The following is a 288,358-nucleotide window of genomic DNA, read 5'->3' as shown; positions in this document are numbered from 1 at the left end:
ACTTTATCAGTAAGACTACAGGAGCATTATGTGAACCAGAGGTGCCCAAAAGGTAGATCCCCAGATGTAGAACTACAACTCCCATGATGTTTGCATGTCTTTAGAATGCCTTTAGTATGACAAAGCATCATGGAAAATGTAGTTTTAAAATGTCTTGGGAATCTACCTTTTGGGCACCTCTGATGTAAACTAACAGGGTTATTTACTAAACTTAGAATGCCAAGTGAATTTAAAGTGAATGGTAATAATAGATGAATGGAAATCATAGCGGACTTAGAGAATCTTTACAGTTTGGCTTTTTTTTTTTTTTACATTAAATTTCAAAATAACCTTTGAATTCACCTTCAGTTATCCCTTAAGCAAATACCCATGCTAAGCTTTATACTGTATGTTCTCTCATTGATCTCAAACACATTCCACATCAGATCTCTGGAAAGCTGTAAATATGCAGCAATGATATGGTTTATTTACACTGGTGGCAATATAATAATTAATTGATGACAACGATGATAATATATCACCCACAGTGATGAATTAATTGGTTCCAGTCCTCTAGCCTATGAATTCTGATACCGAGCTTACATGCTGAAGCTTACTGGCAAATAATATTACAATTGACGAGGAACAGCCTACATGCAAGAGATGCTCTCTATACGTGTGTTGTTTTAATTATGTCATCTCTAATCTCCCATTGCTGCTCATGAGTAGAAAAATCACATCAACCGAAAGGAACGTTAAACAAGCAACATTGTCTTTGCGCCAGGGACGCAATTAGAATAACTTACCATTAGGTGGCACTGTTGATTTATTTTAGACTTTAAAAAAAGTTTATCTTAGTTTCTGGCTCACCCAACTTCCAGTAACATTTAAAAAAAATAAAAAAAGTGAAATTAAATTCAGTTATGGATAATTAGTTTAATTTATTAGTTGTTTAAATATAACATCTTAAAAACAGATTAGTGCAGAGATAATATATATAATTTAGAAAAGAGTATAATTTAGTTTCAAATTACCAGAAGGATTTAATTCCATATGCAGGGCAAAATGACGACAGTGAAAGGGATTTTTTAAAAATGGGGAGCAGCTGCAGGAATCGTTTAATTTGAAAACTGGACCTTTCAAAAATTGAAAGAAGAAAGTAATTGGGCAATTGAAGATGTACTTCACCGTTTCATTCTTTTCTTTTTTTTTTCTAAATCCTCTTTTTTCCCAATGAAATAATTTCTGCTGCAAGAGACAAAATATTACAATCAATCATTCTAAGTTCTTGCACTTCCTATTTTTTAAAAAAAAAAATCCAGATATGTAAAAATAGTCTAATTTTGTCACTGTCATTGCAGAATAGACTAATATTGCAAAGCCATAAGGTCAGACAATTTTGTAGCCATTTTTGCATGTCAGCACAGTTATAGTCCCCTTTTCTTTCAAAGATTTTCTGAAAAGAAACATTATTTGTCCTCCGGGAGGCGTAACCACCTAGCAAAGCTAGTGGGTATGCGGCAGCCTCCCGGAGTCAAATGCCAGAGCTGAAAAGGCTTGCGCCGTGCATCTGCACAGCAACAGCCTTTCAGCCAATCAGGTAATCAGGAGAGCCGTGCTGAGCGCGGGAATCCTGATTACCTCAGATTTTTAAAATGGCATCATTGATGGAGGACTCTATTTCTGTGTCTGCCACAAATTTAGTGGATGCCTCTCTTAAAGGCAGCCCCATCAATGTTAGAAAGCTCCATAAGAGAGCTTTCCTTGGCAGGGATCTATCCTCTTCATCATCTGAGGAGGATTTGGTCCCAGTTTTAAATAAAAAGCATAAAGGAAGACGGCTGGTCTCTTCCACCAGTTCCTCGTCTGAGGAAAACTTCTCCGCTTCTCCTTCCCCTCATACTCGTTTGAGTAAGTGAAAAATTGCAGGGACAGGACCCCAAAAAAGGAATAGCGTGTTTCCCTCGTTTGAGCACCAGAAACACCTTCCAGAGGAAAAGGGCAAATCTCGTTGGAGGTTAGATAGTCCCTCTCCTTCCTCTTCTAGAGCGTTCGCTCACTCTTCCTCCCAAAGCCGTCCCAGTTCGAGATACGGCTCTCCAGAAATAGACTGGGAATCCGAGGAAGTGGTTCGTTCAGCAGCTTCCACTGAGCGAGGGAAGCTAAGCAATGTTCAGATGGCCAGAGTAAGTCTCCTAGGAAAGACTCTCCCATCAAAATTATTTCACTCCAGATGGGCTATGGAGCACGATTCTGAGGTTAGAGATTTTGCTAAACTAGCCTTCAGATCCCCCTTGGTTAAGGAAGATGACCTTCTCCTCAGGAACCACATCGGTATCCCGGACATTCAGGCTTTAATGGCCCCAGAGGTAGACCCTGCGCTGTTATCCATCACAGGGAGCAGTGTATCCTCTGATCCCACAGACCAGACTTTTCGCAATATACAGTTTAAAATTGCTGATGCTGTGGGCCCACTATTACTGATGCTGGATAAGGAAGAAAAAGAAGGCAATGCTCAGAAACCTTCCGCTTCATCTCTGTTAGCATCTAAGATGGCCCTTTTAAAAGCGTCTGGCAGGGCAGTGCTAATTATTGGCCAATCCTTTAATTACATATCAAACATCTGCAGATCCCGCTGGCTCCATGCAGCAGGTCTGTCCGACCTAGCCCCCAAATCGCATGAGTTCCCAAATTTGGAGGATTCTTACCTATTCGGTCCCTCGTTCATTCAGGAGGTTAAAGGCCGTTACAAGGCAAGGAGATCCTTTTCAGAACTCAAGAAGACCGTCCCTGGCTACAAAAAGCCCTTTCGGACACAGGGTCGCCCCTATAGGGCTGCAGGAGCGTCCCGATAAGCCTCTCACCAGGCCCACTACCGCCACTACAGTGGAAGACAACAAGCTCCCAGGCGGTGGCAGAGGAGCGCATTCCAGAGGCGGTTCAGCTTCCAAAAGAAAACCCATGCATTCAAGTAAGTGTGCCTCCTCATTTGCCACTAAATTGGAAGGATATTTCCTCAGACAAATGGGTTCTAAAGATTTTTCAAAGGGGTTTACAACTCCCCCTTTTAAGGTTCCCAGTCCAGAAATGTTCACCCCACAGAGAGATGAACCCAGTGCTAGATGCCTCCCTTTCCTTAGCTTTAAGTCAAGGGAAAATAGAGTTGGCAGACATGTCTATTACAGGATGGGTCAGCCCATTGTTCCCAATCCCAAAGTCAGACGGTTCCTGGAGACCGGTCCTAAACGTGAGGCCTCTGAACGCTCTCATCAAAAGGAAAAGGTTCAGGATGGATGGTTTATCAGATCTTCCAGGCTTAGTACAGAAAGCCTTTTTCTGCATAACGTTAGACCTAAAGGATGCCTTCCATTCAGTCCCCATAGCCAAGAAACACAGGCGTTTTCTCAGGTTTCAGTGGAAAGGAAAAGTGTGGCAGTGGACCATTATGGTGTTTGGCCTATCCAACGCACCATACACATTCTCCAGAATTATGAAATCAGTGATAGCTCATGTCAGACTAAAAGGTTTCATGTGTCTATACTATCTAGACGATTTCCTGCTCATGCACCCAGATGGGGAAGCCCTTGCTTCTCAAAGGGATTACCTTGCTTCCCTTTTACAAGACCTAGGATTTGTAGTAAATTTACAGAAATCAGTCCTAATTCCCACTCAAAGCATCCTCTTTCTGGGTTTCATACTGAACACCAGGACTATGTCTCTTGGAATCCCTCAAGACAAATGGGACAAATTACTGGTACATCTGAACTCATCTCTCAAGCACCAGAGTTGGTCCTTGAGAGACCTAGCAAAGATTATCGGGAAATTAATAGCTTTAACACCAGCATACAACAATTCCCCCTTACTTTGCAGAAGAAGTCAGCTGTTTTTAGGGAACCGACTAAGACAGGGTGGCCTTTGGGAATCAAAATTTGTTCTCCCCAAGAAGGTCAGAGAAGAATTGAAGTCCATTCTGGAGTTAGAAATTCCACTTCCTCGTCCACTGTTAGAGCAGCCTGCGGCAGTCACTCTGACGTCAGATGCCTCAAGTCACGGATGGGGTGCGTTTACAACCCAGAACACCATAAGAGGAATCTGGTCAGACCAAGAGACTCACCTCCATATAAACATCTTGGAGTTACGAGCTATAAAATTAGCTCTCAAGGGCCTAGTTCCTCTAAACCAGTCCCCGACGTTGGTAAAAGTCCATTCGGACAACAGGACAGCGGTGGCTTATATAAACCACAGAGGGGGTACAAGATCAAGGGGTCTTTGCTTAGAGGCTCTAGATCTTTGGTCTTGGGCTTTAGCAAGCAATGTTCAGGTTTTCGCAGAATATGTTCCGGGAGAGGCGAACGAGCTTGCAGACTCTCTCTCTCGCCAAAGTTTGTCCCTGGCAATGATTCAATTAAAGATTGCTCTTTTCCAATGGATAGAAAGCAATTTTGGCCAGAGACAGGTAGAGCTGTTTGCATCCCAAACATCTGCTCAAACTCCCAGGTTCGTCTCCCGGACCTGGACAAAGGGAGCTTGGAAAATGGATGCAATGTCTTTCCAATGGACGGATGTTCCAGCCCCTTATGCTTTCCCCCCTCCATCTTTACTGATGAAAGTGCTGGAGAAGATCCACAGGGACAGGGTGCAGAGCTTAGTTCTCGTTTATCCAGTATGGACCTCCAGACCCTGGTATCCCTTGATCCATCAGTTAGTCAAGGGAACCAAGATTCTATTAGGCATGACAGTGGACTGCTTTCAGGGAACCAGCGATCTTCTGCTCATGCTCCCGCAGCTGATGTGGATCGCAGCCCTGGTAGGCTGTTAACACATCCCCTTTTATCGGATCAGGTCTTGGATATTATTAACTCATCTTTAAGACGTAGAACTAGGGTAAGGTATAGAAAGATGATCGAGGAATTAAAAGAATGGGAGGTTTCTTTTCTGTCTAACACACAAGGATCTGATACCATTCCTTTGGCGTTAGAATTTCTTACCCTTAAGTTCCATTCTGGTTTATCTGTCAGTTCAATCAAGACCTACGGATCTGCCTTAAACTTCCTGATCCCCAACCTTACTCAGGATGCCCTGTATTTGAGATTACTAAAAGGGTTAGCCGTCTGCCACCCATATACTCCACGCTACACATCTACTTGGGATGTAGATGTCTTATTACATTTCCTAAAGTCTTTGGATAATGCTAAAATTGATTTAAGATGGACTGCTATTAAGTTGGCTTCTCTGCTGTCCTTGGCCCTGGCAGCTAGAGGAGCAGAGTTAACTCAAATCCATATTTCAGAACCTTGGTTGTCCAGGACCCCGGGAGGATTCCATATTATACTAAAAGGCAGACAAAAAACATCCCATTTTTCTCCTGGTCCGGTAGAATTGGACTGGGTCCAAGATTCTTCCGAACCAGGCTTATGTTTAGTCAGTTTGTTACAATCGTACCTTCAACTTTCTGCTGTATTTAGAAATGATATCAGTCAATTATTCATTACATCAAGGAATCCCTTTCGTCCAGCCAAGGTTAATACAATTAGAGGCTGGATACTTTCCGCCATGTCTACGGCTGGAATTGATGTTTCAGTGTTCAAAAGCCATTCAATTAGGGGAGCCTCGGCTACCAAAGCAGCAGGAAAGGGCCTTCCTCTCCCTATCTTAAAAGCTGCAAGATGGTTGTCCAGTAAAACCTTTGTTAGATTTTACCGGAGGCCATCAGAAGTTGAACACCTTCAGTTTCTTAGAACCCCCACCAGGTGTGTGCTATTCTACCCACTAGTTTTGCTAGGTGGTTATGCCTCCTGGAGGACAAATCTATGCATAAATCTATGATCTGCAAACTTTCTTTGTCTTAGGGATGAGCATAACCACCTAGCAATAGCGCCCGTCCTACCCTCCTCCAAGTTAAGGGTTTTGCCTGCTGGTGGTAGTTTGTTTTTCTAAAACATAAGGTTATCTGGTGCTTATTCAACCTTTTGATAACTGTTCTCTGTTTTGTTTTTTACAGACTATAGCCGTACTCCAAGACAAGACCCACAAACCAAAGATCCACCTAAGTAGGAGGATTGGATGCAAGTAGTCTCGTCGGTTTAATATTCTCATGGACTCCCTGCATAAAGAATATGTTTGCTGGGACTTGTTTCAACATTTCTTTTCTCTTTATTAAACTTATTTTGTTGCAATTTATGATGAATGTTACCAGTGTTCATTTGATACTTTCCTTTGCTATACATTGTTGCCTTGTTTTTCAGCTCAGCTGTTTTATACAAAGTTTCAAGTCTATCTTGTATGTCTTCATGATTTATTAAATATTTTTCTTGTTCCCCTGTACTATTGGCATCTTGAATTGTTTTATTTTGTGTTTAGACTTTTAATTATATTCCTGTACACTGTGGGAAATATTTATCCTTAGTATTTCGTGGGATGTGCTAACCATCCGCAGTTTCCCAATTTTAAAAATCTGAGGTAATCAGGATTCCCGCGCTCAGCACGGCTCTCCTGATTACCTGATTGGCTGAAAGGCTGTTGCTGTGCAGATGCACAGCGCGAGCCTTTTCAGCTCTGGCATTTGACTCCGGGAGGCTGCCGCATACCCACTAGCTTTGCTAGGTGGTTATGCTCATCCCTAAGACAAAGAAAGTTTGCAGATCATAGATTCCTGCAAACTCTGATTTGCCCTGCACAAGTCCAATGTTAATCAAGAGGGCATGCACAGGCAATCAGGACAAGGGCTACCTCTGCGAAACATCTTGAAGGTGTGTAGCATTAGGTGACTCGGCTGTGGCTTTTAGCCCAACTAGCACAAACATTATGTTACCTGGTGTCTCTATTGCTTAACTATCAGAAGCAAAACATGAATAAGTGACTCACTAACGACCAAATTTAAAAATCCCTTTATATAAACATGTAGGAAAGTTAAAAATTACCTAATAAAAATATACTGTTGCAGCGCTGCCTTACCCGGTACAAAGAAGACTCATTTGGCACTAGAAGGAATCTAATGAAGGGGTTTTGTTTAATTACTTTAGTTAAATATTATATTACAATGAAAGTTTACAACATTGAGACAAGTTTTCGATCAAGGAATGTTTCCAAGCTATTGCAATGTACATAATCTTCTAGCTCCCTTTGAATCCACTGGGATTCGGATAATATCACTTTAAGTTGTTTGCATCAATTCTGCAAAATACATTTAAATCGACGACCTTTCCGTTTTATGCATGGTGACACATTACCGAATCTTGGCTTAGCATTTATAATACGAGTAACTTGTTTGCAAATGGTTGGTAAACAATTAACATCCGAGTTACAGGGGTCAAGCCTATTAACATAAAAAAATACCATTTCACCTTAGAACTATGTGACATATTTTTGGTAAAGTGTCAACATGTGGATGAAGTAGAATAGCCTACGTGACTGTTTGCCAACATGTATTTTAAAAGGAACACTATAGTGTCGGGAATACATATTCGTGTTCCTGACACTATAGTTTTTAATTATTTAGGTCACCAGCCCCCCCTGCGTTGCATGGGATTGGTGATTTTAATCATCTTTTTTTTGCATGCCACGCTGGTCTTCGTGAAGCTGGCTTCACTTCCATGGCTGACATCATCAAACTTGATGATCTCAGCCAATGTAATGCTTTCCCATAGGAAAGCATTGGGAGGTTTTTCTGCATGCAAGGCAAAATGCGGAGCTGTGCCAATCAGTATCTCCTCATAGAGATACATTGAATCAATGCATCTCTATCTGGAACGTTTAGCTCCTCCATGTAGAGCGTGGAGACGCTAAACGTTCTTGCTGCACCATGTCTGAGTGACGGCCACTAAAGGTGCAACTAACCAGCACAATGGATTTACATTAGGCTATAGGCACTAAGCTGCAGTGGTTCTGGTGACTATAGTGTCCCTTTAAAGTGGGGAAATAAAACTGTGGTTGGCCTTGTTTTTCATATTGTTCCTAATCTTTAGTTTGGTCTAATATCTTTTTAAAGTGCAGACCAGAACTGAGAATGCTTACCGAAAAATATAAGCTGGCATTTAAATGGTGCCATATTGTGTCTGTCACTGGCATGGCATTACACTGGTAATAGTAAATTGTGCGTTTTATTATTTCACTTTGTGATGTGTACACCCTGCACAATTGTGCTTGTGTCACAGTGGGAAATAAAGATGCAATAAATGGAAAAATTGCACAACATTATGTTATGGGCACAATTTCCAGGGAGACCTTAAAGGGACTCTATAGTCTACATATAAAAGCAAGAAAGACAGGTCCCCCAGCCTTCCTTCTTGCTTTTATAAGAACTTACATTTAATTACTTACAATCACATTGCTCTGTGTCATTTTACAAGCGTGGGAAAATTCCAAAGAACTTTCCCACGCTTGTAAAATGACAAAGAGCACTCTGATTGGCTTAAACCCACCAATCAGAGTGTTCTTAGCCTAATTGCAGGGCGGGGCAAGGCTTTATAAGCCTTCCCCCGCCCTGCGGAGCTCAGTCTGCGCGGAGCCCTCCATGGGTGAAGATGGATTATTTTTTTTTGCGCTCGGGTTTTTTTTTTTTTTTTTTATTGCGTCGGTTATTATGGCTTTTTATTTGGCCTTTTTTGGGGCTGAAGAAAGAAGATTTTAGAAGAAAGAAAACATCGAATATGGTAAGTTGTTTTTATCTTATTTTTTTTTCTTTACAGGTTTTTAGTTAAATGGTCCCCCCTCATTATTTTTAGGGTGAGGGGGGTAGGTAGGGAGATAAGTTTTTTTTTGGGGGGGGAGGGTTAACTAGGGTCCCCCCACCCACCGCTCAGGGGTGGGGGCCGGGGGGGACAATAGGTCCCCCCCTTATTGATAATTTTAGGGCCCCCACCCGCCGCTCAGGGGTGGGGGCCGGGGGGGACAATAGGTCCCCCCTTATTGATAATTTTAGGGCCCCCACCCGCCGCACAGGGGTGGGGGCCGGGGGGGGGGCAGTATGTCCCCCCCCTTATTTATTATTTTAGGGCCCCCACCCGCCGCACAGGGGTGGGGGCCGGGGGGGCAGTATGTCCCCCCCCCTTATTTATTATTTTAGGGCCCCCACCCGCCGCACAGGGGTGGGGGCCGGGGGGGACAATAGGTCCCCCCTTATTGATAATTTTAGGGCCCCCACCCGCCGCACAGGGGTGGGGGCCAGGGGGGGGGCAGTATGTCCCCCCTTATTTTTATTTTAAGGCCCCCACCCACCGCACAGGGGTGGGGGCCGGGGGGGACAATAGGTCCCCCCTTATTGATAATTTTAGGGCCCCCACCCGCCGCACAGGGGTGGGGGCCGGGGGGGCAGTATGTGCCCCCCTTATTTTTAGGGCCCCCACCCACCGCTCAGGGGTGGGGGCCGGGGGGGGGAGGAGAGTAGGTCCCCCCCCCCCCTTCAACCACTATTGTGGCCAGACAGCATCCCTGTGGGTTCGGGCTTCAGCTGTCAGCGCGTTCACAGTGCTTTGTGTGCTGATAGCCCGTCTGATGCATTCACCCAGAATGCATCGAACGAGAGGCCTTTTTAGGGCCTCTGAACTCGGAAGTCCCTCTGGTGGCCGTCTGATTGACTGCAACAAGAGGTGTTCCAAGCTTCCAATGTAAACACTGCATTTTCTCAGAAAATACAGTGCTTACAAGAAAAAGGCTCCGGGTAGCTGTAGCACTCACCTAAACAACCTCATTAAGCTGAAGTTGTTCAGGTGACTATAGTGTCCCTTTAATTAACTAGAATTAAACTTTGTAACCTTTAACCTACCGAAGTATCACTAATAAATCCCAATGGTTGGTGTGCCTTGAGTACTGGATTGGGAACAGCTGCTTGACAATTTAATGGGAAATCCTGGTTCTTACTCCGCAATTCTGCAACTAATGTATCATATTTTAGAAGAAACAAAGTATCCCCAAAAAGGGTATTTTGGTGTGTGCAAGGGAACGTAGAAGGGGGTAACTCTTAAAGTTACTTAAATAGAGAAATACATAAATGACCAATGGATATACAATCCAACGGACACAGAAGGATCCCTTGAGGAATATACAACTAATATACTTCAATACGATATCTACAATTAGATTCTATTTAATATTCTGAGACAAAAAACATAACATAAAGCGATTAAAGAGAGCCACAATCAGAGGCTCTGCATAGTAGCAGTAAGGGGAGACTCTGTGTGGACTAAATAGAATATGAGCAGAGAATAATAGGAATGAGGGTTGGAAAATCTAACAAGGTCACCCCTCTTATCAGATGCTCTACACTCCCTTGCCAGGATTTCCCATCATATATATAATCCCCTTCCAAAAATAACTTACATAGAAATGGTATCAACTAACTTAGTGATATCCATAGAGCAGACTGTTCATCTAACCTCATCACAACCTCCTACTGCTTCATTTACTGTATGTCACATGCTTTTATAAACAATGTATACTGTCAGATATGGATTATACTCTGCATTCATCCTGGATTGATTGCACATTGACCTCTTGTGTGATTATACCCTACTTAATTTTAATAATTATACCTTTCTTGAAATGACATCCCTCTTCATTGTGGAATGACATGCATGCCATTTAGGAGGCCAAGCATGCAATTTACTGAGGCAATTTGGGAATGTCATCTATTTATTTGTTTGCAATGTTACTAGAACAAATATACATATATTTATGTGGCCATACAAGTACAAAAAGGCACACACAGTGGTTTTAATCAGGGTGCAACACAGGGGCCATAGTCACAGGGCAAAAGGCTGGCAAGCTGGCCCCTCCAAGAACCCTTGACGAAGTTCAGTTTGTCACAAACACCTCTCTAAAGTGCCAGACACCATCGAATGTGAGCATTTGCCCACTCAAGTCGGTAACAACAACAAACTACAGTCAGGTCGAGACCCCGATGAGGACGACGAGCATGCAGATAAGCTTTCATGAGGCGGTTTCTGACAGTTTGTGCAGAAATTCTTTAGTTATGCAAACAGATTGCAGCAGCTGTCTGGGTGGCTGGTCTCAGACGATCTTGGAGTTGAAGATGCTGGATGTGGAGGTCCTGGGCTGGTGTGGTTACAAGTGGTTTGCGGTTGTGAGGCCGGTTGGATGTACTGCCAAATTCTCTGAAACGCCTTTGGAGACGGCTTATGGTAGAGAAATTAACATTCAATTTACAGCAACAGCTCTAGTGGACATTCCTGCAGTCAGCATGCCAATTGCCCGCTCCCTCAAAACTTGCGACATCTGTGGCATTGTGCTGTGTGATAAAACTGCACATTTTAGAGTGGCCTTTTAATGTGGCCAGCCTAAGGCACACCTTTGCAATAATCATGCTGTCTAATCAGCATCTTGATATGCCACACCTGTGAGGTGGATGGATTATCTCGGCAAAGGAGAAGTGCTCACTAACACAGATTTAGACAGATTTGTGAACAATATTTGAGAGAAATAGGCCTTTTGTGTACATAGAAAAAGTCTTAGATCTTTGAGTTCAGCTCATGAAAAATAGGGGCAAAAACAAAAGTGTTGCGTTTATAATTTTGTTCAGTGTATATATGCGTGTTTCTTTGCCAATCGCTCCCTCTCAGCCATCATGTTTACTGCTATTATTAGTATCTGTGCCATGCAGTACACAAAGGCCACTGGATAAATGTAGTCATGCATTAGAAGCAGAAGGTGGTACAATGCATATGTTGTGCTGAGGAAGACTGCCATACGGTGTATAAAGGATTTGACAGTCCCTGGCAGTATATACAAAATCCAGTAGTACATGAAACATACGAGAGCTGACAAAGACACATGCAAAAATGGATGTAGAACATATAAAGAGGAGAAAGCTTATCGAAATACCAAAATATTCACTAATGGTGAACAAAAGTGGTGGTTTAGGTTGTTTTTTTTATGAGAATTTCACGTGTATTAAAGAAAAAAAGAAAAGACAATAATAAGGAGTAAGTAATGTTGGGGAGACTTACAACATTTCTATTAGAGATGTGCATGGGGGAAAAAAAATCTGTTTCACTTTGTTATTTTTCAAATTTTAGTTTGTCCGAAATGTGGAAAATACCGATTTGGGCGAAGCAAAGTTCATCTGAACTATTTGTTAAAGGGACTCTATAGTCTACATATAAAAGCAAGAAAGACAGGTCCCCCAGCCTTCCTTCTTGCTTTTATATGAACTTACATTTAATTAAAAAAAAAATTGAGGTGTTTTTATATTAAAAACTTACCTCCGTTCCAGCGCCGAGCTCCCAGCCAGGCCGCGCCCCCTTTTTCGTCAAAATGACGAAATCGCGGGGCCCAATAGGACGCTTCTCTGAGAGAAGCGTCAGGGCGATGTGGTGCGCATGCGCGGCTTCGCGCTGCACCAATCGCGTTCTTCATAGAGCGGCATTGACAGCCGCCCTATGAAGAACCTGAGCGCTTTACCGCGCATGTGCGCGGAATGCGCGTTCGCGAGCTGAGCTGTCTGAATGACAGCTCAGCTCGCTTTCTAAAACTATATCAATAAGGGGGGACCTACTGTCCCCCCCGGCCCCCACCCCTGAGCGGCGGGTGGGGGCCCTAAAATTCACAATAAGGGGGGGGCCTACTGTCCCCCCCCCGGCCCCCACCCCTGTGCGGCGGGTGGGGGCCCTAAAATAAAAAATAAGGGGGGGACCTACTGTCCCCCCCACGGCCCCCACCCCTGAGCGGTGGGTGGGGGCCCTAAAATTCACAATAGGGAGGGGACCTACTGTCCCCCCCCGGCCCCCACCCCTGTGCGGCGGGTGGGGGCCCTAAAATTCACAATAAGGGGGGGGGCCTACTGCCCCCCCCCCGGCCCCCACCCCTGAGCGGTGGGTGGGGGCCCTAAAATTCACAATAGGGAGGGGACCTACTGTCCCCCCCCGGCCCCCACCCCTGAGCGGTGGGTGGGGGCCCTAAAATTCACAATAGGGGGGGGACCTACTGTCCCCCCCGGCCCCCACCCCTGTGCGGCGGGTGGGGGCCCTAAAATTCACAATAAGGGGGGGACCTACTGCCCCCCCCCGGCCCCCACCCCTGAGCGGTGGGTGGGGGCCCTAAATACAAAGGGGGTGGGGACCCTAGTTAACCCTCCCCCCCCGCCCCCCCCCCCCCAAAAAAAAATATCTCCCTACCTACCCCCCTCACCCTAAAAATAATGAGTGGGGACCCTTTAACTAAAAACCTGTAAAGAAAAAAAATAAGATAAAAACAACTTACCGTTCGATGTTTTCTTTCTTCTAAAATCTTCTTTCTTCAGCCCCAAAAAAGGCCAAATAAAAAGCCATAATAACCGACGCAATAATAAAAAAATAAAAAAAACCAGAGCGCAAAAAAAATAATCCATCTTCACCCATGGAGGGCTCCGCGCAGACTGAGCTCCGCAGGGCAGGGGAAGGCTTATAAAGCCTTGCCCCGCCCTGCAATTAGGCTAAGAACACTCTGATTGGTGGGTTTAAGCCAATCACAGTGCTCTGTGTCATTTTACAAGCGTGGTAAAATTCCAAAGAACTTTCCCACGCTTGTAAAATGACAAAGAGCAATGCGATTGGATGGCTTGAAATCCATCCAATCACAGTGCTCTTTGTCATTTTACAAGCGTGGTAAAATTCCAAAGAACTTTCCCACGCTTGTAAAATGACAAAGAGCACTGTGATTGGATGGCTTGAAATCCATCCAATCACAGTGCTCTGTGTCATTTTACAAGCGTGGGGAAATTCCAAAGAACTTTCCCACGCTTGTAAAATGACAAAGAGCACTCTGATTGGCTTAAACCCACCAATCAGAGTGTTCTTAGCCTAATTGCAGGGCGGGGCAAGGCTTTATAAGCCTTCCCCCGCCCTGCGGAGCTCAGTCTGCGCGGAGCCCTCCATGGGTGAAGATGGATTATTTTTTTTTGCGCTCGGGTTTTTTTTTTTTTTTTATTGTGTCGGTTATTATGGCTTTTTATTTGGCCTTTTTTGGGGCTGAAGAAAGAAGATTTTAGAAGAAAGAAAACATCGAATGGTAAGTTGTTTTTATCTTATTTTTTTTTCTTTACAGGTTTTTAGTTAAATGGTCCCCCCTCATTATTTTTAGGGTGAGGGGGGTAGGTAGGGAGATAAGTTTTTTTTTGGGGGGGAGGGTTAACTAGGGTCCCCCCACCCACCGCTCAGGGGTGGGGGCCGGGGGGGACAATAGGTCCCCCCTTATTGATAATTTTAGGGCCCCCACCCGCCGCTCAGGGGTGGGGGCCGGGGGGGACAATAGGTCCCCCCTTATTGATAATTTTAGGGCCCCCACCCGCCGCACAGGGGTGGGGGCCGGGGGGGGGCAGTATGTCCCCCCCCCTTATTGATAATTTTAGGGCCCCCACCCGCCGCTCAGGGGTGGGGGCCGGGGGGGACAATAGGTCCCCCCTTATTGATAATTTTAGGGCCCCCACCCGCCGCACAGGGGTGGGGGCCGGGGGGGCAGTATGTCCCCCCCCTTATTTATTATTTTAGGGCCCCCACCCGCCGCACAGGGGTGGGGGCCGGGGGGGACAATAGGTCCCCCCTTATTGATAATTTTAGGGCCCCCACCCGCCGCACAGGGGTGGGGGCCGGGGGGGGGGGCAGTATGTCCCCCCCTTATTTTTATTTTAAGGCCCCCACCCACCGCACAGGGGTGGGGGCCGGGGGGGACAATAGGTCCCCCCTTATTGATAATTTTAGGGCCCCCACCCGCCGCACAGGGGTGGGGGCCGGGGGGGCAGTATGTGCCCCCCTTATTTTTAGGGCCCCCACCCACCGCTCAGGGGTGGGGGCCGGGGGGGGGAGGAGAGTAGGCCCCCCCCCCCCTTCAACCACTATTGTGGCCAGACAGCATCCCTGTGGGTTCGGGCTTCAGCTGTCAGCTGAAGCCACGCCCACAGCAGTGCTGACAGGCTGTCAGCACACAAAGCGCGTTCACAGTGCTTTGTGTGCTGATAGCCCGTCTGATGCATTCACCCAGAATGCATCGGACGAGAGGCCTTTTTAGGGCCTCTGAACTCGGAAGTCCCTCTGGTGGCCGTCTGATTGACTGCAACAAGAGGTGTTCCAAGCTTCCAATGTAAACACTGCATTTTCTCAGAAAATACAGTGCTTACAAGAAAAAGGCTCCGGGTAGCTGTAGCACTCACCTAAACAACCTCATTAAGCTGAAGTTGTTCAGGTGACTATAGTGTCCCTTTAATTTTTTAATTGTGTATGCCAAGTATTCCCCATGGAAACGAAAGTGGCACTCACAAGGTTGTGATGTACCAGTTTATTGAGTTATCCGCTAAACTTCTGAAAGATCAAAATTAAAAAAATGCCCTTTTCTTAATTTTTATCTTTTTGCCATTTAATAGATAACTCGCTAATTTGCTATGCTTGCATGGGATTTCCATATTTAAGGATATTTCAGGAAGCTATCTGTTAAGTGCCCTAAATTGATATCCTTAAATATGGCAACCCACAAAAGGGTATCATTTTCAGTAATGAGTTAATTACTAAACAAACTGCTGAATTATTGAAATTAAGGAAAGTCGAGGGGGAGGGGGGGGGGTCGAGGTAGCAGTGCACCAACATGGATAATATATCCTTTAGCTCCAAGCACTTCTCGAACAATCTGCTCAAATATACTTACCTGCTACTGTATCCACTCGGAAAACCACCGTTGTCTTCAGAAAGGTGTCCTGCATTCGCGGATGCCTTTTGTTTTTCTCGCCAAATAACCGGCGCAGTCTACAACTGTTAAAGGGTCTCTCACCTCAAAACTATTTTAATATAATAATCTTTTGAACAAGTTTTTAAAGGAAATACATTTTTACTTTATCAGGATGCAAATTTGCCACTTATTGTTCACTTACTTTTTTGCAATTGAATGATAATGATAAGGTTGAGTACTATTAAATAGTAAAAAAAAAAAACTCAAACTGTAGAGGGGCAATACAGCTTTTGGGAAGACCAGTCAGGAGAGGGTTACAATAATCCATGCGAGAAATTACTAGAGCATGGACAAGCTCCTTGGTAGCATCTTGTGTAGGAAAGGGCCGGATGCAGGCTATGTTCTTAAGATGGAATCTACAGGATTTGGCAACATACTGGATGTGAGGCTCAAAGGTGAGGCCAGAGCCAAGTATGAAGCCAAGACAGCGCACTTGCAAGGATGGACTTAAGTGTATACCACTTGAAGGGAGAGCGAAAGAGGAGGATCAGTATTAGGAGGAGGAAAGACAAGGAGCTCAGTTTTAGAGAGATTGGGTTTCAGAAACTGAGAGGACATCCAGTCAGAGATGGGAGATAGGCAAGCAGTGACACGTTGCAGGACGGTAGGTGAGAGGTCCGGGGAAGAGAGATATATCTGTGTGTCATCAGTGTACAGGTGATAGTGGAATCCAAAAGAGGTAATACATTTGCCAAGAGAGGTAGTATAAAGAGAAAATAGAAGGGGTCCAGGGACAGAGCCTTGGTGGACTCTAACCGAGACAGGACGAGGGGAGGAGGTGTCATTAGAAAAGGAGACGCTGAATGAGCATTGGGAGAGACAAGAGGAAAACCACGAGAGAACTGAGTCACAGAGACCGAGTGATTGAAGAGTTTGAAGAAGTAGAGCATGATTAACGGTGTCAAGGCGAGCAGAGAGGTCAAGAAGAATTAGTATGGAATAGTGGCCTTTGGATTTAGCTGCGATTAGGTCTTTAGTAACTTTGATAAGAGCAGTCTCAGTAGAGTGGAGAATTCGGAAGCCAGATTGAAGAGGGTCAAGGAGAGAGTTGGAATTGAGGAAATGAGACACACGGGCAAAGACCAGTCTTTCCAGAAGCAATAGTTAGAGGGGGAGGACGGGTCAAGAGATGTTTTTTTCAGGCTAGGTACTACAGTGGCATGTTTAAGTATCCATGCCCGTATTTGAAGCATTCGGGTTCAGATTTCAGTCATCCAGTGGACATTGTTAAGTAGCTGTATGCAGCCAAATGGTTTTGTTCCACGTTATTGTTGTTTTTTTCAAACTCTGTCTGACCCAAGGTGCATGTGTATAGCTGTCATAAACCAAAGGTAGGGATGCGTTATTCTAATTTTTTTTTTTTTAAATATATTTTTCCTTTGAAAACTTGATGAAAGGATCATTATATTAAAAAATAGTTTTGAAGTGACATTTAAATAGATCTTACTTTAGACAGTTTGACAGTGCAATAGTGAGATGGCAGTTAGATGTCAGTCTGATGATTGTGTGATATGCATTTGGGGAGAGCAGCGTGACAGCTCGGACTGACAGATAAGGAGAGATGTGAGCTGGATAAAAGGAGCATAGTAACTGGAATAGTGCGTGCGGTGAGTGGTTGTAAAGACTGATTAAAGCAGGGCATAATATTGAAGTGGGAATTGATGAGTAGATGAAGGAAAAAGCAGTGGCTAGTGGAAGAGTAAAGGGAAGCAGTAACTGGTACTTAGGGTAACTAGGGAAATACAATTACAAAGCAGTGTCTTCTGAGATAATGGATGTATGTTTGCCTGCGTAGCATTAATTAACCCCTTAAGGACCAAACTTCTGGAATAAAAGGGAATCATGACATGTGTCCTTAAGGGGTTAAAGAAATAACTGTAAGCATAAATGTATTATTTTGACAAGCAACAATGGTGTATTCACGTATATATTGTATAAATATCCTTTATACAGCACTAGGAAATCTAAATGGGCTCTACAATGAATCATTAATTATCACTATTAAAGGGACACTCCAAGCACCATAACCACTACAGTGTGCTGTAATGGTTCTGTTGCTTGGACTGTTCCTTTAATAACATCAAGCGTTAAAAAGTAATAGATACAAAACGAAAGATACAATGAAATAAAGTTTTAGAATAAATACTCACTGTTCTCATTACACTTGCTTCTTTAGGAAAAATAAAACCACTAATTAGAAACTATATGAACAAATCATAGATAGAAACAAAGTCAATCGTTCAGTCCTCAATAGATATCTGTGCAGCCGAGCAAGTGAAATATCTACTGCAGTTAATACTATCACTGTCAATGTGAAGTGCGGCTCTGAGTGTCCTGCAGCTGTGAGTGCGCATGGAATGTTTACTATGACATCACACTATGTTGCTCAGCTTTACTCTGCCTTAATTTTTATGACATCACGGTCTTTTACTTACTCTTATGAAAAGTCCCTCCTCAGTACTGAATCAAGAACTTTTTGAATACCGTAAATCTGAAAACTGTGCACTAATTTTGGAACTATCACTATGAAAAAGGTTTAAACAGAATTCATCAATTTCTCTGGTTCAGTCTCAAGCAAATATTCTGTTCTTAAAGAACAAATGTAACCTGGTATCGTTAATTGTGTCCACTTGAGTGTGAAACTAAGTATCGCCTTAAAAAGAAGAAATACCGTGCATAGATTAATGCTGTAAAATTATTTATCAAATATAAAACACCAATTAAAACCCTTGCACAGAAAAAATGTGAGACTTATTTCTAAGCTCACACAAATAGCAGTTATGGTGATATGGGCCAGATGCCTGTTACTGCTCTCATCCTTACAATATGCTGACCACCAGTCTCTATATCCAGAGGTAGATGCTGCAGTCTGCAGTCTGGCAGGAAGCTAACTTGTTAAAGGGACACTATAGTCACCTGAACAACTTTAGCTTAATGAAGCAGTTTTGGTATATAGACCATGCCCCCGCAGCCTCACTGCTCAATCCTCTGCCATTTAGGAGTTAAATCCCTTTGTTTATGAACCCTAGTCACACCTCCCTGCATGTGACTTGCACAGCCTTACATAAACACTTCCTGTAAAGAGAGCCCTATTTAGGCTTTCTTTATTGCAAGTTCTGTTTAATTTAGATTTTCTTATCCCCTGCTATGTTAATAGCTTGCTAGACCCTGCAAGAGTCTCCTGTATATGATTAAAGTTTAATTTAGATATTGAGATACAATTATTTAAGGTACAGTACATCTGTTTGAAAGTGAAACCAGTTTTTTTCCCCCATGCAGGCTCTGTCAATCATTGCCAGGGGAGGCGTGGCTAGGGCTGCATAAACAGAAACAAAGTTATTTAACTCCTAAATGACAGTAAATTTAGCAGTGAAATTGCAGGGGAATGATCTATACACTAAAACTGCTTTATTTAGCTAAAGTAATTTAGGTGACTGTAGTGTTCCTTTAAGTCCCCTAGTCCCTGCAACCTCCATGCAACCACTCACTTCAACGCGTTTTGCCTGTGTGAGCAGGATTTGTCAAGATTTTCAAGATGTAAGAGTTTTAATTGGATTTTCTTGACCACAATTTAAATGCAGTGTTATTTTACTTTTTTTTTTAGCTCTCTATTTTTTTTATATATATGTTATATGTTCTATTTTGTATTAATAACAATAATAATAACATTTGCAGGTTTCCTAGTGCTGTCATTAATGGTTATTATTTACCATATATCTAAATACATAGTTAAAAGGACACTACAGGACACTACAGGGAGTGCAGAATTATTAGGCAAATGAGTATTTTGACCACATCATCCTCTTTATGCCTATTAGGTGATGTGCATCTCTGTAATGAGAAGGGGTGTGGTCTAATGACATCAACACCCTATATCAGGTGTGCATAATTATTAGGCAACTTCCTTTCCTTTGGCAAAATGGGTCAAAAGAAGGACTTGACAGGCTCAGAAAAGTCAAAAATAGTGAGATATCTTGCAGAGGGATGCAGCACTCTTAAAATTGCAAAGCTTCTGAAGCGTGATCATCGAACAATCAAGCGTTTCATTCCAAATAGTCAACAGGGTCGCAAGAAGCGTGTGGAAAAACCAAGGTGCAAAATAACTGCCCATGAACTGAGAAAAGTCAAGCGTGCAGCTGCCAAGATGCCACTTGCCACCAGTTTGGCCATATTTCAGAGCTGCAACATCACTGGAGTGCCCAAAAGCACAAGGTGTGCAATACTCAGAGACATGGCCAAGGTAAGAAAGGCTGAAAGACGACCACCACTGAACAAGACACACAAGCTGAAACGTCAAGACTGGGCCAAGAAATATCTCAAGACTGATTTTTCTATGGTTTTATGGACTGATGAAATGAGAGTGAGTCTTGATGGGCCAGATGGATGGGCCCGTGGCTGGATTGGTAAAGGGCAAAGAGCTCCAGTCCGATTCAGACGCCAGCAAGGTGGAGGTGGAGTACTGGTTTGGGCTGGTATCATTAAAGATGAGCTTGTGGGGCCTTTTCGGGTTGAGGATGGAGTCAAGCTCAACTCCCAGTCCTACTGCCAGTTTCTGGAAGACACCTTCTTCAAGCAGTGGTACAGGAAGAAGTCTGCATCCTTCAAGAAAAACATGATTTTCATGCAGGACAATGCTCCATCACACGCGTCCAAGTACTCCACAGCGTGGCTGGCAAGAAAGGGTATAACAGAAGAAAATCTAATGACATGGCCTCGTTGTTCACCTGATCTGAACCCCATTGAGAACCTGTGGTCCATTATCAAATGTGAGATTTACAAGGAGGGAAAACAGTACACCTCTCTGAACAGTGTCTGGGAGGCTGTGGTTGCTGCTGCACGCAATGTTGATGGTGAACAGATCAAAACACTGACAGAATCCATGGATGGCAGGCTTTTGAGTGTCCTTGCAAAGAAAGGTGGCTATATAGGTCACTGATTTGTTTTTGAATGTCAGAAATGTATATTTGTGAATGTTGAGATGTTATATTGGTTTCACTGGTAAAAATAAATAATTGAAATGGGTATATATTTGTTTTTTGTTAAGTTGCCTTATAATTATGCACAGTAATAGTCACCTGCACACACAGATATCCCCCTAAAATAGCTATAACTAAAAACAAACTAAAAACTACTTCCAAAAATATTCAGCTTTGATATTAATGAGTTTTTTTGGGTTCATTGAGAACATGGTTGTTGTTCAACAATAAAATTAATCCTCAAAAATTAAACTTGCCTAATAATTCTGCACTCCCTGTATATACACCCAGACCAATATATATGCACTGTCCCTCTCCTGTTAGCCGTGCAATATAAAACTTTCTAGAGACAGGCAGCCACTAGAGGCGCTTCCTGACCTTTCACAGAGTTTAACTCTGTGAATTGATGCTGGAATTCCTGTGATTTGCATGAGAACGTCCTGCATCTTGGAAAGCACTGAGTTAATGCTTTCCTATGAGAAAGGCCTAATGCTCTTGCAGCACTCACCGCGATTATCTGAATAGGTGCCATTTAATTGACAGTAAGTAATTTCTTGCCCTTTATTTTCTTAGGCTGAGGGCATCCATGGCCAGCTAAATTTTAAAGTTAAATACATTGATATTAATATTGTGTGACCTTTTATCTTGCACTGGCCTGAATACAGTGTGGGGGGCTAACTGAAGAGACTAGAGGAGTCTTATATCTTTGAATAGCCTGGATTTGAGTGCCCAAGTTGTCCAAATAGCGATCAGATCCCTTCGGTAGAACCGGATCGCAATTCGGGTAAAGTTTTGACTGGCGGATCACAATATGATGGCCCAAAATAGTTCCAGAGGAAAAGAGGCAACGGCCGGTCCACGTTTGGGAGGTCCTGTGCGAACACCTGGCTTTAAGAGAGCGAATGCTTCCTCGAGTCGGTAGTTCCTTTCTACCGAATGTCATGCTCCTTACTTTTCTGGAAGCAGAACTGGCAGCGGTACAGTTTTCCCCAGCGTTGACATGATCAAGTTGCCCAATAGGGTTCCACGCTTTTGACGACTATGTACCGCTGCCTGTGTTCGGGAGAATAAATGACTGTTATTCACTAGAGCACATGTGTTCGGTTATACGAATGGCAGCCACCCAGGGAAAGAACTTGAGTTAATTGCTCCTTTGAAGTTAACAAGCCAGAGTTGGTCGATGTTTGAAGTTATAAAATGGCGACCACACATTCTTCATTCGGGAAACAAACAAGGGGGTACGGACAACAGAATAGAGAGGAACAAGTCCGCTACAAAGAGCTCTGCCTGGTTAGTTGGAATCCTGGTAATCCCTACTTACTTTTGTAGAATGTAACAACTTTAGTCCCTCCAGGCTTACCCCCACCCATTCTTTCTGCCTCCAAGTCGCTGTAGATCAAGAGGGGTCACTGGACATCATATATATAGATATATAATACCAATATGTTTCTTTTTTTAATGTGAGTTTATTTGTAAAGGTTTGAGCTTAGATCTGAGAGCTTAGATCACATATTAAATGGCCTAGACTGTATCTGTGCAGATGTAACTTGTGTATTGTGTCATCCCAAAACTGTGACTTTTAGAACTGTAAGTATGAGTTTGGACACTCCTTGCTAATCGTAATTCTTAGGGTGCAGTTCAGTTTTTGAAAATAATAAGGCTGCACCCATTAACCTTGGAAAACGTGGTAGGAAAAGTCCAATTCTCCATTATATTTAAGTTATGTACTACATTACACATTGCAATGAGACTTACTAGAAAGTATTTTGCAAGCATATTGAATAGCTGGAAGTCTTGTGCAAATATGATTCACCTTGAATACATAAAATTGTGGCTTTAGTAAAAATGTTTGTTGATTCTATAAAAGGACACTGGTGTTCATTTCCTGACTGATTATTTATGTTTTCAACACCATAAAACATTTTAGATAACATTTAATCAGATTTGTAAGTAGGGGTGACAATGCTGTTTTTTTTAATTTATTTTTTATTTTTATTACGTTGAACAGATAAGCACCGCTGATGTGGTATTGGGGGAGTTTTGTTCTGGTATAACATTTAATAAACAAATTTAACTCAAGTACCACTTCAGTCTAATGGAAATCAAGAACAATGTGAATTTATCACTGGTATAATATTTATTTCTATACTTTTCCGAAAAAAGTGGTTTATGATTATACCTTTGTTACGAAATATCACGCAATCAGGTGAAAAAAACACAACAATTACAACAGTAAGCAACAAAATTATCAAAACAGAACATACACTCATCATTCTTTCTGTCCATCAAAATAGCTCGGAGGAATCCTAAAACATCTAACAAAGAGAAAATAACAGAGGAAAACAGTACTTGAGATTAGTAAAACAAATTAGAATCCCATGAAAATTAGAGATTAGAAAGGGAGATAATTGCATGGAAACAGGAAATCTGATACTCCTGATAAAAAATAGGACCCAATTGCTTTACTTTTGAATATGTCACTAATACAGTTATGGGAGAACTTTGAAGTACCGTATCTACTTGATAAATGGATAATAATAATTTTTTTTGCATAAATACATGTGACAAAAACTCAGTATAATAGATAGAGTGTTCATTTTTTAAAACAAGTGACCAAGCCTTTAACCCTAATAGCTTATATGTACAAATATGGGGAGCCAAAGCTGGACACTCTTGATGTACTTACGAGGGGAAGTAATGATTTGACCGAATGGTTCTAATATCACACAAATTCAGCAATAAATAGCAATTGACAGATAATGTTGATACTAGAGTGGTTTGTAAAATAAAAGAGCAATGTGGAGTGCATGATTGGATAAATCTGTTACAAATATCAAAATCAATCAAATATCAAATAAAACATACTCTATTTCTTTAAACGAACACTCCAAGCTACATAACATGCTCTAGTGCTTTTGGAACCAGGAGTATTCTGGCTCTCCCTATTTAGAAAGGTTTGACTTCTTAACTGATGTTTGATGGACACTACTCCATGTCTCTTTTCTACAATCCGGAGAGCCACAAGCTTTTGCATGGGAGTTTCTGTAATCTCTCCTAAGTTACCGTAAAATTAATGAGTAGTCTGATTCATCTGGAGACATTAGCAGCTCACAATTAATCTGGGTGTAAAATGCATAATAGAACTCTGTCAAGGACTATTCTCGTCCCTCTCAGACTTGTTTAGAGAACATTAATATAAAAGCATTGGAACTCATGAAACTGCATTTTCAGATAGATCACGTTAAGCTCAATCCATTGATACTGAACAGTAGCGGTTGCTAGGTTATGGACCTTATCACATTCTTCATTAGCTGTCCTCATGTAAGCACTCTGAGAAGTAATTCTTACTAATGACAGCAAGGGGAAGAAAAGATGTTGGCTTAGTGCAGCTAGTACGTGAACACACATGTTCCATATAAATCTTTCATCATGCATTTACTGCCAAAACTTACTGATTGAAGAGCTTTGTAATCAGATGTAGAGCTACAATAACAACAGGGTGTTTAAAAAAATGTTTGCAAAAATTAAGTAGCAGCCTAAATCAACCCTGCTGATTGTAATCAGAAAAGTCTGACATTAAAAACATTACTACAACTTAAATGCGATGTTATATTTCAATGCAGATGTAGATCAACTGAATAACACATGCAAGCCTGCAACGGCAGGTATAGATCTACTGAATAACTAATGCAACCCTGGAACTGCAGGAATAGATCAACTGATTAACACATGCAAGCCTGCAACCACGGGTATAGATCAACAGGAGAATATGTGTGAAACCCACACGGCAAGTAAAGATAAAAAGAATGGGGAGTGAGCTGCGGGTGAGGTGAGCTGACTGAGGTGTCTCGCGATCTCAGCCAATCAGACAGGCGGGTTACCACGGCAATGCTTTGACTAGAGATCGCGAGACTTACCACATGGTCTGCAGCTCACTCCCGGCGGAGCTGCAGACCGGAAAGGGAGCACACCGGACCACCAGGAAAAGCTGTCCACGGGACCACCAGGGAATAATTACAAAAGCTAATTTCGCTTCCCACAGCTCAGTACCCACCTCACAGCTCCCTAACCCACTCACAGCCCCCCTATCCACCTCACAGCCCCCTAATCCACTCACAGCACCCCTACCCACCTGACAGCCACCCTATCCACCTCACAGCCCCCCTACCCACAGCCCCCCTAACCCATGCCACAGCCCCCCTACCCACCTCACAGCCCCCTAATCCACTCACAGCACCCCTACCCACCTCACAGCCACCCTACCCACCTCACAGCCCCATAACTCACCTCACAGCTCCCTTACCCACTCACAGCCCCCCTAACCCAGTATTCACCACAAAGCTCCCTAACCCACTCACAGCCCCCCTACCCGCCTCACAGCCACCTACCCACCTCACAGCCCCCTAACCCACTCACAGCAACCCTACCCACCTCACAGCCTCTAAGCCACTTACAGCCCCCCTACCCACCTCACAGCCCCATAACCCACTCACAGCCCCCTAACCCACTCACAGCCCACCTACCCACCTCACAGCCTCAACCCACTCACAGCCCCCTAATCCACCTCACAGCTGCCCTACCCCACTCATAGCCCCCTACCCCACTCACAGCACCCTAACCCACCTGTTGCTGTGTATATGTCTGTGTGTATGTCTGTCTGTGTATGTCTGTCTGTGTATGTGAGTGTGTGTATGTCTGTGTGTCTGTGTGTCTGTATGTGTGTGTATGTCTGTGTGTGTCTGTATGTGAATGTCTGTCTGTGTGTATGTATGTGTGTCTGTATGTGTATGTATGTCTGTATGTATGTGTGTATCTGTATGCATGTGTCTCTGTGTTTGTGTGTTTGAATGTATGAGTGTGTGTTTGTATGTGTGTGTGTGTTTCTATGTGTGTGTCTACATGTGTATCTGTTTGCATGTGTGGGGGGAGGGGGTAATGTATAGAAGGGGGACGATAGACGTATGGGAGGAGGGTGGCAAGGTGGAGCAGTGAGGGATCCAGGGCAATTTTTGCACCGGGGCCCCATGGTTTCTAGTTACACCTCTCCACACACTCACCCTTTCACCCCCCGCCAAGGCCGTCTTTAACGCGGGGCAAACGGGGCAGCTGCCCTGGGCTCAGTTTCTCTTGGGGGGTCCGAGGCACCTGCCCCGTGGGCCCCGCTGCCCTCATCAATTTATTTTTCCCCCGTCCTCTGAGTCCGACCGGGTGGCCCATGCACTTAGGGCCACCTGGAGGGCTTGTATCAGCAGGGGCCCGGTCGGGCGCTGTTTCCCTTTAACACCGTGACCGGGCCCCTTGCTTTCCGGCAGCCAGCTGGGAGGAAGAGTCGAGAGGGAGAGAGGACGAGGCTGCAGTGAGGATGGGGGATCCTTACTCCCATTATCCTCAGGCACCACACTGGACCCCAGGGAATCCACCCTCCAGCAAAAGGTAGGAAACTGGAGGGTGGGTTTAAAAATGTACATTTTACATGTGTGTCAGTATGTCTGTGTGTCAGTATGTCTGTGTGTCAGTATGTCTGTTTGTCTGTGTGTCAATATATCTGCGTGTGTGTCTGTATATGTCTTTGTCTGTGTGTCAGTATGTCTGTGTGTCTGTGTGTCAGTATGTCTGTTTGTCTGTGTGTCAGTATGTCTGTGTGTGTCAGTATGTCTGTGTGTGTCTCAATATATGTGTGTGTCAGTATGTCTGTGTGTTTCAGTATGTCTGTCAGTGCATGTGCATGCATGTGTCAGTCTCTGTGTGTGTCTGTCAGTATATCAGTCTGTGTGTCAGTATATGTGCCTGTATGTGTGTCAGTATTTCTCAGTGTATGTCAGTGTGTCTGTCAGTGTGTGTGTGTGTGTGTGTGTGTCAGTATCTCAGTCAGTGTATGTGCCTGTGTGTGGGTGTCAGTATTTCTGTCAGTGTATGTTTGTCAGGATGTTGATCAGTGTGTGTCAGTATGTCTGTATATGTGCCTGTGTGTGTCTGTCAGTACGTCTACCAGTGTATGTGCCTGCTTATCTGTATGTAGTCAGTGTATGTATCTGTGTATCTGTTTGTGTGTCAGAGTATGTACCTGTGCATCTGAGCCGCAACTTTAAATACAAATACACCCCTCCATTCAAACTTCAACACTACATACAAGCACACTCCTACATTCAAAAACAAACACTACACATAAATGCACACTTGCATTCAAACTCCAGTACCACATACAAACACATTCACACAAACATACTTCATACAAACACATGCTTGCATTCAAACACACAAAACAGTGCTAAATACAACCCTGCACGCATGGGAAATTGGTAGAGCCCCAGCTGTCAAAGCATTGTTGGAGTTGCACGACAGATGGGGTTCTACCTTTAGTCCAATCTTGCAATTGGGTGTCCCAATAAAATTCATTCTATTTTAGTGCCGCCACTGCATTGGGATGGATGCCGTGATTGCATACCAGGGAGTGAGGGGCGACGGCGGCAGGACCCAGGGGGCCCAAGCAAACACTTGCCCAGGGTCCAGTCGTTATTAAAGACGGCCCTGCCCCCCGCACACACACCCTGTCACCTTCCCACACACACCCTGTCACCACAACACACTATCATCCCCATACAGACACTGACACCCCCTCCATACACTTTCACCATCCCCAATCACTTTCAGCCCCCACACACTGTCACCCCTTCACCCAGCTCCACTTTCATTAACCCCTTTTAATCCTGTCACTCTCACCCCCTCCAAGCATTCCAAATTCACCCCCTTCACCCTGCCACACTCACCCTACCACATAAACCCCTCCAATCCTGTCCTCCAACTATGCCAAACTTACCCCAAACCCTGTCAAAATCTCCCCCACAACTCTGCCACACTCACCCTGTCACATTAACCCCCCTTAATCCTGTCAGTCTCCCTCCTCCAGCCATGTCATAACCCCATCATTCTCACGCTCCCTTATTCTGTCACACTCACCTTCCCAACCCTGTCTCATTTTCCCCCCTCACCATGTCAAACTCACCAACTGAAGACATTCATCATTCACACACACACACACACACAGACATGAAACGTAGCTGTGCCATAACACAATGCACAAAGGCCACAGGCAGCCCCCATAAACACAACACACCGCAAGCAACTACCCCACACACATAGGTCATATACACATGCACACAAAGACATACATTCACACACAAGTATACTCTCTGTCAGACACACACTTTCAGGCACATACACAGGTAGACAATGTCAGACACACTCATAAATACACACACATGCACTTATGTATACACGACTGCCAGGCTATGTAACCATACCCCACAATGGTGTATAAACGATTAGCATAATTGCTAATTAAATTTAGTACAAATTATTTTGTTTGCAAATTATGCCATAACTTCAGTCAGAGAGCTCACAACGCAGCGGCACAGGGATCTGCAACACTGCAAGCCTCTGAACAATGAATACAGAGACCATCCTTCAATATAACTACAGCACCTTATACACACACACACAACAAACCCTATTTATTTTCACTTTGAGTGTTAGTGAGGGCCTCATGTTTGAGTTTCGTCTAAGGCCTCACAAAGTCTTAAGCCGCCACTGTATGGTTATGTGTGCATATGCATGAGTGTGTATTTAGTAGATAGCTCCCTAATTTGATATCCTTAAATATGACAATACCAAATAAGGATAAAAAAGGGAGTTATCTACTAAACAAAATTAATAAAAGAGGTTCTTAAGTTTTATTATATAAATTCATTATATGATAGATTTTATGTGTGGCCCAAGACAATTCCTCTGCGCTCCATGTGGCCCAGGGAAGCCAAAAGGTTGGACACCCATGGGCAGCGGTGCACATACAGGGGTCGCAGCTGTGCGGGCGACCGGGCCTCCTGTGATTACATCACAGAGCTGGGAGGAAGTGACTACACGTCACTCCTCCCAGCTATCAGCCTGCGCGGGAGGAAGGAGGAGGAGGGAGTCAGGCTGAGCCCCATGGGAAAGTCACAAGGTAGGAAACATTTTGCATATGTATGTCTCTGTATGAGTCTGTGTCTCTGTATGTGTGTCTGTGTCTCTCTGTATGTGTATGTCTGTGTATCTGTATATATGTGTATGTGTGTCTGTGTCTCTGTATGTGTGTGTCTGTGTCTCTGTATGTGTGTGTGTGTGTCTGTGTCTCTGTATATATATGTGTGTGTCTGTGTCTCTGTATGTGTGCGTCTGTGTCTCTGTGTGTGTCTCTGTGTGTGTTTGTCTGTGTCTCTGTATGTATGTGTCTGTGTGTGTCTGTCTGTGTATATATGTGTGTGTATGTTTGTGTGTGTCAGTGGGTATGGAGGGGGGGCACGGATCGGGGGAGAGAGGGGAGGTGGGGGGTGTGGCACCCACAGATCAGTTTCGCACCGGGGCCCCATGGATTGTGTGTACGCTACTGCCCATGGGTTAGACCATTTGTGAACGTCTTAACCCCTAAAGTAATTCAGCACAAGTAGTCTCTTGGAACCATAACAACTTAATTTTGATTGTAAATTTGATTGATAGCCAGAGTGTTCCTGTAAAGGATCTGGTCATACATTCTAGACCCTGAGATATAGCAGATCAGCATGAGCAAAGATGTGCTGAGCTTTGTTTTTGGAGTTTACAACCAATATAGTAGAGCTTTATTGGAACTGTAGTTGTCTATGTCACAGTATAAAACAGGGTGCAGAAAATAATGTACACCTTATAATGAAATTTGTTGAGGTTATTCACTAAGGTCTCGATTACAGTCCAGCCGATACCGATAAGCCTTTTATCGGTTCAAATCAATTTAATCTCGCCATTAAAGGCTTATCAGGAGTCGATAAATATTGCTTCATATAGTATTGATTTTCAAAGAATATAGAAAATCAATATAATACTTAATTTTGAAATTATCGGATTTGGTGATTCAATGCTATTTATTGGGGACATAATCTTAAATAAATGGCCTTGAAAATAGCGACATCAAAGTACTCCAAAACACATTTTGTTTCAGCATAAAAGACTATTTTCACATGATAGAAACGTGCCACTACCATTTCTATAAGTGTAGGAAAGCCCCCTAATTATTCCCCAGAATAGAGAAACACCAGAATATTTTCTTAGTTTAGTACAGTATAACTTCCTTTTTCCCAGTATAGAAAAGTTCCAGATATAATATCACGCTTTAATCCCCTTTGGAGGTGACCGCAGGAATGCCTAAATTGAGGAGAGTCTCTGGAATCAGGTTAAGCAGTAAGTATTGACGTTCAAATTAGTGTAGTACCCACTAATATTGGGGTACTGTGACTTAGTGGACGGCTTAACACAATACTGAATCCCCATATTTGTTTGCTGGGAAAGGGTACTTTAAATAACATTGCAAAACGTAAAACTCAATTATTTTGTGTGTGTGCTGTTCCTTAGTCTGTATATTGTAATACACAACAGAAAAACCTATTAGGATAGAACCTGTGATTACATCTCTTAGTAACTTGGAAATGATTCTGATTGTTTTTTAAAAATGTTTGAAAACATATAATTCTAGAAAAGACCATTATTAATGCTATTAACTCGTTGTGCTTCTTGAACTGTGTCAGCTCCAAGAAAATCTGTTCCCTGCAATTCATGCAAACAATTGCTAAAAGGTATTTCTGTTTATAATTAAAGTCCGTCTGGACATTTTGGCTCTCGGACAGCATTCCCTGCTGCATCATGTTAATTAATAGTATTTTAATTTTTTTTCCCCTGGGGTCATTTAATGTTACGGGCTCTATATTTAACACCCTTGGAATTATACACTGTAACACGGCATCAATTTGTTGACAGCTTACTTCCTTAGAACTATTTGTAGACGACAGTAATAATAATGTGGGTTTGTATTATATGTTAACAATTAATGTATGGTGTCTTCATGGATCAAATCAAATAAAAAATGAGACACTATACAATTAGAAATAAAAAAGACAACCAGTATGGCACAAATTAAAGCATTATTGCAATGTGGGGTACGCGGCTGTACTTATGTTGTGAATATATAGTGATCCTGAATCATTACAGAGGGATTAGTGAACCATATGTAGGAGTAATGGGTTCATTACACATGAAGGATACCTACCTCTACCCCCAGGTCACCCTTAAGCCTAATTTTCAGCCCTATACAACTGAACTCCAAATTCTAAGCCTTCATAACCGTAAACATGCTGGATTCTAAACAGTCACAGCTAATTCGTGGGTTTAGTTGGCAAAACAATTTGTTGTACATTGCACATATATGTATAGAAAAGTCATTTTGCAGCACTGTATAGTTGATGTCACATCATACTTTGCTAATATGGTACATTTCGGTTGCCAGTCACATTATAGAATTTATAACAACGTTTGCAATTAGAATTTTTGCAGCAGTTTAGAAATAGCTGAGTGATTGGTTCCTTGAGACAAAAATCAATCATCAAGAATAATTTAGCATCCGTTCATGCACATCTTTTATCAGTCCTCTTTTTGCATCCCCTTAAGGAAGGAATAAAACAATGGCTGATTAGTCTTTTAATTATTAGAAGATTGTGTAATGCAATATGTTGACCAGACCTATAGCACTTGTGCAGATTCCTATTGAAAGCTCAATTAGACTCAGAGGACTTCAAGGCTAACTGCAGGATGACCTTCGACCTTCAGGTTCCTCTATTTATATTTAATCATTTTTTTTAAAGCTTGATGGTGTATTCTTCTTCTTTCTTTCAACAGACCTAATAAAGGAATTACAACAGAACAGCCTGTTCTTCATACGTTAAAGAACCACTATAGTGCCAGGAAAACATACTTGTTTTCCTGGCACTATAGTGCCCTGAGGGTGCCCCCACCCTCAGGGTCCCACTCCCGCCTGGCTGGATAGAGAGGAAGGGGTTAAACACTTACCTTTCTCCAGCGCCAGGCTCCCTCGGTGCTGGAGACTCTCCTCTTCCTTTCCCCATCTTTGGCTGAATGCGCATGCGCGGCAAGAGCTGGCGTCTTCTCACTTTGAAAATCACAGTGAGAAGTGCGGAAGCGCCTCTAGCGGCTGTCAATGAGACAGCCACTAGAGGCTGGGTTAACCCATTTGTTTCTCTGAAACAGCTATGTTTACAGCAGGCAGGGTTAATCCTAGGTGGACCTGACACCCAGACCACTTCATTAAGCTAAAGTGGTCTGGGTGCCTATAGTGGTCCTTTAAGAAAACCCAAGCAGAACTTCTCTTGATGTGCTATTTCCTTTGAAAAAAAATATACCTGTTATGGTGTTATTGACCTTTGAAAGTTATAAACAAAGTAAGTGTGATCTACAAAACCTCAATGTAAATATTGTCTGAGTATAAGCTATTTATGAAATCCATCCAAGGCGATTTAAAAAGTGCCATTAACATGAAAGTGATGAAAATGGAAACCAATGGAATGTTCACAATGATTTCTTTCGGGTCCAAGGGGATTGTCCCTTTATGGACCACTCTTCTTTATAAATCTTACCCAGGGTTGCTTAAACATAGCAAATGGAATTATACCATGATTTTTTAGAATAATGAAAATTCTTACTGAAGTATTCAGATCTTCAGAATATGTGTTCCTAATTTATAAACCTCTAAAAAAAAAAAACCTTTAGAAGTTTAAACCTTGAACTCTTAAATAAGTCAATGACTAATCTTGAGAAAAGGCAGAGGTTCCCAAAAAAAATATACTTTAAAAGACTAAGCTCTGCTAAATATTAATCACCTCTTTTGGTAGCAGTAGGTCCAAAGTTGAATTATTTTGAGCAGTGATGGTCTGGCAATCATAACAATTTTGTTTTAGTTTTGAGATTGATGATCATCTCTCAATATTAATAAAAGTGTGTTAAAATGCATTTGACACAAAAAGTTCAAGGTAGTCATTATTACTCTTATTTGCTAATATAATAGTATATTCAGCATTTGTTGATTTTATGTATTGAAACTTGTCATTTACAGTGTATCACTCAGATAGCTATGAGACCGTAGCACTTTTTATAGGATACAGTGGCAGATCTATCCGTGGTGCAGCGGGTGCAACCACAGTGACCCCTACAAGCTGGAAGGGAATATCAGCTGGCCCACACAATTAGGGTCACAATATGGGCATGTAGGATCACTGTGCTAGGAGAAAGTGTGTACAGGCCATTACTTCCCAGCTTGCCAGAGAGCTGCATTGAGAGGGAGAGGAGGCAGTATAGAGGGGAAGGGGTTAGCCACAGACATCCATCAGCTTCAGCCAGCACCTGCTGCAGCCAGTGGGCAAAAAGTCAGCCACCCTCATACACCAAAAACGTATAGAGAAAGGAGGTTGGCTAAAAACATGTAAATTCGTGCATGTGCATGCATGTGTGCCTGTGTGTATATCTCTGTGTCAGTATATGTGTGGCAGTGTATGTGTAAATGTGCGTACATCCCAGCATTCAAACACCAACAGTATACACAAGTACACGGCCTGCATTAAACACCAACACTACATACTAACACTACACACAAGTACACCAATGTTTTCCAACTGCAACATACAAACAACTACATTCAAATGCCAACACTACACACAAATACACTGCTACATTTACACACTCCATACAAAAGCATGCTTACATTCAAACACACGAACACTGCTTACAAATACAACCTCGCAATGATGGGCAAATGGTACATCCTTAGCTGGCAAATTATTGTGAAAGATGTATGACAGATGGGATCTAATGTTTAATTACATTGGAGCAAAAGGGGGCCCCAAAAGATTTCTAGCTTCAGGTTATTCTCTACATTAGTTTGACATGACTAAAATAACATTTCATTTATTTATGGTGCTGGATAAATTGCTTGCAGATATATAAATTATCTTTTTCCTACTGTAAAATGTAACCTTATAGAAATATGCTAATATCATGGGTTACAAACAATATGAATGTAGTGTTCTCATATAGCTAATACCAATATCCCATTATTCATATGTGATTTCAATACATGTAATTTTGATGCACTTCACATTGAGGAAGTAGATTCACTTACAACAAGCATGCCAAACTCATAGGCCGCATGCGGCCCACAATGGACATCTTTGTGCCCCGGCAAACCGCCAGTACATGCATAGTCTTCCAAGTAAAGTAGGCACCTGCTTTCCCCACATTGCAGGTGCCCACTCTGCTAACATTTACCCGGCTGGGGAGGAGAGGAAGGTGGATGCAGCAAAGGAGCTTAGCCTTCCTGCTCCACACTGCTCCCTCGTGCACACCGTCTGTAGTGATGCCGGGCGCTGGAATATGACGCCATATTCCGGCACCCAGCATCAGTAAACTGCACGCAAGTGTGTGTGTGTGTCTGTCAGTGAGTGTGAGTGTGTCTGCGTGTGTCAGTGAATGTCTGTGGGTCTGTCAGTCTGTGTCTGTCAGTGTGTGTGTGTGTTAACAAGAGAAAGGTGTGCACAACCGGTTAGTAGCCATATACAATAGATAAAGGGAATTAGTATAATTCATGGGGTCACCACCAAAATAAGTGCAACGTTTTGGCTCCTTAGCTCTTAGGAGCCAAAACGTTGCACTTATTTTGGTTAGGTGGTGAACCCACGGATAAATTCACCTTCTATATCCAGGAGTACTGCCTGTGTTTTTCTTCTTTTTTTTTTCTTCTTTGTGTGCCTGTCAGTGTCTGTGTGTCAGTGTGTGTGTCTGTCAGTGAGTGTGTGTGTGTGTGTCTGGTTGTCAGTGAGTGTGTGTCTGTCTGTGTGTGTCAGTGAGTGTCTGTCAGTGTGTGTGTGTGTCTGTGTGTCTGTCAGTGAGTGTGTCTGTGTGTTTCTGTCAGTGAGCGTGTGAGTGTGTCGGTCAGTGTTGCGATGGCCGTGGCTGGACAGAGGAGGACCTGGAGGTGCAAGGAGGCACGCAACGCCACGTCACATTCCAACGTGACATCGACGTGCTCCACCTTAACAGGGTTTCAAAAAGTAGCGGGGGGATCTGCTTTGGCACAGGGTGCGGACGGCGCCATTTGGGGTATACCAGAGGCCTGACTCCGGAGTCGCATACTGAAGCGGCAATGTGAGTAGAGTCTGCTTGTTGGCTAGAGGGGGGTGCTGGGATTTTGTATATGGGGGAACGACTAGGATTTAGTAGAGGGGGGGGACTGGGATTTAGTAGAGCGGGGTGCTGTGGTTTAGTAGAGGGGGATGCTGTTTTTTTTTATACTGTACTTTTCAAAATAAGCCTATGTTTCTATGAAAATGTAAACTTTTGCTTTTTTTTCAGCCCACATAAACTTAAACCTTGTTTATTTGGCCCTTGCTAGACTTGCTAAAGACTTGTAAAGTCCACATCCATGGAACATTAAGTCTATCGCACGAACAAAGATTACCCAGCAATTAGCACAAAAAAATCATGGTTCTGTCGACACAAACATAATTTAGCAAAAAGTTTCCAAAGCATATGGATGGTAGCAAATTATATTTATAATATAATAAACTGAGGGATAATTTATATTACATACAGTATACAAAGAATAAACAACTCAAGTGTTTTCAATATGTATAAAGAACCTAGCATATACAGTCTTGTGGTCCTCCACTGCCATGCCAGTTACGCTATATCAGTTTAGTGATGGAGTCATGACCCGTAGTGATCTCACAAATTATTCTGGAAATAAGATACAATGTGCAATTCTAAGAGTCAGTTCATGTTCAGATTTATAAATTAAATCAGCAAAGCAAAAGAAAGTGTCAATGAAGATGATACTTATTTGCCAGAAAGATGGAAAAAGGCAAAAGTGCTCACCCAAATCTAAAATAAGATATATTTGTCCAAGGATTCAGAAATAGGACATCTTTAGTCATATATATATATAATAAAACATTTTTTTTTTTTTTTTAATAAATGTTATAGATCAGTGTTCCCCAACCCCCGGGCCGCGGACCGGTACCGGTCCGTGGATCAAACGGTACCGGGCCGCCCGGATCCCCCCCCCGAGATTCTCCCCTGCCGGCTAATGCAGGGCTGGCATTGCCCAAGTGCCAGCCCTGCAATGTGCCTGCGGACCGGAGGGGAGATCAGAGATCTCCCTCCCCGGTCCGCAGGCACTGTGCTGACAGCCGGCAGGGGAGGGAGTGAGAGAGGACCCAGGAGCTCTTACCTGCAGCTCCTCTGGGTCCTGCTCTCGCGAGATTTAGAGCGTTGCCGCGGTAACCACGGCAATGCTCCAAATCTCGCGAGAGTGAACTCTAGCCCTGGAACTGGGCTAAAGTTCATCACACCACCGCTGGGACCACCAGGGATTCCCCACCGGACCACCAGGGACTAAGAAATGTCCCCCCTCCTCCCAGTAAAGGTAAGAAGGGAGGGGGGACATGGATATATTAATTTTAATAAAATTAAAAAAAAGAAAAAGCCACCCTACCCTCCTTACCCCCCATACACTACACACATTGCCCCACAATCACTGCCCCCATACACACACTAAACACACTGCCCCCATACACACACTACACACACTGCCCCACAAACACTGCCCCATGCACACACTACACACACTGCCCCACAAACTGCCCCCATACACACACTACACACACTGCCCCATACACAAACTACACATACTGCCCCACAAACACTGCCCCATACACACACTACACACACTGCCCTACAAACACTGCCCCCATGCACACACTACACACAGCCCCGCAAACACTGCCCCCATACACACAATGCCCCACAAACACACACTGCACACACCGCCCCACAAACACTGCCTTAATGCACACACTACACGCACTGCCCCACAAACACTGCCCCAATGCACACACTACACACATTGCCCCACAAACACTGCCCCCATACACACACTGCACACACTGCCCCACAAACACTGCCCCCATACACACACTGCCCCACAAACACTGCCCCATACACACACTGCACACACCGCCCCACAAACACTGCCCCCATACACACATCGCCCCATGCACACACTACACACACTGCCCCCATACACACACTACACACACTGCCCCAGAAACACTGCCCCCATTTTTATTAACTCTCACATGAACATGCTATATACATTCAGTCTGCGTATGTGTGGGACCCTGAACCAACAATTTTGAGTCTATGTCTTTATGTGACTGTGTTTGTGATTTTCTGACTATGTATGTGTCTGTGTGTTTTTTTTAATATATGTGACTGTTTTTTTTTTTTGTCTTATTAAATCAAAACAAGCGGGCCACGGAAAAAATTATCAAACGATTACCGGTCCGCGGCGATAAAAAGGTTGGGGAGCACTGTTATAGATCCATTGACGTCAGTCAAATAGGTAAAATTTATAAAGAAACGTTTTGAATAAGTAACATTATTTATCAATTAAAGAGACACTAAAAACACCCAGAACACTTCGTCTTAATAAAGTGGTCTGGGTGCTGTGCCCCTGACATTTTAAAGGAACACTATAGGTTCAGGAATACAAACATGTATTCTGACTCTATAATTTTAAAACATCCATTTATGGTGCCTTGCCCAACCCCCCCCCCCGGCCCTTAAAAGGTAAGAACACTCACCTAATTTCCAGGGTTGTGGAGGTCCGCCAAAAGAAGGTGGGGCAGGGCCAATCACCGGCCCGGCCAATCAACATCTCATCATAGAGATCACCAGTTTTCCATTGCAGGGTAAAAAACAACCTCTAGTGGCTGTCTTCCTGACAACCACTAGAGATGCTTCCCCTGAGAGTACAGAGTTAGAGCGGTGCGAGTTGCTTGTCTTATCAATCTTGATGGTCTCAGCCAGCGACGCATGGTGGCTGTGTGGGGTTCAGTGCAGCGAGGGATGAAAGGCAAGTAAAACTATATATTAATTGAACATTGGGGGTTGGGGTCTGGACATTCTAATAATTAGTAGAGCACTATTGTGTTAGAAATACATATTGGTATTCCTAACACTAATGTAACTTTAAGAATATTTCCCTAAATATTTTGACTAAAGCCCTATTTCGAAACACTTACATAGGTTGGACAGTAGAAACACTAGTAGAAACATAGGCTGGACAGTTTATGCAGAGACAGGAATAATTAACTATTGTAGCTCATATTAGGCAGACTGATGTTGACTCCTAAGTCGAGGTCATTTTCCCGTTGAAATGAGCATATATCTGACAATGTTTGCTGAAGCAGGAAATAGGACCATCCAGACTAAACATTAGCTAGGGCACATTACCGAGTCAAAAACACCATGACCTGATACACCTTGTGTCGCTGAACTGTTGAGCTGTAGGACTTGTTTGTTCTAAAAGCTTGTGATATTCTTCTTTAAAGCATTGCCAAAGAAAACTACCCAGTACTTTATGGATCACCTTTTTAACAATCACACTCAGAATGAAGATGAGACGTGAAGAGGAATACAACTGCAGTTATCCATTGGTTATTGTCGAGAAATGACTAGGATATTGCAAATGTCAGATCAAAAGCCAAATTAAAAAGATTCTCAAACTCAGTAATTTTCCACGTGGTCTATATTGGGCTATAGCTCGCAATACCTTTGACAGATTTCCATAATTTGTAATTGAATAAATACAATTCACCCCAGTTTTTTTTTTCTCACATCAGATCATTGTCTCTTTTCTTGCATTAATAACCAATAACTGTCTATCTGGTCATCGAAGAGACTTTAACCTTTTTAGTGTTTACAACATTTTTTTTTGTATTCCACTTTTTTTCACCAAATACCACTAGACCATTTACCCCTGGTAGCACAGAGATATATTTTTTCAGTTAAGCATTGATATTAAAGTTTTATTTTTAAACGAGGAGGTTTAAATGCATGCTAAAGATTTCACAGAATCTATTGTCTGGAGACAGCAGTATCTGGTGGAAAAGCACGGAAGATGAAAATGCCATTTTGTACCTTTCTTTTTTTTTTGGTTAAAACTCTAGCCAGTGACGTACACACAATACATGGAGCCCTGGTGCAAAACTGATCCGTGCCCCCCCCCCTCTCTCCCCCTCTACCCTGACCCTCTCCCCCCTGACCATGGCCCCCCCACTCTGACTCCCTCCTCCTTCCTGCTTCCTCCCACTGGCTCTCTGTATGCTAGGAGGAGTGACCAGGAGGAGTCACTTCCTCCCAGCAGTGATGTCATCACAGGGGGCCCGGTCGCACTGTTAAAGTGCCCAGCGCTGACCGGGCCCCCTGACAATCCATATCTATCGGGTGGCCCTGACAGCATGGGCCACCCGATGGACCCCTTAACATGCGGCCCTGGCGGCTTGCCGCGCGGGCCGGGGCCGCAAAACGTGGCAGCTGGTACCCGGTCGCGGGGTTCGCAGGGTGGCCAGGCCCCCTGGTGTGATGGGCCTGGTCGCAGCTGCGACCCCTGTGACCGTGGTATGTACGCCGCTGCCTCTAGCCTATTCTTTAAAAAAAAGAAAATGGAAAAATGACAGCTCATTAGTCTTTCACCCCATTAAATGCTTTTGAAGAGAGTGTGTGTATGTTTGTGTGTGTAAAATGATCCACCATTTTGCACCGGATGTCATCATTACTATTATTATTATTTTATTATTTATATAGCGCCATCAGATTCCGTAGCGGTGTACAATGGGTGGACTAACATACATGTTATTGTAACCAGACAACTGGACGTACAGGAACAGAGAGGTGGAGGGCCCTGCTCAATGAGCTTACATTCTAGAGGGAGTGGGGTATAGTGACACAAAGGGTAAAAGTAGGGGTATGAAGTAGGTTGTTAGAAAAGTATTCACTGGGGGCTTAGTAGGTAATTCTTGACAGTTGCACGAGAGGAGTCATGGAGGGTGGGGGATAAAAACCTGCTAACAGTTTAATTGATATGCTTTCTTGAAGAAGTGAGTTCTCAATGATTTTTTGAAGAAGTGGAGACTGGGTGAAAGTCTTACGGAGAAGGGAAGGGAGTTCCACAGAAAAGGTGCAGCCCTGGAGAAATCTTGGAGTCGAGCATCAGAGATGGGAGTATGGACAGAGGATATCATGAACACTTGTAGAAAAAACAAAGGGACACCGCACTACCCTTATGACCTGGGTGCAACTGGACCAGAGATAGGCCAAACCCCAAACGACCATTGAAACACAGTTGACGAACCAGGCACTCAAGATTCAAAGAACAAGCAGATTTATTGGCAGAGTGTACAACAATATTAATCTTGACAAAGAACCTTTAGGGTCGAAGCTTTCTTTGAGGCTTGAGCGTCTGGACCACCTTCTGTGTTTCAACTATCATGAACACGTTGGCATCTACATGGAAAGTGCTGTAAGACTGTATTCAGACACTTCTCCCATTTAGCCGAATATGTCCTCGCTGCACTGGTATGTACAACACCATGGGGACTAACTGTCTATACGTTTGTGTGTCTGTCATAAAATAAGTAAACAAAAAAAAGTTTTTTTTATGAATGTAAATATAAGGTATCCTGGAAATATATTTGTATCTTATAAAAATACAAAATGTACAAAGTGAAAAATGTTATCTGATTTCATCCCAACAATTTGGTCAGCTGGTATTATTCACATTTAATGACTCAGACATATCTTATCTGTCACCCAATAGCTTATCTCAAACACACCATTGCTACTTGTTTCCCTAAATATGTCCAACACATACAGTAAAATCCCACAGGAAACATCACTCCTACATATCTTGTTGTTCATGGTCAATCTTATCAAAAGTGTCACCTAGTCACACAATTATCCAGAAATTAACAACATTTTCAAAATAATCTGCTTTTTGTTGCTTGTCTTCATCTTCTTTTCTTAACGCTTGCCAGTCGTAGAAAACCAAGTGACACTACTTTACAGACAAAACATTCAGTCTATGAATTATGCAGCCAAAATTGCAAGCAAATATGTTTGTAATTATTGCTTTTTTTGTTTTATAAATGAAATTATGGTATAGTTATGAAGAGGACAAATATAGAATCCATGGAGGTTGTCCGTACAGAAGGTAACATACCACAATTCTCTGCATGGAGCCAAGACTTTTTGGATGCTATATATCTAATTTGATATTGAGAGCTTAAACTACAGTATTACAGTAAAGGAGGAAGAAGTGATCTTTAGAGAAGTGTAATCTGTATATTTGCTTCCAATTTCACTAACACAATCTAGCCTTGGTGATGTTGGTTGGTGTTGTGTAGCCAAGGTAGCCTTGCCATCAGCACAATCTGTGAATAACAGATTTGCTTCAAAGAATTTCTAACTCATTCACAATTCCAGTTTTTCTAAAAATCTCTTTTTTTCTCAGACAAGAGGGCCGCCACTACTAAGGTGCATGCTACTCTGCACCGAAACGCACGTTGGGCCTTTGGTCTCACTAACGGGCATTTTTTTCAGTCAATTTACAGACATCTTTGTTGCAAGTCATATATATTGAAATACATACACATTGTATCGGAATCTGGAGGTACTGTACTGTGACAAAATATACATTTATTCTGAACAAGTGGATTGATTTATTCCTCACACTTCCTCCCATGTAATATTGATTTAACTTTTTTGAGTGCATTTGCCTGTGTGAATAAAGCTTTACCATTTTATTTGTTCTCTTCTATATATGAGCATAAATATTACAGTACCTAGAGATGGTTTAAAGCAGTGGTCTTCAACTGGTGGTCTGCGGACCGGCGCCGGTCCGCAAGAATTTATTGCCGGTCCGCAAAATCTTTCACCATGCTTTAACCCGGGGTGAGCCAGCCCTGCTGTCTGCCTTTCTTGGGCCTGTGGGCAGATCAAAGATCTCCCTCACTGGTCTCCTGGCAGTTTGTTAAGGGAGAGGGAGGAAGGTAGGACCCGGGAGACTGCAGGGCAGGAGGCGATGGCAATGCTCCAACACAGAGCTGTGCTTGCAGGAAGAAAATAGTGAGGTCAGCCTGCAGCTCCTCCAGCTGCAGGCACCACCACTGGACCACCAGGGATTGCAGTGATAGGTCCCCTCCTCCCAGGCCAGAGGAAAGAAGGGGGGCATAAAAGGGGGGCATAAAACTTCTATTCCTCTCTTTTTAAGTAAATAATATAAATCTTCTCCCTGATCACGCCCCTACCACAATATATCTCACATGCACTACATCCCCTCACACATACCCTGCACCCCTTCACACACACACAGCACCCCTCACACACATACCCTGCACCCCCTTACACACAGACAGCACCCCTCACACATACCCTGCACCCCCTCACACATACCATGCACCCCCTAACACACAAGCAGCACCCCTCACACACACTCTACACCCCTCATACATACCCTGCACCCCCTCACACATACCCTGTATCCCCTTACACACATACAGAACACCTCACACACAACACCCCTCACACACATACCCTGCTCTCCCTCACACATACCCTGCACCCCCTCACACACATACAGCATCCCTCACACACATACCATGCACCTCCTCACACACATACAGTGCACCCCCTCACACACATAATGTGCACCCCCTCACGCACCCTGCACCCCTCACACACCTCTCACACATACCCTGTACTCACTCACACATACACAAATACACCCTGCAGCCCTCACACATATCCAGCCCCCCTCACACACCATGCACCCTTTCACACACACTGCACCCCTCACACACACATTGCACCCCTCACACACACGATGCACCCCCTCACACATACCCTGCACACCCTCACACACATACCCTGCACCCCCTCACAAACATACACACACACAGCACCCCACGCACACATACCCTGCAACCCTCTCACATACCCTGCAACCTTCACACACACAGCACCCCTCACACACATACTGTGCACCTCCTCACACACATACTGTGCACCCCCTCACACACATACCGTGCACCCCCTCACATACCCTGCACACCACACACACATACCCTGCACCCCTCACACACACACATTCTGCACCCCTTACACACACACACACACACACACACACTTCATCCCTCACACAAATCCTGCACCCCCATACACAAACTGCACCCCTCACACACACACAGCACCCCTCACACACACACACACTGCATTCCTCACACATGCCATTGTTTTTTATTTCTGGCTGACGCCGGTCCGCGAAATAGTTCTCCTATTTTTGCCAGGCCGCTGGTGTTAAAAGGTTGCAGAACACTGGTCTAAAGGATAAGGATTGTGTTGGATTGAGCTATGATCTTCTAGGATTTTGTTACTGGATAATTTGACGAAGACTTTTTATGATCTGGCCATTATCTACAACTATATATGTATATTTTGCAAGAGGTTTTTTTTTTTTTTTTTACTTCTAGGCACCACTCTCCAACCTATTGTGAGATTATGCTTAATTTTTCTTATTTGTCGGTTTTAGGATCTAGCCCTTGGACATTCCTGGTGTGTCCCACTGGTGTGCTGGTTCCTTAAAGTCTACAGATCCACTAGTACATTTTCTTTGTCCAAATTATGTACTGTATTCGTCTATCATAACTTCCTGGACCTAGCTCCATTTTTAAACAGAAACAGACCATTGTTGTAGATTTTTCTAAAATCAGAAATCGGTAGGTAAGCCAATAAAATGTATCATTTTGTAATCATCAGGTCTTAAGTCTTCAGGATCTCTGGTCATTAAGTAGTAGAGAGTCATATAATCAAAAGAGAGTGGGAGTATCTTATATCATGTTAATATATATATAAGGAAGTAGTTTTGAAGATAGTCTTTAGAGGCTACTATAGATCAATTCTCCTATAGTGTCACTTAAGACTCCCACAACCGGAAAGGTTTTTACGATTAGTTTTCCCTGTAGCAGTAACTCTATATAACCATCCTATTCTCAGCATATGATGGGTTTTGTTGGAAAAGTATGGATTTCGGTTCATCTTGATGACCTTTTACATTAAGTGGTATCAGAAGTGATACAGTGTTTTTGATTAGTGTCCAAAGCATGAGTTTTAGAAAAGCTAGTGTCAAGGTAAAGGTAAAATAGATTATTTTTGTAGCACTGTTGAATCTGAGTCCAAAAAGTGTTTTTTACCATTCATGCCTAGATATGTTCTTACAGGTCAGCAGAAGGTGTATTGCACTTCATGTATTGGTCTGTTGATCCTAAATCCATAAGAGATTCAATGTAAGCATAGGACATGAGTCTCTATGTAATTTATATAAATATAATAAGGCTTAGATCTGGAAGAGATGGGTAGATGGTGTGAGTATTAAGAAATAACTGAAATGGTTGTATCTAAATTAGTCATACTTGAACTTGGGTGGAAATGGATGTTAGGATGAGGATGTACAAATCCAAGTGGGTGTGTCTGGTGGGTTGTTTTAGGCAATTGTTATGAAAGTGGGAGTGATTTCTTAGAACTAATCATGGGTTTTAGAATAAAATAAAAATAAAGCGTGGTTTTGGAAAGTTGTCATGCATGAACTTATAATAACACAAGGAAGTTTGGTTCCAAAACTTGAGAATTTGATAGCTGTTTTTGAGACCTTTTTTTTAAAGATTTAGGATACTTGAGCTTTCTCACATTTGTTTTTAGTTTTTAAATGGGTTATGTAAGAAGGTTCTGTGAAACTTTCCTTCTTAAAATGACTTCCATGCCACCTAATCATTTACTTCCCGTAACAGCAAGATGTCTAAAACAATGTTCTTGGGAATGTTGGCTTGCATGGTTTGGAGATCTACCGTGGTAACAAGTATGGAATCCCAACTTCTAGCATTATTGTTTCTTGAAGATTACCACTCATTAGGGTATTTAAAATCCCTCATATGTTAGAGTAACGCCACTTCAGATCTAGAGATTGGCACCTCCTCCAAATCTTTGCACTAGAGCTTAATGCTTTAAGCCAGGCCTGCACAACCTGTCCCCCCTCCCCCCCACATGTTTTGAACTACAACTCCCATGACCACTGGCTATCAGCCATGATTTCCTGGCTATCTGTTTCATTCAAAAACATGGACGTTGGCTATCTGTGTCATTAAAAGAATAATGGGTGGTGGCTATCTGTTTTATTCAAAGAATCATGGGCGTTGTAGTTCAAAAACATCTGGGGGGCCACAGGTTGTGCATTCCTGCTTTAAATCATAACAAGTGAGCTAAAGTAATACCTAGCTGAATAATTGTTTAGCCTACAAGTTTAAATTCCCTGGTAAATTCTTAAAAATTCACAATGTAGTTAACATGTCTGTGGGCCAAATATGTCACCAGTAAAGAGTTGTGCTTGGTCCTTTAATAACAGTAATTGTACATGAACGTCATCTTTTTAGTTTCAAACTGCATCATTAAGTATGATGTCAGTACATGTATCAATGTAACTATAAATGTTAATAACAGTACACTAAAATATGCAGCTTGACTAGAGAACGGGGCAGCCTGTCTCCTGGAAAAGACCCTGGAGAGTGTGGGTTGGAAAAATATTTGGGAGAATACTGTAAACCATCCCTTTTGCACAACTATGCAAGTTCAGGTTGTTTACATGGTGGTATGTGATATGGACTAAGTTCTTCCCTATGGGTTGCACCATTACAGACCTTCAGCATGTATTTGCACATAGGGTGGGATTGCTTTAAGGCTTCTGAATTTTGGAGGGTAGGAGATATGGAGGCTAGCGTTGGAGACATAGAGGGACTCACAACAGGTATTCACCATAATTAATCTTGCTACCAAGATGGGTGAGCTGACAGCACTGGTTAACGTCTACTCCAGATCTATTCACAAGTTGTAGGTAGGATATTTTACCAATGTTGCATGGCTGACTTGGTACAGAGGTCTACATGTCTAGTTGGACTGTGTTTCCATTGTTTGATCTACGGTTCCCTCACCTTTGGTTGACTACATTGATCAACTCCACAGTTTGCCTGCAGTGACCTTGGATTCTTCTGACTGTGATTACAGTTTATTTTCTCCTGGAACAGACTATGGGCTGCTAAACACTTAGAGGTCTTTACTAGGTGTTTTTCAGGCTGCATCAAAAACTGTTTATGTGTACACTTCATCTATGTAATGCACTATGGACTCTACACTTCTTTTGACACATTCCAGAGTTTTGTCAGTTTCAAAATAAATGTATCCAGATAATCTGAACTGAAAATGTGATCTATTCTTTTTTAATTGAAAAACAAAGAAGTTAATAAAACAATTTCTAGACTAACTGGATTAAACCGAGTTTATGTTGGAGATGTGTCTTTCGAAGGTTTGAACCTTGGAATTCTACTTCGGTAACGTATTACCAGCAAGTCAACTCCATATGGATTTTATAGAATGTAGAAGCTATCCTGTCTTGACCAATACTTCAAGATAAAAAACAAATACAATATTTTCTTGGCTTCTATCATTTTAACAGAGGATATATTAATCATTTTCCAAAATTGTTCAATGATCACTAAGAAGCATTTTTATTTTCAATGGAATGAGAGAACTAACCAATATTTTATCAAGTTGAAAACATTATTTACTTCACTTCTCATACTGGTCTCTATGACTAATGCCTTAGAAAAGTTGAAGGATATGCTCCAGAAACGTCAATGGGGGTCATATTTTCACAAAATCAGGTGGTGTGATATACTGCATCATATAGCTTACTTCTCCATAGCTTTTTTCACTAGCAGAAATTATGACATAGTAAATATGGAGATACTAGACATGAGGCTATAACTGCCAGAATTGGTTGTGATATAAAGCTCACTTGCCAAAAACACCACTCGCTTTACATCAACTATACACTTTTTACTCTAAGTAGAAATTCTTTATCATTGTGATAATCTTGATAAAATCACTAACTATTTTTTTCACTAAACAGTTAATTTTAGTGATTAGAAGACTGCATTAGAACATTACAAAATTACTATAACTACAACGTGGCTGATTTTTCTCTAAATTCACCAAAACGAACTATTATGTAAACAATTCCCTGTGGATTTTCCAAAAATGCAAATTATGACCATAGGAAGATAAACGTCTGTAAAACAATTTGAAATGTAAACCATCTTCCTCGGACCTGCTAATATATATTAAATTAAATCAATTTAGGCAAGTGCATCCATCTCTTCTATCCAGCAGTGTCCCTCTAAGAGAGAATCAAATTAACAGACCAGTCATGTGTATCACCTCTCTGTGACCAATTCATGGCTGGATATTCCAATTACCCATAGGATTTCATTTATGCGGCTGATTTTAATACCGCTACTTGTTTGCAATGCTGTATAAAAGTAAAATAGAAAGGAACTAGCTAAAGGAATAATGATTACTGAAGATCTGGCTGCAGCTTTTCCCACAATCATTCTGTAGTCATATCTGAAAACATAGCTAAAAAAAAATGCAACATGCTAAAACCTCAGCTACCCATGTGACAATTGAATCTTTGTCCCCAAGGTCACCAACAAGCCTTCTCATCTCTATCAGACTTAGAGTTACACAAGCTCTCCCCTCTGTTTATTGAATATATTAACCTCCTTTGTCACTTCTTTTAATTGGTTTGGTCCTGTTTGCATGCCTGTAGAAGGGGGAGCGGAGGGGTTGCGGGGGAATTATAGGAATTGAGAAGGCTTTTGCCGGGAACACAACAACAATTGTAAGATGTGTATATTAACATGTGATTAAATGCATGCACTGCTGTTATAGCATTTAAATTTAAAATAAATGTTGATACACCAGATTATTAATGTATACATGGGTAAATGTAATAGAGTAAAATTACATTTTTGAAAGCATGTATTCCAGGACTAGTGAAATAATGAGATGTTTATGGGTATTCATATAAGTATTGAGAAAAGGCACATTTATTCTGGTACGTGTTTATGCTGTTATCCAACCAAAAAATAATAATAATAATAAATGTGTAATACCAAATAAATAAATTAAAATCAAACAAACAAACAAACAAAAAAACCTAAAAGGACCACTGATCAAAACTCAGCCAATGACTGCAGTTTAGGCCTTGGCAGTCTTATGAGCATGGTGCTGGTTCTGGTCTGAAATATGAAGTCTCTCTGACAGCATATACTTGGTATCAAAGATCATGCATTATCTGCATATCTCAAATTGCACTTTGAGAAGTTTTCCCTGTGCACTTCTGCTCACTGGTCCCTTTGTACCATAGCCCATGTTTTGGTTTAAAGCAGTGTCCATTTATAAGGGAATATGCAGAAATGCAGTATGAATTCTGAAACACGATTTCTGTCTGTGATCATTTGCATGCGAAGCTACCACTCTGTAATAGCTGTGGAAACAAGATTTCTCGAGTTTCAGTTTCCAAGGAGGACTTCTCAAGGTCCAACTTGAGATATGCAGGTGATGTAAACCAGTAAGTTTTCTATTTACACTAAAATAGAGAGGTTTTATTTTGATTAAGTTTTAGAGTTTTCTACTGCATGTTCCATGAACCAGGAAAGAAAAAGGGGGTGTGGAGTAGCGCTACAGTACTGATCACAGGAGGAAATGGAGCTGGGTAACCCTCAAACCCTTCAGAGGATCGGGGAGAACAGGAAAACAACAAATACAGGGTGCGCTAAGCAGAACAGGGGGAAATGAGAATAAAATATAGACCTTGGATGGGTATTCTTTGGTTCTTGCTCGGGTCCTCAGTGGTAAATATGAAATACAAAAGCAGAAACAACAAAAGGGACCAATGGTGCAGAACCATTTAAAATATAGCCACGGACAACATAGAAGTAGAGAAGTGTAAACTCACAATGTAAGAGTCATTTTTGACTACCTATAAGTCTGTGGTTAGTCATTTTACTTTTATTGTTGCTGTTTTATCTCCTGGCTTATTTTTTTTAACTATTTTTAAAGACACGGTACAACAAAAGAAATCCTAGGTGGGGATAATTCCACTCAAGCCTGGTTCATAGAGCAGTGTGACTGCTCCATCTATTGTAAGTACATTTAATTTACCTTTTAATTCCATTTTATCCACTGAAAGCACTATGGGCCTTCTTTTGTGATTTTATTTTACATATTACCTGCACTACAAAGCATCGCTAGAAAAATATCCTACATGTTGGGAGTTTAAATATCACTGTATGCTGTTTTACTCAGAGCTGGTTATAGCTCTCCCAATTGTAAGTTGGCACTCTCAGGACCTTAGTGTTGTCTGCAGCTGCAGTTGACTTACATTATTGCACCATTGGGTTTTCTCTTATTTTCTGTATTTTATATGCTGACGTGTATCTAAGACGCTGTAAGAAATATTGAAGAATACCTTCTGTTGTCCAGTTATATCCTACATGTGGGGAGTTTCAAATACCACTGTATGCTGTTTTACCTAGAGCTGGGCATAGCTCTTTACATTGTGAGTTTACACTTCTCTACTTCTACGTTGTCTGTGGCTATATTTTAAATGGTTCTGCCCCATTGGTCCCTTTTGTTGTTTCTGCTTTTGTATTTCATATTTACCACTGAGGACCGGAGCAAGAACCAAAGAATAGAATACCCATCCAAGGTCTACATTTTATTCTCAGAGTCTTGTGTACCATTTACCCCTGTTCTGCTTAGCGCACCCTGCATTTGTTGTTTTCATGTTCCATGAACCAGTTCTGAACTTCAATGTTCTGAGTACCACTGATCCACGGTATTATGGAAATACAGTAAGATCTGTCCAGATGCCCTTAACACTGTCTGGGTGAGTGTATCTACCAAGATAAATGTTCACATAAATAGCAGTGTTGGGGCTGTAACCAAAAAGAGCAGCGGGGGACACTACAATAATCACAAAGAGTGGAGGTAAGTCCAAGGCTTTTATAAATCTTTTGTTATATTTTTTCTCATAAATTCGTACTACCACGTTAAAGCATAATAACAACATTAATCATAAATACTTGTATCAGCATAGTTATTAATTGTCTCTCATTTTAAAACAGGCAGCAATATCCAGGAATCCCATAATTTATTAAGTAGTGTATGCAGTGCTCAAAATGTATGCAATCCCTGAGGAATTTGCTAAATATAATGATTTTCTTGAAATGGATTTGGTACATTCTGGTGGAGTTCCAAGAGACTCAAAAACTAGACAATACTATGTGTTGATTTGACAAAAACTGCCAAATACATTGTAGGTCAAAATTGCTTGTTTGGAACAAAAATCTCTATTAAGTCAGAAATTTACTTTTTTAGAACAGTTTTTTAATGTCGATCCAGTCCGTTCTTAACTCAACACTGTGTTTCAGGAAATGGCCCCCATGCTACAGACAAGCACACACAGATAGATAGACAGACAGAGAGACAGACAGACAGACATTATGGATCTTTTCTATATATGAATGCTGTGGCGAAAGTGTAAAATTGTGAACATTTTCAAATTATTAATGTGCTTATAAAGCAAGTTTTTTTTAAATCCTATCTTATTTCCTTTTATGCGAGTTGAAATGCATTCACCATGATTACAGTGGAGGCACATAACAGTTCTATCTAGGACTTTTGCCAAGATAGCAGAACCCCCCCCCCCCCCCCCCCCCCACCCCCCAAAAAAAAAAAAAACTATCAAAAACAAATCAGAATATAAAGACTTGATTTTGGCTAAACAAGATGCCAAAGTGTTACCTTAGAAACCAAACAACCAATGTCGAAGGAAGACAGAGCCACCCTTGCGGCCAAAGAAATGGCGTCTATTTCGAACATTGAGATACCAGAGTAAAAAAAAAAATACAGAAACCAAACATCACCCAATCCTGTGCTTTTAATACACATACAAGAGGTCTGGAATAGTAATTAGAGCAAATAGAGACAGAATGTAAAATAACAGAACAAAAGGGAAACTTAGAGAACAAAAGAAATTAAGAACGCTTAATAAAGAAGGATGGCACAGCTGGGGTCCAACTTAAAGGAATTGTTATACAGATAGCTCAGTACTGGAAGTTTTCAAATGAGACAGTAGATATGGTCCTTATTGTGTGAATTTATTACACATCTTTGCATGTAAGAGCATGTGAAACTATTAACTCCCCCCCCCCGACCACCCCATGAAAAGCTGAAGATCTGCTCAAAGGCTGAAGCAAGGCTTTCACAATGACACAGTACTGCAAGCATGGCTTTATGCAGAGAGTTTCTCAGTAGGCAAGCTGGAATGGAATTCACAGTTTTAAGAGTACACTTTGCATTATTAATTGAACCTCGGACAAAGATTCCTACAATGTGGAAATTAAAAAAAAAAGCAAAGGTAACACAATCATTCTCACCTCCACTGCTTCTTAACATGGTAAATGAAAACGATTTGACTTAACTTTGTTTCTTGTTTTTTTTTGTTTTTTAAATTTTTTTATTTGTTTTTTTTTTAAACGAGTGTAGCAGTCTGCCAGCCTACTTACGTGGAAGTCGAAAAAACCAAAGTGCTCTGTGCAAACAAGGCGCTCATTATCAAGTGAATAAAGTATTTTCTGAATATAGAAGCTACCACACAATGTGAGTCTCTCCCTGACTACACAACAGAGTGAACTGAGTGGTTAAAACTACCACCTGTGCAAATAGTGGAGTTCCTAAAAACACTTACCCATATACAATAAGAGATAATAGTACAACAATAAGTAAACAAAGGAAAATAATATAGTGTAGTATATTAAGCGTCCAAGTGTGTGTACAAAGATATGTATTACACACGCACATAGATTAGGGGCAGATATGGACAGGCTCAGATCACATAAGTACATGTGTTCGTAGGGGACAATTAGGGGACCTCTGCTGTCTTTATTCGGATGTACTCAAGAGAAAGAAATAAACCTACAGAAACAAACAGCTTCAAGTGAAGCAAAGTTAAATAGAAATAAATTGCACATAAAAGGTAAACATCCTGCTCATCTTATTTAGAGCCCAAATAGCATAGCTCTAGTTTAATCAACATATGTGTCTCTATAGGGGGACAGAGCCTCTTGAGTTGTGGAAGCAGATAAACTTGAAGTTCACCACACTAGATTTACTAAAATAACAGTATATTTATTAAAATATATTAAAAACAATAAAATCATAAATACTATATAAAAAAGTCCTCAGATGCTCCAATGATCCGAAACGCGTTTCCATACTCTCTGTGGCTTTTTCAATCGGTACACACATCTGGCTCTAATCTATGGGTAATACATATCTTTGTACACACACTTGGACACTCAATATACTATACACTATAATATTTTCTTTTGTCTAGTCATTGCTGTACCAATATCGCTTATTGTATAAGGATAAGTATCATTATTATTATTTTTTTTTATTTATAATTCCCTCCCGCCCATTAGTTTACTTTATTCTTTATTGCTACGTAGCAATGCTGAGCAAAAGACATACATAAACAAACAAACAAAAAAAAAAAAGATGAACAAATCTATTTAATTTTTCCTGGACTGACATTCAGTTATATATAGTCTTTCTCAAATATAGTCCCTTCTGACCACATAACCAATCATAACTTATGATACCTGGTTTATTCAGATTACTCATGTTGACTCAAACTTTTGATTTAAAGCCCTGGATTCTTACCTATTAGGACACTAAAAATGTATTGCTGAGCTCTGGAAGATTTCTCTGTGAAATTGTTGTTGTGTTTGTTGTCACTAACCATGTGAGCTTACAATCAAACAGTTACAGGTATAAAAATAAAAGGGGGGTAAAGTAATGCTAGAACTTCAAGTCTCTCATCTTATTAACTTATTCTTAAATTGTCTGTGAGCACAGATCAGCTGCTGGCATAGTAGGATGACTACATACTGGTTACACTTGAGAGACTTGCTTCAAGTCCGCACAAAATCAATAGTGTATGGGTAAGTAGTTTTAAGCGCTCTACTATTTGCACTGCTTATAGTTTTATACACTCAGTTCACTCTGCACTTACGTGGAAGTGTTGGGTAACAGAACGATGCTGAACATCCCTCTATTAGTTAGGAAGTATGATAGAGACATTGAATAACTTGGCTGTACAGAATGTCCCAGCTATGCCATCACCGAGATCCCGACAGCACTGTATACATTGGTAGAAGGGAGCTGACTTAACATAGAGAGGCAGTAATAAGTCATAAGGTTTCCTTTGGACTCAAGCTCCAGTGTTTCTGGAACATAGCAACACCCAGGAGAGCAAGGCTATACATGAGGAGCAATCAACCCATTAAAATGAATGATGGATGTTCTGTTTTGGCAATTTTGCACACTTTTCAATTATAGAAAAAAAGGGTAAACACACCCAGAACAAGCATTTCTCAGCAGCGGTGCTGCCATGAAGAACAGAAAATACAGAAAATACAGATTAAGGAACAGTGCTCACTGTATTCTCCACTTTTCAATTATGTGACATTTACAAATCTCCCACTATGCCTTTCAAACACACAGATCAATGCTATTAAATACATAAAACATGCAACAAATGTTCTACGCTCAGATATTAGTAGCAAAAATAGGGAGGGATCCGCGCTCTCATCATCTCTAGACCTCGGTGCACTGTACCTAGGGCTTGCAAACCCCTAATCCATATAGTAACAGCAAAGTAGTTCACTATTTTCACTAGAGATGCACCGAAATTTCGTCTGACAAAATTTTTGTCCAAAAATGGGACTATCCCGTTTCGGCTGAAAACGGGTCAAATTTTATTTATTTATTTTTTGGAATTTTTGTTTTGTTTTTTTAGTGCATAGTTTAACAGACATGTTCGCATTAACAATTCAGATGATTATATATCACAATGAAAGATAGTAATGATAACATGGCAAGTCAAGAATACTGCACTTGGGAAATAGGAGGGGGGAAAGAACACTATGGGACAGGGGAGAGGGGGAAAGAACACTATGGGTCAGGGGAGGGGGGGAAAGAATACTGTGGGACAGGGGAGGGGGGAGAACACTATGGGACAGGGGAGGGGGGGAAGAACACTATGGGACAGGGGAGAGGGGAGAACACTATGGGACAGGGGAGGGGGAGAAGAACACTATGGGACAGGGGATGGGGGAGAACACTATAGGACAGGGGATGGGGGAAAGAACACTATGGTACAGGGGATGGGGGGAGAACACTATAGGACAGGGGATGGGGGAAAGAACACTATGGGACAGGGGATGGGGGGAGAACACTATGGCACAGGGGATGGGGGAAAGAACACTATGGGACAGGGGATGGGGAGAACACTATAGGACAGGGGATGGGGGAAAGAACACTATGGGACAGGGGATGGGGGAGAACACTATAGGACAGGGGATGGGGGAATGAACACTATGGGACAGGGGATGGGGGGAGAACACTATAGGACAGGGGATGGGGGAAAGAACACTATGGGACAGGGGATGGGGGGAGAACACTATGGCACAGGGGATGGGGGAAAGAACACTATGGGACAGGGGATGGGGGAGAACACTATAGGACAGGGGATGGGGGAAAGAACACTATGGGACAGGGGATGGGGGAAAGAACACTATGGGACAGGGGAGGTGGGGAAAGAACACTTTGGAACAGGGGAGGGGGAGAACACTATGGGACAGGGGATGGGTAAGAACACTATGGGACAGGGGATGGGGGAAATAACACTATGGGACAGGGGACGTGGATGGGGGAGTGGACATTATGGGACAGTGGATGGGGGAGGGGAGAACAGAACACTATGGGACAGGGGAGGTGGGGAAAGAACACTATGGGACAGGGGATGGGGGAAATAACACTATGGGACAGGGGAGATGGGGGAAGAACACTTTGGGACAGGGGAGGGGGGAGAACACTACGGGAGAGGAAGGGGAGAGGAACACTAGAGGGGGATAGAGGAACATTAAGCAAGGGAGACCACTAAAAGAGAAGGGAAGTTTTTCATATTAGATTAATTAAATTCATTAAATAGTCTAATATTAATAAAATTATAGGGAAAAAAACCTTTTTAAAATCATTTGGGTAAAAAAGTCATTTTCGGTTTCAGTTTTCGGCCAAGGGCATCCTGAACTTTCGGTTTCGGTTTTGGCCCAGAATTTTCATTTCGGTGCATCCCTTATTTTCACCTTAAATTTGAATTCCCCTTGAATTCTCACTTTGGTGACTAACCCTGTCAGTATCTGAGCGTAGTAACAGCAAAGTAGTCCAGGCACTCAGAGTCTTCATACATCAGCAGATTTATTGGAAAAACAGGACAGATACAGCAATGTTTCGATCCCCTGAATTTCCAATAAATCTGCTGATGTATGAAGACTTAGAGTGCCTGGACTACTTTGCTGTTACTACGCTCAGATACTGACAGGGTTAGTCACCAAAGTGAGAATTCGGTGAATTCAAATTAAAGGTCAAAATAATCAAACAGAGAAAATTCTCTAAGCCATCTATGTTTTCAGTTTGGCTACTCTGGCCTTAAATTTGAAATTCACTTTTGATTTAGTTTGAATTCTCAGTTTAGTGAATAGCCCTTTTAAAGTGACTTTTAAATCACAAACAAATGTGGGATATTATCAGAGTTCCAGGAATCCTAGCATCATGTTGCACTAGGCATTTAATTTCTCGAAACATTTACCGGCTCACCTGAATCATTCAACTCACAGCTGTGTAATTAGAAATATCTATCCTGAGATTTGTATTAGGGGCAGGGTTCCAGCTGCATGAGTTCCATGATAGTATTACAGGGGCCAAGGACGTGACCAGGCCAAAATTTATAAGAGACCTTAGTGCTCTGCGATCAGAGGTGTAACTAGAATCCACCAGGCCCCGGTGTGGAAGTTTCCCTGGGGCCAATCCTTCTTGATGTCTCATTCACTCTCCCCCCCCCCTGTCTCATTTGTCTCAATTCTTCGACCCCAAAGCCCATCCATGTGCTTCATTCCTTCCCTCTCTTCCCCTCCCTTCATGTGTCCCATTGTTCCCTGTCTCTCCCCTCCAGGTGTCCCATTTCTCCCTCTCTCCACCCTCCCCTCAATGTGTCCCATTCCTACTTTCCCTCTCCCCACCTCTCCTACATATTTCCCGTTGTTATCTCTCTCCCCCCTCCCTGTGTCCCATTGTTCCATCTCTCCCCCTCCCCTCCATGTGTCCCATTGTTCCATCTCTCCCCCCTCCCCTTTCTGTGTCCCATTCCTACCTCTCTCTCTCCCTTCCAGGACTAGCATTTCTCTGCTGCGGTTCCCGGTCTGACAGGAAGTGCTCTGTCAGTGAGTACTTCCTGTCAGCCCGCTCTGCCACACTACACACAGGCAGAAGGGGAGCAGCACAGTGCAGCTCTCCCCTCCTGCCAGCATCAGAAACCGCGGACCCGGGTTGGTGCGGCTGTGTACTGGCCCATAAGTTATCCAAGCGGCCCACGGTCACATAGTTTGTGCCTGTGGCCGGACCCCCTGGAGTGAGGGGCCCGGTCGCAGCTGTGACCCCTGCGATCGTGGTAGGTACACCACTGTCTGCGATCTTCTGAGATCTAGAGCGTGTGATCAGATGATCTGTGTGTTCTGATGTGCATATCTCTTCCATACTCTGTCTAGCATGTGCAGTAGTATGATATTTTATCCTTCTATTTATAAAATATTTAAATTTTTACCAATGTCAGTGGCAAGCAGAAACAGGAATAAAAAAAACAACAGAGAAGCCTAAACAAAGCGTTTTCTAACACTGTACTACACCAATGTACATAGCTACACAACATTGAAGTATACAATATATACGTCTCATTGTACTGTACCATTAAGTAAACACCATTATCCCCAATGCTATGTGTATACAGGCTATGGGCTATCTTTCTTTTTGCATTGTTAATCAGTTTAGGCAGATGCTCGATTTAACAATACATACTTTATAAGGACTTTACACCCACATATACAGTAGATATTTTAATTTTTAGGGTTTATTTTAAAATACATTCCTAAAAAGACCATCATGATCCGTACACATGCTAATACTCAATTACCTCCTCATTCCCTTTATATTTTACCCAGGGTTGCCATCAGACATTTTGGGACCCTTAACTCAGCTCAGGGTCTGGGCCCCCGGGGGTCCGTCGCCAAGCCCGCCCACAGGAATACACACACAGACACACTCACAGATACACACACACACACACACACACACGGAGATGCACACATACTGACACACACATACATACTAACAGACACACATATTGAAACAGACACACACATATAGGCATACATACTGACACACACATACTGAGACATACACACATATACAGACACACAAACATACATAGTGACACACAGACACATACTAACATACATACATACAGGCACATACATACATTCATACATACATACATACATACTGACATACATACATACAGACATACATACTGACATACATACATACAGACTGACATACAATCATACAGACATACATACTGAAAGACATACATGCATACTGATAGACATACTGACAGACATACATGCAGACATACATACTGACAGAAATACATGCTTACTGATAGACATGTTGACAGACACAGATGCCTGCTGACATTCATACATACAGACATACATACAGACACACACACACACACACACATACTGACAGACATACATACATACTCACACACACAGATCTAATTTTTCAGCCACCCTCCTGTTTCTTACCTTTTCCTTGCAGGAGGGTGGCTGGGGCTGATGGGAGTTGGCGTGGCTCTCCCTCTTCATGGGCTCCACACTGTCTCTACTTCCCGCGCGAAGTGAGCTGGGAGGAAGTGACCGGCCGTCACTTCCTCCCAGCAGTGCTTGCGGTGCGGCTGCAGTTTTTTTTAAAGGGGCCCGGCCGCGCTATTACATGGCCACAGCGCTGACCGGGCCCCTGAAGGTATAGGGCCCATCGGGTGGCCCTAAGTGCGTGGGCCACCCGATGGGACCTATGAGCGTGCAGGCCTGGTGCAGCTGCACCGGTTGGCAATTTGGTGCTAAACGTGGGGCCCGGGCGGCAGAGCCCCCAAGGGCTGCCGGGACGGTGACAACCGTCATGGTTGTCACCCACTGATGAAGGCCCTGATTTTACAAATAGCTGCAGCTCTTTGTGAACTTCTTTTAGCCATCACTTTCAAATTCCCCCTGCTACCTCTTATCTCAAATTCCCATTATATCCTTTAGATTGTAAGCTCACGGGTTATCTAGCTAATCACTTTGTATAAAAGATCTTCAATGGCTAGATATCAGCTTACGGTCTGGGCCCTCTCTACCTTTTGTATTTGTCTGTGTATATTGTACGTCCTCCTCTAATTGTACAGCGCTTTTAGCCCCATTCTTAGTATTTCTGTAAATGTTGAATGTATGAATAAAAAAATTTAAAGAAACACAACAGGCACCATAACAACTTTATTGAAATTAAGTTGTTATGGTGCCATGACTCCTCTGGCACCACCTTATCTTTAAGGGTTTAACCCCCATGATGGGTCTCCAGCCCCAGTCCTCTCAGTAATTGTCCACGTCTGCTTTCTCTAATTCTGATCCAGGGTTGCATGGCCTGCCACCAGGCTGGGGTGCTGCCGATTGGCTTAGAGTGGTCAGCTGATACTCTAAGCCAGGGGTAGTCAACCTTTTTATACCTACCGCTAATAATGCATCTTTCTTGACGGTAACATTTCCTTACCGCCCACCAGTGCTGCAGTAACTCAAACTTTTTAGCGCAAGTGTCTTCAGATACTCTGGCCACGAGCATAATTCTTTTTTTTTCAGACATGGGTTCTAAATTTGTTGCACAATTTAACAACTACTTTTACTCTTACCACATTTTTAACTGCACTCCACACAGTGCTTCCCCCCCCTTTCCCCCTCTTTTCCCTTTTATTACAAACACCCAAAACAATGCTGTATTAGCTGCCAATTTTTATTACGTGTCACCATAAAAATAAATTCCCCCTTTTTTTTTGCTACTTTTCCTGCCTTCTTCTTCTTTACCTTTCTCTTTATTCTCTCCTACTCCTTCCTTATTTTCCTTCCTTCTTCCTTTCTTTTTTTTTTTTTTGTTGATATTTCCCTTTTTTTTTTTTAAATTCTTTATTTTTGTAGTGCACGCATATAGTACAGACAGGCTCGAGGTACCCCAAAGGCAATCCTCAGGCGTTTTCCACGCGAGCATGCGGGGTGTTTTCTTAACTGGCACATTTTTTTTTGTTATCAGGCTTAACAAACATATATAAGTAAGTTATCGCTTTACATAAGTATAAGTAACATGCTAAAACAAAGTAGCTTATTTCCTCGTAGGAGGTACAATCATAGTGTGTACATTAGCAAATTAGGCACGTGTTAAGGAGGCCGATACATGACAGGTAAGCTGGCATATCTTTAGTTATCAGCATACAAGTAAGTTATCGCTTTATATGAGTATAGGTAACTTTAAAGATGATTGAGGAGTACATTTAACGTCTTAATTTCTGATAGCCATCTTAGCTGAAAAAGTAATGTAATGTTACAATACAGGAACCAGGGTTTAAAAGAATAAAAACATATCATAACATGTTTTCAACATAAGAGTCCCTAGCTCATCTGTATAAGAAAAAAAAATCCCTGACAGTCCAGGGTTATGCCCGAGTGGCCATGTAACTAAATACTAACACGTTGAACAGGAATGAGAAGTTGCAGTGAGTTACTACCGTATGGTGGATGCTTGAGCATACTTATCAGTGGGAACAATCAGGCAGGAGCATCACACCGGGAGAGACCTGGCATGTAGATGGTAAAATGATTAAGTAAGTGTTATGCACTATAAAAGATATGGCATGAGGTTAGGCTTAAACAGTGCAAATATCTCTCGGTAAGGCAATTAAAGTTAAGACAAACCTTAGTACAGAGCATTATGTGTTAAGGTTAATTAAGTTTATGCTTTCCCTAGGTGGGGCGAACTGTTAAACAACAACTTAACATGACATTAGGTCGACTTTGCACTGAGAGTACACAGTTTAAAACTTATGTGGAATTAATTGTTCAATGTTGCTGATGTATGGAGACATAACAATAATAGTAAAGTGTTTGCAGTTCAATAGGTACATTTATTGCTAGGTAGGTGTCCGGGCCGTGGGTTGCTGCCAGTGGTATTAGTGTTCCTTTAAGTTAGTCCCTTCAGCCTATGCCCACCTGACGGACCGACCTGTCCTGCATGAGGGTACTGAACAGGAACTCTGTGCGGTCAGGAAAAATGTTAAAGTCCTTCAGCATAATCAGAGGCATCAGCATCTGGGGGTGAGTCATGTACTTGCAGGTGCTAGTCTGCCGTGGCTCGTCCGGTCCCTGCTTGTCAGGCTGAAGCTTGCACCGAGCTACTGTGAAGGACGTTATTTGCTGCTGCGGTTTCTCTGGTGAGGTCTTCACCCCAAGCCTGTGTCTCTGCGCAGTTTTGATCTTGTGAGGTGGTGCCTGGTTCACTGCCCGCACGGAGTGTCCGCCACCGGTGCCTTGTAAGTGCTGTGACTGGCGCCCTCGGGGTAAGCGCTTACCCGGTCGTGGAGGGGCGGTCATGCATTGTGGGTCGGTTTGTGTCTGTATATCATTTACCGGACAGGCGGGGCTGTCTGAAGCTTTACGGCTTCCCCTTACTCTCCTTCTCTGCGGGGTCCGACAGGGCCTATACTGTCCCGATTTCGGCGCCATAGAGGCGTTACGTTGAGGGAGGGAGGTAGGTCGTTGTGGTGCCGTGCTTTGTCTGGCTCCGATTACCAGTTTCTCCTGCAGCCTCTTCCAGAAGTTTGCGAACGATAGGTCGATGCGGGCTGGCAGGTCGTCGCTTAGTAGTCGTGGGCCAGCGTGTGTCATTCCCTCGTGTGCAGCCGCCATTTTAAATAGGTGCTGTGACTTTGTGTTGTCGGCTTGTGCTCCTTTGGGTCTGAAGCTGGACCGGGATAACCCCCTCCGGTCCGGGGGGGGGGGGAGGAGGGCAGCTGTGTTGCGGCATTTGCTCAGCGGTTTCGTGGGCTGAGAGAGCGGCCGCCTCTCTGCAGCGCCACGCGGTGTAGGCCGTAAGCCTCGGTCCGGGGATTCCAGTGGCTTAAACACTCGTGAGAGGTATCCCCTCGGTACCCAGATGCTTACTGAGCCTGGTTCTGCCGGTTCGGGTCCAAATCACCAGGTTGGCCCGAGTTTATAGTCCAATCTGCTTGTTTAGGCCCAGGAGCTCTTACAGCGTGCGTCCTGTTAACTCCACAGCCAGGTTCCGCCCCCGATATTTCCCTTTTTATCTAATTTTTTTTTTTACATGCTTTTCTTTTACCTTCCTTATGGCCTTATGCCCAAAAGTAAGGCTGAGCTAGCTGGACCACTTGTTATTATTAGCCAACAACAATTCTATCCTTCTCCTGCCTATAACTTTTCTTTCTCCTATTTTACAAGTGCTCTGCTCTGCTTCTGCCTGTCCCTGCTATTGTGCATCAGCTCCCACTCCTCCCCTTCGTCTTCCCACTCGTTACACTTGCTCATGTTGGCACGCACGCGCATGCACGTATTCTCTTGTTCTCACGAGTTTGCACGCGTATGTATGTGTTCATGCGCATTTGTGCGCTCCCGCCCACTCGATGGAAGGAGGATTGTTTTGCAGCCGAACCCCCTACCACCCACGTGGAATCTTGAAACGCCCACTAGTGGGCGGTAGGGACCAGGTTGACGACCCATGCTCTAAACCAATCAGTAGCTCCCCATCCATAAAAATAGCACATACCCATTTTATGCATGAGGAGCTACTGATTGGCTAAGAATGGCAGCTGACTGTACTTATTCAAGTAGCGGCACCCATATCCAGTGACAGGATGTGGATAGTTACAGGGAGAAAGAGTGCTGAAGAGCCAACTTACGGGAACGGTTGAACCTCTGAACGTAAGGAAGCGTCAGGAGCCTCCTGGCACCATTACAACATATTTTTTAAGTCGTTGATTTGGTGCCCAGATTGTTCTGTAAATGCTGCAAATTTAAAAAACTTAAATTTTCCCTGAACAGCAATCTATGTAAGGATATTCTATTTTATCCATCGTTTTAGTTCTAAAAAACTTGGCTGTGAAAATGTACATTTTCTTACAATAACAAGCACTGCAGCTTTCTGTTGCAAATTAATTTATTTAAATAAATACGTGTGCTACTTATAATTTAATCTTTATTGTACTGCTTTATTTCATTCAAATAATATGACACAGCAAGTAAAAAGAAAGGTGCTCAATTCTGTATGTTGAATTACAAGAATGTAATGACAAAATACTTTATTCTACGTACACAAGAATGTTCAGGGCAGAGTCATATTGCACGTTTCTGTGCAGCTTAATTAAACAAATGATAAATGCCATGAGATACTCCTATTCAGAGGCAGCAGCCCCCGTAACGTTTATATCAGTCCATGCTAAATGGCTATTAGCTGCTAGCCATTTGAGATAGTTCTTAACGCTCATCTTTCATCTGAATGTACAAGTGGATAGATTGTATAGCAGAGATGTGTATGTTATGTATCTAATGTAAGTACAACATCAGGGTTTGAATTTGCTTACAAGGATACTAGTGATAAAAAGTACAAATTGAATTATTGTTTTCTTTATTTACTAAACAATGTTTTATCTGTCTTACATTGTTTATTTTTTTTTTTACATATTATGTTTGCATGTATTGTCTAGTTTCTCTGCCAGTCCATTTCCCAGCTTGTCAGCAGTACCAGTGCAATGTGTTACAGCAACTAAACAAGTTGAATGATATGGTTTGGTCAACTGTAGGGATGGAGTCACAACCAAGGCAAGCACCAATCAAAATGAAGAGGTAAGTGTCAATATCCAAATAACATAACTGCAAGAGCAATGGATCACTCTGGGCACCAATACAACTTTAATGCATTTGATAAGTTTTTACCTCATTAGTATGCTGTATTTTTTTGTATGCTCAAAAAGTTTTTGAATAAAATTGATACATGTTATGCAGAAGGCTGCACCATGAGCCAGCCTCTCTAGCCACGCCCTCTTACTCCAGAAAAAATACTTCCTTATCGGAAAGGTATGCACACAGCTCACCACAGACAGCATTGGGTGATCTGAACTACAACGCAGCCTGCATTAGAAGGAGAGAACACCTAGTGACGCATATACAGGATTATTCACTAAAGTGAGAATTCAAGGTGAATTTAAAGTGAATTTCAAATTTAAGTTTAAAGAAACATTATCTAAGTCAGCTATGCTTTTAGTTTTGGCTACTCTGGCCTTTAAATTTGAAATTTACTTTGAAAATCACTTTAAATTTTCACTTTAGTGAGTAACCCTGATAGTTAGGATATCACTGCCTGTTTGTAGTTTCTCTGGCTTCTGCAGGTTGTGAATTAAAAGCAGCTTCCTCAGTGCCGTTTGACTCGGACTGTGTACATACTTTTGATAAGGAAGTCTTTCTGGCATGAGTGGGAGTGGCTAAGGAGGCCGGCTTATGGTGCAGCATTCTGCAAAGCATTAAATTATTTTCCGTGCAAAAACTATAAAGAGTTGAGCGTGCCAAACGATACAGCATATTAATAAGGCTAAAGTCTATCAAATGCATTAACGTTTTATTGGTGCTTGGAGTCTCCCTTTAACATAATGTTCCATTTCTGGTGGTGGACTGGGTTGGACTGAGAGAGGGGACTTTATTATCCATTTGGAATGAATGGAATTGTTCACTCATTACTACACAAAAACAATCCACAACCATGCATTTTGGGAATTGCCCAAATATGGCTGCAGCAGTCATTTTTAAATTCAAAGAGACACTCCAGGCTTGAAGTGACAAAGAGTTTTAAATGCATTATACAGATAAAACTTTTCAAAACATATTCAAAGAAATAAATACAATTAGCAGATACTCAGCAGTTCTGCACGGACCAGGAAGTAGCACAGTTAGTCAGAATGCTCTTATTCTGTTCAATGGAGTCTGGACAATAAAGGTTATATATATATTGCTCAGAAATTAGCAGTATAAGAAATGTATTTCAAAAGCATAAATCCTGAACTGTTGTCGGGCCATAAGGACTGATTTGGAAACCACTGGTCTATGAGCATCCATGGCTCATGCAGTGTGTGTATATAATACCCAAACCTGTTGACATCAAAGTGGCTAAAAAGATAAGAATGAAATGTGGTACAAGTAAAGCATACAAACTTCATGTTTTTATTGTAAAGAGTATGAAATGAAATTTAAACAAAAGCATTTACAATGCCCCTTTAATGAATGGGAAATATACATATTCTTTTATTGATACGATAAGGTATCTTCATAGCCATGAAGACGCACCCCAGCTGATGAAACACTATAGCTCCCATGATGCTTTGCTATTCTTAAAGCTTAAGATTGACCATTTAGTCACCCATATCACCCGAGACCCTTAAGTGTTTTATTACTGAAGAAATGTACAAATCCACCTGACCCTCAATGGGTTAAATATACACAATAAAACAGGGAATAGATAAAACATCAATGTAATGTTTAATATAGGTTAAGATCAATATTTGTATTTGTATTGTAGCTGCTAAAGAAATGTAATTATATCTGAGTGTTGGTGTGAGTTTATAAATGTTGTGTTTTTTTGTTCTTTCATTTTACTTTAGTTTTCATGGTTAGCCCTATATAAAATGCCCGGGCTGTGGAGGAGGCAGATCGACTACCCAAGCCACAGGCTGGTACCACAGCCGTCTATTGAGGAGGAGGAGGAATGTTAGAGAGACGTGGGTATTGCTGCTCGGTAAAAGGAATCTATCATCAAATTGCTGTATAATCAGAGCTAGTTTTAAAGTGTCAGTACAAGAGAAAAAAAACACACAAACCTCTCCTTTGAACTTGTCTGTTGCAACTAAATTGCAAATTCTCACTAATACGGACTCTTGGCAAGTCTTTTAAAATTGCAATAAACTATATAAGCAGAGTAGTGTAATACTGGACACTGTATTGAAGTATGAAGAAAACAAGTGCAAGATGTGAGACTCCGAACTCAACTCTTGGTATCAGGTATTGGGTTTAATCCATAACCAGGACTGCAGGGATTTACTCTGATTGCTTTGATTCATGCAAGTAATGCTATCAGAACCTGTTTTGTCAGTAACAACCTGAAGACTGATCTCTATAATTTTGTTGCCTCTTTTGCATGGGAATATACACAAGGTTACTAAAGATTTACCAACATTAGAATTGAAAGTACATTTCTAATTTAAGGCCCGAGTCATCAAACTGAGAATAAGAATACTGTACTGTACACTTGTTCTGTAACTTGGTTATATGTGCCTCCTATGATGAGACTGATAAAACGCAAAATTATATTTATATACACTGATCAGTCACAACATTAACCCCTTAAGGACTGAGCCAAATGTACACGTTGTGAACAGAACAAAACGTAAACAAAACCTGGCATTTGCGCTATATGTCTGTCCAACCATAATTCACCTCTTTCATATTAAATGCACCCCCTTATTATATATCATTTTATTCAGGGGAAACAGGGCTTTCATTTAATATCAAATATTTAGCTATGAAATATAATTTAATATGAAAAAAATGGGAGAAAATAAGAATTTGTTTTATTTTTTTAGTTCTATGTGGCATTTTAACTGTCAATGTCATAATACTGTTTGCTTTTACTGCAATAAAATACACATATTTGTATTCAGCAAAGTCTCACGTGTAAAACAGTAACCCCTATGTACAGGTTTTATGGTGTTTTGGGAAGTTACAGGGCCAAATATAGCACGTTACATTTGAAATTGAAATTCGCCAGATTGGTTACGTTGCCTTTGAGACTGTAAAGTAGCCCAGGAAATAAATTTACACCCATAATGGCATACCATTTGCAATAGTAGACAACCCAAGGTATTGCAAATGGGGTATGTCCATTCTTTTTTAGTAGCCATTTGGTCACAAACACTGGCCAAAGTTAGTGTTAGTATTTGTTTGTGTGTGAAAAATGCAAAAAACGCCAATTTTGGCCAGTGTTTGTGACTAAGTGGCTACTAAAAAAGACTGGACATACCCCATTTGCGATACCTTGGGTTGTCTACTATTGAAAATGGTATGCCATCATAGGGATAATTTTCATTCTTGGGCTACCATAGGGTCACAAAGGCAACGTAAGCAATCTGGCGAATGTGAAAAAAATTAAACACAAGCCTTATATTTGATGCTGTAACTTTTGAAAACACCATAAAACCTGTACATGAGGGGTACTGTTGTACTCGGGAGACTTCGCTGAGCACAAATATTTGTAAAATATATATATACATATACATATATTAATATACATATATTAATTCTACACATATATTTATGTAATATTTTTACACAATTAGGTATCCTAATTAATTACAATTAGCGGGACCTGCCTGACAACCCATGCCGAAAGTATAGGGAATTTAATTTGCTAGCACTATATTTAACCCTATAACTTTCAAAGACACCATAAAACCTGTACATGGGGGGTACTGTTTTACTCAGGAGACTTCGCCGAAAAAAAACAGTAAAAAGTATCACAGCAATAATATTGTCCGTGTAAGTGCTGTTTGTGCGTGAAAAATGCAAAAAACTTCACTTTTACTGGCGATATCATCGTTGTAATGTATTTTACTGTTTTTTTTCAGCGAAGTCTCCTGAGTAAAACAGTACCCCCATGTACAGGTTTTATGGTGTCTTTGAAAGTTATAGGGTTAAATATAGTGCTAGCAAATTAAATTCCCTATACTTTCGGCATGGGTTGTCAGGCAGGTCCCGCTAATTGTAATTAATTAGGATACCTAATTATGTAAAAATATTACGTAAATATATGTGTAGAATTAATATATGTATATATATATATATATATATATATATATACATACTATGTGTATATATATGTATATATATATATATATATATATATATATATATAATTTTAAAAAAATATATTTTTATTTATATAGGTATATATATAGGGATATATACGTATATATTTGTGTATATAGATATATATATTATTTCGTTCTACATGTATTTTGATATAAATATATATATATATATATTAATATCACAATACAGTTAGAACGAAATAACACACATCTATATATTTTTTTATTATTTATTTTTAATTATTTTTTTAATTTTATTTTTCAACGTATTTACATATTTTTGTTATATTATATATAAATATATATATATAACAATAATGATATATATATTTAATCAGTATCAGTATGCGTGTAATTTGATATTAATATAAATATATAATTATATATATATTAATAGTAAAATACACCTAGACAGTGTGAATATATATACTTAGATCATATATATATAATATATTGTGTTAGGTGCTTATGATAGTACAGTGCGAAATACCATAGATAAATGTAGGATAATAAAAAGAGCAAGTCGGTTGTGGTGTGCCGGAACCGACGATGAGGTAGGCCTGAGAAAGAAGAGGGCCTACCCAGGAAAATAAATAGAAAGGAAATAAATGTTAAAATGTGGTGTGGTGGGAGGGTCATTCAACTCTGACCTCGAATGGTAAGGAGCAAGGTAAGGGGAGTGCCTTAAGTAGGCTAGAGGTAGCAAACCAGCCCCTCCCACAAATCCAGGCAAATTGCCTTAATACTTGTGTTAGGTGCTTATGATAGTACAGTGTGAAATACCATAGATAAATGTAGGATAATAAAAAGAGCAAGTCGGTTGTGGTGTGCCGGAACCGACGATGAGGTAGGCCTGAGAAAGAAGAGGGCAAAATTGAAATAAACAAATTAATTTACAGACAACCAATACATATACATTTTATCAACCAGACATGTTTTTGAAAGCATCCCTTAATTCTTGTACTGGGTTAGGTATGTACCGTGAGTAAGCGGATGACTTCCAGCGCCCCAGTGTTTTGATAACATGAGATGGGATGTTTACACTGGAGCCTGTGGACGCGGCTCCTATACGAAAGGAGTGCCCTGAGTAGTTGGCTGCGTTGAGGCCCAGTTGTGTGAGCAAAGACCTGACGTAGGTCATGAAGGTTGTAGTGGTGAGTACTGAACCTTGCAGCTGTAGTAATGGTTGTGAGGGTAGTAAGTTATGATGCTGTATGTAGGCATCAAGAACCCTGACTGGACACCATCTGTTGTGCGTGGGATAGTACGGAATGTTTACGGGTATGTGCTGACTGGTTTTGGAGTGAGGTAAAGTCAGGATGTAATGATCCATATGTTTTGTCAAGTGGGAATAGAGGAGGAAATGAGTATTTTGGGTCGTGGAGGTTGTAGTGAATTTTCTTGGTCTTAGAAATCCATAGAAAGCTATGTATATTGCTGTTTTGATGATAGAGTTTGTATTGGTGTCAAACAGTTTTAAGTCAAGCAGGTTAGATAATGCTTTAAAGATATGGTTATCTATGGGTAGCCTCTGGGCTGTATGTGTGGGTTCTGATTTCTGAATACCTCTGAGTATGGTCTTAAATTTGGTGAGAGGCCATGAAACTGTTGTTATTTGGGTGTAAGATTAGCATGTGGTGTTTAATGCCAGTGAGATAGAGTTTGATGGTGTTATATGACATTTTAAGTTTAAGGTGGCAAAAGGAAGCAAACCCCCAAAAAGATGACATAACAAATGGTTGCATGATGTTATGTTCCAGAAGAAATCTTTTGAATAGTGTGAAAGCTCTGTTGTATGATTTGTGTGTATTGTTTGAAAGTGCCAATTCGGACAATGTCCTGCTATGCTGCATGATCGTTTCTAGTCCAGTATGAGTTGTTGAAATGTTGGAGTGATCGTGGCGGTGGGCGCCGCTGACGGGAGTGCTTGATGAAACGCCTGAAATTTAGAGCAAGACAAATTGTCAGCAGCTGTGTTACATACACCTGGAACATGGAAACAACATAGGAAAAAATTATGACAAGCTGCCAACCAAGTGAGTTTCCTCAGAAATCGCATGATCGTAAGGGATTTGGAACGACCTTTGTTGATGATGTGACAGGTTGCCTGGTTATCTGAGTAGCAACAAACTGGCATGTTTGGTATCAGATATTACTGTAGGTGAAAGTTTAGGATCCAGTGATCATCAGTCAGTGTGGTTTAATATAAGAACAGTGACTGAGTCACACCACACAAAAACAAAAGTTTTAGACTTTAGAAAAACAGACTTTTCTAAAATTAGAATATGTGTAAAGGAGTCATTATCAGACTGGAGCAACTTAAATGGAGTCCAAAAGAAATGGGATTATTTAAAAGCTGCACTACTGAAGGCAACAGAAAATTGCATTAGGCTTGTCAGTAAAAGCAAAAAATTCAAGAAACCACTGTGGTACTCCGCAGATGTGGCCAAAATAGTAAAAAACAAAAAGTTAGCTTTTAGTAATTATAAAAAAACCCAGAGTGAGGAAGACAGAATGACCTATAAGATTAGGCAGAAAGAGGCTAAGCAAGTTATAAGAGCTTCCAAATCACACACAGAAGAGAAAATAGAACAGTCAGTAAAAAAGGGGGACAAAACTTTTTTTAGATACATAAATGAGAAAAGAAAAGTAAAACAAGGATTAGTTAGATTAAAAACAAAAGAAGGAAGGTATGTAGATGAGGATAAAGGTCTAGCTGACTGCCTCAATGAATATTTTTGTTCTGTATTTACAGCTGAAAATGAAGGAAAGGGACCTCCGTTAAAAAAAAGGATAAATGAGTCATTTATTACACGTGAGTTTACAGAGGAAGAGGTTCTATTTCAACTGTCAAAAGTAAAGACAAATAAGTCAATGGGACCTGATGGAATACACCCAAAGCTATTAAAATAGCTTAGTGGTGTACTAGCAAAACCATTAACAGATTTATTTAACCAATCATTGTTAACAGGAGTAGTCCCAGAAGATTGGAAGTTAGCGAATGTTGTGCCCATTCACAAGAAAGGTAATAGGGAGGAGTCGGGCAACTATAGGCCAGTAAGCCTTACTTCAGTAGTGGGGAAAGTGATGGAAACCATGTTAAAGGATAGGATTGTTGAATATCTAAAAACACATGGATTTCAAGATCAGAGACAACATGGGTTTACTTCAGGGAGATCATGCCAAACTAATCTTATTGATTTTTTTGATTGGGTAACTAAAATTATAGATCAAGGTGGTGCAGTAGACATTGCTTACCTAGATTTCAGTAAGGCTTTTGACACTGTTGCACATAGAAGGCTTATCAATAAACTGCATTCTTTGAGTTTGGATTCCAATATTGTTGAATGGGTAAGGCAGTGGCTGAGTGACAGGCAACAGAGGGTTGTAGTCAATGGAGTATATTCGAAGCTTGGGCTTGTCACCAGTGGGGTACCCAGGGATCTGTACTTGGACCCATTCTCTTTAATATTTTTATTAGTGATATTGCAGAAGGTCTTGAAGGTAAGGTGTGTCTTTTTGCGGATGATACTAAGATATGTAACAGGGTTGATGTTCCAGGAGGGATAAGCCAAATGGCAAATGATTTAGGTAAACTAGAAAAATGGTCAGAGTTGTGGCAACTGACATTTAATGTGGATAAGTGCAAGATAATGCATCTTGGACGTAAAAACCCAAGGGCAGAGTACAGAATATTTGATAGAGTCCTAACCTCAACATCTGAGGAAAGGGATTTAGGGGTGATTATTTCTGAGGACTTAAAGGTAGGCAGACAATGTAATAGAGCAGCAGGAAATGCTAGCAGAATGCTTGGTTGTATAGGGAGAGGTATTAGCAGTAGAAAGAGGGAAGTGCTCATGCCATTGTACAGAACACTGGTGAGACCTCACTTGGAGTACTGTACACAATACTGGAGACTATATCTTCAGAAGGATATTGGTACCTTAGAGAGAGTTCAAAGAAGGGCTACTAAACTGGTTCATGGATTGCAGGATAAAACTTACCAGGAAAGGTTAAAGGATCTTAACATGTATAGCTTGGTGGAAAGACGAGACAGGGGGGATATGATAGAAACATTTAAATACATAAAGGGAATCAACACAGTAAAGGAGGAGACTATATTTAAAAGAAGAAAAACTACCACAACAAGAGGACATAGTCTTAAATTAGAGGGACAAAGGTTTAAAAATAATATCAGGAAGTATTACTTTACTGAGAGGGTAGTGGATGCATGGAATAGCCTTCCAGCTGAAGTGGTAGAGGTTAACACAGTAAAGGAGTTTAAGCATGCGTGGGATAGGCATAAGGCTATCCTAACTATAAGATAATGCCAGGGACTAATGAAAGTATTTAGAAAACTGGGCAGACTAGTTGGGCCGAATGGTTCTTATCTGCCGTCACATTCTATGATTCTATGTTTCTATGTTTCTAAATGACCCCATGCTAAGGCAGCCGCCACGATGGGATAGATCTCAAAAAGAGCTGAGGTAGTGGAAAAACCTTCCAAATCCTGAACTGCTGAAGGCCAGCTGCCCCAAAGCCATTCGTTCCCAAAAATTGCTGCAAAACCAGTGGTAGATGCCGCATCTGACCAAATCGTGGGAGATGAGTCAGTCAATTGAGGGAGGAACATACTTTTACCATTCCAAGTGCATAAAAATCTCTTCCACATGTTTAGATCTGCCGTAGCTTGGGTATCTAAGGACAACCTCTGCGTGTCATGTAGGAAAAGTGGAAAAAGATGCAATAGTCGTGATATAAAGGAGCGGCCTTGAGGTATGATGCGCATAGCAACATTTAGTGATCCCAGCAGAGACTGTAGCTCTTTGCGGTTGCAAGTACCGAGCTGAAGGTAGCTGTTTATGTAAGTGAGAATATTCACTATCTTATCGTGTGGTAGGCTCGCTTGCATTGTGGCGGAGTCTAATTGGATATCCAGAAAAGTGATAACCATGTCTGGCCCCTCTGTTTTCTTAGGGGAGATAGGTACACCTAGTTGCTCAAATAGCTTAGTGGTAGCTTTGAGACTAGTAGGAGGGGAAGTGTTCTCCTCGACCAGTAGGAAATCGTCCAGGTACATCTGGCTATGTTCAATAGTAACCAGTATAATGCTTCGGCAAATGTGTCAAAAATAGCTGGGCTACTTTTGGACCCAAAGGTTAACCGGGAGAAAAAAATAGTAGTTCCCGGACCACTTGATACCATGCAGGTGCCACAGTGTGGGGTGGATTGGTAGTAATTTAAAGGTGTTGGTAATGTCGGTCTTACTGAGCCAGGCTCCAACCCCTGCTTGTATGATAGCGGTAATGGCGTGATCTATGGTGGTGTATTGCAGGGAGAATTCCTCAGAGGGGATGAGGGAATTAAGACTGGGGTTGGCCGATGAGTGGGGTGCCGATAAGTCAATGATGAGTCTCTGTTTTTGGGAAGATTTCCCTGTATCAATACAAATGGGGTTAGTGCGCCATTCTGTGAATGGGGGAGTTTTGAAAGGCCCCAATACGAAGCCTTCAGCCACTTCTTGAGCTATGAGGGTGTCAACCGCTGTGGGGTTGTGTTGGGCGGATTGTAGATTAGGGCATTCCAGAGTTCTGACTGGTAAGTGTAGGATACCTGTATGGAAGCCTTCTGTTAAACCAGTAATAAGAAAGTCTATTAGGTGTCTAGATGGGTGATGAGACATAAATGCAGTGAATACTGGCATATTAATGGACATTAGGTAAGGCTTGGAGTACATTTTATTTGGACACATGGTCTTTGCATGTGCCCTAAAACATTTTGAACAAACATGCAATAGTCTACATCCACTGTAATTACAAGACCCAACATTAAAATTATTACATATCTGGGACTTGCCCAGAAACTTGATTGGGCGTCCCAGTTTGTCTCATGACAACTTCTCTGGAACCCCAGAGGAACTAGCTCCTTGCGTGGAGGCATGTCCTTCCGCCGTGTTGGGACAAAAGTTTGTAGTATGGGCTGTGGAGGAGCAGTATGCACAAGCCGGTGTTCTTACACCTGCAAAGTGTCTGCAAAAAATGACGGTATCAATCCTTCCCCAGTTGGATCATGTTCCGTACTGGGAGAAGGCTCCAGACTTTTTTGCAGAAAAAGACCTATGGTAGTCATAGAAGGCTGAACCACCATATTTGTTGCCCAGGTCTACCAGCTTGTGCATATAGACATCAAACTCCTCTCTTCTGTTGGGAAAGACCGCACAGATGACATCCCTGTAAATACCAAAAGCTAGTACAAATTCAGGGATAGTCCGTTTCCTGTTTAGGCGGGCATCCCTAGACCTGACAACAACAGATACATCATCATAAGCATACATTTTATTCTCAACAATATCCTGGGAGGCAATCAACAGGGAAGCCAGGTTGACGTCTTTACCTTCCAGGATATCCCTTTTTATATGCTGAGGTATCATATGAGCCGGGCTAACTTCCTGGTCATCCAGGGTGATGGCTGGAGCAACTAATGGCAAGTCAGCTGGTGCTTGTGAAGCAGCAGCTGGTGGCCCTGCTAGAGTAAGGGCCGTGGTGACCGACTCAAGTTTCTCCAGCCTGGAGTTGACCTTGCTCATGGACGCCATGAGTGAGGATAACATGGCATGTATATCTCCTGGGTTGGACTGGCTAGGTCCTTCCCTGGCATCCATGTTATTTGTAGATGTGCGTAGCAGTTTGAAAAGTTCTGCTTTCCTTGCTGTAGCGGGATAGGGGATTTGTCGTCTCCTCAATTCCGTGGTTATACGTGGGATCGTCCAGGATCTGATCGATGCTGGACTGGCTAGCTCTCCTTCTTGTGTGGGAGTGACAGCTCTAGCCGGGGTGCTAGGCAGGGAGAAATCCTCTACCCCTTCCTGAGACATACTATAAACAAAACAATTAATTAGTTTAGGAAACCATCAAATTGTACTGGCAGGCTAGCTAGGCCGGATGGCGAAAACATTATACTTGTTTGGTGACAGATGAGTCCCTGCTAATTGCCAAGCGGCTTGAGAGGCTCTATCTATGCGTTGGCGCGAGGGGTTATTGAGGCCACTTGTTGTAGTGGCAGGAGTTTTAGGCCTCTCGGTGACTGTAAGACAGAATACAGGGGAAGGGAGTGGCAGGTGAGGCCCTCTCTATGCAACATGCGAGGCGGCTAGCTAACGTGTGGCCCGATGGGTGTTTGCCTCTGAAACGTTTGAGGCGGGGTGTTGGCCTCGTGGGACCACTAACTGATGGCGATTGCCAAGAAGGGGTAAATACCTATTGGGATGCCTGTGACCCTATTGCCAGCACTCTAACCTAGGGGGATGAAATGAAATGTATGGTAGAAATACCATATGAGCAGGTGTACGTACCTGGTAGTATGACAAATTCACAGGAAAAACCTGTGTGGAGCAAATATATATAAGCTTGACAGCCTGAAATGGGTAAAAGAAGTAGTATGATGAGTGTGGATTGTTGGAAAGAAAACAGACTTATAGCCTGTAGCAGCAATGTTTTAAGGTTTGCTTGCGTATGATTGCAAATAAAATGTTGATACTATGCAATAGATATGTGTTACTCAGAAATGTTGGCATGGCTTTAATAAGATATCTGAGGGAGGCCGTGGCCTATGTACCAACAACATATGTGTTATATAATAATGGTGGAGGAATAAGGGGAACATAAAATGTAAGTTATATATATAGATGTATATTACTGTGCAGGAAACGTATGATTGGTTGGATCAGTGTGATTCAACCCGAGTATGCATTAAAAGGAATTAAATCCTTATGTGTCATGGTTAACAACAAAAGAAATGAGGCCTGTAACGTAGGCTGATTTAATTGTAATGAAATTGATAATTTATAAAAAAAAAAAAAAGCTCCAGTAAGCGTGGGAGTCCAATGGTCTATACAGAAATGTTAGCTGGTTTCATACCCTTGATGTAATAAGTGATACCTTAAAAATAGCATAAAAATGGTCTGTCTATTTAACCAAGCAACTTTTTAACCAAATGTAAATACATGAAATTATGAAATGTAACTCACGAAAAAGATCTATGTGAATACATTTCAGAATAACCGAATCTTAGTATGAAGGGAAACAGAAGTTAGCATGAATAGCTTAACCGTATGCATTTTAATGCGAACAGCAACCGTGCATAGAATATACTACGAATAAGTGCCGACCAGAAAACACAAACCGAAATGACAATCGTTTAAATGAAGCAAGGGAAAAACAGTTTGTGCGAATTGATCGCTTCTCTAATACGCATAATTTAGCCGAACAATTTGTAAGAAATGAAGCCGCGAAAAAGGCTTTGAAATGCGACTGTGCAGAGAAAACCGTAAAGCGAGGACCCGTGCTGTACCGTGTGCCGTGGGAACCGATCCTGGAGTTCCTGGGACGTGATCTACGACGAAGACCCGGGTAAGAAGCTGGACGGACAGAAAAGGCCTGCAAGAGGATTCCTGGACACAGCTTGCTGCAGAATAACTTGTGGGTAAGAAAATCAAGATGGCGTTTGAGAGAACCCGGAAGTGGATCCTCATTCAACTCTGACCTCGAATGGTAAGGAGCAAGGTAAGGGGAGTGCCTTAAGTAGGCTAGAGGTAGCAAACCAGCCCCTCCCACAAATCCAGGCAAATTGCCTTAATACATAGGATCTAAGTATATATATATATTTTTTTTTACACTTAACTTAATTGTATTTTATTTCTAGCCAGCAGGGGGACTACCTGTCATTACAGGCAGTCCCCCTGCTGGCAATGCACCAGGCAGCTAACCTGGCCATGTTGCAAGGACCTAACTCTCACATGGCCGGGGGGGCTGCTGGAGGGCGGACGTGCCCTGAGGGGGCTCCCTGGTAGTCCCCCCAACCGTGATCGCCGGCGTGGGATCGCCGGCGACTGGGTAAGTAAGAAAAAACCGGAGGGCGTACAATTACTTAAAATAGGGCGTAATTGTATGCCCTCCGGTCTTAAGGGTTAAACAATCCTGCCTGAAATTGCGTAGGTCTCTCTTGTGCTTCCAAAACAACTCTGATGCATCAAGGCATGGACTCCACAAGATTTCTGAACATGTTCTATGGTATCTGGCAAGATATGACAGATCCTTTAAGTCCTGCAGTCCTGGTGGAGTTTCCAGGGATCATATTTGTTGTTCCAGCACATCCCACAGATGCTCAATTGGATTGAGATTTGGAGGCCAGGGCAATACCTTGAACATTTTGTCATGTTCCTCAAACCATTCCTGAACAAATTTGCAGTCTGGTGGGGCTCATTATCCTGCTGAAAGAGGCCAACAGGGAACTCATTGTCCAAAAGGGCTGTACATGGTCTGCAACAATATCTAGGTAGATGGTACATGTCAAAGTAACATCCACATGAATGCCAGGGCCCAAGGTTTCCCAGCAATGCATTGCCCTGAACACAACACTGCCTTTATTGGCCTGCCTACTTCCCATAGTGCACCCTGCTCTCTTCCACAGGTAAACAATGCACATGCACCTGGCCATCCACCTGATCTAAAACAAAACATGATTCATCAGAAAAGGCAACATTCTTCCATTGCTCCATGGTCACTTCTGGCACTCACGTTACCACTCAAGGTACCTTCAGAGGTGGACAGGGAATACCATGACCGGCCTGTGGCTATGCAGACTTTACCTGTTAGTGATTGTAATGTTGTGGCTGATCAGTTTAGATGGTTGAGGATTGGGTCAGGGAGACAAACTAGTCAGCAATTAATATCACATATAAATATGTTTAGGGTTAGGGTTGGCAGACAATTTAGAGTTTTGGGGGAATAAATTTAGACTTAACAATAAACAAAAATATACCTTTTATCTTAACCCCTTCAGGACCGGCCTGTTTTTGCGATGTTTGTACGTTAAGGACCAGAGCAGTTTTAACACTTTTGTGGTGTTTGTGTTTAGCTGTAATTTTCCGCTCTCTCATTTACGGTTCCCATACAAGTTATATATTGTTTTTTTCAAGACAAGAAGGGCTTTCTTTACATACCAGTATTTATATTATGTCATATATTGTATTTAAAAAAAATAATGAAATATGGTGAAAAATAAAAAAAAAAACATGTTTTTGGACTTTTACTTGAAAAATCTTTTACTTATCTACAAAAGCTAATGAAAAAAACTGCTAAATAGATTCAAAATTTTGTCCCGAGTTTAAAAACACCCAGTGTTTACATGCTTTATTGCTTTTTTTTGCAAGTTATAGGCCTATAAATACAAGTAGGAAATTGCTGTTTCAATATATATATATTTTAAATGTATCAATAGTGACATTGTTACACCGTTATCTGTCATAAATCCCCGAAACACACCTAACATGTACATATTTTTTAAAGTAGACAACCCAGGGTATTTAAAATGGGGGTATGTCCAGTCTTTTTTAGTAGCCACCTAGTCACAAACACTGGCCAAAGTTAGCATTTATATTTGTTTGTGTGTTAAAAATGCAAAAACCGCTAACTTTGGCCGGTGTTTGTGACTAAGTGGCTACTAAAAAAGGCTGAACATACCCCATTTGCAATACCTTGGGTTGTCTTCTTTTGTAAATGGTATGCCATCATGGGGCTAATTCTCATTCCTTGGCTACCATACGCTGTCAAAGGCAACCTAACCAATCTGACAAATTTCAATAAAAAAAATCAAGCCTTATATTTGACCCTGTAACTTTCACAAACACTATAAAACCTCTACATGTGGGGTACTGTTATACTCAGGAGACTTCGCTGAACACAAATATTAGTGTATCAGAACAGTAAAATATATCACAGCAATAATATCCTCAGTGAAAGAGCTGTTTGTGTGTGAAAAATGCAAAAAACTTCACTTTCACTGACAATATCATCGCTGTGATATGTTTTACTGTTTTGAAACACTAATATTTGTGTTCAGCGAAGTCTCCCGAGTAAAACAGTACCCCCATGTACAGGATTTAGGGTGTCATAGAAAGTTACAGGGTTAAGCACAGTGCTAGCAAATTAAATTATCTGGACTTTTGGCCTGGGTTGGCAGGCAGGTCCCTCAAATTGCAATCATTAAAATTACTTAATTAGGTAAAAATATTACATAAATATGCACGTAGAATTTTAATATATATACATATTTATATATTTGACGTCTACGTGTATATTTATGAAATTATTAATGTAATTTTGTATGTGGACATATGTATATTTCGTATTATTTTTATTTATTTATTTATACATAGATATATATATCATTACATTCTAAGTGTATTTTGATATAAATATATATATATCAATATCAAAATACTGTTAGAATAAAATTGAATATATATATATAATTTTTTTTTAATTATTAAAAATTATTTTTATTTTTTGTTATTTATTTTTATTAACATATTATTTGTATTTTATAATAATATATATATACCATATATATAGTTATTATATATATTGTATATATTCGTGTGTAATTTAAATATAAGTGTATTTTTATATTAATATACGTATATATAAATATAAAAATACACTTAGTGTGACATTATATATATGATACATATACATATATTATATATATAGATATAATACATGTATATATATCATATATATATACACATATTATATTTTTTTTTACACTGATTGTTTTTTTTTTTAACTTTATTTCTGATTTTTCACTTGCAGGGAGACTGCCTGTCAGCACAGACAGTCCCCCTGCAGGCAGATACAAAGACCCCTATTGCGGTCATGTGATCGAGTGATCACATGGCCGTGGGGTCCTGATCTGCCGAGGGGGGACTGCCCGGGCAGACAGGCAGTCCCCCTGGACCGGGAGGAGAGCTGATCGCCGCCGTGGGACCGACGGCGATCAGGTAAGTAGCCCAAAACCGTTATGACGGTTCAGGACCGTCAGCGGTCCAAACGCACGTTTTACCGCTGACGGTCCTGAACCGTCAGCGGTCCTGAAGGGGTTAACCCTCATGACCGGCCTGTGGCTATGCAGACTTTACCTGTTAGTGATTGTAATGTTGTGGCTGATCAGTTTAGATGGTTGAGGATTGGGTCAGGGAGACAAACTAGTCAGCAATTAATATCACATATAAATATGTTTAGGGTTAGGGTTGGCAGACAATTTAGAGTTTTGGGGGAATAAATTTAGACTTAACAATAAACAAAAATATACCTTTTATCTTAACCCTCAGCGTTCTATTTATTGCTGCTTATTGGAACTCCCTAACTCTGACATTCAATCTGTCAGGAATCAGAGGAAAACCTGTTCAAAATTTAAGTCAGCAACCTACCAAAGACAAAGTATAAATGATAAATATACATATTGCCGGACTTTAGAGTAGCTGGGGAAACGATAGAATTAGAAAGTATCAGAACTAGTCAAAACTCTGGGATAATTGTCAGGGAAACCAGAATAAACAAATCAGGCTTGAGGAACTTTCCAGATCAAAACCAGAAAAAAAAAAAAAATAACACAGCATGACACATGCTTGAATGCACCAAAGGGTGCTTGTCCAAAGGATGGAGGGGTTTAAATAAAACCAGGTCCTGACACCATTAACTCGCTCTAGTATAAATATGTGCATTGAGTCAAAATTCAAGCAGCATGGAGGACTCGTGCCAATGTTGTGGCTCACATCATTCACATCATTCGTGGACAAAAAAGGTGTCAAAACGATGCGATCTTGTGACTGCGTCCAGATGGGTAGGACTGTGGCAAAGTTAACGCTGAAGCCACACTTCACGCTACTTGTTGGTAACTCTCCTTATTATATATATATTTATCTTTTTATCTAAACCCACCTACCATTGATATAAAGAGTTACTGCTTGGGACTAGGTATTTTCCTATGGAGACCATGGGCTGCAGAAACCAGTGGGCTGTTGTACATAAACATTACCGAACCTCCTTTCCTTCCATCTTACCCTTTACAGTCCTTGTATTTGGGGTCCATCCTTCACAGAATCAAGCCAATTCAGCAATGCAGTGGAACTATGTTACAGAATGTTACTGTTATATTGGGCATCTGCTGTAATCAGCCCTGTCTGACACCCCGAGGAACATGCCAATATTACAGGACTCACTGTTCAAACTGTCTCAATATTTCTATTACATCCAAGTCATTAAACCACTTACTGCTGTTATCACACCTTTCAGCATAAAGATGTACTACATGGTGATACATTTATCACATGCAAGGAGCCCAGCAGGGACAGAATAAACCTCTCATTTATGCTCAGTCCAAAGATAATCCTGCTTTATGCGGGCATGATTGTTAAATTGTCTTCAATATTATTATTTTTATAATGTGCCAACTAATTCCTCAGGGCTGTACAATAGGTGGACTAACAGACAAGCATTGTTAAGAAGACAAGTTGGACGCACAGGAACAGTGAGAGTAAGGGCCCTGCTCAAATTCTAGAGGGACTGGGGTATAGTGGCCCAAAAGATAAGGGTGCTATGTATTCCATGGATGGGAATAGATTACAATTAATGATCAATAATCTGAAAGAGATGTGGTTAATGAAATTAAACAACAACTACATTTTTACTTATTGAGACAGTAGACATTATTTGCAATTAAAAGAATTAAATGTTTTTTTTACCTCTTTTCTGGAAAAACGAAACTTTGAAAATGTGTCTTGGGACATTTTACTTAATTCTGACTGGCTAGCGGTTTTTATCAGCAATTAGATTGCTCACTGGTTTCAATCCTGAATCATAATCACATCACCAAAAGAATACATTAGTAGCACAAGTATGTGAATTACAAATGCTTTGCTAATACTCATTTGTAAATCTGAACTGTTTGTATGTGTTTGTAATGCCAATTTTCCTGGAAGATTAGGTTCAATTACTAAAACCACGATAAAACCATGATATGAGTGCGGAAGTGGTTCTTGTGAACAAAACAAAATAAAAAAAAAATCATGATTTTCTTTCCATGCACATTTGCACGAGTTACATCTTAAGTAATTTAAATAGCCGTAACTTTGTACCATTTGTATGACTTTAAATGGGAACTGTCATTTCTTAGAATTTTAAATATTATGTTTATTTATCTCTATATTTAACAAATATGTATTTATGAAGTGTGAAAAAAATGCAGAAATCCACATCTCTTTACCCTGTAAATGGGCGCCTCCATCTTAGCGCCTTGTCAATCGCTGTCTTTCGCACCTGGCATCAACAGAAAGAAAGCATACAGAGAAGGGAAAAATAAAACAATGTTTCTGTTTTTTTTTTCTCCTCATTTGCATTATATGCCCTGACTGTGCCTGTACTAAACGGTCATCTTTAATATTTTTTTTTTTAAATAGAGCATCAAAACACTTTAACTCAAGATATAGGCGATTCTCAATATTTTCTTCACTGGTGTAATTTCCAGAGAAGTGATGGTTTCCCTTTGAAGATAACCTTTCAGTCTAATGCATTGCATTTTTGTCTGGCAAGGCAGAGACTTTTTATTCAGATAAACGTCTATTGACCTCCCTTTGGACCACCAGAGGCTCAGTGAACAAAAGTATCTGCTGGGCCCAAAACAAAGCAAACACACTAACAAACAAAACAGGACAATATCAGACTGTGATGGGTCCAATTAAACAGCACTTTGTAACAAAACTACTAGATAATTCTGTGAGCCTATAAATCAACTTCAAAGTCTTACATGTATGAATTTTACTAAAGTCACATTTACAAAGGTCTCTGCTCATTACTTACATACGTTTTCTCACTAAACAGTGAGATGACATGTGTTGACAACTGATTAACAAAATGGTTCAGTTGTAAAAAAATTCACTTGTTCACTTGATCACTTGTCAATAAGCCACAATTTATTGCATACCATTATATAATATTTACGTTTAGATGGCATTTGGGAATTTATATTTCGTAATATGCCAGCAGATTTTTTGCAGTTACAAACATCTGTAAGTGACTATTTGACCATTTTTATTTATATTGTTATCATACCTGCATTGTATTACAAAGATATTCTGTTTTTTTGAACACGTGGGAAGAATTGCAACACAAAAGATACTGTATAGTCTCAGAACAATACAACCCTTATTAATGCAAAGTAAACAGGATGAGCTAAAAACTAATTAAAATTCTATATGTTTATTTAATTTAGAATTTTTAGGCATGTTTCAACAGTAGTCTGTACACACAATCAAGACTGGCCTTTGGCCTTCAGGCACCCCATGAGTGAGACCCCCCTCCTACCATCATTATTGATTATCAACACTTAATGTAGTTAATTGCAAAAGCTACTTCTGACATAAAACAGTCACACACACTTAAGACTGTGTGAGTTTGACTGTTAATGTACTAAGTGGTATGGTGTTGACATTTTCAGTATGTGTATGTCTGTGTTCCTGTGTGCACACGATATCATGACATACGTGTTGGTATACCTGTATTTTTGCAATGCTAATACAAGTGTGTTGGTTTTCCTGTGCGCATGCTGTGTCAGCATATGTGTATCTAGGTGTCCTGTGTTTGTGTGTAGGCATCCAATGTCAATATGTGGAATTGTGAAATACTGTATGCTGGTGTTTCTTTGTGTGTAATGTCACTGTTTGTATGTTTAATGTAAGGACAGAATTTGGTCACGCATGACTTTTGTAAATTGCAATAATGAAGTGCTATTTTCAACATGATAAACCAGTCTACAAGGGCTAACTGAGCATTGTAGTGACTGTAATTCACAACATATTTAAAGGACAGGCCCTAAGGTGTTTGTAAATTACCATTCTCGTGATGCCGAACCAGGCATATAGGTTGGCTGAGTATCATAGGAACTGCAAATCTTATTCACAATCATTTTATATTCTTGTTACATGTCCAACTATTTCCCCCTTGGTTAACTTTCTATCCGCTGTTAGTTGTCTCTCCCTGCCCACACTCCTAGTTATCTCTCCCATGCTCATTATCTCTTCCTAGCCCACCTGCTCCTTCTCTGCCACCCTCAGTTTTTTTCTCTCCCAACCCCATACTAGCTTTCATCTAAGCCACCAGTTATGTCTCTCCTACCCACCCTCTTATCTGGCTATAGCACCCGACGTGTGACTGAGCGGTGGGAGCATGGTCTTCCCTCTCAACCGTAATAAATTAATAGTTAAGCCCAATGATAATGGCAGCATTGCTGAGGTTTGACAATTTAGGCTGGGGTTTAACTATTAAGGCAACCTCCACACTAAACTGTGGCTGATCAGTCATGCTGTAGGTCAGGCTTCCCCAAACTCCGGCCCTCCAGATGTTGCTGAACTACAACTCCCATGATTCTATGAATGAAATAGGTAGGCTGAGAATCATGGGAGTTGTAGTTTAGCAACATCTGGAGGGCCGGAGTTTGGAGAAGCCTGCTGTAGGTGCTCACATGGGCGGCTGCAGAGAATAGACATAGGGAGCTGGGTTGCACCCTGTTTGTGGAGTACTTTGAGTTCTCTGAACTCCATAGCTGACTAGTGTTGCTGCCCAAAGTGACCTGTTATCTCAATGTGTACCCTATGCGTTTGCACAGGTCGTACACTCCTAATACTGGCACTTCACACAATTGCTGTCCTGTCCCAAGTTGTTGTTCTACAGCTATGTTTTCAAAGATTCACTTGGCAAATGTCGAGATAAAAAAGTCACTGTAATTTTAGCAACTTTTAATATTGTGTCACTATAACATTGTGATAAAGTCACCTGATTAAAAAGATTACAGCATTATAATAGCAATGGCTAAAACAGTGCCATTACAGTGACAGATAAACCGCCAAAGCCAATGCCATAATCATACGATAATGACAAAGGGGGCATGAGTTCCACCAGTGCAGTAGGTTAGGGGGTAATAAGGGCTATGCTACTGGGGATTTAAGGTTAGGGAGCTTGAAGAGAAATACCCACTTATCCTCAATGTGAATTAACTCTAACCCTAAATCCTGACCATATCTCCTCCTAGTGGAACATAAACCCCAACACTAAAATTAGCTCAGCGTCAGTCATTATAAAATGTGCCACTCTGACTGGTAGTGCCACTACAAAATATTGAACTTATTGTATTGCTGCTGTGTATTCGACATTTAAAACGTGACATTTATTGAACTCTTTTTAATGTTTATGTTTTCAAACAAATAGTGCTCTTAAATTTGTTTAATCAAAAATATCTGTGTAGTGAATGGGTTAAGTCTCACAACCAAGTTTAATCTCTTTAATGAGTCACTTCACACCAATGAAGTCACAGTGTGGGGGTGTAACATTGTTTAAATGTGTTACAGTTGCTCCCAGATAAACTAAAGTATAAAAATCATACATGGGTCATACATTAAAACAGGCATTCACACATATGTAGTTATAAACGTAAAACAATCACTGTGAGGTCCACATTCTGCTATTTTCTATGAACCTCACATATACTGTGCATTCCTTCCCCATTCTAAACAATTTCTTCTGGCAAAAAAAAAGTAACAATAATTCTATGTAATTCATATATTTTCTCTTATAGATAACACTTTTATAAAAAGGCAAATTAGATTAAATGTACAAATAATTAACATTGCACATATAATTTTCATGGATTTAATTTTATACATTGTTTATTTTATGATGTCTATTAACAATATAAGTTAAATTAAAAGAGGAACATTAATAGCAAGATAGAAGGTGTATCCAGCAGTTTCTCCAGGCTCACTCTCCCCTCAATTTAGCCTTGTTTGGGGGATTAAAACAACTTCAGAGATTCAGCTGTACAGAGAGACTCAGTTGGTGACTGTGGGTTAGAATGAGTCTTGCTGTGAAACTACGACAAGAATTCCACCAAGTTAGCAACACTGAAACAAAGTGAAAGAACAATAGGGGACAGCCCTTGTGCAGAGAGGAATTTATCAAGCCCTGTACTCTAATAGTGACAGGAGACACAGCACAGAGAGAAAGGGCTGTTTAGAATCACTGACATGTTAGACTTGCTGTGGTTTCTAGAAGGGGAGAGCTGGTCCCATTCTTCCCTCTCTCTCTTTGTTATTCCAAAGGTGCCAGAAATTAGAAATCTCATTGAATATTCTGATCTGCCCTCAGAGCTTGATGTGGTTTGACCCTGGTGCTGTGTAGTACCAATGCTCCAAGACAACCCTGAACCTGCATAAATCATATGCAGAATCACTTTGCTAGCCGCTCAGTGGTGTAGCTCACATCCCTATACATGTTCTTTTTTTAAAGCAGATATTTTTTTATTATTAACAACAAAAACTATTGCAATAATAAACAAACAAAAAAAAATGCAGGGTAAACAAATATTTCTAAACTATGATATAACGTACAAAGCTAAGCATGCCACCTAGTTATTGTGTAATTTATAAAACGCCAACATACACCAGAGCGCAGTACACCCATTTTTAAAACAAAATGTCCTTGTTTAATTCAACTAATTAATATTATTATCCTTAATAATAATAATAATGATAAATAGTAAATTTGGAAGGGGAATTTGTGAAAATCATGCCAACTAAGTTATTTAACTGTGCTAGCCAACTCCTACTGAATTGTAAATATTTATTAAAAAAACAAGTCCTTTGTACAGTGCATTTTCTAATACACCTGTTGCAGCACACACACAGACTGTTAATAAACAGAACACTACATTATAACTTAAAGGCATGGCTCTGGTATTATTAAGATGAGTTTTTATTTATTTTAGATTGTTAGGAATAAGGCACAGAATGTGAGTGTGCCTTCCTTACTGTCAAGGAATATTAAAGTGTAATGCTTCCCTGTGTAAATATTTGCATACTGTAATATTTAATTAGTGTAATTAGCCAGGCTCATTAACTGACATTTTATAGATATAACTGTTTTGCATTGTTTGTGTGTTTTACATAATTGAATTACTTTGTTGTTTAACTTATGCACTGATCACTTTATTTATCTAAACTAATACTAAACTTGCAATTCCCTGACTTGCAATGGGCCAGTTAGTGTAATGTCATTTATTTGACACACTTGCTAATATATTGTTACACTGTATAAGCCTTCCTGATTTTTCTATAAGAAGCACATTCCATTAGGAGAAACTTGTGCTTTGGAATCTGAAGTGCACTGTGTGGCTATTGGTACACGCTGGTTCTCTGACTGAAAGGGATAAGGAGCTTTATGCGGTGTCTGGAGGGTGGGAGTCTGTTGCCTCAACTGAAGAACACGCCTTTCTTCCTCAACTAACTGGATAAGAAGAAGAAAAAAAAAAAAAGACAAGCACTTGGCTACTTAAAGGAAGAATTCACATTAGTGTCACTTGGGCCAGCTCTCTAGCTACAAGCTGGTCCATTCTCTCCATGTGATAGAGAGATGGTCTCTCTCCATAGGATGCAGGGACCTGCTGCAGTCTGTCTCCAGGGACTGGTTATCCTGCTCTGCATACAGAGAACCTCTTCCCAAGGTAAATTGTTTTTTTTTTAAAATTCTAATGATTTAACCATCAATTTGCCACTAGAGCTTAGTCCTGTGGGATATTCTCTTTGGTGAGTTCTACATGTTGAAACAGAAAATTAACTTTATAGAAAATTGCAGACAGTATTTCAAGAGGATGCAAGTTCCATATGATGTTGTTATTTACATATGGTCATTGCTGGATACTATCAAGCAGATCTGTATTTCTGTTTTGATTTAAATATATGGATACATAGCAGTAGAATGTTGAGTCACCAGCATCATCAGAAAATATTACAAACAAAACAATGTTTACAATGTATTAAAAAAAAAAAGGAATGTACAATTGTATGTGAATAGAGATACAATATTCTAACAGTGTGTGTATGTTGTACCAAATGTAACAAACATTTTGATATAGTAATATACTCCCTTATATTATTATTTACAGCAGGCATTGACATATTTGTTTTATTTATTTGCTAAGAAAGCCACAATGATTGCTCCTTCTTGTGATCTTGTTGCTTGTGATAACTGTGAATGGAATATGTTGCATTGTCATTGAAATGAGATGTCTGTGTTGGTGTTATTTAATTTTGAACCTGCTAAGCACAATCCATAAACAGCAGCATTTGCTTGTACAGAATACTTTTGTTTAGGAAGAGAATACAACTTTTTAATTAATACAAATGGAATAAAAAAAAAACAGTGCTTCTTTAAATCCACCTCTCTCTCTGTCTATTTGCCACCTGCCCCTAATAATTTTGAAAAGCACCCTTTTTTACAGTGCTCTCCAAGAGGTTCTTCAATAGTTTTTTTTTGTACTGTTTAATCTATTTGAGTTGATTAGTTTCCAGTAATGCCTGATAACTGTGCCAGTAAGATTGATTTGCCCATTGGTTAAAACACTGCCAGTTTCTTGTCCTAACACATATGTTAGTTCTTATTGTGGCACAAAACTCCTCTCAGCTACAGATTGCAAGTTCAGAAAGAACTTTTTTTCCCTGGGCTTTACGGTTGCTTGGCAACCAAGGCTAGCATGTGACTAGCAGACAATCTAAAGAGTGTGGGCCTTTGGCATTAATCTATCAGCGATGGAGTCTTCCCCTCACTGTGCTTCTCGGAAAAAAATCTTTTCCACCAGTCCCCTCTTGTCTTGTGAACAACTTAATTGCTATACAATGAAATTGAGGGTCTATTGTTGTAGGCTTAACTGGACTAGAAATTGATTTCCTGCACTCTGTATTGGCAAAGCCACTGCAGGGTTGCACAGACATATTCACATAGTAATCAGCTTTCTTCTCTCAACTCCTCGCATAAGCTCCTTATGGAGAATCAAGTAAGTAATTATACATCAAGACCTACAAGCAACAAGCAGCCTTGCTTAGAACAGTGGGGACTTTTTTTTTTCCCTTTGAACAAAAACATAGTGACCATGTGTCCTCAGGGGACAGTCTCCTGACTGGTACCTGTTTTCATCAAGGATGTTTGTCCTCAGAAATATCCCATGAACACCTGTAATATACAGAACTATATAATACCTAAATACATTGTCCTCATTCAGTGTTTTAAAATTCTATTGAACCATCAGCATGAACTATTAGTAAAATCTCTACAAGCCAATCCGTGCAGGCGTTTAAGGATCAATTATAGAATAATGTTGTTATAACAAACCAGTCGTTAAAGATGCAATATCAAAATCATATGCCCCACTCATTTACCGTCAGGAAGCTACAGATGCTAAGGACATTACGTATTGGCATTGGGCTTTAGTGGCCAGAGCTTGACTATGGCATGACATATCATTGGTCCCTATGTTATTAAAGAACATGCTACACTGTCTAAATTATGAATAATATGTTTTAATCATTCCCCCACAGCCAGCACAAGGATTCCTGTCAATGACACCTGCATTTGGCATCTCTGTGAAACTTTTTATATCTCACACAATAGTGTGATTATAACCCCAGGTTTAATTGCAACAATCTCATCAACCGAAACACAATTGCATCCTTGTGATTTAATAGTTTAGTCTCTGTGCCACTATGCTTAAAGGAACAGTAATGCTTTCCGTTTGTGTTTTTGTGAAAGAGTGCAAGAAGTTCAGAAATGTGCGTGAAGTGCATGAATAATTTTTACTTATACATTACTTGGCGGTATGTATACGACAACACACTGAGGTCCAGTGGTGGCTGTTCAATAGGGGCAGCTGCCCCCTCCAGTTTTTGTTGCAAAAATGAAAAAAACCTTTATTAGAATTAAAAGGACTACAGATACGTGTGTTTTGGAAAAAAATGTGTCTGTTGTAATTATATCTATAGTTTTCCCTCTCCACTTTATTGATGACTGGAGATGGAGTGGGTAAAGCACAACAAGTCAGGAAGTCAACACTATCTGTCACTGCTGATGTCTGAAGTTTATCCTCAACTCTGGATTACCTCGTCACTGGCCATGATTTGAATTCCAGATAAATTCTGATTTGCTAAAAGCACAAAGCAGCCAATCAGAATATAGCTAACACGGGGCTTCTGTCTGTCTTCTGAGTTTTTCTAATTGGAGTTTAGTATGCCAATACATTTAACCCCTTAAGGACCAAACGTCTGGAATAAAAGGGAATCATGACATGTCATGTGTCCTTAAGGGGTTAATTTACATATCTGAATTTGTTTCAGTGTGTTGATTCATATATAATTCCTTAAAACTACAATACCAATGAGCCAGAACAGCAGTTTTAAGAACTGGGTTAAAATAAAACAATGGTCCGCCTTGTCAAATCAAATTTAAGTTTGGAATCCAACACATTTATTAAAAAGTATCAAATCTTATAGTATTGTTGTCGCCAACCATATAACTTATTGTTTTGATGAAATGGGTATATATATATATATATATATATATATATATATATATATATATATATATATATTCTGGACTATTCATGTGATGAAGTCAAGATGGCTAAAGTGGTTCTGTTACCTTCAGGGGACTTATTTTGCAAAGACCATTGAAGGTGGCATTCTTAGAAGGGAGTTATACTTACCTGATGCTTAATCTCTCACTGCTGCACTTTGACCCAATGTCTATAGATCACCTCTCGTGGTGCATTGTCAGCTTTCATCTTATAAGACTTAGTGCATAAAACTAAGTATTCCTAAAAAGCTGCACACTTTTCAAGGGTTTTTTGCCAATCCACTCCTCTTGTTTGACTGAGAACCGAATCATTAATTAGCAATTTCTATTGGGACACTGTGATTGCATTTAAGGAAGTATACTTGTACTGGTTGTTCAAGTTTCTTGGTACGGATGTCTAAACAATATTTATATATAAGAGCTCTTATTTTATTTGTCTTCTTGCCAAAGTAAAATAGTCCAGTACGTCTTGCTTTGTTACCCCAACTTGACAAAGACCCTGCATTTGGGGGCAAAATGGTGAAATAAATCTACTTTGATGATATTTGGTGTTTCTCAGGCCACAGGGAGGGTGTCAGATGGGGCCCCCTCATAGAGCCCTGGGTTCTGTTTCTCTAAATGATGTATGTGTGTTGGCTGAATTTGTGTGTGGAGTAGTGTGAGAGCTGTATGAGGGAGGCTGAGTGTGTCTGTGTGTGCTGGTAGAGATTTATAAGCATGGTGGCTGAATTGTGTGTCTGTGTTGGGGAGTGTAAGTGGTGTGTGTACGTTCTCCCACCCTTCCTACTTACATTACCTGATGGGCCAATGGAATTTGAACTGGTGACCTGGTGGTCTGAGGACAATCTTCATGATCTACAACTACACAATTCAGCCACAGCATTAAAACCACTGACAGGTGATGTGAATAATATTGATTAAATTGTTACAGGGGCACCTTTCAATGTGTGAGATATATTATGCAACATGTGAACAGTAAGTTCTTGAATTTCATGTGTTGGAAGCAGGCAAGCATCTCAGAAATGTCAAGCCTTGTGTTTTATTCCTAGTACGCAGTGGTTAGTACCTACCAAAAGTGGATAAAGGAAGACAACAGGTGAACCAGCGTCATGGGCCCAAGGCTAATTGATGCACATAGTGAGACAAGGCTAGCTGTCTGGTCTGATAAAACAGAAGAGCTACTGAAGTTTAAATTGCTGAAAAACGTAACACTGGCCATGATAGAAAGGTGTCAGAACATACAGTGTATCACAGTTTGTTGCGTATGTATGTGTGTACACACAAACGGTCAGAGTGCCCATGATGACCACTGTCCACAGCTGAAAGTGCCTTCAACAGTGACGTGAGCATGAGAATTGGATCATGGTGCAATGAATAAAGGTTGCCTGGTCTGATGAATCAAATTTTCTTTTAGATGGTAGATGGTTGTGTGCATGTGTGTCATTTATCCAGGAAAGGATGCTCTACGGGAAAAAGGCAGGCCAGTGGAGGTGGCGTTATGGTCTGGGCAATGTGTAGCTGGGAAACCTTGGGTCCTGGCATTCATGTGGATGTTGCTTTGAAATATACCACCTACCTTGACATTTTTGCAGGCTATGTACACCCCTTAATGGCAATGGTGCCTTTTCTTCACCCTGCCAGACTGCAAACAAATTTTCAGGAATGATTTGAGGAACATGACCAAGAGTTCAAGGTGTTACCTTGGCCTCCAAAATCCCCAGATCTCAATCTGATTGAGCATCTGTGGGATGTGGTGGAACAACCAATCTGATCCATGGAGACCCCACCTGGCATCTTGCAGGACTTAAAGAATCTGCTGATAATATCTTGGTACCAGATACCACAGGATACATTCAGATGTCTTTAATAGTCCATGCCTCGATGCATCAGAGCTATTTAAGAAACCTGAGGAGTACCTACATGGTATTAGGCAGGTGGTTTTAATGTTGTGACCAATTCGTGTATATAGGTTATAGAACACTTTAAAAGTGCCCTTGCAGTTCCGGCACTCTGATTCATCAACGAGTGCCAAGGGACTGCAAGGGTGCTCTTAAAGTGGTCTGTACCTGATATTGGCAACAATGTTACCTCTGTGAAGTGAGGGAGCTCAGGGCCATGCATGGAGGTCTATTGATCTCCCTGCCAGCTCAAAAATGGTTCACTCAGAGTTGGGGCTCCAGTCCAGACAGGGGCCTAACAGGACCCATTGATTTCAGGCCCTAGGCAGTAGCCTTGGTCGCCTAACAGATTATCCAGCTTGAGTGTTTACACTCCATTCCTTTAATTTTGCAATTACAGATGAGTACACATCATTGAACGTTACCTCTGCTTGGTTTTAACCAGATAATTTTAAGGTTTTGCATTAGATGCATTAGGTTAAGGTTTTAATTGATACATTTGTAAAGGATTAAAAATCGATGTGGAAATAGAGTCCAAAATAGCAGGGTTAGGGAAAATCCCCCAATTACGGCCAAATCAGAAATTTATGTTAACTTTAGTACCGTATTTTCATTTTTGGTCTAACTTTTTCAGTTTGTTTATCACCACAATTTAAAAAGTTATGAACAAAGTTAAATAAAAGTAGATAATGCTTGCATATTTTCATAGAAACAGCAATAGATACATTGTATAGATTTTGAGTTGCTCTACTAAAATGGGGAACGTGGCTAAAGAATGCTAGGTTCCTGGGGAACAGATAAAAGTATAAATTTAGATTTTGAGTTGGATACAAAATGGGCAAGTTAAATCATATCTGCCATAATCTGGGTTTCTTAAATCCCCCATCACAGACAATACCACGGCTACCCCATAAAGATAAGGACTGTCACAATTAGGGATTGTACAAACCTTTGTAAAGAAATAGTTACATTGAAATATCATTATCTACATGTTTTATTAGAATAAAAAAATAAAAAAATTGTAAGTATGTTTATCTTGTATGAACATGAATGTTCTGGCTCTTTTAACAATATTAAATAAGACGCTTTCATTAAATAGTTCTCAATGCTGCCCTCATACGTTGTGTTGTACAGTTTTTGACGAGACATGTGTTTTCCTTCTCTTTATCCGTCTTAAGATGGTTTAATGTTCTGGAATATAGCAGACACCATACAAGATAATCAGACTAATGTAGAATTAGCAGTCTCTGTGACCCAGCAGTGGGATCTCGTTACTGCAATAAAAAGCTACAAGCAAGCTGTTGATGGGTACATGTGTTTAACCATATATTAACTAACAGGTTAAAAAACACAAAAAAACCCCAAAATTTTTCAACTTTATTGTTATACACAGGAAACATCAATCTCTGCAGTTTTAGGTAAGAGAATCAGTAAGGCAGGCAATGCAGGGAGAAATATCATTGCATAATGGTTAGAGAATGGTTAAATTAGATGAACACAGAAATACACGCATGAAGACACACACAGACACACACACACACACACATAAATACATCTAATGCATTAGCCCAAGAAAGCATTGTACCATTAGTGGCGACCAGGGCTGCCATTAGGTCATGTCAACCATGACGGTTGTCAAGGGTCCGGCGGTCCTGGGGGGTTTGGACTGCTCTGGGAGTTCCGGGCCCCACATTGCCTATGTACACACATATATATAGCGATTTTCGCTATATACATGTGTACTTGCGGGCCCCCGGCTACCTGTTTGTTGCAGAAGGGGCCCACAGCACACTCTCACTTCCCTTCCCAGCAGCTCCCCTGTGTAAATATCGCAAGTCCCGCAGCCGTCAGAGCATTGCCACAGTTTAACATGGCAACGCTCCGTGCCACACGCGGGCCACGAGAGTTAGACAGGGGAGCTGCTGGGAAGGGAAGTGAGAGTGTGCTGCGGGCCCCCTCTGCAGAGTCCATGCCACTGGGAACGCAATCTCCACCCTCCTTGGCCAGGTAAGAAGCAGGGAGGGGGACTAAAACAAAATGTTGAAAAATAAACTATTTAAAAAAAAATAATATTTAAAAAATAATATTTACATTTAAAAAAAATAAAAAAATAACACTCTGCATGCACTATACACACTGCATCTAATACACACAAACACACTCTGCATCTAATATACACCTTATACTACACAAATGCACAATCTGCATCCACTATAAACACTGCATCTATTACACACACACACCGCATCCACTTTACACATGCACTCTGCATCCGCTACACACATTCTACATCCACTATACATACACCACAATGAGTACACACACTGCGTCATTGTGGGCGGACTCAGGGGCAGCCCTGTGGGTTGACTCGGGGGCAGGCCCTGGGGGGGGGGGGAGGCCCAGACCTTAAGCTGTGTCAGGGGCCCCACAATTTCTGATGGCAGCCCTGGTGGCGACTAAAGACAGAAAATTTAAAAAAGTCAATATTTGGAGAAGCATCCAATGAAACAATGCTACCGCAGTTACTTAAAGCCCCAATTCTGATGTCACAGGGGAAGTAAATGAACTTAAGTCAATAGAACAGTTTGACTGCACATAAGTACTCCCATCAAAGTCCCTGTGATGATTGGGCTCTGTACTGAACCCATGAAACACTCCATTCACCTTATTCTGCCCATCTAAAAAAATAGAAAAATAAATACCATCAAAAAGGCTAGAACCAGGCTAGAACCAGCAACAACATAGTTTATATTCAACTAAGCCCCAAAAATCAAGGAAATAACAGAAATAATGTAAAATATGAACATTATTCACTAAACGACAGCGCGATGACAATTCGTTGATAAAAGTCTGTTCAAGTTGGTTGATGTTAGGTGAAACTGTTGCAGATTGTCTAACATAAAATCCATGTTCTAACAATTTTGAACAAATCAACAAAGAAATACTTGACTTGGGCCAGATTAAAAGTCATTCTATGTGTACCAATTTATTCCCCATCATTGAGCTGCCAACAGACATACTCTTAAAATAATAATAAAAAAGAAATACCATGCTAAAATCAAAAGGAACCCCAATCTCTTTACCTCCACCTACCATTTTTGGTGGGTCAGGGGTCTGTGAAAAACATTGTGCATCCTTGTGGAACTGTAACTAAATATAGGGGGATTGGGTACAGATATATTAGGGAACTGACTACAAGGGACTCACAGCCCACATTTTATGATTTAACATCCTCCTGCCGAATACATGTACATTTAATATATTTTTTTTCTATCACAAAATTTAAGAATTTAAGAATATACAAATTTCGTTTTAATTTTAGTGTTATTCGTCAAACCGGATAAATTGGTTCAAGCAGGCTAAAATGAGTAAAATATTTTAATTACTTCTCAAAGTTTTTGTATGAAGTTAGCTGTTAATGTTGGCTATAGATTTGATGCATTTTTCATTTCCCAATGCCTTCTCTAGCTGTCTCTAATAATTTACCTTTGTGGGTTAGTGAACCACATAAGGAATTTGCAAGTTCATCACCTAAAGTTACAAAAAGAACAAAACCTGTAAAAACGAGTTAAAATTTGAAAGTCGTAGATGAGTGAGTGTATGGCTGGTCAGATTACTTACTGCTTGAGTCACTGGAACTCAAAAAAGCAAAGTCCAAATGAAAAAGATACTGGTGGCAAAGCAAAGAAAGATTGATGTTCAGTATATGAAAAAAAAAAAAAAAAAACCTCTCTCTCGCAACAAGACAGCCTTGACTTTTCTTTCACATGTTGAATAGCTCAATAGAAATTTGAGCAATTAAATCCCTTTTTAATCCAGACTTATTTTTTTCAGTGTGTTTTTGCAGGAAATGAGCAAAATGCTCATTTCTAGCAAAGTAAGATGCTGTTTCAATAAAGATGTATTTGTTAGTGGTAGAAAGCCGAGGAGTTATCATCTTTCAGACATGTGCTTGACATGCTTTTCAATTGTTATTAAAAAGAAAGAATATTATTCATTCCTCCTATAATTATTGAATTATTTCACCTTTTTCCAGTATGCATTTTAGTATTATGTTATTTTAGGTGTGAATATGTGTGGGTTTATTCAAAGAAACTTAAGGAGACTTTATGATATAATCAAGATTATTAACTAAAATGTGAATTGCTGGGAATTCAAACAGTACTATTAACTAAAGTGAGCATTCAAAGTGAATTCAAAGTTTAAGGTAAGGGTAGATGAAGTTAAAGCATAGCTAACCTATGACATATATTCCTAACTCTATAGTGCTGGACTATCTGTTTTAGCCCCCATCCCCCCTCTGAATGGAATAAAAAAGTTTTAAACTTGCCTTTTCTCCATTGCCGAGCTGGTCTCACCATGGCTGGCTCCACCTAGCTCCGCCTCTATGGCTGAGATCATCCATCTTGATGATCTCAGCCAATCCAAGGCTTTCCCATCAGAAAACATTGGGATGCTATTGCGCATGCATAGCAAAACGTCACACTGCGCCTACTCATAAAGATGCATTGAATCAATGCATCTCTATGGGGATTGTTTAGTGTCTTCATGCAGAGCATGGAGATGCTAAACGTAGGTGCTGGTTGAGGCTAAATAACTATAGCAAAGTTGAATATTGTTTTCCGGATAAAGTGTTTTGCCTTTTGATTTGTGAGTTGGATTTCAATTAGTAATAATTCAGAATTTAGCGAATAAACCCTTTAGTGAATAACCATTAAAAACATATATTTCTCATGTTTGTGAGGCACATAGGGCTCTGGGTTATATTCATTATTTGACTTGGATCTGGATCAGTAAGGAAGACCACTGTCTATTTACTAAGCAATATTTTGGAAACTTTCAATAATTACTTAGAAATGGGCACTTTGAAAATCACTTGGTGATGTTTCCATTAACAGAACATGACAGTCAGCTAAATGACAAACCTAGTTCCACCAGGTAAGCAACCGGTTAATTAATAATACTCTGCTGGTAAAATTCATGTTTAAAATATATTTAAATTCTGTTTTTTCGTTTGCTAATGATTGACTTGGAATTTTACTACCTTGAATAATGAATGCCTTATCTGTTAAAATACCAGTAACATACCAATCCACCTCCTACAAACCAATTTAACTCTTAAGTGACTCTCAGTATGTTTCAGGAATCAAACTTAAATCTTCTCCATTTAAAAAAAAAAAAAAGAAATCAGTTTAAAATTGTTCCATCAACCAAGCTATATCAGAATGCCAGTGTGATTGTATCAATTACTACACAATGATCTCCTACATTCCCAGACCACCTTGTCATTTAAATGGACAGTTTAGAACCCTAAAGCAATTCAGTATCCTGAACTGACCCACCCACATCCCAATTCATAAAAGTGACAATTTCAAGAGAAATACCAATTATGAATTATTTTAGGAACACCCACCTTTACGTCATTTATTCTAAATCACAACTTTCCATTCATCCAAGTAATCTCGATTTGTGCCAACCTTGGAGCTGACTTGCATTTTAAGTTTAATAACTAGCTTGAAATAAACTCTAATTGCAAAACCAGTTGCAATAACTTCTTTAGAATAACAGTTTCCGATAACGTGGCAAAAGTCAGCTTTTGATATTTCTACTAATATTATTTTCCTGGTAAACACTGTAAAAATGAAGAAGATTTGCTGGATAGTTCCCAACACTCATGGATGCATTTATAGATGCACCCTGGTGTTGTACATGAAAGGACCACTATAGTCACCCAGGCCACTTTACATCATTGAAGTGGTCTGGGTGCAGTATCCCAGTCCTCTTTACTTTTTTTTTTTAGAAACTGCAATGTTTACATTTTCTAGTGGCTGTCAATATGATGCTTCTGCTGCACTGGACGAGTAAGGAGTAAAACTTGGTCTCTTGACACAAAAGCCCTATAAGAAAGCATTTACTCGGGGCGGGGCTTAGCGGCGGAGCGAGACGGACGCCATTTCTAGCAGCTCTGTGCGAATCAAACTGAATCCGTCAAACATCACCGAAACTACATGCCATCCACGCAATCAAATACTTGCATTGCCCGAGGGAGATCATCCTGCACCGCCCGATGCCATTTAGGTACAATCCGAGGCAGGCAAAGCCCAAAACGAAAATCCGGGCCTACTACACGCCAAACTACCGCGGCCTGGAGTACTTGTGGGGCGAGCCTGGGAGACCCAAGCGACGATCAACTACAGGACCCCGACCAATCCCATGAGGAGATGGGGCGCAGATCACAAAGACCACACCAAGGTACTGCCACAGCACAGCCTGATATAGGGGCACTGCTACAGAAAAAACCCCAGCCAAAATGGCGCCCGACCAGTGCTCAGACCCCCCACAGGCAGACACCTCACCTGCACAAACCACTCAGGGGGACACTCAGAGAACCCCACAGCCCATACAGATCACAACCACTAAATCCATACCCCCACAGTGAACAGCAGACCCAGCCACCAAGCAGGACCTGCAGCAGATGCAAACTATGCTGCAGGATATACAACGCCTGCTGGCAGCAGACCTACCAGCGCTCAAAACGAGCATGCAACAGATCACAGAAAAAGTGACAACCCACCTTCCACGCAATACAATGCTGATGTTTACGTTATTACCCGTTTACCGCAAGTTAGAGGAGATAGCCGGTGAGGACGCTGGCGAGCTGCCTCATTACCAACCAGAAGCCATAGCCTAAGCCAAAACCTACCCCCCCGACAGCCCCTAGATTAGGGCCACCACCCCTCACGAGTGGTCTTCAGTGGAACTAGATGACCAGGCCACTTCAGAAAGTAGAAATGAGCACATGTACCACTCACCAGACTACCTGACCGACAAAACGACACCCAGTGCACCCACACGGACCTTAGCACCACTACGCACCTCCACGCAACTACTTTCTAACACTTATAGGGTCACGCCTCTGACACTGACCCATGACCTAAGTACTGCACCCGCAGACGAATTGCACGACTAAACCCCTATACGAACCCAACCTCTACCTAGGATCTTACGCATGTTATACTAAAAAAAAAAAAAAATTGTGCTAAAACTTATCAAATGCATTATTTACCCAATGTTAAAGCCTGTTACCCTCTCAAACGATGCATACATTGCACCATGTATAAGTCTTGTGCACGCAAAAAAAAGAATAAAAAAAAAAAAAGAAAGCATTTACTCAATGCTTTCCTACGGGAGATTTTGAATGCTCACTCGGCAGATGCTGCTCATGTGCATTAGGTCCCTACAAGGAGTATTAGATTGGCCTTAGCCGGAGGAGGCCCTGCCCCCTCTGTGACACTACAGGGGTAGGAGAGCTAAGTAGCATGTGGTGCTGGAAAAAAGGTAAGTAAAATTGTATTACATTTTTTTTGAAACTGAGGGTCCTAGAAGGAGTCGGGACAGGAGTATAATAGCATTAGGAATACAGATTTTATTCCTAATGCAACAGTGTTCCTTTAAGGGTTATGACAGGCCATCCTTTTGGTACATGGGGGCATTCTAAATAACGTATTGGTGAACCCCTTACCCATATTTTACATTGATGACACCCCCAAACACACATCTCAGTAGATGGAAGAGTGATTTGGTAGGAGAAGAGCAAGATTGAAGGACTGGTAAAATCTCTCACTAACAAATTTGATTCTCAGCCAAGTGAGGGCAAGTGCTGGAGTGGAAGCTAAAATATACATTGGATTTAACTGCTTATAGGGAATATAACTCCAATAAGCTTCATCCAGGAATTGGCTGAGCCCTTAAAGGACCACTCTAGTGCCAGGAAAACATACTTGTTTTCCTGGCACTAGAGTACCCTGAGGGTGCCCCCACCCTCAGGGACCCCCTCCCGCCGGGCTCTGGAGAGAGGAAGGGGTTAAACTTACCTCTTTTTCCAGCGCCGGGCGGGGAGCTTTCCTCCTCCTCTCCATCTTGATCGCGGCGTCATCGGCTGAATGCGCATGCGCGGCAGGAGCCGCGCTCGCATTCAGCCGGTCGCATAGGAAAGCATTTACAATGCTTTCCTATGGACGCTTGCGTGCTCTCACTGTGATTTTCACAGTGAGAAGCACGCAAGCGCCTCTAGCGGCTGTCAATGAGACAGCCACTAGAGGATTTGGAGGCTGGATTAACCCTCATTATAAACATAGCAGTTTCTCTGAAACTGCTATGTTTATAAAAAAAAGGGTTAATCCTAGAGGTACCTGGCACCCAGACCACTTCATTAAGCTGAAGTGGTCTGGGTGCCTAGAGGGGTCCTTTAAGAATTTACGTCCTCAATACCTTTAAAAAGGGCATTTAAACTAGTGTAGCACTAAAGTTTGACTTTTGTATACGGATCCTTAATTTTCAATACAAGCATCCATCTTCACGAAAAGCTTAGACTAGAGATTAATCTTCAATGTTTCTCTACGCGAAATGTCATTGGACAGTGTCTAGCGCTAACAATGAATTAAGTGCTTGGCAAAAAGGGGGTGGATCTTTCTTAGATGCAGAAGCGTCTTCTGCAGCTAATCAAAGGTAAGGCCTAGAAATATTTGTGCAAATTTTATAAAATGCATGTTTATTTTTTTCTCTGAACTGCTGGTAATTGAATATGTAGAACATTTTAATTAGGTGTAAATACTGTTAAACACTTTCCAAGTTAGATATGCTATCGGTGTTCAATAAAAGCTATAACTAAGAAACAATGTTTATTATCTAACAAAATAATAGCATGTGTTGAAGGAAATAGACAAAATTAGTCAGATTTCAAATTATACAATAAATATTGAAAAGACAACGGCTTTCTTTATGAATATGGATCTAAATTTGAGACAAGATATTTTAAATACTTATAACTTTACTGAAATGAAGGATACGTTCCCTAAAAAATTAGATAGGATTATAGAAGCTAATATATTGAGGATTATGAAAGTTACTAATATCACTATGAAAAAACGGAGTAGTGTTATAGTAAATTGGCTAGGTAGAATTAACATTGTAAATGCGTTTATTCTCTCCATATGGACTTACTTTTTTAAAATGGTTCCTTTAAGAATACCAGAGTGCCGGTTAGAGCTCATTCAAAGAAGTCTTAGAAATTTTATATGGAAACGGGAAAAACTATCACTAAGAAAAACATTCTTTAAAGTAAGTAATAGATGGTATTTGGTGCCTACGCGATAACGTAAAATTGACCTAAATACTTGGTAGAGTTGCCCTAAAATGAAAAAACTATGGGATTGGGCTTTTGAGTTCTTGGTAGGTACGGACCAGATTAAAGTAGAAAGTAAACCGCAAATGGCCCTTTTGCATATGTTCTGGCCCATCCTAAATAAAACACAATACTATCTTGAAGTTCATGGCTTTATGGCAGTCAAAATTCTAATAGCGAGAGATTGGAAACAACAACATGAAATACAATATTCCCAGTGGAAAGATCAAAATATTTACCAATTACAGATGGAAAAGGTTATGGGTTGGATAAACAACTCCTCCTTCAAAAACAATAAGATAAGAGAAAAATGTCTCCAAAAAGCATTAGCGCTTTTATAATATACTCATAACACGCCTATAGTATTACTTAAAGGGACACTATAGTCACCTGAACAACTTTAGCTTAATGAAGCAGTTTTGGTGTATAGAACATGCCCCTGCAGCCTCACTGCTCAATCCTCTGCCATTTAGGAGTTAAATCCCTTTGTTTATGAACCCTAGTCACACCTCCCTGCATGTGACTTGCACAGCCTTACATAAACACTTCCTGTAAAGAGAGCCCTATTTAGGCTTTCTTTATTGCAAGTTCTGTTTAATTAAGATTTTCTTATCCCCTGCTATGTTATTAGCTTGCTAGACCCTGCAAGAGCCTCCTTCGTGTGGTTAAAGTTCAATTTAGAGATTGAGATACAATTATTTAAGGTAAATTACATCTGTTTGAAAGTGAAATCAGTTTTTTTTTTCATGCAGGTTCTGTCAATCATAGCCAGGGGAGGTGTGGCTAGGGCTGCATAAACAGAAACAAAGTGATTTGACTCCTAAATGACAGTGAATTGAGCAGTGAAATTGCAGGGGAATGATCTATACACTAAAACTGCTTTATTTAGCTAAAGTTATTTAGGTGACTATAGTGTTCCTTTAACCCCTTAAGGACCAAACTTCTGGAATAAAAAGGAATCATGACATGCCACACATGTCATGTGTCCTTAAGGGGTTAAATTTAAATTAGAGAACTGAACACTCTTTGAGAATCCAAATTAGAAAGGGAAAAATCCTCTCAGACTTATGTGTAATCTTTTTGGCTAAGTATGTGTTTTGTCTAATTATTATGTATGATGGAGGAAATACTTTTTGTAATTGTTTGTATAATTATTGTAAAACTAAATAATTGCATGTAGGCTGACATTCCTCACCCTCATTTTCTATTATCCTCAACAAAGTGAGATACGTAGAAAGGGTTATATGCACGGACATTCTGTTGGTATCCCTGGTGACTACTTCATTTTTAGAACGTTGCCCCGGAATTTCTCTTTGCTCTACACATAGCCCGTTATGTGTCTGTAATGTCTCTGGGGTTTTGTGTGTTTTGGAGTCTTAATTAAGCTGCAATCCATTTGAATACATTTTAACGTTAACCAGTTATAGGGTACAATGTGCTGGAAAAAACAAAACAGTTTAGCTCTTCAAGTGCTACCTCTTCCAGCCTGTTCTAAAAGCAGCTGGGTTCTTGACCTGACTTGACCCGGCTGAAAACGCCTTCACCAGATAGTGAGTGTATAAATCAGGTCTACGTATAGTGTGTGTTATTGGTGCTTGTATTCAGACTGTAACTGTGACCTGCAGATTGACAAGTGTCCAGCCCTCGTTCATTTATTGACTGGTGCCTTGAACTAAAAAAAAACTTTTATCCCTTTAAAATGCACACAATTCTGCTCTATTCTGTACGTGCAAAATGACATCTTTAGCAGAACAATAAGGCTCTTGATAATGTTACATATTCCTTTTATGCGATCACAGAATATATGTGGGTTTTGATTATATATTTTAAACACTTTGATGTGCAGACTGTAGGCTACTGAGAATGATGGCCAGATTATAACGCTTTGGGGTGGCTCCTAAAAAGGCTTTGTGGCTTTTTACATCAGAGGACTGTCATATTCAGATATAATACCAAATATTTGTGGTGCTGGTACATACTATCCATATATTACAATTTCTAGAATTACATTAAAGGCCTTCGAATTCTACCAGATGGAAGTTAAAAAAGAGTTAACTCTGTGCCCGCTCTCTGTTCCACAGGCATTTAATCTTATTCATTTGAATGGAAATGCACCAAGTAGCGGCTTAGTGTATATTGAATGGAGGCCTTAGTGTGGATTCTGACAGCGTTCTTTGTATGGTGTACTAAGTTTGTGACAGATTCCAATACATAATTTCTTAGTGAATACATATTGCATAGTACACATAGTATCACGGACATCCAATCTTCCAATACAAAAGTGATTAAATACTATAACATTTTTATTTATTTTATTTGCTCTCTATATAGCCATCAAAATATAGTGTTATATATTATATGTGCAGAATACAAATCATGACAAAGTATCATAAATAAGTTTAAATATAGATTTAAAGGTAAATACAGCCCCCCCTCCCCTCAGTGTGCAATATTAATTAAAAAATGTTTTACTTGTCTTTTTTTCAACACCAAGGCTCTCCCGGTGCTGCTCACTTATACACCTTATACAGGATCATTGGGGATCTGATGCATATGCGCATCATGCACCACGCGTACATCCAAGGCTTCTCATAGGAAAGCATTGAAACCAATGTTTTCATATGAGTTTCCTCTTCAAGTGACTGCTATGTACAGACACTCTTCACTTACTGACCAGGTACCGTTCTTACGACTCGGTTGTGGACATAGACAAGTGCACCAGAGCAGGGAATCCCTTAAATCTATGTTCGGGGACATTTCCCCGAACATAGACAACTGCACCAGAGCAGGGAATCCCTGTAACCTACGTTCGGGGAATGTTCAGGGATTTCTTGCTCTGGTGCACTTGTCTATGTTCTTTTCAATTAGACATGTGCAATTCGTTTCGGTCCGAATATGTATTCGGACGAATTTCGGACAATTCGGACATTCGGGTACTTCCGAATGTCCGAATTGCTGAATTGCCGGGGTCCCGAAGTTCCAAAATTACCGAAAGTGTCGAAGTGCCGAAGTTCCGAAGTTGCCGAAGGTCCGAAGTGTCAAAGTGCCGAAGTTCCGAAGCACAGTATTGCCTAAGTACTAATATACTTACCCAGTGAAAGAAGAAGAATGTTACATTGTATTCAATTTTAAATAAAAAGTATACAAACATAGCCAGGATTAAGCTGTAAGCATTTGCAACACTTACAACAATCAAGTAACATACATTCATATAAATTGTAACTTACTTGGTCAGTCAATGTATTCACAGGAATGAATAAGTAGATAACTCCCTAATTCCCACGGTATTAGGGAGATATCTACTAAAAGGCTGAAAGACCTAAATTGGTCTTTCAGCCAAATTTACTAATACTAAGTAAAGATTACTTAGTATTAGTAAATTATGCCCCTACTCGCTATGCAGCGAGTAGGGGCATGTCTATTAAACAGTGAGCAGCCTGTGGCTGATCACTGTAAAAAAAATAAAAATAAAAAATAAGTTCCCCCCTCCCGTGACCCTGGCCCCCACCCCTGAGCGGTGGGTGGGGGCCCTAATGTAAAATAATGGGGGGGACCTATTGTCCTCCCCCCGGCCCCCACCCCTGAGTGGTGGGTGGGGGCACTAAATCAGAATAAGGGGGTACCTAATGTCCTCCCCACTGGCCCCCAGCCCTGAGCGGTTGGTGGGGGCCCTAAATTATAATAAGGGGGGAAACTAATGTCCTCCCCCTGGCCCCCACCCTGCGTGGGTGGGGGCCCTACAGTAAAATAAGGGGGGAACCTAATGTCCCTCCCCTGGCCCCCACCCCTGAGTGGTACGTGGGGGCCCTACAGTAAAATAAGACCTAAGGTTCCCCCCCCTTATTTTACTGTAGGGCCCCCACCCACCGCTCAGGGATGGGGGCCGGGGGGAGGACATTAGGTCCCCCCCTTATTAGTATTTAGGTCCCCCCCTCATTTTACTGTAGGGCCCCCACCCACCGCTCAGGGGTGGGGGCCAGGGGGGAGGACATTAGGTCCCCCCTTATTAGTATTTAGGTCCCCCCCTCATTTTACTGTAGGGCCCCCACCCACCGCTCAGGGGTGGGGGCCAGGGGGGAGGACATTAGGTCCCCCCCTTATTATAATTTAGGGCCCCCACCCACCACTCAGGGGTGGGGGCCAGGGGGAGGACAATAGGTCCCCCCCCATCATTTTACGTTAGGGCCCCCACCCACCACTCACAGGCTGCTCACTGTTTACTAGACATGACCCTACTCGCGGTATAGCGAGTAGGGGCAAAATGTACTAATACTAAGTAATTTTTACTTAGTATTAGTAAATTTGGCTGAAAGACCAATTTAGGTATTTCAGCCTTTTGGTAGATAACTCCTTAATACCGTGGGAATTAGGGAGTTATCTACCAAGCGGCTGCAAGAGAAGTCCCGAGGTGCCGAAGTCCCGAAATGCCGAAGTTCTGAAATTCCGAAGTCTCGAATTTCCGAAGTGCCGAAGTTGCCGAATTTCCGAAGTGTCGAAGTGCCGAAGTTCCGAAGTGCTGAAGTGCCGAAGTTCCAAAGTTGCCGAAGTCCCGAATTGCGAAAATGCCGAATTTCGGAATGCCGAACCGAAATTTTTCCCCATGCACATGCCTATTTTCTATGTAAAGAGCAGCTCTCTAATGTGGGGAACCCCTCGAATCCCCATGGTAGAGAGCTGGTCATAAGTCCGAGGCGTTGTTAATCAGGTCTGTCGTAAAGTGAGGACTACCTGTACTCAGTCAGTGCAGAGAAGCACCTCTACTGTCATTGTTTTGCATTGCAGGGTTAAAAGTACAGGACAACTGCACCCAGGCCGCCTCATCGAGACAAAGTGGTCTGGGTGACTTTAGGTTCCCTTTAAATATTCATTGCATTTAGTAATGTTCATAAAAATTCTGAACTATTTGACCACTGGTTGCCAGCACTGCCAGCGGCAAAATGTACTTAAAACTATTTTTCACTTGCAAAATGATAATTTATGAATGTGCGTCCTGGCTGGATGCATTCGGTCCATGTTTTCTTTAAAATCGGCGCTTGGTAAATATTCTGTTTTGTATATGGTTGGATGCAAAATGCTTAGATTTTACACTAGACACTGAATGCAACTAGTCAATTGATGGAGATGATTACTTAGACATAGGCATAGGCAACCTTCGTCATCCAGCATTTTGGGGGATGTAGTCCACAACAACTGGAGTGCCAAAGTTTGCCTATCCCTGACCTAGGGAATAACCAAATGTTGTTATGGCGTTTTAAGTGTCCTTTCACTGTCAGGCAGCTGAAAGTTATATAGTATTGCTTCACGCTGGTGAATATTGCCGTCACTTTGTTTCAAAACGACTGTGCTATTGCCATAGCAGTCTGCTCATTCAAGAAGACACATACTATCAACTAACGATGCCTAATACAGAATGAGACAATTCTTAAAATTCAGTTTGGCATCAAAGGACACCATGCAGTTCTAGATCAATGTTACACTTTTTTTTACAAAGAAAGATCAATTTTAGTTTCTTTCCATCCTCATACAAACAAACAGAGTAGATTATGTAAAAGTAGGCCAAAGTTTTAATATGTCCAATGAAATCAGCCATAAATGATTTACTATAGTCTGCTAAAACAATATATATTTTTAGCAAATCTTCATATAAGATAAAGCTCCAGATATTGTCAGTTTGTGAAAGGTTTCCAAGTGTAATTGTAGGTATTATTATACTGTCTTTATTATACAAGTCCAAAAAGTCAATCTGTTATTTTCCAGAACCAAAAATGCAAATCTAACACTGCAGTGACTCAAGTAGAAAAATAATCACAATCGATGTAGGGACTTTCATCTTTGATAAATGTCACATTTTACTTTTAAATCAGTTTTGATTAATATATGTTGCTGCTGACCTAAGTGAGCTCTCCAGTGATGTTCAAATCACGAAATCTCTCTTCAAGTGAGTAACATGATACATATGTATATTTTCATAAGGCTCTCAATGGAAAGCATAGTGAAAAACAGAAATCAAACACCCCACACCACACACAATGAGTCATGTTTACAAAAGTGTCATAAACTAATGCTGTGTTTGCTCCAAACCTGTCTATTGGCTTCAACAAAACTGTACTCCTCAAAGCTAGAGTACACTGTGTATCCTTTCTGTGAGTGATACAGTGCTAAAAGAGTTAGAATATAATTCTATATGACAATTTCACCCAACTAAAAAAAGCAAAAAAAAAAACAAAAAAAAAACAAAAAAAAAAACAACAACAAACAAACAAAAAAAAATCAAATAAAAAAAGGATTAAACAAATATTCTGTGTCTAGCTTGTGTAAACATTGCATGCGCTACTGTTTCAGTGATGAGCTGTTTACAAGGTTCTTAAACGGCACAACAATGCTTATTATATGGAACCCATTAAATGGTGAGAACGGACAGGAAAATGCTGTTGACATTTACAATTTCACCTCGGTTCCCTTACGAATCTATAGCGAACTAGATTTTTAGAAATGATCAGCATTAGTATAGCTGAGATAGTCTGTTTGCCTGTGCTGATTACAAACCACATATAAAAAGAATGTTAAATGTAAATGCTGAAGTGCACCAAGGAAATGGTTGACATATTTGAATGCCATCTATGCAAATCCTTTTGTTGATAATGGCATCAGTGATATTACTGTGCCGTTGTTTCTCTATACATGAAGGCCAAAGGGTGGCAATCAGGCAGTCACCCAACAGCCATATATTTGCATGATTCTTGTCTAGTGTATTTCCCTTGAATTCCTGATCTTAAATGAATACCTGGCACGTTATTAAGGATATGGCTAGGGAACGGTATTTTAGCAGAGGTGTATTCACTGTGTATTTTTGTTTTTTGTTATATTGCCTTCTTCTCCAAACCTACGAACATCTGAATATATGTTCTATGGATTTAAGGAGAACTTGGAAAGTTAACAGGATATGTCACTGAAGAGTTGTATCCCTCTTGATGAGTGATGCTTTTACAAGTATTAGTAGCATAGTTGTATATATTTGTCATTCTAGATTTTTTGTTTATATAGAGTGATAAAGCTATACCGACTATATAGCAATATTTAGTACCATACATGGATCATTAAACTATAGTATTTTTCATTTATCCACCTGCCTATGTGCACACATAGTTCATATAGTTAGGGTTAGTTTTACAGGTTATTGTTGGAGGTCAGAGGTAGAGATTAGTTTAAGCCGGCATGTTGAGACTTTGGTTAGAATTAGGGTTACAGTTAGAAGCATGAAGGCTTTATGGGATTGGTCAATAACTATACTATCTCACCAATGATTGGTCAGTTGTTGGACAAAACATTCTTGTCCCATGCAAACAAGTTTGTGGTTGCTTTGAGAATTTGCTTCTTTAATTGTAGGTCTGCTCAAATAAAATGTGTAGAACAAATCTTGCACATCACCTGATTATACCTTTTTTATTAGGAGAAAAAGTGATACAAGGTTACATAAGAATAAATAAATATGGAGGTGTCACAATAAATGTTTAAGCACATTGACAATGTATAAGGGAATAACATTAGTATCCATGTCAGTTTACAACCTAATCGCATTCTGTTAAATTGTGAAACCTCTGTATTGGTACCAGTTTAGTGATATATAATGCAAGAAAACATCTCCTTTGCTTCTTTAATGCTACCATTTCCATTGAACCTTGCTGGTCATTTTGCACGTTAAGCAAAACCCCAATCATGTATATCAGGTTTATTTGCAAAAGACTAAAATTTTGTGAATTCAAAGTAAATCCAAAGTAAACAATTTAAGGCCAAAATAGCCAGTATAAAATATAGTTAGCTTGGCGACGTTACCAAATTTGACTTTTTTTTTGCTTTATTTATTTGAAATCCAATTGGCATCCATTTTGAATTCCCAACAATCCACACATTAGTGAATAACTTGTGTTTAGAATCTAAAAACAATGTGTGTGTTAACATAATCGGTATTTATCAAACTCAGAATTGAATTACAGAGTCTATCAAGTAATTAGCAGCAGCAATCCCGATGTGGCAGTGTGTATGACAATGACACTTGTGTCTTCTGTCCACAGATTATATTCTCATATCTGGGATTGGTATTAATCATCAACACTTATGAGTGTAACAGTGTAAGCGCACTAGTCATTACTGACGGAGAACTTTTGACCTGATAATCTAGTGCTATAAAAGATTTTGTAACTCATTCCTGGTCTACTGCCCAATCAGCATTCTCAATTCCAGGGCAGTACTGAAGAACTATTGTTTTCCTATTACTGTTGTCTAGTACCCAACTCCAAGTGATTTAGAGTGAAAATTGATGTGCTATTCTAAGGCACATTCCTTTGCTTCTAGGAGGGATCTGAATATTCTCGGTAGCCAAAAAGGTATCATATCATCCTAAAAATATGTATAAGGCATTTTCATAATGGATGGAAAAAAAATTAAAATATCATATCATCCTTAAAATATTTTACAAATATCTTTATAATGGATGTACAATTTTTTTTCCAGTATACTACAAATAACAATAGAAATATAGTATAATTGATAGTAATAATAAAAATTGTTATTGGAAATAAATCTCATGCAATCAATTCACATGAATGATGCCTATACTTTTCACATGTATTTGACTAAAGCTATAACTCTTTATAATCTCTGGGGTGAAATAATCACCAATGGAATGTCCAGGTGGTTTCCATAGCAATTCCTTACTTTTAGAACCTTACACCACTTTTCTGAACATGACATGTTGCTAATTGCCCTTAATATATTTTGTTTCCCAATCCATGTAGGATTTTTTCCCCATCATATTAAAGTAGGAATTAAAAAAATCTGTCCTCATTCTAGGGTCTATGAATTCTTAAATTTGAGGGTGGAGGAGGGGATTAAGCAAGACTAAAGAAGTGCTATATTGGATGCTAAGAGCTAAATGTTGAGAGACATTCAATGGGTTTCCATGGTGACAGCTCTTATAACATCTGTTTTTGCCTCGGAAAAAACAGTCTCCCTCCGTGTAGCAAAGAACACATACATATTACACAAAGACGTATTAGGTTAATGTACTGCATGAATGATATCTCTTTAGATTTACAAGAGATTTTGTCATTCTAGAAAATAAATATATATTTTTTGTTTTGATTTTCTAAACTTACTGGACAACAGCAGACGTAGGTAGCCTCAGTACTCAGTCATCAACTGTGGACTACATCTTCCAACACAACTTCCATCACACTCACTGAAATTGTGGTTGATAACCACAAAAGGTGATCTACATCTTCCAACACAACTTCCATCACACTCACTGAATTTGTGGTTGATAACCACAAAAGGTGATCTACAACTTCCAACACAACTTCCCTCACACTCACTGAATTTGTGGTTGATAATCCACAAAAGATGCCCCCCCTCCCCTCCCCCCCCCCCAAAAAAAAAGATGCAATTTTGGAGCCTAACTGCAGCCTCTGATTGACTCAATTTTAATATATTGCCTCTTTAATTAATGTCAATGATACAATACCGTTTTTGCTGTCCCATCAGTGTACAAGTTGTGACATGCTTCCAAGCTGGCCTACTTTGCACAAACGTTCCAATTACAATGAAAATAGAGTTCCTTGCAGTTTTCCTATATACTTTGCCAAAGTTTTCATGAAATATAATGCATACCAGGTGATATCGTGTTGACATATATACGCTTCTACAGTGAATAATGTTTGCGGTGCTGTCCTCGGTGCTGCTTTATTTATTATTCAATGCATGCTGATCTTTTCATCATACGTTGAGCTGCTTAGCATGATGTGATTGGCAGTCCACAAAAGTAAATTTAGTTGTATTTCCAGGCAAGATTTTTTTTTTCCGTTTGCACCCAGTCATAGGACTAGTGTTGGTGGGACTTTAGTGTCTTATTGTCTCCTGATGTTGACTAGAGTGTGTAGGAATTGATAACTTCAGTGTGGTTTGTGCTAATGTAACTGCATAATAACCTGAATGAATGCCAGAATCTCTGATCAAACAGGAAGGAATTGTAGTTAACATACTTAGGGGTAGGGATCATGACACAATCTTGGTAAGTGTCGATCTCTCAGACCGAGGAAGAGGGGCATTTGGATCATAAAAGGATGGACGGACTTTACTGAACACGACAACTGCAATTCAAACCACTCCGCTAGTCAATCGTGTCTTAAATGACTCCAGAATATATTGGCAGAAATACAATAAAAGAGATTATTATAGTATTCAACGATTTCAGTATGAACAGATAGAAAAAAATCTATAGCAGTTACCTTTTAAGTCTAAGGGGTTTATTTGCTAAACAGTGAATGGTGGATGAATTGAAAACAGACTTTCCAAAATTTAGACTAAAATGATTTGAAAGAATCATACTAATAATTCTCTGTGTCACATCGGGGTAATTTTAGCCTGAATTTTGAAATTAAGTTTTCAGTTCAAAACAGTTTGGTGTTTAGCGAATAAACCCTTAAAAGTACAATAAAAAAGCTCAGCTATACTAAATATGTACCAGATAACTGGAATAGATCCCAAGCAGGCATGTTAGAGATAAATGCATAATATAGGGTGTGGCGGAGCTCCCTGTACCCCGGCTGGGTACCTTTGCCAAGGACCGCTTCCTAGCTTGCACAGGGGAAAACCTCAGCGCTTCTGCCTCTGTTGCCGTGGCTTGACTGGGGTCCTCCTGAAGTTTTTTTCCAGCCTGGAGCAGGATAGGGGACTAGCACTATACACTCCCAGGAACTGGACGACACATAGTCCTGGGAGCTCTAGTCCTTACAAGGACTTTCCCCGCTGAATCCACCATGAGCTAGAACAAGCTGCAACAATGATTATCCCTTTCTCCTCCCAGTAACTAGACGACACATAGTTCTAGGAGTACAACTAGTTTAATGCATCCAAACACAGCCTTTTTATACACAGACCCCAGCAGTGGGTCTCTATTGTCTTCACCACAAGCCCCTCCCAGAAATCTCTGGGCCTGGGAGATAATTGCGTTAAAGATTGATAAGCTACTTATCTCCCAGGAACAGAGAGGCAAACACAAAAATATAAAAAGATAAAAATACCCCAAAACATCATAAAAACATAAAATAACCCCTCCATGCAAGTTTTGACCGGCCGCACATGTGGTCCTATGCCCAAAATAGTTCCAGGGCTTTTTATGGAGCTCTTGCTGCCTCAAAACGGGGTGCTCCGCCTGGTTCTTAGGTAGAGATTGTTCCTCTTAGTCTCAGGCACCTTCCCTCCAAAAAGCAGTCTCCTGGCGGATTTCAAAGTGGTTCAAAACCACAAACCAAGTTGTCCGGGAACTGCACGGTCACCTCATGCTGAAAACAGTTCCATAACATTCGTGGCTAAGTTCCGCTGAGGTGACCGGGTACCCACAAATCCTCATGCCAAATTTAGTTCTAAGTACCCCTGGGACTATTCGTGGGTTTGGTTCATGCCAACGGCCGCCAAAGAGCTAGCGTTCAGTTCTATTCGCATGAAGGGAAAGTGATGAACCAAGGGCATCCAGGGAAAGCTGTTAATAGCGGCTGGGCAGGGTAACTCCCAAATGGTGTCCCAGACCTGGACCATAGTCAGTGGGCAGGAGGCCAACTTCTACACACCTCCAGGAGTCCATGGCAAACATACAAGGGAAGGAACGTTTGTCACATATGGTTACTCATATGGCATGTGTCACATTCGTTTTAACATAACTATGACCTTGATTTAATAAACATTTTGCAAATTATTCCATATTGTTAGAAAAACATTCTAAATAATTTATCTTCGGAAATCACAATTAAAGTATGTTTATTTTTATATCTATATCATTTGGAAACATTTTCTAACAATATTGAATTATTTGGAGAGCTTATTAAATTGAGGCCTATGTTAAGGTTAGTGTTTATTGTGCTAGGCCAAGAGTTATGGGAGTTATGGTTAAGATTAGGCCTAGAATTATTGCAGTTAGAGGTAAGCTTATGTTTATAGGGGTTTGAGTTTGGCATAGAGTTACAGGAGTTACAGCTAAGAATTAAATAGTTATTGGAATTAATTAACTAGATATGCTGCAGACTGCAACTATCATCACTGGCATCCAGACAGATTGGCGGAAGATGGAGTCCACAGAACATGGGATGATGTGCAAAAGTGTGGGTTTTGTTCAACATACAATGGGGTTTATTTACTAAATCTGGAATTTTAATGGACTGAAATACAAATGACAAAATTAAGTCTAAAACAGCCTAGCTATGACTGTAACTGAGTTAAATAATTTTTCCTAATTTTACATAAATTAAAGCATTTTTTTAGCCTAAATATTATTGATTTCAAGTCAGTTGGAGTTTTACTAGTAATCCTGTCTGGTGACTTGAGAACCAATATAAAAAATGTAGACTAAAATAGTAGATTCGTTTTCAATTTCCAATTAATGTGTTTGAGATATTTGTTCTGCTCTGTTATATTGGCCTTAAAGAGGGTTCTAAAGTCACCTGGACTCCCTGTTTACTGAATAGACCTTCTAAAGTCTCTACGCTTTATTTGGGATTATTTACTAAAAGGGCCGAGAAAGAAACCTAGCTTCAAAAGTGTTAAGTCAAAAGCATCATTAAACATATAAATGCTTCCACCCCCCCCCCCCCCCCAATAAATCATGCTTCTTGAGCAGCCTCATCTTTGCTCTATGTAGTAACTTACTCTGCAATATCTCTGGTATTCAGCCTGCATTTGTACATTCCTTGAAAGTGTTTTCTGTTAGGGAGGGCTGTTGTTCTGTAAAGGTGATTTGATAAGAACGCCGTACCACCAACCCCAGGCCTGTACCACCAACCACCACCATACATTATTCCATAGAAGGTATTTGGGTGTACTACTCCTGTACCATCCTGTACCATCAATAACCGGAGTGAAATCTCTGACCACTTGCAGCATACATTATAAATCAGGAAGTCACTGTTAGACAATCAGATTTTTAAATACCATACAAAGTCAGCACTTAAGGAAAAAAAAATGATCAGGTTTAATTAACTCTTTGACTGCAGGAGGCGTAGAAACTGCAAAATGCTATTCTTCTGAAAGCTGTGTATTCCGGTTGGAATTAGTGAGACTGATAATTCATGTTTGTGTATATTGGTATGCTATGTGGGTAACAGGCAAATCATCCTAGGTGCATTAAGTGTGAAGTTTGTATCAGAAATTGAGTTAAATAAGATGCTTGCATTTAACATGTTATTGCTGTAAGTCACAGCACTGCTCTGAGTGATTTCTCCAAATCCCACCTTAACCTGCAGTTGTTTTTTTTAGTTCACTGGAAATATTGAGGTTTTTATGCATTTCATGTTCTGCTGCTAATATCTGCAGATTTACTTAACGTATCAAGTACTGTATAAAAAACAAACAAACAAAACAAAGCAAAAAAATTCCCCAAACAAACAAACGTAAAAGAACGTAAAAAGAAATCTCGAAATTGTACAGAACTGACATGGAACTGCATTTCTCGAATGGGTTTTATTAACCCCTTATGGACCGATGATGGCGTATATGCCATCTTATCAATCTGGTTTTAACGCATCCTATTCCATTAACTAGTCAATGTATTTAATGAAAGCAGTGCATTATAACTCTAAAAATGCCCAATACCCAGTAACTGCCACGCGGCCAAAAAGTGTTTAGGGACCACAATTGTGATAGCAACTGAAAAAATGTAGTGGAACACGTTACGTAAAGCATTGGCTCCAGGGAGCTGTGCTGTTTTTGTTTGGAAAACTGATTTGGACACATAACTGTTCTGGTTATCATTTAGTATGCTAGTTTTTGTCGCATGCATCGTAAAAACATTATTATCACACTGCTTTCTATTGTAAGCTATTCTTAGCATTTTAGATAAGGCTAATTTTAACCAGATTCAGCAAGTTAATCAGTTTATGGATTCAAGCTTAGGAACAGCTTATATGTTATATTAAGGATTTTGTTTGGTAATATGTTTTTTTTAAACCTTGATTTGTTTATCTTAAATATAGCTTTGGGGGTTTAATAACTAAATAGCGGGCGAAGTGAAAAATGAATTGCAACGTTTACGCAGGTAAATGATTTGTAAACATTCTCCAACCGGCACAATTTACATCTTGGCTGTTTTGGCCTAATTTTTGCTAATCGACTTTTAGTTTTACTTCAATACCATGTTTGGTGAATAACCCTAATCATCTGCGATTTTTCTCCAGAACACTAAATATTATCATCTCAAGACATTTATACATTTTTTTTGTGTCCTTTAAGGTTTATGGTTTATTTATTTCACACAATTAAAACAAATATTGCTTTATAATTTGTTAGTGGTAAATAAAGAATTATAATAATATTAGTAGATTTGCACCATAATTTGCTCAATAGCAAACAGCAACTGCAAGATTCAAAAACATAAACTAACAGTGCTGCTTGTTTGAATACAAATACTATTTAACCCCTTCAGGACCGGCCTGTTTTTGCGATGTTTGTACGTTAAGGACCAGAGCAGTTTTAACACTTTTGTGGTGTTTGTGTTTAGCTGTAATTTTCCGCTCTCTCATTTACGGTTCCCATACAAGTTATATATTGTTTTTTTCACAACAAGAAGGGCTTTCTTTACATACCAGTATTTATATTATGTCATATATTGTATTTAAAAAAAATAATAAAATATGGTAAAAAAAAACAAAAAAAAACATGTTTTTGGACTTTTACTTGAAAAATCTTTTACTTATCTACAAAAGCTAATGAAAAAAACTGCTAAATAGATTCAAAATTTTGTCCCGAGTTTAAAAACACCCAGTGTTTACATGCTTTATTGCTTTTTTTTGCAAGTTATAGGCCTATAAATACAAGTAGGAAATTGCTGTTTCACTATATATATATTTTAAATGTATCAATAGTGACATTGTTACACCGTTATCTGTCATAAATCCCCGAAACACACCTAACATGTACATATTTTTTAAAGTAGACAACCCAGGGTATTCAAAATGGGGTATGTCCAGTCTTTTTTAGTAGCCACCTAGTCACAAACACTGGCCAAAGTTAGCATTTATATTTGTTTGTGTGTTAAAAATGCAAAAAACGCTAACTTTGGCCGGTGTTTGTGACTAAGTGGCTACTAAAAAAGGCTGAACATACCCCATTTGCAATACCTAGGGTTGTCTTCTTTTGCAAATGGTATGCCATCATGGGGCTAATTCTCATTCCTTGGCTACCATACGCTCTCAAAGGCAACCTAACCAATCTGACAAATTTCAATAAAAAAAAAAAAAAAGTAAAATCAAGCCTTATATTTGACCCTGTAACTTTCACAAACACTATAAAACCTCTACATGTGGGGTACTGTTATACTCAGGAGACTTCGCTGAACACAAATATTAGTGTATCAGAACAGTAAAATATATCACAGCAATAATATCCTCAGTGAAAGAGCTGTTTGTGTGTGAAAAATGCAAAAAACTTCACTTTCACTGACAATATCATCGCTGTGATATGTTTTACTGTTTTGAAACACTAATATTTGTGTTCAGCGAAGTCTCCCGAGTAAAACAGTACCCCCATGTACAGGATTTAGGGTGTCATAGAAAGTTACAGGGTTAAACACAGTGCTAGCAAATTAAATTATCTGGACTTTTGGCCTGGGTTGGCAGGCAGGTCCCTCAAATTGCAATCATTAAAATTACTTAATTAGGTAAAAATATTACATAAATATGCACGTAGAATTTTAATATATATACATATTTATGTATTTGACGTCTACGTGTATATTTATGAAATTATTTATGTAATTATGTATGTGGACATATGTATATTTTGTATTATTTTTATTTATTTATTTATACATAGATATATATATCATTACATTCTAAGTGTATTTTGATATAAGTATATATATATCAATATCAAAATACTGTTAGAATAAAATTGAATATATATATATATATAATTTTTTTTTATTTATTAAAAATTATTTTTATTTTTTGTTATTTATTTTTATTAACATATTATTTGTATTTTATAATAATATATATATACCATATATATAGTTATTATATATATTGTATATATTCGTGTGTAATTTAAATATAAGTGTATTTTTATATTAATATACGTATATATAAATATAAAAATACACTTAGTGTGACATTATATATATTATATATATATACATATATTATATATAGGTATATATAGATATAATACATGTATATATATCATATATATATACACATATTATTTTTTTTTTTTACACTGATTTCTTTTTTTTTACACTTTATTTTATGATTTTTTACTTGCAGGGAGACTGCCTGTCAGCACAGACAGTCCCCCTGCAGGCAGATACACAGACCCCTATTGCGGTCATGTGATCGAGTGATCACATGGCCGTGGGGTCCTGATCTGCCGAGGGGGGACTGCCCGGGCAGACAGGCAGTCCCCCTGGACCGGGAGGAGAGCTGATCGCCGCCGTGGGACCGACGGCGATCAGGTAAGTTGGCCAAAACCGTTATGACGGTTCAGGACCGTCAGCGGTCCAAACGCACGTTTTACCGCTGACGGTCCTGAACCGTCAGCGGTCCTTAAGGGGTTAAAGGAGCACTATAGTGCCAGGAAAACAAACTAATTTTCCTGGCACTATAGGGTCATTAGCCCCCCCCCCCCCCATCCTCAGGGCTTCCTTCCCGCTGGGCTAAGGGGGTTAAAACCCCTTCAGCCACTTACCTTTCCTGAGCGCCGGGCTCCCTCGGCACTGGGGAACTCTCCTCCTCCTGCCGATGTCAGCGCCGAATGCGCATGTGAGGCAAGAGCCGCGGGTGCATTCAAACAGCCCATAGGAAAGCATTACTCAATGCTTTCCTATGGACATCCAGTGTCTTCTCACTGTGATTTTCACAATGAGAATCGCGAAAGCGCTTCTAGTGACTTCAGTGAGACAAACACTAGAGGCTGGATTAACCCTCAGTGCAACAAGCTAGACGGACCTGGCACCCAGACCACTTCATTGAGCTGAAGTGGTCTGGGTGCCTATGGTGGTCCTTTAATAGCTACCAGAGTTTAGCATTTCAGTGTTTGCGCTGCCACAGTATGTTTTTAGTCCCTTGGAAAATAATAGAACCAATAATTTAATTACCTGTGATGCCTTTAAAACATGCAAAGTTGTTGGTTATTTTAGACCAAGCTAAATTTATGCTAAAATGAGTACAGCTCCTATAATACTTGGTATACATGTACTAAAAAAGCACGTGTAGGTCTCCTAAAACACTCAATGCCAGTACTGACAAGCTAGCATGAGCAGATAAGCTGACAGATAAGACATCCCCTGAAAATAAGCCCTAGCTTATTTTCAGGGGATGCTAGTAATATAAGCCCTACCCCGAAAATGATAATAATAATAATAATAATAATAATAATCCTTGAGATCGTCGCTAGTTTGCTAATCTATGTTCGGGGAATTTTTCCCAAACATAGATTTGCGGGATTGCATGCGACAGTGAACTGGTCTATGTTTTGGGGAATTCCTGCACATGCTTACTAGTGCACCCTCACTTACTGGCGAATTCGCTTTATGGCCATGTCGTAAGAAAGGAGCCCGGTCAGTAAGTGAGGTCCACCTGTAATATATAAATTACTAAGACATTTTCTGAAAATAAACCCTAGTATGTTTTTTTGAGCAAAAATTAATATAAGACCGGTCTTATTTTCTGGGAAAACAATATATATATATATATATATATATATATATATATATATATATATATATACTGCCTGGCCCCAAAAAAATGTCGCCCAAAAAAAAAAAAGGTCACACACTCTAATATTTAGTTGGACCGCCTTTAGCTTTGATTATGGCATGCATTCGCTGTGGCATTGTTTCGAAAAGCTTTTGCAATGTCGCGAGATTTATTTTTGTCCTGTGTTCATTCATTTTTCAAGATCTTGTATTGATGATGAGAGAGTCGTACCACTGTGCAAAGTCTTCTCCAGCACATCCCAAAGATTCTCAATGGGGTTAAGGTCTGGACTCTGTGGTGGTCAATTTATGTGTGAAAATTATGTCTCATGCTCCTTGAACCACTCTTTTGAGCCCGATTTGAGCCCGATGAATCCTGCCATTGTCATCTTGGAATATGCCCGTGCCATCAGGGAAGAAAAAATACATTGATGGAATAACCTGTTCATTCAGTATATCCAGGTATTCAGCTGACCTCATTCTTTGGGCAAATAATGTTGCTGAACCTAGACCTGACCAACTGCAGCAACCCCAGATCATAGCACTGCCCCCAGGCTTGTACAGTAGGCACTAGGCATGATGGGTGCATCACTTTATCCGCTTCTTTTCTTACCCTGATGCGCAAATCACTCTGGAACAGGGTAAATCTGGACTCATCAGACCACATGACCTTCTTCCATTGCTCCAGAGTCCAATGTTTATGCTCCCTAGCAAATAGAAGCCTTGTTTTTCCGATAAGCCTCACAGATTAGTGGTTTTCTTAAGGCTACACAGCTGTTCAGTCCCAATCTCTTGAGTTCCCTTCGCATTGTGCGTGTGAAAATGCTCTTACTTTCACTATTAAACATAGCCCTGAGTTCTACTGTTCTTTTTCTACGATTTGATTTCACCAAACGTTTAAGTGATCGCCGATCACTATCAATCAGGATTTTTTTCTGACCACATTTCTCCTCGAAGACGATGGTTCCCCACTATCCTTCCAGTTTTGAATAATGTGTTGAAGAGTTTTTAACCCAATTTTAGTAGTTTATGCAATCTCCTTAGATGTTTTCTCTGCTTGATGCATGCCAATGATTTGACCCTTCTCAAACAGACTAACATCTTTTCCACGACCACAGGATGTATCTTTCGACATGGTTGTTTAAGAAATGAGAAGCTACTCATTGCATCAGTTGGGGTTAAATAACTTGTTGCTAGCTGAAAGATAATCACCCATGCAGTAACTACCTAATAGGAAGCTCTTACCTATTTGCTTAGTTAAATCCAGGTGGCGACTTTTTATTTGGCCAGGCAGTGTATATACACCGATCAGCTACAATATTAAAACCACAGACAGGTGAAGTGAATAACATTGATTATATAATTACAATGGCAGCTGTCAAGAGGTGGAATATATATAAATTTAAGTTAAAAGATCTGAATGATTTCGACAAGGGCCATGTAGTGATGGCTAGATGACTGGGTCAGAGCATCTCCAAAGCAGCAAGTCTTGTGGTGTGTTCGTGGTATGCAGTGGTTATTACCTAGTAAAAGTGGTGCAAGGAAGGACAACTAATGAACCGATATGTTTGAGGAACATGGCATGAGTTTAAGGTGTTGCCTTGGCCTCCAAATTCCTCAGATCTCAATCTGGCTGAGCATCTGTGGGATGTGCTGGAACAACAAACCCAATCCATGGATGCCCCACTTTGCAACCTGTAGAACTTAAAGCATCTGCTGCTAATGTCTTGGTGCTAGACACATTCAGAGGTCTTGTGGAGTCCATGCCTCTATGCATCAAAGCTGTTTTGTCAGCACGAGGTGGGCCGACACAATGTTAATCAGGTCGTTTTCATGTTGTAACTGATCAGTATATATTATATGTTATATATGTTTCACCCAAAGAAATTTCTCCTGCATTGAAATCAGTGAGCATATTACGAGAAGCCCCTGTGTGCTCTGGACAATGCTGGATTTTGCTTTTTTTTATTAAAGACGAATAATACTTAATTGAGGTAGGAACATGTTTATTTTAAGATATATGGGGAGATGAGCTAGTGTTGTTGCGTTATTATTAATGTGCGTGTTTGTGGGTTGGTCCCTGTCACACTTCAACATAAAGGCACTAAGGAAGATTTTTTTTTTGGTAAAGTGGTATTGCTATTGGAACCCTGGTTTAGTCTTCCGTTCAAGGACACAGGGGTTGAGAGGAAGATGTATGAATGATTTTAGTCCATTTCTGCTCTATTACCCCACCCATTTAGCATGAAGGAATGAGCTACACGTGAATGTGGTCTATGAACTCCCCCATTCTCCCCACTCCCATTTACCGACTACCAGAATACAGTAGTGAAAAATGACCTATAATCATGTTTTAGAGAAATGGTTCCAGCACATTTCCTAATGCAAAAACAAAACCAACCCAGTGACAAAAAAAATGATTCATATTAATGAAATATTCTGCATCAGCGAATTTTGTGAATAATCATGCTATTTACAAAAATATTGTAGGAGTGGGAATCATGGGCTTAATTACAAAAAATTGTTATGAGTGGGAATCATGTGTTCATGGACAAACGTATTGTAGATGTGTCAATGAAACTCTCATTAAAAACAATGTAGGAGTACAAATCATATTATCAAAGGAATAGTCCACAGAAAAACTGTGTAGTTGCAGTTCAGTAGCAAGCAGAAGTGCTTATGCGTTTGGAGTGTATCTTTAATTACAAAATATAGGAATGTGAGCCACCTGCCAGTGGTTGAGAAAAGGTTTAGTTCAACCAGTTTGTTTTCTCTCCAATCTGGAGGTATCATACTCATATTACATATATTGCATGATTGAATTTTATATTGGATATGAATAAATGTTATGTTGTGCAAATTTTTCCCCCAAACATTTTATTCGGTTTAAGCAGTATAAAAGTGCATTGTAGGTGCCGGATTTATATTCCCAAGAAACCCAAAGAGACATTTTCATTTTAAAAGACTTTGAAAAATAAACAAGAAAACCGTAATCAAACAAATCACTCAATTAGGACACTGTCATGTAGAGGTACATAGATTAGCTCTACTTTTAAAAATAATTGTTGAAAAAATTAAACCAGTACCAGGTCCATGCTCAATCAAGAATGCCCCATGCCTCCCCATCATCCAAGTCAAATTGGAGGTCGCTTATGGAGCAATCATAAAGTATGACAACTAATAAACTGGAATGTTTGATGGACAAGAATTTTCTTTTTGTGTTCATTTTTTTTACTCTCTTTTTTTTATGTTTTAGTACTTTTGGTGTGGTAGAAGAAACACATGTGGCTTTTCTTCTTGTATTTAAAATGTAACATACTTTTCTTCTTGTATTTAAAATGTAACATAAAAAATGGATATTTTTGGTATCTCATTTTAAATGGCTTCATTACTCCTCTTTTATCACAGCTTGTGCAGCTGGAAATTTTCGGTGTACAAACGGGCGCTGTATTCCAGAGAGCTGGAAATGTGATGGCACAGGAGACTGCTCAGACAACTCCGATGAAGCTGGATGTCGTAAGTACCAATCACCATTGCAAATTTATTTGTTGCACCATTGCAAATGTACTTTGTACGGTGCACTGCACAGAGAATGCATAGAACAGCCATGGCTAACTTTGATATTAAGCAGATGATAATTCTGTTTGAGCAGTAATAAACATCTGCAATGACAAATTTAGCCAGTACTGGTGAACATAAATATATACTGGTGTATTAAAATAAATAATAATTAAAAAAGGGGATAGTGAGTATCTTTTCTGGGATTGCAAGTAAAAAGATAAAATACAAATACCTGCTCGGTATCCAAAGCTTTTAATCAAAGCAGACCTACTTACCTGGCTCCAACTGCGTACCCCTACATGGGCTCATTATAGCATATCTGATGTAATAAAATATCTGGACAAGCAGAAGAATCTGATGAAAGTACTGTATTGGTTTATTTAACCAATTTAGAACCTGTCTAAGTATCAGTATGGTATGCTCTCTTCCTAGCTCATTTCAACTCTCAGCCTTTTGAGGTCAATAAATGAGTACTATTGAGTTGGGCAATAATAATAGAATTTAACGCGTACTTGGAAATTATTAGATATAAATATTTTTTTTCCTGGTTAAGCAACTTCCGTCTTGTGGCATGTTTAGCTGGCAATGCAGTATTCTAAGTAAATATTTAGAAATGACTCCTTTGTTTCCCTAACACAGGTGCCAGGAATTCTGGCATTCTATGTGTCTGGTAACTATCCTCTAATATGGTACTCTTACTACATACAGGAAATTAGCTCCAGAAATGTGTTACTGTAGACCTCATGTGTATCAGATACCGCTGGCACCATGCACTGGGTACAGTCTTACCTGTATTTCTATAGATTTTAAAAGAAGAAAATAATTTTCAGTTATAGAGTGCAAGCTAACGGGCCATCTAACTAAATAAAAGAGCTTTAATGGCCAGATCTCAGCTCACGGGCTGGGCCCTCTTTATCTTTTTTACGGTTTGTGTATAGCCTACATTCTCCCCTAATTGTACAGCTCTGGGAAATACGTTTGTGTTTTATAAATGACAGTAATAAATAAAATTAATAAATAAATTAAAGACTGTGGCTTAAAGTGGCCCAGTCAGCGTCTGGGGCCTTTGCATATTTTAGCCTAAGGGTACAGAGGAAGGTAAGTTTTACTTGTGTGAAGCTGTCCCTCGCTGCTGGCGCCATCTTCGACTGGTGGATATTCTTCAGCTCCTGGTGCTACCTCTTCCAGGAACTCATGTCAGTGCTGTACTCTCGCTCTTATGTGAAACTGTAGCTCTGACCTTTGTCAAGTTTTGTCAAGAGTTGGGAATGTACAGAAGACAAAGTTGTCCATACTTTGTCTTATGTTATCTTTGGACTCTGTTGGAATTTCAGCGATTTCATCTTTACGAATACTCCTTTTTTTTTACCCATTCTTCCATTTGACAGATATCACATGTTCAGCGTCAGAATTTAAATGCACTGATGGAGAATGCATTTCTAGTTCCTGGCAATGTGATAATGAGGAAGACTGTGAAGATGGCTCGGATGAAACGCACTGCAGTAAGTGTAATAGTCAATTGTACTATACTAGTGGTAGCTAATGGCGGCACCCCATATGTTTGTGAACTACATGGACCAACATGAAACGTGTTGTGTTCAAATACTGGGAAGCCAAGATGATCAATGCTTTTCTATACCATCTTGTATACCCTGATTCTCTATACGGCACATGGGTTGGATACTCAAAGACGTGCTATAAGCCATGCACACCTAGGATGGAAATGCAATTTTGCTATACTATCTTAACAAAATAAATTAAGAAAGAAATATTTAGGTAGCATGTAAATGTCCTTAAAACCTGGCAAAAATAATAACTATTTACATAGAACAGATCTGGGTAATGCAAAATGCTCGTCTACAACTATGGGCCAAGAGCAGTTTCCATGAATTTCTGGGAGATTTCATAACCTTTAGCTTTTTAACTGCTGTTACGAGTATCCATAGAATAGCCAATTCAGGTTTTACATTAAAACATGTATGATTTCTTACAGCTGGTAGAACATGTTCCAGCCAGCAGTTTACATGTACGAATGGACTGTGTATCCCTCTGGCATACAGGTGCGACAGGACAAAGGATTGTTTAGATGGAGCTGACGAGATAAACTGCAGTAAGTCCATCCGATCTTAATACAAAGTATAAAACTTTTACCGTAATTCAATTGCATTTTAATTAATAAGTAATATCAACTCCATATTATCAGTAAAATTGCTCAAAATGTTACGATATAAATGGATCTGTGTAATCCATGGTCTTTAAGGGCTTACTCTACTTCGTAATAAGACGTTAGCATGTTGTTCATATAGTCATGCCTTTTCTGTGGATATCATTATGTATTAAGTTTGATGTACTCAAATTCCTCTTTAACGAAATCCTGTAAGGGCATATTGAACTATCATTTCTAATATTATTATTATATTAGACAAACAAAGTAACATAGCTTGGAACCATATCAGCTAGGCCGGGACGATTATTTGATCATAGAATGTGACTAGGAAATAGGCGGAGCTAAACTTAAATGGTATAATGGCAGGATATGGTTGCCCCTTGGCCAGAATGGGTATCTTAAGGTATTTATTAATTAATCCATTATGTGATTCATATAAAACATGGCAATGTCACGCATTAAATTTCTCTTTAGGAAAGCACTGAATCAATGGAAATGTGTTTTTGTGAGATTTATTGTGACTCAGAGACAGGGTGGCATGGGCACGTGTGCAAAGTGTGTTTCCAGGCATACCCTAATGCAGTTGCCGATGTATGTCTTCTTAGAATTAAATGACTAAGAAGCATGAGAAATGCACTATGTTTACATATACAACTTGTTTTCCCTGAGGAAAAAGTTGATGTTTTCTGCTGCACTTGTTTTGTACAACTTTTTATTTTTAACATGAATTGATCAACTAATTTTAAAATGAAATCTCCTTCATGAATGAATAATGTCTGCTATTCGAAAAATAAACGTTTGCGCACACCATGATGCAGTGTGCGTTTTGTGCAATAACTGGGTGTTATGGCTTATTTTGTTCCCCTGATAGAATGTCCTATTTTAAATCTGCCTGATTTTGACCATTTCACAAAAAACTATTTTACAAGAGAATCCTGTTTATATGGCTTTAACTCATGGGAGTCTTTCGATGTGAATACAAACAAAATCTACAGTAAATATCGGTTATCTGATAATTATTCCACATATCAAAAAATGCTAAAAAATCCTGCCCAAGCCATATCCTAGCCTAGACCATAACACTTTAATTTCATGAAGCAAACAGGCTATTTTTCTCTCTTTAAACTTTTTGATCTCTCTAATAAATCCCAAGTTACTAATTCTGTTTACCTCTGAATAAAGTCATTTATTGGGTTCTACGTTAGTATTTTTAAGCAGGCTTTTATTTTCTAAAGTCACAGCTTTGCCTCCAAATCACTTTTTACAAAACAGAGGAGAAAAAAAAACTGTATCTGTTGGATTAACTTCAAAGGCATTCAATTAAGTAGAGGAAACCATTCCCGGCTAAGTCAAGGAGATTTGCAGCTCGTAGGCCCTATTGGTTCTTAAAGTAAAGAGATCCTTGGGAGCAGCACACATAGTTCTTGGCCTAATGATCCCCCGTCTTGGATGCTGTAGCACACACATCTAAGTTGCAAAAGAGATAAGAAGTGGAGTTTGTCTATGACTAGGGTGCATTATTTAGGAGATCAGTCAAGTGAAAAATTCTACTAATATTAAATAACTCGTCTCTTTAACATGTCATAAAACGGAACAAGAGTTTTTTAAACTACGGCCCATTTTGTAGCTAATGGGATTAGCGTGAAGGAAAAACTACCCATGCAGACGAAGATAAACATCTGAGCAATGCTGTAGCTATAACCCATTTAATTAGAGTAGATGCTGCTGGCTATTTTCTTTCTTGGTATAGACATTTCAAGAGCCCGGTGCTGTAATTAAATTTATTACATTTCACTATAGACTTTAATATCGCTGAGGGTTAATGCAGACAGTCTGCTACTAATGTAAGGATTTGGGTTTAACACATTGCAACACTTGATTTATGTTGTTTTGTTTTTTTCTAACATCTTATTGCTGGATCATATGTGAGCCTCTATTATTATTATTATTATTATTATTATTATATTATTTATATAGCGCCATCAGATTCCGTAGCAGTGTACAATGGGTGGTCTAACAGACATGTAATTGTAACCAGACAACTGGACGTACAGGAACAGAGAGGTGGAGGGTCCTGCTCAATGAGCTTACATTCTAGAGGGAGTATGAACTAGTATCTACATTTGTAGGGATTATATAATTCTGAGTGAGAACGTGGAGAAAGTGCAGAACATTGGAGAAGGATTAGGAAGCTATTAGTGAGAACATCAGAGGGGGGGAGTGATTAACAGGAATCACAGGTATTTGGAGGTTTCCACTTGCCATCAAAACCAAATGGTATTTCTTTGATACTTTTTCTTACATTTTCCTCGAGTCAGTACAAAGATTCAAGTGTTGCTCATGAAGCTTTTGTGTTCTTATTGAGCAAGTGATCCACGCCACATTGAGAGAGGCACAGATCTCACCTTCCTTTTAAATCATGGAAAGAAAATGGGAAACAACTTCCCTCTTCTATTTTTTTTATTTTTTTTTATTTTTTTATGTGTTTTTTTGTATTGTTCTCTTCGCATGTGTTGCTTTCATCTAACTGATCGGGCACCATTGTCCGTATGTTAGTACCGCCGGTTACAGAATTACAGGGTAAAAACAGACTTCAGGTCATTAAGGTCAATATTTAGCATTTCTCTTTTTCTGCTGTTGGTCCCCTTTGCTTCCAGCCTTTATAATGCTGTGTCCTTCTGGTATTTTGTAAACATTCTCCCATCTATACTAATTACCCCATTTTCAAGCTTTAATATAGTGACACCGACAATATAACTGTTGCCATCAGGGGAAGCAGATAATGTTGTACAGTTTGTCCTATTTATACTGATGTTTTGAGTCACTTGAACTCATCATTCATTTATTACAGCAATGTAAGAAACCCAATTGTAAATTTGTTATCTCCTGATTTCCAGCTCTACATCCCCCATTTCTGGCCTTGTCAAAAAAATAAAATAAAAATGATCATTTGACAATGCAAACCAAGAACGTATTGATTTCTAATCATATAGATGGGGATTTGCTACATTAATATATATATCAAATCATTATAAAATGAACTTGGCTAAGTCTATGACGTCCAGTTAAAACTATGTCCTGAGTGCTGAACAGTGGGTTTAATCCAGATTATTAGTGTCCAGCAGTGAAAGTCACCTTAGAATGTGAAAAGGGTCGGATAACAATGGAACTCATGCTGATTACCAGAAACCAGTGCATTTTGTAGTCCCATAGAAAACACCCACAGCCCTAAGAAGGGTTATTACGAGGCTTCTTTTGAGTTTCGCTGACCTCTTCACTCATTTCGTGTTCCTTTGCACAAAGCTAGCTATTCCTCACCTAGGTATCTCAAATGCAGTCAGATAAGCTAGTTGTAAAACTTACTGATTCACATGTGGTTACTGGCGTGCACAAAGATTCTTTACGGGATCATTTAAATATACAATGGCAAAGTCCAAAGCTCCATTTACATGACAAATACACAAATTCACAAGTACAATAGATGCCCCATCTTGTCCTGTTACTATGTAACATCAAACTAATCAATAGGTTTTCAAGCAACGGAGGAGCCCTTAATTAATGGGGGCAGTATTTTAGGGATATAGTGTAGGTGCCTCTTCCTGCCCTGCCTTGTTAACTGCCGTGTAAGCAGAAGATCACATCCATCAATTCATTCCAGCTTAAAACATACCTTAAAGAATAGCAGAGTGTATTGTTCAAAATGTATTTAAGCAGACATGGCACATAATGTCCATAATGAAGAGTACAATTGTTCAGACATTAAAAGCCTTTTGTGACTATGACTCCTTTTGCCAAGTTGGATAATAGATTTTTGTTCAGTATGAATACCTTCTTGTTGTCTTACCTAACACAATTCTATTTCAGATTGTTTTACTAGAGATATACCGTTGTATAAGTTTTGTCTAGAATTAAAAATCGAAAGAATTTGGCCAGAACTGTCAATTTTTGATTTTAAAAATCAACAAATTAAACAAAAAATTAACAAATCGAAAACTAATCTAAAGGAACATTTTCTGAATCCCTTGTTTTGATAGCGATACCGAATTAGAAAGTAATTCTAAACAGCTGACAGATCAATATTAAGAAAAGGACTCTTCATTTTGATATTTTAGCTGTGTAGTAGACTGCTCCCTAATTTTGTGTCCTTCAATATCCCACGTAAGGATAGCCAATTACGTCATTATCTACTAAACAGCAGAAAGATTAAAATTAAGGAATGGACTTTTCTTAAATGTAATCTTTCAACTGTTTAGTAGATCATGCTCTAATTTGCTATCCTTATCTGGGATTACGTGGGATATTTAAGGATACCAAATTATGGAGCTAACTGCTAAATTGCTGAAGTTCAAAATTGCGAAAAATAATTTTCTTAATTTTTCTCTTTCAGGAGTATAGCAGATAATTCCATAATTTAGATTCCTTACGTGGTATTGCCATATTTATGAATACCAAATTAGGGAGCTGTTTAGCAGATAGCTCCCTCATTAGATAATTGGTATCCTTATCACAATCCCATATATAGCAAACCACACAGCAAATTGGAGAGTTACCAACTAAACAACAAAATAAATCAAGATTAAGAAAAGGACCCTTCTTCATTTTGATAATTTAGTAATTTAGCAGATTGCTGTCTAAATTTCTGCTTTCCTTGGTAGCTTTGTGACTGCCAACATTATCCATTGCCCATAAGGAACAATCAGCTTCCACAATTAAAAAAGTAACACATTTCTGAATCGAAATTCGGATCATCCAGATTGATATTTCACAGATTTTGGATGAACCGGAATTTGAAACAAATTAATCTGAAAAATACTGAAACAAATCATTAGCTCGTACACATCTCTACCATGTTCTTTTAAGAACCGCATTATAATCTGTTATCGCTTGGTTCCAGATTACCCTGTATGCAGTCAGCTTACTTGTGCCAGTGGAGCTTGTTATAACACAAGTCAGAAGTGTGATGGGAAGGTAGATTGTCGTGATGCCACAGATGAAGCCAACTGCAGTAAGTGTTACCGCAAATGACATTTGTCTGTCTGTTTCTTTGTATCTCTGTCCATACAGTAGTCATTGCAGCTGTAAGTCTACCCTTTCACTCCAGTATGTCATGATGTTAATCTTTCGCCTCTGCCAATACAAATACTTTTACTATCCTAAGGACTGAACAGCAGGAGTTTTTAGAAGTTGTAATTCACTTTCAGTTTTCTACAATAGCTACCTGACAACTGATGTTAAAACCACAAAAACCCCTAGTGAGCAGTAATTCATGGGATAAGCTGCCATAGACAGTGAACCGAGCATCATGATTAGCCAAGTAACTTCCTGGTCTTGGCAGAGCTCACCGCAGCACATACATATCCCAGGCAGGAGTAGGCAACCTTTGGCACTCCAGACATTGTGGACTACATCACACATAATGCTCTTACAGCCATAATACTGGCAAAGCATCAGGGGAGATGTAGTCCACAACATCTGTAGTCCCAAAGGTTGTCTACCCCTGTCCTAGGGATTTAGAGACAAGGTAAAACTTCAAATGTGAGTATCATTTTCATGGTATTTTAAATTATTTTTAATTCTGTTGTACTTGGATATATTTTAGTCCATTGAATACTGCATTAAAAAGAGTGATTTAAAGCTAATCTGGAGTGACCCTTGAAAGGAGACAGATTCACCAAAAGGCCAATGGCTGGCGCTTTAACTCAATGTGCTCTTTAAAACCTCTTCCTAATAACATGTTCAATGCTTCTTTATTTTATTAGAAGAGGTACTGATACAATTCCCAATCAAGTTTATTTCCCTGACTTTTTTTTTTTTACAGCACGGAAATGTCTCAACAGCCAGTTCCAGTGTCCGAATGGAGAATGCATCCCTCGAGCCTTCCTTTGTGATCATGACGATGACTGTGGGGATGGCAGTGATGAAAGAAACTGCAGTACGGTTATTTCATACTTCTGCTTTTTTTGGAGCCGGTTCAGTTTCAGTAATTTTTCTAGACCAAAACAGCACCAATGAGTAATACCTAAAATACCCTTATAAGATACACAGACAGAGCATCATTCATCCTGTCCTACACTGCTGTTTTTGTACTTGTTGTCACTCACATTTCAATATTTAACTTGGCTTGATACAGCTGGCATGTGTGTTATGTTTAGGATAATTGCTGTAACTCCAATCAAATGGCTACATAGAGGAAGATGCCACGTTGAAGAACTGATGTATGTTTTGTCTTACAGCATATCCGTCGTGTGGTGGGAATTTTTTTACCTGTCCTAGTGGACGATGCATACACCAGAGCTGGCTATGCGATGAGGATGATGACTGTGATGACAACGCTGATGAAACGGGATGTGGTAAGAATAAGTTCTAGCATCCAAAATTAAATTGTCATATATTAATTTAAATAAAATAAAAAACCATGATAATGAATGACTGTAATTCGAATTCTATCTGGTTGTCAATGCTATGCTTCATAACTCAATAACATAGAAACATAGAAACATAGACATAGAATGTGACGGCAGATAAGAGCCCATCTTGTCTGCCCAATTTTCTAAATACTTTCATTAGTCCCTGGCCTTATCTTATAGTTAGGATAGCCTTATGCCTATCCCACGCATGCTTAAACTCCTTTACTGTGTTAACCTCTACTACTTCAGCTGGAAGGCTATTCCATGCTGTAACGGATCGCCTGGCACCCCGACTGGGTACCTCCGTTAAAGGATGCTCCTAGCGTTTCCTGAGGACTCCAAGCACTCTGGCAGACACCACAATCACCGAATCTGAGAAGCATATAAATCCTCTCAAGCCTCTGAATGCTGTAGACAGTTGAATAGGAAACATACGAATAGGTTTTCACTCCTAGCAGTCAAACTGGAACAGCATACAATAAATCCTCCCCCAAGAATGAGACGGCACTTCACTTTGAGGGCTAAAACAGGAACTACAGATTTATTCACACACTGTCTTATAAAGGATTCGCCCATGCAAGGGAGGGATTTACAATACACCAATCACAATGGTTACATCCCACAGATTCCCTCCCCTTAGCCTGGGAGGTAATCCAATTATACATACATTTTAAAACATACTTTTTACCCAACTTTCATAACTCTAAAACCATACATCCAATTCACATAAAAATTACATATTCACAATCAATCCATTCAGGGGAAAAACATGGCATGAATTAGACCAGGGGTTCAGAAGTTAGTAAAATATCTTTTGGGCCCTGGCTGGCACATGGCTATCTGGCCCAGACCGGTTTCAGAGTCTTCTATCCTGGAGATAATTGAGAAGTAATTCAATTATCTCCCAGGACAGAGACAAGACTCCATTATGCACATGGTGAGCACAAAGCATTAAAATACTATAAAATACACAAAGTCACATTTTATACATAAAACACAGACATGTCACATATCCCCAGATAGCTGGGATCTGAGCGCACAAAACTACCAAATAGCGCTCAGATCCTATTCACACAGTTCAACAGCCATGGAGCCGAAGTCTTTAACTACACGAATGGGCTCCATGGCATAGCTATCTGGGTTAACACATTCACATAAAGTCGGGTCCATAGTCCAAAGGCAAGACGTGGGCAAGCAGCCCCCTCCAAGGACACGTGGCGAGGTCGGTTTCGCCACACATGCATCCACTACCCCCTCAGTAAAGTAATACTTCCTGATATTATTTTAAACCTTTGCCCCTCTAATTTAAGACTATGTCCTCTTGTTGTGGTAGTCTTTATTCTTTTAACCCCTTTTGACCGCAGTGTGTTCTATGCGGTCCCCATTTTGGTGGCTCTAAACGCCCTGCAATCTTTTCTACTTACCCAGTCGCTGGCGATCCCACGCCGGCGATCGCAGTATGGGGGACTTACCTGGGAGCCCAGGGAGTCCCCCTCCGTCCTCTTCAGCCCCCCAGGGCCATGTGATCGCGAGGTCCTTGCGAGGACCCCGCGATGCCGTCCATGTCAATGCCAGCAGGGGGAGTGCCTGTAATTACAGGTACCCCCCCCTGCTGTCTAAAATAAAAATAAAATAAATGTTAAAACAGTGTAAAAATAAGATTATATATACTTAGATCATATATATATTCATTATATATATGATCTAAGTATATAGATACACATATACACACATACACATAAATATACATACACTGTCTACGTGTATTTTAATATTAATATATACATAATTATATATATATTAATATCAAAATACACGTACAATGATATTGATTAAATATATATAATTTATATTATATATATATTTATATATAATAACAAATAAATAAATATATAAATACGTTAAAAAATAAAATTAAAAAAATAATAAAAAATAAATAGACAAAAAATATATATAAATGCGTAATTTCGTTCTAACTGTATTTTAAAATGAATATATATATAGATATCAAAATACATGTAGAACGAAATAATATATATATCTATATACGTATATATCACTATATATACCTATATATAAATAAAAATAATAATAAAAAAATTAAATACATATATATATATACATATATATATATATATATATATATACACACACACATATATATATATATATATATATATATATATATATATATATAATAATAATTCTATGTATATATTTATGTAATAATTTGACATAATTAGGTCATTTTATTAATTACAATTTGCTCAGTTCAGGGAATAAAATTTTCTAGCACTATATTTAACCCTGTAACTTTCAAAGACACCATAAAATCTGTACATGGGGGGGTACTGTTTTACTCAGAAGACTTCGCTTAACACAAATATTAGTGTTTCAAAACAGTAAAATATATAACAACGACGATATCGTCAGTGACAGTGAATTTTTTTGCATTTTTCACACACAAATGGCACTTACACTGACGATATAATTTTTGTGATACGTTTTTACTGTTTTTAAATACTAATATTTGTGTTCAGCGAAGTCTCCTGAGTATAACAGTACCCCTCATGTACAGGTTTTATGGTGTTTTCAAAAGTTACAGAGTCAAATATAAGGTTTGCGTTTCAGTTTTTTCACATTAAAATTCGCCAGGTTGCCTTTTAGACCGTATGGTAGCCCAGGAATGAAAATTATCCCCATGATGGCATACCATTTGCAATAGTAGACAACCCAGGGTATTGCAAATAGGGTATGTTCAGTTTTTTTTAGTAGCCACTTAGTCACAAACACAGGCCAAAATTTGCGTTCAAATTATTTTTTTTGCATTTTCAAATATTAACACTAACTTTGGCCAGTGTTTGTGACCAAGTGGCTACTAAAAAAGACTGGACATACTCCATTTGCAATACCTTGGGTTGTCTACTTTTGCAAATGGTATGCCATCATGGGGGTAATTCTTATTCCTGGGCTACCATATGGTCTCAAAGGCAACGTAACCAATCTGGCGAATTTCAATGTGAAAAAACTGAAATATGTAACAGGCTATATTTGACCCTGTAACTTCCCAAAACACCATAAAACCTGTACATAGGGGGTACTGTTTTACACGTTAGACATCGCTGAATACAAATATGTGTATTGTATTGCAGTAAAAGCAAACAGTTTTATGACATTCACAGTTAAAATGTCACGTAGAACTAAAAAAATTAAAAAAAAATCTTATTTTCTCCCAATTTTTTTTACATTTTTTTCATATTAAATTATGTTCCATACCATAATATTTGATGTTAAACGAAAGCCCTGTTTCCCCTGAATAAAATGATATATATAAAAAGTGTAGGTGTATTTAATATGAAAGAGGTGAATTACGGTTGGACAGACATATAGCGCAAATGCCAGGTTTTGTTTACGTTTTTTTTGGATCACAACTTGTACATTTGGCTGCGGTCTTAAGGGGTTATATATAGTCTTCTCCTTTACTGTGTTGATTCCCTTTATGTATTTAAATTTAAGTTTCTATCATATCCTCCCTGTCTCGTCTTTCCTCCAAGCTATACATGTTAAGTTCCTTTAACCTTTCCTTGTAAGTGTTATCCTGCAATCCATGAACCAGTTTAGTAGCCCTTCTCTGAACTCTCTAAAGTATCAATATCCTTCTGAAGACACGGTCTCCAGTACTGTGTACAATACTCCAAGTGAGGTCTCACCAGTGTTCTGTACAATGGCATGAGCACTTCCCTCTTTCTACTGCTAACTAATACCTCTCCCTATACAATCAAGCATTCTGCTAGCATTTCCTGCTGCCCTATTACACTGTCTGCCTACCTTTAACCCCTTAAGGACACATGACGTGTGTGACACGTCATGATTCCCTTTTATTCCAGAAGTTTGGTCCTTAAGGGGTTAATAACGGTTATTTGAAAATACACACTAAGCACCAAAACAGCTTTAGCTGAATGAATTGGTTTTAGTGTTCAGATCTTGCCGCTGCAGTTTCATTGCTCGATTCTCTGCCATTCAGCAGTTAAATCACTTTGTTTATGCAGTCCTAGCCATGTCTTCAGTAGCTGGGGCTCACACAGTCTCCCTACATGCAGCTAATAAATGAGTAAAAAATGTTTAGTTTCCCTTATAGCGCAGTGTGTTTAATTTAAAATTTGTATCTAATGCTCTGTTGAAAGTTCTTTAAACCTGCAGCAGCCTCCTTTGTATGATTATACACCAATGAACAGAGCAGGATTAAGAACAGAAAATATTTGATTGAAAATATAGTCACAGCCAGGGGAGTTGAGGCTAAACTTAAACAGAAGTGATTACACTCCTAAATGGCAGAGAGTTGATCATCGAATCTGCAGGGGCATGATCTATACACCAAAACTGCTTCATTAAGCTAAAGCTGTTTTGGTGAATAGAGTATCCCTCTATGTAAACATTATCTAAAAGAATGCTGTAACATTTGTATATAACATTTAGGGGTATGCTCGCTAAACAGGGAGTTTTTGTTTTTCTTGCGAACCAAGCAATTTATTATGATAATTATCATAATGCATAAAAAGTTATTCCACATGTAACATTTAATTTATACTTACTGAAATACAAACATCAAGTGAAAAAGATGCCATATAAAATATATAACTTGGTGAGTAAAACTTATATCAAAGTTAAAATATTCTACAGGAAAGCTGCACCTTTAAAAGTGAGATAGCCCAAAAATACCTGATATTAAAATGTATTTGAAAAAAAATGCGCTATACCCTTAAATATATATATTTATATATATATGTATAAAATGCAACACAATACGATGAGAGTGCACTATATTGTGCCATACACAGTACAATGCATATAATTATAGCCAGAATTTGTTCAAAAGCAAGCCAGTACACTTGGTGATAAAATAATAAACAAGAGCACTGATGAAAAAAGGAACCGTTTAGTATACCTTTCCAGGTATGGGTAGTACAAATCAGTACATAAAAACAAAAGAGAGAAAAAGGATAGTTAATAGTGCAACTCTGTGGCACAAATTTTAAATACGTAAGAGAATCAGGCAACTCACAAAAGGAGAGCACTGAAAGGTCCGCTCTAACTTGTGCAGCTCAAATGTCTTGTAGCCAGGACCACGATGTAATAGACAGGACTGCAACTGGATACAAGTGAATCACGTGTAAGTTGCACTTATCCTAACCAATGCCTCTTCAGGTATAGAAGGATAAAAATGGCATGGCTTCTTATCTATTGAGACATCTTCTACAATGATTGTATTCATCTCATCGTTGTCGTCCATCGGTCAAAAACGTTTTACGACAGAAAGCAGGCTAAACGTTCTAAAACTGCACAAAATCTACATGTAAAAGCATGAACCCTGTGCCCCAAGGATTTACCAAATTTATATCTATTATATTTATATTCGGGTATAAAGTGGGACTTGGTTTAGGCAGAACACTCTATAGCCCTGAGGAAGTCTGCTACACACAGATTAATGCTCGTTTAGACACAAATTTGGACACAAATGGGGCACCCTAGCTCAATACTGATAGAATGAGGCCCTTGCTGCTTTGGAACGATTGAGACACTGTAATGCGGCAGATCTGCTAATAGTGCTTCGATGGAAGCTAGCCAAGGGCAAACCAGCCAGACAGGCGGAAGGGTCGATATCATGGAGATTGCTGCATGGTAGCATACTGTATATGATTGAAGAACTATCATTTTAGTTATTCGTTTTAAATAATTATTATTATTATTATTATGTTATTTATATAGCGCCATCAAATTCCGCAGCGCTTTACAATGGGTGGCCGAACAGACATGTAGTTGTAACCAGACAAGTTGGACACACAGGAACAGAGGGGTTGAGGGCCCTGCTCAATGAGCTTACATGCTAGAGGGAGTGGGGTAAAATGACACAAAAAGGTAAGGATAGTATTAGACTAGTGACAGTTGCAGAAGAGGAATCAGTCTGGAGCTATTAACAGTTCAATTGATACGCTTTTAATTAAACCAAGACCCTGGGAACCTATCGGTGTCTTTAAATGTGATTGCGATCTTAGCCCGGACAAATGACAGCTCTATTTTGTTATTTGCTTATATATATTTTAAGCTATTTTGGAAGAAAATTATTAGTTATACATTTTTTTTTCAGTTAAGTTTCACTTTTTATTTGTGTAGTAAATCTTTGGTGTGCAGAATTTATGTTTTTATGCTCGATGCAGGTTTTATTAAATAGACCACTTTTTCTTGTACCTCTGTAGCAGCTATGGGACTATTTCAATTGTATAGGGGTGCTCACTTTTTTTTATTGTAAACATTTTAAAACTCTTTGTGAGCGTTTGTAACAGGATTACAGAGTACTATGTAAGTATTTTCTTTTTCACATCCTTCAGAAAGTGATCACAGAGAATGTGCCCCTGGGGAGTGGGCATGCCCTTCTTCCGGGCAGTGCATTCCAATAGAGAAAGTCTGTGATGGCACTGCCCAGTGCCGCTTTGGGGATGATGAGACCAATAAAACCGCGGGGCGAAACTGCAGTGAGTATTTACCTATTGTACCTATGTAACATGCATGTATAAATATTTAACAATGGCTATTAGTTCTGGATGAATTCCTTTCTTAGGAGTCTGGAGCTGTGATGGGGTTAGTTACTATAGAAAAACAAATGTTTAATGTAATCTAATTTTCCTTTTTATTCGGCTTTATTAATCATGATTGCATTTTTAGCAACCAAAACTTCTTAAAATATATATATATATATATATATATATATATATATATATATAAACAAAAATAATAAAAACAGAATTACATACATATAACGAAGTGGGTAAAATAGTACTATTGGATACAAATAAAAAATAAGTTTAATGAATAATTAAAACAAATCTAAATTAAAGTAACAGCTATTCAAAACTCAAAATATAGAAACATTTTATTATAGGTCTGTATTCATTATTAAAAAAAATACATTAGATATCGTACTGGTAATTACATTTTCATAGTATCTTGTATTTGTATTTATATAGAAAAAGATGATTTGCCTGAAAAGAGCATCTTTTTTTTTCATTTGATTAGGTTATGTGTGTATAAAATATTTAATGGTACACATGAATGTCGGTGACTGGTTGAGAGTGCTGGGGGTGAAGTAGCCCAGTGCTCTCAGCCAATCAATGTGAGCTGTAGTACTTTTGTTGCTTAAAGGACCCATTTAATCATACTATATATTTATGTAAATTGATATTTGTTAATTAAGTCAATGGTTATTTTTGAATATTTCTGTGTCAGGTGCTTAGAGGTGATATGTAATAAGAAATAAAATTAACGTTAGTATCTTGTAATCTAGGTACCAGTAACTGTAATGCTCTGAGCTGCCCACATCGCTGCCATGCTTCACCATCTGGAGGATTTTGTTATTGCCCTGCAGGATATGTAATCAGCACTAATGACAGTCGAACATGTGTAGGTGAGTACAAATACATAACTATTTGGGGGTTTCCTAACAAACAAGGTTTTTCAGTAAAATGAGAATTGCCAGGAATTCGAAGTGAATTCAAAATGGATGTATTCAAATTTAAAGGGACATGATAAGCACCCAGGCCAACTAATCTCATTGAAGTGGTCTGACTGCAATGTTCCTGTCCCCTTAACCCTGCAAGCGAAAACGTTGCAGTTTTAGAGAAATTGTAGTGATTACATTGCAAGGTGAAGGCAGCCTCTAGTGTCTGTCTTCCACGCATTGCATTAGAATGTCCAGAATCTTGAAAATCTCCATAGGAAGGCATTGATTTAAAGCTTACCTATGGGAAAGGCTTAATGTGCAAGCGGTGCTAGACACACATGCGCGCTAGATTTCCCCATCGCCGTGATGTCACAAGAGGAGCAGGCCAAATCTGGCGCTGGAATCACGTAAGCAAAATAAATGTTTTAACCCTTTCATGACTGGGAAGGATTGGAGGAAGAGGGACATTGTAGTTTTAAGAACTGAAGCATAGTTGACTTGAAGATATTTTTCAGTCCTTAAATTTTGCCCTTAAATTTGAAACTAACTTTGAATTCACGTAGAATTCCCAACAGTTCTCAATTTAGTGAATAGCCATGTAAGCATTTAAACAAGCATTTCTGCTACAGTCCGTTTTAGAGGTTTACTCTGTAAATGGTAAGTTGTTTAGAAGGTGAGTTTTAAGGACCACTATAGTGCCAGGAAAACAAACTTGTTTTCCTGGCACTATAGGGTTATTAGGTCCCACCCTCAGGGCCTCCCTCCTGCTGGGCTGAAGGGGTTAAAACCCCATTAGCCACTTATCTTTATGTCATCTCCTCCCCCGCCGACGTCAGCTCCCGAGTAGAGCCGAATGTGCATGCGCAATCAGAGCCGCGCACGCATTCAAACCGCCCATAGGAAAGCATTATTCAATGCTTGCCTATGGACGTTCAGCGTGCTCAATGCGATTTTCGCATTGAGAATTGCGGAAGCGCCTCTAGTGGCTGCCAAGGAGACAGCCACTAGAGGCTGGATTAACCCTGCAATGTAAATACAGCAGTTTCTCTGAAAATGCTATGTTTAAAGCTGCAGGGTTAAAACTAGGAGGACCTGGCACCCAGACCACTTCATTGAGTGGTCCTTTAATATTGAGTTTCATCAAATAGGTCAAAAAAGCCAAATTAATGCTAGATATTCATTTGAGGCAAAAACAGATTATAAGCAGTAAATGTATAATAAAATATAACAGATTAGATCAATGCCAACAATATTTTCAGAAATTGAACGTAACTTTTCGGAATCTTAACCTTTTCATAAGATGACTGTTACTTTTGACTCCTTTTTAATCTCTAGATTATAATGACTGCAAAACCTGGGGAATTTGTGATCAGAATTGCGAAGACCGCATAGGCAGTTACCATTGCAGCTGTGCACATGGATTTGTTCTGGAGCATCACAGACACTGCAGAGCCAGTAAGTCATTTATCTTTTCATTTAAAAATAAAATAAAGTCCAGAGAGTGGAGTGAACCTTTGACCGACAATGAATATATGCACATTTTAGTTGAGTAGCTAGTGCCGCCATTAAATTATTTTGGCTAAACTTTTCAAATGATCGTAATCTATTAGAAAAAAACTTTTCCAATTATTTATATACAGAGTTTTGTAGATAAATCCTTTGAAAAGGTTTTCTAACAGACTGAAAAGCTTATTATAAATAAATAAAAAAATAAATAAATTGACGCCTCGGTTATATCTCCATCTCGTTTAATATCTATTTAAAAGGAGACAAAACTGATGGGTTGTGAATGCTTGGCCCTCGCACTATATATATATATATATATAGAAAAGAAAGAGGCAAAAGTACGCAATAAAATAACTGGTCAATGTAACACGCTTATATTGAAGATAATTTGTAACATTCATGCAAATATATGGGTCATTCATTAACCACTGAATTGTGGTACACCGAAAACAACATTTCAAAACTAAGGCTAATTTTTCAAGCCATTAATACAGTTGCGTTCAAAATCAGCTACTTTTGTTTACACTAAGTTTTGCTATTTGTTTTTTTTGTCCATTGCAATTCTATATTTCGTGAATAAATCCTATCATTAACTAAAGAAGATTTTTTCTAAATTTAAGGTGACGTTGCGCTATCGGCTAAAATACTGGGTAGAACACAGATAGACAATGAATTTCTGCATAGCTAGTCTCTATCAAAATGTGGCACAAGCATTTCTTTTTTATTACGTGAAACTATTTCTTATCTAGGTATTTAGCTACGGCAATATATAGGCGGCATGACAATAGATCGCCACGTCAGCAATCCTTCAAACCTCCTTTCCTTAGAGTGTTACTTAAAATGTTAGATTTGTGTATTCAAGTTTTGTGTACAGAATAAAGTAAAATAATACAATTTGTCTGTAGCCGCAGCCCCCTCCATTATTTTCTCTAACGGACGTGATCTACTAATTGGTGACATACACGGAAACAGTTATGAAACGTTGGTCCGATCTCAGAATCGTGGAATTGCAGTTGGAGTTGATTTTCACTTTAAAAGTAATCGAGTCTTCTGGACAGATACTGTACAAGATAAGGTATTCTAAAATTTTCTACTAAGCACAAAAAAATTCTTGGACGACATGTTGATATGAATTCTCCATTCATTTATTTTTAGCTAAATTGCTCTGGCTCTATGTATTTTATTAAAGAAAAATGTTGAGATATTCTAATTACTACCATTATCATTTTACTGTTTGATGGAATTTACGAAAACAAAGCATTCCATTATACGTTTCTCTCTTATTTAACTTTTTATGTCTTTCTTAATGGAATTGAAATACTTAATAGTAGACATTCTTTCAAAATTAGTCAGTCTTTTTTTTTTTTTTTTTTTATAGTAATTTTTGGAAACTCGATCTACCAAATGCAAAACTTGCCTGTTTTCTAAATGCTACAAATCAGATTATTTTCCGCATATTTCTCTTTGTGTGGATCTAATGATAGAAATAGACTGAACTAGGCCATTGTTTCAGCAAAAATGTATTACAAGACTGAAAAATACAATCTGACTGTAAAGGTGATACACTTTTGAATAATATAATACCTGTAAATCGTTAGGAAGAGATTTGATCCAGTTATTGCTGTGGAACTTTCCATAATCTGTAACATGCTAATATTATGTTAACGGAGAAATAGAAATTGTTCAGGAACCAGTGTGCAAATGGTGGAGAAATTAAAGTGAATTTAAAGTAAATTTAAAATTTAAGGTAAAGATTCTCCAGTGCTTCCAGTGTGACTATTTTGGTCTAAAATTAAAAAATCCACTTTTTTAAAGGTTAGCACTCTAATCTACTTTAGTTAGCACCTTAGTTATTGATAGTTAGAAACATAGAATGTGATGGCAGATACAAACCATTTTGCTCATCTAGTCTGCCCAATTTTTAAAAAAATACTCTCATTAGTCCCTGGCCTTATTTTAAATCTAGGGTAGCCTTATGTCTAGCCCACACATGCTTAAACTCCCTCACTGTGTTAACCTCTACCACTTCAGCTGGATGGCTATGCCATGCATCCACAACCCTCCCTAATAGTTAGCCCTTGTCTGTAGATTCCTACTGTCTTAGATTGAGCACTTTCTACCAAAGGAAGGCATTACTAAATATTTAGATATTTTTCATGTTCTTAACCAATGTTTATAACTCTTTATCCTACTCTAATCCAATTGTTAGAACAGTCAATCCATATATAATTTTTTTCCGTAACAAATAGTACAACCCTTAATCTTTAGTTAGTTTTTTAATGTACTAATTCCTCAAATACTGTCTCCCAATCTCATATCTAATGCTGAGAGGGTAACTTTACTCTTAATTGCTCTGATTTTGCTCCCAGTAACCAACCACGTTTTGAGTATCTTCATTATCACGTATGCTGCTTTTTAAAAAAAAAATTCTGTAAACATCATATACACATATTTATTTATTGTTGTTAGTCAATATAGCTTTTCTTAAAATAAAGTCTATCTCTCAATTGTATTATTTCTCAGGTCTTTTCTGCTAATTTAAATGGAACAAATGTTCGTCAGATTTTAAATGTCTCAGTCGACACACCAGAAAACCTAGCTGTGGACTGGATTAATGACAAGCTTTACATTGTCGAAACCAGTGTTAATAGAATTGATATGGTTGATTTGGATGGAGGTAACCGAGCAACTCTAATAGCCGAAAATCTGGGCAGCCCAAGAGGAATTGCACTTGATCCAACTGTTGGGTGAGTACATTGATCTTAATGTTTAAAAGAAAGGATAGTACTGTGCAACCAGTAAAATAGATACAAAAAAGTACTTTTGTATTCAGAAATGATAAAAGTGATGGTAAATTGTGCCACAGAGATTTATTTTACGAACCATAATCACAAGAGCATGCTGTAGTGGATATGATGCAATGAGTCCCCTGGTACCATCCCACAGTAAATGGACAAATCAAATTTTAGGTTCTGATATAGTTAAAGCTGAAATTACCCATGTGCGTAGACATATGAATTATGTTCCTGTTTGGCTAAAATTCAATGACTTATAGTGTAAGCTGATGACGTCAATCATCGAATTCCATCCAAACAAGGGCACAATTGACATCATTAATGTGGAAGAAGGAAGAGGAGGCTGGACCAGATAGGCCTAGAGGGGCACAGCTAATTATCAAACCATTAAAAAATCTTTTATATACTTAATTTGGCTCTATCACAGGGTACTCTGATCACCATAACCATTACAGCTAACTGTAGTTGCTTTTATGCAAACATTTAACATTTATGAATTGCACAAGTGTTGAATGCTTGCATCAGTTACCCTCTTTTTATAGAAGAAAATACAGTCATCACAAAACAAAAAATCAGCACCTCACTTGTGGTATATGATACATAGGGTAGACAAATATCAAAACATATCTTATATCTGAGATATTGGATCAAAAATCCTGCCATGTAGCACCTGGTCATGAGAAGGTGGTTAGCCAATGGTGACCAAGATCAGAGCGTTACATAGTGTGATATGCAAAATACATAAAAGAGAGTGGGATACACGTAAGTATTGGTGATAATTCAGAAAAAGGAAAGGAATGGGAGTAAGACATGTGATACATTATACATAATGCTACGTATCCAGACATGAGCAAAATCATGTTTCAGGCAACTGTGGAGATCAGCTACTGTCTCCTCAGTTACTGAGGATGTCATGCTCAGGAGACATCACACAAATATCTTGTTCAAAACAAAGAACCTACTTACTGACTGCATTCCTTGTGTATGTTATGTATTCTCAGAGCTTAAAAATAACTTTAACTCACCCTTGTAATAAGGGATATAAAATATGAGAAAATCTAAAAGAAGATAAATAAATAGAGACAATGGTGTAGTATATATGGACTTAATGTTCTTAGAAAGAAGGACTGTAGATGTAACAAACTCACATGGCTTAGAGCCTGGGGAAGATAGGCTCAAATTGTGAACGTAGAGGTATTTTAAAGCAAATACCAAACTTCTTCAATAGCTGTATTGCAATCCTCAAAGAAAAGGAAAGAAAGGACAATGGACCAAAGTCCTAGTGTGTTATCCTTAATACCACTGTAATAATAAAAGAAGTGCAAGTACTTGCTCACCTTTTAGAGGGCCAATCCTAACTGGGCTCTCGGTATAATAGGCTATATGTCTTTAAGAGGGCATAACTCTTCTTTGTTTGCAGGAAAAAATAAATGCAGGTCGTGGAGCTCATATGAAGTATAAAAGAAAATTATTTATTGTAAAAACTTACATAAAATACAAATAAAAGTCCCATCAAATAATGGTTTAATAGCCACAAGGTCCTATTGGTTCCGGCCATTTTCTTTCCTTACTTCCGGCTCGCCAAATAAGGCGAGGGGTATCTAGTTCATCTGTTACGAATGCTTGTAATTGCGGAAGTGACGTATCGCACTTACCGCAACGTCACTTCCGTTTAGTCACGATCGCCATCTTTGTCATTGGCAAACTCCATGTCTTCGAGCACATCTTTACATCACTTGTATGCTCGGTATTATGTGTAAATACAGACATAAAAGGAAAAAAAGACATCCGTCTAGTATCTTAACCCCATAAGTATATCTTCATAATTATAGTAAAACAATGAAACAGATTAAGCATAAGCCTGATATAATTCCCAAACACGTTAATGATTAATATAAACATTAAAAAAAAAAAAAAGGGAGAGGGGAACTGAAGATGTCAGTCCAATATGATAAACATTTGCATATATCACTCATATGGAGCAAATTGTCATATTGTCCAAATGCATAGGATATATATGTGCATAAATCAGTATTGAGTGATATTGCTACCATAAAAAAATTTATACAAAAAATGAATATTTCAAAAATTAAATTACAAACATCATTGTTCATCGATTTGTAGTGGAAACTATGTGAAAAGACTGAGAGAAAAAAAGGGAGGGGAAGCAGAAAATGGAGGGGAAAACAAAATCACTCATAAAAAATGACAAAGTTCAAAATCATAATTTAGACCTTTTGGATATAAAGTGTCTAATTGAAAAATCCATTTCATCTCAGCTTTACCCATTTTTTTCACCAAATCGTCCCCTCTCCAATCTGTAACTATTTTTTGAATACCCATAAATTTCATACCTTTGGATTGTGTGTTGTGTGTGTTTTTAAAATGAAGTGATACATTATGTTTTATGAATCCTAAAGAAATGTGAGGGCTATTTGAAGGACACTATAACTGTGCTTCAAATCCTCAAAGACATTGTATGGAAGGAAGAATGCTGGCTGGGTACAGCTGACGTTAATTCCCTATACACTATCATACAACATAACAAAGGATGTGAAACGACTAAATTCTTCCTTGAAAGGTCAAAACTTTTTCCCCAATTTCAAATTGATTTCATTTTGGAGGGAATTAATTGGATCCTTCGTAATAACTACTTTTGGTTCAATGAAACATTTTACTTGCAAACCTGCGGAACGACAAGGGTGAGTTAAAGTTATTTTTATTAGCGCTCCACTGGGTCTTGTTTGTTGTGACCTTTTGTCCTACTTATACCACCCCACTCTTTTGCATGTTATTGTGTTAAGGTTGGAGGTACCTTCACGTGTGTTGAGCTGCTTAGTGTACTCAGGTTCTTCACTATATTATACTCGAGCGCCCACATTGCACGGTTTATTTGTTAATACTCAGAGCTTAATAATGTTTTTTTCATAGTGCTAACTATATCTGATTTTGATTTGGAAGCTGATCTAGATCTCATATATATATTTGTTACCCATTTCCCTTGTTACTTTAGTTATCTATTCTTCTCTGACTGGGATAGTGTTTCCGGAGATCCCAAATTGGAAAGAGCATTCATGGATGGCACCAATCGACATGATGTCATTAAAACTAAACTGGGGTGGCCAGCAGGAATTACTCTTGATATTTTGGCCAAACGGCTGTACTGGGTTGATAGTCGCTACGATTACGTTGAGTGTGCAACCTACGATGGTCTACAGAGGTATTGACTTCTAATATGCTTTGCTAACTGAACATTTTAAAACTTTGTTCTGTTTGTCACTGAAAAGCGATGTGCATTATAATTAAAGGGACATTATAGTCACCAGAACAACTACAGCTTATTGAATATGTTCTGGTGAGTAGAATCATTACCTTCAGGCTTTTTGCTGTAAACATTGTCTTTTCAGAGAAAATGCAGGGTTTACATTACAGCCTAGTAATAACTTCACTGGTCACTCCTCAGATGGCTGTTAGAGATCCTTCCTGGGTCATAGCTGCCTAAAATGCATCCAAACATTCAGTATCTCCTCCTTCTTCATGCAGACTTTCCTCATAGAGATTCATGGATTCAATTAATCTCTATGAGGAGATGCTGATTGGCCAGGGCTGTGTTTGAATCATGCTGGCTCTGCCCCTGATCTGCCTGTTTGTCAGTCTCAGCCAATCCTATGGGGAAGCATTGTGATTGGATCAGGCTAACACTTCTGCTGATTTCAGCAGGCAGGTCTAAAGGAAACAGGGACAAAGTAAGCAGCTGCAGACTTGAATACAAGTATAATTTTACTATATTTAGGGAGGCATGAGGGGACCAGGGTGGCTAGATGGTGGTTTTAACCCTATAGGGTCAGGAATAGATGTTTGTGTTCCTGATCCTGTAGTGCTCCTTTAAGAAATGTATAAGAAAGAAAATAAGAAAAGTTGAAGATGTAAACCAAAATCTTTGTCAAGCTGGCAATGTAAATGTTCAGGTGGGAGCAGTAATACAATTATAAAATAACAATCCAAAAACTTGCTGAGAAGTGAGATGACAAGAACTGTTGAAGTGTGAATGCTTATATAATGGAAATATTGTATATTCTAATACACACTTGTGAACATGTCATTGATGTTTAAATATTTAAAGGGTCCAATGTGTGTCATATTCATCAAAAAAAATAATTGAAAACAAAATACCATTAAATGGACTTAAATGTGATTTATTTTATGTATCAGGAAAACAATATTACATGGTGGTGATATTATTCCGCATCCATATGGAATAAGTGTCTTTGAGCAATATGTGTACTTCACTGATTGGACCAAATTGAGTGTGATGAGGGCCAATAAATTTAGGGACGACAGTACAACAGCCGTTTTCCGAACCTCATTAAGACCATACGGTGTTACAGTATTCCATCCTCTCAGACAGCCAGCTGGTAAGTATTTTAAAAGTTTTGTATATGTGAGAAAAATAATCTATAAATAAATAATTTCATTTGTTTGTTGCAAATGGCAGAGAATATGCTATAAATCTGCAAACAGTGCCTAATCTACTCACGGAATATTTGTTGTGAGCAACTGAGAATTTTATAAATGATGGAACCACGAGAACGTTCACTTGGAATCTCTTTAATAAACTGTAACAATGATTTTTCTCTATCACTTTTTCTTCCCCGAGATATCATTAGTGTCAGTGTAAAATATGGAAGTGTCATTTCAAGACTTAGTAACATCAAAGAAATTCCCATTTGCCCTATGAGATGTAAATTAAATAAATATTGATCGTTAATCCAGCATCTCTAATGTCTGCAAACCTCTTGTGCCTTCTCTTTCAATTGCTGTGCACGTCCTACTATATTTATATCTACTATATTTTCCCGACACTGTTATTTCAGTTGTAAATGGCTGAGTATAACAATACCTCCCAACATTCAGAATGATAAAATTGGAATATGAGATGGATGTGAGCATGGCAGTGTTGACACTGTCGACAACCAAACGGTGGTCTAACCTGGAATTCTCACCAAGCTGCTATTTGTGCTGAGACCAAAGACAAAAGTGGCACAAAACGGATCTTACCAGCCCGGGGAAAGAGTATTAAATTGATTGACAGCCCAGGGAGGTGGTCCCACACACAGGAAAAAAAATGAATTTATCTCCAGACGAAATCAATAAAAAAAAAAATACTATAGAGACAGGATCTATTCTCCATAGCCATTTCAGTAAGATTAAGTGGTTATGGTGCTTAGAGTGATCCTCTAAGTTATTATAGATTTTAGGGCATACTGTTTATTAGCTGCGTTGCAAAAATATAACTTTTTAATTTCTTTCATTTCTTATTTATAAGAAGTTTATGTTTTTGTTTTATATGTTATGGTTTATTGCTGTTTTTAATTTTAGGATGCAGACAGGAAAACAGGATTGTTAGCACACAAAATGTACAGTACGCTTTATAAGAGTCCATATACAGATGTTTAAATTGGATAAATACTTCCAAAAACATAACATACAGGGACTAAGGACTAAGGAGACATCTGACTGCTATTTTGGGGTCAAAAATGAATTTTTTCCTAGTTTGTTGCAAAATTGGAAGTGCTTCAGACTGGGTGTTTTGACTTCTTTTGGATCAACAGCAAAAACATATGTCAGGAAGGCTGAACTTGATGGACGCAAGTCTCTTTTCAGCTATGTACATCATGTTTGAATACAATTACTATATATATGTATCATAGAACACCAAAATATATATTTATACTATCTATACAATACAAAACATATTGCTATTGTTACATTACCTGAAAAATGAGTGACATATATGAATATGAAAAAAACTTCAACAAAACCTAAAAAAACAACAAAGTTAGTGTTCCAAAGACTGCACAATGTTAAAAAAAAGATATTTGGTATAAAACATTGTCCATACAGTGATCTAAATGCCCAGGGCAATTATTTATTTTGTGTTCTGCTGTGTACATTTTCTAAAAGCATTCCTTGCAAAATTTGAGCTAAGGTGCAACATTGCAATTTATTTCTACCCTATGTGCAAGATAGAGAAAACATCTTTGGGATGATTGAAACAAATATGTTTTTTTTGTGTGTGTTTGGCTAGTAACGAACCCCTGTGGGATCAATAATGGAGGCTGTCAACAGATCTGTGTCCTCAGTCACCGAACAGACAATGATGGCCTAGGCTATCGCTGCAGGTGCAAGCTGGGATTTGATTTACATGATGATGGACGCCGCTGTGTTGGTAAGAAAATGTTAGCTTGATTCACTCATGTGTCGAACATTCTATGTTCTGGCAAGTATCATAACGGGCTTATATATAATACCGTAGTACAGAAACAGGTGATACCCTGCTGGTGTTTGGCCCAGTGACATTTTATTCTTAAAAGTCACTACAATACAGAATATGTGAAGCAAGTATATCATTTTCTAGTATGAGAGCTGAGCAGGTCATAGACCAGAGTCAACAAAATTGTTAAAGTTGTGATGGTATAGAAGAATAAGAGTCTTAAAATAAGTTCTAGTCTCATTCAGTTAGAGGTCCCCAAGGGTTGATAAAGCAAATATACAAAGCTGAATGTAGACATATAAATGGAGGCATGAGTCAGAAATAAGATACAAATAGAGGGAAAAGATTATAATGGATGAGGGGTACATAAAATACCAAAGCAAGATAAACATATAACTAACACACACACACACACACCCTAGCCCCCTCCCCCCCCCCCCCCCCCCCAAAAAAAGCTGTGTTTCAGATTTAGTAAAGGATTCAAAATTGAAACGATAAACCATGATCATCATCATCTTAAATAAGCTGCTGTGGAAAGAAGCAATGGGCAAACACATACAATTACAATTATTTATATAGCGCCAACATATTCTGCAGCGCTGTACAATAGGTAAAAAGATACAATCACAAAATCCAAACAAAACATGATTGAGATAGTGGCGCAGTACGTGAGGGTCCTGCCCAGATATGTAGAAACACCCAGGAAGCAGAGGACTTTTTAGAGTTTCTTGGCAGCTCAAGCGTAAAGCTGCACATTGTTTTATTTTGTAGATGTTAAATACGTTAGATGTGATGCTATTAAAAAAGAAGTCCCAGCTTCACACTTCCCCCAACCATTTTAAGTTCTTTGATTTTTATTCTGCAGCACAATCATAATCACAATCAACATACTTAAAAATCTAAAATAGACTTTTGTGGTTACAAATTAAAAAAACAAAAAATCGGTAGGTCAAAGTGGAGCAGTTCCCCTTGGAAGCCAATGCAATGGTTCTTCTCAGCTTGCTTTGAATTATTCTTGCTAAATAATCTACGTTGTCTTAATACCAGGAGTTGTTTGTGCATGTTGACAGCTAACCCTTCCATACTCTGAATGAACCCTATGCTTTGTGTCCTGCAGTGGTACAGAAATTTCTGCTTTTCTCCTCTCGGCTGGCAATCCGCGGAATACCATTTAACATTTCAACGCAGGAAGATGTCATCATTCCAATTACCGGAGTCCCCTCTCATTTTGTTGGAATAGATTTTGATGCTCAGGATAACAGCATTTATTATTCAGACACAGTCAAAGACATGATCTACAAGCAGAAAATAGACGGAACAGGTAAAAGCTGAATGTGTGAAGTTCATTTGATATTTAGATGTACTTACTTATTTATACATCAACATCTTTTCCTACATTTATCTATTTTACAGCAGTTTATAAATTAAAGGACTAATTTCCATGTTCTTGGGTTTCAGTACTGAATTTTCTGTGCGATAGGCTTTGCTATTTTTAAAAAAAAAAAAAATGTTTTTTATTATTATTATTAGTATTTATATAGCGCCAGTTAATTCTGCAGCGCTTTACAATATTATGAAAGGGGTAAAGTTACAATAAATGAGACAATTACACAGTGACACAGGAAAAATAGGTAGATGAGGGCCCTGCTCAAACAAGCTTACAGTCAGAGGAGGTGGGGTACAAATACACAACAGGGCAGCAAGGGTGACAGTAACCAAACAAGGTGGAAAAGTAGCAGAGTTGGAGGTGAGAGTGGAGTATGGCTCTTTTAGGAGAGCGAGAGACAGATTTGGATAAGTATAGATAAGTTACTCTAGGAGTCCATAAGCATTTCTGAACAGATATGTTTTGAGGGACTTCTTAAACAATTAAAGACTAGGGGAGAGTCTGATGGGGGTAGGCAAGCTATTCCAAAAGAAGGGAGCCACCCGTGAGAAGTTCTGCAAGCGCAAGTTAGCAGTAAGTGTGCGAGCAGCGGAAACGAGAAGGTCACTGGCAGAGCGGAGAAGCCAAGAATGGGCAGGTGACGGAGCTCCCTGTACCCCGGCTATGTACCTCCGCCAAGGGTCCGCTTCCTTGCTATGCCTGGATAGGAAGTTACAGTCCTTACAAGTACTTTCCCCGCTGCATCCTCCACCAGCTGCGATAAGCTGGCACAGGGATTAACCCTTTCTTCCCCCCAGTAACTGGACAAGAGCGAATTCTGGAGGTACAACACTGACAATCCTTTATTGGTACACACAGCTTTTATGCACAGACTCCCGCAAGGGGGTCTCCACTCTTTCAATACACTTTCCTTTCTCCCAGGCAGGAGAGGGGGATTGGTTACAGACAACCATCTCTCACTCTGGGAGATATCAACAGGACACAGTTACATACATTAAAACATCTTAAACAGGGCATATCTATTATATCTATTACACAGGGCATATCTGTGAATAAGGGAATACATGTAAGAAGGGCTAGAGTTGGTTAGAGCTGTATAGGTAAGGGTTAGTATTCTGAATTGACACCTATAGGATACAGGAAGCCAGTGAAGGATCGACAGACTGGCGAGGTATGGAAGGAGCGACGGGTGAGAAAGATCACCCTGGCAGCAGCATTCATTATCGATTGTAGTGGGGCAGTTCGGCTTTTGGGGAGACCAACTAGGAGAGAATTACAGTATTCCCTTCGAGATATTACCAGAGCATGAACAAGCTCCTTGGCAGCATCTTGCGAGAGAAAGAGGCGGATGTGGGCAATATTTTTAAGGTGGAATCGGCAGGTTTTAGCAACATACTGGATATGTGGTGCAAAAATGAGGCCAGGATCAAAGATAACATCAAGACAAAGAGCTTGCAAGGATGGACTGATGCAAGTCCCATCAACTTGCAGGGAAAGCTAAGGAGGAGGATCGGCATTATGAGTGGGAAAAATAAGAAGCTCAGTTTTAGAGAGATTGAGTTTCAGAAAGCGAGAGGACATCCAATCAGAGATTGAATAAAGGCAAGCAGTGAGGACGTTGCAAGACCGTGGGGGAAAGATCAAGGGAGGAGAGATATAACTGGGTCATCATACAGATGGTAGCAGAATCCAAAGGAATTATTGAGTTTGCCAAGAGAGGCAGTATAAAGAGAGAACAGAAGAGGACCAAGAACCGATCCTTGGGGGACTCCAACCGAGGCAGGGTGAGTGGAGGAGGTGTCATTGCAAAAGGAGAACGTTGGGAGAGATAGGAGAAAAACCACGAGAGGACAGTGTCACAGAGACCAAGTTTGGAGAAGGAGGACATGATCAACAGGGTCAAAGGCAGCAGAGAGGTGAAGAAGAATTAGTATGAAGTAGTGGCCTTTGGATTTAGGTCATTTATAACTCAGTAGAGTGGAGGGGGTGAAAGTCAGATTGAAGAGGATCGAGGAGGGAGTTGGAATTTAGGAAGTGAGTCATACGAGTAAAGACAAGTCTTTCTAGAAGTTTTGAGGAAAAAGGAAGCAGGGATATGGGACGATAGTTGGAAGGGGAAGACAGGCCTAGGGATGGCTTTTTTTAGGATGGGCAGGGCCGGATTAACATAGGGGCTTTTTTTTTTTTACCACACTACTCTTAGGTTTGCCACCTGACTGGTATTTTACTGGCACAGCCGGTATTTGAGGCTGCCTGGCCCTGCCGGTATTGCAGTAATACCAGCAATACAAATGAGAAAATAAATAGATTACTCTGCAATACCAGCACCGGCCAGTAGGGGTTACTGTGTGTGGAGAGAGGCAGGGATAGGAAGTTACAGCATATCCCTCCCTGCCTCTCTCTACTACTCACTGATCTTGGTGGAAGCAGCAACACAGCACAGAGTCCAGACAGCGATCTACAGCTCAGGTAAGTGAGGGATAGGGGGAAAGGCAGCAGGGACACATGGGGACACTGAGACACTAGGGGACACTGAGACACTAGGGGTCATATGGGGACACTGAGACACTAGGGGACATACGGGGACACTGAGACACTAGGGGACATACGGGGACACTGAGACACTAGGGGACACGGGGACACAGACACTTGGGACACTGGAAAACATGGGGACACTGACACTAGGGGACACTGAGACACTAGGGGACATATTTAGACACTAGGGGACACAGACACTAGGGGACACTGAGACACTAGGACATAGACACTGGGAGACCTGGGAACACTGAGACACTTGGGGACACTGGAAAACATGGGGACACTGAGACACTAGGGGACACTGGGACACATGGGAATGCTGAGACACATGGGGATGCTGTAAGACATAGGGACATTGGGAGACACTGAGACATTGGGACACAGAGACACTATGTCCCCATGTCTCCCAGTGTCTCCCATCCAGTGTCCCTAGTGTCTGTGTCCCATGTCTCTGTGTGCCTAGTGACCCCATGTGTCCCTATATGTCCCAGTGTCCTCATGTCTATGTCCACAACTGTCCCCATGTCTCCCAGTGTCCCCAAGTGTCTGTCTCCCAGCCAGTGTCCCCTAGTCTCCCAGTGTCTGTGTTCCCATGTCTCTGTGTCCCTAGTGTCTTAGTGTCCCCAAATGTTTCAGTGTCCCCATGTCTCCCAGTGTCTGTGTTCCTAGTGTCTCAGTGTGCCTAGTGTCCCCATGTCTCCCAGTGTCCCTATATGTCCCAGTGTCCCCATATCTATGTCCCAACTGTCCCCATGTCTCCCAGTGTCCCAAAGTGTCTGTCTCATAGCCAGTGCCCCTAGTCTCCCAGTGTCCCCTAGTCTCCCAGTGTCTGTGTTCCCATGTCTCTGTGTCCCTAGTGTCTTAGTGTCCCCATGTCTCCCAGTGTCTGTGTCCCTAGTGTCTCAGTCCCTAGTGTCTCAGTGTCCCCATTTCTCCCAGTTTTCCTAAATGTCTCTGTGTCCCCCTGTCTCCCAGTGTCCCCCTGTCTCCCAGTGTCCCCATGTCTCTGTGTCCCCATGTCTCTAGTGTCCCCGGGTCTCTAGTGTCCCCGGATCTCTGCATCCCCGGGTCTCACTGTGTCCCCAGTATCTAGTGACATGGGGACACACTGAGACATTGGGACACTGGGAGAAATGGGAACACAGACACTGGGAAACTAGGGGACTGGGCACATGGGGACACTGACACTGTGATACATAAGAACACTGAGACACTGGGTGATTTGCGAGACTGAGACACTGGGAGACAGGGAGACACTGGGAGCAATTCATCTATACAGCAGAATCAAACTGTGAGTAGTTTGTTGGTGATTTTACAGAATTTTCTCTGATGTCATTCCTTGTGATTTACATCATGTGATGTCATGCTTAACTAATTAATTATACAAATGATTAAGGCTGGTATTTTTTTTCCAAGAAAGGTGGCAACCTTAACTACTCTTCACATACTCTTGCTTAAGGGAGCACTATAGGGTCAGGAACACAATCATGTATTTCTGACCCTAGTATGTTAAAACCACCACCCTGGTCCCTTCTTGCCTCCCTAAATATAGTAAAATATTACTTGTATTCAAGTCTGCAGCTGCTGGCTCTGTGAACAGACTGTCTGCTGACATCATCAGAAGTGGCGGTCTGAGCAAATTACAATACTTCCCCATATGATTGGCTGAGACTGTAAACTAGGCAGATCAGGGGCAGAGCCAGCACAAGTCCAACATAGCTCTGGCCAATCAGCATCTCCTCATGAAGATAAATTGAATCAATGCATCTCTACGAGGAAAGTTCCGTGTCTGCATGCAGAGGGTCTGCATGCAGAGGGTGTTGTCCGTGTCTGCATGCAGAGGGTGGAGACACTGAATGGCAGAGCTGCACACTAGGCAGTACTGCCCCAGGAAGCACCTCTAGCAGCCATCTAAGGAGCGGCCAGTGGAGTTATTTTCTCTGAAAAGACAGTGTTTACTGCAAAAAGCTTTAATGGAATGATTCTACTTACCAGAACAAATACAATAAGCTGTAGTTGTTCTGGTGACTGTAGTGTCCCTTTAAGTTTGGAAGCTTAAGAGGGATGCATGGGAACAAAACCTGTGTGGACTGGCTGACAATAAAATTAGTTTAGATAATGCAGACGTTGGTCTCTCTAACACTGTGGCATGTCCCCTTTCTTCTTCACTCACTACATACACCTTTTCTCTGTCTCAGACTATATACCAGGAACTTCTGCCTGCTAGCAAGAAGGTAAGGAGACTAGTGGACCAGCGAGTGCTAGGGGACAGTCCTTAGAAAGCATGGAGTGAGCACATCATTAGATGCATTTATGTCAAGCTCAGGGTGCTGCCTGCATAGTATGCCCTTAGTTGGGCAGCCGGCATAAGTGACAGGCAGCCTGACATGCATTCATGCCAGGCTGGCCTTCCAATTCTTTGGACAAACATGCCCCCTTTTTGGGCATGTTCACCCCTTTTGGCAGGTCTGGTCACTTGATTCGCAGTGGCACACCCTTTTACCGCGCCCATTGATTTCCTGCTTCACTGGACACTGCTATTAGGGGATATGGATTTACTTGAAAGATAAAAGCATAAATTAGAGAGAGATTAGCATAGAGTATGTGTTTTCTTATAGCTGCATCCTATGAGTTTCCCTCCAACACCATCTCCATCAGATACATGACGCTTGGGAGGTATGACTGTTTTAGTGTTTTTGTTCGATAAGATTCCATAATTAGGCCCATCATAATTGTCAGCACCAGGCCCACTGTGCTCTTAATCCAGCCCTGAGGATGGGTACCACAGTAGCATGCTTAAGGGGAGCAGGGACAACACAAGATGAAAGAGAGCAGTTTAGGATGTGTGTTAAGGATGGTACAAGACAAGGAGAGAGAGATCTGATAAGGTGGGAAGGTACTGGACAAGAGGAGAGGAGAAGAAAAGCCACCTCCTGTTCTGTAGCTGGGGAGAAGGCCTGTAGGGTAGGGAAGGTACGGTCCATGTGAGGTTGCGAGAGGGTGGAGCAAAGGGGAGAGAATTTTTTCCTTAACTGTTCAATCTTGTCAGTGAAGTAGCATGCAATGCTATCTGTTGAAATGTCAGTTTGAGGGGTGGCTTGAGGTGGGCGAAGGAGAGAGTTGGAGGTATTAAAGAGACGCCTGGGATTGCGTGAGCATGAACTAACAAGAGAAGAAAAGTAGGATTGTTTAGCAATGGTTAGGGCTGTGCTATATGAACACAAGAATTTATAAGGGAGGAAGTCTGACAAGGTGCTGAACTTTCTCCAGCAGCGTTCAGCTTCAATGGGAGCATCTCTGCAGGTAGCGGGTTGATTTAGTGTGCCAAGGTTGGAGGCGCGTCTTCCTTGAGGTTCATCTTTGGAGCGGGGGCTGCAGCGTCCAGAGCAGAGGTGAGGGTAGCATTATATGAGGAGATAGCCAGAGAGGGACAGGAGAAAGTGGGGATGAATGAGAGTTTGGAATGGAGATCAGCTGAGAGTTGCTGGAGGTCAAGAGAATTCAGGTTCCTACTGAGTTGAAGGGGGTTAGGGTGAAGCTGTTGGGTAAGGGGGCTTTCAAGAACAAATGATACAAGGTTGTGATCTGAGAGAGGAAATGGAATGTGGAGCTTAGAGATAGTGCATGCATTAAAAAAAATAGTATCAAGGGTATTGCCAGCTACATGTGTGGGAGTATTAGCCCACTTTAATAGACTAAGGGAGGAGGTAATAGAAAGGAGTTTGGAAGCTACTGAGGTCAGGGTGGGTTGATGGGAATGTTGAAATTCCCAAGAATTAGGGAAGAGATATTACTTGAGAGGAAGTAGGGAAGCCAAGCAGAGAAATGGTCAAGGAACAGACTAGGGCAACCAGGGGGCGACAGATAACAGCTATGTTAGTAGAGATGGGTTTGAACAGATGAATCAAGTGAATTTCAAAGCTGGAGAAAGATAGGGAATGGGGGGGTGGGCAACATTTTAAAGTAGCAGTGCGGTGATAGCAGAAATCCTACACCACTACCTTTACTACCCTCTTTTGGGTTGTGGGTAAAGTGAAGACCACCAAAGGATAGTGAGGCAGGGGTAGCAGTATCAAAGGGAGAGAGACATGTTTCTGTTAGCGCAAGTAGGTTTAGGGAGTATGAGATAAATAGGTCATGGATGGAAGTTGATTTAACGGTGCTGCACACAGAGCGTGCATTTCAGAGGGCAGTTTTAAAGAAGGAATTGTAGTGAGAATTACATGGATTGGATATTAGATTGTTGTGGTTTGTGGTGTTAGCACCAGGTGGCTTAGTAGAGAAGGGATTAGGGTTTGGAGAGATATCACCAGCTGTCAGGAGCAATAGGATGGAAAGGAAGAGAAGGTGGGAGTAAGATTTAATGTTTGGGGTGAGAGCTTGTATTAAGAGGATTCAGAAGGGGGTTGTGGAGAGAGGCTAGATAGATATGAGTAAAGTGCATGTGATGAATACAGAGATGAGGGAAGTAGGGAGAGAGCAATGAAGATGGTGGAACAGGTAAGTGAAACGATAGAGAGATTTTAATAATGAGGTAAGTGAGGGAAAAAGTGAAAAAATAGTAGGGAGAACATTATTAGGAGAATAGGTGCTGTGTTTTAAAGATAAGGAGAATTGAGCTCATTTATATTCAATTTATTATCCTTTTTAATTTGTTCTTTCCTAAATAACAGGTTTACTATCTAGGGCTGGAATCCTTCTTAGGCATGTTAAGAGAACACATATTTAGAGTTACCTTGTGTAAGATTAAATATTTCATATTTTGCTGTGAATTATTTTAATGCTTTGAATGAAAATATGTTTGTGGCGAGCAGGACTCTCAAAACATACATTGCTTTGTTTTTGTATATAAAACTAAAGTGTGGATTATCTGGAATCCCAAGTGAATTCAACGGGAATCTCATGTTTTAGGCTAAAATAGATGAACGTGAAACATAACTGTTTTGGAGAATATTTCAGATTAGCTGCTTTGACTTAACTTTACTTTAAATGAACTTTGAATTCCCGACAATGCACACTGCAGTGAATAGCCCTGTTTGTTTTATTTTGCCTTAACTGAGTGTGTCTACTGCTTTGGTATTTTGATATAATATAACCATGATAATAATGAAAATGATAACAGGTTCTAAAAGTCTGACAAATATAACACAGCATTACTGCACTGTGTGTTTCATAACGTGTATTGCATGCAAACAGTTTCAGTTTGTTCAGTTGTGGTGGCAGTAATGATTTGGCAATAACTTCTGTTCAGTCTCGTGCCTGACTTGGCAATGTTTTACCCCATGCCTGGGCATCTCACGAGCCTGAGAACAACCCAGGTTTGGGTAGGAACATGCCGAGTCAATAACAAGACTGAATAATAATCACTTCTAAAACGAACAGGGTTCACTAATGTGAGAATTCAAAGTTAATTGCAATTTTAAATCTAAGAAAAGAGTAGCCAAACTCAAAGCATAGATGTCTTGGATAATTTTTTCCATTTTTGCTATTTTGACCATCAATTTGAAATTCACTTTGAATTCTCACTTTAGTGAATAACTCTGCTAGACTAAAATATCTTATTGTTATTTGCTTATTATCGGACCTGCAAGTGGGGATGTCCATGTTAAGTCTTTATACTGAGTGCACCAGTATGCCATCGGTCTATATAACCTTACACCATGGGGCCAATATACTGCAGCCAGCATTGTAGCATTGTCAGATTTTCAGTGAAAGTGAAGGGGTGTGAAGGCTTGCAGAGCTGGACATTTCATTGCTGATATCGGAACATTATAAATAAGTCGTGTGCGATGTCATCAGAGTTTCACATCTTACAGATTGGCTCTTCCGAAGGTTAGACGTTGTTGATTCTGCATTTTAATTTCTTTTTCTATATAGTGGCATGATTTATGTTATCCTAACTATGCTGATATTGGATTTTAGTGATTGATATGTATAAAAATTCAATTAGTAGAAAATAAGAAAATATTTCCTGTAGTCTGATAAAACTATCAGAGTCATACACCCCATTTAAGATAAAGTTTTCTTTGAAGAACATGGAATGTCCGCGGGAGTCTCTCACAGTGTTTCCCACTAAGATGTTCATTAACAATATGTACTTTGCACAATTTCACTCACTGAAATGAAAGAGAAGAGATTTCATACTCGGTACCAGGGTTTCTGATTACAGAGAGAGGGAATTTAAAATATATTTCACAGCACTGCGGCCCATCAAAAACAGAAATTCAGACACATCAAAAGTAGACAGAAATGGTCACAAATAGTAATCACAAATCAATGATTTATAGATCCCAAATGATATGGCAGAACATTGGATTACATCTAAATCATGTAAAATTCAGGAATACAATCATATAAGACTGGGTTCTAAACACTTCTACGGGGGGACCCCCATTTTAAGATACCTGTATAAGCTAACACCTACCATCTAGCCAGAAACACTTTCATATGGATTTTATAATTTACAAAGAACAGAGGAACTTTTTAAATAAGATTATATGAAATGTAAGGTGTGATATTTTACCATACAGCTGCCTTTTTAGTATTCAATGAAATAAAAATAAAAATGTGTAGCACACCCGCTAGACCATGGTGGGTAAAAGCAGGAGGGCAGACATTGTCAGTATTATAATCTACCATGGGACAGTATTATAACTTACCATGGGTCAATATTATAACTTACCATGCCATATATATTATAACCATGTCTACTATATTATAGGCAAAGAGCTTCTCACCGCAAATAGAGTGGAAGGGGTTGAAGACCTTGCCTTTGACTGGATTTCAAAGAACCTGTACTGGACCGACCCAAGATATAGAAGCATCAGTGTGATGAGATTGGCCGATAAGTCAAGAAGAGCCATTGTTCAAAATTTAAACAACCCTCGCTCCATTGTGGTACATCCAATACTTGGGTAACTATTCATTTCATCTGCAAATAACATCTGGCTTCTGCCCTCCCATTGCTGCCTACTAAATGTAATGAGAGTAGTTTTGCTGACTGTTTCTGATTCTACTTAGAAAATAAATGAATTGATATGTAAGGAAAACTTGCAAAATTCTATGTGACAAATGACTTTCAGTGTTATTTAACTAAACTCAGAATTTTCACAAATTGAGACCAAATGGAAAAAACAGAGTCCATAATAGCTGATCTAGGAATACTATCCAACAACCTGGCTATTGTGGCCTCTGTTTTTCCATTAACATTTAATTCACAACATTTTAGAGTTTGGTGAATAACTCTACCTGCGTTGACATTTCTAACAGTGGTTAAGTAGTTTTAAAGTTTTAAAATATTCTTTACAATATGTGTCCATTTCACTATAGAACTCATAACTCTGAATGTAAATGCTGTATAAATAATGATAATGTTTTATTCCCTTCCCTTCAAACAGCATCTGTGCTAGAGCCTTACTAGACCTCTAATATTGGACTAATGTTGGAATAATGTTATATATATATATATGTTATTTATTTTTATATCTAACAGAAGGATATGGATGTGAGGGCGGGGTATGGGACAATGACCTGTTTTCTATGTAAAGTTAAAGCTGTGGACAATTTTGACCCATATATCCTATAGTCCCCTAGTGTGCTTTATTGGGATAGGTATGTGGGGGGTTTGTCCAAGGTTCCGACTGCCCATATGGCGACTATTCAGCGATCAAGAGATCTTATACATAATGCTAAGAATTCCACGGCAGAAGCAGACAGCTAAAGTGGAGATTTGTATTTTATGGATTATCTTACAAACTGCTGAATTGTTCTTAAAAAATTGTCAACACAACACATTTTTCATGTTCTAATAATGATTTGGCTTTTTGGATGACAGCTCCCCTTCAATACTTTTAATCTGCAACATTTTTATTTTCTCGTCTCCTGGCACATTACCATTCTCAGAACAGAATGAAAACTGATATTGAGCTCAGCATGAAAGGGAATATGTTGAAAACTTATCATTAAGCCTTCTCTCCTTTTCTTTTTGCTTTTTGTATGTTGATGTTAAGCCAAAAGAATAAGGTTTAGATTTTTTTTTCTTTCATTCTGAATTCTGTCTTGGGCCCAGGGATAGGATTCCACATTTTGTATCAGTCTGCTGATTGTATGAACTTATAAAATTACATTTGGAATATTCTAAGCACCGTAACCTCAACAGTTTATTGTAGTGGTTACGGTGCTAGGACTTTATACGTGAAGGTCATCTTTTTGTATTTTTCTAACGGTTTCTACCCCTCTACCGCTGATGTTGTATAAAGGAAATTTCACTTCCGCATTACCTGTCCAAATGCTTTCACCGAGTTAAAACACTAAAGCAGGATTTGGCTGCACTGAATTGCTGCAGTCCTTTCTGTGTCGCTCAATGGCCATTAACCTTTTCATTTACAGGACAAAAAGAGCTGCAGTAATTCGCTGCAACTAAATCCTTGCCCATACCTCCAAACTAACCTTGCGTAGCAAAAGCACCCAATGCATGCTCATGCTGGCAAAATAATTTGAATAGATAATGAGGACCTAAGTTTCCTGAAATAATATTAAAGGCTGACAGGAAGGGTGATGGGTGCCCAGGAGACCCCTGATTTTTGTGTAACCATTTTGTATTAGTCTATTTTCACCTTACCTGTTCATGTTAAATTTGTTTTTAGATTTATATTTTGGACTGACTGGTACAGGCCAGCTAAAGTAATGAGGGCTTGGTGTGATGGGACGAATGCACAACCGATCGTCAACACAACTCTTGGATGGCCAAACGGTTTGGCAATGGATTGGAGGTGATTTACAAATGCATAGGGATTTATTTTAAAAGAGAAAATCTAGTGCAAAGCTCTGTGAAGCAGCTATAAGGAACATTCCATTGGTTCCCGAGGCGATTGCTTAACGTCTAGAACTTTGCTGTGGAACACCCAACAGTAACATTCTATTATTTTCAAAGAGATTGCTTTACTTCTAGAACGTTGACCCATGTTTGCTTATTATCCATATTTTTCCATTTAGAGACAGATCATTAAAAGTGTTAGCTAGTTTTTGCTTGTAAAATATTGGAACTTTAATCACTACATTTCTATTGCTTTAGAATAATTAGATGTATATATTTAGTACTTTTGTGTATTTTTCTTGCATTGGTCTACTCTAGATGCGAAAAGGAAAAATATGCTAAATATGCTATACATTTAATTACTTACAATGTTATTGGCCACAAAACTATGCTATACAGGAAATGTTTCCGTGTAAAAACAAACAAGCATGCCAGTAAAGGTGGTAAATTATTTTCTATTGAGGTAAACACGCTATTTTATTCTTCTCCCATGAAAGCCATCCTCTGACTAAATGATATCAAGGAAAGGACAGAAGAGATACATCCTTACAGAGTATCATACATAAACTATCTCTTAATTGTTTTCCGGGATAAATTGTCAGCAGGCATTAGTATTAAAAATGTACCCTTATAATTACTAGCATGTGCAAATGTAATTTAATTTTAGCGAGAAGGAGGGGAGGGGAAGGCTAAAAAACAGGCTAAATAATAAATAATAATTCAACCCATCTTATTAATATTCCAATCAAAGGGTGGAAATCAAGAACGTAATAAGAAGATCCCCAGGCTATTTAAATACTGCACCTTTAATGATGCATTGCTGCCCTTGATAATCTACAAGAACTCTAGCGCTACTGGTCTGCTTTGCACAATTTTTTGCAAATATGTTTCTCTAAGGTACATTTACCTTGTGTCTTTTCCTTTCAGCTCGTTGCGACTCTACTGGGTCGATGCTTTGTTTGATAAAGTTGAGCATAGTAGGTTTGATGGCTCGGACAGACAAACTCTTAATCGAATAACCCAAATGACCCATCCTTTTGGTCTTACAATTTTTGGAGGTAAGAGAACTGAACAAAATAAGATATATAAGAGATGGCTTGGTGGAAAGCAAATTAGGATTCTATTGACCCCTTAAGGACACATTACATGTGTGACATGTCATGATTCCCTTTTATTCCAGAAGTTTGGTCCTTAAGGGGTTAAAAGCAGAAAATAACAGTTATGTGATGAAATTAGTTGAGGGAAGAGAAATAAAGATGAAATATCAACATACACATCCCTACATATTTCTCCACCATTTTGGAAAATGTCATGTTTATCTTCCTCTTTATTTCATTATTTTCCTACGTATTCAGAATAAAATCAAGCGCTGTATGTACAGTACATCTTTTTTATGTATTTATATACTTCTCATAAGGTTAGGCCTTTGCTATCCAAATAACCCATTCCACTTGTTTTAGGTTACGCGTATATTACTGATTGGAGACTTAATGCCATTGTGCGGGTGAGAAAATATGATGGTGGAGAAATGACCATTATTCGTAGAGGAATAAGCGGCATCATGCATGTAAAGTCATTTGATGCTGGTTCCCAGACTGGTGAGTAATCCACTTTAAAACAGGCTGTATAAATGATAAGATATCACGCAAAAAGTATTCCTATATGTTGACAGTACACAAATAAATATTAATAACAAAAATCTGAAGAATGTACAGTTTCTGCCATCACAGCTTCCAGCAAACTCTGAATTAGACTTGTGCACAGCAAGAAAGTTCGGTTTTAAAAAAGATGGAATTTAAAAAAAATAAAAATGTAATTTCAGCTTGGCTGTATGTCGATTTGGGAATCAGGAGAGCAATCCCAAAAGGCACGAGAATGATCCAGTGTAGTACAAAATATATACAAAATCAGCCAAGGAAAAGTAACCAATTTAGGAAAAAACAGGAGCAATGAAAACAAAATTCCATATTTATATATTAAATACAGTATTTATTAAATATATAATAAAAATATAGATTTTTTTTACTGCTTTTTCAGTTTTTTTTTCTCTATTGGTCACTTCACTAACAAGTGACTGTCCCCTAGCCATCAATCTTTTTTTCGCCGTCAATCTTCTCATTGGGTATATTTTGGCTCGGAATTGTGGAATTTGACCGATCAGCTAATTGGCCTAATTGCAGTTTAATCTGAATCCCCACGTCTACTCTGAATGTTTTAATCCAAAGCATCTGGAACGCTTTGACATTTACCCGTGTGATCTTCACACAAGTAACCTTGGAGATCTGCATTGATTTTCTCCAGGTAGAGGAGGGACATAAAACAAATTTGAAGATGCAGACAAGTAAATAGGTGGACTTGCATGTTAGTTGGTGGACGTGGACATTGGTATAATTATAGAATACTTCATCCCTCCACTCAAACAAGCGTGGTTTGTTTCAGAAGTGAGGTTAGAGATCATGAGATGAAGCCTGACAAGGCTCAAACTGGTAAATTATCTGGTACGGTGATCATTCGAGTGTAACGTAGTCATTAAATGTCCAACCGCTCAGTCTGATGGTATTACGTCTTCGAATTATGGTCGCTGTTCCTTAAAGGGTACTTAAGCCCTTAAGAACCATTTACATTCCTTACTGTCATCACTCTCTGGTGACTAGAGACCTGAAGCCATTATAGAAATTCCAACTTTTTAAGCGTCAGCAGTTGCATAAAGCCCTATTTTGTTACTTAAATGAATTGACTATTCATTTTGCAATAGAGTCCTGAAAAGACATATTGTTGTGACAGCATTGGTTCTTTAGGGGTGAAAGAACCAATATATTATTTTATGGACCGGAACACAGCCTGGTCGTAATAAGAGACCCAGTCCTAAAAAAAAAAAGCTTAAAGATTTTTGGGTGCCTATTACAGAAGTTACATTTTTTTTCTTTAGCCTTTTCACTGTAGGACATTTTGATTTGTTTGAATCGATAAAAAGGAAGAAGAATTGCACCATTACAATTATCCAAGCAGACTTTATCTTTTATATTTATTGTCTGATACACAGCAAGCCTTCAGAAACTGCAAAAAGAAGCTTTAATGTACAACATGAATCATGAATGAACACTTACAATACAACAAAACGTTTATCTTTGGCTAAAGTACAACTTTTCTGAAAGGATCGTAAAATTACTTAACTCTTTTTTAGTTCAGAATGTATTGTCAGGAATATTTGTTATAGATTTATTACACTGGCTGCCTTCACGTTCTTCTTCCCCCTCTGACACTTGAAATGTTTAAACTAAGTGAACTCACACAGAAACAGTATTTATCAATGTCCTACTTGGCCTTGTGGTATATTCATGCTATTGCCTTCTATACAGCTTCATATATATGAGTACAGCTTAGTATATGGTTACATGGGGGATGGGGGTATAAGGAAGGTTTAAAACCTCCATTTTGCTAACATTGTGGTCATATTGACCCTCATTGTTGACTTAATGTTTTTTTGTTTGTACTATTTAATATGGAGGCTGGCTAGCAAACATTTGCACTGCTGATGTTTTATTCTTTAAGTAAGAATGTTGTAGACAAATATGTTTAACTTTGTATTTTGTGGGTTTTCTTCCACTCAGGGTCAAATTACTGCAACAAGCCAGAAAACCCCAATGGTGATTGCAGCCATTTCTGTTTTCCACTGCCTAACTCACTTAAGATTTGTGGCTGTCCTTATGGGATGAAACTACTTTCTGATCATCGGAACTGTGTGGAGGACCCATCGAGTGAGCCCCCAACGATGCAGTGTGGCTATTATTCATTCTCCTGTGCAAACGGTAGATGTGTGCCTAGCTATTCTCGATGCGATGGTGTCGATGACTGCCATGATAACAGTGATGAACAAAATTGTGGATCACAGAGTAAGTTTTACAGTCAAGGCCATCGCAAAAAAAGAGGCTCAATGTTTCTCTCCACAACACAATTAATATAAGGAAAAATACACATTGAGGTATTTAATCTCGATGGTCTTTCAAATGCTGTATGTTTGCTCCTAAATTATTGCTAACGAAAATTCTAGTATTCAAAAACACGTTCTCTAATTGTCCTGATGGTCCATCCTACATATTGTGCAACACATGGGCACTGATGTAAGTAGATTACATTTTTGGTGGAACAGTTGATACAATTCCTAATCTCAAAAGTTTTCCACGTAATAGTGCTATTCTTTTATCGACCTAGGGAGAAATGTTATCGAAAGTATTATACCCATATTCCTATTGCACTGCTATCTTCACTACACCACACCATAGTTTACACCACATCACAGTTTTTAGAGTTTACCGGGGTGTTGGTGTTCAGGGAGAACACTATTGTTGTTTGCACTTTGTTGCATAAATATGTAATCCCAAGAATGTGTAAAATTATTGCTAAAGTATTGTTTTTCCCCCCTTTATAATTCTTTAACAATATGCCGTTTTAATGAACAGTTTTTGAGTTGATAAATCAATCTATGTTTTGCCAATTCCTACAGAGAATTATAAGTATGTTAAAAAGATCACTTTGAAGTAGAGTAACTCAGAGGTCAAAGAGGGTTTCTTTGAAATGAGGCCCCATATTCAGAGGTTCTCAGGAGGCTTAGCACTGCTTCTCTTACCCTAGTGATCTAATCAGTTGAATATATGATGTCGTACTTGGTGCCTCAATTCCCTGATTGTGGTGGAGTATCGGAGAGTAAACGTCCATATTTCTAGATTCAACATGTGGCTAGATCGTACAAGAACCAGAAAAATCCCAGTGTTTAGAACATGTTCATTCTTCCACTAACAAAGGTTTTACCATGGAATTCATGTCTGTTGGCCTCTTTTTTTTTTTTGATAATAGCTGCCTTGCTGCAAATATCTAAAGAAAGGGATATCAGGTTAATTGCTTTCATAAAAATTCACATTTCCAGATAATACGTGTTCTTCACGAGCCTTTACATGCCGCAGCGGGCAATGCATCCCACAAAACTGGCGCTGCGATAACCACAATGACTGCCTTGATGGAAGTGATGAACAAAATTGTCCGACGAGAGGACCAAGTTCCTGTCCTTCAAGTTCATTTACCTGCAGCAACAACAACTGCATTCCTCGCTCATGGATATGTGATACCGATAATGATTGCCACGATGGATCAGATGAACTAAACTGCAGTAAGTAAAAAGGCCCTTCCTGTGAAATGGTGATATTTTCTAAGGGATATGATTGCACTTACTCTAAGTTCTAAAAGGTTTGCAGGGCAACTGAAAAAGTGATGTCCAGACCTAGATTTTCACTGTACACCATTAAGAGGCAGCCACCTTGGAGAGGTTGATGTTGCAAAGTGTAATAGATAGATAGATAGCGTTCATGATGTTTGCACCAAATGTATAACTTTGTTGATTTAATAACAAACCAATATTTTTGTATGAATAAAGCCCATTGACTTATCACAGTGGTGTAAGTAAGATTAGCAACAATTCAGTCCTCATATATTTAATACAATGTAGTACACTAGTGTTTCTGTAAATTGGGTAAGTTCTACTAGAGGAACATATAAAAAAATACTAGTGCTAATAAAACATATAAAAAATCTGATTCATGATGAATTTAACATAGAAAGCAAAAATATTTTCTTTACATGCTGTATATTAAATGTTAATTTTAATTTAATATTAATAAATACAATTTTAATATCAGACAAAACTGATTTTAATAGACCACATTGTGCAGGCATGTGTCAGCAGCAGACAGAACCCTCCCAGGCTAGGAAGAGCCTCCACCAATTCAGAGCCTCTCATTCTGGTGCATGCTTTTTTTTTTGTCTTTTTCCATTATCCTATGTCCAGTTCTGTTTTCTGAAATATATAGTTCAGCCCTAGCCTCGTTTCCACTGATCAGCTCTGATAGGTACATGAGCTTAATTAGCTGATAGCAACCATAAAGCATGTTTTGTGACATGGCTGTTGGCAGGGTTTCCCGAGCTGCTGGTGGGTGGTACATTATTGCAGCTGTGGTCTGGACTTTTTCTCAGAGCTGGACAGGAAAGGGATGTGCATGGCCTGTGCCCACCCAGCATTAACACATTGCAGTTACAACTTGGACAAATCTTGGAAGACAAAAGAGAGACTTATACCGTCTTTGAAATTTAAAGAGGAACTGACAATTCTCATGAAGTCATGAGTTTATTGTGGGGACTAAAAATGCACTTACCTTTTCTGCACTTGGGCATTCCTTCAATAGTGCCACATGTACCTACTGCACTGCTGGGTTTGCACTAACTGCATGGTATCCTCTGGTTGTGCGTTGGTAGGCAAGCATGTCATGGAAACTTAAATATAAAAACTCTTTAACCTTTTAAAAACACATGTGAGAGTTCAACTTTTTTTTAAATAAGATGTAGAAGATTTGCGGATCTTACTTTTGGCAATCTCTTTTCTACTTTATTGTTGTTGTTGTTGTTGTTGAGACTAGGAGTTGACTTCTGCAAATTGATTAGGAAAACCCTTAATTCTAATCGACTTGATACAGAAAAAAAATATTTATTTATAGATTCCACTGGAACATGTGACCCTGGGCAGTTTCAGTGTCCAAATCACCGTTGCATTGACCCAGCTTATGTTTGTGATGGAGACAGAGATTGTGTTGACGGTTCAGACGAGATAGACTGCAGTAAGTATCCACAAGGTTTCCGAGTTAATAGAATGCTTTCAACTACGTGTGCTATGTTACGAGTCATCTTTCTCTTTTATTTAGTATTTAATTGCACAGAATCCGAATTTTCATGTGCAAGTGGCAAGCAGTGCATTGGTAGCTATTACCGATGTGATGGGGTTTTTGACTGCAATGACCGTTCTGATGAAGTCGACTGCCGTAAGTAAATAAAACACATTTATATTCTGCATCTAAAACTAACCCGTTTTCCTCTGTGGTTGTTGGAGATGCATGTGGAGGTTAGAAAACAAGACTTAAAGTACCTGAGGAGACTGAAGCCTGTCACTCAACTTATAGAAATACTAGTAGAACAGGATTATATATAACCAATGAGAGATGGCACGTACACCTTGTGCACCATGTCCTCTTTGAACGAGCTGGAATATATTACATTGAACATGAGCTCATCATTACCCATATTATCATTACCCATATCATTACCCTCAACCTTTTCATCCTCAACTCAAACAATCTATTGCTTGCAAAGTTTTGTTTAATCAAAGGCAGTAAATAAAAAAACATATAGTATTGAAAAGATAATATCAAACACATGTGTAATGACAGTTTATGTACTAGCACCATATTAGCAGTTCTGTCACCTGTGAAAAGATAAAAACGCTTGTCCCTGCTTGAGTCCCACTTCCTATAGAAGCTTCTCTTTTCTCTTCTACCCTTTATGTCTATTGGCTTTTCTATTCACCCGCCATCCACCACTTTCACTCTATTGTCCTTCCGTAATGTCCTATTTTATGTAGTCCTCTGTCCACTGTTTTGTTCTCTCTTTGGTGTTCTCCTTTCACAATGTAATGTCCTCATTGGATTCAGAAGTGTTCACCTCTTGCATCCTGCTCTTTCTCTCACATCTCTTCCTTCCAGAAATATGTAGTTGCCATTCTCCCACTACATTTGTCTGTATTCAGTGTTAATGTGTACCATGCAATATGGCTATGAACCTGGCCCACTCTACACCAAGTAACCAAGCCTGCTATAAAAGAGTCAGTTTTACAACCTTGCCTGTATTTAGCATAATGTGATGGCCCAGTATTGATGGAAGTGATGGAATTGGCTGGAAGGACAATTTGCTGTCAATAGGAAACAGATCTGGACTATTATGTTTAAATCAATGGTTTGGTTGCTTCTGATTACATGTAAGTCTTTCTTTGAGGTTTTTACATGATTGTATATCCTCTTCAATACTGATCTCATGTATTATTCCCTTTAATTGCAAAACATTCAAGTGTAGAACACCACTGTTAGAGTCTGAAGACAGAATTATAGGGTTTACATTGTTAGAGGGTTTAAATAACGTTTGGAAATTTGGCAGGCCTTCAACTATTGCTGGGTCATGGTGGCATCATCCTTGGTAGCCTCAAATTGGTTTATAGCTCAACTATTGTTCTAGTGCATGGACTTTGCAATTTCACACCCAGGCAAAAAGACCTTGCATGTCTGAGCTAAAATAAATATTAGGATGTAAATATGCTTCTTTTCAGCAACAAGACCTGCTGGAATGTGTCATCAAAATGAGTTTCAATGCCAGTCAGATGGGGCCTGTATTCCTGCAAGTTGGGAGTGCGATGGACATCCAGACTGTATTGACGGCTCAGATGAACATCACAGCTGCCCCGTTAGAACATGTCATCCTTCCTTATTCCGATGTGATAATGGAAACTGCATCTACCAGTCTTGGGTCTGCGATAATGACAATGACTGCCGAGATATGAGTGATGAGAGGGATTGTCCTACTCCACCATTCAGGTGCCCAAGTTGGCAGTGGCAATGTCCAGGCAGCACCACATGTATAAATATCAGCAAAGTATGTGATTCTGCACCAGACTGCCCAAATGGGGAAGATGAGTCACCTCTTTGCAGTAAGTTACGATTAAGATTTTGTCTCATACTTATTAATTTATTTATGTATTTATTTATTTCAATTTGTCAAGGTTCATTTTCAAAATAATGTGGCTGCATCATTAAGCAAATACTTTGATTATCATGTCTACTGTAAACAAATTGCTAACAAACAAATCATAATAATTTGCATGCCATTTTGTGAACAATAAGCAGATATAATTTACTCTTTGGCAAATAAGTCCTGAAATGTTAAATGATTGGCTCTCCTTTAATAAAGTTGCCTTTAACGATTTAGAAATTGTTAAAAAAAAAAAAAATTAGAATATCTTTCACCGATTTTTCCTGAATATGATAATTTGCTTTCAATTATTATTATTAATCAACTGTGCATGATCAACGCTTGATTTTTAACGATTTTTGCTTTTTTCTTTCTTTCTCTAAAATCGATGCAAATTCTCAGATGAAACTCAGCCAGGTATTGTAACTTTCTAAAATTATTTCCTTATGATTTCTTTCATTTTTTAAAAACTTAATATAAATTTTAAACTCAGTAATAATATTCAACCGTTGTTTTTTCCCACTGATGTCTGTAATGTCAAGTTGGTAAAGGGTGATAAAGTATTGTTTTTTTTATCATCATCATCATCATCTCATCAACAAATATGATCATTCTGTTTATAGCATATATTATTGTCAAGTTCAACTAATATTTCACATTAATTTGCATGTAAAACATCATACATTAGGCAATAGAATAACATAGAACTTCTTCGTATTAACATGAATGTCAATTTGTTTTTTTACCTAATGTTTAGAGGTCTGCATCAGGCCTCAATGCAGTATAGTACTGTAAAGTAAAGAGCCATAACACGTGAATATAAAAGGGCTTCCTACGTGTAAGTGGAAAAAATAAAATAAACCTTTAACTAGGGCTAGCCTGCAGTTGATCCTTTCATTGGGACAATAAATTCATAACATCCCGAAACTGCATATTATATACCAGCATCTATCATATCCATATTTTATAATTAAAAGCATACAAACAAAAATTAAATAAAAATATACTCACATGTTAAACAGCTAGATGAGAAACATTTTAACCCCATAAGGACACATGACGGAACTATTCCGTCATTATTCCCTTTTATTTCCGAAGCTGTGTCCTTAAGGGGATAATTCAGGTAAATATAACAAGGAGAAACAATATAAATAACACAATTACACTATATAAGTGAAATGGAACCAATTTCCCCGATCACCCTCTACCAACTTGGATTTTGTGTGTGCTGTAAACTATCATTAAAAATAACAATATCAAATGTGTTTTGAACAGATCAGGAATCCTGTATTGACAATAATGCTGGTTGCACCCATTCGTGCATTCAAGGACCATTCGGAGCTCAGTGCACATGTCCAATGGGATATCAGCTCTTAAATGATTCTAAAACATGTGAAGATATTAATGAGTGCCTCACTCCAGGTTTTTGCAGCCAAGCGTGTTACAACGAGAGGGGATCTTTCAGATGTAACTGCGATGAAGGATACATTTTAGAATCTGACGGAAGAAGTTGCAAAGCGGGTAAGTATTGCTGCATTATTATGCATGATTATTTTTAAACACAATACACCATATCTCATATCATAACATGAAGTAGTTTTCTTTTAAGGCATGACTGAACATTTCTGATGTTTTTTTCTCATTTATCGTTTTTATTGAGCAAAATTTACATCACATATCACGATAAACATTTCACAGTACAATACAGTACATCTGCGCAGACAGTACGTAGAGACGTCTTCGAATTAACTTTTGCGCCTGTACAGAAGGCCATTCATTGTTGGGTGGCAATAACTGTGATGCATACCGTATTGACATTGCTTGTCAGAATTTTCTAACTGGGAAAGGGATGGGTACAGAAGAGAAAAGGGATGGGGAAGGGGATGCCCTGGGTACATTCCATTGATTACTAACATTAGCATCTCAGCAACCTAGCGTTCCCTCCTCTGAACCTTGTTTTACAATGTATGCCGTTTGCCATTTTCTTGTCTTCCCTACTTTACAGCCAACACTCCCATTCCCGGGTATATTTGTCAAGGCAACCTTTCATCTTACTAGCCATCTTTTCATATGCACTAATTGCATCCATTTTGGCGATAACAGTTTCTATTTGGGGAGCTTGCTTGCTCTTCCAGTTGCCTGCCAGAACTACCTTGGCCACCGTCAAGACATTTAGAATCACTTTTTTGTAGGGGTGTGTGTCTATATTTGGTATAATGTGTAATAGGTATTTTTCTGGTTGTAGGGGAATGCCTGTGTTAGCCCTGTGTGAAATTATGGATTGGACCTGCTTCCAAAAGTTGTTCAAAATGGGACATGTCCAGAATATGTGGAGCAAGGTACCAGTGTCCGACTCACACCTCCAGCATAGGTTCACTGCGCCTGAGTACATGGTCGCCAATCTCTGTGGGACTAAATACCACCTCATAGTTATCTTACTGTATGCCTCCCACAGCGAGAGACTACTCGATGCCTGTTTGGTGTGCCGCATAGCAGACTGCCACTCCTCTGGGGAGAATTGGCTACCTAGGTCTTTTTCCCATTTTGTCATATAGGGTATTTTTTCTGGTGCGTTACCTGCTATGATTGCGTTATAACAGACGGATAACGGTTTCGCTAGCTTGTTTAGGGATAGGTGGTTTGGCTGGAGTGTTGGTGCGAAATTTCTAGCGGCTGTTTGCTTGTAATGAGTAAGCACGATATTCTTAATTCTTAAGTATCTAAATAGTTCTTTAGTGTCTAAACCTAACTCGCTTTGTAGGTCAGCAAAGTGTTTTATGTCATCGCCTGACATCAGGTCCTCTACCAGTACCGCTCCTTTACTTAGCCATTTTCCTATTTGTAGGCCTGGGGAATAGGCTGCTAGTGCTGTGATTGGCGCTTTCTTGAAAAGGTTCGCCGAGTCTAGCACCATCGGGCTCCAGGCTTTCCACGCCTTGAGCATGGTAACCGAGCAACGGATGTGCGGGCCTGTAGATGTTTGGGGCACGGCATTTGTCCACAAATAATGGGCAGTGTCATGTGTTTCAAGGCATGCATTCTCCAATGACAGCCAGAGTGGGTTGTGTGAGGGGTTGTGATTTCTGAGAAGTCTTATTCCCTGCGTTAAGAAGGATGCTTTGTAGTATGCATTGATGTCGGGCATGCCTAGTCCGCCTCTAGCGTAAGGAAGTCCCAGGCACCCTTTAGCTACCCTTGGGGGTTTCCTTTTCCAAATGTGTGCGTTTACTGTGCTTTGGAATAGTTTGATCAGTGAGTTCGGAAGTGATATGGGCAGGGTCCTAAAAAGATACAGAATGTGTGGCAGTGTCATCATTTTGATAAGGTTGATACGGCCTAGCCAGGATGTATTCAAGCCTTCCCACTTTTCAAGGGTGTTCTTAATCTTGTGTATCATGGGATAGTGATTCTCTTTGGTCACATGCTGGAGGGTTTTTGTTAGTTTGACACCTAGGTATTGTATGGAGTTCGTGCGCCAGTCAAAGGGATTATGCGGTTTTAAAGTCCCCAACACAGTTTTCGACAGGTTTATTGGCAAGGCCTGCGTTTTAGTGACATTGTTTTTGTAGTATGAAACCTTCCCATAACCTACTAACGTTCTCATGAGTGAAGGCAAGGAGGACTCTGGTTTTGTGATAAATAACAATACGTCATCGGCAAACAGAGCTAGTTTTTGGTGCCCCCTGGTGTGCTCAGCCCTTGTATGGTAGGATCCTGTTTCACTATCCTAATTAGAGGTTCTAAGCATAGAATGAAAATTAGGGGGGATAGAGGGCAGCCTTGTCTGGTGCCGTTACGTATGGCCAGTCTTTCAGAGATAAATCCTGTGCTAAATACCTTAGCTGAAGGGTTTTGATACAGTGCCATTATGCTAGATCTGAATGTCGGAGGAAACCCCATTCTGGTTAGAGTAAGTAGCATATACCCCCAGTGCAGTCGGTCAAAAGCCTTCTCGGCATCAAGTGCTAGTAAAAGTCCTGCCTGGTGTGATGTGTTTGCCCAGTCTATCAGGTTCAGGAAGTGCCTAGTGTTGTCGCCGACTTGTCGGCCTTGGACAAATCCCGCCTGCTCCTCTGAAACGAGAGCTGGGAGGATCGGTTTGAGTCTAGAGGCAATGAGTTTGGCATAAAGTTTAGTGTCAGCATTCAGGAGTGAGATTGGGCGCAGGTTTGCGCAGTGTGTGGGGGGTTTATTGGGTTTGGGTAGTGTCACTATATGTGCTTCTAACATTTCTGGTGGCATGATCCCTGTCGATTTTATGTGGTTAAACATTTTGGTAAGGGGTGTGAGTACTTGTTTGGCCAGTTTGATGTAGTAATAGTTTGACATCCCATCCGGTCCCGGGGCTTTGTGTTTAGGCAGGGACCTAATTGCAGAATCCACTTCGTCCTCAGTGAAGGGGCTTTCCAGTTGTTCGCATTGCGTTTGTGTCAGACTATCTAGGGGAGCTTTGTCTAGGAAATGGCCTATCTCGTCCTCTGTTGGTTGATGTGTGGCTAAGTCCTTGTCTAGTTGGTAAAGTGCGGCATAGTATTTTGCTAGTTCGTTCACTATGTCCTGAGGGTTATAGAGTTTGTCTCCTGTAGCAGAGGTTATGTACGGGATTTTGGATTGTAGTTTTGTCTGTTTCGCCTTGCTGGCCAATAGTTTCCCAGCTTTGTTGCCCATAATGTAGTACGATTGTTTTAACGACCTCAAGTGTTTTTCTGTGGTTGTGAGATGGAGGCTATGAAGTGTTGCGCGAAGTGTCATCAGTCGCGTGTGCGTTGCTAGTGTGGGTTTTGTTTTATTAATGTTTTCTGCTATGGCTAGTTCTTGCTCAGCTTTATGCAGAGCCGTGTTGTGGAATCGCTTTGTTCTAGCCCCTAATTGGATCAGTTCACCCCTCATGACCGCCTTATGGGCTAGCCATTGTGTGGTAACCGACGACGAGCACTGGGTATGGTCAGCAAAAAAGTCTTCTACCCGGGCCCTTAGTCTGCGGAGGTGCTCTGGGGTGTCCAGTAGGCTATCATTTAGGCGCCATGTACCCCTACCCCTAGCAGGATACGGGATACGCATTGTTATGACCAGTGGGGCATGGTCGGACCACGTTATCGGTCCTATGTGCGCTCTCGTGGCAAAGGGCAGTGTTTTGATGTCGAGTAGGCATAGATCTATTCTCGTGTAAGTTCTATGGACCGTTGAATAAAATGTGTAATCCCTCCCACTTGGATTAAGATTTCTCCAGGTGTCATAAAAGTCATGTCCATGCATCAAGTCCTGAAGATGCAGGCCTAGTGAAATCGAGTGCTGTTGTGGGCGTTTGTCACCTTCTCTCCTAATGTCTACCTCTGGGTCCGGGGCACAGTTAAAGTCCCCGCTTATGATCGTGTGACCCACTTTAATCCCGTCAAGTTTTCTAAATACCTTGTTAAGGAAGGATTTTTGTCTGTCGTTGGGCGCGTATATTGAAGCTATAGTCACCGATAACCCGTTCAGGGAGCCCACTAGTATCAATAGTCTCCCGTCCTTGCTAGCATACTGTTTGGTTGGTGTGAAGGCCCAGTCTCTATGGAAATAGATGGCAACACCTTTGGCTTTGGTCGCGGACATAGCGTGGTAGCCTTGGGGGTATGACTTGATATTGAATGTCGGAGGTTTTGTGATACAAAAGTGCGTCTCTTGGAGACTCACAACTGCTGCTTTGGATTTGTTCATTTCTTGTACCACCAACCTCCTTTTATGGGGACTATTAAGGCCTTTAACGTTTAATGTTAATATAGTTAGGGAATCATCCATGATCTTGGTGTGAAACTATGCTGTACCAGGGCATTGGGGCAACATTCACATCTTGCAACCAGGTGTAAGAAACTGTTCCAGGGCAAGGAGAGGGGGTGGAGTATAGAGTAAATAGGGGTGTGAAAAGGGGAAAGGGGTAACCAAAGTATGTACATAGCGCCTTTAAGAAAACTGGCGCTCTACGTGGGTGAGGTGCGAGCGGGCATACTTTTCCCCTCACACTGCTCATCCTAGGGTCGTACCTAGATAGTACGGCCGAGTGCAAACAGCCTAATTCCTTATAAACTTGAATTTACCCTAACAATCTGGGGTTTTAAACATATGTCCTTAAACAGTTGTAACAAATTCCCATACCCCTGTCCCACCATTCTCTTGACATTACACTGACATGAGGCATACTATCGTCTTGTCGCTGAGGTTGGACTACCTTGTGCCCCCCTCGTGCTACAACCCATGAGGAAGCTGCGAGGCTCCTTTCGTTATGTAGCCACCCCGAACCCTATCCTCGCGGGTGGTGCGAATTGGGTTAGCCCCGCACCATGGAGTCCCGCTACCTCGGTACTAGGGCAGGACAGGTATTATGCAGTTATTAACATGGTACAGTATATACGTACTCACAACCAGTTACGTTAGCATGTTAGATATCAGAAGAGTAGCCATGGGCCAGAGAGTCCTTTAATAGTTCAGTATTTGCCGTGGGATGGCGGCATGAGTTTGCCGGAACAGAACCCAGAGTCTCAATACTTTCCACGTGGTGAGCTCGCCATCTGCCATTCCGCCTGCGGCCTTTTCGGAGTTGCTGTGTTCGAAGCGTCCTGTGGTGGTGGTGGTAACGGGAACAGGCCCCATTCCTTCAGCAAGCGCATTCCCACCTCTGGTTCGTTGACAGTGTGTGTTTTGGCATTCCTCCAAACGAGTAGCTTTGTCGGGTATCCCCATCGATATGGAATGTCGTTGTTCCGCAATGTCTTAGTCACATTGATGAACTCCCTCCGCCTGCTCATAGTCATAGCCGACAAGTCTGCGAATAGTTGAACGCTTGCATAAGGTTCAGGCAACGTGGCTATTTTCCTCGCCGCTTGCAGAAGGGAGTCTTTAGTCTTGTAATAATGGAACCTCGCTACCACGTCTCGTGGCGTGTCTTGACGTAGATTTTGCGGCTTCGGTAGCCTGTGGGCACGGTCCATCAGCCATTCTTGGTCCGATGTATCTGGTACCAGGGACTTGCAGAGAGATAATAGGTAGTGAGGCAGTTGGTCTCTAGTTACACTTTCTGGAATTCCGCGGAAACGAACATTGTTCCTGCGGGAACGGTCTTCCATATCCGCCATCTTCCTTTTCAGGATTTGCTGATCTTCCATCAGAGACTGTACTGTGTCTGCCAGCGTATCATGTGCAGCACAGATATCATCAGTGCGGGCTTCCAGGTTGTTAGTTCTTTCACCCAGATCCGCAATTTCCTTTTTAATGTCATTAGTGGCTTTCTTTAGGTCAGATTGCAGAATAAGCCTGAAGTCTTGCAACATTGCGTAAAGTTTCTTCTCTGTGACTGGGGCGTCGGTGTAGCGCTGCTCCTCGAGCTCTACATGAGGGCTTGAGGCCTGTGCCTCCTCCAGCTCCTCGCCGCCGCCATCTTGCGCCGGCCGCGACCGGTCTTTTTTCGTTGATCTGATCGAGTCCGTCAGCTTTGTCTGCTTCGCTCGAGACATGATAGGTAGGAGAGATAAGTTGCTTCAGTATTTCCCCTTTTGCTGGGGGTAAAAGCTGCTTTTATTCAGGCTGTGGCTGTTTCGGACCGGGAGCTCTCACTCCATGCGTCCGTTCACCTCGGCAGTTGGACACGCCCCCCAACATTTCTGATGTTTACTGCATAATTAGCATTTATGATTTTGGCAGATTTTCGACAAAATGTTAAAATAAAAAATCCATCGATAGGATTTGTCTATAAATTAGTCATTTGCAGGAAATTACAACAACATTTCAAAATCGAGGCCAAAAGAACTGAATTGTAAAAATTCTGCAAAATTAGTTTTTTTTTTTAATGCTCAGCTCATTTGGACGAATATTTGCAATTCTCTTATCAATTTGTTAGAATTTCCAAGTTTAACCCCTTAAGGACCAAACTTCTGGAATAAAAGGGAATCATGACGTGTCAGACATGTCCTGTGTCCTTAAGGGGTTAAATAACCCAGTGAGTTAGACTACCTAAGGCTAGGTTGACTCTGGATGTACTATAATGTACAGAGTGTGTACATTTGTTTATTTATTGAAAATGAGCATAGTTTTTGAATGTATACATTGTTCTTTTAATTCAGTACCTTTTCATTTACAGAGTTAGGAAATCTTCTGTTGTTGGTGGCAAGTCGTAATCAGATAGTAGCAGACAACATCACTTCTCATGCTCATAATATTTATTCTCTGCTCCGAGATGGAAGAAACATAGTTGCCATAGATTTTGATTCTGCTACCAACCGCATTTATTGGTCAGACACGACACAAGATAAAATTTGGAGTGCATATGTTAATGGAACAGACAGGCAAATAGTAAGTTATTTTCCAATTTTGAGTAAGTTATTTTTCCAATTTACAAAAAAAAAACAACCCCTCAAAAAGCATGTTGTTTTGTTGAAAAAATTATGTATCTACAAGGTCTCCAAGATGTAACAAAATGTAAACTATTGTGGTAACACCGGTGATATGCGTCATGCTTAATGTGACACTATAGTCACAACTTTAGCTTATTGAAGCAAGTTTAGGGTATGGATCATGCCCCTGCAGTCTCACTGCTCAGTTCTCTGTCATTCAGGAGTAAAATCTCTTTGTTTATACAGCCCTAGTCACACCTCCCTGCATGTGTCTTACACAGCCTTCCTAAACACTCCCTGTAACGAGAGGTCTAAGGTTTAAACTTCCTTTATTGCACGTTGTTTCATTTAACCCTACAGAAGCCTTTCATTTGTGATTAAAGTTCAATTTACAGAGCAGGAGATAAGAACTTCTAAAACAAGTTAACATCTTACTGAAAATGAAACCATTTTTTTCATGTAGGCTGTGTCAGGTACAGGCAGTGGAGGTGTGACCAGGGCAGCATAAACAGTAACAAAAAGTGACTGAACTCCAAACTGGCAACAATTTGAGGAGTGAGACTGTAGGGGGCATGATCTATACCAGGCATAGGCAAACTTTGGCACTCCAGATGTTTGGACTACACCTCCCATGATGCTTTGCCAGCATTATGGGTTTAAGAGCATTATGCGGGGTGTAGTCCACAACATCTGGAGTGCTGAAGATTGCCTATCCCTAATCTATACACTAAACCTGCTTCATTAAATAAAAGATGTTTTAGTGCCTTTAGTATGTCTTTAAAGCGGAACTCTCTTACTCTAGAAGTGACAAATAATTGTCACCTCAACCCAGTTAGGGCTGCTGAAGCATTTACTGAGCTGAATAGTGCTGTGGAGGTAAGTAAACAATGTACTTACCTCTATTTATAACATTATAGTTCATGATGCTCCTGGAATGCTCCAGCACACTCGATGTTGTATAATATGTGATATATGTGAGCTTGGGCATTCTTTCAAAAGTGCCATATACACAGTATCAACGCTCTGTACGGGACTGTAGGGCTAAAGGGTCACTCTAAGCTTGCTGAAGTGGTTATAGTGAACTGACCTGGTCTCTGCTGGTTTTCATCTTGAAATCCTGCCAGTTCTGAGATATTTTAAATTTCTTGTCAGCGTGTAGCTCCATATCTGTATGCTGTCAATCAGCCAACACGGTAGCTTTGTTACTTTCTCAAATAACTGTCTGGTTTGTCAAGCTTTTTGTCCAGTTTGGGCTGAGCATGGTCTGCCAAGACACTTCCACTCATACTGTTTGATGAATGGAAGTGTTCTGGGGATACACTATACAGCTCATGTTCAGGGGTTTGTGCAATAACAAATTTATACCTGTAGGCAAACCCACTAAACAGTGCGCCCAGGGAAACCTTTAAGGTTTGCATATTGTTGTTTTTTTGGGGGGGGGGTATTTTTTAGTCTAGTTTCCCTTTATTGTTATTTACATGTCTGGCATGCTATGAAAATACAAATTGCAACTACTTTTAAAACTATAGAGGTAAAAATAAATACAAATTAAAAAAATCTTTAGTTATCTATTGGGTTATGCAAATATCTCAGTCATTTTAGTTCTGCTTTCAAAGGACCATAAAGAATTAGGAAAACAAACGTATAACATTTTAGTGTTATAATCTCAGTTTAGATTCAGAAAGTCCCTCATTTAGAAAGCCCCTCTAGTGGCTGTCTCAGTGACGACGGGTAGAGGTGGTGCTATGCAATAGACCAGTTGTTCCGAATCCCAACCCAGTCCTCAAGTATCCCCTAACAATTTAGGATTTAGGGATTACCCAGTTATGTCTAATGTGTTTTTCGAAAAAGAAAAAAAACACACTTGATACACAACAGGGTAATCCCTAAATTCTGGACTGGTAGGGGGTACTTGAGGACTGGGTTGGGAACCCCTGCAATAGACATATGCAGTTCATTTAGTTCGGAATCAAATTTCATCCGAATCAGAAGCATCAAAATTTCCAATCCAAATTTTTTTGACGAAAAACAAAATAAAAATAAAAATTATCGGATCGTTTTTGGATACATTAGGTTTGATAAGGATAGGATAGTTAGAATAGTTATCTACTAAACAACTGAAAGAGCAAAATTAAGACAATTTTGCCCTTTCAGATGTTTAATAGATAACGCCCTAATTTGGTATCCTTAAATATTTAATACCATGTAACCATTGAAATTAGGGATTTATCTACTAAACAGCTGAATGATAAAGGGATTTTCTTAATTTTGATCTTTCAGCAGTTTAGCAGATTACTCCCTTTGCTTTATTTATACCATGTGGTTGAGTCTGAATTGGTATTATTTGAATTTCGGACATGATATATGAAAATTCATTGAAATAAAACAATGTATTTTTAAAAATGTGCACATCTCTATTATGTAGCCGTAAAAACTAAATTTTCTCAAAAAAGGCAGTTTACACTGCTGAGGCTTCAAGTTATTTCCCCTATACTCTCCACATTAGACTGTAGTGGTTCTGGTGCCTATAGTGTACCTTAACTTAAAAGGATCCGATAGTGCCAGGAAAACAAAGCCGTTCTCCTGCCACTATAGGTTTACTAGGTTCTCCCCTCCCTTGCGTGCCCCCTCCCGCAGGACGGAAGGGGTAAAAATCCCTTCAGCCACTTACCTGAATTCAGCGCTGATGTCCCTCGGGGATGGGTCACGCTCCGTCCATGCTCCTCCCCCCACAAAAACGTCAGCCGGTGGGGAGACCTAATGTGCACGCGCGGCAATGGCCGCACGCGCATTAGAGCTCCTTGTAGGAAAGGTATATGCTTGAGGTCCTCTTGCAGAGCGTGAGGAGATAACGGACCAAAGGTCCTTTTGGATCCCGGAAGCGCCCTTAGTGGCTGTCTGTTAGACAGTCACTGAGGACAGACTTAGAGCTGCAATGTAAACATTCTCTAGAACTGCAGTGTTTAACATTGCAGCACTAGGTGAAAAAGGGACACAGCACCCAGACCACTTCAATTAGCTGAAGTGGTCTGGGTGCCTACTGTGTCCCCTTAATTCCCTATAGTAGCGATTTTCTACACAGAATCTGTAAATACTTAATTCAGGACTCTTACAAATGTATTCATTAAACACAATTTTTTAAACTAATTAGGGCCTATATGTAATAGTGATGGATAAGCTTTTCAAATGATTTAACATTTTCAGATAAATTTTTTAAATATTTTTTTCAAAATATTACAATTTAAAAAAAAATATCATTGTTATAACAAAATTTTAAATATAAAAAAATTCATAATATTAAATCACTTAAAAAGTTTTTTCCAAAAATATTAAATAATTTAAAAAGCTAATCTAACAATGTGAAACCGAGACCCAAAAGATGGATAATTGAGACTTGAAAAATAGATTTGGAAACCATTATTCTTTAGTGCTATAGAATATAAAATAGACATTTGGTGCTTGTTTCGGCTTAGTAGAACTGAGTTCACTAACCACTTTTAAAACTAGTGTAATGCTTTGATAACTGAGTGCAATAATTTATTATCTTGTTTTCATACAGATATTTGACAGTGGTGTGACTGTAACAGAAAGCATTGCTGTAGATTGGGTGGGAAGAAATCTTTATTGGACTGATCATATTTTGGAAACAATTGAGGTTTCTAAGCTTGATGGGACCCATCGGACTGTGCTGATTAGTGCAAATGTGAGCAATCCAAGAGGACTAGTACTGGATCCCCGAACAGAGTAAGATACATGTATCATTTTACATATTGATGGTGCATGTTAATGGTTGCACATGAGTGAAAGAAAAGGCGTTGAGTATGTCCAGTGTGACACTTATATTAGATTACAATTGCATTATGCAAGAATACAAATGCGCTCAAACCACCACTACTTCATGACTATAATGCACATCAGCCCTAATACATACAATAAAAAACAATGTAATCTGACTTTTGCAAGTAGGTATTTGATCAGAATGTTTTAATGTAAAAGTATCCAATTTTGGTTAATGAATGATTAGTAAATGCAAGCCAACGGTCTTCCTACAACTTGTCCTCACCTTCGGAATTCAACTCTAGCAGGACTATATTGTAAAGTGAGAATTCAAAGTGAATTTCAAGTTTCAAGGTACATGTCTTGACAAATACAATTCAAAAAAATTAATGATAGAGAATCAAATACTATCACTACATTGTGCTAGCACATGTCTATATTTCTTTAAAATCAGAGGTTAAGATTGGCCCATTTTCTCCTCTTAATCAGTTGTTCTGTGATCTGCATGTCTGTTATCAGGGAAACCCTCCTTTGGGTGTCTCTCCTGCTTGACTTCAGCCTAAATCAGGGATTCCCAACTCAGTCCTTAAGTACACCCTACCAGTCCAGGATTTAGGGATTACCCTGTTATGTCTAAAGTGTTTTCTTTTTCTTAAAACACCTTAGACACAACTGGGTAATCCCTAAATCCTGGAATGTTAGGGGGTACTTAAGGACTGGTTTGGGAACCACAGGCCGAAGGGAAAGTAATGCCTACAAGAGGAAGTAGGGAGGAGAGGCAGACTCTGTATGAGAGAGAAAGATCCAGAATGGTTCATTGCAACAGCAGGCAGGCAATCTGAGAATGGAGAGAGAGAACATATTTTATTTAAGTAAAGCCAACACAAAGTGTTGGGCACTTTTGACCTGTTATGGTAAGCAAGTCTGTACTTCCCAAACAGGAATATGCAGGAGAGGTGTGTCTTAGAGCAAGTTTAACACCCATTAAACATGATTGAGGCCCTTAAGAGGATAAAGGGGTGATGGAAATAAATTAAAATATGAGCTTTTAATAGTATTAAGAAAACAAAAAAACACTTAGTTGTATAACATAAGTCAAGACAGATGATGAGAAAACTGCTAACTTATATTTGTCATGACTGGCTAACTTTAAAGCCAAAATAGCCAAAATGAAAACCGTATTGACTTGGAGAATAATTCATCTAATTTGGCTTCCAGTTTCATATTCACTTTGAATTCTTACTTTAGTAAGTAACCCTGTAGTTCTCTCTGTTTTATTAAACCGTCATGTCACCCTTCAGACGTGCTATGATAGAACTCATTACAAGGAGCTACCACTTTGTATCTGGTAACCATATTACTTGTAATAATTTCCTAGAGAATATTTTTGTATAATTGCCCTGATTAACTTACTCTGCTTAAAACTGGACACTCTGAATACCATAACTACAGTTTAGTATAATCTGTATGGTGGAAGGAGTCTTTACGTGCAGTTTCTTTAGCAGGTCTTTGTCTAATAATTTTTGTGTGGTTTTAAAAAAAACAGGGCTCCCCTGGTACCAAAAGTCCACCCCATGCTGACACTAAATATCATTTAATTTCCTCACTATCTGTCCATACTTGGTCAGCAATGACTGGCTGTGAGCTCTATAAGTGGCTTATCCCAGTAGACTATTATTGCTGGCCATATATGGACATATAATGAAGATAAGCATTTCATTATTGCTGCAGTAGGGGGAGTATGCTTTGGGGGAAAAAAGATCCTTGTGTTTTATAAAGCCACTGAAAAACAGTTTGACAGAACCCGAGGGATTGCATCCAAATCATCATTATGCCATGACCTCTGCAATAAACAGCATCGGCTGTTTAAGAGTGTCCCTTTAATTTTATTTTTGACCATCGTTACTGAGAAGCCCTCAAATGTCTCCATTGACTAGCACTCAACAAAATTCTAAGGACAGTCTTCCTTGCTTGTTCTTTTTCGCCTTTCTGTTGCTGCATATTTTGCTTTGATTTTAGGAAATTACCCCAACAGCATTTATGGGTAGAAGGACAAACATTTGACCCATTACAGTAGTCATAGTAAACATAATGTCATAAAAATGAAACACACGCGATTATTTAATTTCCCTTCACTACTCTAATATATCCTGCAAAGCATTTAATATAAACTATAAAGAAATGTTCCTTAGTGTTAGTGCCAAATCGGAGAGTAAGCAGTGCACTGCTTACTGTTTCTCAACTGTTGCAAAAAGTTATCAATATGTAGCAATTAATGACATTTTGTAATTTCTGTAAGACTGTTAATATTACTTATTTTTTAAGTGCCCGTTTGATGTTTTGGACGGATTGGGGTAGAAACCCTCGCATTGAAAGAGCTGGTATGGATGGAACATTGAGAACAGTAATCGTTTCAGAAAAGATCTACTGGCCAAATGGCCTTACCATTGACTATCCCAGCAAGCGTCTCTATTTTGCCGATGCCTACCTGGATTATATTGATTATTGTGACTATGATGGAAATAATAGAAGGCAAGCGATGGCCAGTGACTTGGTGAGATACTTCAGGGTCTTAATAAACTAGAAATTGTTTCACCAACAGAATCTTCTGTGTCACCAACGCATTGTTTGCTCTTTAATAGGATCTCGAGAAGTGTGGCACCTGTACACCATTACAAATCTGCAAATACTACCAGAATTGCTTCACTTGTCCATTCCATGTTTAGAATGATCTTCCTTTTTATCATCTGTGAAATGTTAGTGTCATGTGAAACATTCCTATGTTTGTTTAAGACCATCAGGACACTCAGAAATACGAAGAAAAATAAGGGATGCAGTATATGCCTGTTTTTTTCAATCAGCTGGGCAGAGACGTTAGTGGCTAAAATATCCTTTTGGAGTCTCAGAAGTGAAATTTCTTCTTCAAAAAAAAAACCCCAAATGAGCACAGTCTCCTGTAACCCTCCAGTAAAGGGTCAGGTGTTTACTATTTTCCTGTTACCCACCAGTTAGGGGATACACTAAGTTCCCCATTTATCTACCAATAAAGAATTAGGTAATGCCTCTTATAGCCCACCAATTAAAGATCCAGGGATTCCCATAAACACAGTATTTAAATTGTTAAATAAAGACAAATGTTAAACAAATCAACATGTCCCCTTTATATATGACTTCTCTACTTAACCATCACTACACTGGACTAAAATAGGTGAGCTTCTTCTCTGATCTTCAGCTAGGTAGTAGAGGAGCAGATATTGAAGTCAATTTTCTCCAATCTGCTAAACTGATAAAAAAAACCAAAAAAAAACACAGTTCTAAATTTCCTATGCTTTAAACAATGCCCTCATATCCTAGCCTTGACATTAGTCATTCAGACAAGTAAAACCTTCAAGTCCCAGGTGTCTCTAAAATCATCTTACCTCAATAAAACCCTTTAATAACACCATTACTCCTCTTGGGATAAGCCCAAGCTTAGCAAATATAATAAAGAAAATAAAGATATAGTGGGAGAAAGAAAATAAAAAGAGTTCAAAATGTCTAGAACATGTGATGACACAAAAGTGACATTTAAACTGGTATTTTTGTTTCATAATAGGTCCTTCAACATCCGCATGCAATTGCCATTTTTGAAGACTACATATATTGGAGTGATCGATACACACATCGGGTAATTCGTGCAAATAAATGGCATGGCGGGAACCAAACTGTGATGATCTATAACATTAACCAACCAATGGGAATTTCAGCCGTCCATCCAGTTAAACAGCCTGGAGGTATACATGGATATGTATAATGCAACGTTTTAGTTAATTTACTTTCTATTATTTTCTAATCCTTATTTTATGCAATGTTGTGCAGTTGCATAAACACTACTTTTATCAGTGAAATAAATGAGCCATTTAAGTATACACATTTGATACAAAGTCATGTTTATTTACTGAATAGGCACATACAGGGGATTTGATGCAAATATATTCGAATGAACCTGCATTTTCCATGATTCTTTGCTTTAGTTACGAGATATGTATCATATCGGTCCCTAGTTTGACAGAAAAGTGACAGAGACGTGATTGCTAGCAAATTGTGGGTTGCTGACAAACATCAAAGAGACCTTCGCATGCTGGTGACAGTGTAAGGAATCATGAAGAGCATCAACCCAGCTGCACTTCAAATCTAGATCTTTTTATTGACTATTAAGCTTGATATTTCTCCCTAGTAACCAATAGGGCAAATAATCTGCATACAATTAATGCTCTAGTAGTTTATCTTTAGAAGGACATTCTGGACTCCTGGAGCACTTTAATTGCTGAAATACTTTATGTGTGAAGAGTGTGTACTCTTTTTTTCATTGATATTTTTTATTTCACATTTATACTTAATGCACTTTTTTGGTTTTAGGTGTCAATCCATGTGCATCAAATCCTTGCACACACTTGTGTTTGCTCTCACCAAGTGGGCCAAAGTTTTATTCCTGCGCATGCCCTTCCGGATGGACATTGAGTTCTGATTTGATGAACTGCCAAAGAGGTGAATAAGAAAAATATTATATATTTTTTTTAATACACAATTTTGGTTTTCTCATTGTATTGGTTTATTGAAAAAGATCAGACCGTATAGATCAGACTGTGATGATCCTGATTGGTGGAATGGACTGACCTATTAATAATGACTAGGGATAATTAATACAAAGGGTCACATCTGATCCAAGGAATGGTGGATTGAGGAGTTTCATGCACCCAAACTGTGTACTGTAGGTTTTTGCATCATTACTTTATCATTACATTACCTGTTGACAGCTTTTTCTGAACCGGGAGATAGGCCATTTAATCCCAAGCACAAACCCCTCTGTTTTCCTAAACATGCTTTTTGCATAATTACTAAATCATAATGTTCTCTTAAGATAAAGATTGTATTATAATTTTCCATCAATTTTCTATTGTTCAAAAAAGATTTTATTTATTTTTTATGAATGCATTAATCATTATAGCCATATAATGATATTATATTTCAATACACAGCTATAAAGATGGAAGCTTGCTATAAAAATTAAATAACTAGCATTTTTTTTTACTCAAAGTTAGTTTTTCAAAAAAATACTTTTGTCTTCCATGACTGACACTGACTGTTCATCTTCCAGCAAACAGCTTGCTGGCTCCTTTGTTAAGGAAGGACCAGAAAAGTTAAATCAAGCTTCTCTATCTATACTTTGCTATATACATAAAACATTTTTATTTTGCCATTTTAGAGCCGTTTTTATTAAATGAGAACTGTCTGTTTCCAGGATTTTTAATATTGTTTACTTATCTCTACATTGGACAAATATGAATTTGTGGATTGTGAAAAAAATTACATTATAGAAATCCAAACCTCTTTATCCTGCCATTGGGTGCCTCCATCTTAACTCCCTGTCAGTCATTGTTCTAAGTTCTGTCCTCTTCACCTGGAAATCAGCAAAGAAAAATCACACAGACAATTAACAAAATCATGCTGATTTGCAATTTGTGCCCTGGCTTTGCCTCGTCTGAACTGGATAATGTCATTCTCCATATTTTTTATATAAATTTAATAGAATACAAAGCGTCTCATGAAAACAAAAAGCCCTACACAAGGTTTATGTTATTTTAAATGTTTTATTTAGTGGCGTTTTATTGTTTTATTTAGTTTATTTATTTAAATGTTTTATTTAGTTTATTTATTTATTTCAAGAGAAATAATAGTTTTAACTATTTGAAAAGTGCGGCATTCTGTATTGACTTATCAATGTGAGTCACTTCCTGGTTTGATAAGAACTTCCTGCAGAAGCTGCACATCTTGGGGTTTTGCAGCAAATATATGAGCGCTATGTGCTATATTTTTTAATTATTATTTTTAATGTAATATTTTTTCCTGCATATTTCTAAAGCATAATGCATAATGCATATAATGCATTTTAAAAAAAGAATGAATGAGACCCAATTTTTTTGCATTTTTTTTCCTTTTTTGAACATAGAAAATGCTATTAAAGTCAACTGCTAAATATCTACATTTTTTGGAGCAGATGAAAGCTGTGTCACGTCACCTCTGTTGCCATAGCGATCATATAGCTAGTTAATTTCACTGTGAAAGATTTTAATTATTGCTAATGATTGAAAAATAGACCTTTGCCCATTCATCTGAGACTTATTATGATCTTAATCCTTGTTGACAGTGTTATTTTTTTTGACCAGCTCAAACTTTCAGCAGAAAGATTACATTTAGGAGTGCCCATTCTTCGTCCATTGTTCTAATTTCAACACGGTAATATAGAACTCCTGAGATCTGAAATTGTAGTGTTTAAGGAAAAAAATATCTATACATATATTAATTAGAAGCCAGGTAATCATTTCTTGATAGTTTCCCACGGCTCACATTATTGGCTGCTCTGATAGTCTCGGAGAAAGTTAACTTTTACATTTTATATATATATATATATATATATATATATATATATATATATATATATATATATAATTTTTTTATTTTTTTTTTATACTTAACGTAATAACTTTAAATTTTTTTACTACTTGGGAAAGATTAGCAAATTAGTGAGGATATTTGTCATTTCTCAACAATGTGTTTATGAATTATTTTCTTTTATAAGGAACAAATTGCTATTTGTTTTCCAATATATAAAAATGTCGATATGTTATTTTTTTTATTGATTGTATTATTCATACATAAAATCAATGGCTCACAACCTACGGAAATGGACTCCATCTCTATTTTGGTGGAAATAAAGGAAGGACTACATTTACCGTGTGTTATTGCTCTGCAATATAAACAAAAAACATATATACACAATTTTGATAGTGAAGGGGGGTATGATATCTGGATACAGTGACAAGTAATTCTGCAGTGTTGGATCATTGAGTGTTCTAATAACCCTGTTTGCAAGCTTGCAATTATTAATGTAAACGTGTAACAATCTCTTCCTAGATTCCAAGCCTTTCCTGATTGCAATAAAAGATAACATCATTTATGGGCTATCCCTTAACCCAGAAGAAAAAACCAACAATGCTATGGTACCTATAACAGGTATACAGAATGGATATGATGTCGATTTTGATGATTCTGAAGAAATGCTCTATTGGATTGAAAATCCTGTAAGTAATATGTCATAGTTTCTCCCCTAATCTCCCATTTAGCTCTGTTTTGTTCACTGCTATAGATCTGCTCAGAGATTGAGTGTATGACTTACTTTCAGGAGACTTTGTGCTCTAGAGAGTAAGTGCTGCCTACAACCGACGAAGGGCAACATTTACCTCTTTTAACCCATGTAGAATTACAACTCGTATGATGCTCTAAGAGCCTTACAGGTGGACAACTACCCATTGGTCCACAGGTTTTCCTCTTTATATCTTGCTAAAGTTACTCAAAAGGGGGAAATAATGTACATATGTATAATCAAACTGCAATAAGCTGCAATAAGCCACTATTTGTCATTTCCTCTAAAAAAGCAAATACTTTTGGCTATACTGTTGAGCATATATCAGAAGTTCTGTACATATTGTCGGTTTGTTATTGTTGTCTGATTGGTGTTGTGGCTCTGTGATGCTTATATCACTTCCTATATAGCATTGACCCTAAATCAACTATTAACATGTTTTTTGGCACGATAGACAGCCTTCATCAGAGACTTGGCAGTCCTCCTTCAGCATTTATACATTTCCTAGTAAATGTGGTATTTATAGGCCAGTTACAAACATTGTAAAAATAACTGATCGTGATTGGGTATTTTATACTTTTTATGTTTACACAATCAGACATTTTACAAGAAGTAGTTAAAAAAGAGGAACCTATTCTATCCTAAAAACACATTGCATGTTAATTTGCCCGAATCCCCTTATTGTCAGTAAATTATTAATTAAATAATAATCAACTAAGCATAAAATTCCATATATATTAATAATAAATTGCAAAATTAATCATATACAAAGTTAACTCTCCATTTCCTGTAGGTGTGGGTCAAGGCAGATGTGGTTAGTTGCATAATATCAGTTACTGAGCTACACGGAATACTGTTACTTACATCAAGTAGGCAAACACGTTATAGACAAAACGGCACACACACAGAATGCCAAGGTCACTACATTCTTCAGGTCCATCTCTCTCCAAAGTCTATACACTGCCAAAGCATTTCTGATGGACCCAACCCCTTCAAAGTCCATACGCAGTCCATTAAAATAGGTATTAGGGTCAAAACGTTATATTTATTAAGTGTATTTAATGTATATATTTTTTTCTCATCTGTTAATTTCACAGGGGGAAATTCACCGCGTCAAGTCAGATGGGACTAACAGAACAGTGTTTGCCCCAGCGGCTATTATAGGGTCACCCATGGGTTTGGCGCTTGACTGGATCACTGGGAATCTTTACTACACAAACCCCACAACTCAATCCATTGAGGTAAAACCATATGCATAACATGAGGCTACCAACTGTAAACACACACATAATGCAGGCAGTGAATGTCATCATCGATTCATAAATGTCACCATCATGCCCAAGGATTTTTAATAATCTGTTTACATATCCTCTATGTTTTAACAAATGTGTTTGGTGAGGTCAGAGAAATGAATGTAAAAATCCAACATCCGTATTTACTTCTATCCTGCAATGTGTGCCAAGGTATGACAAGGTTGAACTGGATTGTAATGTAATTTGTTAACCCCTTAAGGACACAACTTCTGGAATAAAAGGGAATCGTGACGGAATATTTCCGTCATGTGTCCTTAAATGGTTAAACTTGTAATGTGTATGTAAAAGACATTCAAATTGTAGGTGATTTTGGTTCTTCTTTAGTGAGAATAGCACAACATAAAACCCATTTATATAAGGAGAACTGTTCCCTATAATGTTATACTTTTCACTATTTGCTGCTATTTGATCTCATAAATATGTTAGTTAACCAACTGCAATTTTGCTATAAGGAATTGGTGGTGGTGTTGAGTCTGCTATTTTCTGGTATCCTAACAACATGGGTGAACATGGGGTGTTTCAGATGGAAAAGCCTCCTGTATGGACAATTTGCCCCTTCTGCTTCGTTTCAGATCCCTATCTTCACTTTTAAATCAATGTTGGTTGACACTATTCACTGTCTGGTGGATCAAGTATGATGCAACTTTATATTAAAAATAATAATTGTCTGGGAGAAAGTAATTGATCAGATCAAGATAATATATATGAGTGTATAATTTTGCTATCACGCATTATGATTTAAGAGTTTTGTTTCCTTTAATAATAAAGAAAGTGAATGTGATAAATTACTTTTTAATAATTACAATCAAAATGCTTGTTTTTATTTTCTTGCTAAAGGTTATAAAAAAAAGCGATGTTAGATATAGAAAAACTCTCATTACAAATGACGGAAAACAAACTGGATCTGGAAGACCAGTCGGCATTGCAGTCGACCCAGCAAACGGGTACGATTCATTTTTCTCAGTGCATACTGTATATTAAATTTAAATCTGAATAGATAAATATTTTATTAAATTTCTTGATGCATAACCCACATTTTCTCATTATATTTTTCTATTGAGAACTTTAACTAATAACGTTAGCATAGAATAATAATAAACTAGATAGATAGATAACAGCCAGATAATTGATTCAATTATTGGATGCCTACCCTAAACCTTCTCTCTACATTTATCTGTCAAGATAAATCTAGCTAATTTTTTAAATTTATTTGTTATTTTTTTATTTTTTATTAATGAATCCATAGAAAAATGTACTGGACAGACCAGGGGACAGAACGTGGAGTACCTGCAAAGATTGCCAGCGCGGACATGGACGGCAGCAATCCAGCTATCTTATTCACCAACAATCTGGAACACGTTGAGTTTATCACGATTGACTTTACGGACCGGAAACTCTATTGGGCTGTTACCGGAACTGGAGTGGTAATCACTAATTATAGATTTTTTACACTAACAATTTAATTTATCGTTTCTTTACAACCCAGTCATGGGTAATCTGTAAATTGATTCATTGCCATTAACATGAAAAGTCATAATTGAAATGGCTGTTTTGAATGTAGTGTATAAAAAAAAAGCAAACCATGAAAAGGCATGTTTGTGCATAGACCAGTGATGTCTAACCTTACCATTCCAAATATTTCACCAAATAAATAGGGCTGAGTCTAGAGATAAACACTTGCTAGAAGTGAATTCCTATTTAGCACTATTGTAACACTTTCAGAGCTAGGCTGAGAATACAAAAGTCCAACTTTCATCTGGAACACTGAAGAGAAACACATGAAATAAATAGAAACACAGTTTTGAGGTCTTTAGAAGTCAAACAATATCATTCCATCCCAGGGCAAGTCTTACTCCCATGAACTGCAATGCAATCTACCATGCAATTTGAATAGCCTTCTAGCTGAAGTGGTGAGAAGTGGGCATAAGGCTATCCTAGATATAAGAGACTAATAGAAGTATTTAGAAAATTGGGCAATCTAGATGGGCCGACTGGCTTTTATCTGCCGTCACATTCTATGTAATTCATCAGACCAGGCAACTATGGAATCATCATGTGATGACGTTAGTTGTATTTTGTATTCTCTGATCTGGGCGCAACAATATTCGCTACCAGGATGGTGCCGGCTGCAGACAAACATTCAGTTCTAGATTCCTGTGAATGAAAAGGGCAGCAAGTCAACAAATCGGATTTACTGCCTGTACATCATGAAAGATAAACATTGTATCACATGATTCTTCTTGTTCTTCTTCTGAATGAGAACATGAAATAAAAGTAAAGATGAAAACGAGATCTGAAATAATAATGTGGGGGGTTATATGTGAATTAATGGATGGTAACTAATGTAAAATTGATCTTTTGGATGGGAGTGTATGAAATTGAGATAAAGGCATCCATAAAATGACTATGAAGGGGAAGCAAGTGATGTGAGTGATGAGCTTTTGGAGTGGAAAATGTAAACTTGGGATGAAATGTGATAGAATTCTAAAATGGCCACTGTCACATTGGAAAACTGATAGATCTTCCAATGGATGATTCAAGATAAACATTCTATATCTTGGTTAGATGAAAATATATTTGCAGTGTTGTTTTATTATGGTCTGTAGAAAGACATTTCAAGTGACAGTGCCATTTTAACTTAAAATGCCAAAAACCAGGACCATGACAGTTCACCTGTAGAAAGCTCATTCCTTTTATAATATTGTGAACTTACAATGCCCTTGCACTGTGTCCAAGAGTGAGGTCATATATTATATTAACAAAAAAAAAAATGCACATTTTCTTTGAGAGGAAAATAATTGCCTCATCAGGTGTTTTAAGTCTTAATTAAAGTGTAACTGATCCCTTAGATTGAAAGAGGAAATTTTGACGGTACAAACCGTGTCACCGTGGTTCACCATCTCTCCCACCCCTGGGGAATAGCTGTTCATGAAAACTTCCTTTATTACACTGACCGTGATTATGAAGTTATTGAAAGAGTTGATAAGTACGATCCTGCAAAGAAAGCTGTGATGAGAGACAACGTTCCTGGACTGAAGTGCCTCCGTGTCCACTACAGAGACCGTGAGTATTCTTGCTGTAAAACCTTTAGGACTGAAACACACATTGTCTGATTAAGCAGATTCCTAATTTAGAACTGGTCTATGGTACCTCGTATCTTACAATATTTCCGATAATGCCTACAAATGAAATAGAAGCATAAAAACACTTTTGTTACATGCTGCTAGTATTACAAAAATAGACAAATATAAGGGCTAAATGCCTGTACTAATGGCATTTTATCAGCATCTTTAAAATGCAAAAGTAGAGATTAGAGATTTCAGGCTTGTGGAAGATTTTATGTTTTCCGGTTATTTCACTCGGTATGAGAAGGTTAGAGGATTTTCTTATTTGTTGTAATGCAGAGTAAAGTGGACCTTATGTTATCAAGTTATGGGTAGAAGGGCTAAACTTGTTGATTGCTGTAGAAGTGTTTTTTATAGACCTGATCAATTAAATGCATGTTTGGATTTTAGTGTTAGCCAATTGTTAGCCAATTTAGGTCTTTTAAATTTTATTTCTACAAGAGTGCGTTAAAAGAAACAAAAAACGCATCAGAGTCTAAGTGCCCACGCAGAACGAATCAGCTTGATTAACAATTAAATCATCAAACAACAAGCGTACCAATGAAAATAATTCTTGAACTGGCACTATTAATGATGAAAAGAAGACAGTGCAGGGGCGAGCAAAAATACATTCACTAAAATGTGCATTATTGGGAATGCATTTTATGCACAAACAGCCAAAACAAAAAGATTGCTGACTTGGCAAATTTTGTAATTTGTCTCTTTTGACACAAAATGTAAAATCCACTTTGATTTCCCAACAACACACACTTTAGTGAATAAATAAATAGTTGTAGTTTTTATTCTCTTGAGATCAGTGTAGCTTTTACATTAGCCAGATAATTATGGAAAGACTACGTCTCGCAGGGAGACTGCCAGAAGTCATATCTTACCAGAAACATAGCGAGAACAAAAGCATGTGATTTGGATTTGTGAATGTTAAACATAGTAATTAGAGCACTATATACCGGTACCTGGAATAACCTCCCAGTAGAAGTAGTAAAATCTGGCACAGTAAAGTGATTCTAGAATGCTTAAGATCTGCATAAGAATGTCACGAAGATCAAAAAAGAATGAGCTAATCTCGAGAAATCAAACAGAGCCATGACAATATCTGTGGCATGGAGCCATATTAGACAGGCGAGTATATCAACGGAATAATACAAGGGGTGAAGACAGGAAATGTATAACAGTGTCTCCAAAGCACTATATTGTGTTTTGGCAACAACTAATTAAAACAACAAAATGCTTTTTGTTTCATTAATATATATATATTTTTTTTGTTTCCGTTAATGTCATGTAAGTAGTTTAAGTAATACAGTAATGCATTAAACCAATCCATTATTAAAAAGATAACATAGTGCACAATGCGCACACACCTTAATAAGTAAGCCAATAAACAATTCAAATACTCCGTTTTCAGATAATAGCCTTGTGTGTGACATTAAAGTTCCATTAGTCGCATTTATTTCAGTACCCGTTGCATGATAAAAATGTAACATTGTAGTTCTATAGGGCAAAATCAAAGAAAATGTCTGAGTATAAAAAAATATTTTCCAGAGCTTTTTCAATTTGCACAGCCATTGGCACAAATTAGATTGTTGCATTTAGAGCAAAATACACTTTTCATTACTGCAGCTTGGCTAAAAACCCACCGTTTACTCATTTGACCCCTTTATGATGTTGTATACACCGATGATTAGAGCGATAATGACATTTATTGCAAATTAGGATGAAACACTGCATTTGGAAGGGTTAAGCAATTCTTGTTATTTTTCTTTCCTGTTTAGCATCTGCTGGTTCTTCCAATGGCTGCATCAATAATCCAAATGCTTGCCAGCAGTTCTGTTTGCCAAAGCCCGGAGGACAGTTTTCATGTGCCTGTGCTACTGGCTTCAATTTGAGTGCCGATAACAGAACCTGCTCGTTGTATGATTCCTTTATAGTTGTCGCTATGTTGTCAGCTATCAAAGGCATCAGTCTTTCAGATCACTCTGAAGCTATGGTGCCAGTGGCCGGACGAGGTATGTCATCTTTATGTACATGAATGTATATATTAAATATTAACCAGCAACAACAACAAAATTTCATTTATAGGAATATTTACCTACCTCCAAAGTGTCTCTTCTTACACTATTACAGCCCTAGTTGCCAGCCCAAACACCTCTGCCCCTTCATTTGTAGAAATGCCATTCTGGGTCATTATGGCTGTATCATAGATATATTTTTATTTTTTGTAACAAGCCACATATGTTTAAGGTATGAATATTACTGCTCAAGGATCGTCATTTAAAATGTTTATAGAACTTTTTATATCAGACAGTTCAAGGTTATGGGTTCACCCTGTATATTACCCCTTCTATTATTTTTATTATTTAGTACAATTTTCAAAATAGCATTGTGTGAGACCCATATAATGCAATGCTCTGTAATAAATGTCAAAAAAAGTAGTGTCCTCCAGTGTCAGCAAAATACCTCAACACTAAATTTGCACTATTTATCAAGCAAAATTAACTTTCAGACACTTAAAATATATGTTTGAGGGGGGGCGGGGCCGACCACCATGCTGGCAGGTCGCATAAAAGAACAGCTCCTGCGTCTTAGCCCAATTTTAACAAGAAAAACAGATTTAATACCCATTAAACGACTGGCAAAGACAACCCTGTGTAAGCAGACACCCTGGTCCTGAGGAGAGGCTTGCTGCAGAGTTTTAGTCCCTCGGAGGGGCGCTTCACCGTCTCCCGCGACGGGGAGCGCTCGGGCGGTGAGTGAGGTGGACGGTCGCTACCCTGCTATCCTGCCCACCAGTGGTATGAGCGGCACACAAGGCTAGGGGGGTCTGCCCCCCCCTCTGGAACGGTGGGGGTGATCCCTGTCCCCACCCTGGGCCCGCCAGCAGCCAGGCTGTGACGGAGCCCCAGAACTCGGAGGCCGCAGCCAAAATGACGGATACCACAAGCCGAGTCCCCAAGTCAGTGGAAAGACAGACGCACCCGCCCTACACTGGCAGCAAACTGACACGGGACACGTGGAAACTGACATGTACCTGCCAAGACCCACTCCGGGTCAAGCTGAACGGTGGCGGAGAAACCGGAACCACGTCACACCCATGCAAACAGCAGCACAAGCAGAGACCGACACCGGAGACCTACCACTCAAGCACATTCACGTGCACACAAAGAGAGGACCCTCAAAGTGAGAGACATGGCACCTGCGACAAATCCCTGTACACTGATCCTTTCAGAGCACTGCGAGGAAGCAGACTCACACTTACCGATAACCCGCAGCTGCGAAGTCACCAAGAAAACGACTGCAGGGATCTAACTCCCACCCAAGGCAGACAGTGTACCAAACCGCAAGTACACCATAAGAGAACTATCATTCTGCCACTTGCCTGGACTGCACTTAATATGGCTGTTCCCAAACTTGAGTCTCTCTGCAGTCACTACACTTCAGAGGCAAGCCTCACGGCACACAGACACTGACTCTCATCAGGCTGACGGGGGGTTAACCTGGGGTGGAAAAATCTACGCATGTTTGAAGCTTCTCTATATTGATCTACTAAACTGATCGGCTTGACCTTTGATTTAGTTAAACTGTTGACAACTTCAACGTTGCTAAGACAATCTCATAAGACCTAGCTTGAATGTCATTATATGTTTTAATAGCTCTAGCCTGTCTAAGTCACTAGCGTTGCAAACCAGAGTTAACTACAGGGAGTCCAGAATTATTAGGCAAGTTGTATTTTTGAGGATTAATTTTATTATTGAACAACAACCATGTTCTCAATGAACCCAAAAAACTCATTAATATCAAAGCTGTATATTTTTGGAAGTAGTTTTTAGTTTGTTTTTAGTTTTAGCTATTTTAGGGGGATATCTGTGTGTGCAGGTGACTATTACTGTGCATAATTATTAGGCAACTTAACAAAAAACAAATATATACCCATTTAAATTATTTATTTTTACCAGTGAAACCAAAATAACATCTCAACATTCACAAATATACATTTCTGACATTCAAAAACAAAACAAAAACAAATCAGTGACCAATATAGCCACCTTTCTTTGCAAGGACACTCAAAAGCCTGCCATCCATGGATTCTGTCAGTGTTTTGATCTGTTCACCATCAACATTGCGTGCAGCAGCAACCACAGCCTCCCAGACACTGTTCAGAGAGGTGTACTGTTTTCACTCCTTGTAAATCCCACATTTGATGATGGACCACAGGTTCTCAATGGGGTTCAGATCAGGTGAACAAGGAGGCCATGTCATTAGATTTTCTTCTTTTATACCCTTTCTTGCCAGCCACGCTGTGGAGTACTTGGACGCGTGTGATGGAGCATTGTCCTGCATGAAAATCATGTTTTTCTTGAAGGATGCAGACTTCTTCCTGTACCACTGCTTGAAGAAGGTGTCTTCCAGAAACTGGCAGTAGGACTGGGAGTTGAGCTTGACTCCATCCTCAACCCGAAAAGGCCCCACAAGCTCATCTTTGATGTTCCCAGCCCAAACCAGTACTCCACCTCCACCTTGCTGGCGTCTGAGTCGCACTGGAGCTCTCTGCCCTTTACCAATCCAGCCACGGGCCCATCCATCTGGCCCATCAAGACTCACTCTCATTTCATCAGTCCATAAAACCTTAGAAAAATCAGTCTTGAGATATTTCTTGGCCCAGTCTTGACGTTTCAGCTTGTGTGTCTTGTTCAGTGGTGGTCGTCTTTCAGCCTTTCTTACCTTGGCCATGTCTCTGAGTATTGCACACCTTGTGCTTTTGGGCACTCCAGTGATGTTGCAGCTCTGAAATATGGCCAAACTGGTGGCAAGTGGCATCTTGGCAGCTGCACGCTTGACTTTTCTCAGTTCATGGGCAGTTATTTTGCGCCTTGGTTTTTCCACACGCTTCTTGCGACCCTGTTGACTATTTTGAATGAAACGCTTGATTGTTCGATGATCACGCTTCAGAAGCTTTGCAATTTTAAGAGTGCTGCATCCCTCTGCAAGATATCTCACTATTTTTGACTTTTCTGAGCCTGTCAAGTCCTTCTTTTGACCCATTTTGCCAAAGGAAAGGAAGTTGCCTAATAATTATGCACACCTGATATAGGGTGTTGATGTAATTAGACCACACCCCTTCTCATTACAGAGTTGCACATCACCTAATATGCTTAATTGGTAGTAGGCTTTCGAGCCTATACAGCTTGGAGTAAGACAACATGCATAAAGAGGATGATGTGGTCAAAATACTCATTTGCCTAATAATTCTGCACTCCCTGTATAACACTCATAGACCAGCTACTGCACTGCTTAAGCCACATACTCACATAGGTAATGCTGCCACACTAGCAAAGCACAAACCAACACATGGCAACCACAATGCAGCATATCCTACGAAATTATATGCAATCGCCCAAGCGAGAACCTGCATATCTGTAAACACCTCACTGTAACATTAAGCGAGAACAATCTTGACATGTACACATTTAACCATGAATGTCTTATAGCTTGTTATCTTCACGAAAAAAAAACAAAAATCTGTGCTGTTTAACCTGTCACGATATGTAATGCTATGAAACTGCGTGCAGCAGCTGTCGTGGCTCTGCACGCTTGCTGTCATTTCATGCGCAAAAAAAATAAATAAAAAAAAATATGGCAGTGACCGTTTACACTGCACAGAGTTAAAAAAAAAAAAAAAAAAAATATATATGTTTGATCCACCTTGTATGTATATGTTTTTTTACCCCCATTAAATAAAAAAACGCTACATTAAAAAAAGTTACGTTGATACAGTTGCGTATTGTGCCGGTTCCTTAATTTTTCTTTCTTAAAATGTAAAACATATTTTTTTTACAGGCCGCAATGTTCTCCATGTCGATGTCCACATGCCTTCCGGTTTCATTTATTGGTGTGATTTCAGCAGTGGTCAAGGGTCTTACAATGGGATCAGACGCATAAAACCTGATGGGTCATCATTTCGAAATATTGTCACCGGTGGGATAGGTCGCAATGGAATTCGTGGAATTGCTGTTGACTGGGTGGCAGGTGCGTGCTAGCACACATTGTACATAATGGGTATTTTTTTTAACTTCTATTAAAAAAGAGAGCCAGGAACTGTTAATAGGTAGATTAAACAGGAGTTGATCTTTTCTAATATTATTCTCAAATGGACATTTTACACTATTGATGACATACATTTCCCTGAAATATTTAGATGTGTTTGTGCTTATTGTTAGCAGTGATCTCATATGTTGATTGCCTTAGTAATAGAGTTGCATGGCAAACATGTTGGTTTTAGATTATTTAAAGGGATTCTCCAGTGCTAGGAAAACATATCCGTTTTCCTTGCACTTCAGGACCCTGTAGTGCCCCTCTCCCTCCCACCCCCCATCCGAGGTTGCTGAGGGGGTTAAAACCCCTTCAGTGACTTACCGGAGTCCAGCGCTTATGTCCCTCGGCGCTGGTCAGGATCCGCCTACTCTTCTCCCGTGCCGACGTCAACCGGCAGGGTGACCTAATGCGCGTGCGCGGCAATGGCCGTGCACGCGCATTAGACATCCCCATAGGAAAGCATTACTCAATGCTTTGCTATGGGGATTTCGGCGACGCTGGAGGTCCTCACATAGCATGAGGACGTCCAGCGTTGCTTAAAACACTTTTCGTGTTCTAAGAACACGGAAGTCCCTCTAGTGGTTGTTTGACAGAAAGCCACTAGAGGAGAACTTAACCCTGCAAGGTAAATATTGCAGTTTATGAAAACTGCAATAATTACACTTGCAGGGTTAAGGGAAGCGGGAGTTGGCACCCAGACCACTCCAATGGGCAGAAGTGGTCTGGGTGTCTGGAGTATCCCTTTAAAGTCATAGCGTCACATGTATTGCAATCATATGAATAATTGAATATCAGCGACAAAAGGAGTGTGTAAACGAAAGGCAATCATTACATAAAATCTTCACTAACTGAATCATAATAATGTAATTAAACCCCCACTAATTTTGCCTAGATTAGGTGTTTTTTTTTTCTTTTTAAACTAATAAAATCTGTCAACATTGAAGTTGCTGTTTAGTGGGTAAGTGAGTGTGCTAGATCTTGTGTATTGTATAAATTGGCCCCCAGCAGCACCCCATTAATGCATGTTCAGGTGAGTGCAGCCCCTTGGTTTAAACTACCGGTAAATCATTGTAGATGATTTTTAAAGAAACATTTTTGTATTTGTTGCTACAAACTACTTTCACAGAATAAGCCATTGCTCAAATATCAGACGTGTTAGTTATTTTGTATAAAGTATCTTCCACATACTATGTACTAAATTAGAAAATTGAAAATGTGGACTGTTTCAGTTCATGTATACAATTTTGCTCTTGCGTATACCATTTTTTAAAGTCATGTAAAAGCAAAAAAAATACAATAAATAAGAGTGTGATATGATTAATCTGTATGAAGTGAGTATGAAGTATTTTCGGGAATACACTCACTTGTAGCAGAGCCTTAAAAGCCATTTAGGCAAAATAAGCTTCCAGTGACACTTCATTGTGGGATTCACTCCATTAGTAAGTCAATATGCATATGACATAGATAAGGTAGAAGTGAAAGCACTAATAGTATATCACCCTCTGATTATTGAACATCTGTCTACGTAAAAAATTGTATCAAGAACAAATATTTATTCAAATATAAGTGCTCCACTTTCTCAATTTTATTTTGGACTGTTGCCGTATATGTGCTATAAAGGAGAAACACATACAAGTGTTGTAGCAGTGTTGTTTTTTTTCTTTTTTGTTGTTGTTCCACTGGTATTTCACCATTTCACATTTTCTTTCAAAAAGACTAATCACAAAAGTAATTTTCTTCAATATCCATTTTTTATTTTCCAGGAAATCTCTACTTTACAAATGCTTTCCTCACTGAGTCCTTTGTAGAGGTGTTACGGCTTAACACTTCATACCGACGTGTTTTAATGAAAACCACAGTGGACATGCCAAGACATATTGTGGTTGATCCCAAGAATAGATATCTCTTTTGGGCAGATTATGGACAAACTCCTAAAATTGAACGTGCCTTACTTGATTGTAGCAACAGGACAGTCCTTGTGTCTGAGGGAATTGTAACACCTCGGGGTTTAGCTGTGGACCACAGCAGTGGGAACATTTATTGGGTTGATGAGTCTTTGGACCTCATTGCCAGAATACGGCCAGAAGGTGGGGAAGTGGAAACTATACGTTCTGGCACACGCATTCCGACTCCTTTTGGGATTACTGTATTCGAAAACTCTATCATTTGGGTGGATAGAAATCTGAAAAAAATACTCCAGGCCAGTAAAGAGCCTAATAACAATGAACAACCCACCGTTATCAGAGACAGTCTTAACCTTCTAAGAGATGTTACAGTGTACGACAAGCGTTTTCAGCCAGTCTCACCACAAGAAGTGAACAATAACCCATGCTTGACCAACAATGGAGGTTGCTCACATTTTTGCTTTGCCTTGCCAGGTTCGCAGACACCAAAATGTGGATGTGCCTATGGCACCTTAGCAGGTGATGGCACTCGATGTGTAATTTCTACAGATGACTACATCATCTTTGCAATGGAAAGTTCTATTAATAGTCGATCACTAGATCCTGAGAATCACAGCCCTCCGTTTCCGGCAGTAAATGTGGCCAGGACATCCGTGGCTCTCGATTATGACAGTTTAGATAACAGAATCTACTACACACAGACACTTGGAGCTGGGAGAGGTCGGATCAGTCATTTCAGCATGACCTCAAGACTCACCCCGCACACCATTGTGACTTCAGGTACCATAAATGCTTAAATGACCATATTTAATCGCAAAATGTTCAGTTTGTATTATACAGGTGTAGCCTGAGTGAGAGAAATAGCAGTAACTATTTTAAAAAAAATTGACCTATGATACAATGTTTGGCAGAGTCAGCTGAGACATTTACTCACCCAAGGTTCTTAAAATGATTCATTTTGGCGAGAATAACAACTGTTGAAATATTGTGCCTTTACGTAAAATCCTCTAAAGGTTGTGGTGTTAGGAAGCTGAACCTGAAAACATTAGCTTAATTAATTAGATTTTTATGTAGATAATGCCCCCTGCGATCTCACTGCTCAATTCTCTGTGCCATTTAGGAGTTAAATTACACACCACCTCTGACTGTATAGTATTATAGCTGACAGCTAAAGTATACACAAAACCACAAATCCTATTCTGATTACGTATGGTTATAACCTACCATGCTATAATAATATAGCAGTTATTAAAGTTTTCTTATTACATGCAAGCATATCATCAGAATGCTTACAGGTATGCTGCTGGACAGATTTAGTCAGAAAATAATATATTTGTTTCCATGACCGTCTTGTAGTATTAGAAGCTAGCCTAGTTAATTTTAATTGTTAGTTTTATTATATATGTTCTAGATTTAGGAGCTCCCGATGGTATAGCCTTTGATTGGATACACAAACGAGTCTATTTCAGTGACTATCTAAATCAAACCATAAGTTCAATGGCAGTGAACGGATCTGATCGGACTGTGATTGCTCGTGCCCACCGACCTCGTGCTATCGTCCTGGATCCATGCAGAGGGTAAGCCGTATGTAATCAAACAGTTAAAACAAGTTGTGTTCTGTTTAGCTATTATTTAGAAAAAATGAGAAAATATGGTTAACCAAATACATTTTATTCTTGAATGCAAAAAAAATAATAATTATAAGAGAGATTCTCATGTGTTAAAATCCACATTTCGCAAAAACTTCAAAATACAATGTCCAAAAATAATCAAGAGGTGGTACGTGTTTACATTGTTAAAAATCATATTCTGCAAAATGAGTCGATGAAAAAGAGCAATATATACATCAGTGAGATATTTTTAATCATATGGATAAAGCAAGCCAATGGAACGTCAGTTTTTCAAGGAATGGTCCACTTCAACTTTTTACGGCTTCTAAGGGGGTTCTGGGAACCCCTTGAGGTTTTCATTTTTTAAAAGAACAAATTTCAACTGACCACAGTATTGGGTTAATCACTATTACACAGCAATTTCAGCAATAGTCAATTAGAATTCTTGCTGTTGCCAGTGTATTTGTTTGAGTTATATTGAAGCATGATGATCTATTTTATCCAAGTCTTTTTTACTCCTTCCTTCTTAATTAGCTTTCTCTTTGGATCACGACACACTGCCCTCTTTATGAAGTCGTACATTGCAGTGGTAATAGTTATTTGTTTTCTTCGTAATCTTATCATAGCGACAAAAGGCTGTTGGCACAAGCGATTTTGGCTGTTGGCTGTTGTCCACTTTCCACAAAAAAACCTAATATATACAGCTAAGCAGCCTGAACATTATTCCTGTAGAAATAATGTAATCCAATTCCCATACAAATGATCTAATTACGGCAGTTAGTAATTATATAAAAACAATAGTGAATATGTATTTAGATAAATTTGTTTGCTGTTTTTGTGTGTGTAATTGTGTTGTATTATGTATTAATTATGACCTAATTAAATTGCCTTTTTTTATTATGTAGATATATGTATTGGACTGATTGGGGTACAATTCCAAAGATAGAACGAGCTACACTTGGGGGTAATTTCCGAACGGTGATTGTAAACACTAGCCTGGTGTGGCCCAATGGACTTACCATTGACTACGAGGAACAACGAATTTATTGGGCTGATGCCAGATTGTACGTATTATGAAATGTCTTGGTTGAATTAAATATTTATTAATTGCAATATTCTTAATATTAAAGCATATGGGCCATGCTTGAATTTCTAAAATAATTACAGATAGACATAAGATTTTGAGGTTCATGGACTCTTTAATATATCTACTCACCACTAACACATTTCCACAAATTGTCTTGCAGACAAAAGATTGAACGCTGCTTTTTAACCGGAGCGAATCGTGAAGTGGTAGTAAGCACAGCTATACACCCATTTGCAATGACACTGTATGATCAACATATTTATTGGACTGACTGGAACACCAGAAGTATTTATCGAGCCAACAAACATGATGGGTCAGATCAGATCATTATGATCCAGAACCTTCCACAACGTCCTATGGATATCCATATACTGTCCAATAAAAAGCAGGAACAGTGTGCCAGCCCATGTGAACAGTTCAATGGCGGTTGTAGTCACATATGTGCACCAGGTAGATTATTTTATATATTATGGAACAATCATTTACAACAAACAATTGATGTAAATCTAGGAAAACTAATTTCTCTTTGATATTGATTGATGTGAGTTCCCCACAATATTTCGTTCTGCTGGTTTTTGAAAGCCTCACATTTTATTTAAATATTAGCCAAATTTCTGTCACAAGGAAATGCCAAATTGTTTGTTTTTGTGACCATTTGTAATTGCATGCTCTAAAGTTGGTATAGCACAGTAATTACCTGCTGTACAGCAAAAGACAAATGCAGTAAGGACCATGAGATGTTCTTGTACACGTCACAAATGGAGTAAGTGAATTATCTGGGCATCTTCTTTGCTCCGAATAATAGATTTAATAGCTCCTTGGTTGATTCTTTGCATTTAGGTCTTGCTGTTGCCTACAAGACACTTTCCCTTTTGGAAAACAGTTTCCACCTTTTTAGGTCATCAGAGGAGGGAAGCACATCTAGGCAAAATAGCCATCCGAGCTTTGGTACACAACAGAAGGCAGACCAGCGTTGTCTGCCTTTTCATATATATTCTAAATACGAGGCAACCATGTTATTTTTGTATTCATTAAATCAGTATATCTCCTCTTATACACACAGGCCCTAATGGAGCAGAATGTCAGTGCCCTTCAACAGGAAGCTGGTATTTGGCAAACAACAACAAAGACTGTATCATAGACAATGGCACCAGGTGTGAAAGCGGGCAGTTTACTTGTTTAAATGGACGCTGTATACCTGAACGATGGAAATGTGACAATGACAATGACTGCCGGGATGGTAGTGATGAACTGGAACGCATTTGCGGTAAGAAGAAAGTGACTATTAACACACAGTGCATAATATAATCTTAATTCTCTTATTATTGTGCTTTCAATCCCAAAAAACTACTTGAAATGCTTGATAGGATGTGAATAGCATGTTGTGTTCTTTTGCAGAGAAGTGCATTCAAGCAAGTTTAAATCCCAGCTTAAGACCTTGGGAGAACAACATAGGGGGCAATACATTTAAAATTAGCAAACTTAAAATCAGGGACGATTTATTGGTATAATATTGCAATTAGTATTTATATTTAAAGATGTTGTATTATTATGTATATTTCTAATGCACTTAGGAGCAGTTAATCAACATTGTTATTGGAAACAAAAAAACACATATAATGATTTTACTTTATTTTGCATTACTTACATTAATTATACAGAGTAATTTGACGCAAAGTGCTAAAAAGGGAGCAATCGCCATGGACACCAATAATCTATAAATTCTGATTGCTTTGTATTTATATATCTTTACCTAGGCTTCTAGTGTTTTTTTCACTAGAAGCATAGGTCTAACCTAGATCAGGCTTCCCCAAAATCCGGCCCTCCAGATGTTGCTAAACTACAACTCCCATGATTCTATGAATGAAATATATAGTCTGAGAATCATGGGAGTTGTAGCTCAGCATCATCTGGAGGGCCAGAGTTTGGGGAAGCCTGACCTAGATCATGTAAAGCCCCGATTGGTTTCACTATATGTGTATATGTAATTTGAGGTTCTTAAAGTTCTTACAATCCATGTACAAGCTATGATAATAAGTGTCCTTATTCTTTATTTTAGAATCACAATTTAATAAATTATAGTTAATACACGATTGCACAGTGGCCTGGCTCTGGGGTACCAGAAGAACCCTGATTTATATTCTTAAATTGTTCATAAATGTTTGGCGGGATTTCTACCAAATACTCATGCACCAAAACCACAATTATTATTATTATTATTTTATTATTTTTATAGTGCCAGCAAATTCCGTAGCGCAGTACAATCAAAAAGTTGTAGTGGTTATAGTGCATAGAGGGCTCCTTTCAAGTAGATATTTCACCCAGCCTCCACTCCTTCAAAAAATCTTTGAAAACTCACTTCTTCGTTAAAGCGTATCAATTAAACTGTCAGCAGGTTTCTCATCCCCCACCCCATGACTCCTTTCCTGCAACTGTCAAAAATGACCTACCAAGCACTCAATAAACCCTTCTCTAAAAAACTATTTAATTCCCCTACTTTAACCCGTTTGTGTCACTATACCCCACTCCCTCTAGCATGTAAGCTCATTGAGCAGGGCCCTCAACCCCCTCTGTTCCTGTACGTCCAGTGGTCTGATCTCAATTATGTGTCTGTTAGTCCACCCATTGTACAGCGCTACGGAATTTGTTGGCGCTATATAAATAATAAAATAATAATAATAATATTATCTTGGCATCTACTCTGTAAATGATGCTTGGAGTTTAGAATATTATATGTTGCACTTAGTATGAACTAATGACTCTGAACATTCCATTTTGCATGCAGTCAGATTTGCTGCTGTGTTTGCTGTAGCAGGTACAGTAAACGATTTGATTGACATCATGTAATTCCACTTGCAAGAAAAATTTTTTGTGTCTTGACATGCCTTTCCCTTTCCAAATTTGCAGCTTTCCATACATGCTCCCCAACTGCATTCACTTGCGGCAATGGTCGATGTGTGCCTTATCATTATCGATGTGATCACTACAATGACTGTCAAGATAACAGCGACGAGGCAGGCTGTTTATTCCGGACTTGTGACCCAAACACAGAGTTTTCTTGCAACAACGGAAGGTGTATTGCTCGTTCCAATGTCTGTAATGGGATAAACAACTGCCGTGACAATGGCACCAGTGACGAGAGAAATTGCCGTAAGTTTAACAAATAATGTTTTCACAAACAATTGACCTAAAGTAAATTGATGTGTGTTGGAGAGCAGTTCTGTATAATCTTTCATGTAGATTAATGGAATTCAGACACCGGTAATGGCGTACTGGTTAAATTACAGTACATTACATTTGTTTGTACTTGGATGGTAATATCATAACATAAAAATGAATAAACATTCTACTGTGTGAATGGACACCAGTATAGACATGTGTAAATGTGCATCTAACAACCAAATCTTGAAGAGGAATTCAATAAAGCTAAAATACTGTCTGTGTGTAGAACTGGGAGATATAGAGGAGGCTGGATATCTTATGAGCAATACGGTCATCTGGATTTGCACAATAGCTATATTCTAGTTTTGGGTTAGTTTTATGTTCATTCCACTCTCTACTGTAGTGTTGAGAATATATAGATTTCTGGGATACCCTGGGGTAAGGTCAGGGATAAAAAAACAGCTAAAGGTGCTAGTAGCCTGCTAACACCATAACCACTACATTGCGCTACAGAATTTATGTTGCTTAGATTGCCTGTTAAAAATTGTATGAAAAACTAAAATGAAACTCAATGTTTCCAGATTGGAATTAGTCACTATCTCATCCCAACTTCCCAACATTAGATGGTACAAAATGAACATGTCATGATTCCCTTTTATTCCAGAAGTTTGGTCCTTAAGGGGTTAAGGGGAATCGCCAGTGGCGCAACTAACATCACTGGCAACACCCATAATGGGCGGCTACACATGGAAAGCTTGGCTTCAAGCACATCAAGCTGACATACAGCTGGCTTAAAACATACAGGAACACGCAGAGACCGCTGCTGAAGTGCATGGTCCTAAAGCCTGCTGCAGTGATATGCTTGCGCTGTGTTACTGGGGATAGTTCCCTGGTGTTCGCGGATGAGATACACCGGAAAATTAAATCAGGAAGGCAAGACAGAATTCTAAAATAGGGACTGTCCTGGCAAAATTGGGACAGTTGGGAGCACTGCTACCTGAATTTAAAATATATTAGTTATCATTTATAGTGCTGTCTGCAAGCTAGAGCCATTTTTAAACAGAGGCAATATTTATTTTCTTGCACTAGGAACCTGGGTATGCACTGAAAATTTTCAGTACAATGTACAGATGTACTGATTATTGGGGTTATTTATCAAATGTTCCATCATTCTTTCTTTGTTCTGCTTTTTTCTTTAAAGCTGATCGCACGTGTCAGTCAGGATATACTAAATGTCAGAGCACTAACATTTGCATTCCTCGAATTTATCTTTGCGATGGGGATAATGACTGTGGAGATATGAGCGATGAAAGTCCAACTCACTGCGGTAAGGTTTCTACAGACGGCTAATCAGATTGATAATCACTGATGAAATATAGCTTAATGGTTAGATTGGGATAGAAGAACTGTTCAGTGTTTTAACAGCAGCAGAGATTGAAAATAAGAGCCAAATAGAAAAGATGCATTTATCTTGATTAGCATTCTAAAATATATCTGGTATTAGATCCTTTATTCCTGCTGGTACGTTCTCAATGATAATTATTCATCTAATTTTTATCTCATCCGAAAAAGGCATGTATGCGTCATGCAGGCTAACTATTTTCTTTATAGTTTTTTTTTTAATTTGTCATTTGGTAGAGGAAAAATATATTTAGTATCGATTTATGTGAAGAAATAAGATACAGGAAAGTCATATAACAGTAAAGTGTGTTTATGAAATATATGCGTGTTTGCATCATTCCAGTCTCTCAGACGTGCATGGTAAACGAGTTCCGATGTGGCACCGGCCGCTGTATTCCTGGACATTGGTATTGTGATGAGGGAACTGACTGTCCCGATGGATCAGATGAACCTTCATCATGTGGTAAGTTTATACCTTACCTAATCGATGTCTTTTCGATATAAAAGATTTTTTATAAGGACATTAACTACGAGGCAGCCTAGTCTACGGCCTAAAACCTTGGCAGTATCATTATAAAACAGAGTATGTTCCCTATAGTTCAGCAGTCTATTTACTGTGAATTCTGTGCATTTTAGCCCGAATTTTGAAATTCCATTTTCAATAGAATTTTCTGTTTAGTGAATAACTCCTCTTTATCAATTTCATAGTTATAATTTTTTTGCAGCAGGTATAGTGAACCAGGGGTACTCGCCAGTAGGACACAGTGTTGGTCTTACATTTGAGTGGAACATTCATGATGACATCAGTGACATCATCTATTATCTAAAGTCTTCATTACTAAACGGTGGACTAAATGCTGACTAAGTGCTAGTTTGCCAAATTTCCTTGGCTCGGATACACCTTAATTTTAATTAAAACATTATAATGGCACTTGCTGCAGCACTTATTTTCCAACGTGGGACACCTCAATTTGCCCTGACTGCCAACCAGTCACCGTGGATAACATCAAGTGTAGCACTGTACAGCATGAAGTCACCAAGCAGGACAGATTAGGCTTTATTTGAAGCTTAAGCTGTTGTTTACACCCTCTGTTCTTTCTCTGAGACCCTCTGGTTATAGTTTTGTGATACATAGTTATATTATTACAGCAGTACTATTACTATTTGCTACAGACAAACAAGCTTGCCTTGTTCCTTATTTATTTTGTGTAAAATAAAAAAAATGCACAAATATATCAAGGGATGATATTAATTATGTTTAACAGATTTCAATTTACCAATCACGTTATGATTATTGTCAGTATTGTAATACATCAACTTCGATTCCTCATGCAATATAATTTCTTAAATTCTGCAAGTATTAAAATGTTTTGTAATAAGTAGTGAAGAAAAAAAATGTCGAACTAACTATAGGTTTTTATTTGAACAATGTTTTCATTGTATACAATAATAATGGTGATACTATATAGCAAAACCTTTGCTTGACATTGAGGCCTGCTTTAATTGACTTGGCTTATCTGCTTCACATTACCAGGATGACCCGTGGTATGTACATACACAGAATAGAACAGTGATATGTTTGTAGAAGGTTTAAATGCATCTAAGATTTGAGGAAAGTGCAAGTAAGATGAGTAGACTTTCTTATCACCAAAGACATAGTTCGACGTTGCTCAGATATTGCCTCTTCTGTTTTACATTCTCCAGAGTAAATTTGTGCCAAAGAATGCCTTTCTCCGAGGACTTTATCACTAAATCTAAAATGTGTCTTTAGCTTTAACAATCCCTGATTGTATTCGTTTTTTTTTTTTGTGTGTTTTTCTTTTTCAGCGAGTTACGTGCGGACTTGTTCAAGTGACCAGTTCAGATGTGATGATGCTCGTTGCATCCCTAGGGCATGGGTTTGTGACGGTGATAATGACTGTGGAGATATGAGTGATGAGGATCAAAGACACAATTGTGGTAGGGGATACATTCTACTTTACAAAGGAAAAGAATTTCAATAATTGCTACATCGCCTGGTGCAGCATACAGTAAAAATATGATATCATGCAGACTTTGTAATACATGAATACATTAAAACTTTCACTAAATCAGTGTAAGCTACAAATATGTAGGCAACACAGTCTGCCTGGTCTGTCTCAGGTTACAATAAAAATTCTATCTATACAGAGGTCTGGCAAATATTTTATCTGTTCAAAGAGTTATTTGCATATGTCATATCTTTCGCAACTCCATCTTGCACAGTTTTATTGGCGGATTTGCACAAAATAAGACGTATTCCACTGAGCAGCATAGTTGAACTTTATGTCTCTATGCCAATGATATTGACATGAGTTAGAATTTTCTATAATAAAATAACGAATCACCAAACCCAAGAATCGTGGAGTATAGTTTCAAGATTAGCCATACTGGCCAAAAATCTGTAGTTCTCTAGTCAACTCTCCACTTTTTTCAGTTTAGTAGATATTTTTTTTTTTTTTTATCTTTGCTTTGAATTTAGCCATAGTGGCCATCTAAGTGTCCATATGCATGTTTACTTTTTTTTTTATGATTGTATTGATACATTGCTTATTTTCATTTCAAGTATCTTTTATTTAATTAAAGTTTTAAAATTATTTACACAACAAAAAATAAACGTATTCAATGGTACAACAGAACCCAATATATGTCAATGTACATTGCAATATATCAAACAAAACAAACCATATATATAAAGCAGCATGCCAATTCCACACAAGCATCTCCCGTCGGAGAACTCAAAATTGGCACCTTGAGTTAGAACCCATCGTAATCAATGGTAGTCTGTTTATTTTCTAAATTAACATTAATGGGACACTACAAGATTCCACTTTGTTTTAAGAGCTACAGTCTCAAGCAGATGAGGTGGGCATTTGATGCCAGTGAATCCTCGAATTTTGCCACCACAATAACCACTAAAATAACTTTTAGTCATTATTTTGCTTAAAGAGTCCCTTAAAGGATAATGCACCATAAACACAAAGGAATAAATAAATATATATTTTGCAATATTACATATGCTTTGAATATAATAGTATTTTTTAAATGTTTTCTGTCAGTCAGGGTCAGATAAACATAGGGGAAATGCTACGTTAAGGTAGCCTGATTTTTAACGTATTTATTAAGTTTAAAATAAAAATAAATATATTTTTAAAATTTAGCAGTAACATTTCTAGAAGTTTTAAGACTTTAGGATACATGCCTAACAGAACTTATATTGTTTATATCTTTCATTTTTTTCATAGCCAACCGCAGCTGTAGTCCAACGGAGTTCACCTGTATAAATAATAGACCTCCAGACAGGAGATGCATTCCTCAATCTTGGGTTTGTGATGGGGATTCAGATTGTTCTGATGCCTACGACGAACATCAAAACTGCACCAGGGCATCCTGCACAGCCAATGAGTTCACGTGTGACAATGGACTCTGTATACGGAGTCATTTCAAGTAAATATTGTATTTTAATAATGATGACTTTTACCAGAATGCTTCATGCCATTAGCAGGAATAACGTTATTTTATAATATAAAAACTATATTTCTGATTTGTGCAAAATAAACAGGGGTTTATAACTTCCTGGATTTGATAAGGGTCCATATGATACTTTATTGGTTCTCGTCAACTGGAACCAAAGCATCATATTTGCTGGGCCCCAGGCAACAGCCCGCAGTATATTTCAGATAGCTACACTGACTTCAGTACAAGACATCTAAGTCTCTTAAAAGAGTCTTATGGTGTTTTGTTATTTTATATTATTACAATAGACGAATGGGTCCCTGAACTAATTCTAAAGTAAATAAAATGGGTTACAAATCTAATTTTGGATTCCTGTTAAATTCCTGTTAAATATGTGCTGCAAAGCCACTGCCGCAGAGACATACTAGGAATGGCAGATGGATTACTGTAGGATCTGGTAGACTTGGAGTTGTGGATAAAAGGCATATTGCACAGTCTGTTGCTCTACATAATTCATTTTCTGCACTTTCAGAGTGTAGTGGTGTCGTGGAGAGAGGCACTGAGGCTAGTGGTGTTGTGCAGAGAGGCACTGAGGCTAGTGGTGTTGTGCAGAGAGGCACTGAGGCTAGTGGTGTTGTGCAGAGAGGCACTGAGGCTAGTGGTGTTGTGCAGAGAGGCACTGAGGCTAGTGGTGTTGTGCAGAGAGGCACTGAGGCTAGTGGTGTTGTGCAGAGAGGCATTGAGGCTAGTGGTGTTGTGAAGAGAGGCATTGAGGCTAGTGGTGTTGTGAAGAGAGGCATTGAGGCTAGTGGTGTTGTGAAGAGAGGCATTGAGGCTAGTGGTGTTGTGGAGAGAGGCACAGAGGCTAGTGGTGTTGTGCAGAGAGGCACAGAGGCTAGTGGTGTTGTGAAGAGAGGCATTGAGGCTAGTGGTGTTGTGAAGAGAGGCATTGAGGCTAGTGGTGTTGTGCAGAGAGGCACTGAGGCTAGTGGTGTTGTGCAGAGAGGCACTGAGGCTAGTGGTGTTGTGCAGAGAGGCTTGAAGACTATGGTGAGGCCTAATAGAAAGCAGTTGTTGGTGGGGGATTCCATCATAAGAGGTGTGGAGATGGACAATGGTGGTCTTGTGAGGTGTCTTCCCGGAGCTACTGCTCACAGAGACAGGAGGCGTATCTGTAATATTGTTAAGCAAGCAAAGCAGGAAGGGGAATTGGATGTACTTGTCCATTTAGGGACAAATGACTTGGCTTGCAATGAGGTTTCAGAGGTTAAGGAAGTTTTTAGTGTTTTTGCCAATGATATACGGCAGGTTGCTTCCACATTGTCATTCTCTGAAGTTCTGCCTGTGCATAACACTCAGAACGACAGGCGGATGCGTATTAGGGACTTTAACTTGTGGCTTGGTGAATGGTGTCGGGAGCAAGGATTTGGCTTTATTGCTCATGGTAGCTCTGTTTGGAATGGAAATAAACTGTACAAAAAAGATGGTTTGCATCTTTCTCAAAAGGGAACAAATGTTCTCAGTGAGCAGTTCAGAGGTTTTGCTAGGATGTATTTAAACTAGGAGGGGGGGGGGGGGGCAAAAGGGTGATAAAACATCAATCCAATTGTCCCCCAAAACAAGGACAGAAGGTGCCTGTAGCAAGTGTGTTAAAAAATGATAAGCTTAGAGTCATGTCTACAAATGCTCGCAGTTTAGGGAATAAGATCCATGAACTTGTGGCAATAATGGCAACTGATAGTGTAGATTTAGTCGCTGTTACTGAGACATGGTATAATGAGAAAAATGACTGGGACATAGCAAAACCAGGGTACTCTTTATATAGAAAAGACAGGGAAGGCAAGAAAGGGGGAGGGGTGGCCCTGTATGTAAAGAATAGCATAAAATCTAGTCTAATAAAGGTTAGTGAGGGTCCGTTTGGGTTACGTTAGAATTTGGTAATCACACAGTAACTCGTGTAGGTGTGATTTATAGGCCCCCAGGACAAATTGAAGAGTTAGATAATCTACTAGTTGAAGAAATAGCTAAAATGACAATGAAGGGGGAAGTTATCATCATGGGTGACTTTAATCTTCCTGATGTAAATTGGAAAACAAAAATAGCTACTTGTGCCAGGAGCACACATATTCTAAACTCCCTACTGGGATTGTCTCTAAAACAAGTCGTTGAGGAGCCAACTCGTAAAGAGGCCATACTAGATTTAGTGTTAACAAATGGAGATTTGGTATCAGATATTACTGTAGGTGAAAGTTTAGGATCCAGTGATCATCAGTCAGTGTGGTTTAATATAAGAACAGTGACTGAGTCACACCACACAAAAACAAAAGTTTTAGACTTTAGAAAAACAGACTTTTCCAAAATTAGAATATGTGTAAAGGAGTCATTATCAGACTGGAGCAATTTAAATGGAGTCCAAAAGAAATGGGATTATTTAAAAGTTGCACTACTGAAGGCAACAGAAAATTGCATTAGGCTTGTCAGTAAAAGCAAAAAATTCAAGAAACCACTGTGGTACTCCACAGATGTAGCCAAAATAGTAAAAAACAAAAAGTTAGCATTTAGTAATTATAAAAAAAACCAGAGTGAGGAAGACAGAATGACCTATAAGATTAGGCAGAAAGAGGCTAAGCAAGTTATAAGAGCTTCCAAATCACACACAGAAGAGAAAATAGCACAGTCAGTAAAAAAGGGGGACAAAACCTTTTTTAGATACATAAATGAGAAAAGAAAAGTAAAACAAGGATTAGTTAGATTAAAAACAAAAGAAGGAAGGTATGTAGATGAGGATAAAGGTCTAGCTGACTGCCTCAATGAATATTTTTGTTCGGTATTTACAGATGAAAATGAAGGAAAGGGACCTCAGTTAAGAAAAAGGATAAATGAGTCATTTATTACACGTGAGTTTACAGTGGAAGAGGTTCTATTTCAACTGTCAAAAGTAAAGACAAATAAGTCAATGGGACCTGATGGAATACACCCAAAGCTATTAAAAGAGCTTAGTGGTGTACTAGCAAAACCATTAACAGATTTATTTAACCAATCATTGATAACAGGAGTAGTCCCAGAAGATTGGAAGTTAGCGAATGTTGTGCCCATTCACAAGAAAGGTAATAGGGAGGAGTCGGGCAACTATAGGCCAGTAAGCCTAACTTCAGTAGTGGGGAAAGTGATGGAAACCATGTTAAAGGATAGGATTGTTGAACATCTAAAAACACATGGATTTCAAGATCAGAGACAACATGGGTTTACTTCAGGGAGATCATGCCAAACTAATCTTATTGATTTTTTTGATTGGGTAACTAAAATTATAGATCAGGGTGGTGCAGTAGACATTGCTTACCTCGATTTCAGTAAGGCTTTTGACACTGTTGCACATAGAAGGCTTATCAACAAACTACAATCTTTGAGTTTGGATTCCAATATTGTTGAATGGGTAAGGCAGTGGCTGAGTGACAGGCAACAGAGGGTTGTAGTCAATGGAGTATATTCGAAGCTTGGGCTTGTCACCAGTGGGGTACCTCAGGGATCTGTACTTGGACCCATTCTCTTTAATATTTTTATTAGTGATATTGCAGAAGGTCTTGATGGTAAGGTGTGTCTTTTTGCGGATGATGCTAAGATATGTAACAGGGTTGATGTTCCAGGAGGGATAAGCCAAATGGAAAATGATTTAGGTAAACTAGAAAAATGGTCAGAGTTGTGGCAACTGACATTTAATGTGGATAAGTGCAAGATAATGCATCTTGGACGTAAAAACCCAAGGGCAGAGTACAGAATATTTGATAGAGTCCTAACCTCAACATCCGAGGAAAGGGATTTAGGGGTGATTATTTCGGATGACTTAAAGGTAGGCAGACAATGTAATAGAGCAGCAGGAAATGCTAGCAGAATGCTTGGTTGTATAGGGAGAGGTATTAGCAGTAGAAAGAGGGAAGTGCTCATGCCATTGTACAGAACACTGGTGAGACCTCACTTGGAGTACTGTACACAGTACTGGAGACCCTATCTTCAGAAGGATATTGATACCTTAGAGAGAGTTCAAAGAAGGGCTACTAAACTGGTTCATGGATTGCAGGATAAAACTTACCAGGAAAGGTTAAAGGATCTTAACATGTACAGCATGGAGGAAAGACGAGACAGGGGGGATATGATAGAAACATTTAAATACATAAAGGGAATCAACACAGTAAAGTCTTAAATTAGAGGGACAAAGGTTTAAAAATAATATCAGGAAGTATTACTTTACTGAGAGGGTAGTGGATGCATGGAATAGCCTTCCAGCTGAAGTGGTAGAGGTTAACACAGTAAAGGAGTTTAAGCATGCGTGGGATAGGCATAAGGCTATCCTAACTATAAGATAAGGCCAGGGACTAATGAAAGTATTTAGAAAACTGGGCAGACTAGATGGGCCGAATGGTTCTTATCTGCCGTCACATTCTATGTTTCTATGTGTTATATCAGTGGTTGTAAACTATCAGTTATGTACTAATGTGTGATAACGCAGGAAGCTATCACTCCATTGGGGAAACTCTGCTTGTGGTTTTCTGATCAGTGTCCCTTTTGCTTTCGTACATAGAATGAATACAGTAACACAGAAATTAAGTGATACCCTCACTATTCCCTACTACCCATATCACTATAGTTAATATATCAAAATCCATTATTCTTTGATTAGAACCGGTGATATGAAGATGAATTGCCTGAATGTTCTCGATGATTTAAAATGATTATTTTCCCTAAGAACTAATATTTATTCAGTTATCATTTATAACATTTTCATTCAGGGTTATAAGATATTCTGTTAACTGTGACATTTAAAATACATTTTAACGATCAGTAACAGTAATGAGTAATGAGTATTTCTAAGACACTAAGGTAGTGTCACATTTTGTCCAGTAATGATGAGCATAAAATATTAAGTTGCAAAACATGGAGCCCTCTTTAATCTTCAAACCTTACTTAAATTGCTCTCATCACGTCTCCCCTATTACGACCTGGGGTCAGTTAGTCTTTGGTGCCCTCTTGAAAAGACATGATTTAATTATGTGCTTGTCACTTAACTGCAGGGGATGTATGCATAGAGAAGACATTAAAGAGTGATAACTTCTAAAATTCTAACAATCAATGGCTCCATCCTTCAGGTGCGACAGACGCAACGACTGTGGAGATAACAGCGATGAAAGAGGATGCACGTACCCTCCCTGCACACAGCAACAGTTCACTTGTCAGAACGGACGTTGTATTCCTCAGATGTATGTCTGTGATGGAGACAATGATTGTGAAGATGAATCCGATGAGTTGGAATATAAGTGCAGTACTCCAGAAGCAACTTGTGCTCCGAACTACTTTAAATGTGACAACGGGCATTGTATTGAAGCGGCCAAGGTCTGCAACAGAATCGATGAATGTTCTGATAACAGTGATGAAAAAGGATGTGGTATGTGGATTATTTTATAGACAAACATATATAACATTCAGTGCAGTTGTGCGATTAAAGTCACCATTATTTTAGAAAATTCCTTATGCATTTTATAGTAAGTAGCTAAGGATGGACATAAAAATGTGTTCATCTCTTTATTAATTATAAAAAATTATATATTTGTTTTTTTTAAATTTTATTTTATTTTAAAAAGATAGCTAGGTGAAATTTCACTCTGTGAGTGCCTAATACATATAAAGCATGACAACATCAGGATTTTTGTAACACAGACTATTTATACCACTGAGAAATAAAATAGGGCATCATTTTGGAAACTAGCCAGTGATGTTCTAGAATATGGGTCCTCAAACTCCGGCCCACCAGATGTTGCTGAACTACAACTACCATGATTCTTTGAATTAGATAGATAGCCAGAGAATCATGGGAGTTGTAGTTCAGCAACATCTGGGGGGCCGGAGTTTGAGGACCCATGTTCTAGAACAAATGGGTACATCAATATTTATGTAATGCAAGTTGAGTACCAGCAATAAGACTATGGCTGCATCATTGTGTCATGTGACTAATCCAGACTTGGCTCAAAGACATCCTCATAGTTTGTTAATAAATAGCTTTTCTGTGCTAAACATCACAATTTTATCATGTTTTCATGAACAGATCTAGAACCCAAGTAAAACTAATAACCATAGATCTATGAATTGTTTAGAACGTTTGCTGAATATTAACCTGCTCTTTGTACTGGTGAAAAAAACATATATCACAGAAACCGATAACCTGGTACTTAAAATTTACACAAATATATTTAATACTTTTCTTTTTTTTTATAATTTTTTTTTTTAATAGGTATAAATGAATGCAATGATCGTACAATCAGTGGATGTGACCATAATTGTACAGACACACAAACAAGTTTCTTCTGTTCTTGTCGACCTGGGTACCGGCTCATGTCTGATAAACGGACTTGTGATGATATAGATGAATGCGTTGAATCTCCGTCATTATGCAGTCAATTATGCGAGAATACTGCTGGTTCCTACATTTGCAAATGTGCTCCAGGTTACATACGAGAGCCAGATGGTAAACGGTGCCGTCAAAACAGCAACATTGATCCTTATCTTATATTCAGCAACCGATATTATATTAGAAACCTCACTGTGAGTGGCTTGTCTTACTCTCTTATTTTGCAAGGACTAAGCAATGTGGTTTCTTTGGACTTTGATAGAGTCGACAAAAGATTGTACTGGATTGATGTTGGAAGACAAGTTATCGAGAGGATGTTTCTTAATGGAAGCAGCAAAGAAACTATTATTGATCATGATCTACATAGTGGAGAAGGTTTAGCTGTTGATTGGGTTAGCAGGTAAGTGCATTTCATTGTGATATTTTGAGAACACCTCTGTGATCCTAGATTTGTACACAAATTTCTTTCCCCTTTTACAAACAAATCAAACATTTGTTAATTTATGCCCAGACGAATTGATCCATCCGGGATTTACGTGACTGATCGAAATGTTTGGGTGTAGATTAACAGGAATTTGATTTGTTTTTGTCGCAGGTGAAAAGAATTTGTGCATAAGTCTAATATTTACCAATTAAACTATTTTTTTTATTAGGTAATATATATTGCAAGCATGAGCCAAACTGGTACAGTTGACACAAATCTTGTTGCTTGGCAGGATTTACAAGTTTAAAGTTTACACTCTAACATATAGCACAATTTAAAGGGAAACTCCAGTGCCAGGAAAACAATCAGTTTTCCTGGCACTGCAGGTCCCATCTCCCTCCCACCCTCCAATCCCCAGTTGCTGAAGGGGTGAAAACCCCTTCAGTAACTTACCTGAGGCAGCGACGATGTCCCTCGTCGCTACTTCCTCCTCCGCACCGCTCCTCCTTGTGACTCCATCGACCAGTGGGCGAGACTGATCCCGCCCACCGGCCGAGGAGACCTAATGCGCATGCGTGGCAATGCCGCGCATGCTCATTAGCGCTCCCCATAGGAAAGCATTGAAAATGCATTTCAATGCTTTCCTATGGGGAAATGAGCGACACTGCGTCAATGCTTTCCTATGGGGAAATGAGCGACACTCTAGCACAGGTTTCCTGTGCTAGGAATCAGGAAATGCCCTCTAGTGGCTGTCTTGTAGACAGCCACTAGAGGAGGAATTAACCCTGTAAGGTAATTATTGCAGTTTATAAAAAGCTGCAATAATTACACTTGCAGGGTTAAGAGTAGTGGGAGTTGGCACCCAGACCACTCCAATGGGCAGAAGTGGTCTGGGTGCCTGGAGTGTCCCTTTAAAATACTCTTGAATTATTTTATGTTTTACTGTTGGCACTGTGTGTTCAGTGTTAGACATATAGAATGTTGATACAGACTCTTACAATTGGACAAAACACTATCTGCTTGCCAATGCTGTTAAGTAGGACAATGGGACATAAACAGTGAAACAATGCAAAATCCTACACATCTGCTTTATGGTCACCAAGTTGTTTATTAAAAAAGGAGCTTAGTAAATTATATTTTTTGTTTAATGATTTTAGAACATAGCACTTTTAGTAACCGATTTCAAACTACGGTAGCTTTGTTGTTGGTGTGTGTAGGAGGCCGAAAGTTAAAATTGCTCATTTTGTGAGTGTGCCTGTAACTGCAATAGCATAAGAGCTCAGAGGGTAGAATGTGGATACTTGATGATAGAATGCCATGCACGTTTGCAGATAGCAGATGATAAATGTACTGTGACGGAAGTGCATGTGAGTTTGTGCTTTCCGGAATTGTAATATTTAATCATAGGAAAATGCAAGATTGTGCAGTAACACATTGTGATGTCATGATGACATCATGGTTTAAGAGTGTGCAGCTGATTACGTGAATATTTAATGACAGAATACAAAAGAGTGTGCAGCTGACAGAATGTTAATGTTCAATGACAGAATGATGCAGAAATGTGAAACTGAGAACAGACGGAACGTAAATGCTTCTTATCAGATGAATGCTTTATATCCAATGGTTGTCTTCACGTCTGTCTCTGGTAGCTTTGCATATTATCCCAGAGGATTCAAATGTTCTTTCAAATTTAACAGCAATAATGAGCAATAGAAAATGGAGTCTGTATTATATACTTTACATCGCACACGGCACACCTACCATATTCCAAAGCAGTTCAGGAAACCGGCTGTTAATAAAGCATGCAGTTCCTCAGATAATGTAAATAAATATAGCTCAAAAGCTAAAATAAAAATCCTGGTAGCTTGAATTATAATTCAGCCTTTCTATTCCGTAATAATGTACATAGAAACGTTACTATCTGGAAAAAGCCAACACATATACAGGGAGTGCAGAATTATTAGGCAAATGAGTATTTTGACCACATCATCCTCTTTATGCATGTTGTCTTACTCCAAGCTGTATAGGCTCGAAAGCCTACTACCAATTAAGCATATTAGGTGATGTGCATCTCTGTAATGAGAAGGGGTGTGGTCTAATGACATCAACACCCTATATCAGGTGTGCATAATTATTAGGCAACTTCCTTTCCTTTGGCAAAATGGGTCAAAAGAAGGACTTGACAGGCTCAGAAAAGTAAAAAATAGTGAGATATCTTGCAGAGGGATGCAGCACTCTTAAAATTGCAAAGCTTCTGAAGCGTGATCATCGAACAATCAAGCGTTTCATTCAAAATAGTCAACAGGGTCACAAGAAGCGTGTGGAGAAACCAAGGCGCAAAATAACTGCCCATGAATTGAGAAAAGTCAAGCATGCAGCTGCCAAGATGCCACTTGCCACCAGTTTGGCCATATTTCAGAGCTGCAACATCACTGGAGTGCCCAAAAGCACAAGGTGTGCAATACTCAGAGACATGGCCAAGGTAAGAAAGGCTGAAAGACGACCACCACTGAACAAGACACACAAGTTGAAACGTCAAGACTGGGCCAAGAATAATCTCAAGACTGATTTTTCAAAGGTTTTATGGACTGATGAAATGAGAGTGAGTCTTGATGGGCCATATGGATGGGCCCGTGGCTGGATTGGTAAAGGGCAGAGAGCTTCCAGTTTCTTCCTACTTCCAGTTTCTGGAAGACACCTTCTTCAAGCAGTGGTACAGGAAGAAGTCTGCATCCTTCAAGAAAAACATGATTTTCATGCAGGACAATGCTCCATCACACGCGTCCAAGTACTCCACAGCGTGGCTGGCAAGAAAGGGTATAAAAGAAGAAAATATAATGACATGGCCTCCTTGTTCACCTGATCTGAACCCCATTGAGAACCTGTGGTCCATCATCAAATGTGAGATTTACAAGGAGGGAAAACAGTACACCTCTCTGAACAGTGTCTGGAAGGCTGTGGTTGCTGTTGCACGCAATGTTGATGGTGAACAGATCAAAACACTGACAGAATCCATGGATGGCAGGCTTTTGAGTGTCCTTGCAAAGAAAGGTGGCTATATTGGTCACTGATTTGTTTTTGTTATATTTTTGAATGTCAGAAATGTATATTTGTGAATGTTGAGATGTTATATTGGTTTCACTGGTAAAAATAAATAATTGAAATGGGTGTATATTTTTTTTTGTTAAGTTGCCTAATGATTATGCACAATAATAGTCACCTGCACACACAGATATCCCCCTAAAATAGCTATAACTAAAAACAAACTAAAAACTACTTCCAAAAATATTCAGCTTTGATATTAATGAGTTTTTTGGGTTCATTGAGAACATGGTTGTTGTTCAATAATAAAATTAATCCTCAAAAATACAACTTGCCTAATAATTCTGCACTCCCTGTAGTAACACTGTTGCATAATTTTCTTTGCATTTTTCATAGTAAGCAGCAGAGAGATACTTGCTCTTTGTTAATGTTGATTGCTTGCACATAGTTAAAGGGACTCTATAGTCACCAAAACAACTTTAGCTTAATGAAACAGTTTTGGTGTATAGATCATGCCCCTACAGCCTCACTGCTCAATCCTCTGCCATTTAGGAGTTAAATCACTTTGTTTATAAACCCTAGTCACACCTCACTACATGTGACTTGCACAACCTTCCTAAACACTTCCTGTAAAGAGTCATCTAAAAGTTTATTCTTTCTTTATTGCAAGTTCTGTTTAATTTAGATGTTCTTATCCCCTGCTATGTTAATAGCTTGCTAGACCCGCAAGAGCCTCCTGTATGTAATTAAAGTTAAATTTACAGAGCAAGAGATAAAATTGTTTAAGGTAAACTACATCTGATTGAAAGTGAAACCAGTTTTTTCTTCATGCAGGCTGTGTCAATCATAGCCAGGAGAGGTGTGACAAAGGCTGCATAAACAGAAACAAAGTGATTTAACTCCTAAATGGCAGTGAATTGAGCAGTGAAACCTGAAAGGCCTGATCTATACACTAAAACCGCTTCATTTAGCTAAAGTTGTTTAGACGACTATAGTGTCCCTTTAATACCTACTTTATAATGCAACATCTGCAGCAAGCCCCAGTATAAACTGTTCTCGTAGTGTATCTGTTTCTATAATACTGCAGGCTGTTTTTAATTTGCTGGTTTACTTTCTAACACATTTTTTTAAGAATGAATACAAATTTAGAGCCAGGATGTCGACCAACTATTTGTAGAATGCTCAACATTTTAGGCTATGTTTTACAAACGGCATCTTTTGCATGTTCCGTTGTGTCCTGTTGGATGGTGTTTATGCTTAAACAATTATTTTTTTCTTCAATTACAGAAAATTATACTGGGCGGATTCTTACAAAGATTGCATTACTGTTTCTGAACTTGATGGAAGATTTCGGAAAAAGCTTGTTGACCGCTGTGTGGATGTTAATAACACGTACTGCTTTCAACATCCCAGAGCTATTGTACTTCATCCCAAAAAAGGGTATGACATTTCAGAAATATAATTGGGGGAATTTGTAGGAGATAGGAGAAGTACATGATTCTCATTATGTAGTACTTTGCTGTATCTGGGATTTGATATTTCCTGACATATAACCATGAAAAGTGAAACTAAATCCTACCCTTATTAATATCTACTTAAAATTTCCCAGAACTGGATAAATACATGTTCATCAAGAAACAGGGCCTTTGTATGGTCATTTCTACTAAAATGAATGCATACAAAGTTAAAAAAGTTTTCAAGTAATTTATTCTCGTTACTTTTCAGCATACTAATTGAAACTGTACCAAAACATAGCTCGCATTTAGCATTATTATCATTCTGGCATATTGGTTTTATTGTTTTTTTGCCAATCCTAAAACCTAATACATAAACGGTAGCATATTTCCTGTTACAAATATAAGAATGTTCATTTAAAGGGACACTATAGTCACCCAGACAACTTCAGCTCAATGAAGTGGTCTGGGTGCAATGTCCCTCAGGTTTTAACCCTTCACATGTAAACATAGCAGTTTCGCAGAAACTGCTATGTTTACATTGCAGGGTTAAGCCAATCTCTAGTGGCTGTCTTCCTGACAGCCGCTAGAGGCGCATCTGCGACGCTGGATGCAAAATTCGCATCCAGCGTGCAGAGCGTCCATAGGAAAGCATTGAGAAATGCTTTCCTATAGACAGTTTGAATGCGTGCGTGCTGCCCGTGCCGCGCATGCTCATCGTGCTCCACTTAGGAGCTGACGTCAGCGGGGGGAGGAGAGGTCACTAGCGCCAAGGGAGCCCGGCGCTGGATTAATGTAAGCTGCTGAAGGGGTTTTAACCTCTTCAGCGCCATGGGAGGGAGACCCTGAGGGTGAGGGTCGCCCAAGGATTATATAGTGTCAGGAAAACAGGTTTGTTTTCCTGACACTACAGTGATCCTTTGACTTTTCTCTTTGTTTTTACGGATTAATTAAAATGGTCTTGTCGTGGTTGGTCACGGGAGGGATATTGATTAATATAATAGCATTTTCATTTTAAAGGTACGCTAAGGCAAAGTTGAGGTTTTGCTAAGGCTGAATGAAGCTAAGGCAGCATGTGAAGCTAGGATTTGTAGCTGCTGATGTTAGCTCAGCCCAGACCAGGAAGTACTGTAAAGCATTCAACCAATCATTGTGGATCTAAATATGTCCCATAACCCTCTGCTGCCTTTTGTATTTGAGCAATGGTGACAGTTTCTGTAATCTTGCAGATAGCTTGTTATGTATTTCTATGTTTTATGAATGGAGCCTCTCAGTAGTTTCCAGATGCAATGTTTGAGTGAAAAGTTGAGCATTAGAAATATAAGAAACATGAACAGAGGACTGGGGTCAAGAAGGAATTTTTTTCCTAGCTTGTTGCAAAATTGGAAGTGCCTCAAACTTTTTTTTGCCTTCTTTTGGATCAACAGCAAAAAACATATGTGAGGAAGGCTGAACTTGATGGACACAAGTCTCTTTTCAGCTATGTAACTATGTAACTATGTAACTTGACTAAAATTAAATCTAAAACATGTGTGCAAGTTAGTTTTTACTGAGTCCCTTAATTCATTTTTGTTCAGTGCATGTGTAGGTTACATTCCTTGCATTTGCTCCTTGAAGTTTATAGGAAGCAACCTTTGAGTAATACATGATGCATAATAGAGAGAACGGAATCTTCTCAACATGTCTCTTACTTCAACAGATATGTGTATTGGACAGACTGGGGAGACAATCCATATGTTGGCAGGGTCGGAATGGATGGCAAGAACAAAACGGCTATCATCACCACTAAGATAGAATGGCCGAATGGAATCACCATTGATTATACCAACGACAAGCTCTACTGGGCTGATGCCCATCTAAACTACATTGAGTACGTACATTGAGAAGAATAAAGCCACTCGGTAACTGTTCACATAACATTTCCATGGCATCACTAAATTTAGGCTAATATAGATAACCTGTGACTAGAGCCAAGTTGGAGGATTTTTCCAGATCAGCACTTTTTACCTAGATTTTGTGATTCGAACTTCCATTAACTAAAAGTCTACTTTTAGGGAATAACGTCATAATTCTTTGTGGTTTGGAAGCTGCTCGGAAGTGTGCGTCCCTACACTTTGCCCTAGTGGCAATTTTTACATTTATGATAAGAGCAAACAAAAAAACAAAAAAAAAACTTTCATTTCATTTAACCCCTTAAGGACACATGACATGTGTGACATGTCATGATTCCCTTTTATTCCAGAAGTTTGGTCCTTAAGGGGTTAAACGAAATGACATTAGCTTTTGTAAAAATGTGTCTATAATAGTGTATTACCATGTTATGCTATATAAAGTGTCCCTGGGTTATTTTAAAAGGGCAGGCAGGCAGGCTTTACTATAGCAAAGCCATCCGTTCCATAAAACCAGCTGCAGCAAGGAAAGTTTATGAGGACATAATCACTTAAAAACAATACATCTAAAACAATAAAGTGTAGATATTCAAAACATCAGTAGTTAAAAGAGAGAGTTATATGTCTGTTATTATTTCTATTATTAAAGGTTTCTTAAAATACCATTGCTATGCAAGAGCTTTATTGTTTTAACTAATTAAGGCTTATGTTTTTAAGTCAAAGAACAATGGCAGGCTCTTTGAACAATGAAATAAATAACAGCAAACTCTTCAGGATTGATACAGCACAGTGGGTGTGTGCAGTGTGACAGTAATTTCACAATTTGACATATTGTAATTGTGACCTTATGTGTGTAGGATAGAGGGACAATAGAGTTTATTCACTAAAAAGCAAATTGTAGTCCAGAATGGAGATCCAAAATTTAGATAACACTATAATGGATGCGATATCTGTTTTTTTTTGTTTCATTTTTTTTTCTTTCTACTGTGCTATTTTGGCCTAAATTCTGCAAACCAGTTCTTAAAGGGCACTTTAGGCACCAAAACACCTTTACCGTGATGAAGCAGTTTTAATTTATAGCTCCTGCAGTCTCACTGCTCAATTTTCTGCCATTTAGGTTTTAAATCACCTTTTTTTTTTAAAAAAAGCTCTAGTACGACCTACCTGCATGTGACTTACACAGTCTCCCTGCACACTTCCTGTAAAGATAGATCTAATGTTTAAACTTCCTTTATAGCAAATTCTGTTTAATTTAGAAACCGTAATCACTGTTTTACACGTTTAATGCATTTAGCACTTCATCTGGTCTTAGATAAACAAACACGGTCTTGGTTTCTGGGTTTGGTGCCTCCCCCCCTCTTGATCTCCAGTTTATGCATTTTTAAAATGAAGAATTCAAAGTACTGCTATTTTATATATCTTAGAGGTTGTGTACCTTTGGGGGCCCCTTTATGAGGTCTGATGGATATATGGTATAATTGATAGGGTATTTTGGGATTCTGCTAGTGTACCTACAATAGAGGACAAAACATAGAGCTTCCAATGATTAATATGCACTCACATATTCCAGAAAGTTTAGCGTATTATGGGTGCCTCCCAAAGGAAATGGGGGGTATGTTCCTTTAAATATCCCTACTCAAGTGATAGCCAATAGGGTATCCAGGTCAGCAAGAAGATCCACAGATAGCAACCAAAGGAATACTTCAAAGGCGATTTATTCACTTGTAAAAAGGTGTACAAATAAAAAAATTCATAAAAACAATATAAGAAAGAGACGCTGGTCCTACGCGTTTCGTCCTTATACAAAAAGGACTTCCTCAGGGACCTCTTTCAGTAAAAATCAATTAACAGGTACATAAAATAAACAGCATCCTAAAACGCTAACAATCAAAAGATCTTATATAGGGCTAATCCCTTCAAGTCATTGATCTCCAGTTTATGCATTTTTAAAATGAAGAATTAAAAGTACTGCTATTTTATATATCTTGGAGGTTGTGTACCTTTGGGGGCCCCTTTATGAGGTCTGATGGATATATACATTTTGACTATCGTATAGAAAGCCCAAATCAGGTCTGTTCTGCTTAACCCAGGACTTTTGAGCGATGTACATGAATTACTGAGAGTTGAGATCTACAAAAAACATATTTGTATCCTGCAAAATATAAAAGATATGTAAATGAAGAATGTCGTGCAAATTTAAAGTGTGCGTTAATACATCAATAAGTGTAAAAATGTATTCTATGGGGAATATCCACAGAACAGTAAACTAAAAAACAAATTTGCAACATTTAGATCGCAGTAGCTGGGAGTGTAGTTGAGTTGGAGAATGTTTTCATTCTTAATTAATAAACTTAACTGATTGCTACCAAAAATGACCATAATGTTTTATTTCTTTTCAGCAAATATGGCACACCTTTATATGCTAAAAGTAGACGAATCAAACTTTATGCCCCAAAAATTACAGTAACAGTTTTATTTTTCACAGGGAATAGAATCTTTTATAGGCTGAAAGAATCAGAATGAGTAAGTCCATTGAAATGAGGATTCTTTAGCCAAATGCATGAACAATTCCGAGAAATAAAATAATTTGATCTGCATAGGTTTATTAAAGTAGCTAATGCTTTTGGCTTTAATCAGATTATTATACCTGATCTTGCACTGGTACATGGCATCAGTTTCGCAGCCAGGCTGGATAGGACAGAGCCCAGTGTGTATGCATGTATCTCAGTTTTTTCATATCCATTGTCCATTTAGGTATTCAGACTTGGAAGGACGGCATCGGCATACTGTGTACAGTGGTAATCTGCCCCATCCTTATGCAATTACTGTGTTTGAAGATTACGTGTATTGGACTGACTGGAATACAAGGACAGTGGAAAAAGGGAACAAATATGATGGATCTGGAAGAACCATGCTTGTGAATACAACACACAGACCTTTTGACATCCACGTCTACCACCCATACAGACAGCCTATTAGTAAGGATCTCCAAAGCATTCTGGGTTATAGGTTTCTCAATAATCGTTAGCATGGACTAAAATTTCTTTGTGAATATTCTATGCGCTTGTGATTTTCTAGGGGTATGAGGATTTCAATTGTTAAAGGGGGATTTCAAACTGGATTTTTGATAAATGGGTTAAGGTAGAGCATATGGACATACACGGATTAGTGAGTCGTGGATAGTGAGGCAGCGTTATCATCATGGGGAAAGATACAATGGTCGAGCGGTCATAGAGAGAGAAACACTGGCAGGGGGCCATGGGGCAAGGTTAAAGAAATGGAAGTGAGAATGGCTTTGGAGAGCTTAATTAGGGAATATGAGATTGGACATGATGAGTTAAGGAACGTATTGTAAAAGCGGCTTGTAGAAAATGCATGGGGTTTGAACTGGAAAATATGGCTTTGGTGGGAATGTATTGATAGAATATGCATATGAAAATGAATTGGGGGATTTTCTTGGATGCTGGTGGACTCCAGTGGGGAAGCACAGGCATGATACACTATATCGAATATACTATATATTAATTAGCAGTGATAGTCGTGATGATTACAGAGACGGAAGATATAATTGAAGGGATGCAGTGGAACTGAGACTGTAGCAATGACATGGGGTATCAGTATGCGGAAGCAGAGACAGTGACATAAAAATGGGGAGCAGAGGAATATTACCATTTACATTGCTGTATCATGTGAGGGACATACTTTAGCCATTTTGTTGTTACATTTACAGAAAAAAAACCTACAAAATAGCAGTGATGTTTGCAAAGTTAATTCTAGCTGATGTAGATTCTAGAGTAAATGGGTTCTTGACTGTAGGCACTGTCTAGGACAGAAGTACCTCTGAGATGGTTTGCCTCCATGGGTACAGGTCTGTGTAAAAAGGCTTCCACAAAAACTTGTGTTAAGGTATAAAGTTACGAATCCACTCTATCCACCTTTTAAATGTCCTGGACTGCATGTGTGAACAGTGTTATGGCATTATAGGTCTACGTGCCAAGGGATGCAATAAATCTCATGGCCAAGACTAGTTCAGTAGAAAATAACCTTCACCTAGACAGGACATTCTTTTTATCTTCTTGCATATTTCAGAATGTAGGATAAGAGTTTAAATGCCATTAGACAGGGTGAGAGAAGGATCTGGGGAACGAAAAAAACCAAAACAATTCACGGGTTCGAGAGATAGAAAACATAATGAGACCAATAATGGTTCCTGCATTGAACTACCTACTATCTGGTTCCATAGAAGCTAATCTTATTAAATAATTATGTTTCTTGTTTTTCAGTATGACATGAATTTATGCTTGTATATTTCAGTAAATAATCCATGTGGAAGAAATAACGGTGGCTGTTCCCACCTGTGCCTCATCAAAGAAGGAGGCCAGGGGTATACCTGTGAATGTCCAGATCATTTCCTGGCCATGCAGATTGGCAGTACAGTGCGCTGTCTCCCAGAATGCTCCAGTACCCAGTTTCTGTGTGCAGACAATGAAAGGTATGATTACCTGGGCCTAAAGCAAACTAAGTTTTAAAAGAGTTTTTTTTTTTATTGTTTTCATTCATTCATCTCAAAGCAGGTTGGGCAAGTATGTAAGTAGCCGTGCTTATATATTTATATGCTGTGGTCCCCACCTTGTTTTTCTGCTATTGGAACTTGGCTAACTAAACCCTTATGTCGTATACTTGTGTAATGCATGAGTTGAAATATTCACATATAGAATATTAAATTGATGATTTTTTACTTCATATTTTTTGGGGTAAGTAAGATTTACAGAAAGGCACTTTCTAGCAGTATTCCTTTTACTGAGGAATAAATTTATGATTTGTAGGTAATTGTTTTCTTGGAATAAATGTATTTCTATACCTGCCTGTATTGCAGATGTATCCCTATATGGTGGAAATGTGATGGACACAGAGATTGCAGAGACGGCTCAGACGAGTCTTCGATTTGCCCGCATCGGTACTGCCCCGTCGGCCAATTCCAGTGCAATGATGGAAATTGCACAAGTCCATTTTTCCTTTGTAACAGCATACAGAACTGTCCTGATGGTTCAGATGAAGATACAGCCCTCTGCAGTGAGTATTTGGAGTTTATTCTTTAAAAAATAAAAATAAAAAATCAATTTAATGCATTTATTTATTAATTATTATAAAAAAATTACAAGAAACATTGGAGCTAAGGTGTACCGAACAGTGAAAAAAAACATGCTCAGCAAAACAGGACAGCATGCTCATTAATACATAAGCTCTATGCAGTCACAAAATCATTTGCGATTTCAAAAAAAAAATTACTAGTTATAGAGTTTCAGAATAAATTCATAGAAGACAACAAACATAAATCTGTGCATGTGTATGTATTTGTGTCATTGTGCATATGTGTGTCAGTGTGTGTATAGATGCATGTGTGTGTGTATATCTGCACGTGTGCGTGTCCCTGTATCTGTTCATGCGTGTCAATGTGTTTGTCTGTTTGTGACCTGCACCTGTTTTGTTTTTTTTCATGATAGAATGGAGCACATGTACTTTTCAAAGAACAGTACATAGAAACATATCTGGTATATTTTGTGAATTACTATTTAACATCCGTATGATATCTTAGACCGAACAGTAGATCTTTTTTGACATGTGTTTCAGATATACTTTTTTTTTAACAACTGTGAGTGTTTACTTTCCTTTGGAAAATATTGTGTAGTGGCATCTGGAAATATTTTTGAACATACCCTTGTTTGATTGCATGTTAAACTGCATTTTGTTCATGTATCTATGCTCAATATACATCATGTATTTTGTACAGTGAACCATCAGTGTGATGTCCATCAGTGGCAGTGCGCCAACAAACGTTGCATCCCGGAGTCTTGGCAGTGTGATACAGACAATGACTGTGGAGATAACTCTGATGAAGATAGTACACATTGTGCAACTAGAACTTGCAATCCCGGGCAATTCAAATGCAATAACGGGCGCTGTATCCCACAGAGCTGGAAATGTGATGTAGATAACGATTGTGGCGATAACTCCGATGAACCCATGTCAGAGTGCAGTAAGAAATCTAATATACATTTTTATTGAAAACACATGTTTGTGCCATACTACAAAGGATAAACAGATAATAGAGTTGAAATACTCTTATTAAATGCACTAACACCTTGGTTACCTAGTCACAATTTAAAGGATCACTATAGTGTCAGGAAAACAAACTCGTTTTCCTTACACTATATCATCCTTGGGATCCCCCCACCCTCAGGGTCCCCCTCCCTTGGTGCTGAAGGGGTTAAAGCCCCTTCAGCTACTTACCTTAATCCAGCGCCGGGCTCCCTCGGCGCTGGTGACCTCTCCTCCCCCACCGACGTCAGCTCCCGAGTGGAGCCAAATGCGCATGTGCAGCAAGAGCCGCGTGCGCATTCAAACAGTCCATAGGAAAGCATTTCTCAATTATAGAACAGCCACGGTGTAAAATACATAGGGAATACTGATCTACAAAAGAAGATAGTTACAGATTGTAACACAATTAAAATAAATGTAGACACTGTGTAGTTAGCGTGCAGATAAAAACAGAAAAAGGGTCCTACATGTTTCGTCCACTATAGGACTTCTTCAGGGGACAAAACAGTGAATAAAATAAATCACGGACAAATAAAATACAATAGAAAACATCCCCTAAGAGGAATACCAGCAAGACCTGTTTTTTATCTGCACACTTTTAATTTATGTTGGATTTGAAAATAAAGCAATATTTTGAATACCTACCCTGAGTCCTGGAGAATCATCCCTTGTTTGGAATCCATAAAAGGGGAGCAGAAGCAGATGCTTGAATAGCTCCCCCAAATATCTAAGGGGATGTACCCAGAGTTGATTTAACCACCACCTATTTTGTTAGTGCATTTCTAGCTGCACAGTGTCTAAATTTGTTTTAATTGTATTACACTATGCAACTATCTATTAATAATATAATAAATATTACAATATTTTGGGTGGTTTGTTCGATGCACCATGATCACTTTGATTATTTGAAGTAGTCATGGAACCTGGATATATGTTTATATGTTCAGTGTTTCCCTTTAAAACGCTGTGCATACAGTTGAACCCATTTGCCAGAAGAAGTGTAACTCTGCCTCTGGTAGTCACTGGTGTATAATTAGCCTGCCATCAACAGCCCCAATTTCAAATTTTTTTTTACAAATTAAATCTAAATGGAAAAAAGTTAAACAAAAAGCTGATCTGTTAAAGGACAGTTAAAGTCCCTGGCTAAAGAGAGAGACTAAATATTGTATTTGACTTAGAATTTTCTTCTAATCACTCAATTTGCATTTCATATATATATATATTTATATATATATACATATGAATCAGTTTTGCCCCAAAGCTTTGTCTTTGAGAGCTCAATGCTGGAGTTATGGGGCTATATTTGTATTCTTGGTGAGATAAATAAAGTCACACTCTTTGCTATTTTTTAGCCATTATTCCCAATTTTTTTTATGAAAACGGTAAATCTTAAGCTCTGAATGTGTCCACATAAAGGAATTAATCTGTGTATTGTTTTTAAATCTAAATCTAAAATGAATTTCTGCCTTGTAGTGGGGCCTGCGTATCGCTGTGACAATCACACTGATTTCGACTGTAAAACAAACTATCGCTGCATCCCACTCCACGCTGTGTGCAATGGTCAAGATGATTGCCGAGACAACTCTGATGAGGAAAACTGTGGTAAGTCATAATATTATACACAGATTCCATAGTCATTGGAAAATGGCTAAAATGTTTTTGTTTGTTTTACTAACAGTTACAAATGATACTGAATAATAAATCTATTGCACAATGCAAAGTTTGGTCGGCTAAATAGTTTTGTCCCAAAAAGTTGTTTTATTTGCATTGGTATTTTGGTAAGACAAAATATTGCAATCGACCAGGGAAACGATTTGGATGCAAACGATTGGATGCAAACGATTTTGGGGGCAAAATGAGCCAATCTGTGTACTCCATGATATAATATTATGTATATATTTTAGTCCACAGATTAAGTGAAAAAAAAGTAGCCAACAGAGGGTAAAAGAGGAAGAGCAGTATAAATAAATCTATATTTATATATTATAAATTTATTACATATATAATATATAAATATGGCTTTTTTTTTAAATGATCCTCCTCCCCCCTCCTCTATTTGTCGCTTTCACTTGATATGTGAATAAAATCAACATTTAGTTACTATCCCGTAGACATCAATCATCTTTTTTCCACAAATCATCATTTTTTTTTTAATTTTTTTGTAACATGGCTGGAACACTGTTTCATGAAACAAAAGAAAAAAGCTTCTCCATCGTCCCTTTTAATTTGCTTAATAATTTTTCTATATCTATATATTTGGAGTTCGGAGTTTGTGACGAGTTGAAGATCACTTAAATGTTTGGACAAATCACAATTTGGAAGACACCAAATGCACAAGTCTATATAGCATCTATAGTATCTGTAATAGATGAACTAGATCATACAATTGGTGTATCGATTTATAATATTCATTGTAACTCCATCATTTTTAAACACTGCTATATATAGCATGAAAAGCTTGTGTGAACACTGTTAAAAACCTCCAAATGAAAAAAAGTGTGCTTAAGTAGAGATGAATCAACTCCCCTTAACATTAACCTTTATGTGCTGCAGTTGATGATAACAAACTCAATCTTGACTTCAGCTCTCACTGTAATATAGTGATGTCCCGAACAGTTCGCCAGGAACCGTTCGCTGGCGAACATAGCATGTTCGCAGTCGCGAACACGCGCGATGTTCGGTCCGCCCCCTATTCGTCATCATTGAGTAAACTTTAAGCCTGTACCTCACAGTCAGCAGACACATTCCTGCCAATCAGCAGCAGACCCTCCCTCCCAGACCCTCCCACCTCCATGACGAATAGGGGGCGGACCGAACATCGCGCGTGTTCGCGACCGCGAACACGCTTTGTTCTCCAGCGAACGGTTCCCGGCGAACTGTTCGGGACATCACTAGTAATAAATAATGCCGCCACATTAAATATGTTAATGTACATGTTTGGAGTCTGTACGACAGCATAATATCTGGCATAATTAATGTAAACAGTAACTTTTGTTGAATTGACAAATTAATATTTACATACAGGAAGTAAAAATTCCTGTTTCTGGTTATTGTGATTTTTTTTTTGTGTCTCTACTGTTTACATTAGCTATATTTAAAATATTAGCGTGGTATATCTTCTCTGTTGACTGTTGTTCTAGTTGTTCCTGAATGTTCCAGTTTGTAACCTTTTCAAAATTAAAATGTGATTAATTTTCATGGATTTTTTTTTTTTTTATTGACTGTTTTTTGCTGGTCATGGTTTGCCCCACTCCACAGCCTATTCAATCCTAGTTATTCTGTACCAAACTAAATTTTTTACTTATATATTGATTTCATTATGACAGTGTTATATTAATTGTACCTTATCCAAGTCAGTAGAAATGGTATAAAACTGTAATAAAATACCCTGTACTTAAGTGGCTATGCTCAGGCTTATAAGGGCAAAGAGATATTAATTAGTGTCATTAATTTGTCAGCATGTAATCCAACAATATTCATTAATGCCTCGTTGAACTGGCATAGTGACTTTCTTCATGCAGTACTTACACTACAAGGCTGTATGCCAACCATTATTAAACCATTTAGGGATTAAGCTCAATATTTGGATAATCATTTTGGTTTACTGGCTTGACAAATCCTACCTATGAATGATTGGAATTTACAGAGCAAAGGACTTGTGATCCGCTGGGGGATTTTCGCTGTGACAACCATCGCTGCATTCCTCTACGCTGGAAATGTGATGGGGACAATGACTGTGAAGATCACTCTGATGAACGCAACTGTAGTAAGTTATAGGATATGTAATAACTACTCCTGATATCATAATTCATGCAATTAATAGCGTAAATCCATTACATGCTATTGATATTATTTTTCTAATATCATAAATCGGATTATAATTTTAACATTGTTACAATTATTTTATAATTTGACATAAAGTAACAGCAAAGTTCTTAGCCCAAAACTCATTCCTTTGTTAAGTGCAATACACGTGTGTTTATTGTGTCGTGGGACTCCTGTTTGTCTGTAAACAGTTAGTGGCACAAAATGTTTTATCTTAATGAATTTTTTATTTTAACTCTTAGAAACGTGTAATAATTTTAATTTTTTTTTTAAAAGAATTTTTATAATCTATTTATACTGAATTCAGGAAGGATATTTTAATTAGAATGTACGTAAATGTAGCATCAATTTTACCAGCAATACAGCGTGGTTTAATCACTAGATTGGAAATAGGGGAAAATCGACAAGGAAATTGCAAATTGTTTGGAAAATGTTTCCACCATGACAGTTGCGCACTTCTTTTTATTCATTATTATGCATAATTCATTGATCAGTGATTAAAGTGGTGTGTCTTTTGTCGTTTTGTGTTAGGTCCGCGGGAATGCACAGAAAGTGAGTACCGATGTGATAATCGAAATTGCATCCCCAGCCGCTGGGTCTGTGATCATGACAACGACTGTGGAGACAACTCTGATGAAAGAGATTGTGGTACGCAAAAGTAAATTATTATCGTTTTTCATTTTTATTTATAGTGCTATAATAAAATTGTACATATACTGTGGATGTGAAATACATCATAATGTTAATGTGAGTTTTTATTATTGTAGAACTAAGGACATGCCACCCAGGTTATTACCAGTGTAAGAGTGGGCACTGTATCGCTGAAAGATTTATGTGTGACGGAACTGCAGACTGCCTAGACTACTCCGATGAATCAAATTGCCGTGAGTTAAAAACTTCAGTGCACAGCAATACAAATTGTTTGAAATAGAGGTGCCAATGACAGGTGCTTAAGATCTCTAAATAGTTTCCAAAACCTTCATGGCAGAAATAGTAGTAGTACAGTTATGTGAAGTATATTCAGTTCTGTTTTACAGATTTAATTTGAATAACATGTGTTACTACTAATATCATTTGTTTCTTAATGCCTGGGAAAAATAGTAAAAAAAATTTAATGAACTCAATTAAAGAGCCAGGCAATTTCTCAGAGCAATTGCTTTGCAAATAAATTCTCATTGAACTGCAGTTGGGGAGGGCTTACATACAAGAGAACTGCAACTTTTCCAAACTGCTTTTAGATATACCTGCAATGAAAAATGCATAATTAAATGCATGGATGTTTTCATACGGAGTTTCACTTTTTAAACTTTACTCATCATTAACTTACCCACTAGAGGGGATGACTAATGATGATGACATACAACCTGCTAGGATTGCAGTTAATTAAAACTTAGTGGTGGGTATTGACCAGGACTCCAGCAAACCATCCATCACCTCTCCTCCCCTGCCTAGCTCCCCAGGTAACTCAGAGACCATGTCCTCAATGGCCCATCTTTCCATCTCCCCACCTTACTCTATTATAGTCTTAATCTTCTTTTCTGTATTTTCATCTATATCGTTGCTGGCACTTAATTATATATTCTTGTTAATTTTTTCTTCGGGTTATCTGCAGCAAAAAACGAATAACCTTTCAATTGAAAAAAAAAATAGATGTAATCTAATTTTATGACTGTAAAGTAGATTTATTGGACATAATTAGAAATTAATGAAAGAAATAAGGTGAAAAATCTTCTGCCCCAATTATTTATTTCAGCGAGAAAAATATTACAATCATTACGCAAGCACAGCTCCATGTACAGTCGCCTGAAAAATTAAACTAATTAATGTATTAAGAGAAAATTGGTTGTATGACTACATTAGCTAGTCCTTATCCATGGTGATTTAATAATCCTGATTAGTCACAATATAATTGCAGAGGGTTTAGTATTTGAAGCATCCTTTAGCATTTAAATGCATTTGAAAGTAAAGCAAGACTTTAATCAGTTTCTACTGCTATTATTATAATATGCTTACGTTCATGCTTTTAAATTTCTATTCTGTTTGATTTCTATAGTTTTAGCACAAATTGAGTAGCTCATTGTATCCCCCACAATCATTCACACTTGAAGTTGATACATGTTATAGGTGAGCTGCTATGGTTACCACCTGCTCATTCTCCAATCCTTGCACTGTGGAATGAGTGTGTATGAAATCAGGGAGCAGGGGACCTCCTTGTCTGTTGGCTATCTGCTCAGTGCCATTGGATAAGGGACATTAAACGGAGCAGATGTGCAGTCTTTCGTAAGGAGACCATCATTGACTCCAATGCATATGCACAGCATTCTGTTGATTATTCCAGATGAATCAATGCCATAATATATAGTGATGTCCCGAACAGTTCGCCAGGAACCGTTCGCCGGCGAACATAGCGTGTTCGCGGTCACGAACACGCGAAATGTTCGGTCCGCCCCCTATTCGTCATGGAGGTGGGATGGTCTGGGAGGGAGGGCTGCTGATTGGCTGGAATGTGTCTGCTGACTGTGAGGTACAGTGTCAAAGTTTACTCAATCGTAAAGACCATTTATAGTCACCTCTAAACTTCTTTCTATTTTAATAATATAAAGACTACCACTATTGAGATCATGCCATTTTACAGAACACTGGTGAGACCTCACTTGGAGTATTGTACGCAGTACTTTAGACCGTATCTCCAGAAAGATATTGATACTTTAGAGAGAGTTCAGAGAAGGGCTACTAAACTGGTTCATGGATTGCAGGATAAAACTTACCAGGAAAGGTTAAAGGAACTTAACATGTATAGCTTGGAGGAAAGACCAGACAGGGGGGATATGATAGAAACATTTAAATACATAAAGGGAATCAACACAGTAAAGGAGGAGACTATATTTAAAAGAAGACAAACTACAACAACAAGAGGACATACCGTATATACTCGAGTATAAGCTGACCCGAATATAAGCCGAGGCCCCTAATTTAACCCCCAAAAACTGGAAAAACTTATTGACTCGAGTATACGACTAGGGTGGGAAATGCAGCAGCTACTGGTAAATTCCTAAATAAAATTAGATCCTAAAAAAAATACATTAATTGAATATTTATTTACAGTGTGTGTATATAATGAATGCAGTGTGTGTATATAATGAATGCAGTGTGTGTGTATGAGTGCAGTGTGTGTGTATGAATGCAGTGTGTGTGTGTATGAATGCAGTGTGTGTGTGTATGAATGCAGTGTGTGTGTGTATGAATGCAGTGTGTGTGTATGAATGCAGTGTGTGTGTATGAATGCAGTGTGTGTGTATGAGTGCAGTGTGTGTGTATGAGTGCAGTGTGTGTGTATGAGTGCAGTGTGAGTGTGTGTGATGCAGTGTGTGTTTCTGTATGTGTTGCAGAGCCTTGGTGGGGGGTGGGCATTTTTATTATTATTATTATTATTATTATTTTTTATTATTTCAATAATTTTTTTGTTAAATTTTTTTAAATTTTATTATTATTTATATATATTTTTTTTCGTCCTACCTCCCTCCTTGATACATGGCAGGGAGGGGGGCTCTCACTCCCTGGTGGTCCAGTGGCATTGGCAGTTCAGTGGAGGGGGGCTGTCAGAGAGCGTTTACTTACCTCTCCTGCAGCTCCTGTCAGCTCCCTTCTCCTCCGCGCCGGTCCGGTCAGCTCCTCTGTCAGCTCCCACTGTAAGTCTCGCGAAAGCCGCACTATGACCCCGCGGCTCTCGCGAGATTTACACTGGGACTTGCAGAGGGACCGGACCGGCGCGGAGGAGGAGGGAGCTGACAGGAGCTGCAGGAGAGTTAAGTAAACGCTTCCTGCAGCCCCCACAGCCCCCACAGCCCCATTGTCTGTATTATGGCAATGTAAGTTGCCATAATACAGACAGTGACTCGAGTATAAGTACAAATACAATAAATGTGCTGAAAAACTTGACTTATACTCGAGTATATATGGTAGTCTTAAATTAGAGGAGCAAAGGTTTAAAAATAATATCAGGAAGTATTACTTTACAGAGAGGGTAGTGGATGCATGGAATAGCCTTCCAGCTGAAGTGGTAGAGGTTAACACAGTGAGGGAGTTTAAGCATGCGTGGGATAGGCATAAGGCTATCCTAACTATAAGATAAGGCCATGGAATAATGAAAGTATTTAAAAATTTGGGCAGACTAGATGGGCCAAATGGTTCTTATCTGCCGTCACATTCTATGTTTATGTAATCAAATGATAGACCCAGATTATATACTAATTGTGTTTTTATCTCTTAATAGCCACTCGCTATCCAAATGGAACATACTGTCCGCCATTTATGTTCGAATGCAAAAATCATATCTGCATCTTGCCGTATTGGAAATGTGATGGTGATAATGACTGTGGAGATGAATCTGATGAAGATCTTAACCTGTGCTGTAAGGCATTACCTTATATCATATTTAACATCATTGTTCTAAAAGGGGAGTGTGGGCAGGAACTATGGTTATAAATGAAGATGTTGAAATCGTTAATAAGTTGGGAAGGATCCTATGAACAGCCCAGACTTGCAATTGTATGCATTGATGTGAACATTTATTTTGCAGTGGACATTCCATGCGATGCCCCATTTCGCTTCAGATGTGAAAACAACAGATGCATCTACAGATATGAGCTATGCAATGGTGTGGATGATTGTGGGGATGATAGTGATGAGAAACCAGAATCTTGTGAGTATTTGTTCATTCAGAACTTTAGGAGGTAAACAGTAATATATTTAAAAAAAGGAACACTAAGTTATTTTGATTCAGGCTACTATTTCTAAATTCAAATCCATTAATGTTAGTAAAACTACTATTGCTCGGAAAACTGTGACAGGAGACAAGTTGGCAGAAGTGGTAGTATTGGGGGATGCATAATTGTTTTAGTTTATATATATATATATATATATATATATATATATATATATATATATATATATATATATATATATATATATATATAGAAAAAAAAAAAAGGAGAAAGTTCTTGCACTCACGCTGTAATATGCCTTGAGAACCGGGTGCTTTGCCAGGGCTTGAATATCCAGAAAATCCAACAAGGTAGCAGCACTCACGGAGTAATTTTAAAATCCAATCTTTATTTAGAACATGTTAAAATGAGGACCTCATTTTAACATGTTCTAAATAAAGATTGGATTTTAAAATTACTCCGTGAGTGCTGCTACCTTGTTGGATTTTCTATATATATATATATATATACACACATACACACACACACACTCTTAAAACTGCCTACAGGTGAAGTAAATAACATTGATTATCTTGTAACAACGGCACTTGTAAAGGGGTGGCATATATTAAGTAACAAGTGAACAGTCAGTTCTTAAATTTCATGGGTTAGAAGCAGGAAAAATGAGAGTGAAAATATCTGAGTGACTTTGACAAGGGCCTTTTAGTGATGGCTAGATGAGTGGATCAGAGCATCTCCAAAACATCCAATCTTTTGGGGTTTTCCCAGGATGCAGTGGTTAATACCTACTAAAGGAATTACAACTGGTGACCCAGGATCAGGGTCATGGGCACCCATGGCTCATTGATGCATATGAAGACTAGCCTATCTTGTCTGACCACACTGAAGAGCTACTGTAGCTTAAATTGCTGAAAAACTGAATGATGGCCATGTGAGAAAGGTGTCAGAACACACAGTGCATCAGAGTTTGCTACGTATGGGGTTGCGTAGCTACAGAATGTTCAAAGTGACCATGATGACCCCTGTCCACAGCCAAAAGTGTCTTCCATGGGGACTTGAGCTTCAGAACTGGGCCATTAAGAAATGGAAGAATGTTGCCTGTTTTGATGAATCACATGTTCTTTTAGATCAGGTGGATGGCTAGCTTTGTGAGCATTTGCCTGAGTAAAAGATAGTAGCAGGATGCACTAAGAGAAGAAGGCAGGCTGGTAGAGGCAATGTTATGCTCTGGGCAGTGTTCTGCTGGGGAACCTTGGGTCCTGTCATTCATGTGGATGTTACTTTTACACGTACCACCTACCTTGAGATTGACCACATACACCCCTTCATGTCAACTGTGTTCCATGATGGCAGTGCCCTCTTTGAACAGATAATGCACCCTGACACACTGAAAACATTGTTCAGGAATGGCTTGAGAAAACATGACAAAGTTCAAGTTGTTGCCTTGGCCTCCAAATCCCTCAGTTCTCAATCCATTTGAGTGTCTGTGGGATGTGCTGAAACACCAAATGCGTTCCATGGAGGCCACACCTCGCAACTTAAATTTAAAGGATCTGCTGCTAATGTCTTGGTGCCAGATACCACAGGGCACATTCAAAGATCTTGTGGAGTCCATGCTTTTACACATGAGAGCTGTTTTGACAACATAAGGGAGACCTACACAATATTAGCCAGGTGGTTTTAATGTTGTAGTGTAGATGATAAGTGTATAAATATATATTTGTATATATTTGTAAGTCTATTTTAACATTGTGTTTATTTAATGAAAACATGTGAATGTTATTTCTAGGTACTGTAACACCAACTCAAAGGCCCTGCGATGGCAGCACCGAATTCAAATGCACCAATGGGCATTGCGTTATGCTGCAGTATGCCTGTGATAATTATGATGACTGTGGCGATAGATCAGATGAGATTGGCTGCTGTAAGTACAGACAGTGTTGTTATGTTTTGGTAGACATTGCCCAGGGACTACAAGTCTTCCTCCAAAGAAGCTGGACAGATGCATGAATTATTAGCTCAGAAAGCAGCCACCACATATTCCTCCTTTTACGTTTTAATCTTATATAGCTTACAAAGATCTCTGTCTGCTTGAAAACTTGTTTTGTGGCTATTTTAGGCCTATTTCAGAACATTTTGTGTCTGGAACTGCTGCTTCACCAGTTCCTATGTTATCTGGTCCTGGCAGAGAAGAGGAGAAAACGATGACCAGTATATAACTGGACGGCCACTGGTTTAAATAGTCCTATGATTTACTGTGTGATTAGGGGAGATCCTGTGATATCGCAGCCGGTCCTAAGCCTGTTCAGATTGCAGCCCACCATTCATCTGTCCTTTTTTTCACTGACTTGTACAGATCTACCCAAAATGCAAAGCATTGTGCAACATACTATCAAATACTGCTTAGTATTGCAGAAGGAAATTGATATTAATTAGTCTACACTAAGCATGCAGGAATCATCACATGACAGTTTTTTGATCTTTATTTTGATAATTACCTGAAGCAAACCCAATCAAATCAGCAATTAACATTTTTTTATACTGGAAAATTTTATAAAGGTTGTGTTTTGAGCTTTCTTTTTATTCAAATGTATATTTTCATTAACTAGACATGGGCACCCATCGAAATTGTTCAGAAAATATCTGTGAACACAACTGCACCAATTTAAGTGGAGGCGGGTTTATATGTGCTTGTCGTTCAGGATACAAGGCTAGTGACACTGACCGGAATTCGTGTGTTGGTAAGCTTATTTCAACAAATATGTTTTGTTATCCAGGTGTCAGTAATGGTTCAATGCATTGTAGCAGTTGAAGATACATAGTAATGCATGAAAGTAAAAGTTCTTTGTAAACCGAAGATTATCCAATCTGATATTTATTGTTTACGTCGTAGAAGAAGGAGCAGTGCATGCATATGTTTTGAGGTCAATGCATTCTAAGAGGTAGTATGATATGTGGAGAAAGAGAGATACAGCAGAATAGTGTAGTATGTCCCGCATAGAGTAGCAAAATAAGAAGTGAAAATGCACAGATTTAAGAGCTAGGATAGCTCTATTTGGATGTGAATCTGTGGCTCAATCCCTGTCTATGGATATTTAATGTATTCTATTAGTTAAAGTGCTTCTGTGCTTTGGACCTCCATCCAGGTATGATGGCTTAAGATGAGTTACACCCCACCATGGGGTCTTACAGGTTTGTAGATGAATAAGTAGTATATATATAAAAGAACAAAAATGAAAAAAATATAGTACTCACTGAGACTACTGTATGCTAATAAAAAATTAGAGGTACTCACAAGTAAGGAGCAAAAATTAGGTTTTGCTCAATCCACAGCACTCAGGTGGTTATTACCAAACGATTGTGTCCAGGCTCCAATGGAAAGATCAGGATAAAGTTCAAGGGTGTAATAAAAGTAACTACTGTATGAGATAAACTAGTATGTAAGGTAAATAAAATAATAAAAGCAGTATAAAGCAGTAAAAAAGCATTTCACTGACAGAGGCTTTTTCACAAGAGATATTTATGTTTTGTTTATCTTCTGTACACTGTTCTGGCCAAATGACTAGCAAATGTATTTATTGTGATTTATTTATATTGTTTTGATATACATAGCTGACATCACCTCTGGTTTGGAAATGGAATAACCTTTGTGGGAAATGTGTGTCTTCCCTATAATGTCCTTAAGCAAATCCTCCAAGCTGGAAGTGTAGCCGTTTTACTGCATTGTATAGATAATTCATATGGCAAAATGCAAATAAAAAATGGTATATGTAGTTGAGATCTAATGAAATGCTGGGCATGTTTTATTTTTAGATGTAAACGAGTGCGAGATATACAGGATGTGCCCGCAGAACTGCATGAATTCTAAAGGAAGCTATGAGTGTTTCTGTGCTGCAGGATTCCGATCTGTTGGAGACGAGGAAGGAAAGCAATGTGCTGCTGAGGGTAAGGGAAGACAAACCCACTCATTAGCCTCTAATGTTGTAATGACTGCCTTCGGCAGTTCAGCTGTTTCTTATGAAGCTTAGCCGTCCCGATGGCTCACTAAACATCATGGAAATGCAGACCGTAAAACCTAGTGTATCAACTTAGCCAGTGTCATGCTTTCATGATAATCCAGAAAGTCATTTGCTTCTTCTTTGGAAGACTTTAGAGGTAATCAACCTGTGTCTCCCTAAATACTTATGAAGACTTACTCTGAGGAACATCTAAGTGAACAGCATTGTAAAAAAACAACAACCACAAAGCTAAATATGCATTATTTAATAAGCTTTGTAAATTATTCAAAACTATTAGAAAAACCTGTAAAATTATTTATGTATAAAACTTCACGTAGACTTTAATGTAAATAAATTATTTTGAAAGCTTGTCTAATTGCATTTAAGCATTTGGGAAGCTTACAAAAACGAGGCCACCTATTGCTTAACCCATGGATGTTGAATATATTGATATCCATTAATGTTTCATTAAACTAAATACAGGCAGATCAATAAATAGTTTCCAGTGAAAGACCCATCTCTACTCGTTTCTGTACTTTCACAATCCACCCCCTCCATCTTAGTCTGTTTCAGATCAGTGCATGGTCCTTCTATTGCTGTCTTCTTCTGGGTGAATTCTTTGGCTTCTGATCTTGGACCAAGAAAAAGATACTTTGTAAAATGTGACCTAGGGGATAGACAATTAAGAGCCTATTTTGCAGTCATTCCAGCCCACCACCACAGTCTTCATATTTAATTTTTTTTATAGCATTTCTGGTAGTAATATACAAGTGTCTTTAAAATAATTAATATGACACTTGTATAATTCACAGGTAATCCTCCTTTACTGCTGCTCCCAGACAATGTACGCATAAGAAGATATAGCCTCTCGTCTGAGCAATACTCTGAATATATCGAGAATCAACAACACATTCAAGCCTTAGACTATGACTGGGACCCTGAAAACCAAAGTCTTAGTAAGTGCAACAGTTGACTTTTTCATGGACAGTTACATATGTTATGGCATCTATGTCAATTTACCCATTTTTACTTGTCACAACAACACAACTGCACAGTGTTTGCAATGACAATTTAGGACCTGATGATCCTTTACTGGTGTAAGAATGATTGTAAAGCTGTGTGTGAATTTCTAGGAATTCAAAGTAAAGTTCAAATTTTAGGCTGAAATAACCAAACTAGAAATATAACTGACTTCAAAACTTTCTCCAATTCTGTTATTTTATCCTAAAAAATCGAAATTAACTTTGAATTCTTGACAAAACCCGGAAAAGGCATACACTATATATCCAACTACCGTCCGATTTCTCTCATAAATCTGGATATAAAAATATTCTCAAAAATCTTAGCAGATAGACTCACCCAGATAATTTCAGATCTAATTCATTTGGATCAATCTGGATTTTTAAGAGGAAGATCAGCTAGTGACAATATTCGTAGGATTCTTAATTTAATGATAGAAGTTGATGATAAATCCGTTCCTGCAGTTTTTATAACTGTCGATGCCGAAAAGGCGTTTGACCGGGTAGATTGGAAATTCTTGTCGGCTACACTTTCCGCTTTTGAGATTGAGGGATTATTTAAAGACTTAACAATGTCCATGTACTCTTCTCCAGTGGCAAAAATATATGGTAATCGCTTAGATTCGGAGTCGTTTACTTTTAAAAATGGAACCCGTCAGGGTTGCCCATTGGCACCCCTTCTTTATATTCTTTCTATCAAGCCACTGGCAGTATATATTAGACAAACTGGAATATCTTTAGGCGATAAAGAACAAAACATTACTATGTTTGCGGATGATATAATCATGACACTAATACACCCTGAGACCTCTATACCAGCTACACTACAATGTATAGAAGAATATAGTTGATTTTCCAACTATAAAATTAATATGCAAAAAACGCAAGTTCTATATTGTAATCTTTCAAGCCCTCAAATAGAAAATTTGAACAATGACCATAAATTAACTGGTCTAATTCTATTTGCTATTTGGAAGGATTCATGGAAAAGGATGTGTATTTCAAAGATAACAATATTGACACCTATAACAAGCTATGGAACAATTGGTTTGATTATTATAAAGAATAGATTGGCTTTCCCACATAAACAAAACCCTGGCAAAGCTATATTTAGCTATATATACTTGGTAAAACATCAACAATATTTTCTCTAAAATGTTCTCGGTTGACTTAATATTAGAGAAGTGATATTGGTGCTGTCCACTCTCTCTGCTCTTTCTAGATGTCCTTACGTTGTATGTGTTATATATGTTATTTGTTATATATGTTACGTGTTGTGAAATATATACCTTTTTGAAGACAGTATTTTGGATAAGCAGTGTATTCCAAGACTATATTAACTCTCCAGATATTTGAACTTAATGTCCATCCATTTTGAGAGCAAATGTAATATTTAGAATAGAATAGAAATGTAATGGAATAATCTAATCTACTATATTAGTATGAAATAAATGCTGTTAGATAACTATATATGTTTAATTATTGTAAATTATAATAAAAAATGTTCCTGGAAAGAAAAAAAACACACTTAATTAATCATCTCAGCAGCACTATAAAGGTTTAAAGGAGAGTGACTGCCTGAAGGATGTCCTAGTTTGGTGACAACTATTTGACCTGTTTTTTTTTTGTTTTTTTTAAAGGTATGGTATACTACAGCATTCGAGGGCAAGGCTCTGCATTTGGCTCCATTAGACGTGCTTACATACCGACCTTTGAAGACTACGGGACTAATTTAGTACAAGACTTTGATCTTAACCTGCGATACATTATTAACCCAGATGGCATAGCTGTGGACTGGGTTGGAAGGTATGTCATTAGCAGCTACAAAAAAAGCTAAATCTGTTTTTTTCTATGTTCAAATCAATTTAAAATTAATAGTTGACTAGATTATCAAAGCGTCAATAAAAATAAGTAATGTTGCATGTTTATTCATTATGATTAAACTGGCTCACGCAGTCCAAGCAGCCTTATAGATCTACAATACCTTAGTCTGCAAGGGCATGCTTTAATTACATAATGGACATTCTGCTCTGGTTGGCTAAAGAAGGAGGTCTAAATTTAGTTCAGTTCACGCCAAGTCTAGGTTCCTGTCTTTGGAAAAAATGTTATGTAATGTTTTTGTCGTATTCAATTATTCATCAGGCATATTTATTGGACTGATGCTGGTGCAAATCGAATTGAAGTCGCCACGTTGGATGGAAGATACAGAAAGTGGCTCATTTTTGGTAACATTGACCAACCAGCAGCCATTGTTGTCAATCCAGCTCTCGGGTTAGTAAATAAAATCTTGACAGAAAAGATACAGAAATAAATACCCCATTAGATGCCTCTCTATCGTCTGTGTGTCCATATTTATGTACTTGTATGTATTCTGTTTTTAAAAAATATTTCTCATGGGATACTCAAAATATTCTATTATGTATTTATTTTGTGTATATGTAGTACATATTTACTTTGTGTACATCTACTGCATGGTGTCATAGACCTAGTTTAATAAATGATGTGGATTGTTGTGTAATATAGACATATATACAGGTATGCATCATCTACAAATTAAAAATGTAATTAAAACTAATTTTGAACATAGAGTCTTAATAATATAGTCACTATGGTCCCAGAATGTCATCTGTGTTAATAAGCAATTTAGGTAAGAAATATTTATCAGAGGGAAACTGGGGCTATTCTGGGATTCTGGATTGAGTAGTAACTATGGAAACAAAATATTTTTTCCCATGTATAGCTTCTAACTCTAACATTCATCTATTACTACCAGTGGTGTATTTTGGATCTGTGCTGCTCTAGGGATGACAAAACTCTGGCACCCCCCTAATCTAAACTTTCCACACCCCTTCCTGTCAAGGCCGCACCTCTTCCTGTTTAAGACCAATGCACATTATGACTGACAGACACACACTGAAACACCCACTCACATACACACACTCACTGATTTGACACACACATCCTCACTGATTTGTCATACTCTGACAGACACACAATCACTCAGACACCCAATGACAGATGCAAACAATTACTGACAGACATAAACACACACTCACAGACATACACTGACACATACACATGAACATCCACTGATGTAAGATGACATTTACTAGCAGACAAACACACTCACTCACTCACTCACTCACTTACAGAAACACACACTAACAGATACTCACTCACATATACACTGATAAACACACACATTCACTCACTCTCTCACTCACTCACTCACTCACTCACTCACAGAAACACCCACTAACAGATACTCACACACACATTCACTGACAGACTCACTCACTCACTCACTCACTCACAGACATACACTGACAGACAGACACACACATTCACTGACATAAACTGTCAGACACACACACATGCACTAACAGACATCCACACTTATTCACTCTCAGACACACACTGACACTCACTCACAGACATACACTGACAGACACACACATTCACTAACACACACATCCTGATACTGACACACATATACTCACACATATTGTCTCAAACACTAACAAATCATAATTTTCTTTAATTTTAATTTAAATCCACCCAGCCTCACTACCTTTGGGAGAGCTGAAGTGGATTCTTTCCCTGGGGTCCAGTAACGTCATATTCAAACTCCCGGCATCATTGCAGGGCACGTGAGGGAGCCGAGTAGGAAGTGCTCAGAGGACAGAACTCCCTTGCCACCTGCCTGCAATGTGAGCAGCTGCCCACCTCGGGAGGGCCAGAAGGCAGCCAGCCGGCCAGCTCTTGGGCGCTCCATGAAAGAGGCTGACTAGGCATCTGACAGGACGTTTCAGGGCAGCATTTTTTGCCGCCACTCGAAAGTACTGCTCAAGGCAAATGCCTTGTTAGGCTCGCTGTAAATACAGCACTGATTACTACAGTGAATCTAGCTTGTAATCCAGCTCAAGAATGTATTCATCGTACATCTCCTTGTTCACAGCTTTCAGACCAAAGCCAGGGTCTGAAATGTCATGTTAACCTAAACCATCTAGCTGCTTACTGGTATGACTGCTTTGATGTTTTAAAACATTTTTAGAGGATGATCTTTGGCTTTTTAAATTTTAGACATGTTTGTAGAATGCTATAATCTTGCTGTATTTCACATCATGTTAATTGTTTTATTTTGCAGCTTTATATATTGGACTGATTGGGGAAGACAACCTAAAATTGAAAGTGCTTGGATGGATGGGCAACAAAGACAAGTTCTAGTATCTAATTATCTTGGGTGGCCAACAGGCCTTACCATTGATTACATTAACAATAACAGAATATATTGGTGCGATTCTAAAGAAAATATTATTGAGTCAATTAAGCCAGATGGCACAGACAGACAAACTCTAGTTTCTGGAGGTTAGTATCTAATGTAGTTTATAACTTTTTTCTATATGTTTGCTTGAGTTTTCAGTTTAAGAATATAATTCAGACCACTTTAGTTTACAATTTCACAGTTTGCACGAGCCATTAACTGTCTATTTATAAAGGTATTGTGGGTTTAAAACCAGTATACAAGTCAAAATGAATAAGTGAACTTGCTAGATGCCCAGCACCCTAACCCAAGTTACCGTATATACTCGAGTATAAGCCGAGTTTTTCAGCACATTTTTTGTGCTGAAAAACCTCAACTCGGCTTATACTCGAGTCAATGTCTGTATTATGGCAATTTACATTGCCATAATACAGACAGGGGGCTGGCAGTGAGCGCTTACCTCTCCTGCACCTCCTGTCAGCTCCCTTCTCCTCCCCGGCGGTCCGTTCAGCACCTCGGTCAGCTCCCAGTGTAAGTCTCGTGAGAGCTGCGGGGTCATAGTGCGGCTCTCGCGAGACTTACAGTGTGAGCTGACAGAGATGCTGACCGGACCGCCGCGGAGGAGAATGGAGCTGACAGGAGCTGCAGGAGAGGTAAGTAACAGCTCTGCCAGCCCCCTCCTACACAGCCCATCCACTGGACCACCAGGGAGTGAGAGCCCCCCTCCCTGGCATGTATCAAGCAGGGAGGGGGGACGAAAATGTTTTAAATAAAATAAAAAATAATAATACAAAATAATAATTACATTAAAAAACAATAATAAAAAAAAAAAAAAAAAAATAATAATAATAAAAAAATATTAAAATAATTAAAAAAATAATAATAAAATTGCCCACCCCCCACCAAGGCTCAGCTACACACACACTGCACTCATACACACACACACACTGCACTCATACACACACACACATTGCACTCATACACACACTGCACTCATACACAAACACTGCATTAATACACACAATGCACTCATACACACACTGCACTCATACACACACACACTGCACTCATACACACACACACTGCATTCATACACACACACACTGCACTCATACACACACTGCACTCATACACACACTGCACTCATACACACACTGCATTCACACACACACACTGCATTCATACACACACTGCATTCATACACACACTGCATTCATACACACACTGCACTCATATACACACACACTGCATTCATACACACACTGCACTCATACACACACTGCATTCATACACACACTGCACTCATACACACACTGCACTCATATGCACACACACTGCATTCATACATACACACACAGGACTCATACACACACTGCACTCATACACACACGCTGCACTCATACACACACTGCACTCATACACACACTGCACTCATTCACACCCACTGCAGTCATAAACACACACTGCATTCATACACACACTGCATTCATACACACACACTGCATTCATACACACACACTGCATTCATTATATACACACACTGTAAATAAATATTCAATTAATACTAATTTTTTAGGATCTAATTTTATTTAGAAATTTACCAGTAGCTACTGCATTTCCCACCCTAGTCTTATACTCGAGTCAATAAGTTTTCCCAGTTTGTTTGGGTAAAATTAGGGGCCTCGGCTTATATTCGAGTCGGCTTATACTCGAGTATATACGGTATATTAAAAAGGAAAGCAAAAAGTGTGACATTTAGTTGTATTCCAGTGGGATAGTGTGTTCAAAATGAAGGCAAAACAACAATTTGTGCAAAGATGCATTTCAGAGTTTCCTAAAAAAGTTAAAATCAGCAAAACCATTTTACATAATGTTTGTACATTGAAAAATTGAAAAGTAGGATACTTTAACAGATAATGATAGTGAATATTATAATAAACAGAAGTTGTGAAGCAACTGTCATGCTAATTACTCCATGTTTACAGCCTTGACCCAGAATTTACATTTTTCACTAACCACCTATGTTCCTAACTCAGTGATATATTATTGTCTTCACAAATGTATATGCGGTTCATATTTATGATGGGGAATTACAACATTGTTACTTACTCCTAGTTGACCTAGGAAATCCCTACAGCCTGGACGTGTTTGAAGGACATGTGTTCTGGACCACAAAAGAAAAGGGGGAAGTTTGGAAGATAGACAAATTTGGCAAAGAATCTAAAGTCAAAATTCTGACAGTCAATCCGTGGCTGACTCAAGTCCGCATATACCACGAACATAGATACAATCGTTCAGGTAATTATTGAACTTTACAGAGAAAGGATACTGATCACCTTTAGAAGAACTTGGTTAAAGACTTACAAAAATATATAACTTGCCTTACTCTATCTCCCAAAAACTGTGATCCAAATACTCCATCCTCATTTCCAATGTACTATCATCTTTCACTGTTTTTTTTTATCGTTTTACTATCATCTATATTTTTTCTCTATCATACTTTCTTCCATCATTTCAAGTCTAGCAATGTTTTCATATCTCTGCTTTCTCTCTAATGTCTCCCAGATGGAGATGTCTATCCAAACTTTAGTGCTTCTCATTCTCACCATACTCAGAATGGCTTGAGAAATCCAACTGCTCTATTAGGCAAAACCTGTCATTCAACTTCCACTTTCTTTTTTCATTGGCCTTTCTGACATTCCACTGCTATACCCATCAATCTACCTTTCATTCTGGACACATTGCTCTTTGACTCTTGAATTCCATTCCTCATTTCACTGACATTCTAAGGCTCATTTTGAGCAGGGTACATTATTTGTTTCTGTTCACTGCAGTGGCAGACCCAGAGCCTGATCTCGGGAGGGGCACTTGTAGATTATTTAAATAAATAATCCAGGCACAATAACCACTACAGCTCAGTGTAGTAGTTATGGTGCCAGTAGTGCCAGGATCCCATCCCAGAGTAAGTAGTCAAACTGTTTAAGAACAGTTTAAGACAACTTACCTGGGGTCTGCTGGGATATAGGGCATAGGAGCAGTGGTATGTGTTAGGGGTGAAGTGTGTGTGAAAGGTGCAGTGTGTGTGTGAGTGTGTGTGAGCAGTGAAGTGTGTGTGCGAGTGCATGAGGGCGGCAGTGTATGTCAGGGTTGCAGTGTGTGTGTTAGGGGGCAGTATATGTATGGGGCAGTGTGTGTGTGAGAGAGCTCCAGTGTGTGTGTGAGCGGTGCAGTGTGTATGTGAGGGTGGCAGTGTGTGTGAGAGTTGCAGTGTGTGTATGGGGGGCAGTGTTTGTGGGGCGGTGTGTGTAGTTTATGTATGGGGGCAGTGTTTGTGGGGCAGTGTGTGTATGGGGGGCAGTGTTTCTGGGGCAGTGTGTGTAGTGTGCGTATGGGGGCAGTGTGTGTATGGGGGCAGTGTTTGTGGGGCAGTGTGTGTAGTGTGTGTGTATGGGGGGCAGTGTTTGTGGGGCAGTGTGTGTAGTGTGTGTGTTTGTATGGGGGGTATGAGGGTAGGGAGGCTTTTTAATATATATTTTTTAAATTAATTAAATATATTGATGTCCCCCCTCCCTTCTTACCTTTACTGGGAGGAGGGGACATTTCTGGATCCCTGGTGGTCCGGTGGGGAATCCCTGGTGGTCCCAGTGGTGAGAGTGAAATCTAATCTTGCGAGATTTGGAGGTTTGCCGTGGTAACCGCGGCAATGCTCCATGCTTGCAAGAGTGGGACCTGGAGGAGCTGCAGGTAAGAGCTCCCGGGTCCTCTCTCACTCCCTCCCCCGCTGACTGTCAGCACAGTGCCTGCAGACCGGGGAGGGAGATCACTTATTTCTGATCTCCCTCCCCGGTCCACAGGCACATTGCAGGGCTGGCACTTGGACAATGCCAGCCCTGCATTAGCCGGCAGGGGAGAGTCTCGGGCGGAGGGGGGGGGGGTGCAATTGCCCCGTTGCCACCCCCCTGGATCCGCCACTGGTTCACTGTAACTTGTATGTCATGTATTTGTTGTTTTTATACAAACCTTTCTAAAGAGCTGTAAAACATAGCAGTGCTAAAATAATACTTTTATCTTATTTTATAATTTTTTTTATGCTCACTTTTACATTTCAGTTACCAGTCGCTGCAAGGATGTCTGTTCCCATCTGTGTCTGCTGAGACCTGGAGGCTATACATGCGCCTGCCCCCAAGGTAGCAACTTCATGGGGGGGAGCACTACCGAGTGTGATGCAGGTAAGTCCATTTCTTGGACAGTATATTCTTTGAATATGACTAGTTGTAGCAATGCATTTGTTGGCTCTGAGGTTATATGCACATTCCCAAACTGGTTCTCCTTTACCTTAATTCCACGTTCTCTCTGGCAAGCTCGAGTAAGACTCTTTTTGTGAGCCAAAATGTTGCATGTTTTAATTTAATAAATCTATGTTGGACCTTCTCTAATTTAGTGCCTTTTGTTGGATTTGCAAGTGGGCACTTCTCTAAGCAGGAGGAACTTGGGTCTTTCCTTGCACGTGGGAGTTCTCTTTTATTTTGCTTATATAATATACGCAGAATAGGCTTTAAACCTTTTTTGTTTTTTTTTCTGTGTGTGATTATTGAGGGAAGGATGTGATTACAATTCATTATATATGTTAGCATTCTCCGATAATATTTTATCTAGATGGCTAATAGCTTTGAACCACTGTTCATATATAAAGCATGAAGCAACCAAGTTTGTTAATGTACAATTCTACTTGTTCTTAGCTGTTCAACTTCCTGTTTCGCTGCCAGAGGGATGTAGATGCATGAATGGAGGAAGCTGCTATCAAGATGAAAGCAATAATTATAAATGCACGTAAGTCACAGGTTTGTTATTGTACAAGTGCCTTTGGAGTAGATTTGCTTAGTTTACTGTTAGTCCACAAGATATAGATTTTGCAAAGGTGCATCTGTCAGTCGGTCCGTCTCTCTTGATACACATTTATCCTTAATGGAAGTATAAAAAGCAAGTCTATTTGAGGACTAAAAGCGGTGTATAGATCCTATTCCTAATATTTATTAAATGCAATAGAATTGATACGGATTATTTAATGGAGGTGAGGGTTGATTTAGAAAGGCGCATATATATTTATTGTAATTGTCTGTGTATTTTGTGTCAGGGAATTAACAATCTCACAGCTCAACTAGAGGTCTAGAACTTGAGGATACCCAAAACAATCTGCATACAGTGAGGGAAAAAAAGTATTTGATCCCCTGCTGATTTTGAACGTTTGCCCACTGACAAAAAAATGATTAATCTATAACTTTAATGACAGGTGTATTTTAACAGTGAGAGACAGAATAACAAACAAAAACAAAAAGCATGTCAAAAAAGTTATACATTGATTTGCATGTTAATGAATGAAATAAGTATTTGATCCCCTATCAATCAGCAAGATTAAAATACACCTACCATTAAAATTATAGACTGATCATTTATTTGTCAGTGGACAAACAGTCAAAATCAGCACATAATTAAATACTTTCCCCCCTCACTGTATATATTAACCCATCTCACTGTGCCAGAGGACAGAGGGGTGGGAATTGAGTAGTTGTTGTGGCCTTTGCCCAGTGCAGTATCTAAATCGCCCACACAAAGGGACATATTTTAGAGTAGGTCTACTCAATGTTTTATAAATAAAGGTGCTCAAATAGGTTCTTCAGTTGAAATTATTGTCCTGGGATCTTCAACTCCTGACTTGATAAAAGGGATCCTTGAAATCTAAATTAATTTGATTTATCATCAATTGAACAGATTAGTTATCTGTTTTTTTGTTTTATTGGCGAGACTCCAATAACCCACATCATCCATTGTGATCAGCCACTAGTTAAAGTTGAAGGTCTGCTCAAGTTAATTGAATGACATAAATACGTGCACTTTGTAAACTTGCAATTGGTCTTTAAGCTAATACTAATTTTATTATAAGTAAAATGGGCCACTTATCAGTTTTTATATTTTATAACATTAGGTGCACATCAGGTTATTCTGGGAAATTCTGTGAAACAAGATCTGCGTTTCATTTATCTGCAGGAACAGGTATGTCGATAATGTAGAATATTTACATTTATTATTTATTTTTTAATTTAAATTACAAGTTATTTCAGAGTTTTAGCAGGAAAATAAATTAGCATTTGACCATTTGCAGTGTCCCGAGGCACAAATACATAATAGTACAATCTGGTTAAGAAGTTACATATTTAACATGCACAAAATATAACTAAAACATTAGTTAGGGTTATTTGTTAACATGTGAATTATCATGAAAATCAAATTTTACACCAAAGTACACAAATTGTAAACATAGTTGAGTTTTTTTTTGTTTTTTTTCAAATTCATCTATTGGGCTTATAACTTAAAATACACTTAGATTTGTTTACAATTTACACTATAATGAATAAGAACCATAATATATATATAAGCATCAGCAGTTGTTATAGGTTTGATTTTGTTGGAGATGGAGGGAAAATAAGTTATTTTTGAAAAAAATTGCTCGCAAGTAGAAGATTTTTGGTTTTCCTGTAGGTTATTGCATTCTAGAATACATTAAGAAAACATGTACAAACAAGTCTATAGAAATATAATATAGAAAGAGATAAAGTTGAATGTTATTATCTTGAATATGTTTTAATGCAAGTCAATAGAGTATTTTTTTAAATGTTTTGTTTATTCTGGTAGAACTCAAAGCACAGAATGTTTTCAGGTAGCTGAAAACAGCTGTGAAACACAAGTTCAGGGAGCAGTTTACTTTAAGTTGGCTTCTAAGGCATTTTGAGTTTAAAGATTTATGATGTTCCGTCCACTTATTGCTTCCTAGGAGCTCTGCATAGGGATAGATGATGAGCTCTAATTGTTGTTATGGTTTTCTCTACAGCTACCGTTGTTGTCCTGCTAACCCTTATTTTGATCATAATCATTTGTGCTTTGGCAATGGGAGGATTCTCTAACTACAGACGGACTGGCAATCTCTTTCCACCTCTTCCAAAATTCCCAAGGTTGGCCCCAATGGGTTTCACAGGAAACAATTACCTTTGTAAAATAATTTTATTAAAAAACAAAAAAACACAAACTTAACTATATATATATGCTAACAAACAAATGCTAACAAATGGCCAACAGAACGTTTACTTGACAAAATATGTACGAAAAATCCTCAATATATAAAAGTGAAATATTCTACAATTTACACTAACTAGCACATTCTAAAACACTTTGTGTGGTGCAGGTTTGCCAAAACCAGTCTGGGTATTGTGCTGGTAGCATTCTGTTGGCCATTTGTTAGCATTTGGATATCTTTCTGCGAGTTCATAATGAGTTTTGGCTTTAGAGTAGACAATCTGTCTTTTTAGATGACACAGAAACCTACAAGACAGCTGCGCATTTGATGCAAGAATAGACAAATTCGAACTCAGCAATTATTACAACATTACATTTTTTTTCCAGCTTTTACTAATTTAACCTAAACTTTGCTGTTCTAGTCAATGTGAGCAATTCATACCAATACACAATGGTCTTTCTTTTTGATATCTCTGTTACAGTTTAGATGCTGTTGCCATGTAAAGGTAACATTCATGTGTTTCAATATTTTATTAAAATTATGATTTTTTTTATTTTTGTTATCAATACAGCTTAAGCGGCTTAGTAAAGGCCACTGAAAATGGCAACGGGGTAACATTCCGGTCTGGAACGGATGTCAGCATGGATATTGGGGTACCTGGATTTGGGGCAGAATCCTCAATAGACAGAGTAATGCAGATGGTAAGGATTTTAAATTTTTTGTAATGCAAACATCTTACATTACATTACAATCATACAGTTGCAGGAAATCAAATAAATGTAAAAATCAAGAGTTTATAGGAACTACAGTATATTCTCAGAAAAGTTTGTAAAATCAGATTATTCACTAAAATAGACTTGTGTTAAAGTGTGTCTAGGTTCACAGCTCAATTGTAGATAGCCTCTTCTACTTGGTGGAGCAAACACTGCATGTTTGGGAATTCAACGCTAATTTAGAAGTTTTGGTTTCGAATCTATATTTAAGTCAATTGGATCTTGAATCCGGTATTTTCCGGCTACTCTGCAATTTCTCTTACATCCAGAGAAATTTGATTGAGTTTATCCAAAACTGAGAAAATACAAGACAACATTACGTAGAGTTTCAAATACGTTGACAATAGTTTAAAAGATTTTTGGCAATGATATTTGCATATGCACCTGAAGCACATGTTGATTAAAGAAGCAATTGACTTATTGAACTACATGAATTACATTTCCACTTAATTGCCTATTGCTGACATCTAAAATCTATTGGCTACACATTTGAATACCGTTCACTGCTCCTAACCTATCATTATTTAAAACTAACTTATGTTTGCATATAGAAAAGACTGATAATAAACGCTACAAAGTAAAGAACATTTCCATGAGTTCTTTTTAAATACTGAAAACGCTGGAAATTAAGTCCATAATATGTGTAAAAAGGTTATTGTTTGTAAAATTCATAACATTGAGCAAATGTCTTTTGCATATCATTGATCTAATTCTCTTTGACACTATACTTTTTTATAAAAATATTCTGAATTTCATTGTACTCTTCTGTTGTTCAATGAAATGTTAAACTCAAAATTATTAAGTGATATGTGAAATATAGCTGTTTGTAAAGGACAACTATCGAGCAAAGTGCTAAATATGAAAAAAGACACTTCAATATTTCTTCGTATTGACCCACTGTTTAGAATTTTGGGATGAGTATTGATACCTATACTAAAGGACAGTCATTTTGATCCATAAAAATATTCTGGAATCAATACTTGATAATACTTTCTAATGGAGTCGATCAGTAAGCCTAGAGATGGGTGATGTACGAAAATATGTTACGAAAATGTTGCGACAATACGTTTGCGTAACTATCAGCTGCAAAGTTTACACACATGACTTACATTTTGCTAAACTAAAATATGTGCCAAATATTATATGTATAAGTATAGAAATTGAAATATTTGTACACTTTCTTCATTTTTCTAGAATGAAACATTTACTGTAGTGACCGATAAAGAACCGATCACCTATGAAAATCCAATGTATTCTAGTAGTGCAGAGGGTGGAGCCAGTGCAACTATCCACCAACCACCAGATGTAAGATATGAAAATGGAATGCAATCTGGGAAACACAATTCATTAAATTATTATATCACAGCCATATAGTTGTCATATGCTCATGCACAGTGAGCACAATGTTTTTACACTCAAGTGGGCAATTTTACATGAGATGCACGCATGTCTGTAAAATTAATGATCAAAGCTATTATCAGGCATTATTCACATAGTTTGGTATACTGGGACAAATTACCCCAGTTCATGAACATAAACCTGGGAATCTCTGTTTTATTGCAAGATGGGGCATAATTCACATATATTTAAAGCAGTAGCAGCCAACAATAATCCCTCTTGCTGGTGTAGAACTTAAAGGGACACTCTAAGTGCCAAAACCACTTTGTTGTAATGTAGTGGTTTTGGTGCAGAGACCCTGTCCCCTTTCTCAGGCAATGCAAAACATTACCATTTCAGAGAAATAAAAATGTATATATTTGCGATAGAACACACCTCTAGTGACTGTTAGACTGACAGTCAGAGGTACTAGATGACTGTGAACATTGTAGATTCACTGCTTTTTAAAGGAACACTGTAGGCACAATAACATCATCTTATTTGAGTTCTTATAGTGTCTTCATTCCTACCCCCTACCCCACTCGATTCCTACTCTCCCCAAACCTTTTATTTTAATAATTAGAAAGCTTGAAAAAATGCCGTCAAGTTACACCTCCAAGCCCTCTGGATATGAAAGCCAAGACTGTTACTTCCTGGCTCTCATACCCTCTCATACCACACATGCGCCTAAGGTCCCTATAGCTCCTCTATGAAGAGCATTTGATTGGACGATCATCCTGGAGGCACGCTTCCAGGATTACATTAGACAAGCAGGGCACTATGGCCGTGCCAAAGAAAAATAGCTGTCTTGGAGAATATTTCCAGTTCAGCCATTTTAGCCCTAAATTTAAATTCCTCACAAATTTAACATTAGTAAAGATTATGGGAGAGCACACATTAGAATAAATCCTCAGACTACACTAACATCCTGCAAGGCCATTTGAAGTATATATTCCTGGTTTTAGCTGGGGAACTATATGAACTGCATTGAGGCATAAAAATGTGTAGATTTTGCTGGCCTTTTTTAAAATCTACATTCTCAAAAATGCCAGCATTTTTAATTCAACTGTATGATATTGATGCATTTGATCATTTCCATTTTTTTTCACTGTATGTTCCAAAATGTTATGTTTTCCTCTGCTAACGTTCCTTCCTACAAGAAGAATTGCAAAGAAATAGCTGTAGTATAATAACATTGGATATAGAATAATAACACTTTATACCCTCCCAATATTTTTAAAAATCAAAAACAAATCAATCATAAATCAATCATTACATTTACGTTAATTTACATTTTTCTTCAACAGCATGAACAAAATGTATGTATTTCATTATTTTTCTTGGCATCATCTTAATATTTTAGCATCCTTTTTTTTTCTAGTTAACTGAATCAAGTAACGAGCACAAGCCTGATAGTTTCGTAAACCCTGTTTATGCAGTTAATACAACAGAGACTACAGTGAACACAGAAGCACCACAACCAGTTAGTATTCCTTTTTTTTTTCTCAATTGGTACAGTATTAGTACTGTTTATACTCATAAAAAACACAAAGAAAAAACTAATAATAGTGCACTAACATTACTGCACTATTGTTTTTATTTTTTTCTGTGGTCTTATGAGTATAAGCACATCGCTGTTTAGAGGATGTTCAGAATATGAGATGCTGACACTGTTTTTCATAAGTATTGTTTATGTGCTTTTTGGTGTTTTTTTTAAGGCAAAGGAACACTTTGTTGGTGTTTGGCGATTGTACAGGGGCTTTTAGTGCACTCACTGTAATCTTTTTGCGCTATCACCATTTGTAGCACTTTTTATTTCTACGTCTTCATTTTATACTCGACTAGTATCTGATCAAATGTTCAATCTATATTATTTTTATAATTACTGACTGTGTCACCCATGCAAATCTCCAGCAATATAATATATATTGGATCTTTAAATGTTCTTCAATATTTATTCCTTTGTCTTTGTCTAACCACTTAATTATAACCAAATACATTTTTAGGAAACAAAGTGGAGCTTCTTCAAGAGGAAAATTAAACAAAGTACAAACTTTGAAAATCCAATATATTCAGAAGTAAGTGAGCATGTAAAGATATTTCTTAACTCCTTATCCTTGATCCCTGACTCTTGAACTTGGTGTATACATGGGCCTTATTTGTTCTGCATTGCAAAGCAGCAAAACATTAAATATAAACACACAAAAGTAAGCCATGCGCTCAAACTCCCGCTACTCATGGGTGGCAACAATGGCTACAGTCTCAGCTGATGTATAATGTAGCCATTGATGCCACCCAAAAGCAGTATTAAAACAGTGGCAAGATTTTCTATAATATATCTCATATATAGAAAAAAATATAGAAATATATATGAAAATAAAAGAAAACATACTAAGGCACATTGGCAACACAAAATTACGTAGACAAAAAAAAGTGAATGGAGAGGTTGATATAAGGCAAATGTAAAAGATGTCAGCGAAGGTTTAGTATGTTCAGGTTTTGAAGTTTGCATATATTCGGCGAACATTTACAATTTTTAATAGAGAATAAATGTTAGTTGTTCCTTTACTTCAGTGCCCTTCTACCCATTTCTTCTTCAATTTAGTTTCGGATTGCTAATTTTGGGCAAACATAGACAAGCTGAAAAATTAAACCTTCTACACAATTCCTTGTTTATCAAATACATTATAATGTATTCTCCTGTTCCTACCATTTCATCATGTTGGCCCTATGTTTGTCTGTCTTTTGGTACCTCCTTGCCCATCTATATACATTATTTTTACTCCTTTCTGCTACTTCATCCTCCACTCTTCCCTACATCTTCTAATCTTTCTTTTCTTATGGCCTTTCTGAGTGATATTGCATTTCTAAAATGAAATGTATTCCATTCTAAACTTAAGGCACAGCTATGGCATTCCATGCAAATCAGCTTATGTTTTCTGGCTGTTGTGTTGAAACTCTCAAATAAATCCTCCTAATCTAACTCTAGGGAATATTTTCTTTAAAGGCAAAGTCTAATCCGCCACCTGAACTAATAGGATGTTCAAAGATACACACACCAATTGGGAAGAGATGTGCATTAAGATAGAAACCTTTAAGTATTAATAAATCAAAACAGATCCCACCATTATCATGTTCAATTCAAGGAGGAAACTGTTTCACAGATACTTCTGCTGCTTCTATAGCATTTGACCCAGATTAATACACAATTACACATGAAACAAAGAAAAAAGGCAGGCTCTTTAAAATGTGCAAACTATTTTCTGCTGTGTTCTTGCAAACCTTTTTTTTATTACCTATTTCAGATGGAGAAAGATCAGCCGCAGGAGACTGTCGAAGATCCTTCACCATTCACGTCATCGCTGTCCACACAATTGCCACAGAATAGTGAACAGTCTCAAATTGCCTTTTCGCCAACAGAAGATACGTTCAAAGACACTGCCAATCTTGTCAAAAGAGATTCAGATGTATAACTAAATATTCAACTTGGGAACACGTTCATTTCAAAAACTTTCTTGCACATATTTTTATATTGGCAGAGAAGATAATGTTAACAGTCATTTCTTTATACAAAAAAAAATATATATATATATTCTTAGGCTGTAGAGACTTTTTTTTGGGAACTTTGCCTTTTTTTTTCGACAAATGCCAATTGATATTTTATGAAGAATTATCACAATGTACTATATGTATATCTTTGCACTGAAACTGTCTGAAAATATTATAAATATTGTGTATAATTGTAAATTTGTTAAGAAAAGATTATGTTGTCAATGATATGTGCAACTTTGGGATAATGAAAGATAATTGAAACAGTAATTTTAATATGAAAGGAACACTAATGGATAAAAAAAACCTAATTTAACATCTACTGTGTTGTTTTTTTTATAGTGAACTGAATTTATGTATACACACTTCTATCATGAGCTCACAAAATATGTATGTGTATATATATATATATAATAATCCGGATAGCACTCTCAGGACTTTTCAAATAGTAAAGCTATTTCCTGATGAAAGTTTGTGTGTAACAAACTGAAACGTAGATTTTTTTTTTTTTATGTGAAGCTAATTAAAAGCTAAGTTTTACTATTTGACAAGTCTTGAGGGTAACAGATATACGTATTTGGCTTGACAAGCACCGGGCAAGTTACTGGATTTATGGAGTGCAAGATCTTTTTCAATTATATATATTTCCTGGCCCTATCCATGACACCACAACAATGGGTAGCTCCTCCCTATGCCTAATTAGACAGGAACCTAATTAAAACAGAAGGTATAAGTAACTCCTTCTATCCTTTCCACCCTCAGTCTTTTTGTTCCGGTCCTATCCCTAGGACAGACTTAGTCTTTTCAGGACTAAAAACTTTTTCTTTTATGGCTTACCTGAAGATAATCTTTTCCTCTGGCCCCTTGGGAGTTCAGCCTCTCTCCCTAAGGAAGTCTCCGGTACACGGCCCTCCACAAAGGTGACCCCTTCGAGAAACCCCTTGAGTGACCAGGGGTTCTAACTTGCTGTGACCCGAGGGGTAGCAAGATCATGCCCTTGGGAACACAACCCTCCACAAAGGTGACCCCCTGGAGAAATCCCTTTAGTTACCAGGGGTTCTAACTTGCCCTGATGGGGTAGCAAAATCATGCCATCATCATAATTCCTGCAGTGACCCAAGGGGTAGTAGGCTGGGCATGCACATACAGACCTTATGGATTTACTTGCTGTGACCTGAGGGGTAGTAAGATTATGCCATCACTCTATGTCCTGCATTGACCCAATGGGGTAGTAAGCTGGGCATGCACATACAGAGCATATGGATTACAAGGATTAATATGACATTGACTAACATTCCATCGCTAAAAGAGTTAATGTGATGCTGACTAGCATTCCATCGCTGAAAGGGTTAAAGTACAATCCTGCTGTCTTGTACTTTCCCATGGATTTACTTGCTGTGACCATAAGGGTAGCAAGATTATACCATCACCCTATTTCCTGCAGTCACCAATGAGTAACAGGCTGTGCATGCACATTCAGAGCACATATATGAATATAACTCCTTCTACCCTTCATCAATTTCAGCTGGACGATAAGAGATTCCTGACAATTTTAATTTCAAGCAAATAAATGTTAAAATCCTTATTCCCAGGCATCTGTGTAGGCTTCTGTTATGCCTTTTCATACAGCCGCTTCTATGGCTTTTGTAAAGACTTGTCTTTACCTGTGTGTCTCGCTTCCTCAATTCCAACTCTCTCCCAACGCTCATTCAGTGTCTCCTTTTCCAAGGATACCACCTCCCCTCGTGCTGTCTCGGTTGGAGTTCCCCAAGGCTCTGTCCTTGGTCCCCTTCTATTTTCTCTTTATACTGCCTCTCTTGGCAAACTTATTGCCTCTTTTGGATTCCACTACCACACTAGGCCTAGGAATATGAAAATCCAGCAGCTATATAAAGAGGCATAACAGAGGCCTAGGAATAAGTAAACCCAGTGGCTGAATTAAAAGGCATAACAGAGGCCTAGTATTAAAATAATCCAGCGGCTGTGTCTGTGTGTCTCTGTATGTATGTGTCTGTGTGTGTGTCTCGGTATGTATGTGTCTGTATCATACAGACAGACAGACATACACATACAGACAGACACATACATACGGACAGACACACAAACACACACATACACACAGTCTGTATGTATTTGTCCTTATATGTGTGTGTGTGTGTGTGTGTGTCTGTATGTATGTGTGTGTCTGTATGTATGTGTCTGTGTGTGCGTCTCTGTATGTGTCTGTATGTGTGTGTGTCTCTGTATGTATGTGTCTGTATGATACAGACACATACATACTTTTTACATTCCATCGCTAAAAGAGTTAATGTGATGCTGACTAGCATTCCATCGCTGAAAGGGTTAAAGTGCAATCCTGCTGTCTTGTGCTCTCCCATGAATTTTACTCCACGCTCAACACATACATACAGAGACACAGACACATACATACAGAGACACACAGACACAGCTGCTTTATTCTCTTAATACTAGGCCTCTGTTATGCCTTTAAATTCAGCCACTGGGTTTACTTATTCCTAGGCCTCTGTTATGCCTCTTTATATAGCAGCTGGAATTTCTTATTCCTAGGCCTCTGTTATGCCTTTTAATGCCTTTTATTACTAGGCTTCTGTGTGTTTTAATTTTGCCACTGGGTCCACTTATTCCTAGGCCTCTGTTAAGCCTCCTAATATAGCAGCTGGATTTCCTTATTCCTAGGCCTCTGTTATGCCTTTCAATGCCCTTTTATGATTTTTATTACTTTTTTAGCAGGGATTTGCTTTGCTAAGGATAAATCGGAATCTTATACAGTTATGGATTCAGATCCCTATGCTCCCTGTAAAAAAGGTCACACTCATAGGTAAGCCATTCTATTTTTTTCTGTGGTTCCAAACAAAAGTGTGCCTATTAATGATTGGAATTCCCTACGATGAAAGCTCTATGGGAAGAAAATCATCCGGATCATACAAGGAAAGTCGCACTAAAGGATCCTTTGTGAGGCATATGATAAGAGAGCCTTGTAAAAGTAAAGTATCTGCACAGACTGTCTGAAAGTGACTATAGGCCCATCTACCCATGTGCCTTATATCATGCAATATCAAACAGGAGGTATCTCAAGCCATCATAGAAGCTGTTAAAGCACAGATACTCTGGACAATTCCCAGAATGAATGAATACTCTGAGGAGTCCTTGGTGATGGATACATTCAGAGATATGGCATCATCTAGGAATGAGGATATTCAGCCTATTTCAGTACCTCCAGAATCAGCTCAAGTGGACCATTTGATTTCCAGAGTCTGTAAGACCTTACATCTGAAAGAATCGTCTAAGGTTGAGCCTTCTACCTGTAATCTTTCTTCCGGATCTCAGAAAGAGCAGAGCATCTTTTCCAGTTCCCGGTACCACTAATATCCTTATTATGGAATAATGGTTCAACACTGAAGTTTTCAACACAAGGGAGTTTCTTGCATCTTCATCCATTGGGATATCAGATGTTTGTACCTGGGACTCTGCTCCTAAGTGGACGATGAAGTCTGGCTAAATGTTCAACTCTGCCTGTTAAAAAATGCGGGATCTCTCTGAGATTCCATGGAGCATAGATGGTCTTTGTGGTGAAAGCACCTTCGTCACTGGTGTTTGGAGAGGCCTGCTTGCCAGCCTCTTACCCCAGGACTATGGCCCATATGTTAACATGGGTCTTAGGGCTATGGAAAGGCTTGTTTGTGCCTTTCCCCTGAAATGGTTCGGTATTTGGGGTTACCGAATAAACTGTCGAACAGCTGGACCACCCGCAAGTGGAGTGTGTCCCTCATTTACCTCCCAGGAGCTGTGGATAACCATAGCTAATTGACGAATGGCTGGGTGGTTTCTGTTCGTATAGTCGAACACGTGGCGGCAGCCATCTTGTTTAGTCGAACGCGTTCAGCTGTGTTTGGTCGTCGAGTTCATGGAACTCAAATCAGACATACGACGGCACGAACACCGCTGAACTTTACCTTCTCTGGAACTTCGACTCTTCAAAGGGAGTCGAACGGCGTTTGATAATACGAACGATACTTTAACTTTGACTAGGTGCATGAACGGTTCCCGTTCGGCTATTTGAACTGAACTTAGACATTGAAAATAGACCGACCCTGATAGCTAAAAGCTATGGTACTAATTATGGACCGATTTCTGCCAAACGGTCGGTGAAAACTCTTTAACTCCATGGCGATTCGACTATGTTCGTAGGATCTGAGCGCTGTTCGGATATAATGAGCGCTCAGATCCAAGCTATCTGGGGATATGTGGGGATTTAGTTATGTGAAGTGTGAGTTATGTATTTTAATGTGTTTTGTTGCAGTTGTAACTGGCCAATCAGCATCTCCTCATAGAGATGAATTGAATCAATTAATCTCTATGAGGAAAGTTCAGTGTCTGCATGCAGAGGGAGGAGACACTGAATCACAGGATGCTGTGCACAGTGCTCCCCTGTGCTCTGCTGACAGCAAATCTGAGTGGATGGAGGCATATTATGCCTCCATCAACTCCGAAGTCCCTCTGGTTCACTCCGAAGTCCCTCTGGTTCACTCTGAGTGACTGCAACTGGAGGTGTTCCTAGCTTTCAATGTAAACACTGTATTTTCTCAGAAAATACAGTGTTTACATGAGAGGCTGCAGGGAGCTATAGTTCTCACCTGAACAACCTCATTAGGCTGAAGTTGTTCAGGTGACTATAGTGTCCCTTTAAGTTTACGACGGCCACTTAAACCAGTTATCTCCAGGATACAGAGGAGGGATTTTACTGTTTCTGGGGGAGTGTTTCACATTGTATTATATTTTGATTGGCCATTGTAATTGTATTCCTGTCCTTCACAAGGTCCCTGTGGGAGTATCCCTTGCTGGAGGACCTGCATAAAAGGCCAAGCTGCGGCCACCATTAAACAGATCATCTTGTACCTTCATGAAGTTTCGGCTCATGTTTGGGGATTGGAGAACTACACTCTGGGGATTGCTATAATCACTATACTCCCCAGGGTATAATCACTAAGTTCTGGTAAGAGCTTGTTCCTGTTCAACTCCTACTGGAACCTTTCCAATCTGTATCCGTTAAGAACCCATTGCTGTCACTCAACAAATCACATTATAAAAATATTTACAACATCACAGCTATAAAAAGCCCCATTTTTGGTTTTCATTCAAATCATTACATTTAAGGTTTTTGCAGATCTAACTCAATCAGCCAGGTATATTCATGTATTTCCATCCTTTCAAATTAAATAATTATGTTTTATGAATTAAGCTGAATTAATTGTAGGGGCCTGAGTTAATCAAAGGTTATACCCAGAAGTATATAATTGTTTGTAATTATAATGCTTATTAAATTATCACAAATTACTTCTTACCCAGGTGTCTAAATTACAGTGGATAGAAAGAGCACCTCATTTGACAAATGTTTCAAAATTACTATTTACTTTTCCAAATAACTCCTTGTATGGAGTTCATATGATATAATATAATATTTATTTAACATTTTACGATTATTCAATACATAAGGGTAACATTTGTTTTGCATTGGATGGCTGAATTTTTCTCTTAATGTATAGCTATTTAAATACTCAGAGTCCATATACTTGGTTTAGTTATATTATATATAAAATGTAAAACATAATGAATGGTGATGCATGCCAAAGAGATGTTTCATGATATCACGATTTTTCTATGAAAAAACATCACTGTTGCAGCTAACAAACTCAGAATGTTGAGTGTCATTATCATTATTTATTATTGTTATTATTATTGATTACATAATCATTAGAGCAGTTTATATAATTAAATAGCAGGAGAAACATAGAAACATAGAAACATAGAATGTGACGGCAGATAAGAACCATTCGGCCCATCTAGTCTGCCCAGTTTTCTAAATACTTTCATTAGTCCCTGGACTTATCTTATAGTTAGGATAGCCTTATGCCTATCCCACGCATGCTTAAACTCCTTTACTGTGTTAACCTCTACCACTTCAGCTGGAAGGCTATTCCATGCATCCACTACCCTCTCAGTAAAGTAATACTTCCTGATATTATTTTTAAACCTTTGTCCCTCTAATTTAAGACTATGTCCTCTTGTTGTGGTAGTTTTTCTTCTTTTAAATATAGTCTCCTCCTTTACTGTGTTGATTCCCTTTATGTATTTAAATGTTTCTATCATATCCCCCCTGTCTCGTCTTTCCTCCATGCTATACATGTTAAGATCCTTTAACCTTTCCTGGTAAGTTTTATCCTGCAATCCATGAACCAGTTTAGTAGCCCTTCTTTGAACTCTCTCTAAGGTATCAATATCCTTCTGAAGATAGGGTCTCCAGTGCTGTGTACAGTACTCCAAGTGAGGTCTCACCAGTGTTCTGTACAATGGCATGAGCACTTCCCTCTTTCTACTGCTAATACCTCTCCCTATACAACCAAGCATTCTGCTAGCATTTCCTGCTGCTCTATTACATTGTCTGCCTACCTTTAAGTCATCAGAAATAATCACCCCTAAATCCCTTTCCTCAGATGTTGAGGTTAGGACTCTATCAAATATTCTGTACTCTGCCCTTGGGTTTTTACGTCCAAGATGCATTATCTTGCACTTATCCACATTAAATGTCAGTTGCCACAACTCTGACCATTTTTCTAGTTTACCTAAATCATTTTCCATTTGGCTTATCCCTCCTGGAACATCAACCCTGTTACATATCTTAGTATCATCGGCAAAAAGACACACCTTACCATCAAGACTTTCTGCAATATCACTAATAAAAATATTAAAGAGAATGGGTCCAAGTACAGATCCCTGAGGTACCCCACTGGTGACAAGCCCAAGCTTCGAATATACTCCATTGACTACAACCCTCTGTTGCCTGTCACTCAGCCACTGCCTTACCCATACAACAATATTGGAATCCAAACTCAAAGATTGTAGTTTGTTGATAAGCCTTCTATGTGCAACAGTGTCAAAAGCCTTACTGAAATCGAGGTAAGCAATGTCTACTGCACCACCCTGATCTATAATTTTAGTTACCCAATCAAAAAAATCAATAAGATTAGTTTGGCATGATCTCCCTGAAGTAAACCCATGTTGTCTCTGATCTTGAAATCCATGTGTTTTTAGATGTTCAACAATCCTATCCTTTAACATGGTTTCCATCACTTTCCCCACTACTGAAGTTAGGCTTACTGGCCTATAGTTGCCCGACTCCTCCCTATTACCTTTCTTGTGAATGGGCACAACATTCGCTAACTTCCAATCTTCTGGGACTACTCCTGTTATCAATGATTGGTTAAATAAATCTGTTAATGGTTTTGCTAGTACACCACTAAGCTCTTTTAATAGCTTTGGGTGTATTCCATCAGGTCCCATTGACTTATTTGTCTTTACTTTTGACAGTTGAAATAGAACCTCTTCCTCTGTAAACTCACGTGTAATAAATGACTCATTTATCCTTTTTCTTAACTGAGGTCCCTTTCCTTCATTTTCATCTGTAAATACCGAACAAAAATATTCATTGAGGCAGTCAGCTAGACCTTTATCCTCATCTACATACCTTCCTTCTTTTGTTTTTAATCTAACTAATCCTTGTTTTACTTTTCTTTTCTCATTTATGTATCTAAAAAAGGTTTTGTCCCCCTTTTTTACTGACTGTGCTATTTTCTCTTCTGTGTGTGATTTGGAAGCTCTTATAACTTGCTTAGCCTCTTTCTGCCTAATCTTATAGGTCATTCTGTCTTCCTCACTCTGGTTTTTTTTATAATTACTAAATGCTAACTTTTTGTTTTTTACTATTTTGGCTACATCTGTGGAGTACCACAGTGGTTTCTTGAATTTTTTGCTTTTACTGACAAGCCTAATGCAATTTTCTGTTGCCTTCAGTAGTGCAACTTTTAAATAATCCCATTTCTTTTGGACTCCATTTAAATTGCTCCAGTCTGATAATGACTCCTTTACACATATTCTAATTTTGGAAAAGTCTGTTTTTCTAAAGTCTAAAACTTTTGTTTTTGTGTGGTGTGACTCAGTCACTGTTCTTATATTAAACCACACTGACTGATGATCACTGGATCCTAAACTTTCACCTACAGTAATATCTGATACCAAATCTCCATTTGTTAACACTAAATCTAGTATGGCCTCTTTACGAGTTGGCTCCTCAACGACTTGTTTTAGAGACAATCCCAGTAGGGAGTTTAGAATATGTGTGCTCCTGGCACAAGTAGCTATTTTTGTTTTCCAATTTACATCAGGAAGATTAAAGTCACCCATGATGATAACTTCCCCCTTCATTGTCATTTTAGCTATTTCTTCAACTAGTAGATTATCTAACTCTTCAATTTGTCCTGGGGGCCTATAAATCACACCTACACGAGTTACTGTGTGATTACCAAATTCTAACGTAACCCTATATACTATGGGATTACAAACAGGGCCGGCGCTACCTGTGAGGCGGACTAGGCAGCCGCCTAGGGCCAGGAGCGCCGGCCCCCCTCATGCTGCAGCCGCCCGAGCGCTCTGTAGAGAGCCTCAGGCAGCTGCAGCTTTGCCCGGGCTGATGTGTCCATGAGGGCGCACCGCCCGGGCGCAGCATGAGGAGAGGGGCTGACAGGAGGGAAGCGCTCAGCGCTCCCTCCTGTCACTCCCTCACTGTAGCGTGGTCGAGCACTGTATGGTTCGCGGGTAAAGGGAGCATCTGTCTCGTGTACCCGGCCGGACTAACAGATAGTGCACACTGAGTGTACACTACCCTTTAGTCCGGCCGGGTACAGGAAACAAAAGCTCCCTGTACCCGCGGACCATACAGGGCTCGGCCATGCTACAACATAGGTAGGGGAGGATGGGGGGATACATTTAAAGGGGGGGGGGGATAAATGGAAAGGGAGGGGGGTAATACATTGACAGAGAGGGGGGGTAATACATTGAATGGGGGGGATAAATTGACAGGGAGGGTGGAGGGAATAAATTGAAAGGGAGGGGGGAATAAATGGACAGGGAGGGGGGGATAAATTGACAGGCAGGGTGGGGGTAATAAATTGACAGGGAGGGTGGGGGGAATAAATTGAAAGGGAGGGTGGGGGGGAATAAATTGAAAGGGAGGGTGGGAGGAATAAATTGACAGGGATGGTGGGGGGAATAAATTGAAAGGGGGGGGAATAAATTGAAAGGGGGGGAATACATTGAAAGGGAGGGGAAAGAAATTGACAGGGTGGGAGGGAAGAAATTGACAGGGAGGGGAATTGACGGGGTTGGGAGGGGGAATGAGAGTGGGGAGGGGAGAAGAGAGTGACAGCTGGGGGAGACGAGAGTGACAAGGGAGGGGGGGAGAAGAGAGGGACAAGGGGGGGGGAGAAGAGAGTGATAAGGGAGGGAGAGGGGGAGAAGAGAGTGACAAGGGAGGGGGGAGAGATTGACATCCATCACACACACACAATGCACCCCTTACACACAAAGACAATGCACCCCTTGCACACAGAAAAACACACAATGCATTACACACACAGACACACACAGACACACACACACAAGCAATGCAACCCTTACACACAATGCATTCCTTACACACACTCAATGCACCCCTTACACACTCAATGCACCCCTTACAGACGCACACACTGCATCCCGTATACACAGAAACACACCTTGCAGCCCTTACACATACAAACACAGATTCACACAATGCATTACTTACACACATATCAGGACATCCCCTACTCCACCTCCTGTGAACAAACTCATTGGTGGAACATGAAGGTGGACCCTGGGACCCAGACCTTGAGCTGTGTAAAGAGCGTTAAAAGAATGGAGCTGCTTCCCGTTCTCCCAGAACATTGATTTTTGTGACCACCGTTACAAACAGCCTCCAGAAAGCCTGTTGTACACCAGACCAGTGGAGCCAGACTGAAGCGCTCCCTCCTGCCAGGTCACCTTCTGGACCCCCGGCGGGCGCCAGCATTCTAATGAGAGGCGGCGAGGGAGCTCTAACCTGTCTGCTCTGCTCCCTCGCGCGCCCTGTGCTGATTCTGCGGGAGACGGAATATGACGTCATATTCCGGCTCCCGGCATCAGCAGACAGCCCGCGAGGGAGCAGAGCAGACAGGTTAGAGCTCCCTCGCCGCCTCTCATTAGAACGCTGCCGCCCGCCGCACTGAAGCCCCACTGGACCCCAGGGACACATCCACACAAGCTCTCTCCAGGTAGGGAGGCTGGGTGGATATTATTATTAATTTTTGTGTGTCTGAAAATGTATGTGTGAGTGTGTGTGTGTGTGTGTGTGTGTGTGAGTGTGTGTCTGTGAGTGTGTGTGTCTGAAAGTGTATGTGTGAGTGTGTGTGTGTGTGTGTGTGTGTCTGAAAGTGTATGTGTGAGTGAGTGTGTGTGTGTCTGTGAGTGTGTGTGTCTGAAAGTGTATGTGTGAGTGTGTGTTTGTCTGAGTGTGTGTGTCTGTGTATGTGTCTGAAAGTGTATGTGTGAGTGTGTGTTTGTCTGTGAGTGTGTGTGTGTCTGTGTATGTGTTTGTCTGTGAGTGTCAGTGTGTGTATGTGTCTGTGAGTGTGTGTGTCTGAAAGTGTATGTGTGAGTGTGTGTTTGTCTGTGAGTGTGTGTCTGTGAGTGTGTGTGTATGTGTCTGTGAGTGTGTGTGTCTGTGAGTGTGTGTCTGAAAGTGTATGTGTGAGTGTGTGTTTGTCTGTGAGTGTGTGTGTCTGTGTATGTGTTTGTCTGTGAGTGTGTGTCTGTGAGTGTGTGTATGTGTCTGTGAGTGTGAGTGTGTGTGTGTATGTGTCTGTCAGTGTGTGTGTATGTGTTTGTCAGTGTGTGTGTGTATGTGTTTGTCAGTGTGTGTGCATGTGTTTGTCAGTGTGTGTGTATGTGTTTGTCTTTTTGTGTGTATGTGTTTGTCTGTGAGTGTGTGTCTGTATGTGTTTGTCTGTGAGTGTGTGTCTGTATGTGTATGTGTTTGTCTGTGAGTGTGTGTATGTGCATGTGTTTGTCTGTGAGTGTGTCTGTGTATGTGTTTGTCTGTGAGTGTGTGTGTCTGTGTATGTGTCTGTGTGTGTCTGTGAATGATTGAATAAATGTGTGTGTATGTCAGTGTATGCGTGTGTGTTTGTGAGTGTCTGTCAAATCAGTGAGATTATGTTTGTGATTGAGTGTGTGTCTGTCAATGAATGATTGTGTGTCAGATCAGTGAGTCTGTGTCTGTCAGTGACGTCTGTGTGTTTGTCATTGAGTGTGTCTGGCTGTTAGTGTGTATACACCACTGAGTGTAGCGTGGCGGAGCGGAGCGCAGTACAGGAGCTTCTGTTTCCTGTACCTGGCCAGACTGAGAGGAGGTGCTCACTGAGAGAGCACTTCCTGTCAGTCCAGCCAGGTACAGAAAACTGAAGCTCCTGTAGAGGGTCTGCTCCGCAACGCTACAAGACAGGTAGGAGGCACACCAGGAAGGGGAGTGTGACCGCTAAGAGGGTGGGGGGTGCACCAAGGGACAGAGAGGGGAGGGGAGAGAAAAACCAAGGGACAGGGAAAGGAGGGGGGGGGGAGAGGAACACTAAGGGACGGGGAAGAGGGAGGGGCTGGTTAGGAGGCACATAGGTGTAGATGTTAATTTTAGAGGGGGGGGAGGCGGAAAAATGGATCTTCGCCTATGTACCCAAAAATCCTTGCACCGGCCCTGAGAGCGATCCATACAATACACAGAACTGGGTACAACACAAAGATACCCATATAATGCACAGAGCTGGGCAGGCTGCTGAGATATCCATACAACAGGCAGAGCTGAATAAAATACAGGGAGAAAACACATTGGCCTCAATTTAATATTTTTGGATAAGCCGTTCAAATTATTTTCATATTTTTGGATAAACTTACAATTATTTAATATTTGATTTTTTTTTTAAATGTTTTCATATATTGATACATTTTTGATATTTGAATATATCTTCGCCTGTGTAGGCATGTATTTCTTTTAGCCCACTCTTTTGTATCTTACCTCATTTTGTGGTACATTTTTTAATTTTCTCCCCCTTTTCAGAGTATCCTCCTTTTGTCATTCTTATCACGAATTTTATGTCTCTATCGCTCTTTTGTGTTTTTTTTACCCCCATATTTATCACATATTCCCCTTTTGCCATTCTTGTGTCTCCTACTTCCTCGTTTGTGTCGCTTACCCCAATGCCTCTTACTCCCTTTTTGCCTATCAAACTATTGTTTCTCTTGAAAAAGAGAGTATGTGTCCAGTCAAGGGCAGTGAGCTAGAATGGAAGGCATATTTCAAATCTAGCCTGTTTTTTACATGCATAGCTGCTCTTAAGAAAGATTCTCCAGACAGCCACCAGTCAGGAGAAGGAGCACTGTAGAGAATTCAAGACAAGATTATTCAAGATTATTTTAATTTTGTACATACAATGACTGGATTATGTTTATATACTTTTTCCCCATATTTTTTTAGCTTAATACCATTCTCCTAGCAAAAACTCTTAGTGATCGTAAACTTCAAATTATTTTTCCCACATAAAAACTGGTGGGGCACTGCCTAAGTGCCCCTATGGATGAGCCACCACTGATCACGACTAGAGAGGGTCAGAACTGTTCTGACCCTTTCCAAAATCCCCCTTTATTCAAATAATAGGATTTTGGATGGCTAAATAAAAAAAAAGTGCTCTGTACAAATAGCTATGAATACATTAATAACTCTGAAAATTACTATTGCACAGACAGGACCACACATTGAAAAATCATAAATTATTAGTTTTTTTCACTGTGCAAAGTAAGAATGCACTCAGTTATAAATGGCAATATAATATGTTTCAACATTTTATCGAGGTAGAAATAAAAAAAAATGGGTGCAGGAATGGATGTAGGAAAAGTGTTTAATGCAACATATAAGTCAATATCAATCACATGTTCTTCTCAAACAAAATACCATTTGTACATAAATACAACAAAAAGTTGCAATCTTTTATACATCAACCTGGTTTTTAGACAGAACTCTTTTGTGTCCTAGTGGCCGTGGTAATATCAGCTTTAACATTACATCAGCAACAATGGCTGGTGCATAGGACAATGGCAACCAAAAAAATTTGGCGTCCCATCCAGCTCCATATCGTGTTCTGGGATATCTTGCTGTCAAGGCGTGTTCCATGCAGTTCGTCACTTTAGAAATGTCAGCATCACAAAATGTGTTCATTGATAGCCTCTGGACTTTCACATCTAGAAGAAAAGTGTATTCTTTGATTATCTCTATTCCCTATGAGTTACCCTCATAAGGGAGTTACCCTCCCTTTTAACTTGTCTAAGGTTAGACAGAACTACAGTTGGTTTCGTACACAATAAGAAAATGTTGAGATAATTGGAACACTGTCAACCTTTTAAGAGAAGCTAACTATGCAGCTGTAAACTGGGCTAGGCTAAATCAGTTAAAGGAACACTATAGGCACCCAAACTACTTCATCTCATTGAAGTGGTCTTCGTTCAGTATCCCTGTCCCATTAACCCTGCAAGGTAAAACATTGCAGTTTTCAGAGAATGTTTATTTTGCAGGGTTAACACAGCCTCTAGTAATGTCTCCCAGACAGCCACTAGTGGTGCTTCCTGGCTTTTCAAAGAGTTTAACGCCGTAAAACGATGCTGGATGTCCTCAGGAGGAGACAGAGCCTGTGCTGAGGGACCTAACCCCTTAAGGACACATGACATGTGTGACATGTCATGATTCCCTTTTATTCCAGAAGTTGGGTCCTAAAGGGGTTAAACCTTTTAATTTAGGGGGCTGACAATACGTTTTTGGCAGAGGGACACTATAGCGTTAGGAGTACAATCTTGTATTTCCTATGCTATAGTGATCCTTTAAAAGTGGTGCCCTGAGACTCAAGAACATTTAGTGAGTACTTTTAAAAAATATGAGTGCAAAATGTATTTAAAACATGGGGTGCATAGCTAGCATTTAAATATGGATCAAAATAGCAATTCTGTATATAAATTGCAGGGCAGGGATTGCTAAACATTTAAATTCCGTAACTTTACACAATCTTAATTCCTAAATATTCATGCATAATTTACAGATTTATGGGGATGGGGGGGAGGGGTAAATTAATATGGATCTCACAATATTTCACACTAGAATCATACTAAAGTGTAGAATAATAAAATAGAAACAGATATATACTTTGCAACGTATAAATTAATATCAATACACTTGGTATGATAAAAATAGTTAAATAGGATGATGAAATATCTGCGAATGGTTGTTTGTAAGGACCTGACAGCATTTCTAGGAATACAGCTTGTAGATTAATTATACTGCTTCGGCTACACAAAGCAGATGTTCTATATAGGACTTTTCAAGCTGTTATTAATGCTAGCAAATACTCTTGGTTCTGCAATCGTAGCACACCTAAACTTCCCTTCTTCCCTTCCCTGGCTGTAGAATGAAACCAAAAAATTTACCTAAATATAGAGCTGTAGTGTATATGTGGGGGGAGGAGGGGTTCATATGCCTTTCCTACATTCAGTTCTGATTTTGGAGCTTTGTCCAGCCACCCTAATTTTGTTCCCTGTTGTTCTGCATCTGGGGAAACCAGTGAAGAGTCCTCAGGTAGCACAGTGCGAGTGCATCAGTAGACGTGCTCGCTCCGTGCAGCGGGCACTAGGAGCATGCAAGAAGAGCTCCCTGCATGGTCCTCTATATAGAGGGCTGACTGAAAGATTGTCTTTAAGCCTGGCATTCTTGACGCAAAACTAGCGTACTTCTTCAGTTGGCGAATACTCCTTCTTTCACCAGTGATGCAAGTTACAACACTGACGACACACCTTTGGAAGACCCCTGTCCCATTTCTCCCTGCGACAGAGCTAGGAGTTATGTATTTACTGCCCCTATGCAGAGGTACATTCATTTTATGCTGGGTGTGGAACAGTTAAAGTAAACTTTATGGGCTAAATTTCATTTTGCTCTTATCTTGTGAGTAGAACATTTAATGAATGCAAAAGCCAAACTCTAACTTCAAGTCCCCAAATCTGAACAAAAAAAATACTCCACTGTTTCATTACGTGACCCAAATGTTTATACATGAATTATCATTGCTGAGGACTGAATAAACCGTAACTGGATAACATTGAATTGTGTGGAATTTATTTGGTTGGTCAAATCAGTGAGCAACACTTAGTTGCACATCAGTTAAAAATGTCTGAGGCGGTGTGTTAAAATCATAATTCACCCTTTACTAAATAGTCCTCTCCAAAACAGATAGATACATTGGCAAGGTTTGTATCTCAACAAACTTCATTGCTGCTATCCCGAGGCAAGTGCTGGAACCTGATAGGAGCTAAATATTTTTTTACACTATCTAGTAGTCCATATTTTATTTAGTGGTTTGCCTGCTAGCACAATGTATAGATTCACATATCAGCAGATTAAAACTGAGCTTATTCTGTAATCTAGTCACAATTTATTTATTATATTCCTTTAAAATAAGTGATTTCTTAGTGTGGATAGCTGGAAAAACCCAAAAAAACAAAATACTCATTTTAACATGCCGGGATGCCTGTTCACTCAAAAGGAAAATTTAAATCAGCTGTGATAATCTGAGGAATTTTCACTCCAGTTTTTCAATGTAAGAGTGAAAATTAGAGAGCCATGGTTAGGAATTCTTACATTTTTCAAAATACTTCTCTCCATATAAACGTTTGACTTCAGGTGTTAATCGGTTCCAAAGTCGGTTTAAATCTTTCTCAATAATTTCCAGGCTAGTTACTCCAGTCTTAAAGAAACCAGGTTCGATAATGCTAACTTTCACGCCAAAATACTGCATGTCTCTCCTAAAATGGAAAAGAAAATTATTAAACCCTTTGGCCTCTTTATATTTTAACACTCTTCGTGTTATGTGATTGTTTAAGACATTATTTAATATGTATTTTTAGAATTTCACACTGGAATGTTGGAGGGTCTGCTTAATAGATTTTTTGCGTGCGCACTCTTGCTAATTTAATTTGTGATTGTTTAATTTGTGTTTAATTTCATTCCTCCTGTTGTTAGCAGGCTAAAATAAAGAGATCGTATTCACCACAATAAGAAACTACAAATATAACATACTATACATGGATTTATTGGAAATATACACTTGAAACAGATGATCTCATTACACTTTAAGTTCTGTAAGTGGGCCACTAAAATAAGAGACATTTAAGAAAAAAAAAGATCCCTAGCACTAAGCAGAAGAAGTTTTACTAATTAATGTCTTTGATGTTCTGATTACTTACCTTAAGCTGTCCGAAAAAGATTCCACCCCACATTTAGATAAACAGTAGCCACCACCTCCAAATGCAAGTCTTCCCATAACACTGGCTACGTTAACTATCCTTCCTCTGGCCTTTTTTATTAGTGGCAGGAATTTCAAGGTAACTTCAATAAGTCCAATCAGGTTGACATCAAGAACTCTATGAAAGTCTTCAATATCCATCCAATCAGTTGGTCCAATAGGAATGGCTCTTCCAGCATTGTTGACCAATCCAAATAATCCTATTTAAAAGAAAAGTATATGCAAACCTAAGGACCAATAAAAAGTGCTTTTTATCCCCAAGTTGACACAGTTTTAGCTCCACTTAGTCTTTTCCGTTTGTTTGTTTTTTGTTATTAAATGATTCACCTACCCTTTTTGGATTACCACCTTGCTCCCCTTTATCAAGAGAGAGTGAATCTCAATGATCACAGGTATGTACATCTTATATTTAACAAATATTTGATACATTAGTTCCCTCTTGCTCACAAGAATAAACTCCATCAACTCAAGGCGAAAATAATCAACATTTTAAATATAAACACAGCAAAGAGGGGAGCAATAGCAGGAGTTGTAATGAAAAAATAATCTCATCTTTACCACTCACAAAGAATATATAGACATACAAATATGTGGCAGATCAGCAAGACAAAATTACAAAAAAAAAATTGACTAGAGTTATTGAGAAAAGAAGAGACAAAAAAAGGATATTACAACATGCCTGAATGGGATGGACTTTTTGTATCTAAACAGATACTTTATCAACAGCAACATCATCTACATACCTTTTATGCAGCTGGTTCTAGGTAGCATTTATCATAATATCTCTCTGATTAGTTCGTTAAGATACTTCCCGCATAGTATAACGATTATTAGACATAATATTGCTCTGAGAGGCATTCTGTTATTTCTTTAGTATCTCAATAAATGTATATATAATTATGTATATAGTGCTTGTTATTTAACACCTGAATCTAACTTTATTCAGGTAAATGTTGCCTATTGCAAGTAAGCTATTTTGCACAATAACTCTGTTATCCAAATAACAGCTGGATTATTTTGAATTATTCACAATATTGGAGTAAAATCCAGACAAGGCCGGTTGATTGATTCAAGCGAAAAGCAGAAGGAACTATATCAACTCTATCCGAAAGAAGCAAATTAATAAAATAAAATAAAAAGTTCAAGCTCTTTTAATTTCGGTTATTTGTAATTATTAAAAAAGAAGTACCTTTGTTACCGGTTTCTGTGGCCACGTATGCTACAGCATTATCAATACTCCTGGGGTTTGTTACGTTCAGGATTACAGTTCGCAGTGATGACGAAGTGCAGGCTTTTAATTCCTGGCTTCCTTTTTCAGTTAGACAGGCAGCAATTACAATAAACCCTTTTCTGTAAAGTCTTTGTGCCAACAAGTTGCCAAATCCAGTATCACAACCTGTGATGAAAATGTGTTTTTCACAAACATCTTTGACTTTGAGGCTGTCTCTGATGGCCCAACAGATAATTATGAAGGCAATGGAAGTCAACGAACCTATTAATGCTGGGTTAAGTGTCAAAATCTGAAATAAATACATTTGAAAGTTAAAATTGTCTCCTGTAACATCTTGATAACATGATAGATTTTAACTAGTGTATGACAGCAGCTACAATCAGCAACAATCAAATTTTCTCTCTGACAAGTACCTGTATTGCCATGAAGAAAGAAAGCTTGAGTGTTCCAAATGTGGCATCTATTCTGTCGCAGACAGCCATAGCAGACGCCACATCTACTCCCTCCCAATGGTATGTATTAAAACAAGCAATAAGTGCCCCACATTTAATAACAAACCTACTCGGGGTCCCGCCATAACAGTATCCATGTAATATCATAATGTTGGCTACAACAAAACGGTCATTATTATTATTGCACAAATGGGTTCCAAAACTGGAATCGCTACCGATAGGCATGTATGCCACTATGCAGAGCTTGCAATACCGCACACGTGACCTGTCTAGCGACTTGGAGTCAGAAGGGAATAAAAAGAGTAATACATATACTGGGGAAGGAAGGGATTTGTCCATTTTCAGATTTACAGACTACTTTTGCATTACCAGACAAATAATTGTTCACATATCTTTGTAAAAAAACATATTTTAGAGAAGGATAAATTAGGAGTGGAGTTAAACAAGCTGCAGGATATTGATAAATTATGTCTAGGAGTAGGAGTCTTAACAAAGTCTCTGTCCTTATGCTACACAAAGTTACTGACAATTTACCGACCTGTGAAATTGAGATATATAGTACAATGGGAAAAATAACTTGAATGTGAGTTAGAACCAAGTAGATGGTATGCGGCAATGACGGGGGTTCAAAGGGCCACCCATTGCTAAGACCACATACAATCATCTTATAAGTTGTGGATGAAGTGGTATCTCACACCTCAACATCTTGCCCACGTATATCCTGGGGTTACCCCCACGTGCTGGCGGTGTGGCGGGGAGACAGACACTTTAATTCAGATGTTTTGGCATTGTTTAATTTTAAAAACTCTTGGCCGCAGGTATAGGAGCTTATCGAACGCTCTACGACTTTGTCGCTTCCCCTCTGTCCAGAGATTTATTTGTTTCACGTGTTGCCCAGAACCTTCTCGAAACATGCTGCTACATTAGCTGTGCACATCTCGCTGGCAGCAAAGACATGCTTAGCGAGACTGTGGAAATCCTCAAATCGACCTGATATTAGGTTAGTTACAGAAAAAATAAACCATACAAAAAAATGTGAGGAAATGCCACATATAATTATGGGTGCGACAGGAAAATTTACCAAAGCATGGGGACAATGGCAAGAATAATTTATGGTGGAGCACTGTACCGATACAGATTAGGAGACTCCAACCTGAGTACTTCATGAGATGTACCTAGAACATCTCATGAAATTGTATTTAGAACATCTCAGGCAATTATAGTATTTTTCCTTTGTTGCTCTTTCGTCTTTTTTTCTTTTTTGGCTTTATGTTTGTTTATGTTCTTTTTTTAAAATTATATTTCAAAATGGATAACAAATGTATAGATGTTACATTGTATGCAGGTATTATTGCGATTTTTTTTATGAAAGAGAGTCTTTGATATAACAATATAGATTCATTTACAAAAAATAAAAAAAAAGAAACAGAAAAAAAAGAAAGTTAAAATGTTCTCATGTAACATCTTGATACATGATACATTTTAACTAGTGTATGACAGCAACTTCAATCAGCACCAATCACTGGCTTATTGTGCTGGGAATAATAGTTCACGATGATGATCATTGCTTCATACATGGTGTGATATAAAATGTATTCAGTGTCTATTAAACAGTATATATTACGTGTTTAATGTGTTTTGTTTCTTGCACTATGGATTCTGTTACCTCCTTGAATCTGTCAAACAGGTCTTCTTCTTGAACTTCCTGTAAACAGAACAGAAAAAAACCTGAAAAATTCAGCCAAGCAAGTTCATTAAAGAAATGCTGTTGAAACACTGTAATATATATTCAAGGTTTGAAAGTTCAGCTCTGTGGAATTAAGGAAAGCTCATTAAAGGAAAGCTATAGTGTCCCTGTCCCTATATCTATACAGGTTTCCCCACACCACCATTTCTAATAAATATATTTAAAATAAAGGACTTACTTATCTGTTTTCCAATGCAAGAAGAGGCTCCCTCATTGCTGCTTACCTCTCCGCCCCACAGAGGAGCATGGTGGACCTAATGCGCATGCACGTCGTGCCCATTCAAGCTTCCTATAGGAAAGCATATCTCTTCCAGCATCCTAGTGTGAGAGAGAGCGTAGGGACATTCTCCTGTCCCTACACACAGAGCACCATGCTATAACATACCACTACAGTGCTGAAAGAGTTAGCTGGGAAAGAGTATAGCCATTTATTTGTTAACAAAAGTTTGGCCGTGCTACAATTATGTGGGTACAAAGTAGCATCCGACATAAACTATCGATAAAGAGGCTGGGACAGATGCAAACTGTGGATGAAGAGAGGGATATTGGTGCAGATTAAAATTGTGGGGATGTTATTATTAATTATATAGAGTAGACATATTTGGAAGCACTTTACAATTAGAGAAATAAGCAAGGAAGGCCCTGTTTAAACAAGCTTTACATCTATGGAAGGTAGATATATATATTGTTAGGTGTCCAGGAATTGAACCTGAGTTCAATGTGTCTGGGAATTGAACCTAAGCTCCGTCTGATGCATGATTTTCCCTAAGTCATTCTGGTTATACAACAGACTGGCCATGTCACCTGGTGTTGGGAGAACTAAAATAAATTTCAGTGCAAATGCAGGATTATCTGAGCTTACACTGTACTTGTAATGTAATTCAAGGCATTTAAACCCATACATGAATGCTTCATCAGCGTTTAGCATGTGGACAGCCTTTATTGACCGCTCTGCTGTGCAGCCTGCCACCCTGGTGTACACGCATGCCAGGATAACTTGCCCTCTTGGTTAGTAGGCACATTAACCATGGTGCTAATTGTGTCATGGGAATTCCCACCAACCAGGCAAGCAGCCTCTCCCTCCCTCCGGTTCCCAATATAACGCCTGCCAAAGTTGGCACGTCTGCAGATTCAAACTTTGGGGAACAGTGGAGGGAAAGAGATTAGGCCAGAAACAAACTGGAGAGGAGATTAGACAATACAAAAACTGTGGTGAGAGGGGGAATGAAGCAGACACACACTGGACTGAGTAGTGTCTATTCCCTGAGACTCCATGTAAATATCTGCTATCACACTTCACAACTGCACACCTGCATTCTCACACACAGCATGCAAAAACAAAAAACTGCATTATACCCAACTGACACAGCACACACAAATATTTCTCAATTTTTACACTCTTGAATTACCTACAAGAAAAGATTGCATTTGTTATCACTTTTTCTACACAGAATTTGTACTCCTCATTTGCACACGGACTCTACAGAAAATACACCCCTGGACACACTGGCACTAGAAACACATACCGTATATACTCTAATATAAGTCGACCCGAATATTAGTCGAGACCCCTAATTTTACCCCAAAAAACTCGAGTATAAGACTAGGGTGGGAAATGCCGCAGCTACTGGTAAATTTCTAAATAAAATTATATCCCCAAAAAATTATATTAATTGAATATTTATTTACAGTGTGTGTATATAATGAATGCAGTGTGTGTGTGTGTGTATGAATGCAGTGTGTGATACAGGGTGTGTTTGTGTATGTGATGCAGAGCCTTGGTGGGAGGTGGGCATTTTTATTATTTTTTTTAATTATTATTATTTTAATATTATAATTTGTTTGTTATATTATTAATATTTTTTATTTTATTATTATGTTTTTTAATATTATTAATATTTTATTTTATTATTATTTAAATTTGTATGTATATTTTTTTCGTCCCCCCCCTGCTTGATACATGGCCAGGGAGGGGGGCTCTCATTCCCTGGTGGTCCAGTGGATGGGCTGTGTAGGAGGGGGGTTGGCAGAGAGCTGTTACTTACCTTCACAGCAGCTCCTGTCAGCTCCCTTCTCTCTCCTCCGGTCCGGTCAGCTCCCTTCTTCTCCAGTGTAAGTCTCGCGGCCGCGCAGAGCGTTGGCTCTCGCGAGACTTGCACTGGAGGAGAAGGGAGCTGATCGGAACGGAGGAGAAGGGAGATGAAAGGAGCTGCTGTGAAGGTAAGTTACAGCTCTCTGCCAGCCCCCAACAGGACCGCCGGGCTTGTAATGAGCCCAGCGGTCCTTGTCTGTATTATAGCAATGTAAGTTACCATAATACAGACATTGACTCGAGTATAAGTCGAGTTGGGGTTTTTCAGCACAAAAAAATGTGCTGAAAAACTAGACTTATACTCGAGTATATACGGGAAATATTTTTTTTTCATTACACAGATATTGCACAAAAACAAATAGGCCCATTAATAAAACCTTACATGATATAAAAATACAATCCGTAAAAAATGAAAATCCAGCGCACTTCCTATCTACTAAACAGCTACATTGGTGCGGATTTTGTACATTTTATTAAATACACCTAATCTAGGCAAAAAAAATAGCTGGAGCTCCTTAAGAAGGGGAACCAAGCCCCTCCCACAACTTCAGGCCCTGCCTTCCATATATATATATATATGAAAAAACAGGGGGGTGGTTGCACTCACCTGAACATGCTTCAATGGGGTGCTGCTGGGGGCCAATACATACAGTCAAAAATTAAAATCCGGCGCACTCCCTATCTACTAAACAGCTACGTTGGTGCTGATTTTGTAAGTTTTATTAAAAACACATAATCTAGGCAAAAAAATAATGAGGATTTAGTTACATTATATGTTCATACATTGCATAAGCCTGCCACAACGTCAATAAAAATACAATCCAGCATTCACTCACACTACACACAGATACATTCATGTACACATACCCCACATCTGTTTTTATACTCACACACAGACATTAAACAATAGTACACATATATTATTTACGCAAATACACAATTAATTATTTATTAAACAGTGAATTGCGGAAAATTGACAAGAATATTGCACATTTTGGGCCAAAATAGCAGAAAAAAATATGATACTTCTATTACAGCCTAGATTTTGGAATCCAATCTTCAATTTGACACAATTGTTATATTCCGAATTAGACATATGCACAATCTACTGCTATATTTTAAATCCATCAAACGGTCCGTCCATCCTTCCACACATCAATCTATCGATCTTTCCATCTGTCCGTCCATTCATCCATTTATTATTCTGTCTATTAGTCTGTCGATTTTGCAGCACAGACGTTCGTATAGTGATTGTACCAGTCAGGTGCATCTCTTACACAACTGATCCTGCATGTTAGGTACATTTGTTTATGGATATTTTTTTGTCCTTAAAACAATAACAATATTCATTAAACATGAGCAGGTAAACATATCTAATATAAATTATTATTATTTATTATTCTAAAAGTAATTTATTTTAAAGGTGACTTACCTCCTGTCCCTGCATCATACAACGTGACAAGCAACAGCAAAATGACAACGAAGCATGTGATTTAGAAGGAATGTATAAAATCCTCGGTCAAAGCATTGCCCTTTCTCATAAGGCTCTTTAAATTTTAATATACATATGTTTAAAAATAGTGACTACATCCTAAAGCATCCTGTAAAACAAAGCAAAAAAAAATACTTCAATTGCTGTTAACGATTAGTTCCACCAGACTACCATCGGCCCTGTGATAATCCCTCTGCTTGCTGTAAATATTCACTTTGGAGATTCACGTATCCTTGGCCACGATTATATTTGGAATGTAGTTGCTTAATCCTTATTAGTGAAGACTAAATCACAAGCATCTAAGTTCCATCAGTGCTGGCGGGGCCATGAGTTAAATGTGGTTACACAAAGCTCTCTCTAGGGTATTACCAAGTGTATGCATTTAGATTCGACTATTCACAGATCAACTGGCTAGCTTTTCAGAAAAGTGTCCTCTGTGCCCGACCAGCCCAACAGCTTAAGTTCTCAGAAATCTTGTGTTTGTTTATTTACTTCTGTAATGACTGCAGTGGTTATTCAAGGAGACGCTTCAGGATTGAGTTGACTCATTATTTTTTAATGTATTACAGAAATAATTAAAAATAGAAAGAAAAAAACAATAAATTAACAATAATAAAAAATTAATATATGCTCACTAAGCGTTTGCATTTGCTGCAAAATTGAATGAATTGCAGCTTTTGCTGTGAGGTTTTCCAACGAGGAGCTGACTCAACCTTTTTCTATATTATTATTATTTTATTATTTATATAGCGCCAGCAAATTCCGTAGCGCTGTACAATGGGTGGACTAACAGACACGTAATTGTAACCAGACAAATGGACGCACAGGAACAGAGGGGTTAAAGGCCCTGCTCAATGAGCTTACATGCTAGAGGGAGTGGGGTATAGTGACACAAAGGGTAATGAAATAGGTTGCTAGAAAAGTTGCAGGAGAGGAGTCATGAGGGAGAAAGGGGGATGATAACCTGCCAACAGTTTAAATGATACGCTTTCCTGAGGAAGTGAGTTTTCAAAGATTTTTTGAAGGAGTGGAGACTGGGTGAAAATCTAACGGAGAAGGGAAGGGAGTTCCACAGAAAAGGTGCAGCCCTGGAGAAGTCTTGAAGGTGAACATCAGAGGTTGGAGTACTGACATATAATAGACGTAGGTTTTCGGTGGAGCGCTGGGGCCTCGACTGGACATATTTGTGTCTTAGGGAGGATAGGTAGGTTGGAGCAGCATTATGTAGAGACTTGTAAGAAAGCACCAGAATCTTAAATTGAGTCCTATATCTAACTGGAAGCCAATGTAGGGACTCACAGAGAGGGGAAGGTGTGGGCGGACAGGAAAATGAGCCTCGCCGCCGCATTCATTATAGATTGCAGCGGTGCAATCTGGGAGCACGCAAGAGCACTGAGAAGGGGATTGCAGTAGTCAAGGCGAGAAAGAACAATGGCATGGACCAGCCACGTCTAGTGTTAAATAAGGGCGGATGCGAGCTATGTTTTTGAGATAGAAGCGGCAGGGTTTGGCCACCGACTGGACATGAGGGGTGAAGGAGAGGTCAAAGTCAAGGAGAACACCTAGGCAGCGAGCCTGCGAGGTAGAGGTGATGGTGGCGCCGTTGACTTGGAGGGAGATAGGCACAGGAGTAGCAACACTTGAGGGAGGAAAGACCAGAAGTTCTGTTTTGGACAGGTTGAGTTTAAGGAAGTGAGCAGCCATCCATTTGGAAATTGCGGAGAGGCAGTCAGAGACACGAGTCAAGATGGGCAGAGAGAGATCAGGAGAGGATAGGTAGATTTGCATGTTATCTGCATATAAATGATAATGGAAGCCAAAAGAGCTGATGAGTTTACCAAGGGAGGCAGTATAGATAGAGAACAGTAGGAGACCAAGGACAGAACCTTGGGGAACACCTCGGGGTTGGGAGAAGAGGCAGAGTTAAAGAAAGATATATTGAAAAAGCTCTGGTAGAGGTAGGAGGAGCACCAGGAGAGAGCATTATCCCATAGAACAAGATTACAGAGAATGAGAAGAAGCTTTTGATGATCAACAGTATCAAAGGTAGCAGAAAGCTCAAGGAGAATTAGGATAGAGTAATGGCAACGAGATTTAGCAGCAATTACATTGTTGGATACTTTGGTCACAGCTGTTTCAGACTGAAGAAGTGGGTCATATAGTTCTTGCTGAACATATCTAATATATCTATATATATACACCCTGTTCCAAATTATTATGCAAATTATATTTTTCTCATTTACCTAAATAATTGATGTAAATAACAGTCAGCATAATTCTCATGTTATCAACTATTAAGAGTACAATTCAAATTTTATTGAACAAACCTCCTAATGATAACAGTATTTTTTTTAAAACATAAAAAACTTACAATGCACTGTTACAAATTATTACGCACAGTAAGTTTCAAAACGCATTATAGGTTGTAAAGAACTGAAAATTGTCATTTGTTGTGTTTGTAGCATATTTACTGAAATCAAAAGCAATTTCAATCAAACTTATAACAACATTTTTACTTTTTTAAAATTTTAACAGATCACGTTACATTTTAACATAGGACCCCTTATTTGATAGCAGCTTCACAAGTCTTGCATCCATTGAACGTGTGAGTTTTTGGACAGTTTCTACTTTAATTTGTTTGCAAGATGTCAGAATAGCCTCCCAGAGCTGCTGTTTGGATGTAAACTGCCTCCCACCCTCATAGATCTTTTGTTTGAGGATGCTCCAAAGGTTCTCAATAGGATTGAGGTCAGGAGAGGATGGAGGCAACACCATGACTTTCTCTTCTTTTATCCCCATAGCAGTCATTGATGCAGAGGTATTCTTTGCAGCATGAGATGGTGCATTGTCATGCATGAAGATGATTTTATTATGGAAAGCATAGTTCTTCCTTCTGTACCGGGAAGAAAGTGGTCAGTTAGAAACTCCACATACTTTGCAGAGGTCATTTTTACACCTTCGGGGACCCTAAAGGGGCCGACCAGCTCTCTTCCCATGATTCCGGCCAAAAACATGACTCCACCACCTTGCTGATGTCGCAGCCTTGTTGGAACAGGGTGGCCGTCCACCAACCATCCACTACACCATCCCTTTGGACTATCCAGGGTTGCACGGCACTCATCAGTGACCAGGACTGTTTGAAAATGAGTCTTCATGTATTTTTCTGCCCAATGCAGCCGTTTCTGCTTGTGAGCATTGGTTAGTGGTGGCTGAATAGAAGGTTTATGCACAGTTGCAAGACTCTGGAGGACTCTACACCTTGATGTCCGTGGGACTCCAGAGACACCAGCAGCTTCAAATATCGGTTTGCTGCTATGTAATGGTATTTTAGCAGCTGCTCTCTTGCTCCGATGCATGGATCTTCCTCAATGTGTCTTTATCTGCACGAACCCGTCTGTGCTCTGAATCAGCCACAAATCTCTTAATAGTGCGACGATCACGCTTAAGTGATAGGCATTGAACTATTTCACTATTTTCGGCAGAAGAGAGTGTAACGGACCGTTTCACTTACAAGAGGATAAAACCCAGTTTAGGCGATAATCCCCTTTACAGATGCACAGGCAGCTACTGCAGACACCATTCTCCCGACTGGAACCACACGAACACTGGAACAGCTTATAAAGGGGCACACTGTAACGGACCGTTTCAGCATAAAAGG

At 39.1% G+C, this 288,358-nt stretch overlaps 2 protein-coding genes across 2 annotated transcripts; one reads left to right on the top strand and one right to left on the bottom strand.

Annotated features, from left to right (window-relative positions):
* Positions 1–85,562: 85,562 nt before the first annotated feature.
* On the top strand, positions 85,563–261,704 carry LRP2 (LDL receptor related protein 2). Its single transcript, XM_063429700.1, has 79 exons — positions 85,563–85,716; positions 120,844–120,951; positions 122,385–122,498; positions 122,990–123,106; positions 128,058–128,168; positions 128,982–129,095; positions 129,397–129,513; positions 135,957–136,100; positions 136,910–137,029; positions 138,401–138,520; positions 139,477–139,646; positions 141,095–141,318; positions 144,380–144,586; positions 145,579–145,781; positions 147,455–147,595; positions 148,758–148,961; positions 158,287–158,479; positions 160,211–160,336; positions 161,308–161,438; positions 161,841–161,978; positions 163,992–164,273; positions 165,305–165,544; positions 166,923–167,042; positions 167,127–167,243; positions 168,578–168,955; positions 170,272–170,517; positions 177,110–177,321; positions 180,922–181,106; positions 183,465–183,693; positions 184,735–184,912; positions 185,538–185,666; positions 188,094–188,260; positions 189,420–189,563; positions 190,473–190,579; positions 190,882–191,059; positions 192,485–192,698; positions 194,530–194,763; positions 198,593–198,781; positions 200,611–201,531; positions 202,163–202,328; positions 203,267–203,425; positions 203,609–203,898; positions 204,512–204,715; positions 206,356–206,598; positions 207,812–207,937; positions 208,355–208,474; positions 209,839–209,970; positions 211,275–211,476; positions 216,627–216,922; positions 217,766–218,282; positions 222,636–222,788; positions 224,502–224,672; positions 227,446–227,669; positions 229,006–229,183; positions 229,568–229,764; positions 230,483–230,728; positions 232,264–232,392; positions 234,437–234,556; positions 235,147–235,263; positions 235,383–235,499; positions 238,889–239,026; positions 239,195–239,317; positions 241,129–241,263; positions 241,949–242,080; positions 243,153–243,284; positions 244,150–244,293; positions 245,997–246,162; positions 246,499–246,627; positions 248,504–248,724; positions 250,736–250,918; positions 252,730–252,849; positions 253,360–253,450; positions 254,604–254,671; positions 255,507–255,627; positions 256,261–256,390; positions 257,657–257,767; positions 259,221–259,322; positions 259,846–259,917; positions 261,145–261,704. The coding sequence occupies exons 1-79, from the start codon at positions 85,626–85,628 to the stop codon at positions 261,310–261,312; spliced, it is 13,956 nt and encodes a 4,651-aa protein (XP_063285770.1). The 5' UTR covers positions 85,563–85,625; the 3' UTR covers positions 261,313–261,704.
* Positions 261,705–274,227: 12,523 nt separating this feature from the next.
* Positions 274,228–285,044, bottom strand: LOC134571447 (retinol dehydrogenase 7-like). The gene is made up of 6 exons (XM_063429699.1): positions 284,641–285,044; positions 281,036–281,074; positions 278,876–279,206; positions 277,628–277,886; positions 277,023–277,186; positions 274,228–274,585 (listed from the first exon to the last, which is right to left on the bottom strand). The coding sequence occupies exons 1-6, from the start codon at positions 284,656–284,658 to the stop codon at positions 274,335–274,337; spliced, it is 1,062 nt and encodes a 353-aa protein (XP_063285769.1). The 5' UTR covers positions 284,659–285,044; the 3' UTR covers positions 274,228–274,334.
* Positions 285,045–288,358: the final 3,314 nt, after the last annotated feature.

This window comes from Pelobates fuscus, chromosome 8 (assembly GCF_036172605.1).
Source record: "Pelobates fuscus isolate aPelFus1 chromosome 8, aPelFus1.pri, whole genome shotgun sequence".
Lineage (NCBI taxonomy): Eukaryota > Metazoa > Chordata > Amphibia > Anura > Pelobatidae > Pelobates > Pelobates fuscus.
Note: the sequence above shows the minus strand (reverse complement) of the source record. Positions and strands in the feature narration are given on the sequence as shown.

Coding starts and splice junctions, on each gene's coding strand:
- LRP2 (XM_063429700.1), top strand. CDS start 85,626: ATGGTCTCTCTCCATAGGATGCAGGGACCTGCTGCAGTCTGTCTCCAG. Junction 239,318..241,128: donor TGATGAGAAACCAGAATCTT/GTGAGTATTTGT, acceptor TGTTATTTCTAG/GTACTGTAACACCAACTCAA. Junction 243,285..244,149: donor AAAGCAATGTGCTGCTGAGG/GTAAGGGAAGAC, acceptor TATAATTCACAG/GTAATCCTCCTTTACTGCTG.
- LOC134571447 (XM_063429699.1), bottom strand. Junction 277,887..278,875: donor CACAGAAACCGGTAACAAAG/GTACTTCTTTTT, acceptor TCTTTTAAATAG/GATTATTTGGATTGGTCAAC. Junction 274,586..277,022: donor AGAGAAGTATTTTGAAAAAT/GTAAGAATTCCT, acceptor CTTTTCTTCTAG/ATGTGAAAGTCCAGAGGCTA.